Source organism: Elgaria multicarinata, chromosome 8 (genome assembly GCF_023053635.1).
Source record: "Elgaria multicarinata webbii isolate HBS135686 ecotype San Diego chromosome 8, rElgMul1.1.pri, whole genome shotgun sequence".
NCBI classification, from domain to species: Eukaryota; Metazoa; Chordata; class Lepidosauria; order Squamata; family Anguidae; genus Elgaria; species Elgaria multicarinata.
The window spans coordinates 16,311,000-16,599,357 of NC_086178.1; the positions used below are offsets into that span (position 1 = coordinate 16,311,000).

General features: G+C 42.7%; 7 protein-coding genes across 12 annotated transcripts; 3 read left to right on the forward strand and 4 right to left on the reverse strand.

Moving 5' to 3' along the window:
* Window positions 1-361: 361 nt before the first annotated feature.
* On the reverse strand, window positions 362-23,370 carry ACTL6A (actin like 6A). The gene is made up of 14 exons (XM_063131939.1): window positions 23,262-23,370; window positions 20,160-20,236; window positions 17,980-18,154; window positions 16,481-16,581; window positions 14,683-14,780; window positions 12,005-12,099; window positions 10,964-11,070; window positions 8,335-8,424; window positions 7,289-7,350; window positions 6,527-6,641; window positions 4,771-4,851; window positions 4,509-4,604; window positions 3,024-3,110; window positions 362-872 (listed from the first exon to the last, which is right to left on the reverse strand). The coding sequence occupies exons 1-14, from the start codon at window positions 23,284-23,286 to the stop codon at window positions 792-794; spliced, it is 1,290 nt and encodes a 429-aa protein (XP_062988009.1). The 5' UTR covers window positions 23,287-23,370; the 3' UTR covers window positions 362-791.
* A 1,770-nt stretch (window positions 23,371-25,140) lies between these two features.
* On the forward strand, window positions 25,141-31,489 carry NIFK (nucleolar protein interacting with the FHA domain of MKI67). The gene is made up of 6 exons (XM_063131941.1): window positions 25,141-25,326; window positions 27,566-27,694; window positions 28,159-28,267; window positions 28,870-29,081; window positions 30,126-30,203; window positions 30,897-31,489. The coding sequence occupies exons 1-6, from the start codon at window positions 25,198-25,200 to the stop codon at window positions 31,077-31,079; spliced, it is 840 nt and encodes a 279-aa protein (XP_062988011.1). The 5' UTR covers window positions 25,141-25,197; the 3' UTR covers window positions 31,080-31,489.
* A 41,162-nt stretch (window positions 31,490-72,651) lies between these two features.
* GNB4 (G protein subunit beta 4) lies at window positions 72,652-119,599 on the forward strand. Of its 2 annotated transcripts, none has more exons than XM_063131948.1 (10): window positions 72,652-72,738; window positions 102,802-102,908; window positions 104,839-104,877; window positions 106,759-106,865; window positions 108,066-108,129; window positions 109,735-109,897; window positions 111,680-111,746; window positions 111,841-112,042; window positions 112,758-112,974; window positions 113,871-119,599. In XM_063131948.1, the coding sequence occupies exons 2-10, from the start codon at window positions 102,852-102,854 to the stop codon at window positions 113,975-113,977; spliced, it is 1,023 nt and encodes a 340-aa protein (XP_062988018.1). In that variant the 5' UTR covers window positions 72,652-72,738; window positions 102,802-102,851; the 3' UTR covers window positions 113,978-119,599. The 2 variants fall into 2 exon arrangements, with proteins under 2 accessions (XP_062988018.1, XP_062988017.1); XM_063131947.1 differs by lacking the exon at window positions 72,652-72,738 and adding an exon at window positions 76,298-76,358.
* A 1,320-nt stretch (window positions 119,600-120,919) lies between these two features.
* MFN1 (mitofusin 1) lies at window positions 120,920-164,417 on the reverse strand. Its single transcript, XM_063131946.1, has 19 exons — window positions 164,327-164,417; window positions 162,286-162,366; window positions 159,877-159,998; window positions 156,356-156,491; window positions 154,255-154,417; window positions 153,193-153,317; window positions 150,426-150,534; window positions 145,438-145,545; window positions 143,786-143,939; window positions 142,091-142,158; window positions 138,028-138,149; window positions 136,379-136,505; window positions 132,856-132,960; window positions 132,050-132,152; window positions 129,137-129,366; window positions 127,986-128,141; window positions 126,668-126,864; window positions 124,427-124,561; window positions 120,920-123,143 (listed from the first exon to the last, which is right to left on the reverse strand). The coding sequence occupies exons 3-19, from the start codon at window positions 159,989-159,991 to the stop codon at window positions 123,074-123,076; spliced, it is 2,223 nt and encodes a 740-aa protein (XP_062988016.1). The 5' UTR covers window positions 159,992-159,998; window positions 162,286-162,366; window positions 164,327-164,417; the 3' UTR covers window positions 120,920-123,073.
* A 9,094-nt stretch (window positions 164,418-173,511) lies between these two features.
* ZNF639 (zinc finger protein 639) lies at window positions 173,512-189,524 on the reverse strand. Of its 3 annotated transcripts, none has more exons than XM_063131943.1 (6): window positions 189,448-189,524; window positions 182,790-182,862; window positions 181,239-181,307; window positions 178,424-178,531; window positions 176,048-176,179; window positions 173,512-175,124 (listed from the first exon to the last, which is right to left on the reverse strand). In XM_063131943.1, the coding sequence occupies exons 3-6, from the start codon at window positions 181,294-181,296 to the stop codon at window positions 173,974-173,976; spliced, it is 1,449 nt and encodes a 482-aa protein (XP_062988013.1). In that variant the 5' UTR covers window positions 181,297-181,307; window positions 182,790-182,862; window positions 189,448-189,524; the 3' UTR covers window positions 173,512-173,973. The 3 variants fall into 3 exon arrangements, with proteins under 3 accessions (XP_062988013.1, XP_062988012.1, XP_062988014.1); XM_063131942.1 differs by lacking the exon at window positions 182,790-182,862 and adding an exon at window positions 188,375-188,505 and having other exon boundaries at window positions 181,239-181,306; XM_063131944.1 differs by lacking the exon at window positions 189,448-189,524 and adding an exon at window positions 189,357-189,374.
* Window positions 189,525-203,149: 13,625 nt separating this feature from the next.
* PIK3CA (phosphatidylinositol-4,5-bisphosphate 3-kinase catalytic subunit alpha) lies at window positions 203,150-250,556 on the reverse strand. The gene is made up of 22 exons (XM_063131945.1): window positions 250,061-250,556; window positions 231,593-231,876; window positions 227,426-227,840; window positions 226,093-226,302; window positions 225,255-225,505; window positions 223,696-223,941; window positions 222,456-222,541; window positions 220,132-220,237; window positions 219,753-219,905; window positions 217,705-217,839; window positions 216,194-216,318; window positions 215,264-215,345; window positions 214,596-214,760; window positions 213,225-213,328; window positions 212,768-212,939; window positions 212,449-212,555; window positions 211,348-211,469; window positions 210,229-210,307; window positions 209,500-209,670; window positions 207,338-207,455; window positions 206,710-206,861; window positions 203,150-205,538 (listed from the first exon to the last, which is right to left on the reverse strand). The coding sequence occupies exons 3-22, from the start codon at window positions 227,775-227,777 to the stop codon at window positions 205,268-205,270; spliced, it is 3,207 nt and encodes a 1,068-aa protein (XP_062988015.1). The 5' UTR covers window positions 227,778-227,840; window positions 231,593-231,876; window positions 250,061-250,556; the 3' UTR covers window positions 203,150-205,267.
* Window positions 250,557-253,447: 2,891 nt separating this feature from the next.
* ZMAT3 (zinc finger matrin-type 3) lies at window positions 253,448-282,638 on the forward strand. 3 transcript variants are annotated; one of them, XM_063131949.1, is made up of 6 exons: window positions 253,448-253,516; window positions 271,869-272,195; window positions 273,616-273,735; window positions 276,741-276,907; window positions 277,127-277,230; window positions 282,215-282,638. In XM_063131949.1, the coding sequence occupies exons 1-6, from the start codon at window positions 253,475-253,477 to the stop codon at window positions 282,424-282,426; spliced, it is 972 nt and encodes a 323-aa protein (XP_062988019.1). In that variant the 5' UTR covers window positions 253,448-253,474; the 3' UTR covers window positions 282,427-282,638. The 3 variants fall into 3 exon arrangements, with proteins under 3 accessions (XP_062988019.1, XP_062988020.1, XP_062988021.1); XM_063131950.1 differs by lacking the exon at window positions 253,448-253,516 and adding an exon at window positions 267,587-267,786; XM_063131951.1 differs by lacking the exon at window positions 253,448-253,516 and adding an exon at window positions 267,587-267,786 and having other exon boundaries at window positions 271,874-272,195.
* Window positions 282,639-288,358: the final 5,720 nt, after the last annotated feature.

Genomic DNA, 288,358 nt, shown 5'->3' on the forward strand with positions numbered 1-288,358 from the left:
TTCCTGGAGGCAAAGGCTATCAATGGCTATAAGCCTGTGTGCACCAGTTGCTGGGGAACATGGGTGGGAGGGTGCTGTTGTACCATATCCTGCTTGTTCATCCCTGGTCGACAGCTGGTTGGCCACTGTGAACAGAGTGCTGGACTAGATGGATCCAGTATGGCACTTATGTTCTTATCCTGGGGACTAAAAGTCATCCATTCTCCTTCCTCCATAAATGAGCTAAGATGTATGTGTACCAAAGTAGAGAAACAGATTAATGGAAATTCCTAGTCATTGTAAGAAAGAAATGCAGCCTGTGGAAATGCTTAATTACAGAATAAAGCCTACCTTTAAAAGATTCCCATAAAACCAAGGAGCCTCTATGACAAACTAGAGGAATTTATTAAGGCCAACATAACAAGGAAGACTAGTCTGAAAGTAGACACATTTCTTAGAAATGTCATTGAAAGGCAAGAAATTACATCCACAGTTTGTAGCTTAGTCACTTTCCAGGGGGGGGGGAAGAAAGTTTTTTTTTTGCAGAAAATAGATATTTATACAAAAATTATATAAAAAAAGTTTGTATAAGAGTTATTGCATTTTACAAAGGATGCGGACATCCATTTGCTGTGACAGAACCAGTTTGGCCTTTTAGAATAATACCTATGGTTTGTTAAAAATTGAAATTGGAGAATTCACAAAAAAAAGTATACTTCCTACAAAAAAGACAAAACTTCCATTCCTGAGTATGCTAAAGCTATCAAATATTAAAAGCACTGGGGAAGGCAGAATTTCTTATAACACAAGGGTTACGGGCATTTCCTTTCTACACACTGCTTTCCTCCTTCTTCATACTCTTGCTTGGAGATCCACATCTGTTGGAAAGTACCCTGCAAAAGACAACCCAGAGATGATCATCACATCTCAAACACAGTATTATAACAGCTGGGAAAAGGTGCAGAAAAAGGCAACCAAAATGATCATTGGATGGAATAACTTCCCTATAAGGGAAAAATATGTTTGGGTCTTTTTTAGTTTAGATATGGAACAGGACGATCCGTCACTGAGGTTTATAAAGTTATGGTTGGTGCAGAGAAAGATGCTTTTCTCCCTCATAATACTAGAACCCAAAGCACTTCCTCCAATGAAAATAGTAGGACAGACAAAAGGAATTCCACACAGCACACAATTAAAACTGTGGAATTCACTACCACAACATATGGTGGCAGACACCAATGTACATGGCTTTAAAAGGGGACTGGACAAATTCATGAAGAATAAGACTATGGATGGCAACTACTCATGGCTCTCTCCAGGATCAGAGGAAGCATGAATCTGAATATTAGCAGCTGGGGAAGAACAACTATTACCCTCGTGGGCTTCCCATGAGTGACTTGTGGGAAATAGGATTCTAGACTATAGGTTTATGGTCATGTCCTTACTCCATCTGAAATACGTGAAAGGGGCAAATTAAGGAATTGTGATAGGCTTGAGGTTTTGCTCAGAATGCTCTTCTAATTCCTGTGTGTTGCTGGTGCCAACTCTGTGACATGTAGGGTTAAGACAACTTGGTGCCCACTATGTGTTTTGAACTACAACCACCATAAACCCCAACCAGCTTGGTCAATGCTAAGGATGATGCGAGTTGTAGTTCAAAGTATCTGGAGGGCATCAGGTGGCCTACCCCTAATGTATTTCAACCACTTGCGACTATCTAAAATTACAGTGTATCCCAAACATTTCTCAATTACGCCCTAGAAAACCTTGCATTCTGCATGTAATTTAATGAAGTGCTGGTGCTGTGGCAGGGAGAAAGGCAGGGGCAACAGGGAGGCATTGGGGAGGAAATATGAGTAGAGGCCAGATAGAAGGTGCAAGAAGATCTGCAGAAGTTCTGGCCCATGGACAATGGTTTGTTTTGTTTTTACAGACAGATTTGCTCAGCCTTATTTTGATTGTCTGTAAGAGGGGCTTGCCCACAGGGTATGTAAAAGACAGCTTTGAAAGAAAAATGGTTGGAGGAACAAACAGAGGAAGGGGCATGAAAAAAGAACCAGAGCTGAGTGGTATTTGTGGCGTGCAAAATAGGAAACTGGCTCTGGTTTTGGTCTGCAGTTGGTCTAAGGCAGTATGGCTTCAACAGGGATTTAACAAGTGACGGCTGGTGAAGCCAAAATGGGGCTGATGGCTAATCACAGTTAAAACAACAGGAGCAGACCATGAGGTCATGGTCTTCCCTGCTTTCATCTTTACTGTTATGGCACTGGTCATAACTATGGTTAAAGCTAACAGGTTCCTCATGTAATCAGCTTCAAACCCTGGTTAAGGAGTAAGAGTTGTGAGAACAGTACACAATCCCATTGCTTGCTCCTAATCTCTCAGCTGCAGTTAAGGTACTGATGCCACTACACCTGCCCAGCCCCATGTGATGACCACAATTAAGAGAGGATTCCTTACATTTCCCAGGAACGTGTGTCTGTTCACTGCAGAGGCAGGTCACACTGGCACTGGGGAGGAACTAGGCGGTGCCTCCTGGCCCAGTCTCCACCTGAATCTTTCTTCTGCCTCTTAGTGGGCAGAGAGGAGAGCAGTCCCCAGTGACTGGGTCACTAGCAAAGGATGAGCAAGGAGAACAAGAAGTTCAGATCTGTGCCCGACAGCCATTATTTCTCATTGGGCCTGTTCAGATAACACACTAAGCCATGGTTAAGCCGATAGTCATTTTGCAGCAAATGGTTAGTGAGTGTATTTAAACTCTGATTATATAGCCACCATGGTTAGGAATGGCTCAAATGACCCACTAAGCCATAATGTTTAGCTCAAAGTGCATGGCTTAGCATGTGGTCTGGACAGGGTCAGTAAGAGCCTATTTATTGTGAAACTCTTCTGTGGACAAACTTCTTTACCCTACTTATTATATGTACAGTCCTCCATCAGACTTCTCCCTTTTATCAAATTCTCCCATCTCGCCCAAATTCTCATGGATAACTCAAGTGCCTTTCTGAACAGTTGCCACCCGCCAAACCTGCCAGTTTACTAACCAGAGAAGCCAAAATGGAGCCTCCAATCCAGGAACTAAACCTTCGCTCCACTGTTGTATTGTTCGCTATCAGCTTCAGACGCATGCTCTGAAATCACAGAAGATTATTAATTGGGAGGTGGGGAATTGCATCAAGTTCCCCAGATCACTCGTAGCAACATTTGCTTAACAACTTCAGGACATGAGGTTTCTTTTTCAAATTTCTAAAATTTATATCCCTCCTTTTCTTCAAGGACCTAGATCAGGATAGCAGGATGTGCCCAAAAAAATATAAACAGGATTCTTCCTCCTGCATCCATGTTTCTCACCTGCCCAAGGGTCTCTACTTCCCTTGCTCAGCTTCGTCCATTTTCTTCTGCTGCCCCTTATGCCTGGAACGCTCTTCCAGAACATTTGAGAACTACAAGTTCAATCGCAGCTTTTAAAGCTCAGCTAAAAACTTTTCTTTTTCCTAAAGCTTTTAAAACTTGATTTTGCTCTGACTTTTATACTGCCTGTTTGGTGCATTCTCTTCCCCTCCTTATTGTTTTATTATGATTTTATTAGAATGTAAGCCTATGCAGCAGGGTCTTGCTATTTATTGTTTTACTCTGTACAACACCATGTACATTGATGGCGCTATATAAATAAATAAATAATAATAATAATAATAATAATAATAATAATAACAACAACAACATGCGAGGAAGGGTTTTTATTTGAAATCCTAAAACCAACTAAAAATAAATAAAGACAAAAACTGATAGTCAGAAGCCCGGCAGGAGTTCTCATACTATAATAGTTCAGTGAGCCAATAAAGCTATAGCTTTAAAGTGGGCTAGATCCAAAGAACTACTTGAGGAATGTCCCAAGGGCTTGAATATGTCTAACAGGGTTATTTTTCCCTTTGAATAGCAGTAGGACCCACCCCCAACTCCCACCAATACTCTGTTTCAAATCACTTGTGAAATGCCCTTCAGTTTCAAAAGTGGCTTGCAATGTGGTTCCTGTTTGCAAGATGAGAGTAGTGGGAGGCAGGCCTGAGTCCAAAACCTCCTTTGGACCATGGTGATTAACCTGATGATAATCCGTAACGGACAACTCATACCAACAACTCCTGTACCTGCATGTACTGTGGTTTGGAGCCCTGGTTTGTAAGAAGTTCTTAAATCAGTTTCCTGGGTTTGACGTCATGGGGAAACGGGTTTAACAAACTAGGAAGTGTCCACTGAAGTCAAGAGTGCAAGAGGAAAACGCAGGAATGAGCTCAAGTGCTCCAACCATGTATCATTGGACCAAGAACCCAGCCCGTGTTTGAAAGAGCAATGTATGCAGTCTTCTCCCCAACACACCAGTAAGTTGCAAACCTGAGAACAGATTCTTGCAGCTCGTAGGCTCATCACTGACATAAACACATGGAATTTTCATTCCATGTTTAGTTCAAACAGTCAGATGCCTGCATTGGAGAAGTACAAGGAAAAACGTTACCACAAAACTGCAAACTCACCGGAGGGGTTTTCTGAGAGAGTTCTCTGTTCAGCCTGTCCGTAAAGCTCTGTAGTAGCGTATTGCCTCCCGCTACAATCACGCTCCCATAGAGGCCCTGGAGAAAGAAGACAGAAATCCTCACAATCCATTACAATTGCATTGGGGGCTGCAGTCCACCAACATCCGGAGGGGCCCAAGTTGCCCACCTTGTTTTCAGTGAAGGGAAAAGGGTCCCCCCAGGCTCTGTTCTATTAAGCCCATTATGCCTAAATAATACCTACCGGCCTGATGTCTATATCGCACATTCCGACGCTCGTGGTCACCACGTGGCTCACGCCAAGCATTGTGTTGCCAGATAAACCCTGAAAGTGGGGAGAACAGGTGTTAATATCACCACTGCAGGAGAACCACAACAATGTGATAGAACACCCCTTGTTTACAATCTACCCAATGCCACAAACCGGAGCATATAAGCAACTGGGGTGGGGGGCGGGAAGAGGCTCAAGGGGAACCCCCCCCCACCGGCAATATTTTTTTTAAACATATGCAAAGCCCATACAATGTCTTGAAAAAAATGGAGGGGGCGAGTACAAATTCTGTAGCAGAACCAAAAACAAATCTGCTAGTAGCCTCTAAGTGTACCACAGTCCTCGTTCACTGTCCGAAACAGTTTCAAGAACAAAACCTTTCCCATTGATCAATGAACACTTTGCATCTTTACCTATGACTCAGCTTAGAACAGCTAATAAAATTATTTTCTTTCAAGATAAGGTAGACCCAGGCTTCTCCTTTTCATTCAAGCAGCTCCGACCCTACTAAAATTGCATTTTACAAGAGGGGAAATATTAATCACTTTGTCAGGATGTGGGTACGTGTGGGAAAGGATAGGGCAGGGCTGCACAGTTCCAAGTCAAATGAAGCCCACCATCCAAGTCCTGTGGCCTGCTGGGTGTTCAACTAGCCCCCTGATTTGCGGTCCCATGGAAAGCAGCAGAAAACAGAGGTTTAGAAATCCCCCAGTGAGCTGCTAGACACAGCAGGCAGATAGGCTGTGTTAAGCTTGGTGGGTCACGAGTTGTGCTTTGTAGAGGATAGGGGCAAAAGGATGGCCGCTGGTGGGCGAGCATGTGGTAATTAGGTCAAGTGGTAATTATGGAGTGGTAATTAGGTCAAGTTTAGTATACAGATACATTTCAGCAGCACGACAAGGAGGATTTGGAAGTGGGGTAAGGGAGATTTGGAGGGAAGCCACATGTTGCCTCCCTTGATGTACATGTTAGATTAGATTGCCATTGCTTTAGAAATAGAAACAGTCTGCAATGTACACTGAAAAAATTAATCCACCCCAAGGCTTTGGTATTAGACAGGCCAAATTCATAAAACCTTACAAGACCTCACCCTTATCCAAACTTATTTTAAACTTCTTGTTACCAGAGTGCATGATTTGTCCATCATGCTAAGACATATTTATTTGTTTACAACAGCATTTCTACATGGCCCCATCAGCAAAATGTTCTTTGGGCAGTTCACAAATAACAGTCAAAACCGTGGAATATAAAAAGACAGAGACATAGAATCTTAAACTGCAGTGGGCAACTTGCGGCCCACTGGATGTTGGTGGACTGCAATTCCCATCAGCACTTGCCAGCAATGCCAACGGTGGGACATGAGGTACAATCCAACAACATCTGGAAGGCCACAAGTTGCCTAACCCTGTTTAAAAGAATGAAAACAGCATCAGAATAAAAGCAGCAACAGAAGACAACAACGTAGACAACCAAAAAACACTAAAACTGAACAAGCCTGAGAAAATAAAAAGGTCTTCTCCAGGCACCCAAAAGACAGCAAGCAGGTGTCAGGGAAACCTCTTGTGTCAAACGTAGAGTATGTGTCTGTGAGACTATTTCTTATCTTCCTTAAACCAGTTCGACTCAGGATTCCAGGAAAACTCTTTCCACCGATTCCTTTTTGCTTCCAATAATATCACTAAATGTGAGCACAAAGCATAGCTTTATATACCATCCTACTAAGTTTTACCTTTACATTGGAAGGGTCAAACAAGCCTTCAGGAATTTTTAGCCGCTCAGCACCAAAGTCACAGTTGTAACCATTGGGAAACTCATAATGGACAGTTGGCATCTGTGCAGCCACCCTGAAGGTATAAACCACACAATTTTAGGAAAAACAACAGAGCCGTGCAGCACCTTAAAAGACTAACAAATGCATTATGGCATAAGCTTTGGTGGACATTGTCCACTTCATCATATCCATTCATTTTTAGGAGGCATTAAACAGTTGTTACGCATCTCTTTCCCACGTCTTATGCTCAAAAAGCAAACTGCATGTTTTATATTTTTCTTTACAACAATCCTGGGAAATCGCGACTTGTCAAGGGCCACCCATTTTAGATCAACTGCAGTTTAGCCTGGCATCTGAACTTTAAACAGCAGTTTACATTAACTACCCTTAGTGAAGGCAAGCCAGCTTCATACACAAAGGTTTCAAGTTAGCTTGTTTCAACTAACCAAGATTAAGATTAACGACAGATTGTTCAGATCTGGGCAACACAGCAAGCTATGATTAATAAAAAATGGAAGCGAAAGCTTCCAAACTCGTCCTTGCAGCCATGCTGGAGGAGTCAGGAAGGAGGGAATGTGCAGGCCCAAGAGGAGGCCTGTAATATGAAGCTATGATTTAGCATTGCACCTGAATCCCTCCAAAGCCTCAGGTAGGATATACCCTAAATTTAGTTTCTTTGTTAGCCATCATGAAGTTTACATTAAATTCAGAAAGACATACTGTTCGTCGTACGTTGAATCAGACACTTGTAGAACAGAAGCTTGGAAGTCCTGAATTACGCACTGTGGAGGGGAAAATATATACAATTTTAAAAGCTTGCATCTGATACCTCCTATTCAAAACATTTTGTTACCTTTATTTGACTACATTGAAAGGAAGGCCTCTAACTAGACAGCATGTTCCCATCGCCAGCAATGGAAAACCTGGATGGGAAACAGCACCAAAAGAGACAGAAGAGGCCAGATACTCTGAAGTGTACAGAAGGATCCCAAGTGGGCAGGAGCAATGAAATATATATGTAACATCACATCAAGTCAAAATGGATGACTAAATGAGAGCAGAATCCCCGTAAGATGCGTAGAACGGCAGATCTGATTTAACATTACAAAAGGGCAGATCTTAGAAGGGAAATACAACCATTAGCCACAAATCAAGTCAGACCCTCTTTCCCCCACAAATACTAGTACTTCCTTCTTCAGAAGTAAGGGCTCCAACCTGAATCCACAAAGTACATCAAAGTGCCTCTAAAAATGCAGGTAACACACCTGTATGTGATACTACTCAACAATAAAGCCACAATGCCCTCTAATTCTCAGTTTTGACGTTTCTCTAAGTGGGAACTCCAGCATGATCAATGGTTTTTAATTTAAAACAAAACCATTAAAAACAAAAAATCCTTCTTCACCCCTTGTAAAACAAAAGCTAATAAAAAGTTATTTTATATCAATATTACTCTCCTCTTTTCTCTCCCTTTCTGCAGACGTTTTAAGTACCATTTGTATGGCTGCAAGCCTGAACACATGCACACTAAAGTTTATTTAGGGTCTACCTGACTGATTGCCTGTAGTGGAAGAACCCTATTTAAGTCAATGGAGCTACCTGTCAAAGTGGCAATTCACTCACAGCTTTCGGAGTGGGACGTCCCTACCCCTCACACAAAATCATTCAGGTATTTGAATCAACAAAACAACTCCTTTTGCATCAGCACTTATGGCCAAGAAATACTTCCAAAGTTAATTTCTTGTAGGCCAGGAGAACATACTCACATTGCACATATAATTGTGCCAAGTCCTTGTGACCTGCGGCAATTTCTCTTTTCTCTTCCAGTTTGCTGGAGAGCCCTCGCGAACTGCTTCCTGGAAGAGCAAATCAATGGTCATTTGAAAGTTTCCACATCCAAGCATGTTATCCAAGATAGAGTGCACCTTATTTGTGTGTGTGTGCGCGCGCGCGCGTGCGTGCGTGCGTAAGAAACCGCTTTCAGTCCAAGGGCTGAATTGCTCTTACTGCCAGTAACCAGGTCTTTTAGAAGGGTGGAGAGGTCATGGGACTGCACAAAAGCCTTGAAACCAGCAAATGGTTGGTGGTTGTGGGAAAGGATGTGGATAACTGAGGAACCAGGAATGGCCAGATTTGGCCCCAGGCTGAAGGTTCCCCAACACTGCCTTATATATTCAGTTCAATGGTCCACCAAGCCCCATCAGCCTTGACAGACAGTGCATCTTAAGCCCAGCCACACAGGAGACATTTCAACCTTACTTATCCAAGGGCAGGTTTCACAGTCATTTGAGCTCTCATCACCTAACATAATGTAAGAGCAGCCACATGCTGGATCAGACCAAAGGCCTATCTAGTTCAGCATTCTGTTCTCGGTGGCCAACCAGATGCCCCTGGGAAGTCCACAAGCAGGACGTGAGTGCAATAGCACCCTCCCACTCATGTACCCCAGTAATTGACACAGACACGTTGCTTCTGATACTAGAAGTAGCAGGACTAGTAGCCATTGGTAGCCTTATCCTCTATGAATTTGTCCACTCCCCTTTAAACCCTTCCAAATTGGACATCACTACATCTTGGGGAAGTAAATCCTATAATTTAACTATGCGCTGTGTGAAGAAGTATTTCCTTTTACTGTCCTGAATCTCCTACCAATCAGCTTTTATTTATTTTATTTATTACATTTTTATACCGCCCAATAGCCGAAGCTCTCTGGGCAGTTCACAAAAATTAAAACCACAATAAAACAACCAACAGGTTAAAAACACAAATACAAAATACAGTATAAAAAGCACCACCAGGATAAAAAAGCTTCATGGGATGATCCCATTGGGTTCTAGTATTATGAGAGAGGCAGAAAAATGGCTCCCTATTTACTTTCTCTGCACCATGCATAATTTCATACACCTCTTACTTGCATTTTTCCCCCAATTTTGACCTTCTGGGTGTCCCCTTTCCACCTCTACAACTTCCCTTTTGGGATGCGGTGATCAGAACTGTACACAGCATTCCAAGTGCAGTCGCATGGTAGATTTGTAGAAAGACGGCATGAGTCAACATTTCCATCAAACTACCCACCGCAACCCAAAGATTCTGGCCAGTCACCATCCACACAGGCTCCACTAGCGAGCTTAGGATTTTTGCCCCCAGCTGCATCATTTTACACTTCCTTACATTGAGCTACCTTTTGCTATTTCAATACCTACTCCCTTATTTATCGGAGATTCCTTGTAGAACGCTTCACTGTCTCTTGCTGTTTCAACCATCCTGTCTCTCAGACAAAAGAATCCATTGTGTCCATAGAAAAGTATTGTGCTTCAGTTAACATAGCGGGGTGGGAGACAACTTTAGGGCCAGAACCAAATTTGGCTCTCCTGGAATCCCAATCCATCCCTCTGGGGTCCCCCACAGGTCCATGGCCCCTTCCCCTCACCCCAACCCCTTCCCCCAATTGTCTGGTAGTTTCCCGTCTTTCGTACAGCTTTCCCCTCCCCCCCCCAATACTAAAAGTTTAAAATGCCTCTCCTGGCAGTAAGGGCTTTAAAATACAATATGCCCATATTTTGAGGGGGAGCCCCCCCTGCTTTTACCTTCAGCCCCACCTCCTTTATCTCCAGCCCCACCTGCCACTGGATTCTGTCCCCCAAAAGCTTCTCCAAAATTGAATTTGGCCCTCATTTGGCTGAAAGGGGTCCCCCACCCTTGGAATACAGGGTGATATGAAGATTCCAGTGATGGTGACTAACCTGGGACAGCTCATCCATACATAAAGATGCTACACATCAATGAGAGAGAAACATTGATGCAAACTGTAAGTGGTTGAGCGTCCTCTATCTTGTAGAGCTCCAAGATAGGCTGGGGGAGAGTTCTAAATGCTTTAAGAAACTTTACTTGATCTGGAGATGTAATTCTGGAGCCTCCAATGTGGTGTCCATGGGCATCCATGTGCCCACTGGGCTCCTTGCCCCTCCTGAAGTTTTTAAGAAATTTTATTTCTTAAAAATATTAATTATTTCTTAACTGGGAGGTTGGCATCCTGCAAAGGGAAGGGCTGCCCTCCAGCGCTATCTTTATTTGGGTTCAAAAGAGTTTTGTGTTTGGAGCTCAGACTCCATCTCTGCCTTGTACCTTAGTTCTTGAGTAAGTTGCTTTTTTCTTCTTCTTTTTTGACCCACCAATTTGTAGCTCGGAAGTGAGTGTTTTGTGGCTGGCCACACCCACAACTACAGCCATTTTGTGAGAGCACCCACAACACTCCCTTAACATTTCAAATGAGCCCAGCAACCCAAAAAGGTTGGGTACCCCCTGATGCAATAGCTCAAAATGCAACCGACACACACACACACAAAACTCGCATTGTGTCACTGAGTTCCAGCCCCTTTCCTTCTATCCACTTACCTTTGATGCAATCATATACGGAGGGATGATCTCGACATTCATTTCCTGAAATAGCTCTCGGCACTGCATCGAAATGAAATCTCCAGCCAGAGGTGATTTTACAATCCCTACAAATGCAGGGCACAAATGGGACTTCTGGAAAGCTTTACATTTCACACACACACACCCAACCAAATCACGTTTTGTCTCCAAGTATGTTTTCCTCTTATGCATAAATCAAGCTCTTTAGTTAGCTCCAGGCTAGCCAGCTTCTGCATTCTCAAGGGCCACTTTGTTCTTCAGACAGTGGGCTGGAAGATTATTTGGCTACACAAACTGACCCCTCTGCTCCTGAGTAGTCAGGCTCCATAATAAAGTTGGTGCCATCTAGCAGTTAGGATATCAAAGTCAACAAAGTATGTGCGTTCAGACTTAGCTAGGGCATAAACGTACAAATCAAAAAAAGAGGTGTTACATTAAAGTCTGAAACCTCTCCATCTTGTCCTATGTAAAGACATTTCTCTTACAAAAATAACGGAGAAGTGGAAAGGTTTGTTCGCTGCAAACTGACTAAATTTTGGAAAGGCCAACAGGAGGCAGATAAAATTGCTTCCGTTTAGCAAAGAAGACATATTTGACGTGAGCAACAACTATGTATGCATTTAATTTATTTATATACTGATTTGTATGCCACCTTTTAGGACATCCTTCCCACAAGGCAACTCATGTAGTAAAAGATTTTAAAACATAATACAATTTAAAACTAAAACTACCAAACAACTTAGAGCAAAATAAATGAGAACACTTAACAGCAGAACAGGAATTACGTTTTTAAAAAACAAATCAGTCTCTACGACAAATCCCTTTTTAAAAGTTATCCAAGTGGGTATCCATCACCAAAATCTTTCAGAATGGGGCTTAGTTCTGAATAGACACGTATAAGATTGTACTGTTAATTTATTGAATCTTTCGTTGCAGGAAGGAATCCTCTCATTTGTTTCGAACCTAACTTCTTAGTGTGGCCACTCACGTTACTATCAATCTCTCTGAAAGAACAGTTACCTTGTTGGAGCACGTAGCCGTCGTGCACAGGGATTGCAGTGGTGTGTGTTGCTCCGCTATCCAGGATCAAGCCTGTGGATCTGCCGTTAGCAAAGCTAGTTGAAGGAGTTAGGGAAAACAACGGGATTGGCGCAGGACAGCAACACAATCGTGTACCCTGTGGTTTATTTTGCTGTGGCAAACTGTGTGTGTTTACAGTTGAGGTATAACTAACCCCAGTGAAATTAAATATGATAAATAAGACGAATTCAGCATTATGTTGGAGAGGTTGTCAAGAGAAAGGATCGTATTTACATATGTGGTGGGAATGTGAATTTGTACAAAAATTATGGAAAATGGTGTTTAATGAGATTAAAGAAATTGCAGGAATGGAAATAGAAGAGACACCTACTGTGGCATTGTTATCAGTCTATGGAGAATTGAATTGTAATCAAGAGACAAAAGAATTGATAACGAATTTGATTATGATATCCAGGAACTGGAAGGTTCAAGGGGATTATCATACAGAAGACTGGTATAAAGAAATATGGGATATCACTAGTAACGATAAATTAACATGTAACATGAGAGTCAGAAGAGGAATGATAAAAATGAATGATTTTGAAGAAATATGGAAACAGTTTTTAGATTTTGTACTATTAAAGGGGAGAGGGAAAACACCTCCAGAGGAAGTAATGAGATTTTGGAAATATGAATAAGATCCCGTGGTTGAGGGGAGCACATTAATGTTAATCATTGACTATATTAAATTGAATCAAGTTAAAATATATATTTATTAAATTGTTTACTTTATATTATTGTGTATTATGGGGTAGTGTTTTATACTGTATTGTTTGTATTGTTTGGAAGTTTAGAAAATAAAAATTATTATAAAAACAAAAACAAAAAACAGTTGAGGTATAATATGCCCTTATTAATTACCTGCAGCTTTGAGGAAAGGCAGCTTAGAAAGGCAAATAAGCTAAGGCTGCAATTCTACCCACAGTTACGGGGAAAGTAAGCCCCACTGTAGTGGGACTTACTTCCAAGTAAATATGTAAAGCATATGGGTGCAGAATCTCAGGCCTGTGGGCCAAATCTAGCCCACCTGGAGCTCCAGGGTTCCCCAGATGGCCCCAGACCTTTCCCCAGACCACCAATTGTTTCATTTCCCAGTTTCCGTTCAGTTCCTTCCCCATTCTAGAAGGTCGAAATGCCTCTCCCAAAATTTAATTTCTGGCAGCCAATGCCTTAAGTTAACATTTGCTGGTACATGGGCCTGCCCCTTTTGACATGCCAAAATGCGGCCCCCAAGAATGGAATTCGGCCCATGGGCTGAAAAACGTTCAACATCCCTGATGGATAGGACCGAACCAATAAACACGAAGGCTGCAGTTGGTAATCACAAATGGTAAGGAGTGCCCCTAGGCACGCAACCGCATAACTGTTGAATCAAACAATATTTATATCGAATTTCAAAACAGTGACATTTTATAATAACAACAATTCTAAGGCAGTTCAATCAAACAAATTAGTAATGTCAATTATAAAGCGGTTCTACGTTGTTTGAGTGAACCACTTTATAACTGATGTTACTAATAATGTCAATTATAACTGTTGTTATGATAAAATGTCAGTTTTGAAATTCGATATAAATATGGTTTGAGTCAACTGTTATGCGGATAAGACCGAACGACATAATTGGAGGACAGGCAGGCACCAACACTAGGCTGCTTCCGGCACCTCCTGAAAACAACTGTTTTGAGAAGCCTTCCTCAACAAGGGAGAGGGCCTTTTCAGTGGTGGCCCCCCAATTATGCAACGATCTCCCCAACAAGGCTTGTCTGGCACCAACCTTGTTACCTTTTCGGCACCAGGTCAAGATTTTTCTCTTCTCCCAGGCATTTAACAACATATGCTGAGGTGTTTTTTTTTCCTTAACTGACCCTAGAATAGTTGATTTTAAAAGGATATTGTCAGTTTTTATACTTTTTATGGTTTTAAATTTTGTATATTTATTTATTTATTTATTACATTTTTATACCGCCCAATAGCCGAAGCTCTCTGGGCGGTTCACAAAAATTGTTTTTAATGTTCACTGTTTTTAATCTTTATAAACCGCCCAGAAAGCTTCAGCTATATAAATGCAATAAATAAATAAATAAATAATGACTAGCCACTGTTTTTCTGGTTCCTTTGTTTTTAAATTGAACGATTTTAATTTGCTTTTTAAATCTTTTTTACTGTTTATTCCTACATTCACCACTCTGCAATCTGTGTTAGATAATTGAGCGGTATATAAATATTGTAAATAATAATAATTGCTTGAAACATGAGTCCCAATCCCTGATTCTGGGCAGGGTAGTATCAACTGTAGTTCTACTAGCACTGTCTGAATGGACAATTTCTTCTTTCACCTTCCAAGTACTATTTATATACTCTAGAAAGCGTTCTTGGGGCTGCTTTAAAAAAAAAATACAATAAGCAGCCAGCTTAGTTTATACAAACTTAATCCTTGGCTTGTCTCCCTGTTGATTCTTTTATGTGGAAAATATAAATATCTTTCCACCTTTGGGACTTGTATAAAAACTTCTTGGTTAAATATTCATAAAAACTTCATTTTACATTTGATTTGTTTTATTTTTGAAAGCAGAAACTTTGTAATGCTGTCCATTTATTCATTAACATTTTCGGGATACGCTGTAAGTACTGCAGTTTTGCACAAGAAGAAAGCTGGGATATTGTAATGCTCAAACATCAGTTCTGTCAGTTTCTCACGCTTCGCTCTGGTGTTCCACTATAAGAGCAAAGAGTAAAGATTAAAAAAAAAAAATACAAGCCAAACAGAAACATGCCCCATTCAAAATATTCACAGTGAAAAAGGCTAGAGCAAAGTCTGGCTTACTTCCTCTTTAAAAAGGTAGCAGCTGTTCAACACTTGGGCCTAGTGCAAACAAAAACATTGGGCGTGTTCAGACGACACACTAAGGCAGAGTTAGGCCGCTAACCCTATTACGGCAAACGGTTAGTAAGCCTGTTTAAACCGTGATTATTTAGCCACCATGGTTAGGAATGGTTCACACGACACACGAAGTTCTAATGTTTAGCTCAAAATGCTTAACCACGGTGGCTTAGCGTGTCATCTGAACAGGGTCAATGGCTCCCTGCAAACCATGGTTTGCCAACTAGAAGACAGTTTGTTCAGTCTGGAATGCATGCTCGCTCCCACTACAACAACTTTCGCTCTTCCCTTCCCTTCAGATTAAACGACAGTTTCATATTATACATACGTCCATGAAAAACATTAATCGTAAATCACCAATTAAAAGCACTGTTTGAAGTGGCTTTGCAACCCACACTTAGGAGGGAACCTGTTAAGTATATGAAAAGAAATACTTGCTTAGTCATTAAAATTGTGTGTGTATGGCTATCTCAGGGTTAAACAGAGAAAGTCTATCTGTGGGCAATTACCTTGAGATAGAGGCTGTTCTGGGAACCTTGCCAAGATTCTAAGTTAGCCTCATCACAGCTGTATGTAATGTAGATAAGAATTGTGTAGATCTGTATATAGTTTCTCACTTGTGTAAAATGGAACTGATCACTGCTTACTGATCACTGCTCTATGATCACTGCTCTCTGTGTATGCCTCAGTGTGCTGATCTGAACTGATCTGAATTGAACTGCACAGAAGCCTGAAGGAAATAAACCAGCTCTGCTGTGTAAGACCTGCGTGATGTGTGTTTGTTTCTGAGCACAAACAGAGTTCCAGAGAGAGAAAAGTTCTGGCACAATAACCCAACAGAACCTGGCTTGCATTCGTACATGCTTAAAACACAAAACTGTGGATAGTGACAGAAAGAAAGCTGAAAGATGTCCCTTGGGGGGGAGGAAGTGCACATACAGAAGGCCTGCTCCGGGGCTGGACCAATCATGGAGAAACTAGGCAACTCTCTGTGGCGCCAATATCGCCAGGCTGACTACCTTCGCTATGTAAGTGTCTTGAAAAGAAATTCACTCTGCACTTTTAAAGGATGTGCATAGAAGCAGCTTAGCCACTCAGTCATCTGAGTGATATCCCTTGCACTGCCAGGAATGCAAAAGGGGGCAGGGGAGAGTTATCTGCCCTAAGAATAGTATTAAGCTGAACCAGGAAACAAGCAAGCGGCAATTTGTATAGCTTAACAACTGTCTCAAACTAAGCGGAACACAAACAGAGGTCCTCCACAATGAAGCAAGCATTGGAACATATACAAGCATAGGAAGAAACTATCTTTTTGAATTTATAACGACATTGTGATAGTCCAGACATATATACTCCAGTTGAACTTGGTAGGTGCTTTTCCAAGCCCTTAAGCTGTCCAGGTTCCCCGCCCCACCCCCCACCCCCTTACCACCAAATGTGTTAGTTTCACAATGCTTAAACTGCCAGATATTCTATGCAGCAAAACTGGCTGGCCACTTCTATGGCAAAAAATAAATACATGGATTTTTACTCACTGGTGCTTCAGACATTAGAACAGGATGCAAAGCAGCTTCAGATTTTATGTGCATTTTGTAGGTGTGATCCAAAATTGCTTGGAAGCCATCCCAGTCTTCAACTACAACAGGAGATAAAATTCAAACTGCTTTTGTCAGAGGTGTTCTGCTTTAGGCATGCATGTAACATTAAGCGCATCACCAATGAAAGCCTCAGCACAAGTGAAATGTGGGTAGAGGAAGGGCATGGCAATAGCGAGATGCTGACCGAACAAAGAAAGACTACACTGGTGAAACACTGTGACCAACGATTCCAAGTATGCAGCCGTCCAGGCGAAACCCTAAACAGACCCACAGCCCTAAAGGATCACATAATGTTGACTACACTGGACTTGTTCAGATGACATGCTAATCCCTGGTAAGGCCACTAACCCTTTTGCAGCAAATGGTTAGTGAGCATGTTTAAACTGTGATTATGTAGCCACCATGGTTAGGAAAGGTTCACACAACACACTAAGTCATGTTTTACATGACACACTAAGCCATAACGTTTAGCTCAAAACATTTAGCTCAGCATGTTGCCTGAACAGGGTCAATGCAAGTGCTGGTGCAGCAATAGCCCTATGTGTAAGCAACTGTACAGTTTATTCAAAAGACATACAAGACAAGCTCCTGACTAACTGACAACCATTTGCAAACATAAACATGCTGGTCATCTGCACACATACGGTTTAATCATGGTTTGTTTAATCATGGTTTGTTTTAGCTATGTCAAGTGTTATCTCTAACTACCTGAACTAAGTTTAAGGACTGTCTGCAAACCAGGATTCAAGTGGGTTTGCAAACAATGGTTTGCATAAGCCAAGGTTAAACATTACATCTGCATTGAGCATGTTCAAGGCATGTTCCTCATCTGTCTGGTTTCTCTGTGTCCAAATGTCTCACTGAACAGTCTTTGGGGGCCTGGCTCAGCAAAACCACGCTTTCACTGTGCATTTAAGATCTTATCCAAGGCCACGGCAACAAACCCATAGTTAACCATAGTTAAGCATAGTTAAGCATTACTTCTGAACTGCACTGCTGTCCCTTAAAAGAAGCAGAATAGAGAATGCTTGTGGAGGAGGGAGAACAAAGAGAGAGCAACTAGACAGGACAGGGACATGCTTTTCAAAACACGCAGCCATTTAAACACAGTTACATATTTCCCACAATCATACTTGGAAATTAAATAAAAGGTTTGTTACTTTCTCATTAAAAGGCCTACTTCTGAGCAACCAACATGTATTACAACTCACTAAACAGGAAAAGACTGAAACTATCAACAGCTCTCGTAGGGAGCTAGCAAATTTTAAAATTCTGGCTCAGACATGAGAACCAAATACTTTTCACCTCCAGACTGCAAATATCCTCACAAGCAGGATAATACCCTTGTTCGAGGAACAGAGCTAACTCTTTCTGTTGTGTTTGAAATCGATAACCAGGATTTAAGAACAAAAAGAGAAAAATGCAGAACACCCTACTCATTCCATTCTTCAAAGGTGAAATGGCCTCCATGTTCTCCCTCGGAACTCGCAACGCATTGGTGTCAATGTAGTAAGTTGGACCCCCTTGTTTGCTTTTGTCGCCGTCAATCTCCATCATGGAACTTCCATCATCCCGGTCCAGCACCACGCCAATGGCCGTGGGAAAGTCCACCTAGGGTGCAAGATTTGGAAACAATACATACAAGGTTACATGATGGTTGGCTGCTGTGTATCATCCAGGCAAGTGTGGCTGGTGCAAAAAGTGGTTTGCGTTAACCATGGTTAAACTAGCCCTGATGGTTATGTGCTACCTCCAGTATCTGAGGCAGTGAGCCTATGTGCACCAGTTGCTGGGGAACATGGGTGGGAGGGTGCTGTTGCACCATGTCCTGCTTTTGTTGGACTCTGGTTGACAGTTGGTTGGCCATGCTTATGAAAATAATTTTTAAAATCTCTGGAATTGCATTTTTCATGAAATGTTTTAATCTTAAATTGCAAAAAAATCATGGGTGTTAAATAATGAAGGCTTGATACCAGCGTGGAAATCATAAGAATCTTAGAAACTGAAGTTTGAGCTTCTATCTATTCATGGGCCCATGCAGCCTCTGTCTCCTGACTTACCAGGATCTGTCCTGGGCTTGCCCAAGTGCTAGAATGTTATTTTACTTCAACAGTTGGCAACCCGAGCCAAGATGGTGTGACACAACCAAAACTACTCAAGAGAGCGTCACAGTTAAGTGAGGATTTGAACCTTGGTTTCCTACATTTGTTCACCACTTTGGGCCTTTTCACCACAACATTCTCCACTCGAGCCACGTCTAGTCCCTACTTTTATTGAGCCCCATACCTCCATCAATATATCCCATCCCCAGGCAAGATGGGGATGAGCAAACACTGAGCTAGAGCCAAAATATTAGGAGTCCTGAGGAGCTTCTAGGGGGCGGGGGACACCGCTATTCAAAAGGGATGAAGAGACGAGGACTACTTAGGTGAAGGTTGGGGAGTGGAAGGAAGACAGAAGGTAAACGCTTCAGTATTTTGCAGAAATGTGATCCTTCAAGGGCAAAGAATCCACTTACAATAGAAGGAAAACCAGACAGCCTCTGTGACTCTCTCCTTGGCAGGGATTGAGAATTTGTTAGTGTGACGTTTGTAAAGGAAGAAAAATTATTTGGCTACTGTTGGATGCTCTGAAGATTTCCAGCTCATCACTATATATTTTGCTACAATACGCAACTGCTTCAGGAGTTATTTAAGTAGGAAAGACAAGACCTCTTATTCAATCTACTATCCAAGACTTAAAGACGGTAGCGTACGCGCTGGTAACTTCAAGGCTCAACTTCTGCAATGCACTCTACATGGGGCTACCTTTGTGCCTAGTCCGGAATCTTCAACTACCGTATTTCTTCGATTGTAAGACGCCATCGATTGTAAGACGCACACTAATTTCAGTACCACCAACAGGGGAAAAAAAACCTAAGACACACCCGCGATTCTAAGACGCACCCCATTTTTAGAGATGTTTATATGGGAAAAAAAGTGTGTCTTAGAATCGAAGAAATAGGGTAGTTCAAAACATGGCAGCCAGGTTGGTCACTGGTACACCTAGGGGTGACCACATCACACCAGTGTTAAAATCTCTTCACTGGCTGCCAATTAGTTTCCAGGCGAAGTATAAAGTGTTGGTTATCACCTTTAAAGCCCTACATAGTTTGGATCCAGGCTACCTGCGGGATCACCGTCTCCCATACAATCTGCCCTGCACATTCAGGTCCTCTGGGAAGAATTTACTCCAGCCAACAAAAACAAGGCTGACAACTATTACCCAGAGGACCTTTTCTTCTGCCACCCCCAGTTTGTGGAATGGCTTACCAGGAGAGATTTGTCAACTTAACAATCTCCCAGAATTTAAGAAAGCCATAAAGACTGATCTCTTCTGGCAGGCCTACCCAATTGAATTTTAAGATGCCTTTTTTAATGGTGTTCTGTTTTTAATGATGCACTGGTTTTAAACGTTTGAACCAGTTGTATGTATTTTATGGTGTTTTTATCTGTGTTGTGCCCTGCCTCGATCCAGAAGGAGAGGCGGGTAACAAATAAATAAATAATTATTATTATTATTATTATTATTATTATTATTATTATTATTATTATTATTATCTCACTTCCGTACCTACCTTTGGGCAGTCCTCCCCAGCATAGCCAGCTCTCACCGTATAGGAGCCAATATCAAACACCAGAGCGCCAACTTCATCTGCAAGCACAGATTTACAATGTGAGTAACCTACAGAACCAGCTGCCATTCAAGAATGCACGGGGCTGTAATTCTAGTGACTCTTAGTAGGTTCCAGTGAACTTATAGGGATTTGCTTCCAATTACTGATTGTGGGTACATATAGTTAATGTCAGGAACACCATTTTGCGTGTTTTTCCCATAGATCAAAAAGTAAGTTTGGGGGGCATAGCTAAGCTCCCCCTTGTCCAAGCTGCCCTAAATTTTGCACATAATTTTCCAGGGCTGAGCACTCAGGATGTTGACTGATAGATCCCACAGCCCTGTGGTTAAATAGTCACATGTCCAACCCCATTGGTTCCTACCCCTCGTCACTTGCCACACATGTGCTGGTGTGTTGTGGTTTGAAAGGTGGCTGGCATTATGGTTGGAAAAATGATTCCCCAGCTTTTGTGTGTTCAGTCCAACCATAACTCACAAACCACCGTAGGTCTTGCCACTGATACACAGAAATAGTCTACAAATGTTCTATAGGCTTCTGTAGATTCTCTAGATTTCCACACATCTCTTCAGGAGTGTCGATTATGAAATCTTCATTTTCATCAGAAAAACCAAGGCAGAAAAACCTCACAGCAGAAAAACCTCCACATGTGGCAACCTGCAATCCCATTCTAGACACATTTACTTGAAAGAAAATTCTACTGACTAGAAAGCCGGTAACTCAGTGATAAGAGCACGCACAGAAGGCTCTAGATTCAATCCCATGAGTCTCCAACTAAAAAGGACCTCAGCTAACAACTTAAATATTGAACCCAAAAGCAGTTATCCATAACATTAGTGTCTTCTCCAGGAAGCGCATGGAGCTCCAGTGTGGCTCAGAATTAAAAAGCAAGAAGACACTTAAAAAACAACATACAAGTGAGACACACACACCCAAAAAATCACTGTGTGGCATGTTCCTGTTCAGAGTTCTTGCCAGATATACCCTTTACCTGGATACTCCATCCCACTCCCACCCAGCCCTACCCCAGTTTTTCATTCCCCCATCGCAAGAGGCACACAAAATTATGTGCACACTGAGCATGAAAAGTCCTCAATTTGCTGTCATGGGGTCTGCTCCCCTTAAGTGGCCAAGCGAGGAGGCCACATTTGCTGATAATACCAAATTAGTTAGGGTGATAAAAACAAAAATGTTATTGCAAAGAGCTGCAAAACTGAGAGCATGGACATTAAAATGGCAGCTGAGGTTCAATATAAGCAAGTGTCAAGTGACGCATGTTGGGTCAAAAATTCCCAACTTCACACACACACTGATGGGATCTGAGCTACCTGTGACTGAGCAAGAAAGAGATCTTGCGGTTGTGGCCAATGAAGATGTCAACTCAGTATGTGTCATCACAAAAAGAATTGAAAATAAAACTGTAAATATCACATTGCCCTTATGTAAATCTATTGTATGATCACACTTGGAATACTGTGTACCATTCTGGTCACCTCACACACACAAAAAGGATACTGAAAAGTCAGAAAGAGTGTAGAAAAGGGCAACCAAAAGGGTCAAGGGGCTGGAGCAACTTCCCTACAAGGAAAGGTTACAACATCAGTGATTGTTTAGCTTAGAAAAAAGGGGAGTAAGGTGAGAAATGTTGGAGAAAGTGATAAGGAAACATTTTTCTCCCTCTCTCATAATACTAGAACCCAATGGACTCTCCCCACGAAGCTGATTGGTGAGAGATTCAGGACAGATAAAAGGAAGTCCTTCACACCGCATAGTTAAATTATAGGATTCACTTCCACAAGATGAAGTGACGGCCACTAATTTGGATGGCTTTAAAAGGGGATTAGAGCAGTTCCTCAAGGATAAGGCATTAAAAGGGGATTACACCAATTCCTCAAGGATAAAACTATCAATAAGGCTATATGCTGTCCCCAGCATCAGAGGCAGTATGCCTATGTATACCAGTTATGTAACGTAACTTGGAGGGTGCTATTGCACCAGTGTCCTCCTTGTGGGTTCCTGGTTGACAGCTGGTTGGCCACAGTGTGAACAGAATGCTGGACTAGTTGGACCTTGATCTAAGCCAGCACAGTTCTTATGTTCTTAGGGATTCCGCCCCATCCCAAAGCTTTTTTGTACATCCTCAAACTTTGGTGTGTGTGTGTCCCCCCCCTTCCCCGGCAAACATGCTGATACCTCCCTCTTGTATGGGGGTGGGGGTGGTTTGGCTACGTACAGAGTAGCATTCAAATTAGGTCACTTTTAGTATATAGCATTCAAGAATTAGGTCACTCTTAGTTTATAGCCTGAGTAAGAGGCCACGAATATAGGGGGCTTATCAAAAGCCTCTATTATTTGCTGGGAGCCAGAATCGGAGAACTGGGTTAGGGGAAGCAACAGCTACCAGTAAGTGGCAGAGGCACATCACTGCAAGCAGAACAGCACAGGGGGCTTTCGATCAAGCATGTTCTCTGGGAATGGGAAGAGGTTGCAACAGCCAGCACTTCAGGCCTGAGCTAGGATCCCCTGTGCGAGGAAGGAAGGATGCTCTGTGAATGGTGAACCAGAGAGCAATGGACTGTAAGTCTTACATGCCTGCTGAAGGCAGGCTTCGTAACACACTCTTCCCACGCTGTCATTCAAGGCTACTAGTCCTGATGTCTATGCGCTACCTCCAGTATCAGAGGCAATAAAGCTTTGTACGCCAGTTGCTGGGGAACATGGGCAGGAGGGTGCTGTTGCACTCACGTCCTGCTTGTAGGTTTCCCGTGGGCAAATGGATGGCCAGTGTGTGAACAGAATGCTGTTCTAGATGGGCCCTTGGTTTGATCCAGCGCGGCTCTTCTTTTGCAGCTCATGACTTTTCCCCTGAGCGAACTGGTGCGAGGGGAGAAGTTGCACAGAGCAGAGTTCTCCCTTCTATGCCCCTCTTAAAGGCACAGGAGCCCTTTTCAGAGTCTTCGCTCCCCGGGAGAAGAGCGTGAGTCGGTGGAAGGCACAACCCTGGCGGGCCGAAGTAGGGCAGCCCCTTCCCAACCAGGCACTCACCTCCTCCGTACACGCCGCCGCTCATGGCCGCTTCGGGCGTCCCTCTTGACCGGCACCAACAAAACAGAAGAGGCTCAGGGCGTCCGACTCCCTCAAGCCCGACCGCCCCGCTCGACCTACCTTGCTATTGCCCGCCCTCCGTTGCCCAGAGCCAATCGGGAACGAGGCCGTCTTCCGAAGCCGCCTTTCGCGGCACAGAAAGAACGAGCGAGCCAATCGCAGGCGCCGCTTTCGAGGACGCGACGGTGATAGGCTTCTCCTCGGCTCGGACAGACGTCGCCGTCAGCCGCGCGGCTTCTAGCGGGTCTCTCCATCCTCCTCCCCGCCCCGAGGCTGTGAGAAACGAAGTTTGGTTGCAGCGTACAGAGGCCCTGGGGGGCGGGGCTGGAGAGACGGCAGGGAGGAGGAGCGCCTGATCCTAGGCACGTTTTACTCGGGAGTAAGTTCAATAAGTTCAATGAGACTTCCTCCTGCGGCACCTTGAATTCGAAGAAATTTATTCATTCTGGCATAAGCTTTCGTGGACACTGTCCACTTCCATCAGATGCATCCCAAGCAACTGCAAAGGTGTGCAGCCTTGCAGCGGGTTTACTCGGAAGTAACTCCCACTGTGTTCAAAGGGACTTACCTCCCTAGTACAACCACCTCCAAGATGAGGTAATCCAACACATCTGGAGTGCCAGTGGAGGAGGCTGCAGTCCTACATACATTTAGTGGGGAGGAGCCCCATTGGACACAAATGCTACTAACTTCCGAGTAAACATGCAGACGATTCCACTGTTAAACTTATATTTTACAATAGCTCCTGTTTGTTGGTAGCCCCTTTGAAAGCACACTGTTCATACAGACAGAGGTGTTGTTTTAATTTGCATTTTCAAATCGGTTCCACACTTAACGGTGACCTAGAAATCATTTTAGTTGATGTATGTTCTAATTGGACAAGTCACACTGAGTAGCCACGTGCAAGAATGGACACAAAACATCTTTAACTCTGGATGGCTTTGACTGTGGTCCTAAGCTTATGGCCCATCGTTACAAGCCCTACCCCTTCTGAGCACTGAAGGGTACGGCCCGATCATATGCATATTACAAAGGAAGCAAATTCCACTGTGTAGTGGTTAGAGCTCACGGGGTGACTTTGGGCCAGTCACTGATTCTCAGCCTAACCTATCTCACAGGGTTGTTATAAGGATAAAATAGAGAAGAAGAAGATCCTGTACTCCACTTTGGAGGAAAAGGGCAGGATATAAATTTAACAAATGAATAACTTAAGGGCACACACTCCTATACATGTTTAGACAGAAAAAAAGTTTCTACAATTCCCAGAATACTGAGAATTGTAGGACTTTTTCTTTTCTGCCTAAACCTGCATAGGATGGTGCCCTAAACCTGCGATCCTATCTTATCTGGAAGCAAGCCCCATTGAACATCTCAGTAGACATCCATAGGACTGCAGTGCAAGGATGTATAGGATGGCAGCCTTAGAGTGCCATCCTTTGCACGCGTACCTGACAGTAAAACCCAATGACCACTACCTGGGGCCGATCTACACCAAGCAGGATATAACACTTTTAAAACCGTATGAAAACAGTATATGTAATGTGTCCTGGGCCTGAACAGTTGTCATAACCATTATAAACCGTTATAAGCAGTAGTGTAGATCCTGCCCTGGTTCTTAAGAGTACTCAAGAGCGTTAGAACAGCGGACCCACAATCACGACTAGATCGAAATGTAGAGTGCAAGCTGCTCTTCCGTCCTCCACCCAGCAGGGGCCGCTGGTCTTTTCCGCTTCATTCTTCTTTCCCCTCGCATCGATTTATCCATGGAACACCCGACGAAACGGAAGTGATGGAGATGTATTTCCGGTTTCTGGCGCGCGCGCGCACACGCCTTGTGGGAAGGGATAGAGACGTTCACATTTCCCACGCTAGCACGATGGCGGCGTCCGCAGTAGAGGCGACGAAGCCCAAAGCAGCTCCAACGGCGCCGCTCCTTTCTCTGGACCCGGAGCGGCAGCGCGAGTTCCAGGCGAAGGTGCACCGCGTGCGCAAGGCGGCCGCCAAGGTGAGTTCGGAAGAAGAGCGGTTGGCGTCACGTGAGAGGGAGCTCTTCTTTTCTCTCCTCTCCCCTCCCCCCGCTTCGCATCCCCCATAAATCTTGGGTGCCTGTTGCCTTGGCAACTGGGCCTAGTCTTTAGACCAGCCTTTCCTCATCCCGGCGCCCTCCAGATGTGTTGGACCGCAACTCCCATCATTGGAATGATGGGAGTTGCAGTCCACCACATCTGGAGGGCGCCGGGACGGGGAAAAGCTGCGTTAGAAGTTCTCCACACTGAGGTGGTAGAGTCCTGACTTGGCAGAACGGATTGTACCGCATCAGGCTGAGGGTGAAAGTTGCCGTTTCTAAAAGTTCAAGGGCGTTGAAAAACTACCAGCGAACACAATAACCCGCACAGTTTGGGAAAAGGGCCTGGAGAGCACCTATCTCCTTGCTGTGCTTGGTTTTTGTTCATTTGTTGACAGGGAGGTTTAATACATGGGGCCTTGAAAATTGACACCTGCTTCTACCACTTCCACATTTGATCACTTCATTCTGCTGCATGTGTAGACTAGGGTGACCATATGAAAAGGAAGACAGGGCTCCTGTATCTTTAACAGTTGTATAGAAAAGGGAATTTCAGCAGGTGTGATTTGTAGGCATGTAGCACCTGGTGAAATTCCCTTTTCTATACAATAGTTAAAGCTGTGAGCCCTGTCCTCTTTTGTATCTGGTCGCTCTAGCTATACTAGAATACTGTTGTCATGAAGAGGGAATTTCACCAGGTGCTGCATGCATACAAATGACACCTGCTGAAATTCCCTTTTCTATACAGCCGTTAAAGATACAGGAGCCCTGTCCTCCTTTAAATATGGTCACCCTAGTGTAGATCCCCAGCCCTGAGTGGGCCATGTGCAAATAAGGCTGATTGTTTTCTGCTTCATGAACATGATAGTAGCTCTTTCCTTGTGCTTTAGAGAGCTCAGATCCACTGCCGCGCTCATAGGGGAATAGCCATCAGGTTGAACTAAAGTTAAAACACACTGCTTAGTGTGGACCTGGAAGCTATATATATTTGCTTGAGTGTAAAACAACTTGCAAATGTGTTCTTACCATTCATGTGAAATAAAAGAATAGGGACTCCCTTCTTGGCTTCTGCCTTCCGAGAGAGGAGAATTAGGGCAAATTTGGGGGAGTGGTATTGCTCCCCCTCCCAGTTGCATTAACAAATTGTTCCATCAGCAGAACAGCTTCATTGGATTTGAAGTGGGACTTCCTGGTTGCTTTGGATACGACTTTTTCTTTGGTGATGTAAAAAAAAAATAGTAATGTCAAAGTAATCAGGAAAGTTTATTGCAATGCAATGGAATTATGTCTTTTTTCCCAACTATATGCATACTTCTGCATCCATTCAAAGACCGAGGACAGTAATAGGCTTTTGCCACTTTTCAATCATCCTTAATGTTACAGTGAAGAAATTGCATATGTTCTTGTAGCGCCATGGAAGCCAATTACCTGTTGCCATCATAACACGTGGAAAGTCTAACATGTGGCTGCTTCTGCTCCATTCTTATGACTGCGGCAGCAGTCCAGTAAGTGTAGAGAGCCAGTGTGGTGTAGTGGCTAAAGTGTTGGACTGGGAGTCAGGAGATCCGGGTTCTAGTCCCCACGTGGCCATGGAAACCCACTGGGTGATTTTAAGCCAGTCACAGAATCTCACAGGGTTGTTGTTGTGAGGATAAAATGGAGAGGAGGAGGATTATGTACGCCACCTTGGGTTCCTTGGAGGAAAAGGGTGGGATATAGATATTATAATAATAATAATAATAAGAAGAAGAACCACCACCACCAGCTGGGTGGCATTTAGGCAGGAAGGTTTAGTCCACCATAATGGTTTGAATGTTCAGACATCATCACATTGGCATAGCACAGAGTGAAGACGAAGTTCCTGCACCACCATTGTAATAACATATGAAGATGTCTGGTTCCGCTAAGGACTGTAAATGCTGTGCTTATTTTACTTACTACATTTATACCCTGCTTTTCTTTTACTATAGAATTGAAGTTTTTTCTATTGGGCACTGACCAGACCCAGGGCTACAGCATCAGCAAGTTTGCTGCATCACGTTTCAGATCAGGCCCTGGAGCATGTTCCTTTCTCCCCATGACCCCTCCACATAGGGAGATTATCAAACATCTAAAGCAACCCCAAGATAAACCAGTTTAAAGGACAGTGTAATTCTAAATGTCTCATTTTATATTACAGAATGAGAAGCTGAAACCTGGTGTCATTTACTTGGGTCATATCCCAAAGGGTCTTTATGAACCACAGCTCAAAGAATACTTTAGTCAATTTGGGACAGTCACAAGGCTTCGACTTTCAAGGAGTAAAAAGGTAACGCAGTTTGAAGGCAATGCTTTCATTTGATATTGTTTATTTCATAGGCTTTTTCTACTGAAACATTGTATTTGCTTCCTTTCCATACGTTCTTGAAGCTAACACTTCTTAAAATGGTTCAGATGAATTCCTTCCTCTCCCGGTCCTATCAGTTTTTACACAGCACAGCTCCAGTTTCTTCATTCATTCATGTTGGCTTTCAGGACAATCTTGATGTATGCAATTTACGTCTCCCTGTGGTTGTCAAATTAATGAATACATCCATTTTTATTTATGAAAAAATATACGAGCGTTAAATAATGCCTGTCTTACTTTAAAGAATTCAAGAAATATAATCATTTTATGGCTCAGAAGTCCTTTTATGTATTCAGATCTTTCAACCAAGAAAAAAATAGTACCCAGCATAGACTTAGTTTGGCATGCAAATGCATTTTTTCCAGCTTTATATTCTTCTTTAACAGACTGGGGGCAGCAAAGGTTATGCATTTGTGGAATTTGAATATGATGAAGTTGCTAAAATTGTTGCAGATACCATGAACAACTATCTCTTTGGTGAACGACTTTTGAAATGTGAGTACACACAAAATGGGAACTTTAATAGGGCAGTTCCCATCATCCTTTACCATTAGTTATGCTGGCTAGGGCAGGTGGGGTTTGAAGTCCACCAACATTTGTAGGGACATAGGTTGCCCATCTCTGCTGTAGAGTTTAAGTTGAGTTCTTGAAAAGAGTTCAGTACTCTGGAGAATGCTCCCTCTCGCTTACCTGTGTCACACAGCCTTTCCTCCTATCCAGGTCCTCATTGTCTTCCCTTTTCCTAGTCTGCCTTTCCCGCTCAGTACTTGCAGACACCCTTTCTAATCTAGCCTTGCATTAAGGTTAGATATGGGCTGCAGTCATATTTCCCAGAAAACTGCCCGGTTTGGGGGCTCTAAACCAATGACATGAAATTGTGTATTGCTTAGTCCCTATGCTTTACCCTCTAAATTTCCATATCTTTGCCGATGTTGTGTGTTAGACTGAAGTACAACTACCTATAAGCAGTCTGTATTGTCTGCAGTACAGTATCTAATTGGGGAGCACACTACTAAACTAAAGATTTTTATGTTTTGGTGAACATTGCTCCATTTTTCATGGCTTTCACACTGATTTTTGTTGTTACATGCATGCAGGCCAGTTTATGCCACCTGAAAAAGTGCATGAAAACCTCTTCAAAGGTAGTGAGAGAATATTCAGTAAGCCATTGCATCCAGCAGTGAAGCGCTATAATCGGAGGCGAACAACACAAGAGAAAGCGAAGATGACACAGCGATTATTGAAGAAGGAAAGACAGCTGCGGAAAAGACTGGCAGAGAAGGGAATAGATTATGATTTTCCTGGCTTTGTAAGTGAATGTCCTTTTTCCTGGGTAATATAGAGGAAGGGTGAAATACAAGTGTGGTTATTAAGATGCCCTACTTGCAGATTATATGCCTTAAACAGGAATTACGGAAGGTATATAGCCATTGAAGAGGTGGAGTCTCTGAGCCATTTCTCATATGACATAGAGGCAAATTTCTATTTGTCCCATTTTTTGTGACTCAACCTATCGCTGCTTCCTGAAGCAGGTACCTACATGATGCATGTGGTTGAAAAACACATTTATTGCCTTCAGTCTTTACATCTTTAGGAGTTCACTTAAAACAACTTAATTCAGTCTTGCAAACAGCCACTTACCTGGTCTCACATGGTGAGTAATGATAACTTCCAATATTGCTATATGTAGGAAGGCAATTTAGCAATTTGTGGGCTTGCTTAAAAGGTAATCTTGGCTGAAAAATGTAACGTGTGAAGGGGTCCCATCATATTAAGGTAGTTCGCACGTCACCGTTAAATAACCCATGATTTATAGGGCTGCATGTGAGCTGCTTCCAGTTTGTATAAATAGTGTGATGTCTGAACTCGGATACTCTGGGTTGTTTATGGGTTAAAACACCCACAGTTAACCTAACAACTGATAAGTTAACTCTAAGGAGTTTAAACCACAAATAGCCCAAATTGTCCAGGTTCTGAATCTTATGCTAAAGCCTGCAAACTGCAAGCAGCTTGCCTTCCACACAACACATATTCCCAGAAATTGTGGGTTAACTAACCCATGATTTTCAGACATGATGTATGAGCCAGGTCAGTGACAGATCCCAACTACGAAGTTGGTGTTGAAATTGAGTTTTGTTGCCATTTACTATGGGGGGTGGGACACCATTATAACACAATGTTTTGATCTCATTTTGATGATAAGATCTTTAATACTTTTTTGTATAATGACGTGGGGGTTTCATGTTCTCATGTCAGATTTAGTATGTTTTTTTAATAGTTGGTCTGAAAAGAAATATTTAGTTGAAAAGGCTAGTTACAAGGAGAAGTTGATGGTGAGTCTCTTTTTCCACAGGCTGCTCAGATGCCTGTAACAAAGAAAAATAAGCTTTCAGAATCAGACTCCAGCATGAATGTGTCTGTGAATAGTGAGGTAAGTTTTAAGTTGCTGATTTGCGCAAAGGCTACTAGTAGTAATGGGTTTGGTTTTTGAAGTTTTCTGAATTATTGCCATGGGCCCTTCGCTGGGTGTCAGTTATTGTGTGTGAGGTGGTGGTGGTGCTAGCTGTATAGGAACAAAATTATGTGAATTAATGGAAATTTGTCTGAGTAGAAGTGTTTTTTTTTAAGTCTTCCTTAAAAAAACACTTTTTAAGTGTTTTTTTAAGCCTTCCTTCACGTCCTGTTGAAATGGCACTTTTGAATACTTTTTGTGCCTTCCCTGTGCTTTCACGGGTCAGTGTTGGTGTGAATTTGGCCAAATTACATGCCACTTTGTTTTGTTATAGCATTACTGCTTTCCTCTTCCTGCTGTGCCATGTCATGGTTGGATTGGTTGCGCTTATTTACTTGGACATGCAGATAATGGTAAAAATGCAATATAGAGTTCCATTAAAAAATTTCAAAATGGCAAATTGTTCTCAGTGTTCTCCCTAGAAAATAATTTAAGATGGGTTGTCAAACTTCTGTCTTGAGTTGTCATGGTAAGAGCAGGTAGAAAGCTTTTCCAGCTACAGCCATACCAGTTCCTTTCTTAGAAATTATTTCAGCTTCTTGTACGCACTCATATTTTAATAACTGGGGTGTTACTCCATAATTTAGCAACATCCATCTCTGTCCTGTCCAGGAACCTACTCCAACATGTACGCCAACAGTTCTTGAACGCAGAAAATCTCAGCCAGAAGACAGCGAAGACAAAGAAATAACTTTCAAACTGCCACCTGCAAGTGTAAAGGCTGCTGCACAAAAACCCGAAACAGCAAAGTTACAGAGAAAAACAACTGGCAAGAAACGGAAATGTAAAACCTAAGTACTCCTTTACCCAAGAACACTGAGTACATATGGCATTTCCCAGCAGTCCTGATTTTTAGGGGAGAAAGTTCTTATGTAGTTTCACTACATGATCACCATCATTCTGCTGTCAAATCTGCAACTTATCAGTAAACAAGCCAAGGTTCCCATATTGCAAGAAGAATATTTTTCAGATGTACCACTTTGGAACTATATTTGCCCTAGAGAAAAAAAGCTCAATTGTGCTACTTGCCTTCAGCTTTTTAACCCCAAAAATATTGCCACCAACATGCGCAAAAAAAACCAAACCCTTTGCACAGTGGATAAACATACATATGATGGCAAAAACAGGATCTTGAGGAATACTTACCCTTCTCTTTAACTATAACTCAAAATTCAAATAAATTTTAAATAAAAAAACATGAATGATGTGGTAATTATTGGAATATTATGGTCATTATTGAATATGGTAGTGACCGGCCCTTGTGTTAAATGTTGAACAAATCATGTCCAAAGAGTTTGATTAATGTCACTGGTGTAGAATGCAGTACATTGGCAGCTCTATGCCTTCAACTACTTTTGCTACTGAGCTTCGGAGAAGGCAGCAATGCAGCCCAGGAAATGCCGTTAGGAGTTCAGGACTGACTATGCTGGTCTCTCCTATGCCTAATCCAGAGGTATCATAAAGCCCTTCTGTAGAGGTGAGGAACCTTCTGTGCATGGAAGCTTGTGCTCCTCCGGGCCCCTCCCAAATCCTCTTTCCTTGAAGGTTAACTGGGAGAGGAATCCCCACTCTTAACTGACTAATCACTGATGGCAAGGATGTTGAGTGGTGCACTAAGCACTTCCTTGGCCAGGGAGGCTTTGGTGCACATAGCGAACATGAGGGTGAAATGAGGCTACCTCAGTCCCTTCACTCCTCCATCGTCTTCTGAAGGAAACTGAGCCAGCTTGGCTTCGCTCTGCCTGGGCTTTTCCTAGCAAAGCTGGGACTGCCCCCTGACAACATCCAGCCTATGGGCAGGTCTGGAGGGTAACCTGGGCCCCCAACAAATCCCCACCCTGTCCTTCTGCAGTGTGCTATTTGAGGCACGTGTATCACAGATGGTCCTCTCATGGCTTAGTACTTGAAACACAGTGATGGTCATTAAACTAATGTTACAGAGCACCCTGCTGTTTTGGGGATGGTAGCCTGCATTTGGAAAAGAGACTTTATTCCAGCCTTGGGAAAGGTACAGGACAAACTTAGATTATGACAAGTCAGGCCATGCGATCCCCACCCTAACTGACCTCTTGCAAGCACCCCTCTGTTGAGCCTTTTGTCTTATCTGCTCTACCCTCCCTTGTTGACACTCAGAAATTGCAACTCTTGCTTCAGGGCAACAGCCGCAGAAGTACTCTCCAAGTAATATTCCAGTTGTGGTGTTTAGCCTTCCCATTTAAGTCAGGAAAAGTTAAAAGTCAGTTTTGCTTTGTTAACCTTTTTGCTCCCCCCACCCTTTTTTTACACCTTTTAAGGCTTTCAAACCCAATATTGTTGCAGAACTAATCGGAAAAGGGAGAAAGGCAACTTTTGTCTCAAAAAAGCGACACAGGGAAGGGCCTGCCCAAATAGTTCAAGCCTATGACTGGCTTCGCACGACACGCTAACCCATCAGGGGTGACTGCCTGTGAAGGGTTAGCATGGCGTGTGAACCGGGACCATTCTTATCAGGTAGGTTGTTTTTCACAAGCAACCCACCGTGATAACTAACGCTCTGCAATAGCGGTTGTTTTACTCATCGTGGGTAAAGAGCATCGGCAAGAGCGGCAGAAACTGCTGCTGCTCTTGCCAAGCAAGGCCACAACCACTATTCATGATCACAGCCAAGCCGTTGCCCACCCCCTCCACCCCCCACCAGTGATAGCTCCTCCAATGATTCCCAAATGGTACCTTGGAGGGGCTGTCACACACCCTTCACCCCTGCCGATCCTCCCTTCCCAGCTTCAACTGTGATTTTGCTCATGGTCAGAGACCTTTTTGTTTTTATTTTCCTGGCTCGCTTGTGTGCCGATGGCAAAGTAGGAGGCAAACTCCGGTGATCAGGGCAGAAGTAAATTTATTATGCTCTACACATTTTAGAGGGATTACTACCTCCTCCTGGAGCTATAAAACAAACAAATTAACCAATCATTCTTTATTGTTTGTAGCCAATGGCCATCACAACATCATAAAACATGAAAACATTAAAAACATTAATGACATAAGAGTAGTATCTTGTTGACAACACCTTCATTCTTTTAAGTAAACATAATACTACATTTTCTTAACTTCGTTTGTGTGCACAAATGGGATTGGGGGGGAAATTAATGAAGATTGCGATCAGAGCCAGAAATGGAGACTTGGCAGTAGACAAGATGGCTCTGTGGCTGAGCCCCCTGGGATGCCAGGGGGACGGAGTGGGGATGTAGGGGCAAACAAGCCACCCACTGTGGGTTGTTTGCCCAGTTTCCTCGTAGGTGTGCTGTTCTTTGCAAAACAACCCATGCTGCATGGCTAGTCATTCCCCAACCAGGGTGCCATAACCAAAAAGGCCCTCTTAGTAGCCACCCAACTTGCTTCTTTTGGTGGGGACTCCCAGAGAAGGAATGCTGAAGACAACCTTAGGGTCCAGGCAGGCATATATCTTAGGGTCCAGGCAGCGTGGTAGCCCCCCTCCTATGGAATTCCCTGCCTCTGGAGGTCAGGCAGGCACCAACTTTGTATTCCTTTTGGCACCTCCTGAAAACGTCATTATAACAGGAAGCCTTTCCTTAATGACTAGCCACGGTTTTCTGTATATTTTGCTTTTAAAAAAAAACTATTTAAAAGTGTTTTATTTTATTTTATCTTGTACATCGCTCTGAAATTTTCAGTGTGGAGCGGTATATAAATATTGTAAATAAAATAAAATATTTGGGAGGAATGCAGCCTACAAGACCTTGTCAGTTTAATTTGGCCATCAGGCTAAAAAGGCTTGACACCCCTGTTCAAAAGGAATATGTATTTGCTACTACAGAGTGGCCAAATAGGTGATAAAAGAAAATCCTACTAGCTTCTGCTATGGTGTATTTAGTAACTCATTACCTTCTTGGTATTATCTGAGAATAGTAAAAAAAAAAAAAAAAACAATTTGCTTTTATTTCTTCATGCATAAAGAAAAGTAATCAGCTCATGCATTTATTGCATCTTGCCTTTCAGACAGCTGCTCTTCATACATACGCAGGGATTGCAAGGAAGTAGCACCCCAAGATTTTAAAAATTGTGTTTCTTGGTTTGCCTGTTACGTGGGTGTGTAATGCTGTGCAGTTGTGAACTTTTATACCCCCAAACGGAATGCATGGGGCTATCTCTTCTCCCCATTTATTATTATTTATTTATTATTATTTATTTATATAGCACCATAAATGTACATGGTGCTGTACAGATTACACAGTAAATAGCAAGACCCTGCCGCATAGGCTTACAATCTAATAAAGTTGTAGTAAACAATAAGGAGGGAAAGAGAATGCAAACAGGCACAGGGTAGGGTAAACAGGCACCGGGTAGGGTGAAGCTAACAGTATAGAGTCAGAACAAACTCAATATTTAAAAGCTATAGGGAACAGAAAAGTTTTTAGCTGAGTTTTAAAAGCTGCGATTGAGTTTGTAGTTCTCAAGTGTTCTGGAAGAGCGTTCCAGGCGTAAGGGGCAGCAGAAGAAAAAGGACGAAGCCGAGTAAGGGAAGTGGAGGTCCTTGGGCAGGCGAGAAGCATGGCATCAGAGGAGCGGAGAGCACGAGCGGGGCAATAGTGTGAGATGAGAGAGGAGAGATAGGCAGGAGCTAGACCGTGAAAAGCTTTGAAGGTCAACAGGAGAAGTTTATATTGGATTCTGGAGTGAATTGGAAGCCAATGAAGAGATTTCAGAAGTGGAGTGACATGGTCAGAGCGGCGGGCCAAGAAGATGATCTTAGCGGCAGAGTGGTGGACAGAGACCAGCGGACTGATGTGAGACGAAGGAAGGCCAGAGAGAAGAAGGTTGCAGTAGTCCAACCGAGAGATAACCAGTGCGTGAACGAGAGTCTTCCAACACATCATGTGATATGTAAGCATTTTATTAATTAGTACATTTTAAAGTTGCTTTTCTGAAATGCTTCAGGTTTAATCATGGCATAACAGCATTTTGAAATGACGATAACTTGTAATATATACATTTTCACCACAAAATATGGGCATGAATGAATGAGAGTTATTCCAGTCAGACTTTACAGTACTTGTGCCTTTTTCTTTCAACTGCAAAAATTGGCCATGTAAATCAGGAATTGCTTTGATATGTTTAAATGGAAGATGTTTAACACTAGGGGGCAAGATTTCTCACTAGCTTAGAAAACAAGAATCCTCCACCACCCGCATTCATGAATGGAGTTCCTGCTCTTGTGCTCAGGAGGTTTAAACACGGACAGATCCATAAGAAGAAATTGGAATAAGCAACTGCAGTTTCTGGGTAAGAGAGAAAGAAAGACAAAACAATTCATGAAGGCAGAAGGACATTGCTTAGGTTGCAATCCTAAATGTGAAATCATGAGATCTGCCTGAGTAAGCAAGCGTTAGGACCAACATACTGCTTTTTTTGGTAGTATTAACATTCTTCTATCTATAGCCTTCAAATGATTTTGCTGTGAAAGCCTGACAAAGGTGGGTAGCTGCTGAATTGACATTGTTATCTTTGCTTCCCCCAAGGCTATTAATTTTTTTTGAAGGTGCAGAAACCTTTGAAGCTATAATTTCATGGAGGGGAACCAAGATGGTTAAGTGCAGGGGTCCCCAATGTGTCCAACGGGACATCCAACAGAACCCACAAATCTCTCCCCTCCCTGCCCCCTTCAAAGAAAAATATTTTAAGGGAAATTATTTTAAGGAAAACCTTGGAAATTGTAGGGGCGGTCTTCTTTCTGCATATATTTGCTCATTTAAAACACATTCTGTCCATATAAAAGTCTCTCTAGACCAATGTCCTCTGGATGTTTTGGATGACAACTCCCACCAGCCCCAGCCAGCATGGCCAATTGTCAGATTTTATGGGAATTGTAGTCCAAAACGTCTCGAAGGTTCGCTTCCCCTGCTCTAGACCCCTACCTGAATCAATGGGTTTGGGGTGTTATTGGAATAATCCAGGCTTTCCCACTCTGGTGCCTTCCAAATGTGTTGGATTGCAACTCCCATAATTCCCAGCTAGCATGGCAATAGTAGCTGGGGATTATGTGAGTTACAGTCCAACACATCTGAAGGGTGCTAGGTCAGGGAAGGTTGGAATATTCCAGTTAACACCCCAAATCCAATTTGTTTGATAGATCAGGGCTGCTAGAATGACTCAGTCTGGATTGTTCCATGAAACAAAGACAATGGGCCTGTTCAGACAACACACTAAGCCATGGTTAGGCCACTAACCCTTTTGCAGCAAATGCTTAGTGAGTGTCTTCAAACCATGTTTATGTAATCAACATAGTTAGGAATGATTCACACGACACACTAAGTCATGGTTCACATGACTCACTAAGCCATAATGTTTAGCACAAAATGCTTAACCACCATGGCGTAGTGTGTCGTCTGATCAGGATTAAAATCTTTTTGTCCCCCACATTAAAATCCTTGAAAACAAAAGTGGACAACCTCATGGGTGTTGTTCAGTGTCAGCCTCTTCTCCCCACCCCCCGGTTTCAGTAGCAAACTCCGTAACTGTTTGCCACTGAAATTCAGCAGCAAACCACCTTCCCCCCCCTTTTCTGTATATTCTTGCAGCCGCTGCACCATCAAATTCCAATGGCATGGAGTCAGGGGCCGCACCAAAGGCCAGGATGGGCTGTGTGTTGCCCACCCTGCATTTAAAACGTCACCTCTAGGATTAAGGCTACAGTCACTTACAGTGGCGTGAACTCACTGATTTAGTTGAGATGCCTTTGGCTTGAATTAGCTAAGGATTGCTGCTTAAGTGGCTCACAGGCTTTTAGTGCAGGAATTAATGTTCAGTGCTGATGTGCACAGCTAACACCAAGGCCTCCATTTCATTTCTCAGCAAAGATTTAATAGAAGAAGAAGTGATGTCATGAGCCCTCATTTCATCAAAGACTTGATTTATGACTAAAAAATATACTAGCGCGCATCGTTCAGTAGAGTGTGATTTTCAATAATTAAAGCAGTGCAACGCTTCCCGAATAGCACAGCTGACTCAAGTACAATTAAATGATACAGTATCGTTGCTTGCATTTAGCTTTTGTGCATTTGCTAAATTGCCAAAAACAGGAGAATGTTTTTCTTCCCTATTTGTTTTTATTGGCGCATCTGCGCTGTCAGCGGCTGTATGTTACGTGTGCTGACTATAAGCAACACTAGCAGTCTCATTGCCCACCTTTAAAGAATCCCCCCTTCATTATTTTGGGAAGTAAAAGAGAATTGCAAACATCTGTATTTTAAGAATCATGAAAGTGAATATGCCCTCAACTAGCGATACTTTAAAGCCAACATTTACAGGGAGGGAGGCAAGGCTATTTGGAGTCTGGTATACTAATATAGAAGAGGAAAGAGCAAGGGGACAGGAGCAGGCAGAGGAAACATCATGGCCTGCTCCTGTTGGACTCTTCCCCCACCCCCACAGGGCAAACTGTCATCTTGGCCCTGTGGGGAAGAAGAAAGAGCAAGGGGACAGGAGCAGGCAGAAGAAACATCATGGCCTGCTCCTGTTGGACTCTTCCCCCACCCCCACAGGGCAAACTGTCATCTTGGCCCTGTGGGGAAGAAGAAAGTACAAGGGGACAGGAGCAGGCAGAAGAAACATCATGGCCTGCTCCTGTTGACTCTCTCTCTCTTTCTCCTCCTCCCTCCCTCCCTCCTGTTCCTTGTGTGTCATGTCTTTATTAGACTGTAAGCCTGAGGGCAGGGACTGTCTTTTTTTGCTAAGCGTAAGCCGCTCCGAGAGCCTTTTTTGGCTGAGGAGCGGGGTATAAATATGATAAATAAATAAAATAAATAAATAATGGGAATGAAGAAGCAAAGACTGGGTTCTGACGGCACAATAACCAAACAGTGGGTTAAATAGTCAACTTGGGTTAAATAGACAACGGTTGGTTATTGTGTCGCCTGTCAGGATGTTTTCACACAGCATTTGATTATTCAGCTGAAATAATCAAGAGTTGATTATTTGAACAACCGTTGGTTAGTGTGTTGTCTGTCAGGCACTGTTGACTATTTCATCGCACACAGTTGGTTATTTTTTGTGACTTCAGAGTCTCCTGGCAAGAGTAACCAAAGTAGCGGCTGCCGCTCTAGTCCAGCCAGCAGAACTCGCAATGGCTGATGGGATACCAGTGGGAGGACTAAGAGGGGGGAGAGAGGGTGGCGGATGTGTCAATCAAGTACACTGTTGACTAATACTCAACTTGATGCCGGCCTTAACACCATGGTTGATTATAATCATGTTGTGTGGCGAGTTCCCCTTGATAATCATCCATGGAGTTGACTATTAACCCACCATTGACTATTGTGTTGTCTGAATGCAGCCAAAGTGATGAAGATGGACTTCCCTTCAACCAATCTGTAAGATACCTCACACTTCCTTCACTATCTTCTCCTACATGAAGCCTTTGTTGGTATTTATTTTATTTCATTTCATTTGTACTTCACCTTTCTACCAAAAATTGGCACTCAAGGCAGCAACTATATTTCAATATAACAATTAGTCTGCTAAAAGGCAGGCAATTAATCAAATAAAAAAATATTTCAGCAGTAGAAAGGATGAGAATTCATCCTATGGGATGGACACAGACAGCAGAGAGAAGGAAGTGAAGCTCTTAATTTTATGTCCTAATTTATGTTGGTTCTTGTTCCTTGTAGGTTTATCTTGTGACCCACCAAGCCAAACACAGTGCATATTGTGACTTCTTGAGATACTTCATTTCATTTCTTATATTTCTATAGCGCCCCATAGCCAAAGCTCTCTGGGCAGGTCACAAAAATGAAAAGCATTGTGATTACTTGGCAACCCCCTTGTTTTTGCAGTCACAGGCAGATAACAAAATTAGGTTTTTTAAAAATTATTTATGCATTTAAAATATTTCTAGGTCGCGTACAACAACAAAATTCATATAATTAAAAAAGATGCAGTAATAAAAACAGCAAATGCCCCCCCCCACACACACACACAATCCACAAACATCAGAATAGACCCTTCAAACACTTGCAGCTAAACCCCAGTCTGATCAAACATAATCAGAGGAAGGACAGACTAAACAAATCTTCAGGGCCTTTTTAAAAGCCTGGCGTGATAGGCATCACAGATCTGTGATGGTTGTTGAAACGTCTGGTGTGATTTACAGCAGAGTTGCCTTATGTAGAGAAAGCGTGGCAACACAGCATTTCGTATTGGAGGCAATAAATGCAGGCTACAGTAAATTTAAAAGAAATTAAAATCAACTTACTTTATTACTGCATTTATACACAACCTTCAGAGAAGGCTGTTTTACTACAAGCACCCCCCTAAAGCTGTGTGCCTGAGTGTAAGTAAGCGAAGGCATGAGATAGGGTTACCTGCTTCCTTTCTGGAAAGACCACGTGGATCTTGTTGCAGATGCTTGATAGGCCATCATTCATGGCTAGTGCAAGCTGCGTTTGACATGTGGGTCACAAGCTGCACAGGTGAGTAAGACAAGTGGCACATTTTGCCTTTGCCCTCTGCAGTTTGCTCCACTTGTATCACTGTGATGGCAACTGCCTTTCCACATAGCCAAGAGATTAAATGTTTTCGGCCCTTCCAAGTTGAGGTCCCCAGACACAGCACATCTGGCAGAACAGTAACAGCAACCTTGGAAGGTGATGGTTAATTCAGGTGTCACAACTTGTTAGGTTTCTTCCCATGACTACAATGACTGCATCAGAATGGTATTGAGCCTGCATGAGCTGAATGCAGCATTGCTGAAAAGAGGAAATGCCTCCTGCACACATACACCCCAAAAAAGCGAAAAAAGGGCACAGGGTTGCATCATATTTGCATGTGTTGGCTCATATGTATACATGCAAATTTAGAAATAACTGCTAACATTTAAAATAGAAACACAATGCATCTTACCACAGTGGGAAAGTTTGTGACTAAGGGCTCCTAAACATGGAGCTTATGTAGTGCAATCAATATTGGTAACTCACTGAAGTTTGTGGGTCCTTTTCACAGTGTCGACATCCTCCAGTGCCTCTCCTGCCATTTTTTAGTTTTATTCCGCCACAATTTATCTTGCTGAAAATGCAGTAGAGCTGGTGTATTTCCAGAATAGCGTAATATTGCTGCAATGTTGCAGCGCCATCTGCTGGCTGTAAAATGGAACGTATGGAATTAACCCACAAAGGAAACAGCCAAAAAAGTGGAGGGGAGGAATGGGGGTGGGCACGTGTATTGTGCTCATTGCAATCCCAGAAAGACTCTACAAGAAGAAAGCCCAGTAAGAGTGTGAGATTTTTTCTTTAATGTAGAGAAGCCCCAAGTGAGCTGTGTACTCGTTCAATCTGTTGTCCAGGTGTTAAGTGTTGATGGGCAAACATTGGACTGTCTTCTGTGAAACAGGACACATGGCCACCCCATGCAGCACACAGGAGGCATGATAAACCTTCTGTTTTTATTACCTGCCTAGAACTGCAAAAATAAGGATGAACAAACCCAGCATCTAACAGACCATAATATATGACTGATGGGCTTTGTTCAACTTAGCTGGTCATGAATTGTGAATGTCTGCTTTAATTTCTTTTCCTCCCTGTCTCCTTATTCCCTTTGCCCCAAATAGATCAGCTTTGGAGTAAAGTGTGTGTGAGTGAATATCCACAGCATCACAAAACGGCTTAAAAGGGGTGGAGGGGATTTTAAAGAAATGCGAAAATCAGCCAAATATCACATGAGCTCATGGCTGTTCAGGTAACAGTTTTGCAAGAAGAGTTAAGCATTTTGACATGACATGATGCCTACATTATTAACTGAAAGTTCACTTTGCTGTCATTAAATGTTTGATTATCTTTCCCCACTTTGCTTTTGGAGAATAATAAAAACCATTAGGTTTTATTAAGGGAGTTTATGATTTGCCTCTGCATATTTGCAGAAATTGACGATCCCTCGGACTCATTTGAAGCCACATAGCGTGCATGGGAGCTCAAGTTCTTAGAACGATCTATAATTCATGGTGCTTTTTCCTGCTTTCTTGACGTCAATTGCCATCGTGGCTGTTGCTGGGGAAATCGCCAATCATCTCTAATGAGCAGCCATATTGCATGAAATGGCAGAGAGATTTTCCCCGTCCTGCAGCAGGCAGGCAGGGATAGGCAACGGGCAGCGGAGAGGCAGGCAGCCATTTTTTTCTGTGCTCTTAGAATCCCGAGAGCCTCAGAATTTAAGAAAAGACAGTGTAGTTATGATTAAATAGCTGTTTAAGGAGTCCTTGTACCATGAAAATGTAAAAACCACCTTGCAATTGGGAACTAATTGTTCCCAATTGCAATTGGGAACTAAGGAAGCTCTTAGTCTTGGCTTTATATTTGACTCCTCGCTCTCCTTTACTCCTCACATCGAGGCAGTAGCTAAATCCTGTCGTTTCTTCCTGTATAATATTGCCAGGATTCGACCATTTTTGTCTGTCTCTTCTGCCAAGACTCTCGTTCACGCACTGGTTATCTCTCGGTTGGACTACTGCAACCTTCTTCTCTCTGGCCTTCCTTCGTCTCACATCAGTCCGCTGGTCTCTGTCCACCACTCTGCCGCTAAGATCATCTTCTTGGCCCGCCGCTCTGACCATGTCACTCCACTTCTGAAATCTCTTCATTGGCTTCCAATTCACTTCAGAATCCAATATAAACTTCTCCTACTGACCTTCAAAGCTCTTCACTGCCTAGCTCCTGCCTATCTCTCCTCTCTCATCTCACACTATCGCCCCGCTCGGGCTCTCCGCTCCTCCGATGCCATGCTTCTCGCCTGCCCAAGGACCTCCACTTCCCTTACTCGGCTTCGTCCTTTTTCTTCTGCTGCCCCTTACGCCTGGAACGCTCTTCCAGAACACTTGAGAACTACAAACTCAATCACTGCTTTTAAGACTCAGCTCAAAACTTTTCTTTTCCCTATAGCCTTCAAATATTGAGTTTGTTCTGACTTTACACTGTTGGTTTTGCCCTACCCTGTGCCTGTTTACACTTCCCTGTGCCTGTTTGCATTCTCCTTCCCTCTTTATTGTTTACTACAACTTATTAGATTGTAAGCCTATGCGGCAGGGTCTTGCTATTTACTGTGTTATCTGTACAGCACCATGTACATTGATGGTGCTATATAAATAAATAATAATAATAATAATAATAATAACTGCCATTATCAGGGTGAAAATATACTTAGGGCCCAATCCTTTGCATGTTTTGACAAAAAAAGAAGTCCTACAACTCCCAGCATTCTCTAGCTGGGAGTTTTTCTTTTCTGTCGAAACATGTATAGTATTTCACCCTGTTATAATGGGACTGGAGTTTGGACTATATTCCTGCTTTGGACTCGATGGCATTATAGGCCCCTTCCACCTCCACTATTCTATGATTCTATGACCTCTCAGGATCCCTCCCAGTTCTGTGATTGTAAGGAGAACTGCTGAAATGGATCCAACCAGTTGGACACGATTCATCTTGGCACACCCCCTCTTGAGCGCAGAAGCGCAGGCCTGAGTTCCAAATCCAGCTTGCCTGGGGCCCCAATCCAGCACTCCGGAGTTCCCCCGACAGCCACACACCCTTTCCCTTAATCATCAATCATTTGGCAGTTTCTTGGCTTTTGCTCAGGTTTTATTTTTCGATTCTAAAAGATTGAAATGCCTCTCGTATTGGCAGTACAGGCTTTAAGCTAAAATAAGCAGAATATTGGGAATATTTTGCTCCTGCCCCTCTTTCCTTTGTCCGTACAAATGTTGTATGAGGATCTGCTCACTATTGGAATATGGCCCCGAAGGCCTCTCCAAAATGGAATTTACTGGGTTGAGAAAGATTCAACACGCCCCCCCCCCCCATGTTAGGGGAATGGTAATATGGCTCTGAAATGCTGCCCAGCACATAACCAAGGGCACGTCTTTACGGTGTCGCTTTGCAGCTTGTTCCTTCAAAACCCCGTGGCTTCACAGCTGCAGGGTGAAAGTGGCAAATCCCCACGGCAGGAGGGAGTGCAGACTTTCCAGGCAGCTCCGGCAGCCATTCAGCTTTTCGGATCCGGGCCCTACACTCTATCCAGCCTTCCCACACATCCCCCCATTGACTTACGATGGGCCTCCGTGTGCCACTGGAACGCCCCCAGCCTCGACGTGAAGCAAGATCACCATCGACAGACGAGCAATGAAGGTGGTGACCTCAGAGCAAATGAAAAGGTTCTGATAACTGACTTTTTGCGTGCACACTTTTGGGGGGGAAAGCCGTGGTGGGTAAGAGCTGGCGACTGCATTGTATAAACTATGCAGCGCCACTGTGCAGACACCACAGGGTATACAAGGTGTACAGGCAGCCCCCAAGGAAATGGCCAGAGAGCAAAACAGGGCCTGCCTTTCTTTCCACATCCTCTCCACCCTCCCCTAAGGAAAGTGCTGGTTGGAAGAGAAGTGCATAACAGTAAGTGGCCTGTAGCTTTGGAGCAGCAAGCCTTGGTTGGTCTGAGGAAGAGCCAGAGCTGGGGATCTTGGAAGTGTAGAAACTGTGGATTCCGCGGCATTAATTGGAATGCTTCAAGCTGCGAACCTCCACCTATGCTCAACCTGTATATTGGTAAATCAATGCAAATATTACAAGATGCCATAAGCCTCCCAGTGGATAACCGTTGGAATCAGGTCTGGCATCAAGGACAGGGACCTGCTGAGGAGCCACAATTTATTTTTATTTTATTTATTTATTATTGCATTTATATCCCGCCTTTTTTCCTGCAAGGAACCCAAGGTTCCTTGAGTTCCTCCTCCTCTCCACCTCCTCCTCTCCATTTTATCCTCACAACAACAACCCTGTGAGGTGGGTTGGGCTGAGAGTCTGTGACTGGCCCAAAGTCACCCAGTGGGTTTCCGTGGCCGAGTGGAGACTAGAACTGTAGACACTACACCACACTGGGGGCCCACTGACAAGAACACCCTGGATGTTCTGCGCCTCCTCTTCACCATGGCAACCAATTTGTTTACCTGCCTAGGCAACAGTGGTGGTGAGAAGGAGGAGGAGCAGATGCCACGGCCCACTTGCTCACTGGTTCTCTGCTTGTCAAGCAAGCAAGCAAGCAAGCAAACAAGCCAACCATCACTGTAGACAAGGCCAGAGTGAGAAGCAGGTGAACAAGCAGGTTGCCATGGTGAAGAGGAGGAGCAGGCCCAGGGGGCTCTTGTCAGTGTGGCCCTGCTGGGATGTGGGCCTTCAGCAGGTGACCAGGCATGCCTACCAATGACACTGCCCCTCTACGTTTCTTTCATCAATTAAAGAAAATTAAAGAGGAGTCATTAATTAGCCTGGCAGGTCCGGCTGATGCTCCTACTCTAAAATACGTCCTGGAGATGCACTCCCCATCCATGACATCATTGTTGTTTAAGGAGGAACTTAGTTCTGAGTAAGCATGCCTAGGATTGAGCTGTGATACTTTTCCCGAACCATATAACACATCCGTCTCCAACCCAGCATCCTCCAGATGTTCGGGACTATGACTCACAGGATTCCCAAACGTTAGCTATGCTGGCTGGGGCTGATGCCATCCAACAACATCTGGAAGGCACCAGCTGGGGGAAAGGCAGATATATTCTCCCTTTTGATAGCAGCGGTCAGGATAGTTGACTTTTCAAGTGACCCCTAGACTTGTCCATTGAACACAGGGATGAGGAATGTATGATGCCACAGATGTTTTGATCTACCTACAGCTCCCATCATCCCTCAGCACAGCCTAGGGCTAATGGGAGCTGCAGTCGCACAACATCTGGATGGGCACGTGTTCCCCTCCCCTGCTTGAACAGCATTTTGGTCTACAGGAGATAGCAGGAAATTATGTTTAGCACCATGTTGTAAAATGCCTCTCCCACTGAGTCCTCCTGCATATCAAACTTCAAAGGAGAGGAGCCAGTCGTTCAGCAGGGTTTAGGTATGGATTATTTCCTGGCTGAGTGGCAAGTTTAGCCATCATCCTAAAAGTTCTTAAGCTTTCCTGCAATGAAATTGCTGCATCTTTTGTGGAATCAGATTTGATTGTGCAGAAGCCATGTCAACTTTGGTGCTGTAATGGGATCTGAGTGATTCCCGGCAGCCGCCATGCAGTGTGCTCCCGTTCCCAGAAGCAGAAGTGGTAGTAAAGCACTTAGCAATCCAGGCTGGTTCCTGTTTCTGTGTTGCCATCTGTTTTCGCTACAGTTCTGCATCAGGGATGACTCTGGAGACTACAATGAAGTTACTCCCAGGGAAATCTGTATGTGCTATACCACAATTAGGACTACCGACTGATCACTCTTTCATAATGCCAAGGCAATTGTTGGGGGGGGGGAGAGAGAATTTGAGCTCACAGATGGGCCCAGTTCGGATGATACAACAACCCACGGTTAAACTATGGCTTGTTCAGGAGTGAGCATGTTGGTTCCTGACCACTCACCCACTCCCACTGCAATAAACAGTGGGTGCTTCATTTCTGAGTTGCTTAGCATAATATGTAAACTGAACAAATCCTAATCACTCTCTATCTCTTCATAAACGCTTTCTCTTCACACTCTCCACAGACCCTGTCTCTATCTCTAACCCTCTCTCATCACAACCCCTATTCATTCTAAACCCTACTGGTCTGATTGATTGATTGATTGATTGATTGCATTTTTATACAGCCCAATAGCCGAAGCTCTCAGGGCAGTTCACAAAAATTAAAATCAAATCAAAGTATAAAACAACAGTATAAAAACATGATATAAAATACAATATAAAAGCACAACTAGGATAAAATCAGCAGCAGTGCAGAAATACAAATTTAAAATACAAATTTTAAACAGCAAAGTTAAAATTACATTTATAGATTGTTAAAATGCTGAGAGAATAAAAAGGTCCACCTGGCATCTAAAAGAATATAGCGTAGGTGCCAGGTGAACCTCCTTAGGGAGCTCATTCCACAGACGGGGTGCCACAGCAGAGAAGGCCTTCGTCCTGGTAGTCACCTGCCTCACTTCCTTTGGCAGGGACTCATGGAGAAGAACCCCTGAGGATGACCTTAGGGTCCAGGCAGGTACATATGAGAGGAGCCCTTGCTTCAGATAGCCTGGCCCCAAACTGTTTAGGGCTTTAAATGTTAATACCAGCACTTTGAACCGGGCCTGGACCTGAACTGGCAGGCAATGAAGGAAGCCTTCTCCAATTGTCAAATGTTCCCACAGCCCAAAAGGGTTTGCCGCTTTGGGGGTCTTTCCCCCACTAAAGCTGGGGATCGTGTTGAAGCCCTGGTCAATTTGTGGAGTGGGGAGATGACCTGGGCTGTAGCCGCAATGCGTGTTTTCCATGTGTTTTTCATGTGTATTTAACCATCAGCATTCAGAAACATTCAATTCCTACTCATGTGAAGAAAATGTATTCCTACATTGCCCTTTCCCCCATACACACACACACACACTTTGAAACAAATCACATGATTTCAACAAATAGAATTTCACACTGTGTAGCCATGACCTTTATCCAGTTTTATCCTTCTTTCGGGCACCATCTGCGATCATTACAGGTTTTTTTTTAAAAAAAAATCTGTAAGCTTTAGGGGGTGTGATGGAAAAGGGACTGAGCTGCTGTGTTGCTATATTAAGCTACATCTGAGGCTAAAAATAGCTTGTCAGCTCAGAGATGCAATGCTCTCTGCATATCAATGGACCATTTCTACTCCTACCAGATAACAGTCAGTTGCTGTGTGCTCTTTTGCTGCAGCAAATGATATATATATATATATATATATATATATATATATATATATATATGTATGCTTGGTGAAAGCAAGGTGCATTTATCTGCACAGACCCTTTTTTAACCAGAGAAAATACTATTTAACTATCCATCTTTCCCATTCTTAAAGTGGGTCTAGAGACCCTCCACCCTTGTAGGAAAATATTGTGGGGGGAGTTCAAAATGACCCCATTATTATTATTATTATTTATTTATTTATTTATTTATTTATTTGTTTATTTATATAGCCCATCCAACTCAGCTATGACCAGGTTTACACAAGATGCCAACCCACACTCAAGTGGCTGAGTGTGGGTTGTTGTTGAAACATGAGTTATTGCATTGTCTGAATGCAACGCATGTTCCACAGAGTGGCTTGTTAACTATACAGAGTGTCTTGTTAATTATGCAGTGTGGCTTGTTAACCACCCTGAACAAGTCAACAACAACAATCCGTGGGTGCTCAAGGAGGCTTGTTTGAGGAAAAATAAGCCACACTGTATGGTTAGCAAGCTATCCTGTGGGAAATGTGCCACGTTCAGACAACACAATAAGCCGCGGTACAACAATAACCCATACTCAACCACTCAGTGTGGGTTACCATGTTGTGTGGACCCAGCCAATGTGTATGTGCACGTCTTTCTATTGGTTAGATATATCCCTGGCAGCCAAGTAGCCACATGTCCTTCATAGTTGCTTCTGGGGTGAAGGCTGGTTGTTGGTCGTCACTTAGGGGATGAACCATAGCACAGTGGTAAAACATATGCTTTGCTTGGAGAAGGTCCCAAGTTCAATTCCTGGCATGCATCTTCAGTTAAAAGGACTGGGTAGAAGGTCATAGGAAAGCCCCTTCTCTGTCTGCGACCCTGGAGAGTTGCTATCAACCACAGTAGACAATATGGATTTTAAAGTGTGAAGTGATGCACGTTGGGGCAAAAAAACCAAAAAAAAAACCAACTTCAAGTATAACCTGATGGGATCTGAGCTAGCACTGATGGACCATGAAAGAGATCTTGAGGTTGTGGTGGACATCTAGATGAAAGTGTCAACATGGTGTAAAAAGTCAAGCTCCATGTTAGGCATTATTAGAAAAAGGTTTGAGAATAAAACTGCCAGTATCATACTGCCTTTATATAAACCTATGGTGCGACCACACTTAGAAGACTGTGTACAGTTCTGGTCACCACACCTAAAACAATATTGTAGACCTGGAAAAAAGTGCAGAAGAGGGCAACGTAGGCCACAGCTAGACCTAAGGTTTATCCTGGGATCATCCAGGGTTCGCCCCTGCCTGAGCACTGGATCCCCTGTGTGTCACCTAGATGAACAGGTTTGACCCCTGGACGATCCAGGGATAAACCTTAGGTCTAGCTATGGCCTAAAATGATCAGGGGACTGGAGCATCTCCCCTATGAGTGGGGACTGTTTACCTTGGGAAAAGGGATGGTAAGGGGAGACCTAGTAGAGGTGTACAACATTATGCATGGTGTGGAGAAAGTGGATAGGGAGAGATTTTCCTCCCTCTCCCATAATACTAGAACCCAAAGGGGTCATTCCATGAAACTGAATGGTGGGGGACTCAGGACAGATAAAAGAAAGTATTTCTTCACGCAGCACATAGTTAAATATGGAATTCACTTCCATGAGACGTAGTGATAGGCACTGCGACGACGCCACCTCACACACAAGGCTTTGATGCGCACACCTCCCTCAGGCTAAGCACCACCACTTAAATACCTGAGGAAGGGTAAAAAGAAAAGTATAACCTTCCCTTATAGCAGAGGGAAAAGGTAAGGAGATTTGGAAAAGGCTTTTCTGTGAATATAGCAGGCTGAAGGTTTAATGTAATGTATTTATTTATGAACTAACAGAGCAGGAGACACGGCCAAACTGACACGTGGTTTTATAGTTGCAAAATAAAGAAAATGTTTATTGTTGTTTACAGTTCTTAGTTCCTTCAAATTCTATTCAGCTCCTGCCTATTCTTAAGAATACTGGTAGAAACAAAGCTAATAATAGCAATCTTTAGTCCTTATGATCTTATTTTCACTCACTCCTCACACAACTCCTGACAAGGAATCACACAGCTAAACACATCTACCCTCCAAACCCAATCACCAACCGAACACCTCAGACCACTCAGCTCCCCCATATATAGACTCCTCCTCCCTTTCCACAGCATCACCAGCCACACCCACCCAGTCCAACATTCTGCATTCTCTAGACATACTCAATCAGACATACCTAAGGAAATAGAAATGTGGGTAATGCCACAGGCATCAATTTGGATGGCTTTAAAGGTGTCTTGAATAAATTTATGGAGGATAAGGCTATCAATGGCTATTAATCCTGATGGCAATATGCTATCTCCAGTATCAGAGGCAGTATGTCTATGTACACCGGATGCTGGGGAACATGGGTGGGAGGATGCTTTTGCACTCATGTCGTGCTTGTGGGTTCCCAGACGATAACTGGTTGGAAGCTGTGTAAATGGACTGTTGGACTAGATGGACCCTTGTTCTGATCCAGCAGGGCTCTTCTTATGTTCTGGAACTGGCACTGTTTTCTTTACATTTCATTGGCTTCCAATTCACTTCAGAATCCAATATAAACTTCTCCTGTTGACCTTCAAAGCTTTTCATGGTCTAGCTCCTTCCTATCTTTCCTCTCTCATCTCACACTATTCCCCGCTCGTGCTCTTCGCTCCTCTGATGCCATGTTTCTCACCTGCCCAAGGGTCTCTACTTCCCTTGCTCGGCTTCGTCCATTTTCTTCGGCTGCCCCTTACGCCTGGAACGCTCTTCCAGAACATTTGAGAACTACAAGTTCAATCGCAGCTTTTAAAGCTCAGCTAAAAACTTTTCTTTTTCCTAAAGCTTTTAAAACTTGATTTTGTTCTGACTTTATACTGCTAGTTTTACCCTACCCTGTGCCTGTTTGGTGCATTCTCTTCCCCTCCTTATTGTTTTATTATGATTTCATTAGAATGTAAGCCTATGCGGCAGGGTCTTGCTATTTACTGTTTTACTCTGTACAGCACCATGTACATTGATGGTGCTATATAAATAAATAATAATAATAAATTCCAGAAGAGGAAGAAAAATACATTGCCCCGGTTGTGTTCCAGGTGTTCTTTTTGACTTCTCCACCCAAAGACTATGATTGATTCCAGGGCCCCTGAGGTGTTTCGGCTAACCGCCCCGAGGGCACTATTGGGCCATCTGGTGAGATATGCATTTCTGAAGAAACAGATGGATAAAGAACAAGTGTAAGTCCACAGGGAAGGGAAGGCAACGCTGTTCATCAACGCCATCCCTGCCGGGAAACACACAACACCATCCTCAATTAAACCGCACAGATATTTCACGTACCATCCTATACTTAAGTCGTTAAGCCAACCGTTCACTATGGCAACCGTCGGAGTCTGCCTGCACCCCCCACCCCCGCACCCCCGCATACACACCCACCCACACGCACTTTCCTGTTGCAGGAAAAGGACTGCATTGCAAAACACATCGACTTCCAAAGTCGAGGAGAATTAGGGCATTTTCCTAATGGCTCCAGAGGTTGTGGCCATACCCAAAGGGTTCGGGCAAGGTGAAATGGGCCTCTTTAGGGAGGTGACCAGGCAAAACGGTGAATCAGGATTGACTAGGACATAGCAGTGACACCGCCCCCTTTCATTTTCATTTCATTTATCACATTCCTATTCTGCCCAATAGCCAAAGCTCAGTTTATAAAGATTAATTTATGGGCTGGTTTGCATTTCACGGGAAGGCAAAATTGCTCAGAATTCTAGCTTATTGTGAACGAGAAAGCCTGCTAGTGCACACTGTTCAATCGCTCACGCTTGGCTCTTTCCCCCACTGGCAGCGGCTAAGCTGCAGGAGCCCTGCCCTCTTGACCAGATGCAAAAGAGGGGAGGGCTCCTGCAGCTTTAACTATTGTGATGCAGAGGGAATTTCACCAGGTGCTGCATGCCTACAAATGACACCTGCTGAAATTCTCTTTTCTGTACAACTATACAGGAGCCTTGTCCTCCTTTCCGTATGTTCACCCTAATTGCAGTTTCTACCAGGGGAGGCATTCTGTCAGATAATGTGGTCCTGAAATGTGTGAGGCTTTATAGGCCAAAATCAGCACTTTGAATTGGGTTTGGAATGTACAGGCAGGCCAGAACTGGTGTTACATATTCAGAACTTCTGTTTCCTGCTATCCATCTGGCTGCTGCAGTTTACACAAGCTGCAGCTTCCAAACCATCTTCAAAGGCAGGTCCACATTGAGAACTTGCAGTAATAATCTGACATGGAGGGAGGCCCCCAGAGCATAGACTACTGAAGCTGTCCAAATAGGGATGTGGCTGGGCCACCAGCCAAAGCTGTAGAAGGCGCTCTGTGCTACTGAGGCCACCTAACCCTCAAGTGGGAATGAGAACCCCGAAGATATGAACTTGCTTCTTCAAGGGGAGCGCAATCCCATCCAGAGAAGACTGAACACTTTGCAATCTAGTCAGAAGAACCACCAAACTATATATAAAAACTATTATAACAATGCAATAACACTTAAGTATAAAAGCATTGGAGCACTAATTAAATAAGGGCACAATCCTGTGCACGTTTAGACAGAAACAAATCCTACAATATGGCTGGCTAGGGAATGCTGCTTGGAGATGTAGGATTTTTTTCTGTCTAAACATACATAGCTTAAATGGTTTGTTTGTTTGTTTATCAAAAGATACACCACTGCCTTTCTGGTCACAGCCATTTTAGCAACTCCCATCCAACCCCCAACCCCAGGCTAAAACACTTCTGATCTAAAAAAAAAAAATGTAAGTTTTTTGTGCGCTCTCTCTCTGAGTTACTATGAAAATGCATTTTTCTTCCTTTAAAACAAAGACACATCACAACAATCATTGGCCGTGTCAGGAAAAAGGATTTCTATTGTTCAGTTTGCAGTCTTGTCTTCCTTCCTCTTTGACCTTCCTTTTTGTAAAGATGGAAATTGGCACTGGAATATCTCCTCTCTCTCCCCTCCTTCTGTGTACATTTTAAGAAAGAAATTCTAAAGTTGCTTTTGCTGCTTTGTGTGTTTCAGGAGACATTTGAATTCTCTTTTTAAATGTTTGATCTACCTCCCCTTACATTTAGAAATGATACAGTTCACGCTCAGGAGCACTCCCATATGAAAAGGAGGACGGGGCTCCTGTATCTTTGAGAGTTGTAGAGAAAAGGAAATTTCAGCAGGTGTCATTTGTATGCATGTAGCACCTGGTGAGATTCCCTCTTCATCACAACAGTTAAAGCTGCAGGAGCCCTGCCCTCTTGACCAGATACAAAAGAGTGTATGTAGTTTGTAGTTAAATTATGGAACTCACTACCACAAGATGTAGTGATGGTCACCAATTTGGATGGCTTTAAAAGGGGGTTGGATAAATTCCTGGAGGCGAAGGCTATCAATAACTACTAGCCCTGATGGTTGGGTGCTATCTCCAGTATTCAAGGCAGTAAGCCTGGGTGCACCAGTTGCTGGGGAACATGGGTGGGAGGGTGCTGTTGCACCATGTTTTGCTTGTCCATATCCCTGGCCGATGGCTGGTTGGCCACTGTGTGAACAGAGTGCTGGACTAGATGGACCCATCGTCTGATCCAGCATGGCTCTTCTTATGTTCTTATGTATGTATTTTTTTCTCTCATAAAAAATGTCATAAACTATTATGAGATGATAGGTGGGATCTCCTCCCTGCCTTGGGAAGTATTTTACAAAGCAACTATTTGGCCTGGCTCTCTAGTCACATGTCATGAAGAAACATCCTCCTATTGATTTAGAGTATTTGACCATGAAAGAAGATGAACAAACACTCACATTGTGTCCTGCCTGGGACATATACAAGCGAACACAAATCAGCTCACATGGAGCCACAGAGAACTGTGAGTAATTAATGCAGCATTGCCAAATTGTTTAGGAGGCATTTGGAATTGAGTCAGTACTACAAAACATTGTCTTTACACAGCAAACTTAATTAGGAGCAATTCTTTTTTAATGCAGATTCGTTCCACCGCCACCACGGCATGCATTGGGGTGCATGAGCTCTCCTCAAACCACAAGGACAAAGCCTGCTGTTCATAACACTCCAAGATTGACTTTATATTTTGTTTTCACCCTACATTAGGTGCACAACTAGATATACCAGGGATTCCTAACTTCTGCTCTATACTGGGGCTAGGTCTACACTACTGCTTTATAGCATTATTAATGTGCATTGATAACGGTGGGGACACATTACACATTCCAAACACCACCTTCATAATGTTAGTTCCTGCTTTTTATCGTAATGATTTGACACAAAATGTATATCTAGCCTTGTTCTGTTTGGGGGATTCTGTTTTCTAAACACTGGTCTTTGAAATTTCCCCCCACAATTTAACCTTCTGCTGATCATTCTGGTTCTATATATTGTAGTCCAGCTTTCTCCACCTTCTGCCTGCCATATGTTTTGGACTACAATTCCCATATATCTAACTATTGGCCATGTTGACAGGGGTTTAGGGGAGTTGTATTCCAAGGTACCTGGAGGGCACTGGGTTAAGGAAGGCCTAATGTAATTGTTAGTGACTTGCACTTAGGCTGTCAGGATGAGGCCCGGTCTCCCTGCTGTGGATTCCGAATCAGACAGAGGCTGAAGAAGACCAGCTGAAGAAGCGGGGGAGGAAATTCTCTCCAGGAGCTTATCGAACAGGAGGCCCAGGCTCAGAGATCATTCCCACCCACTGCACCCCTGGGAACTCTAACTTTGTCGGAGGGGGAGGGAGCATCAGAATTGACAGATCCCAGAGTGTGCCACAGGGTCAAGTGGACAGAGTTGAGAGGAGGTCAGAGGCAGCCTGCTAGGTTCACCACTCGCAAGAGGTTACAACTTGAAGACGTGCTATGAAGGAGGGGTTCAGTAAAACTGTCCATTTAGTTGATAGGCAACTGCCTTGCTTTGTTAGGCTAGGGTGATCATATGAAAAGGAGGACAGGGCTCCTGTATCTTTAACTGTTGCATAGAAAAGGGAATTTCAGCAGGTGTCATTTGTATATATGGGGAACCTGGTGAAATTCCCTCTTCATCACCACAGTTAAAGGTGCAGGAACTATACCAGAGTGACCAGATTTAAAAGAGAGCAGGACACCTGCAGCTTTCAGTGTTGTGATGAAGAGGAAATTTCACCAGATTTTCCATATAAACAAATGACACCTGCTGAAATTCCCTTTTCAATACAACTGTTAAAGATACAGGAGCCCTGTCCTCCTTTTCATAGGGTCACCCTATGTTAGGCTAATTAAGCTTAGAGGATAGTTCCTAGCATTCATACACCCTTCAGGTGTTAAGAGGAGTCTATTTACTGATTAAAGTTTTGTGGATTGCACAGCAGACATCTTTATTGTCTCACATTTTGGTAGGAGGGCTTGGAATTATGATAGACCTTCGTAGTTATTAGGGAGAATCACAAGTATTTTGACCTCAGCCGGGTTGGGTAGGAGGTTACTTGAACCCTTTCCCTTCTCCTCTTTAGCTCCTAGTTTTCTCTCTCCCTCTGAGCCATAGAACTCATTGTTCCCTTCCTATACCCTTTATATATTTTGTATATGGTCGCATTAGGCAGGGCTACTGCATGTGGTGATGAAGAGGGGATTTCACCAGTTACTGCATGCATACAATGACAACTGCTGAAATTCCCTTTCTATTAGGCTGACCATATGAAAAGGAGGACAGGGCTCCTGTATCTTTAACAGTTGTGATGAAGAGGGAATTTCAGCAGGTGTTGTTTGTATGCATCCAGCACCTGCCCTGCCCTCTTTTGTATCTAGTCAGTCTAGTATAGCTCCTGCAGCTTTAAGTATTGTGATGAAGAGGGAATTTCCCCAGGTGCTGCATGTATACAATGACATTGGCTGAAATTCCCTCTTGATCACATCTGTTAAAGATACAGGTGCCCTGTCCTCCTTTCCATATGGCCACCCTAAGAACATGCAAAGGTTAAAAACCCCAACGAACAACTAATTCCCCCCAACTAGACAAGGGATGTGTATGAGCACTGGTTCCTCCTCCAAAGGTCATGGTAGCCTGATAAGCTAAAGCAAGAATATGTTCCTCCATAAGCCAAGCACACATGCTGACACCTTCCCTCTTTTCTCAGTCCATAGGATCCAGTCCTATTGGCACTCAAGCACCTAAGTTTGCTATTAGTAGGGCGACCATATGGAAAGGAGGACAGGGCTCCTATATTTTCAACAGTTGCACAGAAAGGGGAATTTCAGCAGGTGTCATTTGTCTGCATGCAGCACCCGGTGAAATTCTCTCTTCATCACAACAGTTAAAGCTGCAGGAACTAAACTACAGTGACTGGATACAAAAGAGGGCAGGGCTCCTGTGGCTTTAACAGTTGTGATGAAGAGGGAATTTCACCAGGTGCTGCATATATAGAAATGACACCTGCTGAAATTCTCTTTTTTAAACAACTGTTAAAGATACAGGAGCCCTGTCCTCCTTTCCATAGGGTCACCCTACTATTGGAGTGGCGGGAGATCTGCTCGCACCTTCCATATCTCCATCCAGCCCTCCTCCTTTGCCCAATAGTGATGCAAGTTACTTACATTCCCCCAGCATTGACCGGAAGGAAAGAGGAAAACAAAACTCTATTGAGCTCAGTGGGAAACGTCCGTAACCCAACCACTCTGCGTGTGCTGCGAGAGGATCACACCCACTTTTACATTAATATATTATTGTACCTTTTTAATGTGTGTGTATATGCGCTACTCTAGAGAGCCTCTTTATGAGTGCAAGTGCTTAGAAATGTAAATATAAACAAATAAAATAAACCCAGCTGCTGTACTCACAAGCAAGGTAACTAAAGAGCGATTTAAAAAATAGTAATAGACACCATCCTGTGCATCTTCACACAGGTGTGGATCCCTAACATTCCTGAGGATATCAGTCATTGTCAGGATTGGCCCAAGACATTTTCCCTACCTATCTGATATACCTAAGTTGACTGAACTGGGGCTTAAATCTTACCACAACTTTAGTAATGAGATAACATCCTCTATTAAACCTCAGACAGGGTCCCCAGGGGAAGCTTGGGCTGTTCACGGGGTTAGTGTGTTGTCTGAACCCAGGACATTTTCCACAGAGTGGCTTGTTAACCATGTAGTGTGGCTTATGAACCATCCTGAACAACCCAGCAACAAATTATGGGTTCTCCAGGTGGCTTGTTCAAGAAAAACAAGCCACACTGCATGGTTAGCAAGCCGCCCTACGGAAAATGACCTGGATTCAGACAACATGCTAACTCACGGTTCAACAAACAACTCTCACAGTTCAACAACAACCCCACCCCAACCACTGAGTGTGCGTTAGCATGTTGTGTGATCTAACCAGTGTGTGTCACTGTCTGGAGCTACACTAGTGCTTTTTATTCGTATTGAAGTGCGCTGGTGACTGCTGGGGCACATTACACACTATACCACTTTTCTAGCATTATTTCCCACTTTTTATTCCGTATTATTCAAAGTGCTGCAACAGATGTCCATTGTGTGTGCTATCAGGTATAAATCTGCAAGAGGGTTATAGTATCACCAGGATGGATCATATCAATTAGGGTGACCATATGGAAAGGAGGACAGGGCTCCTGTATCTTTAACAGTTGTCTTGAAAAAGGAATTTCAGCAGGCGGCATTTGTACGCATGCACCACCTGGTGAAATTCCCTTTTCATCCCAACAGATAAAGCTGCAGGAGCCCTGCACTCTTGACCAGATACAAAAGGGGGAGGGCTCCTGCAGCTTTAATTGTTGTGAGGAAGAGGGAATCCCACCAGGTGCTGCATGCCTACAAAAGACACCTGCTGAAATTCCCTTTTCTATACAACTGTTAAAGATACAGGAGCCCTGTCCTCCTTTTCAAATGGTCACCCTATATCAATATGACACGAAGTGTAGCTACATGACCCTTGTGTGGCAAACAGGGGACTCAGGAGGATCACCGCTAGAGGCCTGCTGCCTCAGGTGGTTGCCAAACAATGCCTAATGGTACCACTTGCCATCATGTCAGAAATAACCTCCTTGGTGCTTTTCAACGTGATATATATGGCTGATCCACTCAGAAAACCTCAACTTGAATTGAACTTCTCTGCCATATATATTTATAGTGAAGTTCAGTCTAAGTTGACGTTTTCTGTAGATTTCTAAGGAATGAATATACGTGCCAACTTTGAGAATATCATTAAATGTGGCTAAAACTTAATATTCAGCTCCAGCTTCTACATCTCTACTTGAAAGATTAACAGTTATATCCTCGGGTGTTTCATATGATAATCAAGTTGTCAGGGAGCAAGGTTTTGTTCATGTAACTTTCAAGCTGACAGGATTGGGGAGAGTTGTGGAAGAGTTACTGAGTATTTCGATAGATTAAAAAGTTAGTTTTAGCAGCAAAAAAATATATTCGCTCACATCAAACCATTTCTTCCTTTGTAGATTTCACCTATTCTCTGTATATAACTGTGATTGAACTAATGGGATCCGTCAATCATGCTTTTGGTTAGACCTATCCCTATTACTTCTTTGACCCACTTGTCACTCACTCACTCATTTTCGGTCAGTTTATGCATAACATTATGTACATTACAACTGCAGCGTTCACTTGATAATGTTAATGTGTGAAACTGCCTTCATCAGTAATTACATCATTAGATCATTGCCTTTCATGATACAAAGCAGTAATCTGACTGAAAGGTGTCAGCTATCTTCTATTATCATATTGACTGTCACTTAAACTGAAACCATTCATTTGCCATAAGCACTATTTTTAGTGGAAAGGCGGGGCAGAAATTAAATAAATAAAATGCCAATTGTCTCAGGAACTTTAACGCATTGGCCCCAATCTGAAGATATTTGTAGTGCAAACTTCCTCCAGCTTAGTTATAAATGCCTAGATTTCAATCCAACCTGTTGCCCCAGGACTAACCTCTGTACCAGAGGACTGGAAAGTGGCCAATGCAACTCCAATTTGAAAGAGAGAGAGAGAGATCCAGGAAATTACATGCTGATTAGCTTAACCTGTTTTGGGCATATTATCAAGCATATAGAAGGACAAGTCTTGCTGATGAACAATCAGCATGGCTTCTGTAAAGCTAAGACCTGCCTCACTAACCTTTCAGAGTTCTTTTTCAACTGCAATACGCATGTGGATATGAGTGATTCAGGAGACTTTAGTCTTGTTCAGGCATTTGCTTGAAAGCATGAGATCTAAAACTGTGTAGAAGGATGGGATAGGTTAAGCTGAGAAAGAATGACTGGCTCAGTGACCTTCATGATGGACTGGAGTTTTGAATTGGGTCTGACACAATAACCAATACCGCACACTGGGTGGCTCAGTAATGTTGTGGTGTATTCTCCCTCCTAACAGGGTGGTCCTGTTTTCTGGAGCATGCTAACATCTGCCTCTTGTTTTTTAGTGGCCTGTTTTGGCTACATAATAAACATCAGCCCTGAGCACCTCAGTTCACTATTAAAGGGAGTTTGTTCTTTCTTTCTCTCATATCAATGGTCTATCTCATATGTATCTATTGTGAGGTTATGAAAAAAAGAGAGTATGAATCCTGAATCTTAGAAGAATTTTTTTAAAAGTTATTTTTTTATTTCAGAGAATTTCTATGCTGCTAAAACCAATAATTGAAACAATAAAAAAATGATTAAATAACATCTCATTAAAATAACCAGAGGTAGCTGGCAATGCTAGGGGACAGGGAGATTATTTATTTATTTTATTTTATTTATTACATTTTTATACTGCTCAATAACCAAAGCTCTCTGGGCGGTTCACAAAAATTAAAACCATAATAAAACAACCAACAGGTTAAAAACACAAATACAAAATACAGTATAAAAAGCACAACCAGGATAAAACCACGCAGCATAATTGATATAAGATTAAAATACAGAGTTAGAACAGTAAAATTTAAATTTAAGTTAAAATTAAGTGTTAAAATACTAAGAGAATAAAAAGGTCTTCAGCTACTGACGAAAAGAGTACAGTGTAGGCACCAGGCGGACCTCTCTGGGGAGCTCATTCCACAGCCAGGGTGCCACAGTGGAGAAAGCCCTCCTCCTAGATGCTGGGGCAAAGAAGTGTATCTTCATTCAGTTGTCAATAGACGCACTCTAAGAGGCCACCTGGTCATTTCACTAGGACCTGGCACCTCAGTATCAATGGGGAGAGAATTCCACATGGTAAGTGTGGCAATTGAGAAGGGTCTTCTGAAAATTAACTTCAGAATCAGGCTATAAAATAAGATTAACAGAAAACATTATCCTTTTGGAACCAGTGAATCACGATTTTAAAAACGTCCTTCTACTGAGGGCTCCGAGCAGGGAAGGAAAGATGGAAAGTTTTATTTGAAAATGGTTTGAGGGATATTCGAAATGCAGCTGTGAATAGGAAATGCGAATACCTTTCCTGTGACAACATTGTCGGAAATTGAGACGTTCTGGGAACTGATAATGGTTTAACGGAGCCTTTCTCCTCCATGGCATTTTGCCCATCAAAAGTCATTCGACCTAATTACTGACCGAAAACCTTTACCACATGTAAGGCTGTTTGGCGGTTTGTGTGTGCGAGATGTACATCTTGGCCTCGGTTCAGTTCCCCCTAACACTAAATAAATGACAGCTATCTTGTTAGTGATCCTATATCACAGGCAGACAGGGCCTGAATTCACTATTGGCAGTGCTATTTATAAGAAGGCCCCTTCAGGGAGTGTGGATTCCATTGCTGACAAGGGTCTGTAGGGTAGAAGAGGTTTATTCCTTCTGGGTCACTCTTCACAATATTACTGAGATGTTAGTCATGGCATTTTTATCTGGCCCTTTCCCCAAGGAGTTCAGACTAGCAGACAGGGTTCTCCACATCCCTTTTATTCTCAAAACAACCCTTTGGGATAGCTTAGGCTGAGAGAGAGTGGCTGGGTTCGTACAACAAACTGACCCACACTCGCTGATCCATACTGAACTGTGGGTTATGTTGTCCGAACGCAGCTCATTTTGTTACAGGGTGGCTTGTTAACCATGTAGTGTGGCTTGCTAACCACCCTGAACAACCCAACAACAAACCATGGGTTCTCAAGGTGTCTGGTTTGAAAAAAATAAGCCACACTGCACTGTTAACAAGCCACCATGCAGAAAGCTCTCTGCATTCAAACAACACAATAACCCACAGTACAATAACCCATGATTCAACAACAACCCACGGTTCAACAACCACGGAACATGGGTTAGCATGTTGTGTGAACCCAGATGGTGACTGGGTTCGCATGATCATGGGGGTAAAAAATGCCATTGTGGCTTCTCTCCCCAACCCTGCACCTGCGCGCTGCAGCATGGGTTGGCATGGTGCACAGTGGGGGTGGCTTTGTATCCACCCTACAACCCATGATGTACAGTAGGGGTTGTAGGGTAGGTACGAAGCCACCCCTGCCCTGCCATGCACTGGTTCAGACGACACACCAATCCACACTGCAGTGTGGGTAATTATGTAAACAAAGGGCACGCGGGGAAAAGCAAGGCTGGTTTTATTTAACCCCGCAATTGTGCAAACTGGGCCATGTTTTATTTATTTATTTATTTTATTACAATTATATCCTGCCTTTTTTCCTCCAAGGAATCTAAGGTGTCATACATAATCCTCCTCCTCTCCATTTTATCCTCACAAAAACAACCTTGTGAGGTAGGATGGGCTGAGAGTCTGTGACTGGCCTAAAGTCACCCGGTGAGCTTCCATGATTGAGGCCTTAGCTAGACCTAAGGTTTATCCTGGGATCATCCTGGGGTTGTCCCTGCCTGCTCCCGGGATATCCTGTGTGTCATTTACATGAACAGGGATGACCCCAGGATGATCCTGGGATAAACCTTAGGTCTAGCTAATAAGGCCTGAGTGGAGACTAGAATCCAGATCTCCAGACTCTCAGTCCAACACTCCAGCCACTACACCACAATGGTCCTCAAATATGTTGGGTGATGTTAACATAAAAACCTTGAATGGCTAAGTATGAATTGAAACCTGGGTTCCCCCATCCTACAGCACACTCACATAGCTAAACAATAGAATTCGCTTCTCCAAGGTGCGGTGATGGCCCCCAATTGAAGCTGCTTCAAGACAAGGCTTTTATTGTGCTTCATTCACGGCATTTTATGGGATGGTGAGTGGGAGTCCAGACATCAGCGTCTCCCATTTCTAACCTATTTGTGTTTCTCCATCGCTATTTCCATCTTTGTTTCTTACCACAGAAAAGCTGAGGAGGGAATAGCTGCACAATGTCTTTTGATTGGTAGTGCTAGGACCTGTCCATCTGGAAGCCCCATTAGAGGGCTTTGAGAGGTGATTAGGCACATTCAAAGACGATAAGGCTATCCGAGGTTACTAGTCATGATCAGTGGAGTTTGGTGGCTCCAATGTCAGTGGAATTCCGTTAACCATTTTGTGGTTAAGCAGCATGGTTTAGCAAGTGTTGTCTGAATGGGGCCACAGTGGGGCTGTTTCTAGAGCTATTTATTTAATCTACAGTGAGGCTGCAGTGCAAGAAAAGCACACGTGGCTGCCATTTTGAATACGCAACCCCTGTTTGGGGGCTGCAGTGTCCTGCAAACCCAGTGAGCATGAGTTATGTGAGGATAAAACAATAAATTAGGGTGACCATATGAAAAGGAGGACAGGGCTCCTGTATCTTTAACAGTTGTGATGAAGAGGGAATTTCAGCCAGTGTCATTTGTATACATACAGCACCTGGGGAAATTCCCTCTTCATCACAACATTTAAAGCTGCAGGAGCTATACTAGACTGACTAGATACAAAAGAGGGCAGGGCTCCTGTAGCTTTGAGTATTGTAACGAAAAGGGAATTTCACCAGGTACTGGATGGATACAAATGACACCTGCTGAAATTCCCTCTTCATCACAACTGTTAAAGATACAGGAGCCCTGTCCTCCTTTTCATATGGTCAGCCTAAATAAATACAATATATTTTAGGGTTATATTAGGGTTGTTTAACCTTCGAATAAGCTATGCTCACTGATTTTGCACAACACAACAACCCCCAAGCAAGCGTGTCATCCAAACTCAGTCAGTAGGTTGGAACTGTTTAAAATACCTAGTAACAGTAGATAGTGTATTCCTTCCTGGAGTGCACCATTTCAGACCACAGGTAAGGAATTGCCCGCTTGAGAAAATAGAATTGTTAATTCTTTTGATCATACTCTATCAGAACACCACTCAAATTGCAAGGGAGCAGAAGAGTGCTCCAGCTCTTTTACATCGGTCCCCGTAGCTTTCTTTCTTTCATTCTTTCATTTAAGAATGGTGTGTTGTGGGCATGATTTGACTGATTGGTGTTGAGTTTTATGAATTTCATTAAGCCTCCCCCCTCTGACCTCCCCACCCCAAGAATTAATGGGAGCCAGTGTGGTGTAGTGGAGAGTTGGACTGGGACTGAGGAGACTCTGGATTTAAGTCCCCACTAGGCCATGAAGTTCACTGGGTGACTTTGGCTCAATCACTGTCTCTCAACCTAACCTACCTCACAGGGTTGTTGTGAGGATAGAGAGGAGGTTTACAAAACAACAGCTTGGGCTTCTTGGAGAAAAAGTTGGAGTATAAATGTAAACAAACAAATAAATTCAAACACTGTTACAGACCCCCCACCCTCCAACTCTGCCCAGGAATGCAAATATGTTTGAAGTGGACATTTTCTTCCTACTGAAGAGTGGTTCTACTGGCATAGCGGTTTCACTATTCTGAAGTTATTCCAGTACAATGGCTTTCTAGTACCAGTATGGATTCATGACTACACTGGTGTAATGTAGTTCACCCACATAAGGAGATTTGGTTGCAACTCCATTCCTGTCCAAGCCGGTGTCATGCTGCTTATTTATCTTATTTTCCAGTTCTAATTATATGCACAGTGTCTGTCAAGTTCTGCTTTAAAAAAAAAGAGATTATAATTAAGGGGAAAATATGTAGCGTCATGTGCTTAACATATCTGTTCTTGTCATAAAGTGATGTAAATAAAACACTGCTTTTCTGGTATATGTTATCCGTTATTCTTTAAAACAGGTATTAATTGCTAAATGGGCCAGACAGTGGATGAAATTGAATAAACAGCAGCTGCAATGAATAACAAATGGGCTCTTTGAATCAGAGAAGTTCTGGTAACAATTATGCTTCTTGTTTCGTGGTCGGAGCCAGTGTGCCTTCAGCCTGAGGAAGCAACAGGGTTAGGCGGGTATGAGAGGAATAATGGGATAGGAATAGATGTCTGCCGGCAAGATGAGGAAAAAGAAGAACATAAATGATCTCAGAAGCCTTTGTCATAAACCCCTGACCCCTCTTCCCCACCATAATGGAGTCTAAGTAAATATAACTGAAATAACTGCATATTCTTCCTGTTTACCTCAGACTCCACGCCGCCCTTCCCTTGTTCCTCACTCTCTTTCAAGACTGTTTTCTAGATTGTGTTATCCTCTCAGAGCTGGGCCCGAAGCGCCCTTTAGCCCTACCAATGTAGCCAATGGTGAAGGATAATGGGAGTTGCAGTTCAACAACACTGAGAGCCAAGGTAGTGTAGTATTAGTGTTGGACTGGGACTCGGGAGATCTGGGTCCTAGTCCCGACTTGGCCATGCAGGTCACTGGGTGACTTTGAGCCAATCACTGGCTCCTAGAATAGTAGAGTTGAAAGGAGCCCATAAGGCCATTGAGTCCAACCCCCCTCACCTCTGTGGCGAAGGTGATCCTCACCCCACTGCACCTTCTGCTCTGTATTTCAGCTAGACAGGCTTTTTTGCCCATCTAGCTGAGATGGGGAAGGAAGGAGGCTGGAGAGGCCTCAGGATACAGCATAATCTGTTCTTTCCAGTCCCTTCCCTCATTGCCCATGGGAATGCACCATGTACTCTGGAGAGGAAGCTCTTTATGCCAGCTAGAAGGGGAAGGGAGTGGGGAGCTCGTACTCCTGGGTCTGAGGTCAGAGTGCTTTCTCCAACCTTGGATCCAAGCCCTGAGTGACCAGATACAAAAGAGTGCAGAGCTCCTGCAGCTTTAACTGTTGTGATGAAGAGGGAATTTAACCGGGTGCTGCATGCATACAAATGACACCTGCTGAAATCCCCTTTTCCATGCAACTGTTAAAGATTCAGGAGCCCTATCCTCCTTTCCATATGGTCACCCTACCAAAGCTCTTACTTTCAGTAAGCCTTAAGAGAGGCACGTCTACCTTTTAGAACAGGGGAAAGAAAACCTGCACAAAAGCTGGGAAACCATCAAACAATGGAAAGTGGAAGAGGTTGTGGCCATCTGGGAAACCCAGGAGGGCTGGATTGGGATCTCTAGGGGGGCAGAATTCACCCCTGGGACTTAGGTCTCCCGCTCTTGCTTTATGACCATTTGAGTCCAAGATCTAAAAATGGCCTGATTGGACCATTGCATGAGGCAACTACCTTGCTGAAGATGGAGCAAGTTTAGCCCTGGTTGGTGGTTTGATGGAAAAAAGCCTGCAAACACATTGGTGACATTTGAGGAAAGGGAGTGTATAATAGGGATGTGCACGGACCCCCCGCTCCGCCCTGCGGGCTGATCTGAAAATTTCAGGTCGGCCCGCTCCGCTCCACTCTACCTATACTCCGCTCCTCTTCGCCGCGGAGCTCCGGCTCCGAATCGGAGCTCCGCAGTGGAGGGGAGTGGCGCCAGGTAAGGCCAGGAGAGGAGGGCGGGAGGTTTACCGGGCCCTGTCGCCATCGCCCCCCGTGCGGAGACGGCGGCAGAGCCCGGTAAGGGACCAAGGGAGAGGGGGGCCTTACCTGGCTCTGTCGGTGGTCCGTCGGCGTCTTCAATTGAGCCCGCGGTTCAACCAGGAAGTCTGGGCCGCGGCCCAGACTTCCTGGTTGAACCACGGGCTCAATTGAAGACGCCGACGGAGGCAGGTAAGGGAGAGGAGGGCGGGGGGGGGGTTACCGGGCCCTGCCGCTGTCGCCCATGCAACAGCGGCAGGGCCCGGTAAACCCCACTTACCTTTCCGGCGGCGCTCCGGATCGAGGCGAAGGATCCGCCTTCACCTCGATCCTCTTCGCCACGCTCCGCTGGCCCCCCAATCCTCTTCGCCTCCGCCTTAAGGGCAGGCGAAGCCCCCCGCTCCGCTTCTAATTCGCCGGTCCGATTAGAAGCGGAGCACATCCCTAGTGTATAAATATTACAAATGAAATAATGCATCCCCTTGCGTTTCATGTAGTGATGTGAAGCCTTGGGAAGACAAACAGTAAAATATGGGGCGGGAGAATGTTTAAATATTTAATATTTTAAAAATAGTAATAAAAATTGTATGCCCGCCATTTTCTGCCCTCCCTGGCATCACTAGTTTCCTAATGGAAGACATATATATGTATGTGTGTGTCCAAAATAATAACACATATCCCCAGATTTTGGGGCGTCTCCAGAGGGCAGGGTTTCCTTTTCATCCTACAAAAAGAGCAGTTCTTTTTTGCTTTACCCCTCCCAGCTACGTCTAAGTCAATCCCTCTGGAGTCATTGCCCCTTGACAACCACCGCTCCTGGGAGTCTGGATGGAGGCTTCGGGCGACGCCCTGCCTGCTTGCACTGCAAGAGAGAAATCCTCTCTCTCTCCCTCTTTTCTTTCTGCTTCCTTGGAGGGCGCGATCGCAGGAGCGAGGAAAGCTCTTTCTCTTTAATGTCGTTGACGTCAGAGACGCGAAACCATAGCAACTGTCCATCACGTTGGATGAGCACACGAGGGAAGTGGGAGAAGGAACTGCTCCAGTTCAACCGAGGCTTCGGAGTGGTGGAAATGCACAATGGGCGCATTTATTTTGTGACATTCAGAGTGGAGCCTTAAAAAAAAAAGAGAGAAAAAGAAAGAGAGAAAAAGAAGGAGAAAACGCGCAGCGCAAGCAAGAGACGGCGACGCCAGGGGAAAAAAAAATCAGAATAAAATTGCAAGTATTGTGCGTAGATCCTCGTTGCCCATTTTGAGAATAGATGCAGGGTAGTTGTCTTTCTGTCTTGTCTTCATGGGTTAAATGTTGCAGTCGATCAGAACCGTGCTGAAAGAGCAGCTGCTCCGGATGTGCGTTAGGGCGCAAATGAAATCAGGGCAGGCTGCATCGGAAAGGAAATCCGGATCGAATTCGAAACGGGGCGGGGGGCGGCGGAAATGCGGAATTTCGGGGCTAAATCCCCCTGCTCAATCTTGATAGGATCCATTGCTCGCCCCCGCTCCTTAACAAAAGAGACCGGGGCTGCTGAAAAAGTCTGGCGACGCCCATTATAATAATAATAATAATAATAATAATAATAATAATAATAATAATAATAATAATAATAATAATAATACGTAAATCATCACCCAGTTTTTCTGACAGCACTTCTCCCCGCCATTATTAATAATGCGAATATTGATGCAGCAGCCTGCCTTCCCTTTTCTTTGCATGCGCGCGCGGTGCCTTTCAGGGCTAGCGCACACGCAGCGCGCTCCCAAAGCAGCTTACGGCGACGGCTTCTTTAAGACACACCTCGAAAACCGTTTCCTTCCCACCCACCACCCCGGACTTTCTCTGCAGCCTCTCCGTGTTTCGCGGAAATCCCAGGGGCGGATCAGAGGACAAACGTGGGCGTGACGCTGGGGCTGTGCCGCAATGAATGGGCCAGGCTGTATTTTGTGTGATGACCATCTTACCTTATAGGTCCGACTTTCTGCTTTAAAAATCAAGGGGTGGGGTGGGGGATCGGGTGAATTAATTAACAGCTATCCATAGTTTCTCAGGCTATGAATAAAATAAATAACCGTAGCGGGCTGTCTCATACAAGTTGCATTGGCTCCGGCTCGCTTTTGCTATGTGTTGCAACAAGTGGTTTGGATCTGTGCTCAGATACGCCAGATAATGGGTGGGTTTAATTCTTTAGCTAGCACTATGCATTTGCTTTATTACATTTTTTTTAAAAAAACTTCAGTGTTCACCTTGTTCATTTTGACAGTACTTGATATATCCATATTACTTCTCCCGGTCCATTTTATGCATCTGATGAATTAAGGGATTATCTAGTAATGTCCAGATATCAAATAAACCCAGTTTCCACTGGTCTCTTAAAATAAGAACCCAAGCCCAGCCAAGGTGATCGTTGCATGGAAGCAAGTTTCGGCAAGGTGATTTACCTTGCAGGACATGGTCTTCATGCGCAAAAGGGTGCTGCACAGAGTTGCGGGAGGGAGGGGGAATCCCGCCTCCATAAGGCTGTGCAAATGGTGGTCTAAGGTGGATCACATCTGCAAGGGGTGAGAGACACCACTGGAACCAACACTTCTTTTTAGTAGGTGGAACCATGGAGATCCTAGAATGCAGTGGCTTATGTGTAGAGTGCGTCTGTGGATTGTGGCCATTATGTGGAAGTGTGATGTGAAAAGGGAGTAATTTCCAAGCAAAGCTTTTAGGATTGGAATATTAGTCTTTCAGATGCTGCATTGCTTCTTGTCTGTTTGGCGCCGTTACATCTGCTCTTCTGGCGCTGGTTAGAATAAGAATCCTGTGATAGTCTATAATGGAAGTTATACCACAAACCTTCTTTTAATGTCGATCTTCCAACTGCCTCTCCCTCAGTTACTAGATCCTAGCTCAGGTATGGAAGTGTTCTCTTTGCATCTACATTAAATGCATAAAGGGGCTTCGAAAAAAGCCAGTGAAGTTTATAGATTGCATCTAGAAAGCATACCTGACGTTGCCTGCAGATGTAGTGGGAAGAGACCAGTATTGCTTTCCAAAAGGCAGAGAGGTGCATAGACAATATGGTGCCATTCTCCAAACTACAATCGCTCCTGGCAGGTACGATGCAGCAAAGGTACCCCGCTATGTGGCCGTGAGACAAGCAATTTCCACCATGTTGGTTTCGAGGGCATATGGAATGCGAACTAGCAGAAATCATTAGAGGTCTTCATTGAACCTTCTTCTGCAAAATATGTTACATGGCTTTTCGCACTGTGTGCATGGAGAAAAGGGGTAGAGAAATCTCCTATTGGATTTCTTACTGTGCTATATACAAATGACAAGGGATCAAGGCCTTGCCAGGTAATTCTTGTGTTGTGCAATATGGGCAGTTGTTAGGCAGTTGTTGTGCAGCATCAAGACATATTTTGCATAGTTAGCCTTCCTGTTGCAGGAGATAGTAATATTATGCCGTCAGAGGAAAAAAAGTAATCTGTATTCTCTTTCTCTATTGAAGCAGAAGCTGAGCACTCCCCTACTGTAAATGCAAAGCCTGGGAGCACTCGTGAAGCCCTTAAAAAAAGGGGTGCTGAAAACTACTGAGGCGCAACCCTCATCCTAACATTTTGCAAACATTTTCCCCTCTTCTTTTTTCCTCCACTTCCAAAGCACCTGTAGAAAAAGGCAATGGTATGCTTTGGATGAGCCTTCCCCATTATTTCTGATGTAGATAATGATGCAACTGATTTTGCATGCATCATGACCGGAGTGAACATTAAATGCAGTGGGATCACAATGTATGGAGCGGTTTTTAAATCCTTTCCTCCCACACTGTGGTCCTGATTAACTCCCACCTCCCCAAGCTATCATCGGTCTTGAGACTGGGAGGGGGAGACAGCTTTTCTTGGCGCAATGATATATTTATGTTATTTTGAAAATTCTGAGGATTTAACCATCTTCTACTCAATCTATTATTTTATTACACTTTATTGTTACTGCTGTTATTTCATTTTATCCCTCTCTAAGAAGCTCAGGGCACCAGTTTAGCAGCTCCCATTTTTTCTGGTGTCATGGGTTAGAAAATTTGCTAGTGCTTAACTTTTCCACTGGATAAAAAATCTATTTCATAAATTCACTAGTATCAATGAATGGATGCCAATTGCAAATTCAATATTAGGCAAGGGGTGGTGGTTTCAAAGTTGTAGTTGAGGGGTCGCCAACATATCATGCACAGTTCTTTGGGTTGCTAAAATGTATTAAGTGTAAACAGTTTTCATACCTTTGGTTCCCCCACCCCTAAATTTAAACTATGTAAGGAAAGTGCATGCTTTTGCCATTAAATGTTTACAAATATTCCAGTAAAAGTTTCTACATAATACAATATTTAAATCTCATTCAGCATCCTTTCCCCTTAAATATTTTGGGTCTAATTCTTATGGTATATTAGCACAAAAACTTAACACAAAGTATTTTATTTTAGATTTATTTTTTAAACACGAGTAAAATAAACATGCTAATTTAGATCACTCTCTGGGACATCAGAAAATATTGTGATATAAACTGTCGTTTTTCTGATGTAAATTATCCTAATTCCCCCCCCCCCCCCTTATAAAACCTATATCACTACAACAATTCTCTCACATAGGTTAAACTGAGTGTAACTGTTCCTGGGTCACCTAGTCATCTTTATGGTTGAATGGTGATTTGAACCAGGGTCTTTTCTAATATATTAGCTTGTATACTAAAATACTAGCCTAAGGCTGCAATCCTGTGCATGCTTACCTCAGACTGTGTACCACTGAAGTATGCGGAGGAACTTACTTCCAAATATTACTAATATTTGTTCTCTGTGTAGTGATAGTTTCTTTTCCATTCTGCCTGACCAATTATTGCATGCTCTTACTCCCTATAAATGCGTTCTTTGATGTAAAGGATGGCTATACTTCCTAGCTCCATTCCTGATATTGGGCACTTTGCTGGGCCTAGCCACCCCCCATGTTCGCACATTGAATGTGGATGTCTGCAAGGCGAAACCTATGCACGTATAGCTCCATTCATGTAGGATTCTTAGAATCATAGAATAGCAGAGTTGGAAGGGGCCTACAAGGCCATCGAGTCCAACCCCCTGCTCAATGCAGGAATCCACCCTAAAGCATCCCTGACAGATGGTTGTCCAGCTGCCTCTTGAAGGCCTCTAGTGTGGGAGAGCCCACAACCTCCCTAGGTAACTGATTCCATTGTCGTACTGCTCTAACAGAGAGCTTCGGCTATTGGGCGGTATAAAAATGTAATAAATAAATAAATAAATAAATAACAGTCAGGAAGTTTTTCCTGATGTCCAGCTGTTCTTCATGATCAATGTATGTATGCATTGTATCTTTTTGTGGTTTTTAATTTTTGTATATTGTTTTTAAGTGTCTTAAATCTTATGTAAACTACCCAGAGAGCTTTGGCTATGGGGCAGTATACAAATGCAATAAATAAATAAATAAATAAAATGATCAGAAATCCCAATTGCAAAGGGTTACTAATTGTATGTGGAACCTATGCGCAGAGTTGTACGTATATATGTTTCTCCTTTGCAGTCATCTGGGCTCAATGGGTGATTTCCAATTTTAGAGTAGACCTATTTAAGTCTCATTCATTTCAATAAATCTAACATTAGATACTATCGATGCTCTCCACAGCAAATACCACTGGAGGATATAGACATCATGTTATGCAAGGAAGTAGGCCTCTGACCCAGTTAAAGAATACTTTGTTTTTAGATTATACACACATGTATAATCTAGCAGGTACTCATCTTTCTTATCCATACAGAACAATTTTTTTTATAAGGACTTGATTATAAACTTATATATAAATTTGTTCACAGATTAATTGGAGGGAGCACTTTTTTCAGAGTAAGAGTACAACCATGCAGCCCAAGCCTAGACGTATTTAGACTGAAGTAAACACTAAACATTCAGTGGTACTTATTCCCAAGTAACAGTTCGTAGGATTTCATCTTACTTCTGAGTAAGGGAGAGAGATAGGAAACAGGCAGTCCAAATTGCATGTTTACACAGAAGTAGGCCTCTGACCCAGTTAAAGAATACTTTGTTTTTAGATTATACACACATGTATAATCTAGCAGGTACTCATCTTTCTTATCCATACAGAACAATTTTTTTTATAAGGACTTGAATATAAACTTATATATAAATTTGTTCACAGATTAATTGGAGGGAGCACTTTTTTCAGAGTAAGAGTACAACCATGCAGCCCAAGCCTAGACGTATTTAGACTGAAGTAAAACACTAAACATTCAGTGGTACTTATTCCCAAGTAACAGTTCGTAGGATTTCATCTTACTTCTGAGTAAGGGAGAGAGATAGGAAACAAGCAGTCCAAATTGCATGTTTACACAGAAGTAGGCCTCTGACCCAGTTAAAGAATACTTTGTTTTTAGATTATACACACATTTATAATCTAGCAGGTACTCATCTTTCTTATCCATACAGAACAATTTTTTTTATAAGGACTTGAATATAAACTTATAAATTTGTTCACAAATTAATTGGAGGGAGCACTTTTTTGGCAATTGAAGTGTCTTAATTGGTTCTTCTGATGGATTAATCTACTGAAGCCACTACTGGAAAGCCCTGTTGAATACATAGGATTGCACTGAAAATGCTGAAACCATAGAAGGAAGGGTCAATGATTTCAGTGTGACCTATGTGCAAGAAAGGGAGTGTTGGGCAATATGTATGCAATCTCCATTCTCAGAGACCTTATACCCATGAGGACTAACTGCAGGGGATCAATAACAGGAAAGGGCTAGTGCCCTCATGTCCTGCTTGTGGGCTTCCCATTGGCTTGGCAACTCTGGAGTAGTGAATTAAATGAACCTTTGGCAGGGAGACAGGAGGACGGGGCAGCTGTATCTTTAACAGTTGTGTAGGAAAGGGAATTTCAGCAGGTGTCATTTGTATGCATGCAGCATCTGGTGAAATTCCCTCTTTATCACAACGGTTAAAGCTGCAGGAGCCCTGCCCTCTCGACTAGATACAAAGAGGGCAGGGCTCCTGCAGCTTTAATGTTGTGATGAAGAGGGATTTTCACCAGATGCTGCATGCCTGTTTTATTTAAAATTATATTTAAATCTTACTTTGAACGCCTTTAAGGGTGGGGCCGGAGAAGTGGCATAGAAATTATGATGAATAATAGCAACAGCAGCCTGAACGGATGCAGGTTTATTCAGAAGCAGGTCCATTGAGATCAATGAGACTGACTTTATTTTATTTAAAATTATATTTTAATCTTATTTTGAACGCCTTTAAGGGTGGAGACCTCCCAAATAAACCTACATAGGCTGGGGCTGTTAGCTTACCTATTATTCAACTCAAGGCTGCCAGAGCATTCATTGTATTCCCGCCGCCCATGAGCCACTGTCGCCCAGGCGCTGGAAGGAACGGAACGGGAGTGGAGTGGGTGAAGCACAGGAAGGAGCCCCCCCCCTCCTGCCTAAAGTAGCCCGCTCCTTTCCCTTCCTTGACCCACTCAGTCAGCCTGTGGACTGTTCCATCAGAGTCGTGGAAGGGGGGTGGGGTAAAGCGCACAAGATAACAAACAAGGGAACTTGGGCGGTACCGCCAAGGGTAGTAGCGACGAGAGGCGATTGTGGTGATGGGAGGGGGCGGGGAGGGGAGGGGAAGGAAGGAAGGAAACCAACCCGGCGAACCTCCTTAAAACTTGTAGCCGCGGGCGGTGTTTTGATTGGCTGCTTCGCCGTCCGAGGGCGGGGGCAGAGTGGATGACTGACAGGCCGCGTCGCCACGCCCCTTTCCCTTCCTCCTCTTCCCTCGGCTTCGGCGTCAGGACTGTGAGGCCCGCAACTGGCTCTCCTCGCCCTCCGCATTCTCTTCGCTGAGGGAAAAAGAGGTGGGTATAGACGGGTCACCTCAGCGGTCGGCTTTCTTCAGGGCAAGGGTCCCCTTTCCCGCGCTTTTCAGTGTGGAGGGGTAGCGAGCGGGGGGCGGAGGTGGGTAGGGGAAAGAGTACCTAGCTGCCCCCGCCGGAGCGGCTGTGAGGGGGAAAAGGAGCTGGAAAAGGCGAAGAGGTGGGGAGAAGAGGGGGAGCCGGAGCCTTCTGGATTCTCGGGGTGTCTGTGAGGACTTCTAGGTTTCTTGGGGTGTGGCAGGAGCGGGCCAGTCCTTTAAAGCAGCCTTCCTTCAAACTGGCGCCCTTCAGATGTGTTAGACTACAACTCCCAGCATCCTCTAGCCAGCATGACTGGCTGTGGATGCTTGGAGTTGTAGTCCAACACATCTGGAGAGTGCCAGTTTGAGGGAAGGCTGCTTTAGAGCAGCTTTGCACTATTCTAGCATCCAGTATCTGAGGCAGTAAGCCTGTGTGCACCAGTTGCTGGGGAACATGGGTGGGAGGGTGCTGTGGCACTGTGTTCTGCTTTGTTGGTCCCTGGCCAACAGCTGGTTGGCCACTCTGTGAACATAGTGCTGGATTAGATGGACTCTCGGTCTCAAACGGCATGGCTTTTCTTATCTTCCAGATGTGTTGGACTACAACTCCCAGAATCCCCAACACATCTGGAAGGCACCAAGTTGGGGGAAAGAGAAGCCTTCCCCCAACCTGCTCCTCTCCAGATGTTTTGGACTACAACTCCCAACGTCTCCAACCAGCCACTATAGCCATTCTGCATGGGAATGATGGGAGCTGTAGTCCACCACACTTCTGAGGGCCACCAAGTGGGGGCAGGTTGCTTTAAAAGAGATTGGGAGGGGAAGGAGAAGAAAGGTGTGTGTATATGAGAGAGAAGGAGAGACTGGGTCTTACAGCTCTATGTACGTTTTCTCAGAAGTAAGCCATTTTGGGTTAAGATCATAAAATGAGCCCTGCTGGATCAGGCCGAAGGCCTCACTAGTCCAATATTCTATTTCCACAATGGAAAACCAGCCTACCTGATGAGAAGCCCCTCATGCAGGACATGAGGGCAATGGCACCCTCCTGCTCATGTTTCCCAGCAACTGGCTTGAAGAGTCATACTGCCCTTAAGGACAGTGCGGCTTAGTTTACCACCCTAAATAATAGTGTGATGTATATTTTGGTTGCAATGTTTGGAATAGGATGGTGGGGGAGATCCAGGTTCAAATCTGCACTTAGTCGTGAAGCGTACTGGGTCACCTTGGGCCAGGTGCTGTTTTTCAGCCCTTGCTCCCTCACAAAGTTGTTGTGATGATACAGTGGGAAAGGGGAAGGAATGGTGTGAGCCACCCTGAGCACCTTGGGGGGGGGGAAAGGAGGGATTTAAATAAATGGTGAACCAGCTGTTTAATAAAATGGGACTGACCTCTGAGTAAAAGCACGTAGGATTTCCCCCTTAGTCCCAAGAAAGGGTTATGGTGTGAGGCTACGCAAAAAGCTCTTAGGGTGGCCTGGAGGGAGAGCTCACACTTCAGGTTCCATCCTGTTCGGATGCTTGTCAGCCTCCAAACCCACTCTGCATTTTTGCTAGATGGACATTTTTGTCCATCTAGATACGGCTCGGGGGAGGGAAGGAAGCTGGGGATATCTTGCATCCCCATTTCCCCAGTCCCCTCCCTACCCACAGAACTGTCCCCTTTTCCTACTCTCCAAGGTTGCTTTTGCAAGCTTGGAAAGGCAGCTGGTGTGGTTCTCTCGCTCCGACTCCTGGCTCTAGGTCTGAGCACTGTCTCTGACCTTGAATCCAGAAATCCAAACTATCCTATGCCCCTTCCCCAGATGCTGTCTTGGGGCCATAGGATTGCTCTGCTATTTTCTTAAGATGGGCCTGAGTTCAGTTCCTGGCATTTTCATGTGGAGTAGCTGGGTAGAGATTTGACCCTCTTCCCTGCCATCTTGGAAAAGCTGCTGCCAGTAGTTGATACTGGGCTGGGCAGACATTGTGTTCTGTCTTTGTATAAGGCAGCCTTTACAAATCATTATGTCACCGATACAGAATAATTATACTCTGATTACCCCACCCACATATCAAGGTGTTGTGATACATGGGGGCATTTTGTTTTTATTCATTTGTTGGGTGCTTTAAGCCTTTTTGAGTAGGGTGAATAATTAACATAAAACTGTTTAGAATTCCCATTTTATTCATGTGTAGGTGTATATGGAAAGGATGGGTTAAAAAAAGAAGCCTACCCACTCTGTACTATTCTTCAATCATCTTCATGCCATATCCACAGGGTCATGTTCTAGAACTGTTTGGGATAACTGCTGTATTTTGGTTCCATATTTTCCATGTTGTTGTTCTTTTTTTTAAAATGAAAGTGCTTTTCAAAGGGTAGTTAAAGAATATTATGCACTCTTGGGTGATAGGCAGAGGAAGAAGAGGATCATTGAAGGAAGAGTGTTCCAACGCTTAGAAGTATTTCTTTTTCTCCCAGAGACCTGTTTTTTAGATTTTATCGTTCTTATATATCCAGTGCTGCGTCATTATTTTGTGTTTGATTTTATTCTTGTAACCATTTGTATTTTATTTTAACTATTGTAATCCAATGAGAGAACATTTGTTATTGGGCCAATTAAAAATACAATAAATAAATGTCTAAGGGATTTTGTTGGTCAAAACTCTTGCTTCTTTCATATTATAACCAGAAGCAGGGAAGCCTGTTGGATGGCTGTGTGTGTGCTAAGAATATATCCATCTGTCAGATGTACGTGAGTGGGAGGCAGAAAAGTAATCCCCACCTCTATTTCTTTCTCTCTCTCTTTTATTTTTTTGGAAAGAGTAAAAGTAGTTTTAGGCAAAACAGGCAGGGACATCATGCATCCCTCACAAGACTTCTTTATATGTTGGCTGTACTGTGCAAAGTTTCACAAAATAGGTATTTGACTTTTAGGCAAGGGAGAGTCTAGAAGTGAGGTAAGGTCAGATTGCTGGCAATTGCAAGTTGCCTTTAGCTTGCTGTATAACTGGCTGATAGTAAAAAGGCTGTTGTTCAACTTGAGGACTGGTTAGGTGTGTGGGGTCCAAGATATGGAGGCTTACAAAATACCATGATCTCTGAAGGATAGGGGAAGAAATACTTATAATTACTTTGGTGCTTTGTATTTCACTTAATTTATCAGTGCATACTGTGATGTAGAGCAAATTATGAGCTAACACCCGCACATGATTGTGATAAGCCTCCATATGAGGCAATTTGTCCTCGCAACAAAATCCTCAGTGTTTACTTCTGGTTTTGAAATTTCAGCATAAAGTAGCCAATTTCTTTGGGAGGCCAATCTTTTTTGTAAGTGGGCCACAAATCCAGTTCAAAGTATTAGTGTGTACACAAGTGAATTATATATGATTGTCATACTCCCGCACTAATGCTTGATATGTGGTTCTTCTCTGATCTTTGGTTTGTTTCTCTCTCTCTAGTCTACTGTGCTGGGGAGCAAACAACAGCACAATACAGAAAAGGCAAGCAAGAATTCAGAAAGGATGCTCTATCATAGCCAGGTCCACAAGTTCTCTTGCTCCTTTCCTGGAGTACCACAAAATGCTACTGGCATCCATGTTGCAGGTTGGCCACTGATGCTACAGTTTAAACATCACAATTTTGGGGGAAGAGGCTAACTGTTTGACAGGGGTTAACTATTCTTAGCCTAGACAGAGTTCTTGACATTCACTTATGTGAATTTGGGCATAATAATTAATTCCTCCCCTTGCAATGTATGTCCTGATAACCCTTGAAAATTCTACTTGTTCTGAATATACACTCCACTGATCTTTCCTTTTATGAGCTTAGTAGAAAAGAAAGGAACAGTTTTGCCTATGCCTTGTGATTCTTGTGTAAAATTGCTTGTGAAGAATGCAGGGGAAAACTTGGGAGTGTAGAACCATTTTATTCGTAGTGAAACAGGGAAGGGAAAGTAGCATCCTAGACCGCCTTCCCTTCTATCTCTTAAAAAAAAATGAAACTTGTTTATTAACACATTTTAATCAAGAAGATGTAAAAACCTGTTGCTTAGCTTCACTGCTAAGAAAAGGCACAACCTAAAGGCAAAGGACCCTTGCTAGTCTGCCTCCTGAGGGACAGCATTTGAGAGCATGATTGGGGAAGCAGATCTGTTCCTCAGCACCTCCCTTATCATTGATCATATTACGTGAGCATGTGTTGGAGATCCATGATAATAGATGCAACATTCCAGACCTAACAATTTCAGGAGCTAGAGTGACCCAGAGAGTGCAGCTGGGAGCGGTTCAAGCTGTAGTAATGTAGATTTTCAAAATGGCTTGTTGTATGGAGAGTAGGCTACACTGACTACTCTCAACCATTCAAGGAGAGGAAGTTGTTCTGTACTAAATCCCAAGAGATAGGATCGGCAGGCCTTGAAGATTTTGCCTCTGCATAGATGGCCATTGATGAAATCTGTGAATTGCTTCACAGGAAATAAGAAACTGAATCCAGCTTGTATTTTTGCAAAGCTGTGGATTTAGTGTATCATCCATATTGACTTTAAGCATGCTACTCTTAAACACCGACGTAGCCAAGGAAAGTAGCACAAGAATAAATCTGGTGCTAGATTTGTTGGGTATTGGTAGAGGCTTAGATCTTTTTCCTACTGGGTAATTAAAGCAACATTAATTCATCTTTCCAGTAGGATATAATCATTCTGTATCTAGTTAGAGTGTGTGTGTGCGTGCGTGCGAGAGAGAGAGAAAGAGAGACACACACACACACACACACACACACACACACACACGGGGCAGGGGATGTGTGATTGAGATTTGAAACCTATTGAATAAGTAACCTCTGACATCACTGATAAACAGTAGAACCTATACCATTTTGGAGCCTTAATATGAGAGTGCTCCGCTTGCAAGGGTATGTGTGTATTTTTGAGTCACCTGAGAGCAGAACTTTTCTCAGAAGAGAATTGTGCAGTAGTCCTTTGTCAATTTCATCTCAGAGCAGCAACAGTGTCATGTGTGAAGTAGTCTTAAATGCCTTCAGGAATACATACAGTCTTTAAGACATGAGAGTAAGGGTTTACTTTATGAATATGGCTTTGGCCTAAATATGCCATTTCATAAAATTAAATTATCAACAGCTTTACCTGTCGATAATATTGATTCATGCAAAACAGATTTTCCCTCTTAATTAGAAAATGTTTAGGCTAATTGATCATGTGACTAAGGCCTTTGAAGAAGTTAAAGAAACCTGTTTCAAACCTTTTCAATGTTGATGAAGTGGTATATTGATTTGGAGCTTGAATTTTGCCTTATGCATTTAGCTTTTTTCTGAGCTAACATTTTAATACCTTTTAAGATGCTTGATTTGCCCATACTTCTCTTTGTGGGATTTGTGCCACGAGTGCTGTTTTCAGGCATCACATTTACTTTGTGGTAAGGCAACGGCAAACCATCTCATGATTTCCCAGTGATGTTACCATTTACTCATGGTTTTAGGATCGTTTATGTTCAATAACTAGTGTTGTCATGCCTTACAAATGTTTGCTTTGGGGCTAGAAATGGAAAATGTGGCTAAACGTCCAGACGCACGTTTCCATCTTAGATCTTTGGACTGAATTTATGCTTGGAATGTTGTATTGATGGTATACATACAGAATGTCTTTTACATGCATTACATCCATGGTGAGTCACAGCAGGCCACTGTGCACATAAGGGTTTTCTGAAGTTAGACAGATAGTGTTTATCCTGATATATTGATACAAATATTTATTAGTAATGCTGTTTTTTAAAAAAATCTCAGATCAGCTTACTTGCTCCTGGCACTTTCCCTTCTAAGCAGTGAATAGGACCATGCCTGCTAGCTTCAACAATTTTTAAAATTGTATTTATTAAAATGTGATATAATACATCTACAAAGATGGATAGCATTTAAAATCTGTAGTATAAACTAAACTAGTAACCAAAAACAAAAAGGGTAATAGTTGAGTAGCAGAAACAACAACATGCTGGACAATCAGCAGGGAATCATCACAATAGGGGTTGGTTTCCCTGTCCATGCTGCTCTTGCGACAGGCATTTACCTAATTACTCATGCTGAGTCGTCTGAGCCTGGTGCATGATGCAGTGAGGGTGGCGTCTAACCCACCTCACAACCTCTACAACAAGCCATGGATTGTGGGGTGGGTTAGAAGCCACCCCTGATGTGCCAAACAGTGGGTTTGGATGACATGGGAAGAAGGTAAATGCCGCTTGTGTGAGCGGCATATGGTGTTGTTCTCAACCCCACCCCACCACGATCATGCAAACCTGGCCGTAGAATGACATGACAACCCATCTTGTGAAATAAGCTTCACAGTGTTAGTTGTGGGAGAAACCCAACGTGAGCCTGACAGACAATGGCGTTTACCATGGGTTGTTCCCCCCTCTCTTCACCCTCAGTCCTCCAGCTGGCTCCAACATATATCACGGGGAATGTGTCTGCTGCCAAGTCCCCCTTTCCGCTTCAATCGTGACCTTGGTTGCGTTCAAAGGGGTTTTTTTGTGCCCTGACATTTTCCCAAAATGTGGCTGGTTGTTTTTTTTAATCCCCCCTTCAGGAATGTGTGTAAATGTCTAATTTTTTTTAAAAAAAAATTGCCTTTTTTTTTTTTTTTTTTTTTTTGGCAATTGCGAAGGTGCACAATTGCGCTTGTGTTGTTGATTACCTTGTATGTTTCAACTGTCAAAGGGAATAAAGTGTACTGGGAAACATGCAAGGTAATTGATAAGATGGGGCTGCAAATGGGAACAGCAAAAGTGGGGTGAACTCTTGATTACCCTTAAAACCACTTGGGGAGACGTGCAATGGAAGGGGGGACCCCAAGGGTAAATCCCACACTTTAAAGTGTAAGGATAAGATTTTAAGGGGCCTATCTTGTCCCCTTTCTCCTTGACTTGTCAGCTGTGAAATTAGCATGTGCAGCCCCATATTGTCAAATACTTTGTAGGTTTCCTAGTACACTTTGTTTCCTTTGACAGCTGAAAAGTACATGGCAGTAGTCAAGGCAAGGCTACATATAGTTTGACAGCTGCAATTGTGCATCTCCACAGTTATGAAAAACTGACCGAAAACGTTTCAAACACGTTTGCCCACTTTCTACGGGACTAATTTTTTAAAAATATATATTGGCCTCGTTTTATGCAAAATATGGGTGTGCATATGTTATTTTTAAAAAGGGTTTCTGGACTAGTGACAACCCCTCCAAAGTGGCACTTGGGTACTGGTGGAGAGGCTGTCAGTGTGGCATGAGTGAGATCGCTCGGGAAGAGTGGCCTGAGGTTCTGCTCGCCAGTGCCTGCAAACCAAGAGGTCTTGGTAGTGCTTGGTTCGGACAACGCACTAGCCCATCATGGCTACAACAAGCCATGGGTTGTTAGGGTGGCTTGTTGCCCACGCACAAGACACCCTGCAGGAATCAGTCCGGGTTTGCACAACATGACAAACCTCCGTGGCTTGTCATATTATGCGAACCCAGTCACAAAATAAGCAGGAAATTTCAGAGACACAGCAAATATTGATCCCTCAATGTTACAGGTATTGGGGTAGGTGGGTCAATAGCCCCTTTAAAAAGAATGAACTTCATCTAACGCCTAGTAAAAAAAAAGAGCAGAATGAATGTTCCATAACTTCAGTGCTATATTGGATAGGCCCTATATCAGGTAACCATGAATGGTAGGGGAACCCAGAACAGGGCCTTAGAAGAAGAACTTAAAATAGAGAGAGATTTCTTTCTCGCTTTCAAATGGGAGAAAGGAGGCCCTTATTGTTGCAGTATAAGGTACTCTCAGAGCACTCACTGGAATATATAACATCCTCATGCTCTTTACTTTAGTCCGTTTAACAATCCTGTGATGTGGAGAATTGAAACTCAAAGCTAATGGCTTAGCAAGAGGTGACAGTGTAGCTTGAGCATGGTTTTGAGCCAAGAGTCTCAGGTCTGTATGCCGCTCTGAGATCTTAATGATATAGGGCGGGATATAAATGTTTTAAATAAATAAAATAGGTCCAGTGTTCTGCCCATCTGATTATGTTAAGCATTGATGTTCTGCCTCCAGGAAGATAGCATATTTGAGCACTTAGGAAAAGTTTTTAAAGTGGGTGACTAATTTCCCAGCTAATAGGGATTCCCCTTCTTAGGTATGATTCGCCATAGCTGGACTGGGGGCCCCATGGAAAACATGCTATGCAACCATTTGATGAGTCCTGGGAAGAGAGCCAGCAGAAACAAAAGACCATTGTCATGGAAAACCAGGAGCAGGAAACAGTAGAGCAGACCAATCAAGTTGACTAACTACTCAAAGGAGATCCAAATATAGGTTTGTGGAGCTGCAGACATAACTGTCTATGCAAGGGATACAGGAACTGGGAAGTGAGGAATGACCTGGAACCAGGAGCAGGCAAGGGAGCCAGAGAACCTGTTCAAAATAGGATACATTTTATAAGGAGAGTGGTGAATGTGAGTCCCCTAACTTCAAACTGTCAGTGATAACAGCTGAGATGAGCCTTGTCTTAAAGAGAAGGTTTGTTGTTGTTGTTTACACAAGCACATGGGATGACGGTTGGTGCATTATGTCAGTCTCTTACTGTCTTATCCTGAATTCAAATGATTGAGACATGGTGTAGAGTTTGTCTAGAGTTTTAAGAAACTGCAGTGTGTAGACTGAGACCACTTTCCCCCTCTCAGGTTGGGAAAGAGAAAGGTACCTCTATATAAATGTAATGATCTTCTAGATACAGAGTGGTGTGATTTCCTTATTCTGTGGTTGTGTTAATGTGAGTGTAAGTAGTCGTTAGAAGTATTTGGAGGGGGGTGTAGGTGTCAGGATCTCCTTCTATCCCTCTGATATTTGCATGCTTTTAAAACTTTCTAACATTTACTGGTAGGTTAGATATATATTTTACTTCATTTTTGCATAGTAGGTTTATTTAGTAGCATTTAATCTTTTGCAGGCTTTTCTTAAACTTGTGGCTCATTCTACAGCAGTTGTATAATTGATGCTTTCTTGTTGTGCAGAATCCAGACATCTTCCTTTAAAGAAGCACTTAGGTTTCAAGACATCCTACTTCCCCTCCGCCCTAACACAAAAATAAATTGGAAAGTGCAGTTTGAACAATTATTACATATATCTGTTGAATGGATAATGCTTGCAATAGAATAATAGCTGTTCTCCCTTTCCCTCCCCAATGCATAGACCATATTCTGATTTAGTCCTTGGCCTGTAAGGAAGGTAATTACAGAAGAAGACTAAACTCAAGGTAAAGTCTGGAGGAGCCTGTTATTAACTTTTCACATTGCCTCGAGACTTCTTAGCAGGGCTTACTGCTGAGACCAACAAGAGGTTTCTCTACACTTTGCCTTGAAATTAGTCAATTTAGCTCCAGTTCAGGTCTCCTCTTTTCTTGTACTGTTGCTTTCCATAGGAATCTACTTTAAAAAATATGCTACTTTTTTTTTATGCTACATTGGTGACTTGCAATGGGACATTGTAGGATTCACATTCTGAAGAGCTGTACAGAAGTGCCTCACCATTTAGAGCTGCCTTCATATGGTTGCTTTTAAAAGGAATTGAATGAATGAAGGCTCAGTCAGTAAGAGCCTAATTGTAAAAGTTCCTATGAACTGTATTTAAATAGATTCAGTTTAAATTGATTTTAGTGGGTAAACTTTTCTGTTATATAGGTTCATACTTCCTCTTCTCATATATATATATATATATATATATATATATTATTGTGTGCATATGTATATATTATTATTAAATTGTATTATTCCTTCCTCTCTCTGGTGCCTCTCCATCTCTTTTCAGATCTGCCTCACACTTCATTAGCCTGTGTTACATATTTGGCATCAGCATATTTGAGTCCTTTGCTGCATGGGGTTACCGCATAAAACATCTTGCCAGGCCTGCTGTGTCCAGGCAAGCACCTGCAGTGCCCCTCTAGTTTCAAGAGAGGCATTACAAAAGGGACAGCTGTTCATAACAGTGTTCCATTGCATGTTGTGGAGTAATGCTGAAGTCTTTAGTATGTATTGCAATCATGGTTCATTTGAAAGATTTATGTTCAGCAGCTCTGCCATGGCTATCTGCCAATCAGTTTATGGTGCAGTAGGGTTCCATTTATCAGTGGAAATGGAATGGAAGTAAGAGAAGAAAAGAAAGAAAATGAACATTCAAATATTGGAAGTGGTCCCCAATATCAGATGTTAAGAAATACTGGCAGCATTCAGACAACAAGATAGCCAATGTTGGGGTAATAAACAACTCAACCATTGTTTATCTAGGGGTACTCCCCACACAACATGTTAATAATCAACGGTTGTGTGGATTAGGATCAGTGTTGAGTTGACTATTAGTCCACGCTGAGTTGACTCACTCATCCCCCACCCTCTCTTCCCCCTCAGTCTTCTTGCTAGTAACCCATCAGTATTGCTGCTGAAAATCTATCCTGCTGGCTGGACTAGAGTGGCAGCCACCACCTTGACCGCTTTTAACTTGTGTCTCTGTGGTTCAAATAGCCAACTCCTCACAACGTTGGTTATTTCAGCCAAATAACCAACCATTGGTTAAAAAACTCCCTCAATGCAACATGATAACCCATGGTGGGTTAAATAATCAACCATCAACTATTTAAAGCACCATTGGTTATTGTGTTGTCTGAACCCAGTCAATATATCAGTTACTTAAATTAGTATGGCATAATCGCAAAGCTGGGAAAAACCTTAAGTGATTTCAGTTTATTCTAATACAGCTGAAATGGACATTGGCTTCTAAAACAGTTAAATGATTAAGTCCTCATATTTTTTATAAAGGTGCCAAAATACTCAATATTAGTTGTGTTTGTGAAAATTCCTAATTTATCATAATAGGACTATGATTATCAGTATAGCATTGTGGCCAAGAGACTGAGCTGTGAATTAGAAAATACTTAGTTGATACGTTACCTGTGTTAGAAACTCAGTAACACAGACTTAGGCAAGCTGAACTTGATAACAAAGGGTGGTTCCCATGGCATGGCCAGCTCATCAAGGGTTAGTTAACTCAGGATGAGCAGTGGTGCATGTGGCCGCCATTTTGAATATGCAACCCCTAACTGTGACATGTTGTGTGAACCCAGCCATTCTGGGTTATTCAAGGGTTAAACAGTCCTTGCATAACCCTTCTACTAACTGAGAGTTATGCAAGGTGTTTTTTTTTAACCCTTGAATAACCCATAATGGTTGGGTTCACATGGGTTGTGTATTCAAAACGGAAGCCACGTATGCCCAGCATGCATCACTGCTAATCATGGGTTAGGCAAGCTGTTCCTCTTTCATCTTAAACTGCCATTTGAGATCAATAGTAATGGCCTACTTATAGGGCTGTTGTAAGGTTTACAGAGATAATGTATGTGAACTGCTTTGAATACCCTAAAATAGGATAAGGCATAAACAAGCATTTATTTCCCTTTGATTTTATTGGGAGAATTGAGCCTGTATGTAAATAATTTCCACAGAATTCAATGGGATGGAAAAGTGTTTAACATTGGGTGGATTGTTCCATATATAAACAGCTAATACTTGTACTTGTTTCTGTTTTTAATATCTAACTAATCATATAATTAACAGGGTTTCTGATCTTATAATTTTTGGTTGTTTCTTGAGAGAATTCAGTCATCCCAATATAGCTAACACAATTTTACATATTAACTACAATTCTACTACTACCATTGCTGGTCTGCTTGGATTAATTTCACTAGGAATTGTGTCAACTGAACTGAAAAGAGGTTTTACCGTTGTAGTTCTTGTTGCTGTACCTGAAATATGCATTTGAACTGTTTGATCATCAGTTCTTAGCCCGAAGAAGTACCTTTCATTTGGGTCTAAGTCTAGGACAGCAACATAGGTGTGTGTTTGTTTTTTGCCAAAACTTTTCTTTTTTTCAGTTGTTCGGACTTCAAAGCTCAACATAGTTTTAAAGTGCATGACGAGTGAGCATTGATATATAAAGAAGAAAGGAATAGGAAGTCTTAATCAAAATATACTACATATCTGGATTTGGTCCCTTATTGCAAATCAACATTTGCACTACATTCATCTATGTGTTGCATATATCACCTACAGCATCTACAAGATGTTCAGCCGAATGCTTGCTTGAGTATCTATAGGAGAATCACTATGGGAATCTATGGAAGCCAAGTGCATTTTTCATTATTCTGTCCCACCTTATGTGTAAAAATTTATTTATTTATTTATTTATTAAATTTATATACTGCCCCATAGCCGAAGCTCTCTGGGCAGTTTACTTCAAGATTCTTATGCCTCTACCACTTCTTTGAACATTTCTGTAGCATCTCTTAGAGGTGACACTGTAGAACCAGCAGTAAAATATTCAAATAACTTGCAGAATGCCGTTATAGGGAAGAAGTTTGCTTTTTCTTACATAAAGAATGAAACTTCTGAAGTAAGTAGCCAATTACCTAAATAGAACATAATTTCGCAGTTACGTTCTATTTATAGGAATGGGAGTTTTACTATTTGATTGCCTTGCCCCCATTCTTTTGTTATGTTTATCTGAGATATGAAATAAACAATTTGCAGTGCTGAACTACTTGGTGGTTGTCTCGTAGTTCTGTTTACCAGATATTTCTTAAAACCAGCTACCTAAGTGTTCTTATAAAGTAAAGACGATGAGACAAAATGAAAACTCGACTGGTTTTTTAATGTGGAGATTACTATTTTTGCTGCAAGTCATGTCTAGGAGTTGTGTGCTGTAGTTTATGGTTACATCATCTGGGCATGCAGTCCAAAGTCAAGATCCAAAGAATATAAGAGCCATTATAGTGGCCAAAATAGGAAATTGTGAACCAGGAAGTCCTTGGTTGAAAACTCACCTCTGTTATTAGATCAACAAGGGGTCTTAGGCAAGCTGCTAACTCAACCCCCAACCGCAATATAAAGATAATACCAACCTATTTTATAATACTGTTTTAGGGATTGCTGAGATAAATAATCACATGAAAAAAATTACTTCAGGCATGTCTAAAGTTTTCAACACATCAAGTGGATTTTTACTTTTACTTTGCCCAGCTTTTGAAACAGCTTTTGAAACTCATGTGCTTCCAAACAGACTTGCTAAATGAAATGGGAGACTGCTATTAAAGACATACATTTCCAATGCTCCTGTGGGCACTGTATGCAAAAGACTTTGTTTGTGCACTGGTCTAAGGCAAATGATTCTAACTTGGTTCACACGTAATGGCAACCTGTACACTGGGTTTACATGATAACCCACAGCCCACTGTGGCTTATTTAAGCCATGGTTAGTTGTGGCATGTTCTGGGTGGCTTTTGAATACTCAAGCCATAGCTGCAGCTTGTTGTGTTGTCTGAACCCAGTGAGGGTGAATTGTTGGTATGGAACCACCTAGAACCCATGGGCTTTGGTTGGGTATGGGTGTTTGGTTAACCATGCGAGCAACCTGTGCTCACTGGGTTTGGACAATATGACAAGCCATGGTTGTAGCTTGAATATTCAAAATGCCGACCCACACATTCTGCAGCTCACCATGGCTTAAAGAAGGGGCCTGTTTGCTTGATCATGCAAACAGGCCCATAATATAGGCTGTTGTTACATGCAAACACTGAATTATGAGTTAACCACAAACCATGAAGAGAACCCATGGTTTATTGTTGGGTTGTAAACTTGAGGTACCGTATTTCTTCGATTCTAAGACGCCATTGATTGTAAGACGCACACTAATTTCAGTACCACCAACAGAAAAAAAGCTTTGATTCTAAGACATAATAAACGCACCCGCGATTCTAAGACGCACCCCATTTTTAGAGATGTTTATATGGGAAAAAAGTGCGTCTTAGAATCGAAGAAATACGGTAGTTAAAAAATGGTAGGTTTTTGTGATGCGCGAATCCAGAACTGGCAAGGATGGTAAAAAATTAGTTGCTCTATTTGCCAGTACTACAGTGCCACAAAGGTATTTGGGATACAGGGAGGAGTGGGCACAGGGGCGTGAATGATGCAACCCAGAAATTGACAAACCCTGAGAGGTTTGCTTGGTTGTCTGGCAGAGAGTCATGATTTAATTCTGAACAACTCTTGATTTAATTAAACCAAGGGTTGTCATTAAAATGCTGTAGAAATTCTATGTATGCCACTGTGGTGTAGTGGCTAAAGTGTTGGACTGGGAGTCGAGAGATCCGGGTTCTAGTCCTCACTCAGACATGGAAGTTCACTGGGTGACTTGGGGCCAGTCACAGACTCTCAGCCCAACCTACCTCACAGGGTTGTTGTGAGGATAAAATGGAGCAGAGGAGGAGGATTATGCTGCCTTGGGTTCCGTGGAGGAAAAAAGGTGGGATATAAATACAACAACAACAACAATAATAATAGAAAATTAAGTATATACTCTGCCTCTTCAAAATTCTCTGCTGCATCCCTCACTCCCAATGTTTTAAATATGCCCAATACGGCCCAATACAAGTAATACAATATGGCCCATTACAAGTAATTTTATTTGTTATACTGTCTTAACTCAGCTGCTTGTCTGAGGAGGAGTAGGAACCCGGAGGAACCCGGAAGTGCTACCATTCAATCTCTTGCTCCTTCCCCATCCAATAATGTGGTTATAATTCAGAATTGTGAAGGATACAAGACTTGGTGTCAGTCCTCCACCCATAGATAGAATATTTGACTATGGCATAATCTGTTGGGTTCAAACTCATTGCTAGATTGCTTGTTATCTTCATCTAGCTTGTGAGAACTTCTGAGTCATGTTGCTGTTTATACCAATAAAATTTCTTCTTGTCATATTTTAACTATGATTCATTTGGATGTAATTTACAGACTTGGAATAGAAAGATAAATAGCATCACCATGGCTTTTTATTTAAGTTTCTAAATGGGTAAATTGTATTCATTACAATTTTAAATGTTAATCTCCTGCTTATGTTTGCTAAAACTTAATCTGAAAGACCATAGGTTTACTTTGGCAAAATAGACCACAATTTGGTTTTTATGTAGATTAACTCGTTGGCCCAGTGTAGATTGTGGGTTAGATCTAGGATCTGCCTTCCATTGACGGAAGGGCTCAGTTCATGGGAGGTGTATCTGCTTTCCTTTTGTGGAAGCCCCCCCCCCCAAAAAAAACTAACCTCATTCAGCAGGGGCCCCAATCCTCTGTGCAGCATTTCTACAAGGCTGGAGAGGCTGCTTTGGGGAGAAGGGGTGGGAAAATCCACTTTTGCCAGTGCAGTTTCACATACCTAAATCTGGATCCAAGCCATCACGTGCCATTTCCCCTTAGTTAAGGGATTTTATTACAGTCCTTTATTCTTTCTTTTTCACTTCTGCACCGTTTCCCCTTTATTTAGCTTTACATTTGCTCCAGCATTGCTAACAGTTTCCATTTTAACAATGAAGCTGGGTTGCAATTCTTGGTTAAGAGGAACCGGCTAGTTTTGATCATCATTAGCACTGTGTAGGCATAATGCTAAAATTAACAAGTGAAGAATGGGGACCTATTGAAGAGCAAAAGAGTGCATAGTCTCATAGAGTCCCTATCTTTTAGCCATGATTAAGAAATTGGCAGCATAGCTTTTGCCATGTTCAGTCAAATAACCACTTCAGGAATCTTCCATGACAATTTAGGGCCAAACCAGATGGCAGATTTATTTATGTATTTAGATTTCTGTACTGCCCAATGCCTGAAGCTCCCTTTGTGGTCCAAGAAAAAAAATATAATTATACAATATAAAAGCACAATAAAACATGCAACAACAACCTAAAAGTTTTAAACCAAACTAGAAACCACATTAATTGACGAATGTGAGTGACTACTGTATCTTCAAAGTGTATCACAACTTGTCACAGCATGCTACCAAGTGTTCCGGCATCTCTGTTCCTGGCCCAGATTGCAGCAGGCCACAAACTACTCAGAAAACCTCCGCTGGGTGATACTGAGAAGTTGTGATGATAGTGGAAAAGAGCTCTTTTCTTTGCTACCACCATTATCACAGAATAGGCTCGATAATTAACTCTAATCTTTGTATGGATGGACTCAGACAGAATCCTCTGCAGTTCTAGTAGACTCCCCTCTTGCTACTTTGCCCTCAGCTCAGATGTATGCCATGGAGCTGCCTAGGTTCCACTTAGAGGGAGAGGATGCTTGGGCATGATCATGTCAATTGCCCAAGTCATTTCTACATTCCAGTGAGTGACTGGGTTTTCAGCAGGAGCACCTGCCATACCAGCAAGAAAGTCCCTCAGAGTCTGTCCCCGCCAATCCATTCTGATGGATTGGGGGGGGGGGGGGGGACAGACCATTTTAATGAGTGGACCATTTTAATGGCTTCCCCACCCTAGCAGAGCGGAAAGGCCTCTGAGAGTCTAGACCAGTGGTTCCCAAACTTGTTCAGGTCACTGCCCCCTTGGTTCCACAAACTCATGCCCGGTGCCCCCTACCCTACCCTATAAAAATCATCATTCAGAATAGAGATTTTCAATGACCCACTAAGGAAGATAATAACAATAAAATTCAAAACAGTAAAAATTAATTGAATATTTATTCAAAATCCAATTACAATTTTTTAGTTTATTCAATTAAACACAATTGATGAACTAGATCCAGTGATATCATCTTTTCAAAGTCTGGTAGTCATTTAGCAAGAATATTAGATATCACATTTAGTAACTAGGGTAGAGTACCTCACTATTCTGTAAATTCTTAATGTCATGGATGGACTTGATGAAGTGATACCAGTTTCCCAATGTCTGGTTTAAAGTCACTTAACGTGAGTCTTAAATCACCACGTTTAGTAATCTGGAGTCTATTTCTTTGCTTGGAGACAAGTAGGCAGACCACACTAAAACCACATTCCACCAAATATGATGTTGGAAATGCAACCAGGAGCTTCTGAATCACTCTCCATAGTGCAGGATAGCGATCAGAAATTTCCTTCTGTAACCAAAACTCCTGGTACGATTTCTTAAACTTTGCCCCTTTAAATGGGAAGCACCCGCCTCAGGCTTGCCAAGGGAGGGAGGGAAAAGAGAGTGAATGCCTCTGTTTTGCAGCTGGTGTGGCGGGGCACACCAAGCAGAGTATGTCACTTCATTAACATTTTGGTGCTTTTGAAACATTTCAATTCACCGTTAAATGGACTCTTCTTAAGCAGTATTAATACATGTGTGGATTCTTCCCTTATATGGCTTCGGACCAAACTACCTTCTCCCGTAAAAATGTCCTTGGTTTTTAAGACTTTCTGGAGAGACACTTCTCGGAAAAGACCACCTTGAGCGCCCTCCTGCCGCCCCTTTGCCTCTAAGCACCCCCCTGCTGCCCCCTTGTCTCTTAACGCCCCCCTATGCAATCCTACCGCCCTTAAGGGGGCAGTACCGCCCACTTTGGGAACCATTATAAGAAGTGATCCCACCATAACAAGGGAGTAGATTAGGGGTAAGGAATTACTTTCAGCCCAAGGGCCAAATTCAGTTTTGGAGATTCTCTTCTGTGGGGGGGGGGGAGGTATTATTCCAGAGATGGATGAGGTCAAAAGCAAAAACGGTGGAGCTAAAATCCAAAAAATAGGTTAAGTCTGTTACTGCCCCAGTTACTAAGTCTTAGGAGAGGCATTTCAATGTTTTAGGATGGGGAAAAAAGCTCCCAAAGCTGGGAAACCACCAAACTATTGGTTGTTGGAAGGAAAGGGAGTGGGACATGGGGAAGGGGGCATGTGGCCATCTGGGGAGCCAAATTGGGACCCCAGAAGGGTCAGATTTGGCCTGCAGGCCTGAGTTCCCCCTGCTGGGATAGATATTATTTCCCCTTCTTTAAGATCTCCGTCTTCTTGCCCAGCTATGAAAACTAAATCAAGTCCTACTGCATGCGTTGGGTTGGTGACATGTTTTGACAGTGTCTTTGTTGCCTTGGTGGCCATGAAGACCGCAACTCACCCAGATTTGGCAGTCTCAGCATAGAAGTTAAGAATCCCCAGAACCATCATCTATCCTGCTGCTCATCGGCACAGTCCCTAATCTGTCCTGGGAACTCAACATAATATACAAGCACTCCCAATTGACAATCAGGCAGAAAGCCTAGAGAGGGAGATAGTATTCCTTTAGACAACAGCAACCCCCATCCACCATCAACCCTCAGATCTATGTTGATGTTGCACCAAGTATCTAGGCGGCCCACCTGGGAGAGACTTAATCCTTCCTAGTTCACCCACCCAGGTCTTGGTTGTACATACAACATCAGTCTCTCATCCAAAATTAAATTGTGGATGAAGGAGATTGAATTTACCTGGCATTCAACACACATACTTTATAGCTAAATTGGCAAGTGCCTTTCTGATAAACACAAGTACATCTGGTTTGGCCCTTAATCTAATACCTGCCTAATCCAGGTTTTGTTTGCATTGCAAAACAAGCTTTAGGCTCTTGATTCTCCTCCTCCTCCCCCAAATCAAGAATACTGTCTGTACTCCCCTGGCTAACAAGTTAAAAGCATTGTTCATATTTTTTATATATGAACTCAACCTTTTCTTCCCCCATAACTTACTGCTTGTGCCACTCTAGTTCTAGTGCATGATGTAATAACTCACTTTAAATTATTTTGCTGTCTTGTCTTAGTTGCTAGAGCAATGAGATGCTTTTTTTCTTTCCTGACCTTTTTAGATCACAAAAGATGGTTGATCTAAAGCAACAATAACAACTCAGGATTAGTAGATCTTTAATTGTGGTTAAAATCAACTTTTTAAAAATTGTCCCATTGACATTTTATGAAACATTTATCTGAAATATTTAATACTTACAATTCCCAACAGGGATATAACTTCCCATAAAGTTTTAAAATATTTCAAAGATATGTGCTGTTATATACCTTAATAAACATTTTTTTAACTTTAGTTTAATGCACATTTGGAGCTTAATATATATTTATTAAACTTCCTTTTCTTGTAGCCAAATCCTAATCCCTATTTTCCTAAACCATGGAAATAGAATTGCTGCAGAAAACTGTGCACCTGCTTTTGCATTCATGGCTCTTCCAAGCTGGTCACTACATAGGAAACTGAGTGAGGTGATGCAGGCACTTGCACAATTATTTCCAGAACAAGCAGCTGTGTGTCCTTTTGCATCCCACATCAATTTATCCCTGCACAGAAACCTGTTTATGTTCATGGATAGCTCTTTAGCTGGGAAATAAACCTCATGATTATTAATAGTTTGCTTTATAAGTGAGTTTACAATGAAAGCAACCAAAAGCTACAATGAGAGTCAGTGATTGGGTTCAGTCAACACGATAACCCACATTCAAGGATTGAGTATGGGTTGATTGTGGGTTGTTGTTGAACCATTGATTGTCATTGGAACATAGGCTGTGTTGTTTGAATCCAGCTGCACTAACAAACTGGTTGTTAGCCATGAACAACTGATGAAGACGGAGATCTTAAAGAAGGGGAAATGATATCATGGTTTGTTGTTGGATTGTTAAATGTGGGTTGTTTGTGGTGAACTAACCATGATTTGTTGTCGTGGTTGGGTTCAGACAACACACACAAGGATTTGGTATGGGTTATTGTGTTGCCTGAAAGCAGTCACCGTGGTGTAGTGGCTAGAGTGCTGAACAGGGACTCAGGAGATCTGGCTTGTAATCCAAACTTGGCCATGAAGCTCGCTGGGTGACTGGACCAGTCAGTGAGTCTCAGCTTCACCTACTTCACAGGGTTGTTTTGAGGAGAAAATAGAGAAGAGGGTGATGTGAGCTGGCTTACGTTCCTTGCAAGACAGGGAAAGGCAAGATATAAATATAATAATAACTAAATATATTTTTAGCACAGTTGCTTAGAAGTAACTTGCACTGAAAGCAAGTCAGTGCCTTTTAGCAGGCTTCTCCATTCACTTCAGTGTCCAGTGAATGCTGCTTGCTCATTGAAATGTGCCTTGTTGAAGTAAATGCGTGAAGCCTGGTTTGCATGCAATGACAACCTGTTGTTGTTGAATCATGGGTTGTTGAATTGTGAGTTGTCACTATGTGCAAACCTTGCACTATGATTTAACTATGGGTTGTTAACCATAAACAACCCAGAAAGAGAACCCATGGTTTGTTGTTGGGTTGGGTTAACAATCCATAGTTAACCACACTGCAGGGTTTACATGTAACAACAACAACACAGGATTCAAAGACAACTCATACTTAACCTGTGCTATATAAATAAATAATAATAATAATAATAATGTAGTCTGGGTTGTCGCTACATGTGAACTAGGTCTTTGTGTGCTGGAGGTCCTTAAGAAGGAGGAAAAGCATTGGTATGCAGAGTAGCAGTAAGCTGCGTGTGGATCATTGGAGGCAATTATGACTTCCGACAAGTGATCTGGTTCACTCCTATTTGCAAAACTTTAATGCTGAGACAAAGGATATTTTTATTTATTTAGGTGCTGGCTACATAATGGAATCAAAGGATAGTTTTCTGAGACAGCAAAAGAGAAATCTTGCTATCTAATTTCGTTTTTAAAAAGATGTATTTGTTTAATAAGAAGTCCAATTTAAAGCCAGCAACAATTAATCCTGTGTTGGGAAGGTATAGGAAATTCAGTGTTAGTGCTGAGAGCAATGACTGTTAATTATTTTTGGATAATCAATGGCATAAAAAAGTACAAGAGTTCTATATCTCCCTTTGTGCTCTCTGAGATGTTACAGCTGTGTACTAAATGTCACAGCTGCATGATGACGCAAGCTATCTTAGTGTTGCCTTTAACATAGGCACCAGAGGCATGCGGGTTGAGGAAAGCTTTGGGGGCTTTAGAAATGCATTTTATAATTTTATGGAACTGGATATAAACCAGTAGCGCATTGCTCCCTTTCAGCTATGAGACTGGTGCTGCAGAATAAGTTTCTGCCACTCAAATTCTAAAGTGCCTAAATGTTAACGATTTTGTCATCATTACATGGAAGGCAAATAAGCAAGTGCTTCATAAGTATGATAGACCTTTCTTGTCAAACTGCGTGTTGGCTGGGAAACAGCATCCAGATTTGAAGTGAAAATCGCAGTTTGTATTTCATGCACCACCGAGCAGGAATCAAAAGCTGGCAATCCTGTAGGCACTTCTGTACATGCCATAGGATACTTTATATATCTTTAGAGCCTGATCTTTAATTTTAGGGAAGAGTTTTTAGTCCTCTTGGCTCCAGAAATAACTTTGAAAATGAGTTGGTTCTCTTGATCAGAACAAGTCATGGTGCCTTGTTGTGAGCCATGATTTTGTTTCATTTATTATCAAAATACCCCATAGCTGAAGCTCTCTGGACAGTTCACAAAAATTAAAAACCATTAAAACACATTATACAAGGTACAAAAATGCATTTACATAAAAACCATATAAACAGATAGCACAGACACAGACAACATATCTTAAAAACAATTTGTTAAAAAATCAGTCAAAGATAATCCAGGACCAAACTAAAATTCATAATATGCTGCGATGTGCCAGGTGCGATTTACATTATCACCGTCCGGCCTTGGCCTATCGTGTTGTTTAAACCCAGGCAGCATGGCTTGTCAGAGGGTTAAACAACCCTCAAATAACCCTACAACAGTCTATTGGTCGTGTGAACCATGTTAAGGTAGTATGCTGAAAGATCTGAAACAGGGCCAATGAAAGAATCCAGATGTCATTTTCAAATCCATTGACTTGTGAGCCCACAGGTTTGAGGGTAACAATTTAAGAGTGAGGATGGTGCTCATGTATAAGGTATACATTGATTGTAATTTACATCTCCTAGATTTGTAAGACTGATTTGCAGAGTTATTACATGTAACTAAAATAGAAATTTGCTGTGGGCCTCTGACTCATGATGATTTCCAATATGGTCTGAAGCATTATGCTAGTTGCTCATTGTAAAGCTTGGCCACGGACTCTTACGTACACACTCCAGATTTGCTTGAGTATCCTTTCTGCCCAAAACTTCTTGGACGCTTGCAATAGAGTAGTGATTCAGTGATAAAAAACAAACTGTCAATTTAAGACCAGAGTTAAGGCTGTCTTACATTGACTCAACACCACAAAGACAGAAGTTGCTTTAACTGATCATTAATGATGTGGAATGTTATAAAATGTGCTTGCTTACAACTAACTTTCTATGCACCTACATTTTTCCTGGGTCTTTCAGGTCCAAATCCAAATGGGGAGTGCTTGGGACCAGCAAAGATGTTCCATGTTATCCTGGTCTTGTATTGCAATCTGTAGTATATAAGCCTTAGTGTTTTGCTAGAGAAGTCGTGTGAGTTGATCCACACCCATTTGTTGCTTGTAAGCAAGCAGAATTTGTGACATTGCACAACATTCTTATTTATAACAGGGCATGACTATTAAGGCGTTATTCTTAACTTCCGTTTTCCTGGGTTTGTGGAGCTTAAATCAACATGGGAAAAGCTGGGTTCACACAACAGGCTAACCCACCCAGTGTGGGTTCTTGTTGAACTATGAGTCTGAATGTTGCCTGAATGCAGCATTTTCCGCAGTGTGGGTTATCGTGTTGTATGAATGCAGTGCATTTTCCGCAGTGTGGGTTATCATGTTGTCTGGATGCAGCTTGTTTTACGCAGGATGGCTTGTTAACCATGCAGTCTGCTTTATTTTTCTTGAACAAGCTACCTTGAGAACTCATGACGACTTCGGTTGTTCAAGGTGGTTAACAAGCAACACGGCATGATTAACAAGCCACCCTGTGGGAAACACGCTGCGTTTAGACAAACGATAACCCACAGTTCGACAACAACCCACGCTGGCTGAGTTAGTGTGTTGTGTGAACCCACCCTAATCTTAAATGAGCAGGGTTTTTATTACTGAATTTCCGTGGGTTCTTTAAAAGGACATGTATGATTACAGTGTTCTGGGGGGGGGAACTAAAACTAAAAACAACAACACACTAACAAGTAATGAACTGAATAGATGTGTACAAATGTACAGATACACTGCTTTAGGTTCAGAAATACTTACTTCTGAGTAAACCTACACAGGATTCCAGCATAGTTTTGTTTCCCCCCTCTCTTTTCATCAGTAAGAGTGATTCCCTCTCTTACCTCAGCTGTTCCCTGCTGCCCCTTCCCACTGTCAGGATGCTTCGGCTATGGGGCGGTATATAAATGTAATAAATAAATTCAAAATACTTGAGTGTAATGGCAGCATTCTAGTGGCAGAGTGAAACAAAGCATGTTTGACCTACTTCTGCTAGCAGTTGCTGCTGTAGGTTGCCATGGGCCAGAAAAACCTTAATAGCGTTTGAACTGCTGCTTAGAATTTCACCAAACCAAAGAAAGGCACGTCTTCCACAAACCTCAATAAAGTACATCAGTAGGTTTCACCAGAATTTAGAAGAAATACCGTATATGATATGCTGAGACACCACTTGGGAGTAAAAAGTATAAATATGTCAATTTTCAGCATGTTTTAATTTGCTGTACCTGTGGCAATATTTTTCAGGTAACTTTGAAATTGTAGAACTGTAGAACTCATTGGGTACATCATGGATGCTAAGTTTCTTATTATTAGCTAAACAAGTGCCATTTTTATAAGTAGTAAAATGTTAAGGCTTACTATAGCGGAACATCATCACCATCTGCATCACCAAACATCACCATTGTTTGTAGTTAACAGATCACGGTTTGTTAACATGACAGGGTTCAGATAAGACAATAACCAGTGGTTCAGCAAGATCTCATGGTTCAACAACAACCCATACTCAACCCTTGAGTGTAGGTTATCATGCTGTGTGAATCCAGTGTCTGTGACAGCAGAGGCAGCAGCAGTGCCTCCAGGCTTCCAAGAGAGGCTTGAGAGCTAGCATTAGTGTGGATATCCTTTTACCCACTGCTGACAGTTCATTGGGTGACTGCTGATGCCAACCCTCCAAGCAGCTATGTGGAGTTCTACCAAGTTCCCACATCCTGAGTCAAGCTCCCCTAGACAATTTAAAAGCTACTTACACAAACGCCCCTGTACCTACTTGTCTGAAATTTGGTGAGTGTCATTCACTGAAGAAGCTACCATGCCTGAGCCAAATCAGAATTTTTTTGAAAGCAGGGTCTGAACCAAATCTTGCTATTGGTGCATACACTTCATGACAATTTCCTGTGTTCTGTAGTAGATCTGCAGTACATTGATATATAGAACCTTTTGAAAATGAGCGAATATCTCCAACCTTAAGGATCAAGGCCACACCTAGGCCTGTTTCCTGTGTTTATTTTTTAAGAAACAAAAGGCTTTTTAAAATGGTGAAAGATTTCTCTTGACACTTTCCAACTTTAAAGGAGTATTGATATGAAACCACAGCGTTCCTAATTTTATTTATTTATTTTATTTATTACATTTTTATATCGCCCAATAGCCGAAGCTCTCTGGGCGGTTCATAAAATTAAAACCATTGGGAACATAATAAAACATCCAACAGGCTAAAAACCCAAATACAAAATACAATATAAAAAGCACAACCAGGATACCACTTTGTGCAGTAAACAATCCCATAGTGTAGCATCTGTGCCTGGTTTTTATTTGAATTGTTTTCAACCTGTGTACCTTTGGATGAAAACATAGAATAATAAGTCTGGTTAAATGTTTTGTTAGTGAGCTGCTCTGTGGTAGGGCAGCCACTTCAGACATCTATAATACATAGTAACCATTGGTACGGTCACTTTAAAAGCAAGGCAAAGTGGGGGAAACTGATACTCTTGTTCCAATTCAGCATTTTCTAAAGGGTCACGTAGGTAAGGAACACCAATCGAATCAAAACTATCTGTTTCTGGCACCACCACTTGTGCTCCTAGCATGGTTGTTTTCTATGGTGATTCAAATTGGCCCGATTGATTCCTTCAGCTTCACGCCATACTACCACTGCTGGTTACCTTCTCCCAGCCATCCCCCATGCAGCTCTCCAGGGGTCAGTCGGATCAAAGAGGGAGTTGTTGAATCTGCTTGATAGTTGTCCATACTTGATTGTGGAGAAGCAACAGTAGGGTTCGTTCCCTGGTGAATGGCATTTGTTGATGATTGTAGTGGGAGAGCGCGCCTCTCCTGACAACAAATTAATAAGTCTCAGCACCTGCAACCAGGGTGGATTTGATTTAAATCATGATTTAAATCACTATTCAGAAAGACTCAATTTAATCATGTGACTCCCCCCTCCCAAAAGTGCACTCTTCCTTGCTATTTTACACAACTCAGAGTTACGCATTCTTGCTGGTATGATCTTAATATTTACAACCAGATGAAAGTTTCATTTTTAGAATAACAACTTTTCAGGTTAGTTTTAATCTTAGCTTCTTGTGCAGATCTATTCCAATCTATTCATTGGATTTTTTGAAATTTAGCACTTAAGAGGTAAGGGGTTGATTCTGTGTACATAGATTTGCAAAGGAACAATGGGATTGTGATCTCTGCAGATACAAATTAAACCAAGCATCTGTGATAATATCTTCTAGATAGAAAAATTGCCCAATAATCTTACAGAAACCTCTGGAAGAGCATGACATTGTGAATGGATTAATGGAATTCATTTACCAACAAATTTAAACATTGCATGAATATACAGCCTCATGCTACATAATTAAAAACTAATTTGGACTATAATGTATCTTAAATAGAAAACTATCTTTAGGTAGATTTTCCCTCAAAAAGCATTTTATTAAAAAAAAATCCAATTTAAATAAAAAAAATCCAATTTAAATTGAAAAATCCTTTTATTTTTAAATCATTGATTTTTATCCACCCTGCTTGCAACATTCCTATGGCACTGAACGTCCAACGCCTTCAAGGGTTGATGGTCACAATGTCATCGTTTGTGCAGTATGCCAAACTTCATATGAGGACACTGCAAAATTGGTTTATCTGAGCCTTCCATTCTGAAGAAGATGCCTGATGTACTTGCCTTCACATTCCCGACAGGTGATAGTTACATGGATTTAGTGGACTGGCACTGTCGACCTGTTACATGACATGCCGTTCCTGCAGCCTATTTCATCCCATGTGCTTACCATGGACACTTCCCTCTTGGATAGGGGTGCGGAGTGGGGTGGGGGTTGTCGGTGCAGAGCTGGTGATTGTCCAAAGACATCACCAGACACATTAGTCTGTTGAAGCTGATGGCCATTGACAGGGCTCTCTGAGCTTTTGAGCTGGATTAAAGGGGTAGGCTTGCTGCTAGCCATTTGGCTCAGTCATTTCTCATTTCCCACAAATGTATGCTAGACCAGAGGATGCTAGTGGATCTCTTTTGTCAATGGGGCATGCCAGAAGTAGATCTCTTCACCTGGAGGGAGAACATTGCCTGCTCATTGTTCTGCAGCAGAGCAGGTTGGGATCCAGAGTTGATAGGAGACGCTTTCATCTTCAGCTGGATGGGAGCTCTATTCCATCTTTTCCACTAATCACCAAGCTTCTGGCAAAGATTGGAGGCAACCCTGCATGACCCCCACCTCATCTCACTTGGGCGTGAAGCATGGTATGGCAACCAGACCTTTAAACCCTCAGCATGACAGCATGGAGGATTTGTTGAACCATGCGCCTATCCCCAGTCCAGACTCCGTATAGTACATCCTCAGCCTCAGTCTCATGAGCCAACCATGAGACTATCATTTTCCTGTAAACCATCAGCATTCTATTTCTTTGCCGCTGTTAATCCGTTTTTACCTGGTTAGGTGCCCCTTGCACTAGGTTCTTCCATTTCTGCTTCGACTCTTTGACAGGGGTCTGAAAGTATCTTTTTTCGAGTTTACCTCGCAGTGATACCGGCCCCCCATTTCCTGATTGAGGGTTTCTCTGTCTTGTCACTTCACCATGGCAAAACTATTTCTATGGGATGTGGAACCTTGCACCTTCAGTCACTGACAGTTATGATAGCGAAATGTAACATTCTCATTCCCCTAGCAACTGATATTCAGAAGCATACTGCAGCAGCTGGAAAGGACCGTTGCCTACATGTGCTGCTCATGGTCTTCTCAGAAACATCTGACTGGTTACAATTGTAACATGACGCTTAATTAGATAGATCCTTTTTCTAATCAAGCATGGTGGCCTTATGATTAACATTAACGCCTTGAATTTCTTCAAGGTTGATGTTGTATGTATATGTTAACACATGTAACAGGTTTGCAGTGAAATGTATAATTTTGGTGTAAGTGTGAATGAGATGAAGTTAGGTATTAAGCCACTAAAATAAGGGGTGGGGTGGCCTGAAGTATTTGCAAGAATATTTGTAAATAAAATTACTAAATTATAATCCAGTTTTTAAGTAGAACTGTAAACATTAATCTTTAAATGCTTCATTGCTTAATACTGTAACATCTTACTGTTTTTCAACTTTCTTTGAAAAAAAACCCAACTTTTTAATTGCTACAGCAAAGAATGAGAGGCATTGCAGTTTTTTTTTACAGTGGGGAAGCTTCTTTTTTTAAAGCAAGGATTAAATCTATGGTTCTCTATTGACTTGATTAAGATGCAATAGAATCCATTGAGCTTCTTCCAGTTCTGCTACACACCACTGAGCTCCTTGGTTTTTCTGCCATGTGTTTCTGTGTTTTGATTGGTCTTTCAGGAATGAATATAAAGTCCTTCCCACTGCTACATTCAGTAACCTTGTGCTACTCCAAGAGGCAGGCAGACTGGTGCCCTCCAGATGTTTTATCAATGCTGCCTGGGTCTTGTGGGATTTGTAGTCCAGAACATCTGAAGGGGTACCAGGTTGTGTGCTTCATAATCTGTAACTTCACAGGGATGCAGGAAGTGTGGAATGGACCTTGGTTTGTTTCATTATTGCGCCATGTGTGTTAAAACATTTCTTGTTCTTGGGGAGACATGAGGTTCAAGGAGCAAACATTTTTTTGGAAGAACAAAACAACTCCTTTCAATAGCTTAGTTGCTAGCATTAATTCAATTCTATCTTACTGTTCAACAGTGAGGGTGATGAACTTCATGAAACCTTGGATCAGCATCATTCTTTTCGTACATCTCAATGGGAAACTCTTATATTATGCTGCAGGATATTTTTTGCACCCCTTAAACAATTATCAGTGTGGGATGTGGGGGAGGAAGTGGGGTTGAAGTGGGGCTTTGCTTCCTTTCCCTCTGCTGGAAAGAACACTTGGCTTCAACGGCCAGTTGCCCTGGGACTGTGGAAGTGGAAATTTTGAAGCCATGGGAAAAAAAAACATTTCCCCCCTGTTTTTTTTGGGGGGGGGGACGGAAATTTTCAGGGAAATTGAAAAAAATGCAATATTAGCACTTTTTACAGATTGAAAATCACTTTGTTACTTTAGGAACATAAAATGTAATTATGTGCAAGTTGGTTTGGCATAAAATTATCACATTTGGTATATTAAAAGTACAGTGTATTAAAACAATTATAGAAATTGAATTTACTTTTTTAAACTTTTACTTTTATTTGTAACAAATGGAGCTACAAGCTCCTGAACTTGTAAGGAACACCTGAACTGTAAGGAACCTCTTTGGTTTTGCTGATTTATGTCGAGCAGGCAAAAAAGAATTAAAAATAACCAGAAGAAAAACTGTTGTTTTTATATTGTTGTTCTTATGTTTTAAATGTTGTATACTTTTAATGTTTACTGTTTTTAACTTTTGTAAACTGCCCAGAAAGCTTCGGCTATGGGGCGGTATATAAATGTAACAAATAAATAAATAAGAAACCAACAACATTAGTAACAAAGAAAATTATTTATGTTTCCGCTAGTCCTTCACAGTGTCAAGCAGACATAAAGCGCCCATTCCCATAAAAAGAACTGAGAAAAAGGCGAGGACCAAGATTCAATGAATATGCATGAAATTTATTCAGACTCATTTTCTGAGCTATAGCTGTGACTATTAGTTTCAGTCTCTGCTTCAATGGCAGTGCACCCTAGAGGCAGAAATGCATCTTGCTCTTGCATTTGAGAGTTGTAGTCTCAGTTTGCAACCTAGGACTCACTTGTCCTCGGTGCATAGACATTGTAATAATAGTTTATAGAAAGCATTTAGAGAAGTAAATACATGAACACCTTGTCTTAAAGATTTTATTCATCATGCAAAAATAAAATATTCCATAATCATGTTTTTCTTCATTGTTTCATTAAAAAAAAAAAAAAAAACCAAAAAGGCTTTGGAACCCCACCCCCACCCCGGAAAAAAATGGTTTTCCCCCTGAATTTTTCCAGTTTTCCCCCAGGCCTTTACATCTCTATGTGGAAGCAAAGGAAAGCATGCTCTGGCGCCATCCATCAGCCAGAGAACTAAGGGCTGCTGTGTTGTGTGTGTGTATATAGGGGTTGAGTTTCTTTTATTATTGCCTGTTGCTTGTAAGTTGCCTTGAGAATCATTTGATTGAAAGGCAGGATTTAAATCTTCAAAATAAGTTGGAAGCTGCTTTTAGTGGATTAAAATAATTTCAGTTGCATCTGGGTCCAAAACTGAGGTTGAAGCATTTTGTGAAAGTTTTGAACAGCATCTGTTTACTGTTTCTAAGCATGTTCATGATACACATCAAATAGTATAAAGAGAGGAAAAGTTACCTTGTTCTCTCTTAACTATAAGGAATAGTGTGAAGAGTCTGGATTGTTTCCTTGGCACAGCCCAGGAAGGCAGGGATCACATGATTGTGATATTTCGAGTGCTGCTTCCTCCGGCTCTGCTCCCCCCCCCCCCCAGGCCGGGCCCAGTTCTTTTCCTGTGTTGGCGATGAAGTTGTAAAGTACTAGTTGTGGAGGGTGGAAGTGATGGTCAGTAAATAGTTACGAATTCTACTTTTAAAAAAACTCAGTTCTTTCGGTGGCCTGGTTCACATGCAACGGCAACCCAGGGTTTTTTAAATCCTGGGTTACCAAGAGTGACCCAGCATGCTAGTACAGGCAGCTCAGTCGCTCTTGCTTGGCTCTTCCTGCCCTGCCGCTCTGGCTTTGGCTTTTGTGATGTGCTGGAAGTTTTATCCTTACAAATGAAATTTGTTATCTGTATTTTTTTCTTTGTTTAACAGATTTATCTTGTCTAGTACTATAAGAGTGGGAAAGAAACTCAATCAAGAGGATGAGTGAACTGGAGCAGTTACGGCAGGAGGCAGAGCAACTCCGGAATCAAATCAGAGTAAAGTGCCTTCTCAATACACTTCTGTTTCTGACCATAAATAACTGGGGATGCATGAAGGTCCCATGTGTGTGTATGTGTGTGTGGGGGGGGGGTGTTTGGGGAAAGAAAGAGGGAGTTCTTTCCCCTTTCCTTTTTTCCCAGCACCTCCCCCCCTCCCCACCCCTTAGTTCATCACCTGATTGATGAGACATCCTTGGAAAGCTGGTGCTACATTTGAAGAGCTCTCAGGGCACAGTGCTGAACCTCCCTGAAGTCCCCTCATTGGGGTGGTCAGTGAGGTCAGCATTCTGTCCTGAGGGGTCTTCAGAGTCCCCTTGTCAGCATCCATAATGGGTTCAGAGCCACTGGCTGCGTGTGTGAGCTTGTTCCCCTGTAACCCTAGTTCCATCGAGCCAACTTGGGCTTGGGATCAGTATAGCAAGCTGAGTTGATTCTCCAAGTCCAAGGCGCTCTTGCGCAAGGATCTCTTCTGGCCACATTTGGAAATCAGAAAAACTATAATGGACACTACGGTAGGAGTCTCCCTGTTTCAAGGGAAAAATAAATTCCCTCAAGGGCAGAGGTTGGGTTTGAGCTGCAAATACCACATATCTAACCCACAAAGTGCAACAAAATACCTTATGTCACAGAAGGAAAACTGGTGATGTTCAGAGAACCCCATTTTGCAAACACATATATAGCCCAAATTGTATCTAACCACATATCCGGGCTAAACTGCCCTTGTCCTCCCCATCAGCCCCCCACCCCATCATCATTGTTCCCTTAAGCTGCTCTCTGTTCTCCTCTCCTCCCCCAAGTTTACCAGGCAGCCACAGGGGCCCTTTCTTTCAGTAACAGTTTTAGCTGGCTGGTTGGGCAAGCTGGAAAGTGGAGCACCAGCCTCTAGCTTCCCTGCCTCTTCCTTTCCTTTCTGAAGAATGCCACAGGGTGATCTTGCTGAAGGGGAGGTGGAGGGTTGAGCACTCTAGTATATGGTAAGGTAACCTCCTCAGTACTTCTTGTAGACTGAGAAAGGAAGCTGGCTCTTGAAACTCCTTGCCATTGTCATCCTTGTGAGAGCTGTTGTAGGGCGGACAAAGCCTCCTGAACCAGTTCAGAAGACAAAGTTATTGCGATTGAACTCTTTGCCCTAAGGTCACCTCATAGTATCAGCATGGGCATATCTGAATATTTCTTTCAAGGATAAAACTCCCTGCGTATCAAAAGCTAATATGCCCCAAAGGAGGATAACTTGAACCAATCTCCTTGATAATATTTTTCTATGGCAGGGAGGACTTTACAGGTTTTTCCCACCTTAAGAGAGCATTCAGTTAGGTAATCATCCTCTGTGCCCCTAGGGTGGCACAATCCAGGAAGTTTTACCACTTGATTATACTGATGATGAAAACTGATCTTTCAGACTACGGATGGAATTACTTTAGGCTGTGATTGGTCTAAGCATCATCAGTTCACAAAGTCCCCAAACTATACCCTCTTTAAGCTTGATACCTCCTTGATAAGTCTGTGCATACAAAACTGGAGTTTGTAGACTATCTCTCACCTGGCATTCTTTAGTGCATTCTGTTTTCTCACAGAGAAGTACAACCAGGTAAGGAAAAATACCTGCATTTCTGTGTTAGGGGAGCAATGGAATTGGTCTGTAGTTTTTTATGCATTCACTGAGATGGATGACAAGGTCTAATGAAAATTGCTTTGGGTTAAATGTGTTGTCTACCTACCACCTTGCTCCTGAGTAGGGGATAAGAGCTACGGCTGGGTGAGCTTCCAGAGTTGGACAGCCAGGACAGAATGTCTCCCTCTAGAAAAGCAAGCACTAATGTCAAATCAAATAGATTTGTTTTGGGCAACAGGGTATAGGTTCAAACTGGCTTGCAATATTATTTTCAGTTACTCCTATATACATTAATCTTTTTATTTTATTTTAAAGGATGCTAGAAAAGCATGTAGTGACACAACTCTTGCTCAGGTATGTTTTTTTATTTATGTATGTATTTTAAATTCTGTTTTTTTTGTACTAGGTCCCCAAAATATTTAACAGAAATAAAATATACAATTATAATAGAATAAAATAACAATAAAAAAGCAACAGTATTAAAAACGTAAACAATGAATAGATAAAAACTTAAGACAGGGATGCTCATTCTTGGTTATGGAGAATCTCTGTGGGCAGTAGATTACATTTCTTGGCAGGGGAAAGTATGGTAGTCACTTACATGTTTATGACACAAAAATGCCATATAAATTAGTTTTTATTTAAAGTAAAGCGTTCCTAAGATGCCTCAGAAGTATTGGATGCAATCCATGTAAAACCCATTTACTAAATTTCAGCAGACGTTGTGGAATTAAAGTTACCGTGAATGTGCCCGTTGTTTAATAAAGAAATTGCTTTATTAGCATTATTAAGTAATCATTGAATTAGCATTATTAAATTATCAGAGGTCCTGTTACCATCACTGTAGGGCTGATAAGATAGGTATTCTAACATGCTTGTAGGCTGGGGCTCCTTCACACATCACAACAGTATTACAGTTGATTTCTAGAGTATGCATCCTAAAATACACACCAAAATGTTCTACCCCAGGTTGGGATTCCATGTGCAGGGTTTAACCTTACATGTTTTTTTTCCAGAGTAGGAGGGTTGAAATCACTGAAATAGGCCATTAGGGGAGGAGGGCACCTAGTTATTTGGAGGGTGAACTCTGTTAGGTAGGAATATACATTAGATTTGGCCAAAGTCCAAGCAGAATCGGGCTGCTTTGGTCTGGTTCTGTTGGGTCCAGAGATGAAGTGGGCTTCCCTCTGAAGCCAACAGAACTGAAGCTGCTCTAGGACAAAGCTTTGTTACCAACCTGTGTTTCAGCTATGATACCTGCCCACAAACTTTGTCTCTAAATACCGTATTTTGCTTTTGTTTCTCTAAATGCTGCGGAGGGTGGGAGGGAGTGCAGTTGAGTGACTAACAGGTCCACCTTCTAATCCTAGGACACATTCTACTATAGTCTCCAATCACTGGGCTTTGCAGGAGGGCAAGGATGGGACCACGAGATGGCCATTTTTCCAGTGTCCCCACGCTTCACTATGAAGAAAGCCTTAAACTGGTTTTCAGTCATCATATCTCCCTAGCCCTTACACCTATCCTTCTGAAACTTGGCAGTTTTTTTTAAAAAAAAAATCTGGGGATACCTCTATGACATGTACCACAAAACTTTCTGCACCTATTTGAGTGACATTGGGTAGACAAAATCCAATGCTAAGAGGCTAGTACCATTGAATTCTGACCAATAGAAAAACAGTTGTAGTTGTAGTCATTTTTGATTTCACATGGTAGTCAATACAAAGCATGAAGTCTTATAGAAGCGGACCGTTTTCTGAAGCATTGAATCCGAACCTGAGTCACAGTGGAGGTATGGTGTTTACCTCAACTGTTAGGCAGAAAGCTTCAGATTAGCAGGCCCCGTGGTGGGTGACCCCTGGTAGCCCTAATTCCAGGGCCAAGAAAAGAGGCAGATCTTTTTTGGTACTGTTCATCGGGACACCATTCATGGTATCCACCTTTTTGCTAGGGCGTTGGCCCTAAAGATCTGCTAGCAGAGTTTCCATGGGATTTTTTTGCGACCTGGAGAAGGTATCAATAACCCTGTCAGAGCTGCCTCGTTGCCTTGCCCTTGCTAGCTGTGAGCACTGATTCAAGCTTGATGGTGTCTGTGTCAGTTCTAGGTCAGTCCAAAGAAAAGAAATGTTACTGTAAGTGTCATTTGTAAAAACGTCTGTAGTATTCAAACGTTTTGTATCCTTATTCTGCTCAGGAGAGGGCTTTGAATGGTGTCTTTTCTCCTTTCCTGCCTAGATCACTGCAAGTCTAGATTCAGTGGGTCGAATCCAGATGCGCACAAGACGTACCCTGAGAGGACATTTAGCTAAAATTTATGCCATGCATTGGGGATCTGATTCAAGGTTTGTACACTTCCATTACTTTTTTGCTTCAAAAAACACAGAAGTATTTGACATCTCCTTTTGAGAATTGAAACAATATTTAAGTATTAAAGACCTAGTATGTAAGTGGATTCTTGAAATGTAGCAATGGTTTACTTTTTTCAGTGGTAATGGTTCATTTTTTCAAGTTGACATAGATAAATTGTTCCATCCTGTTTTTAGGAGTTAAAATAATGCATATTTAGAAGCCGCAGGTTCCAGGGTTCCCTTCTGCCTCTAGCATCACATCAAGAAATGTAATAGAAGTGTTCTGCTGATGAGGCTGGTTCAATGACTTCCATGTAATTCTGTGGATCAAAGTAAAGGGACTGCAATTAAACAAGACTGCTAGGGAATGCAAAGCCTGCTCCTTTTCCCCCTTCCAAGAAACAATCATCGTCACAGGGAGGACAGAATTACCCAGCCTGGAAGTTGTCTCTGAGAAGGCATCGTTGCTTTCTCCCACATAAATTGAACAGCTGCCACATGTTCATACGAGGGCGGTGGTGGGAGAAGGAAAGCATTGAACAGTGAGGAAAGCTTACCTGCCACTCTTGACGCTCTCCACTGAAAGCAGATACAGTGACTGGGTTTACCCAACATGATAGCCCATACTAAAAGTTGAGCATGGGTTGTTGTTGAAATATGGGTTGTGTTGCCTGAACCCAGGTGCACTAACAAACCATGGCTTGTTAACCACAAATAACCCACAGTTCACAAACCATGAGTTCTCTCCATGGGTTGTTCGTGGTTATCAAACCATGGTTTGTTAGCATAGCTGGCTTCACACATCCAATTAACAATCCATGGTTCAGTGACAACCCATACTCAACCCGTATTCAATCCAGAGTGTGAGAGTGTGGGTTGTTGTTTTTGTATGAACCCATTTAATATATGGGATTCGTCTCTATCCCCCACTTGTGTCAGATAGTCAGGCATTTAGCTAGGATTTAATAAAAGAAAAGGTGATTGACTTCGCACTGTGTTACCTGGATATGTTCTGCATATGTCCAAAGCCACACAGCTCGCAAGAGGAAGAGGAAGAGACAAAATTAAGGCCTTAGTAAATAACCAGACGCTTGTACGTGTGATGCTTGTCAACTTTGTAATCAAGCAGAGGGAGACACAAAGTTAACTTGTGATTTGTGTATATGTGTTTTTCTTTTTTGTGGTTATCTTTAGGCTACTAGTGAGCGCTTCCCAAGATGGAAAATTAATTATTTGGGATAGTTATACAACAAACAAGGTAGAGTTTTTTTAAGTAATCAATTTTGGCATTTTTATGTGCCGCTTGCTGGTGGGCTTTGCTTTTTGTTTCCACTGCTACTTTTATTTTTGTTTTTTTGTTCTCTACCTGAAGTGCTACTTCTTCTATTCACCCCCTTTATCGGCTCTTTTACTTCCTGAGTTTTTTTCTTTTCCAACTCCAATATAATTCTTAATTCTGTTTTTTTTTTAATTTCCTTTTCTCCTTTTTGAAAACTCATTGACTTTTCCATCTCACTGCTCTTAATAACTGTGGCTCACTTGTGTGGGGAAAACAGACAGTTAAGTCCCAACACTTTACTGAATGGGAGGGGAGTTCCTCTCATATTGTGGGTTAAAGAAACCATGTGGGAATCGTGGATTGTCTTGAATGGTAAAACAAAGCAATTGTGTTGTAATCTGAAATGATGGAGCTTTTTGAAGAATGGTGTGTTGAAGTGCTGACTCCTATAAATATGAAACTAGAAATGTCCACAATTTGACATACCTATCCAACTTTTCCAAGCTGTTTTGGCGGATATGAGATTATTTAAATAATACCTTATTATTGCACAGAATATTTATTGGGAAGTTGAAGGAAATGTGGGAGATTTTGTCATGTAGTGTAAAGCAGCAATGGTGATTCTGCTGTTTGAACAACATGTAATATTTGCAGCTTTTAAATCAAGCTGCAGCGTCTGGAAGCACCTTGTATTTTTTTTTTCATTTAAGCTGTTCTGTTGCTTATTTCCGATTCTGTGCTTTATTAGCCTGTCACAGAAATATGTATATCCAGATAATAAATTAAATAATACTAAATTGCCCCCCCCCCCCAAAAAAAATACCTAAAGCGGCGGTTGAGCAATCTGCTGTAAACGATCCTTGCTTGCTTAGTGTGGAGAATGTCTAAGTGCTGGTAAAAATGACAACGTCCTGTCAATGGCTTCTTGACCTTAGGAAAACAGCCTAAAAACCCAAGTAGATCCAAAGAAGTTGCAACTTAAGGGAAAACTCTAGATACTTTTTCATTTCATAATATTGTGTTTTCCATATTGTTGAGCTTGGAATGAAATTTTGAAATTCCATTTAGAGAGCAGACTTTGTAAACTAACTGCGTTATCAGTGACTGGTTTTGCAAGACTAGTGCAGTCCACTGTAGCTTATGGCAGGTAATGGTCCATCCCAGGCAATTTTTGAGTATTCAGGCCATGACTGCAGTTTGGCATGTCACCCAAACCCAGCGAAGATGGTTTTTGCTGTGGTTAACAAACTACCCAGAACTCATGGGCTATTTAAGGGTTGCGGGTGATTTATTAACCATGCCAACAACCCAGCCTGGCTGGGTTCAGACAACTTGACAAACCGTGGCCGTGGCTTGAATATTCAGAATGGCCACCCTCACATGCTACAGCTCAACGTGGCTTAGGTAAGCCTGGTTAAGCTGCTTGATCATGCAAAACAGCCCAATATAGCATCTAAGCATCTGTGGTTGCTCAGACAGTTCTGGCAAATTTTGGCCAAGTGGTTTGGTTGTGTCTAGCCCCATGGAGGGTGGGGAGTGGGGGCAGTGTCTCTCTCTTACGGTGTTTTGTTTCCCACTCTGAAGATGCATGCCATCCCTTTGAGATCTTCCTGGGTCATGACCTGTGCCTACGCACCGTCTGGCAATTACGTCGCGTGTGGTGGATTGGACAACATCTGCTCTATATACAACCTGAAAACAAGAGAGGGCAACGTACGAGTGAGCCGAGAGCTACCCGGCCATACTGGTCAGCTGCCTTCTGAATTTTCTTGTTACTTTCTTATTGATGAAATAGTGATTCACTCAGCTGTCTCTAATTCCCTAAAAGAGGAATCAAGGTGCAGCAAAGAACTGAACATTTTGTGCAACGTGGAAACTGTTCCCATAATGCTCCGAAGGTTCTGTCAAACAGATGTGTTTCTAGACCCTGCGTCTCTATTTGATACCCCCACACACATTTTTTTTCAAGAACTCAGATAACATGTCTAGTCAAGCATCACCCAGTGAGCTTCATGGCTAAATAGCCATTGGACCCTCATTCTCCTATGTCCAAATCTAGTGCTTTATTCCAGGGATGGGCAGACAGTAGCTATTACTTAACTGATGGATTTCTGGGTGATTTGATTTGAATGGGCAGGGGTTTCAGATTTCTAGTTGTTTAACCATAACAGCTGTGTAAAGATTCTCTCCCCACTCCCACTCCAAACTAGGCTGCTAAATAGAAAGCTTGATGGGAAACGAGTGGATTTTTATGTGAAAGGATTATGTGCTCAGTTCTGTTACTGAAAACAAATTCTTTGCCCAAGTATGTGTTTGATGGTGTCCTGTTTCTTAAACCTAAGCATATGCTTAAACCTAAGCATATGCCCTTAGATCCCTGTTGGATCTAAGGCTCTAATAAAAACAAAGTAGACCCTGAAAGTATGAGGTTTGCCCACCCCTTCTCTATTCTATATACTATACTGGCTGTAAAGGTGGTGGTGGTGGTGAAATTAAAAGTTTGAGCAATTTTTGCTAAGGGATTAAAAGGCAGAGGCCATTATTCTCAGTACAGATTCTGTGGTTAAGGTATCCCAAAGTTTGCACAAGGGAACGTATAATTCTGCACCTTTAATGAATTAAATAAATTGGTAATAATTCTGCACCTGTAATGAATTAAATAAATTGGTAGAAATTTGAACCTATTTTTGATAGAATTCTGCTTTTCATAGAATCATAGAAGAGTAGAGTTGGAAGGGGCCTCTAAGGCCATCGAGTCCAACCCCTTGCTGAATGCAGGAATCCACCTTAAAGCATACCTGATAGATGGCTGTCCAGCTGCACCTTGAAGGCCTCCAGTGTGGAAGAGCCTAGTCCTGGGAAGGTTGCAAAGAGTTCTGTGAGCCCTGGCCAATGAGAATCCTACTCAGCTGAGATGGGATCTGTACGTGGCAGTACTTTCTGAAGGGCGAAGGCCTTATTTCTTTTAGAGCTCCCCTCATTGCTAGACATGGTTGCTGGAGTGTTTGCATACTCACCAAATGTTTCTGCAAACACCATCCATCCGATCTTGATTATTCAGGCCTAGCTTTGTTCCTGGTGAAGACCTTAATTTGAGTGCTTCGTGTTTTCCTCCTTTAAAAAAAAAGTTGGTTGGCTGTAATATTTTAAAGCCCTTGAGCAGTAATGAGACCTGGTTGCTGACTGAAGAAAGGTTTCTGCATGAACTTGAATGGACACTTAGGGTTTGCTGCTTGAAAGGTGTCCAAGTGAACGGCTCTGTGTGGCATAGAGGCAGCTGTGCCATCTCATTCCTCACCAGCCTGCCTATTTACCCTTCCGCAACTCCTGATATATCCCTACCCCCATTCCAAGCTTTAAGGGCTATTAAATATTTTTAATGAATGAAAATTTAGATTTGTCAGAGTGCTGGATTCTGCACCTAATTTCAGCCACATGATGTGCATAATCTGTATATATTTCTGGATCTCTCATCCGAATTGATAGGTTTTGTATTTAACATGCTCTCTGTTCTTCATTTTTTATTTAGGGTATTTGTCCTGTTGTCGCTTTCTAGATGACAACCAAATAGTCACAAGCTCAGGAGACACCACCTGGTGAGTTCCTTGGATTTTCTTTCATGATGGTGCCAAAGCTGTGTGGGCTAGCCATTTAAACCTCTGTGCTCAAATATTTTTCTTTTACTTGCAGTGCTTTGTGGGATATTGAGACTGGCCAACAGACGACCGCTTTTACTGGACATACTGGAGATGTAATGAGTCTCTCTCTAAGTCCAGACATGAGCACTTTTGTTTCGGGTGCCTGTGATGCATCATCCAAGCTCTGGGATATTCGAGATGGGATGTGCAGGCAGTCATTCACGGGTCATGTGTCTGACATCAATGCAGTGTGTGTAAGTGACGAGCTTTGCTTATAAATATAGGGAGAAGGAGTTGATGAATTTCAGTGATCACTCATGGTCACACACTGCTAGATGTTGAGGGAGCTGCCGTGAGCGTGTGAAATGTTTTCATATGTTTCAACCCTTGGGAGAGTGGGTCATAACATTCTGGCAAGTTAACTACTGTGAGTGAAGCCCCCCAAAAATATCAGTTTGACTTGGGGGTGGGGGATGGAGGCAAACCTCTTGTTGGCTGTAGATCTACCAGTTGGGAAGAGGTGCGAGAGAACACAAAAGTTCCGGTTATGCCGGTCCCTCTGATCCAGTAGCTCAGCCCCTGATTTTCTGACGTGATTAAATTAAACATTTTATACTGCTGTGAAACTTGAAGAATTAGCTTGGGGAAGAAAATGCTTTGTACAGAAGAGAGGTTTATATCTTTTAAACATTAAAAGACCTGACATGTTTTAAAGTGTGTGTTAAGGTTTCATGCAAGTTTATGGTTTCAAGAAGGTATGCTGTATAAGTTGCTATCATAATTTGAAAACCCAAATCTTTGTTTAAAATAATCCTGTAGGATATTCTTAACTGCTCCAAACCTGGCTAGAGTCCAGTGAAGGACACTTCCATTTTGGAAAATGATTCCTGAGCCTGCCCCTTTTTCTCTTTTCTCCCGGCACCCCATTTTGTTTTCTTTGTAACTTTTGTTTCTTGTTTCAACTCCCAGTTTTTCCCCAATGGCCATGCGTTTGCCACTGGCTCTGATGATGCTACCTGTCGGCTGTTTGATCTGCGAGCGGACCAGGAACTCATGATGTATTCCCATGACAACATCATTTGTGGGATCACATCAGTAGCCTTCTCAAAGAGTGGCCGCCTCTTATTGGCAGGTTACGATGATTTCAACTGCAACGTCTGGGACACCCTGAAAGGAGAACGTGCAGGTTAGTTGATGTGCATACGAAAGGGAGCAGTTCTTCCAATGTCAAAACTGAGGGAGACTCTGCACCTCCCAAAAGTCAGTATTGGTAGCTGAGGTTGCTGGCTGGTTATGTTGACTTAAATTGCCATCCTAGATTTGGGATGCTGCATTGCAGATAATTATGCAAATCGTGATCACGCATGGGAGAAGACATGATGGGTTCTTTCTCCCCCATGATTGTCTGAACCTGGTCACCGTGTGTGTTCCATTCTCAACAACCCCTAAACCTGATAGTGCTGTTTTTGTTTTTGCATATTAATGTGTGCTTGTGTCCAACACTTTTATTGTTTGTAAGGTGCTTTGTTGAGGGTATGACTTGGTTCGCATGTCATGCTAAGCCACAATAGGTTGATATCATGGGTAGTTGCATGGTGGCTTAACGTGACATCTGAACCTAGAGCGTTTTTTCCATTGTGGGTTGTTTTTTGCAGACAAGCCATCCTGACAACCCATAGCTTATAGTAGGGTTATTTAGGATGGTATGATCTCAGGGTGGCTTGTTGTGATATCTGAATGCAGCAGGACAATTTTATTGTGGGTTTTTGGGGACGCTAGAGAGCCGCCCGCCAGCAATGAAAACCCGTTCCGCTCTTCATGATCTCATTAGTGCTGCCGCCATTCTCCCTCATCCCTTCTTAGCTGCAGAGTGGGCTGTCATCTTTCGGGAGTAATGGACAGGCCAACCAACCACAGTGGGTTATTCTTAGGGTGGCTTAGTGTGATGTGCGAACTCACCCTATATTTCTGAAAAGTGGGATATAAATCTATTGAATAAATCGGGCTTGTATCTTTGTTTTTTTAAAAAATGTGTCATCTCAAAGCCCTCTCTTTTTACATTCTCCTCTTTTGTCCCTCTAGGTGTTCTTGCTGGCCATGACAACCGAGTCAGCTGCTTAGGTGTTACTGATGATGGCATGGCAGTAGCTACGGGGTCTTGGGACAGTTTTCTCAGAATCTGGAATTAATCTGGCAGCTGAAACACACACACACACACACACACAGATTAGACACGCACACCTTCTCCACTGAGATCTGGAGAGATCAATGCTGCAGCCTATTGCTGTGAAATAACATTTCTACCTTGTATTTACAGGTGAAGTTTTTTTACTCGCTGATTATTGCATAAATAGGCTTCCTGTAAATGAAGTTTAAAAAAATCAAGTGAAGTGATGGGTGGGAGAAATTGGTGACTTTTTTTTTCCTTCAAAGAAAAAAAAGTGAAGGTTAGCACATGTATTCATGGTGACAGAAGCTAAAAGAGCCGGGCCGTCTTACGTTTGGTTTGGCTGCGTTGTCCTGGAGGGATCTCTGCTTGTGCCCCAGTCCTGCTAATTCTGTACCTTTTGTACATAACTGAATATACACATAGCAGCCAATCATGTAACATTTTGTCTGTAAGTAAAGAAATAATGTTTGCATTTTTTTAAGAAACTGCATTTATATAGCTATACATTTAACCTGAGATGTCTCCTCCTGAGTTCCACAGTGGATCAACTAGATTGCTGTTTTAAATGTGTCTTTTTAATTTTCTGGTGACTTTACTGTAGATAAAGTGTGAAGTTGATGAGCTGTTTGTGGATTTTATAACAGAAGGTGTTTGAATTATTGCTTGATCTGTTTTTGATTTTGTGTCCGTTTAAAAAGAAACCAACAAACCCCAATGACTCCTTGCGACACCTAGCGCCTTACTTGCTTGCTGACCTATTTATTTAAATATGGGGTTTGTTCCCTCAGTGCCAGCAGATCCTGGTCAGTTGTTGGCAGCTAGGGGCTCCAAGCACCAAGGCGCTAAATAGGTCATCAGATGCACCCTACAAAAATAAGAACTGAAAATTTTGGGTGTCCAGATTTTGAGCTTCCAGCAGCCTCTAATGTGACTTGACTCAGCATGTATGTTGAGGGGACAGGCATTGCTCTTGCTAAATGGCTGAGCCAATTAATGATGGCTATAGAGAGAGAGAGAGAGAAGAGTTGTAGTTGTAAGGAAGTTTCTAACCTATAATATAACTGGCCTGTTCTGGCTGGTGTGATGTTGAATTTAGAGCCACTTCTAGTGAAGCCTCTTGGTATGTTGTTTATGGGACTGTACCACTCCAAATCCAGGTTGGCCATAGTTTGTTTTGATTGCATCTCCCCTACATTAAAATTCTCTCATATATGCAGAGGTGAATGGGGTTCAGGTAGAAAACATCTCCTTGGTATACTAGTTTTCCACATGCAGAGAAATGTTAAAGTATGAGTATATCCAGCTGAACTGTTCTCCCACCCTGTAACTTTTGTGGTAGTACAGTCTTATGAGGTCTCTAGCATATGCCCCATCGTTTGAATTGGGTCTTGAAACCTTTGATTCAGTTACACCAGTCAGCTACTACAGGAAACACTGAAAGTTCATTCTAATACTGCCAAGTTACACAGTGGGTTACCCAGACATTCCTCAGCAGAACAGAGTTGCCTTTTGTATTTGTGAATGTGTGTGTGTGAGAGAAACTGCATCACATGACAGCATTAACTAGGGAATTGCCTTCCCCATCTTCATCTTTCTTTAGAATGTTGTTTCCCAGTTTTAAGATCCTGAACCATTAATTACTGTAGCCTCAGCATTTTATTGAGAGCCAGGTGTTGTAGGGGGCCATTGCAGTGAACCAAGAACTGCAACTTGAATTCCCAGTCTCTTAAATTTTTGTATAAAATGAAGATCATCCTGCAATGGCTCAGAAAAACTGTCCTGTTCACAAAAGTATAGTTACGGGCTGGTTAGAAATAGGTTTTTTTTTTAATCACTGAAATCAATATTTGCTGCTGGTAAAAATGTACCTGTGCTTATAGAAGATATTAAGTGAATCTGACCCTTTTGGAAGTATTTGGGAATTGACATGGGAGATAGATCTAGTCCTTAGACATCCACGGAAGTTAAACTTTTTCATGTATATGTCCCCTTCTCAAAGTGTCTAAAAAGAAAGAGTACTTTTTAAAATAACCCGTTTCTGTAGTAAACATCAGTAGCTGTCAGTATGTTAAAACATTTGTTACTAAACCATCTGTTTTGTCAATTTAAACCAATTAGCCCTAATTTCTGCCATTTCAGTTTGCCCGTCTACAGTGGTAAAAGTGCCAATTCATGTGCCAAGCACAGGAGATTTAGGAGCTGTAAAAAAGAACCCTTTAGTATTCCCCCTTAACGTGTGAAGAGGCTTGTTTCTGCCAAAACAAATACATGTGAAGGACCTAATTCATAAGCACAGAGCAGTATTTTGATTTTTATGTGGACCACTGTTCAGAACCAGTATTGATGTTACCTGGCTTGGATAGTGGTCACACAGTGTTTCAGAATTTATTGATAATCTTGACGGTTATTTTAGTTCAGATTGATGGTGAGGCAGTCACTCTGAATTTTGCAGGATGCACTTCTAACACACACACACACACACACACACACACACACACACACACACACACACACACACACACACCTGCTGCTGACAGTCTTTTATAACAAACACAGCCACCTTTCGGAATGACCTTAACACGACCCTATGCCAATAAGAAGAATGTGACCCTTGAATAGAAAATGCAGTGCAGTAGCACTAGCAACAGAAAATTTTGAAATTAAAATTGGATGGTTCATTAAGGCAAACAAGCTGGCAGATGTTATACAGCCTTTTGGAATTTTAGAAATATGCCTGTTTTGCTTTGGACTCGTTTAGAGATAACCGTTTGCATCCATGTGTTAGTTTTTGGAACGACACTCGTGTCAATGAAGCTGTAAGCAATGGCTGGATTTCTGTCCTGTCCTAGGACCCTAACTGCAAATTGTGAGAATTAACTGATAAGTGTGTGTGCGTGCGTGCGTGTGCACTTGAGAGTGCCTCTAGAGCAAATCTGTCATAGAAACGGTTGCATCTGAAATGGGAAAACAGCTACATTCTTTGCTCTTTCCTTTCACCTATGTGCTTTACAACAGTTCATCAGCTTGTTAATCCCAGGGCAGTTGTTCTTTTTAGCATGTGTGTACATTCTACATGGCTGAGAACAACTGCACACCTGTTGAGATTTGATGGTAAATGTGCATCTATGTAGATGTTTTGGCTCCATTTCACAAAATGCACATTGACAGATACCTGATGCTTCCTTTACAGGGAATGTGGCATCCCTTAGTGTGATAGACCACCCCTACTTATTTAGCTACATACTAGTACCTGATGTACTGGACCTTGTAGATTTAGCACCATTCACATTGTATACAACCTGAAGCACAATCTTTGAAAAATGGGATCTATATCAGTGCATAGTTGTCATCTTGTTTATGTTCCACGCAAGAACTACTATATAGTGTTGCAGTGGGTTTCAAGCTGTAGGCTATTGATCTTAAACCAACAAAAGGTTATTGCTACAGTAATGTAGAATTACTCTTCCACGAACACAAGCAACATGGGTTACTTGAAAATTGACCTGCCTATTGGGGTTCAAGTAGCTGAGATAGGTTTGCCAAAGTTTGCTACTTGAGAAGCACCTACTGAACCTGAAGTGTCTGCATTGGAAATGCAGGCCTCTCCCCAGGGAATACTAATTCTTTCCTATGTTCTTGGCTGGTCTCTGTGTTACTCAACGTAGGGATTGTCATCCCCGTGGTCATATTGTTTAGTACAATTTCACCACATGTGTTTGCCTTCCAGTGACTGTCAACAATGTGTAGCCACAGTGGAAATGCTGGTTGTTGGCAACCTGGTGGTGGTGGTGAGGAAACTCACGGTAGGGTGGCTCTGACTGAAGTGAGTTGTATTATATCTGGCTGGGGAAGGAGGATTTGTCATGTGGATGCCAACAGCTGTGATGAGTTTAATGTATATAGGCCATATCATGTTAAGATAAATCAGAGCTTTCTGCATTATGCATGTCCCCTTTGTTAGCTCCAAGCCTGGTGCTCTCCACCTAAAATACCTTGAATTTTTCAGGGTTGATTGTCCTTAGAAAACATTCTGGCATCCCTTGATGTATCTCCAAATTCCAATTTAGCCATTTCTCTAAAAAGTGTGACTGAACAAGGCTTGGGATGAGTTGCATTTTGGAGAGTAACACTTGCTGTTTCTGAAACTTTGGCCCACAGCAAAAATCCGTGTTGGTTTAGAATATAGGCAGAACATCCAGCGAGAGAGGGAGTTCTTTTTTCTTCCCCTCCCGTTTCCCCCCAGATTTTGTGTGTTATGCAGATGTGAATGTGACTCGAGAGGTAATCAGTTGTTTGGTGTGGGAGTGATTGGCAGTACCATGACCAGTATATGTAACAAAGCTGGGATTGATGGTGCCGAAGAATGAAAATAGGCAACTATTTAATAAGTGGTGTTTAAACACATTCCATATGGCGGCTCAAAAGGCTGGAAAAGCCGAGCCAGGCCACACAAAACCTCTAGTTCTCTGTGGCTGCAATAGGGTTCTCTGTGTGACCAGTCTACAGATCACAAATTCCCCCTGTTGGTGGAATCCAAAGCCCTGCATGCTTACTGGGTCTTTTCAGTGTTTTCTCCCCAGCACCAGTTCTCATTGCAGCCCCTCTTGCCTCCTGGAAAAGTTACCCTCCCTGAAGGCGGGAGTCTCTTGAGTAGCATTGCTGCAGCTGGAAGGGTTCAATCAACCCCTCCATGCATACATGGAACCACCTTAGGCCCATGTGCAGCCCACGTTTGGATCCTGGCCATTGCTTAGAAATGCCAGGTAACTGTTCTTGACCTTGGAAATGGGTGTCTCTGTGTTACCCCCTCCTACCTTAAGCTGACACTCATGCTGCCCAAGTAATTTCTTCCACATATGAGGCACTGCAAGTCTCTTTTTTTTCCCTTTTAAGTCAACTATTGTATAAAATACATGCAAGACTGTTAAATGCTCAGTGATGTTATGGTGAGTCCGTGAACAGTGTTACTAATGACTTATAAATGATAAGATTTTTTTTAAAAAAATGTGCCTGACCTTCCTTGTGCCACACAATGTTTGGTTTTTGACTAATATGGGCATCTTAGAGATATTTCAAGCCTTTGTTTTTACAACACAATGGTGCTCTCTTTGTTTCCTCCTCACCGCGACACACCTCCACCTGTGTATACTTGCATCTTCACTCAATGGAACTGCATCCGATTGTTTTCAGAAATGGGTGGTCTTTTTACTTTCGCTCTTACTACTGACTTATTCCAACTTTTCACATCCAGGATGTGTGTGTGTGCATGGTGGGTTGTGTTCTTTGCTTTATTTTTTACCTTCACTTATTTCCAGCTTCTTCTGAGGAAAACCTTCCAAAACATTTCCAGGTACCAAGTGATTCTGCACTGCCTTTTGGATTGTGTATTCAGAAAGTCTTAAATTGTTTTATTTAACCGAATTAAAAACAAAGAACCCAGGGAGACTTGTGCCATTTTGTTCTTTAACAGTGCTGTTGTATAAAAACTTCCCTGTGGAAAAAAAATCACTTGCTATGAATTGTTTATAGTTCCCCCCCACCCCCCATAATGAATCTTTCCTTTGTATTTGTACAGTGGCTCAGTGAAAGATGTTGCCCTGACTTGACATTGTAACCAATAAACAACTGCTTTTAACTAGGATTTCCCTGCTTGTGGTGGTTCATCTTCCTTGCCTCTCTCCTGCTTCTTCAGAAAGGTGACAGTATGGGGACTTAAATGTTTAGCACCCACACACCCATTTCTTGTAGATTCAGATTTAGTCATACTTGGAGTAGACAAACTGAAAGCAGTGGGGGCTTAAACTAAGACTATCTAGATTCAACCTGAAGTTCGTAAGAATTGGATATGTTCCGTAATTACGCTATCATTGACAAAACACAATGAACAAAAAGATGAAAATATTGGCACTGCACAAAACATATGAAGAGAAAATAAACACGTCAATGTTTATGCATCTATCCTAACTGAAAACCAGGTTATATCCATCAGATTTAATTAGAATAAAATGAGCATTTTGGAAATGGACAAAATCCTGCTTAAAATGAATGTTCTATGAATTGCTTGCTCTCAATCTTTCCTAAATCTAACTGGTTATTTGGTTCATGAAACTACCTGGATAAAGTACAGAGAATGTTTTGGGTGTTATGATCTAGGCTCTATTGTATAAATGGCCATTCCCCCGCTATTTCTTTGCAATCGCAATCTGATCTGTCAAATTATTGACCAGTGCTTTACCTGCTTTAGAAGTGCATCAGTATCGCCAAAATAATCTTACTGGACAGCTGCAGTTAATGTAAGAGAAGAAATCCTTCTGATGAGCTCCTGAAACTCATGAACCTGCTGAATATGAAGATCACTTGCTTTGGGAGATGCACAGTGCAAACATCTATTAGGGTGGAATCCTATGGGATGCGTTTCCGATGGACAGGGGGCCTCAGAATTCAGAGCCATCTGAGGCAGCAATTTCGCCTCCATTGCTCCATTTAAAATGCAAAAAAGCAGGTAGACGAGCCCCTCTAACCAGCTTACCATTTGTTGAGCAGGGAGGGGACTGGAGATTGCATTTCGGCCTGGCTTGGCCTCTCCCCTCCCACCAGCAAGCCCCCTTTTCTCCCTCTCTGCCTTCTCTTATGAGGTTGCAGTTGCGACCTTGTAAGAGAAACTTTCTACAATAGCAGGGAAGGAAGGAGGGGGAAGGGAAGATCCACACTGGATCTCCTCCATGGTCCATAGCTCTGTCTGAACAGGAACACACCAACGTTGTTACAGGTCCCACTTGTATGTACTAATAGCCATCACCATTCTCCAAGTGCTGGTCCTTATTTAGCCAAAATGCCCCTACCTATGTGCAAAAGCAGAAATATCAGCAGGTTCAAGGGAACCCTGAGGCTTGTTCAAGTACAAATAAGCTTATGAGCATGTTTGTGATGGGCTATTAACATAGGACACTTCACTGCCAAATCTCTTTAAGTTTTATTTAGTTAAAACTTCTAACAGTGAACTTATAAACTTGGAGGCAAATACTGATTGTCATGGAGTAATGAGGTTTAAAACTCCCACTTGACCAGACATCTGGCAGTGAGCCTTTGCAGATGAGGGAACAGATTGCTCTATCGTAAATCACATCTTCATACACACAGCCAAAGGAACAACAAAAACTGGAAACGTGTATGACAGTAGATCAAGAAAGCAGCTAATTAATGATTCTGTGGTAAATCTATCGGGGTAGCTTTCATCAAAGATAAAGGTCAGCATTTAGGGTTCGTTGACCAATTTTAAATAACTACAAAAACATGCATGTCAAAATGCTGTTAGGGAAACATGGAGCTTAAATGCTTGCAATCTCTACCAGTTAACTTCTGCACAGTTCAAGTTGTCACTTAGCTTCACATTTCATCGAATTTCAGAGCCTTTCTGGCTGTATTTGTAATGAATTCCACCAAAACCCCTTCTTCCAGCATAGGAACAGAAGAGCCATATGAATCATTTCAAGTGCGCTAGAGAAAAATACAAGCATGAACGTCATTTGTTGCTGAAGAAATAAGTTTATTATTTCTTCAGCAATTCTTTTATTAGCCCTTTGAGACCAGTGACCTCTCATTATCAAGCACCATTCCAAGAACAGGGTCCCTTTTATACAACTAAAGCTAATTCTCATTGGTTTTTAAAACATGCATATTCTTATTTTCCACATTTAAAAACCACTTCTGTGCTAAGTACACATATCCTGAACAGCAATTCATAAATGAACACATAACTGCACTTTCATAATAATGACCACGAGCAACTGAAGCACCTACAGTTTCTTTTAGTAGAAACCACTGACCCAAGTTTGCAATGGGAAGATGCCGAAGCAAAAAGGGTGACTGGAAGCCGGAGGATCCCTTTGTCTATGCAGATCGTTGTGGTTGGTGCAGATGGACAACCAACCACCATGGGAAGGGTCGGTGGGTCCTAAAGACTGCTCTGCTTATGCATTTGCCCAATAACTGATAGCTCATTCCTTATGCTGTGCAAGCTCTTAAAATGCAGAGCAGTCAGGCGCCTAACTTTCAGGATGTTTGAGATGCGATAGTAAGGAGAGGCAAGGTGGGGAACGAACAACAGAAGCTGGTTTGGCATGTCATCCCCCATCCACCTGCCGCTTTGTCATGAAATTCTGGAGTTTTTATGTACTTCAGGCTCTTCACAGAATATTAATTTTAGGCATCCATCAATTGTGGATACCCAGACATCTCAAAACTAAATTATACCAGAGTAAGGTTAGATTGGTGATGGGTGAGTGACTAGAATTTCGTGGCAGATGTTACACACTCACCTACCACCCTTATTCCAGTTTAACACATATTACAACATTATTTTGGCTTTCAAGAACTACCATTTGGGGAAAGGATGCATATGCAGATTACGTCATCGCTCAAGTACCCTAGAAGAGTGCTTCTCAAGAGCAGCTAATTATATGTAGCTCATCTGCTAAACTGAAGAGCTCCCTTTGTGAGAGTATTCAAACTTAAATAAGCAATGTAAAATCTGAAAGTCTCAAATCTTTCAACCAAATGAGAAATTCAAAGTTGCACTTTATGCCCAGCCAAACTGATAGTCTCTGCATTCAAATCCATAAAGCCCATCTAAAATTCGTCATCACTCTATACTTCAGGTCTGTAACAGAGTCTTGGAACTAGCCAGCAACACACCTTGCCACAGGAATTCCAGCTCACACAAGACTTTGACACAGGACTGAGTGTGGAATCTCTTCCTATTCTCTTCCTGGATACCAGAAAGAGAGGGTTGCCCCTTAGGGTAAAAACTAATACAAAATACTATGTTTGCTAGTTTATTATTTTACATCTCCAAATAAATTTCATATGCGCCAGTAAATATAAATTATTTCTCTCTTATGAAAACTTGCAAAATGATTCAATCAATGGGAAACACTGCTTGGCTCTTTCAGCTCCCTGGCACAGTTCATAACCTAAGCATCAGAATAGCCAGGCAGCACTGGACAAGTAGAACCACAGGGGCTTGAAAAATTCATGTGAGTTGAGGGGCATGTGAGGGTCGTTTCATCTTCTAAATTGGACTTGGAGCATCAGAAAATCACAAGGCCTTCTCTCTTCATTTCTTCTTCTGAAGAAAATCCTTTGTAAAACAGTCAAATTCATTTTCAAGTTGAATAGCTTTTTTCCTACAAGACAAAGGGGAAAAAATGTTTGGATACATGATTTCTTAAACCAACATACAATTTCTAAAAAAAGGAAACCAATGGGTTGTATCTAAGGGTACTCTCTCTGTTGACAGGAGTCTGCCAGTTGAATGGGAGGGAGACAATTTCCAACAAAAAATTGCCACAACTGGATACAACCCAGTGTGAGTAAAACCTGTATAAAACCAATACTCTGATACAAAATACGCAGGAAATTAAGAGACAGAGGGCTGATGGAAATGTTACTCTGCATGGAAGCTCATGCAATGCATTTATTTCTAAGTATTTTTGCTCCGCTCTTCTACAAAAAAAATTAATGGTACTCAACAGCGGCTTACAAGATTTCATACACCCAATGCAACACCAGAACGGTGCAGCCGAACAAAATACTGTTATTTTGATGTCCATAAAAGGTGCTTAAACATGTGGCTTGGACTAGAGATTCTTTGCTTCAGGTGCTGCCAGAAATGTGCGCTACAGATGTGGAAGCTTGCTGTGCAATGGAGTTGACCCATAAGGTCAATGTCATGAAAGCTGTAGAGCACTCATGCTACATGGGAGCCATTATGTTTGGGCTGCACTCTTAAGACACGGGGATGAACTCACAGGAGGTAGAGAACCTGTTTTACCAGCTGCATTCCAAGTTCATGCTTTTATGTAAATGGTTTTACACTTTCTATAATGTGTTTTCAATTGTTTTTGATCTTTGCAAACCATCCAGAGAGCATCAAGCTAGGGGGCGGTATAGAAATATAATAAATAAATAACTTTAAAAGCACCAATTCCCATATCAACCTGCCCATAGCTTATGATAATTTGCAGCAGCCTCTCTCCACATAATTCTTCCTTTGGAGGTCTGAAGGTCATCTACAAGGGAGGGCTTCCTCAGCAGTGGCTTCCCCAGAGAACATCTCCTAGCACCTGCACTGTACCCTTTAGGTAGCAGGCAAGCCCATTTTCATTTGCCAAAGCATTCTAGTGTCAGTTGCTTTCATCTTTGGTTTACGTTTTATTGAATTGCTTATTTTGTATGTGTTCTAGACAAGCCTGAAATCTAGTATGATGAAGGGCGCTATATAAATTTGAAATTATTTTTAAAAATAAAGAAAAGTGGACCTCCAGATCAATCCAAGCTAGACATCCTTGCTCCTGCCCAGTTCAACTCACAATCATCCCCAAAAGCACTTTGAACAAACATGGAAAAGCTATGTGATCTGTCTGCTATTAGGCAGTACACTATGGCAGCTTTCCCCGGAGCGATTTACCGTAGATGCTTTGAGTTCTTCTGGATTTTTTCTAGCTGTGTAATTCCTTTGGATAATCTTGCAATGTCTTCTTCCAAGTTTCGCTCTGTGATGTCGACTTGTTGGCACAGACGAGCAAATGTCGTGGCCATTTCCCTACGAGAAAGAGAGAGAGATAAAGCCCAGTCCACCAACTTGTTTCACCCAATAGTGCCACCAGAGCAGACTTTGGGGCAGAAGTCCGGGGCCCCACTTAGCAGAATGAGAAAGAGGCCCCCAAATGCAGCAGGGACAGCTTAAGGACATAAGAAGAGCCCTGCTGGATCAGACCAAGCGTCCATCTAGTCCAGCACTCTGTTCACACAGTGGCCAACCAGCTCTCGATCAGGGACCAACAAAGCAGGAAATGGTGCAATAGCACCCTCCCACCCAAGTTCCCCAGCAACTGGTGCACACAGGCTTACTGCCTCAAATACTGGAGATAGCATACAACCATCAGGGCTCGTAGCCATTGAGAGCCTTCTCCTCCAAGGATTTATCGAACCCCCTTTTAAAGCCATCCAAATTGGTGGCCATCACTACATCCTGTGGTAGTGAGTTCCATAATTTAACTATGCAATGTGTGAAGAAGTACTTCCTTTTTTACTGTGTATAATCTGTACAGCACCATGTACATTGATTGTGCTATATAAATTAATAATAATAATAATAATAATAATAATAATAATAATAATAATAATAATAATAATTGTCCTGGATCTCCCCTCAATCAGCTTCATGGGATGACCCCATTGGGTTCTGGTATTTTGAGCTTCGCCAATTTTGAAGCGAGTGAAGTCATACCCATTACCTTCTGAAGAGCCTCGTGCTGCCCAAGCCATAAGACCAAGTCCAGAGCCTCAAACTACTTAACTGCCCCATTGGTTTCACCCTGGAAGCTCCAAATGGAAAACTGGCAACAAGATGAAGGCCCCTTTGACTTCCTGGCCAAGCACTCAATTCAAAGTCTTCCTTTACTTCTTAAGCAGGGACAGGGAACTTATGGCCCTCCAGATGTTTTGGCCAACAACTCCCATCAGCCCTAGCCAGTACAGCCGGGGGCGAAGGATCATGGGAGTTGTAGGTCAAAACATAAGTTGATCCACCCCTGCTCTAATGGGAAGAAAAGCCTTCCCATATTTTAAGTACAGTCAAAATTCAGTCTGAGGAAGGTGGAACCGAAGTGGCCTCTCGTAACAGAATTAGCAAGCAGTAAAAGCAAATCCTGGGATGTTTTTTTTCATTCTCTGAAGTGCTTTGTTAAAAAAGATGCCCAAAACCTAAATCATGGGAACAGAACTAATGACACAAAGCAAGTATTAATAGCACAACTGAATATCTTTTCCATAATTTATTCTAAACTCAGAATTTTTAAGGTTTATACCCTAACAGAGTAGGGCTTCATCATTAAATAAAAAACCCCCCGTTAAACTGCCAAGTTTAACAGCCAGAGCACACTTTATGAAGGCTTTTGAGTTACACTGAACTTTACATCCTGATGTGACAGAAACATAAGTAATTGTCAGCAAAGTTGGGTACAAACAGAACATGTGATAGGATGGGATTTTTTTGAAAATCACCAGACCAAAAAAGGATAACTGAAGTGAGTGTAAGAAGGGGGTTGCAATCAGAAAAGGAAGACGTATCCTGAAACTTTCAGGGTAGGGCAGGGAAAAATAAGTTTGTGGACGGCAGGCCACAGATCCTTTCAATGACCTAAGAACAACTTCTCTATTCAATCTATTGTAGGGTGACCATATGGAAAGGAGGACAGGGCTCCTGTATCTAACTGAGGCATAGAATACGGAATTTCAGCAGGTGTCATTTGTATGCATGCAGCACCGGGTGAAATTCCCTCTTCATCATAACAGTTAAAGCTGCAGGAGCCCTGCCCTCTTTTGTATCTGGTCACTCTAGTATAACTCCTGCAGCTTTAACTGTTGTGATGAAGAGGGAATTTCACCACGTGCTGCGTGCATACAAATGACACCTACTGAAATTCTCCCTTCAATACAACTGTTAAAGATACAGGAGTCCTGTCCTCCTTTCCATATGGTCACCCTAATCTACTGTCTTTCACATTCAGTAATGGAAACTGATCTTTCAGGCAGTCTTTCAGTGTGGGCTCACACACTCTTTTGAGGAAAAAGGCTGAGCAATATCTGCAAAGGAAACATTTTCCTTTGGGACAGAAGCTCAAATTACGAAACAGAGAAGACATACTGTTGCACTTGGTGGCTACAATTTGCACTGGTGATGCTGACGATCAACTGCAGTTTTTCCGTGGCGTAGTTCACGAACTGCTGCTTGAAGGCCCGCTCCTTGGCTTTGGTTGTCCAAGTGAGCCTCTCGTAGAGATACAACAGCCCATACATACTCAAGGAAAGCGAGATGGCCTTCCAGCCGACTGTTCTCCAAACCTGGAAGAGAAGCACTAGCTCAGAACCTGGGCAGGATCTATCAGATATATCAGGGGTCCTCAACGTTTCTGGGTTGGCGAACACATTTGGAATTTTGAGAGTGTTGTGGGTGCTCTCACAAAATGCTTGCCTATTCATAAAATTCTACCATGGTGGCCATGGCAGCTCACAAAACACTCACTTCCCGGAAAGCAAACTGGTGAGGTTAAAAGAAAAGCAACTTGTCCAAGAAACTGAATGGGCTGAATGGGTTCACACAACACATTAACCCGTGCTCAGTGGTGAAGTGTAGGTTCTTGTTGAACCACGGGTTGTTTGTTGTAATGTGGGTTAGCATTTTGTCTGAACCTAAGACATTTGCTGAAGGGTGGCTTACTATTCTTGAACAAGCCACCTTGAGAACCCATGGTTTGTTGTTGGGTTGTTCAGGACAATTAACAAGCTACACTACATTGTTAGCAAGCCACCCTGCAGAAAATGTCCTGGGTCTAGAGAACACACTGTCCCACAGTTCAACAAACGACCCACACTTAACCACTGAGTGTGGGTTAGCATGTTGTGTGTACTACTTTATACTCAGTACAAAGGCAGAGATGGGGGGGTCTGAGCTTCAACGCGACTCAACGACTCTTTTCCACACAAAGATCGCACTGGAAGGACAGTGGGGCTCGTCAGCACCAGGCCGGAGACCCCAGAGATGGGGATCCAGGCAAGCATTTGTTTGAGGCAGGAAACTTAAAATTCTTCTCGGTGGTTTCTTTGCATCACAAATGTGATGCAGGTCCAGAGCCTCGTTTCAGGAAACTTCTAGCAGAGCTGCCGTATATAGCAGGGCTGCATGAAGTTGGGAGGGCAGGCAGAAGGTGGACCAGGGATGGGGAAAACTCTCAAAGGTGGGGCGGGGGGCAAATAGGAGGCAGAGCAGCACCCACTAGTACAAAGTGGGCAACTTGTGCCCCCCCCCAATGTTTTGGCCTACAACTCCCATCATCCTTCATCACTGGTTATGCTAGCTAGGGTTGACGGGAGCTGGAAGCCAGAAGCTCTCGTCCATGCTGGCCAACCCTAGATTTAGTTTCTCAGAGATTCCTCACGAAGGCAGAGTTGGCCGTGGAACTCACCAGTCCTCCAACGATGATGACCGTCATGGAGGTCCGAGATGTCAACGATGCCAGATTGGTGACCAAGGAGACCATGAGCTCCTCCTGCGAGGCGTTCTCTGGGGTCAGAGCAGGAGCACTGGCGGCACAAGGGGTGGAGGCGAGAGACCTGGGGATCTATAAGAGAAGGACACAAACTCTCAAGTCAGCCTACCCAGGAGATGGGGGACGGATGGTGGCAAGATTTCATATTAGTGTGTTTATTATCCAAAATGGGACTCCAGGGGGCTGAAACTAAGGGCAGGGCTATGTTCTGAAAGCACACAAGGCATCAACCATAAAAGGCTTTCAAATAGCTTCTGGGCAGAGCTGCACTAAAGTAACATAATTTCCTGCACCCAAGTAGTCCAAATTCTGCAGCATTCTGCATATTTTTCAAACTTTGCTCTATTGTACATAGCCCAACATCCCAGGACAAGTACCGATGTGCCAATAATTCCACCTTGAACAATATTAAACTTACACATTTACTAGTCTGTCATTGGAACGCTACAGAAAGCCAAGACCCAAACCACATGAAAGCTGATTTGGCATGACTCACACGCAGCTCTGGGCAATGGGAGGAGACCCAAATCTGCCCTGGAATTATCTGCAAAGGAATACAGCTCCAGTCTCAAGGCAAGAGAGTGTCATGCACATGAGTTGGCAAATATATGTGTACCAGATTCCTTGTCATTCTTGTCTGGGGCATCTTTGAACAACACACACACACATGTGATCAGTCGTGCAATTGCTCTAACATTGAAGTGACTGGGGGAAGAAGCCCTCATGCATGCAAGATTCCCATATTCACACTGGTGGTGCTATTTGCATGTGGTGGAACAGGATTAGTCTCTACAAACAGAAGAACATGCTGAACTTACGTAGAGCAGGAGGGGCCAACGTGCCCCATGCTTTGTGCCTTATTATTAATTATTATTCTTTATTACATTTATATACCGCCCCATAGCCAAAGCTCTGAACATGCCCACTGTCCTATTTCAGCATCGCATTTGGAGCCGGGGCCGCGGGGTGCAGCCCCCGGCGGGTTCAGGGCAGGGCAGGCAAAACCGGCCCCCGAACTGACGGACGTTGAACAGTCCTGACGTAGAGAAACGCTTTGGAGAACTCACTGCAAATGTTGGCTCCGCCATGCCCAGCAGCATCCTGTGGGCGGTTTTAGGGCTCAGGAAGCGGCCCACGAGGGCCGTCCAGCCCAGGGAGAACCGGAATGTGATGTCCTCTTGGAAATCCGAGCACAGGCTGTTGCAGTTCAAGTCGTAGCTGAGGTCAAACTTCCTGCAGGGAATGAGCACGTGGATCTTATTCTGGACCCCTGAAGGCAACAGGGGCTGCAGGTTTTCTAAAAAAAAGAATACGGAAAAAAAGGGGAAAAGTGGCTTAAAGGCAAAATTAAACTGATTTCCAAACTCTGCTTTATCTTTTTTGTGGTTGGTTGTGCTACTCAGTGAATGCTTATTCTATGTACACACTTTCATGCGTATAAGATTAAAAACCAGATCTGTTTGAGGGATAAGAGAGGCGCGTTATAGTTTAAAACAATGCAGTTTACGAGCGTTCCCCACCCCAACAAGTAGCAAAGCAGATCTGCGTTCAGACAACATGATAGTCAACAGTGGGTAATAATCAACTCAGTTGTGTATCTAGGGGTTGCTCCCCACACAACATGGTAATAATCAACCGTGGTGGGGATTAGGATCAGGTCTGGGTTGACTATTAGTTCATGCTGCGTTGACTCACTCATCCCTCGCCCTCTCTCCCTCCTCAGTCCTCCTGCTGGCATTCCATGAGCCACTGCTGCCAAAAATCTATCCTGCTAGTTGGACTAGAGCGGCAGCTACCGCTTTGAGCGCTCTTTCCTTGCAACTCGGTGGCTGATGAAATCACCCATGGCGCCCTCCACACAACACGATAACCAATGCTGGTTCAAATAGCCAACTGTGCACAGAATTGCTTATTTTGGCCAAATAACTAACCTTTGGTTAAAATATTCCCTCCACACAATGTGATAACCCATGGTGGGTTAAATAACCAACCGTCAACCATTTAAACCATTATGGGTTATCATGTTTTCTGAACCCAGTCACTGACTTGTTCATGGAGTAATACTTGGTCAGAAGTTGCACATCCCTGATCTAGAGAAACCTTTTGAAGCACAGAAGTGAACCAAAGTAAGCCAAGACAAAATGGTGGTCACTGGCCCAAATCCCCTATTCACCTTGATTTCTGATTACTTCCTTAAGACACTTGGCATAGGTATAAACATGGCAGGACTGTAAATGCAAGATAAAATCCACCTCCATACACACACACATACAGAAATCCAAAGGCCCTGGTAAGCAGGAATTTGAGGTATAGAGTTCATTAAAAAAAATAAGCGAGACATTGAAACTTGTGATAAATTCCCTGTATCTCTACGTATGAAACAGAATGAGGGGTAAACTTCTAAGGTGGTATAAATGGATTGTCCTACTTCAAACTAGAGGTGGGGTAAAAACACAATTCTGAATGCTTCCCTTTTCTATCTACCTGCAAGTAGAAAGCTAGCAGAGCAAATTGAAGGCAGGACCTAGGACCTCTCACTTGCTGTGCTAGATTTCTACTTGATGTGGGGCATTTTAAAAAAACCAACAACACAGGGGGGCTTTCAAAGGTGGCAGCCCCACACATGCAGCCTGAACTGGACCAATTCACTCTATCCATTTCATTCTGCTGGGTAAGAACAGAGAACTACAAGTTCAATCGCAGCTTTTAAAGCTCAGCTAAAAACTTTTCTTTTTCCTAAAGCTTTTAAAACTTGATGTTGTTCGGACTTTATACTGTTAGTTTTACCCTACCCTGTGCCTGCTTACCCTACCCTGTGCCTGTTTGCATTCTCTTCCCCTCCTTATTGTTTTACTATGATTTTATTAGATTGTAAGCCTATGCGGCAGGGCCTTGCTATTTACTGTTTTACTCTGTACAGCACCATGTACATTGATGGTGCTATATAAATAAATAATAATAATAAGAAGAAGAACAGGCCTCAAGCAAGCAAGTGAGATTTCGAAAGAGCAGAGGAAACAGACGTCTGGCTTACACAGCCCAGGCGAAGCACCCTGTGTGCATGCAGAGCTGTTTGCAGGCTTGCAACCCTGCTCAGGCATCAATTATTTTGGGATGGATACACCCCAGCCTCAATTTGTACAGTTGGGGCGGCTGGAAAAGGGCCATGGTGTTTACCGAAATCATGACAGGCACACGTTGACCGCACTGCGGAGGCGTCAATGAGCACCTCCACATGACTCCAGCCATGGCCCCATAGGCCATCATTGGTGGGCGTGGGCACGCTGCATGACCCAGGCTTTAGGCCGGTCTGATCATAGACAGCAGCCTTGCGAGGCAGAGGCAATGGGAAGTTGGTGGTCTAGAAAGAACCCCAGCCCCAGAGAACTGAGGACATCAATGTGACCTTGAGATTTGGCTGGTAAGAACGGACCACATGTCTGAAACTGCACCCAAGGGGAGAGCAACGGGACAGCCCTGCTGTTTCTAGAAGTTTAGGTTTGTAGGACTGGAGCCAACAGGAGCAGGCAGAAGGAACATAAGGGCCTGCTCCATTTGAACTCACCACCACCACAGGGATAACTGACATCAACTGCCCTGTGGGAAAGCAGCAGCAGCAAGGGAGGAAGGAGCAGACAAAAAGAGCATCAGGGCCTGCTCCAATTGGGCTTCCCCAGCTCTCATCAATAGGAGATGAAAGGCAAAGCAGGACCATTCCAGCAGCCCTGCAGAAAATCTACTTTTTTCCTCTTCCCTCCCCATCGCCTTTTCCTCATGTGTTGTGTCTTTTTAGATTGTAAGTCTGCTGACAGGGACTCTTCTTATTTTCCTCATTGATGGCAAGCTATGCTGGGAGCCTTTTTTTACTTGAGGAAGGGGATGGACGGACGATCAAAACATACACATCTCCACTCAATCAAATATGCAAGGGGGGAGGGGAGAAAGAGCAGCATCCAGGCATTCCTCGGCACAAACGTTACCGATCATTTCCTGTTGCGACTGACACATCGAACTGTTGACTTCGCTGGAGCAACGGTCAGCCAGGTTCCTTCCCAAGCCCTCTTCTAGGTGCTTGTTGAGTTCCTAGCAATTCACAGAGAAAGCAAACCATTAGCAGACCACTGCCCTAGTTTAGGTGCTGTCAAAGCAATCTGACATAGCAAATGCAAGCGACCGCATAGTTTGGGGCCATGAGCATTACTGTTGCTCTCTTAGTCTAAACCATCAGCATGGCTCCCTTTGCAACTTTATTTTATTTATTTATTACATTTCTATACTGCCCAATAGTCGAACTGAATTCCAAACATCCTCACCATCACTTAGTGGGCAATTTGAAAGGAGCACATTAAGCTATTTAAATTTGTTCTAGTACTGCTCTTAAAAACACACAAGAAGCAATTAAATATAATGACACAATACTATTCGACGTGTACAATCCTGACGCAGTGAGTTCCATCCCCATGTTTTAAGACTCTTAGGACTGGTTGCTGTACACATAGACTCAATCCTTAGAGAGATTTCTCTGATCATTAATGCTATTGCTCTCTAACGGGCTTCGCTCTCTCTATTTGAGCAGCCGGAATTCACAATCTCTCTCCGATTAAAGGGACTCTAGTAGATTGTGACCAGATCTGGACCCTGCATATTAAAACCACAAAAAGTAACATAGATGAGGTGTTTTAACTGATGCTCAGGTCATACAAAACTAGAAGGCAAGAAAAGTAGAGCTTAGAACACTAAGAAAACAGAGGAGCAAAAACAAGCCTCCACTCACGGCAGAACTTACACTTTTATAGATTTTCAAAACTTGCGGAGATGGGTGAAAATCGGAGCTAAACTCATCTACCAAAACAGAAAGTCGACAAATTTCATCAGTCATGGCAGAAGACACCTGGAAAAGTAACATATGAAAGGAGGAGCATGAAGGGTCTTTGAGGAAAATACAGGCGAGGGTGATTCGAAAAGTCTTTGCAAGATGATGCTTTGGGCAAATTTTAAGTTCTTTGCCTCGCAGATCAATGTAAACTCAAGAATTTTTAAGATGTGTTTACTGTATTTCTTCAATTCTAAGACACACTTTTCCCCCCATATAAACATCTCTAAAAATGGGGTGCGTCTTAGAATCGCGGGTATGCCTTAGGGTTGTTGTTTTTCTGTTGGTGGTACTGAAATTAGTGTGCGTCTTACAATCGATGGCGTCTTAGTACGGTATTCCTGTACTAATGTTGTTCCCCACCTCGATCCAAAGGGAGAGGCGGGTAAGAAATAATTAAATATATTATTATTATTATTAAAACAATGCCTGCTGTAAATGCCCAAAGCTCTCCACATATATTATCTCAATAATCCTTAACCTATGAATCTGCCTTATACAGACTCAGACCATCGATCCGTTAGCCCAGGACTGTCTTCTCCTATCAGCAGCTGCACTCTACCGTTACAGGCAGGCCATTCCCAGATGGCCTCCAAAGGATTATTTAACTGGGTACGCCAGGAACTGAACCAAGAAGTTTCAAGCATGCAAGACACGTATCCTGAGAGCTGCAATGTGCCACCATCCTAAAAAGCCTGTAAGGTACATCAGTAATAGAGGGACTCAGACTGAGAGCCTAAGGTCATGTGGAGAATCCCAGCTCACAGCTCACATTCTTAACTCTGTTGAGCAGTTGTTGTTGTTGTTGTTGTTGTTGTTGTTGTTGTTGTTGTTGTTATTATTATTATTATTATTATTATTATTATCATATTTATTTGTATCCCGCCTTTTGCCCAATGCTGGGCCTCAAGGCGGCCTTACAAAGTTTAAAATATACATGGGGGGGGGAGGGAAACAAAACCATAAACAATTAAAAAATACACAACAAAATTATAAAACATTAACATAGATGGAGGGCTGGATTATTCTCCAAAGGCCTGCTTGAACAAAAAAGTTTTAGCCTGCTTCCGAAAGCCCATCAAGGAGGGAGCCAGCCTAGCTTCCCCAGGAAGAGAGTTCCAGAGCACCGGAGCAGCCACCGAGAAGGCCCTCTCCCATGTTCCCACCAAGCGTGCCTCTGAAGAAGGTGGGACTGAAAGAAGGGCTTCTCCAGAAGATCTCAAAGCACGGGCAGGCTCATAAGGGAGAATACGTTCTTTCAAATAACCTGGACCTGAGCCATATAGGGCTTTATAGGTCATAACCAGCACTTTGAATTGTGCTCGGAAACAGACTGGAAGCCAGTGGAGCTGTTTTAACAGGGGAGTTGTGTGCTCCCTGTAACCAGCCCCGGTCAACAATCTGGCTGCAGCTCTTTGAACCAGCTGGAGTTTCCGAACACTCTTCAAAGGCAGCCCCACGTAGAGCGCATTACAGTAATCCAATCGGGATGTAACTAAGGCATGTGTCACCGTGGCCAGGTCCGACATCTCTAGGAACGGGCGCAGCTGGCGCACTAGCTTTAACTGTGCAAATGCACTCCTGGCCACCGCCGAAACCTGGGTATCCAGGCTCAGGGCTGAATCCAGAAGCACACCCAAGCTGCGGACCTGCGTCTTCAGGGGGAGCGTAACCCCATCCAACACAAGCTGAATCCCTATTCCCTGATCTGCCTTTCGACTGACCAGGAGCACCTCTGTCTTGTCTGGATTGAGCTTCAATTTGTTCGCCCTCATCCAATCCATTACGGCCAACAAACAGCGGTTTAGCACAGAAACTGCTTCCTTGGAATTGGGTGGAAAGGAGTAGTAGAGTTGGGTGTCATCAGCGTACTGGTGGCACCGCACCCCACAACTCCGGATAACCTCTCCCAACGGTTTCATGTATATGTTAAATAGCATGGGGGACAAAACAGAGCCCTGAGGGACTCCACAGGCCAATGGCCAAGGAGTCGAACAGGAATCCCCCAGTACCACCTTCTGGGTCCGTCCATCCAGGAAGGAATGGAGCCACTGTAACACAGTGCCTCCAAGACCCATCCCAGCAAGGCGGCCCAGAAGGATACCATGGTCGATGGTATCGAACGCCGCTGAGAGGTCCAGCAGAACCAGCAGGGACACAATCCCCCTGTCCAGTTCCCGGCGAAGATCATCCACCAAGGCGACCAAAGCTGTTTCTGTCCCATAACCAGGCCTGAAGCCAGATTGAAATGGATCTAGATAATCCGTCTCATCCAGGAATCCCTGGAGTTGGGAGGCCACCACACGCTCCAATACCTTGCCCAAAAATGGGATGTTGGAGACTGGCCGGTAGTTATCCAATACAGTGGGGGCCAAGGAGGGCTTTTTCAGTGTGGGTCTTACCACTGCCTCCTTCAAACAGGCTGGGACCCTTCCTTGGCGAAGGGAGGCATTGACCACTCCACTTACCCACTCAGCCAGTCCCCCTCTGGCAGCTTTTATAGCCAGGAAGGGCAAGGATCTAGTATACACGTGGTGGCTCTCACCAATCCAAGGACCCTGTCCACATCATCGGACTGTGCAAATTGAAAGGTATCCAATAATACTGGACAAGCAGGTGCCAAAGTTACATCCACTGGATCTGCATCAACAATAGCATCCAAGTCAGAGCGGATCCGAGCGATTTTGTCTGCAAAGTGCTGGGCAAATTGGTCACAACAGGCTGTTGAAAGGTCTGAAATCACTTTTGGGGGGCCAGAGTGTAGAAGGCCCCTGACCACCCGAAACAGCTCTGCTGGACGGCTCTTTGCAGACGCAATAGTGGCAGAGAAAAAAAGATTTTTCGCTGCCCGAATTGCCACAGAGTAGGCCTTCAGATAGGCTCTAGCCTGTGTTCGATCAGATTCACTCCGAGTTTTCCGCCAACGTCGCTCTAGCCTCCGTCTCACTCGTTTCATTGCTGCCAGCTCACTGGAAAACCAGGGGGCTGGTGTGGCTCCACAACGTGAGAGAGGGCGCTCAGGAGCAATCGTGTCCACTGCCCTGGCCATCTCTGCATTCCAGAGATCAACCAGGGCATCGACAGAATCACCTGCCGAGGCAACAGGAAAATCCCCAAGAGCCATCAGGAAACCATTCGGATCCATCAGCCTCCTGGGGCGGACCATCTTAATCGGTCCTCCACCCCTGCAGAGGTTCTGAGTGCCAGCAAATCAGTGCCAGTTACTGATTTCACTAGAACTGACAGTGATTCTGGCACCAAAAGTCTCTAAAGTCCCCAAAAGGTCACTCATATCAACCTAAGATTTCATCCCTTAAGCTTTCACAACACCAAGGACCTGTTGTATGGGAAAGGTATAGCCAGCATGGTGCCTGCAAAGCAGTGAGTTGTGAATTGAGATGGGAGCCATGAACAGAATGAGCTGCCGGCAACTTACCTTGTTCGCAACCTCCTCTGTAACTTCCTTGATTTTCTTCTTTATGTCCTCTGTTAAAAGGTTGAGCTGATTTTGAACAAATTCTAGCCTATCCTTCTGCTCCTCTCGCTCCTCCATCGAATGGACTCTAAGGTAGCAGAAAGGCAGCCATAAACTAGTTACCCCAGAAATAGAGTGGCAATGAGCACTGTAATTGGACCATCTCCCTGGCTCTGTAAGCTTGAAGCAAAAGTACAGCCAAGAATATAAACCAGAGCAGCAGTTCCTAAGCCCCAAACCTACCTTACCCCAATAGGAAGACCAATTTTTAATATTTTTTTACCATATATGACCCTCTCCTGTCCTGTACAGAACAGGTGGAAAGAGTAGGAGACTCCTGAACCTTTGGCGGTCATGTAGAAGAGGGGATTTCGGCAGGTATGAATTGTCTCCCCCTTGCCAGGCGAAGCTGTACCCACCAACATTCCCACTTCTACACAGCATTTAAAATTACAGGGAGCCTTGCCCTCTGCCACTATTTCTCCTCTAAAAAGTGCAATCTGCATCACACACAAAATTTCATGCAAAGAAAGAGAAAATGATGATGGTGCCATTAGCACTGCCCACCTTAAATCAGTGCATGGCTTACATGTGGATCCGGACCCTCCAATTAAAGATCAATGTACTTAATAGTCCATGGTAAAGTAGTCTAATCTACAAAATATTCTGTACTTAATTTGTGGCTCTCTTGCCACCACAGATTCTCTTTTTCTTTTCACATGCTCATCATGACCTTTTAATGGTATTGGAGTCATGGCTATTTGTCTTTTATCTTGTCATTTTTAATTTTGGTCTCATCTGCTGCCTTTAATGGCTTATGTCTAATGTTTGATCTGCTAACTTTGCACTTTTTAAAAGAATAATTCCTCATATTTTATATTTTTGTGTGGCGACTGCAAGCTGTGTTAAGACTAGTTCGCAAAAGGCAGGGCTAAAATACTTTGTAAATAAATATCCCGTGACGTCTGGAGAAACCCTGTAATATATTATCGCTATATATCACGGATGGGACTGAGGAAGAGAAAGAGAGAGGGGCTGGCCTATGGCCAACTAACAAACTCATGAAAGAGGTGAGATTTCAATCAGATACATCCAGGTTCACAGCTCAGTCTCTTCACCACTACACTAGCTCTCAAGCTGGAGGGGAAATACGCCCCTCCAACCCAGTACAGTACCAACACCGATCTCCATTTATTAGCTCAGATGCTTGGTTTTTGACAGACATCGTTTTTGAGCCAACTTGTGGTCCTCTAGATGTTTCAGCCTACAACCCCCATCATCCATCACCACTGGCAATGCTAGCTAGGGCTGATGGGAGTTGTAGGCTAAAACACACCACTGCTTTAGAGGCAAGGTGGACATTTTTTTGCATTTCCTTGGGATTCTAGGCTCTCAGCAAGGGGAAAACCCAGCGTCATTGAGGAAAGCCTGAAATCTCCTTTTCTGCATGTGGAGGCACGAACAGCAGAGGAATCCGGTACTTACCTCTTGGCAGCAGTGGGCTAAGGGGCTGCATAGTCTACCTCCTGATAAAGGGAAGAGAGATCAGTGCCACCCCGTGACTCTTTCCTCTCTAGCTAAATAACGTGAACGTAACGCAAGAGGCCTACCTTTGGTTGGCTGCTGCCACGTTTATGCTGTCCATAATGTTTTTCACAGTATCTAGGATCTGTTTAGCTCTGATAGTGTGCTGCTCAAACTTGGTTTTCACAGCTGACTGCGAGATACACTCCTGCGAGGGGGCCCAAGCCACAACACATTACTGCAATTCTATCACCAAAACACGCAGGAATTTCAGAAAGCAGTTTGCTGCTCTTCATTTAACGTAAGTTCTAAAGCAATTAAAAATAATTAAAAGTAAAATGCATACGAAATGTAACGAACAAAGACAGACTCAAAACAAAATCACAATTCTATACCAGTAAATAAATGCTCCCCGTTAGGGTCCGGTTACAGTAATGTGCAAAGGACAAAAGAAAGAGTTGCAAAAAGCAAAGATGAAAAGGTTAACGTAAATCCATTTGGCACTAACTGTTCATTCTGAATTTCAAAGAATGGGCTTCTGTGGCTACGTCTCACTAAGAGCCACTTCACCCATGACAGTTTTAGGTGCACGTCTGAAAAGGTAACATGCAAATGTGGTGAACACACTTAACGTGCAGCTCAAAGAGCTGTGATTGGCTGCCGCCCCCTTTTGCATGTACGTGCTGTGACAAATACAGCTTTGCCTCAGGACAGCAGGTGAAATGGCCCTAGTGTTCTTCAAGCAAGGACGCTGCAAGATCCTGGTAGCTTTGGAAGTTCACTCCTATGGAACGTACAAAGCTCGGATTATTTGTCCATCTAGCCTAAAATGGTCTATTCTGTCTGACTGGCAGCAGTTCTCCAGAGTTTGGAAGAGGCCTCTCCCTGGGAACCTTTTAGCTGAATATGCCAAGAATTTAACCTGGACCTTCTGCATGCAAGACAAGATGCTAACCCACCATGGGGTTGTTGTCTGAATGAACTGCGTTTACCGCAGGGTGGGTTCTCGTGTTGTCTGAACGCAGCACGTTTTCTGCAGGGGGGCTTAACCATGCAGTGTGGTTTGTTTTTCTCGAACAAGCCACCTTGAGAACTCATGTCTTGTTGTTGGGCTATTCAGGGTGGCTAACAAGAAACACGGCATGGTTAGTGAACAACCTTGCAGGAAAATGCGCTGTGTTCGGACAACACGATAACCCATGGTTCAACTACAACCCACATCGGGTGGGTTAGCGTGTTGTGTGAACCCAGCCATTTGTCCTACCACTGAGCTATGGTCCCTCCGCAAATATGCACAAATACAGAAAATGTCAATGTTCCTGCATTTAGGCATATCAGTTAATACTGAAGCAGGGCCTTGCACATCTCCACTATACTGACACTGGATACCCATGGATCTCCCTTATCATGGTCAGAAGGAACATTAATACAGCAGCCATGCTGAAGCCAAGTAGATCTGAATCTGGTCAGAGACTGGATGAATGCATCCTGGAAAGCTCTCTGTATGCTGCTTTGAGTTCCATACAAATAAAACCAAGGAACAAATTTGTATCGGGACAGGGAAGATGCTCAAGTCATTCCCATAAAGCAAGTGGCTGAAGAATCTGTGTAACCACAACTGTGTGGCAAACCATGGGGCTGGTCCTCTAACCCAGTACTTGGTTAACTCGGGTGAAATCTCATCTTCCACCTAAAGCAAGTTGCTGATCATAATGTCTGTGAAAAGAAACTAATATGTCTACATATGTGGAAAGTTTCTGCAGAAGGATTAGGGCACAGTTTACCAAGTGGTCTCCCAGAAAGAAAATATTCCAGGGCTGTATTTGACCAGTTACTGATGCCTACTTTTATTATTACTCCCACATTTAGCAAAGAGGAAATGGTGAACGTTTCAATTTGCTAGCTTTACTGCACTCAGGATTTTAGGTCATGGTCCCATCCTGCCTTAACAAAAGTTGACAGCAAAATAAAAAATAAAAAAAGGAAAGAGAAATAATAAGTAAGAGGAATTCCTTGATCCTCGACGAAGCAGATCTAGAAATCAGCAATGAAAATGCAAGAAGTTCACATATAAACAGCACATTGTTAGAGCTAGACAAGATGTGTAGAAGAGTCATATTCCAGACAGGGAAATAGGCAGAAGGCAGAAGGGTTTAGGTTCTCACCCCCACACAACACACAACCAGAAAATCCGTAGTAGGGAACTATAAGAAGTAGAAAAGTTAGTCATGTCTCAGGAAAAAGAGAGAAATGAGTAAATACACAATTCGAGCAGTTCACTCATCAATGCTCTCAGAAGTAAGAGTGGCTGTACTGAACCATGGCTGCCCCCAACTAACGGCTCACCAGCAGCGCACATGGCTGTGCATGCAGGAGGTCATGAGTTCAATGGCTGGCCTCTCGAGTCAAAAGGATCTCAGGGAGCAGGGCTGGAGAAACCACACTTGAGACCGTGGATACCAAGACAGACCATTGGCCCATCTAGTGCGGTATCATCAAAACTAGCCTTCCCCAACCTGGGGCCCTTCAGATGTGCTAGCCTACAATTCCCAGCTTTCTTCAGGTTAATGTGTTGTCTGAACCCAGGACAAGTTAGCGTGTTGCCTGAACCCAGGATATTTTCTACAGGGTGGCTTGTTAAACATGCAGGTTGGCTTATTGTTCTCGAACAAGCTGCCTTAAGAACCCAAGGTTTGTTGTGGGGTTGTTCACGGTGGTTAACAAGCCACCTTGCAGAAAATGCCCTGGGTTCAGACAAACGAACAACCCACTGGCAATATCTCTCAATGATCTCAGTCAGGGTTTGTTTGATTTCCACCCGTTCTTCTGCTATCCAAGATCCTTTAAAATGGAGACGCCAAACATTGATCCTAGGACTTCCTGCATGCAAAACATTTTGGGAAGAGGCCATGTTCTATTTTAAACAGTTGCCTTGCAGCTCAATCATAAATAGTAGGCTTATTGGCAAAGCATTATACAACAGCATGGCCATTTCGAGCGAAAGTCCTTGTCAGGAATCATTTTTTACCATTCAAAATTCAGGAAACTTGTTAAATTCGACAAATGCTCATTGCATCATCATCAACACTTTACATGAGAAGTCCACCATCATACGCCAGAGAATCCAATTCTAGTATGTCACTTCCACCCCCAGCCCCCATTTTGTGACAACTGCAAAGTTCTTTGCCTGCCTGCTGACTTGTCCCATCCATCTGTGCAGACTTCCAAGAAAGGTTGTCTCCATATCGCAATTAAGGCAATCAAATGTCCCTAGGAGCTTAACATCAAATTACTCTTGGTTATAGCAACTTTTTGCCACAATTTCATATACCGGTTGTCTCTTTTGAACAAGAAAAACAAATCAAGACATTTATGAAAAAGGAGGAGGAGAAGGAGCAGCAATAGAATATGGAAAAGGAATTTGAGTTCCACCAGAAGAGAGCTTAGCACTTCATAGCACAGAACATTAACAGCCCGGCCCTATGAGCGCCGGCATCAGGGAAGCAGCCCTCCAATTCAACTCCCTGCCTGCTCTTTTCATGATGGAAGGAACATTTGGCTCCATTGGCCTGAGTGGATATCATTTCCTGCCTCATAAGTTTGTCCCCAGGAAGAGTTTAGAAGTGCCATTTAGGTTAGCGAGATCCCTCTCCGCCCATGTCACTGTAGCGAGAATGACTCAATGAGAGATCTTGTGGATTTTTTTTGAATGCAGAACCTTCTGCCCTCTGCCCTCTGGCTTTAAGCTCTCAGAGTCAAAGGGACACCTGAACCCCACACCAGATCTCCAACTCCTTGGGGACGTTCCTGGAACGTGCGTGTGTGTAATAATATCCAAATAGGCCCAGCGAATCAAGAGGCAGTTTAAAAATACTTTGAAACTCAGTTTACATGCAAATGATGATCAGTGTACAATGTAGTGTTTAAAGGCCAACTGAAACCTTATGGCCTCAACATGGATGCCACTGAGAAGTGCTTCCAGCTGAGATGCTGCATGTGGTGTGAGTAACGTTGACACAGGAAAGTGCTTGTTAGGTGTGGCTGCATATGGAGACTATAATATTTCAATTGGGGTCTGATGGAAATTCCTTAGTTTAAAAAAAAAAACCACCCTCAAGAACAACTGGTTTAGACACTCCGGAAATTTACCTCAAATATTTTCTCAAAATGCTGAAATTCTTGGAACCGCATCTGAAATCCGTCAGCGAGCGCACCACCTACGAAGGACAAAACAGAGTTGTCGAACATAAAGCCAAAGCACAAGACCAGCAAAGTAAAATAGTACTGTGAATACAATGATTTAAAAGCAGTAAGAGATAATGAAAAATAAATTTTAAAAAGTAAAATTGAATAATTAGATTTAAAAAAAACCCCAATTGCACAAGTCTCACCCATAAAAACACAAGATTTAGCAAGTAAAAAGATTGTTCAATATTTAACTTCATCCCACACCGACAAGCAATTGCAGCAGTACAGAATCTTGCCACCTTCATAGTTACCTGTGGATTCTGGTCGGCTAAGAGATAATCTATATAAAACATATCAGATCTTCTAGGTATTCCTTATAAAATAGGAGTTGTAAAAATACGCCAAAACTCATGATAGAAGGAACAAAACAGCAGTACATGGCCCAAAGTCTCCACCAGAACCAGCTTCACAGCGGCATAAGCACTCACTGTATGGGATTCTATTGTATCTTCCTTCCAAAAATGCAGAAGGTAACACATTAAACTTGGCTACTGTAAATGCTTTCTTATATTTTGGGATTCTTAGAATAGTCAGGTAGATTGCAAGTAAAAACACCTGCCCCCTATCTCTAAGTTACTTGAAGCCACACAGCAAATGCCTACTTTTCAAAAGTTAAGGCTTCTGAAAAAGGAGAACCTTCCAGAAAATTCACACTGGGCCTGTTCAGACAACACATTAAGCCATGAACAGCAAGTGTGTTTAAACCATGGTCATTTAGGCGCCATGGTTAGGAATGGTTAGCACGACACGTTAAGCCATAATGTTTAGCTCAAAGTGCTTAACCACTGTGGTTTTACAAGATGGGGGATACTTGGCTCAGCAATACTACAAACAAGAAGGATCTTGGAATTGTTGTAGATCGCAAGCTGAATATGAGCCAACAGTGCGATATGGCTGCAAGAAAGGCAAATGCTATTTTGGGCTGCATTAATAGAAGTAGAGCTTCCAAATCGTGTGAGGTACTGGTTCCTCTCTATTTGGCCCTGGTTAGGCCTCATCTAGAGTATTGCGTCCAGTTCTGGGCTCCACAATTCAAGAAGGACGCAGACAAGCTGGAGCGTGTTCAGAGGAGGGCAACCAGGATGATCAGGGGTCTGGAAACAAAGCCCTATGAAGAGAGACTGAAAGAACTAGGCATGTTTAGCCTGGAGAAGAGAAGATTGAGGGGAGACATGATAGCACTCTTCAAATACTTAAAAGGTTGTCACACAGAGGAGGGCCAGGATCTCTTCTCGATCCTCCCAGAGTGCAGGACACGGAATAATGGGCTCAAGTTAAAGGAAGCCAGATTCCAGCTGGACATCAGGAAAAGCTTCCTGACTGTTAGAGCAGTACGATAATGGAATCAGTTGCCTAGGGAGGTTGTGGGCTCTCCCACACTAGAGGCCTTCAAGAGGCAGCTGGACAATCATCTGTCAGGGATGCTTTAGGGTGGATTCCTGCATTGAGCAGGGGGTTGGACTCGATGGCCTTGTAGGCCTCTTCCAACTCTGCTATTCTATGATTTTATGTCGTCTGAACAGGGTCGCAGAGTAGACCCATTGAAATGAATGGGACTTATGATGGTAGGAAGGGGATCCCACATCTCATACCCACCTCCCTCAGGCATGCCCTGAGCTTTGTGTTTCCTAGCACTGAGGACTTCCTTGGCTGAAACAAAGAAGATTCGGTTCCGGGCTTCAGAAGAATCCACGACTTTGAGCTCATCTACCAAAAACTTCAGGCAACGCTCCATGTGCTGCTTGCGTACCTGCGGAAGGACACCAGTTCAAGAGAGAATCAGTCTTCCATCAATAAACAGAGAGGGAGTGATACATTTAGAGCTAGAAAGAGGCAGTTTCTCTGGATTTTTGTAACCACAAGTTACAAAAAAATAGTAATAATAATCCGACGGCAAGTCCTCCTCCTTTGTCATACATGATAAAACTTGCTCTTTGTCTCTGGTGTCCTCACATGATGCATTTCCCCATCCCTGCCAGTGGCAGCTGGTGATGTGGGACCAGGTAAACACACAGTGTGAAGTCATCAGGACACATTTTACTACATGTTACGAAGCGTGAGGATTTGACTAAGAGCTGCCCGTTTCGACAGCAGCCGCAATGTTTCTGGTAAAGTGCAACTCTGTAGAAAGCCTTCCCCAAATTCATTCGTTTGGCTCTCAGCAGACCAACACAGAACCTGACAATGGCATCTTCGGGCATTTGAATGACCAGAAAAAGGACGACACCCAGAGATGGAATTAAAAAAGAAAACATAATGAAAATCCACAAAAAGGAGAAGAGCTTTTATCTTATATAACAATGCCATTAAATTACCTCAATGTGTTGTGAGAATAATAATAAAAAAATCTTATTGGGAAAGCCACAGCTCAGTTTGATAAGCGCACAAGGTTTGTATGCAGGAAGTGCCAGATGAATCCCCGGCTTCTCCAGGTAAGGCGAGGAAAGAATCTTGCCTGAAATCCCTGAGAGCCGCTGCCAGTAAGTGTTGACAATACTGGGCTAGATAGGCTCAGAGATTCATCAGACGAGCAGTTTATCGCACGCTCGCTACCGCCCGCTTACAGATGTGTGCGCGTCCTTCAGACGACCACATCCGCCTCCTGCTCATTTTTCCGTAGTAAAATATTCCCCTTTTAATCCGACTTGGTTTTTAAAACAGAATGTGCCACGACCTCCTGCTGTGTGGAGGAAAAGCAGCACAATAAAAACGGCCTCTGAATGGGCCACGTAGTCTTGGTTTACTTCCTCTTTCCCCCCACCCACCCACCCCGGGAAGAATGAGGAAGTGTGGAGAAGCGACAGTAAGGAAACACAATCCCCCACCCCATGTGATGATGCTCTCAGTATGAGGCAGCGTGCTGTTTCACTTTCACTTGAAGCCTGCATGCAACGCATTTATTATTAGTATTATTTATTTATTTAGCACCAACAATGTATTTGGTGTACAGAATATACAAATAAAACATTTATATATAGATATGTCTAAGAGCGCTTCCAGTTCAGGGAATAAACTCTCCTGTAACTTTTTGCAGATCCCCACATGCTAATTATTGGACAGGTGTGGGGGAATACCATCTATGACCTCACCATTCTCTGCACCACCTACACATGGCTTATCCTGAGATGACAATCCCTGAACTCACTTCAGCCTCTCCACAGACACCTTAAATAACTTCTTTTCCTTAAATACTGATCAAACGCACCTTCCACCACCAGGTTCAAAACAATACAAAAACTGTAACTCACATCCTCCATGTATTCAGGCTCTGATGCAGAAGCGTCCCAACGATTATTCAGGATGAAGATATTTGGTTTGGAAAGCTTTTCATTTACTTTGTGAAAAAACTGTTTTTCCTATTTCAAGGGAAAAAAAGAGTAAAATTGACAAAAGGTAATGATCTGGCCTTTAAAACTGGACAGCTCTGAAATATGTAGAACTTTAAGATTCCATTAACTAAAATGTCTTCATATAGCAAAGGGAGATGAGATTAAAAGTAGGGCTATTCCATTAGCCCTACTGAAAGACCAGCTCCATCAAGTTTCTCCTCTGCCTGAACTGCTTCCAGTCGGTCATTATTAGAACTACCATTTAACTTTTAAGAATTTATTTATTTATTACATTTATATCCTGCCTTTTTTCCTCCAAGGAACCCAAGGCGGCATACATAATCCTCCTCTCCATTTTATCCTCACAACAACAACTGTGTGAGGTACGTTGGGCTGAGAGTGGCCCAAAGTCACCCAGTGGGTTTCCATGGCCGAGTAGGGACTAGAACTCTGATCTCCCGACTCCCAGCCCAACACCTTCACCACTATACCACACTGGTTTACTTTCCCCCATTTCTTCCCTCCCTGTCCCTTTTTTCTTTTAGTGCCATATCTTTCAGGGTATGGCACTAAAATGCAGGGACCGTTTTGTTTTCGTTGATAGTAGATAAGCTATGAGAGCCTTTTCGTCTGAAAACTGAAATAAAACCCAAATAAGTAGCTGCGGTGGCAGCCACTGACAGCTGAGACCGGTAAGGCAGAGCCAAGGGCTCTCTAGAGGCAGGGTGTGCTTTTGAATCCCCATCAGGCAGCAACCCTTATCACAGAAAGGGGAAAGTGAGCCACATGAACTTTTGAGATGGGGGTGTTCTACCGGTTCTGGATGGGATTGCACTCACCCTGAAGGAGCAGGTTCGTAGCTTGGGGGTTCTTTAAGATCCATCATTGTCACTTGAGGCTCAGGTGACCTCAGTGGCACGGAGTGCCTTCTACAAACTCCGGTTGGTGGCCCAGCTACGCCCCTATCTAGACAGGGATAACCTGGCTTCAGTTGTCCATGCTCTGGTAACCTCCAAGTTAGATTACTGCAATGCACTCTACGTAAGGCTGCCTTTGAAAACGGTTCGGAAGCTGCAGCTCGTGCAAAATACAGCGGCCAGATTGATTTCGGGAACCAGAAGTTTCGGCCATATAACACCTGCTCTGGTCCGCTTGCACTGGCTGCCTGTATGTTTCCGAGCCCAATTCAAGGTGCTGGTTTTGACCTATAAAGCCTTACACGGCTTGGGACCACAATACCTGATGGAACGCCTCTTCCGACGTGAATATACCTGGTCACTACGTTCAACACCTAAGGTCCTCCTCTGGGTGCCTACTCCGAGAGAGGCTCGGAGTGTGGCAACGAGGGACAGGGCCTTTTCTTTTTTCAAAAAATTTTTTATTATTATTTTTAAAGCAACAACAACAAAAACAACAAATAAAAATCACTTGATACATAAACATAAAATTGCCTTAATATCGAATATTCAAATTTAACCTATTAAACATATTTGTACTAAACATAACAGTGCTCCCCCCACCTCGGGATCTCATTCCTGTTTCCAAAAACTCATAGTTTCATCTGTTGGTGGTTTCCCACTTCCTTTAGAGAACACAAACTCTAGGAACTTTTTCCATACACCTTCAAAATCATTCGTTTTTACTATGCCACTTTTCATTTTAATATTACATGTCAATTTATCATTTATAGCAATGTCCCACACTTCTTTATACCATTCTTCAATACTATAGTCTCCTTGAATCTTCCAGTTCCTGGCTACAATCAGCCTCGCAGCCATCAGCAGGTTAGTTATCAGTTCTTTCGCTTCTTTATTACATTTAAGTTCTTCTTGCAGTGAGAGTAATGCCATCCTTGGTGTGACCTCTACTTTAAATCCCACAATCTGCTCAATCTCAAAGAACACCCTCTTCCACAACTTTTGCACATGTTTACAATCGACAGGGCCTTTTCGGTGGTGGCCCCCAGACTGTGGAATGATCTCCTTGACGAGGCTCGCCTGGCACCAACGCTGCTATCTTTCCGGCGCCAGGTTAAGACTTTCCTCTTTGCCCAGGCATATGACGGTACATCTTAATCACCCACATGTTTAGTTTTTAACTGTTTTAAATGCTTTATGTGTGTATGTTCTGTTTTTTAGAATTTTAAATTTTATATACTCGGCTATGGGAGCGGTATATAAGTGAAATAAATAAATAAAATAAATAAAATAAATTAGCGCAAAACAGGGGGAAGGGATCCACAGAGCTAAGCAAAGGCACTCCTTTGGAACCAAATTCTCCTGCTGCAGCAACAGCACCCATTACTCAGGAGAATGAATGAATGAATAAGTTTATTACGGTATAACAACCAGCACTCCAATTACTCAGGAGTAAACATGGGCAGCAAGAAGTTCTGACAGCATCCAAAATCCACCTCTTTGCATGTAATAATAAAAAAACCATTGCAAAAAGAGACACCGAGAGCATGCCTACAAAGCTGGCTTCACACACTCACCCATTCACACACACACACACACAACTGATTGGAAAGGCATTTCCAATTTTCTGAAAAGAACTTGACTGTGAAATTTCCATGGGCAAAATGCATTTGTGCAGACTGTAGTCCCAACTGTTTGCTGTTTCTGTCTACTTTAACTGCTAGTCGTATTAAAAAAATTACATTTAAATTTCTGCTTAGGTATCTTTATTTTTAATTGAAAGTATCTATGCACATTCTCAATGGAATAGCAATGTATGAATACTTTAAATTTGTTGTAAAGAGTTTTATTTACCAAAAATAATTGGTTAGGATTGTGGAATTTGTATTCTGTGACAAAAATGCAGGGGGGAGATGGGAATTTGAGGCTCTCTTGCTGTTCATTCAGGGGGCTGCTTAGCTTAACAATGCTGCAAAGTCAGAAATAATTAGTGAATATGTTTGTTAGCCTCTTTTCTGCATTTGGATCTTAGCCAAAAAAACTACGACTGCTTGGATATATGTAAAAAAAAAATAATTATGAGGCTCTGCGAGTCCATTAAAAATTCATCCGTCTTTGTTTTTGAAGAAGTTACAAACTACAGGCCAAAGTTGACTTGGTTTCCTTGTTAATTCCAGGAAATGAATTATTGAATGACTTGAATAGTGAATGCAGAGGAACAATGCAGGATTTGTACAGCCATGAACAGCCGGTCTGATTCTTTGATATCTTATATAGGGTAGCTGCCTTTATTTCTACACAGACTTCAAGCTGGTGCAGACATTGCACTGGAGTAGGGACGCAGGGGACTGCCAAAGCCACCATCCCCACAGAGGGTTTTGCCATCTCTGTTTTAACTCCGAGACTCTTGTTATGCAGATGCCTTATTACACTGCTGATTGTCGTTCCTCTGTTCCGTGTCCCTGTAGTGACGGGGGAGGGGGGGCTTCTCAATGGTCTCACTTGGAGCACAATAGGGCCAATGGTAGCAGGGAGGATTACAGATACTTAATCGTGCTATATTAAGCATTATACAGGGAGGTGAATTCCCTGTATATTGCTTCTGGTAGCTTCCCTGTAGTGAGGGTGATGTGCACATCAGCTCTTATTCTTTATCAGCTCAGTAACAGATATTTAACGCTGCAATGCTCTGCATGTTTAGACAGGGGGGAAAAAATCAGTTGCTGGTTGGAATATGCTGGGAAGCGTAGGACTTTCATGTGTCTAAACATGCAGAGGATAGCGCCCTAAGTTACTCTTAAATAAAATGCCTCCTGAGATAGTGATTTAAAGCTCAGAATGGGATTTCAAGTGTCATCTGCTATATTTGTTCCACTGATACCTCTCCCAGCGTTCTCACTTCCAGCAACGTTTCAAACTGGCTCACACCCTTCTCCAACTGAAGACAGGGAGGAATCCTCATCTGCTATATTGCCCGCTGCGTCAACGTTATAGGGCATGTTCTGAAATCACACGATGCTGTAACCTTCTTGAAGTTGTGGGTGTGAGAGTCCAGTCGAACTCAGATGGAAGCGTGTCTGGGAATCACAGATTGTACCCAATGGTATCATTCCACTAGCTTCTACCATTCAAGTGAAATTCAAATCAGAAATCTGATGGACGTGTACAGATCATATAATAGTAGAAATGGAAGGGTCTATAGCAGCCTTCCTCAACCTGGGGCGCTCCATATGTGTTGGACTGCATCTCCCAGAATGCCCCAGGCTGGGGCATTCTGGGAGTTGTAGTCCAACACATCTGGAGCGCCCCAGGTTGAGGAAGGCTGGTCTATAGGGTCATCTAGTACAACCCCCTGCTCAGTGCAGGAATCTACCTTAAAGCATTCCTGACAGATGGCTGTCCAGCTGCCTCTTGAATGCCTCTAGTGTAGGAGACGCCATGACTTCCCTAGGTAACTGGTTCCATTGTCGTACTACACTAACAGTCAGGATTTTTTTCCTGATGTCCAGCTGGAATCTGGCTTCCTGTAACTTGAGCCCATTATTCCATGTTCTGCATTCTGGGAGGATCGATAAGAGATCCTGGCCCTCCTCTACGTGACAACCTTTCAAGTATTTGAAGAGTGCTATCGTGTCTCCCCTCAATCTTCTCTTCTCCAGATTAAACATGCCCAGTTCTTTCAGTCTCTCCTCATAGGGCTTTGTTTCCGGACCCCTGATCATCCTCATTGCCCTGCTCTGAACCCACTCCAGCTTGTCTGCATCCTTCTTGAAGTGTGGTGCCCAGAATTGGACGCAATACTCACACCCCAGGCACAGAGTAATTTCCCTTCAGGATTGACATAATCAGTGGACAAGGAATTTCCCAATCTTAAGCATCAGACCTTTGGAGCTCAGCACTGTCCAGATTAGATTTCAGCCATCCTAAGCCATCCCTTTCAGGATCCAGGAGGGCTTTGGCAACAAGGACATTTAACACAACAAGTCTTACCGTGTTCATGAGGGTTGATTCTGAATTAGCGACCAAAACGAAGACATCAGCATCCAGACAGAATTTGTCAATCCAGGTGTCTAGCTCTGTAGTGACATCTGTGCCAGGGCTGTGGAGTGATGTCAGAGAGTTACCCAGCAATATGACAAAGTTCTTCTAATTTAGAAATATGAACACACACAATAGGGAGTTTGGGCAATCATATTTTGGCTTAATAAGACAAGACAGGAACATGCATTTTGGCGGTGTATAGAGCCCCTTTGTTCTTCTGCTCCTGCAAGCTGGCAAACAAACCAGGAAATCATCCATTAACTATCGTTTCCCCATTTCACCTGAACTGGGAAACAATGGTTAACAGCTTTGGAACGAACTACGATATTTAAACATGGTTTAAAGTTGGCTTAATATCCTGGCATTTTTCAATTGTTTCCTGGTTTGGGTGGAACGGGGAGCTATAGTTAAGAATTCCTCACTTGTTTGCCAGCTCACACGGAGCAAAAAGCCCTGTTCGTATACAAATGCGCTCAATGTTTGCACATGGCAGGGAGGGGAAATGGGATCCACAGCCCTTCACCTTTGCTGCATGAACACAGTTCTAACCCTAAGGACAAAGCCACCCCCGTCACATACTGACTGAATACAATTCTGTTTCATCATAACATGCTATAAATTCAGTTTTTATGGGCAAGTCTTGCAGAAAAGATGTGTGCAGGGGAAAAAAAGGACAGCTGAGTGGTAAGGCAATGTCCTTGTGTCCCCATGCATTTTCCTTCTCAATTCTATTCCGTCACGTTTTATTAGGTTGTAAGGTTCCAAGTAGGGCCACGTATCTAAGCTTTAGTGCCTAGTATGGTGATAACATTATATAAGTAATTGAATGTGACAATGACAGCTAAAAAAGCAGATGTATATTAAATATATTTAGAAGCAAGACAGTAGATGTACATATTTCCAAAATGTCACCTGAAAAACATAGCTAGAGGAAGGGGAAAAGAAGGCATGACATTGAGATACATAACTGCAATTAATCTGTCTAGCTTTTAATGTTTAAATAGCAATTGTGTGGGCAGTGGGCAGGAGCTTGATCAGGAGCATAGCACAGGGGGAATGTGGATTTGACCCTTTCTCTACCCATGACGTGGTCCTGATAAAATTCTCCCTCCTGCAAGTTGCTCTTAACCCTGGGAGAGAAATTCCTGTTACCAGTGGAAACTTCCCACTCAGAGCTAATTGCAAGGATGGAGGAGTGGGGGGGTGGGGGAGGTTTTTATTGGGATTGTGGTGGTGGTGGTGGTGGTGGGGGGGGTAACCCCTCCTCCTCCAAGGTCTTGATCTAGCCCTCCTACAACTGCTATTTAAAATTTCAGAACTACAGATGTTAATTCAAATGACATCATTAACTGCATGAAGCTTCCTGACCATCCAAATGAGCAGATCACACCATCTTAATTAATTGTAAGGAAAGGGTTCTCTTCACACATATCAGGAACAAAAACAAGCCCACCCTTTCCTACACAGCTGTGGATTTGCTGGTTTGCTTGCTTACAGCCAACTAGGAAATAGAGGAGATCTGAACCATGAATTTCCTGATTGACAACCCAGTCATTTCCCTCAGCCATGTTAGCTTTTTATTGCTACAGTTTTGTAGATGAATCTCTCCCAAAACCTTATTCATATGTTATATGACGTACACAACAAGAAAGACATTTTCTCTTCTGCGAAGCCTGGCCACCGCCTTTAGAAATCTGGTGGTAAAACTTGGATGCAGATTCCATCACACTGTGAACGATGTAACATGGGTCAAGATCAGAGTCACTGTCCCATGCAAGAAATGTATCCCTGTTCTGACTGGATCTCGAAATTGTCTGCACTGTGGCACAGAACTGCAACACACTCCCTGTCACTCACTTTGCCTTATGCCAGGGATGGGCAACACGTAGTCCTCCAGATGTTTTGGCCTACAACTCCCATCAGCTCCAGCCAGCATGGCCAATGGTGAGGGATTATGGGAGTTATATGCCAAAACATCTGGAGAGCCAGAAATCACCCTGCCCTGCCCTAAACTTTTGGCCTATTTGTGTAAAAAAATCTCTTTGATGAATCTGTACTCCTATGTCTGTCTACCATCTCTCCAAATCACTCTTTGCATGTGATAAATTAAAAATTTTATGGTTTCTGTTACTTTTCAACCCGAAAAAACCTCTCGGATTTATAGATGAGAAAATGGCATGTTAAAAATCACTAAAACATATAAGACACATTATTAAAATGTAACACATCAGCCTGGGTTAAGTTTAAAGAACAACCGGTGCCAGGCAGGCTCTGGTCCAGAGCAGCTTATGCCGTAACCAATTTTCTAAGCTTTTAAGGTGCCAAATGACAACACTCTGGAATTTGCCCCTTTTCAGAAACAGTTTCCTCCTAAGCTTCTCTCAGGAAGTCCTTTATCCTGACCCATCTGGCAGGCCCTCTGCATTTTAAAAACCCAAGCCCTGATCACTTAGGAGCGGAGTGACAGCAGGGACCATTCTTGCATTGTGCTCGCTTTTGTTGTGGAAACCTAGATTTAAAATTCAGCCAAGTGCTAGATTCCTTTTTTAAGCTTGATCATGGGACTCCCTCTTGTTCCAGCTGTAGCCAAGCCAACCTGTGTGCTCTGGCTTAGCAGTGAGAGAGGAAAGCTCTGCGAAGGTGAAAACTGTGTTTGAAAGGAAGATCCATTGCCTTGTGGTGCCTCTGTACAAAATAAACAAACGAACAGCCATACCTGTCCACTAACACCAAGTCATCTCTCAAGAGCGCACACTTGGCTTTGGGCCAAAACACGTGAACCAGACAGCCAGCCTCCAAGTCTTTATCCATATGGAGGGCATGAGCAAGCTGATTAACCGTCTGCAAAGAAATTAGCGAGTTAGGAAAAGGTCAAATACCTGCTGAAGTGCCAATTTAAAGATGCTTGTTCCTTATTAAGCTGTTACTTGAAGGCCTTGAAGGCAGGGGTGGGCAGAATTTAGGCCCTGTGCAACATACTTTTTTAAAGTTAGAAACCCAATATTCAGCACTCATAGTCTGGAGTAAAAAATATAAAACATCTTCCTGGGCTGAGAATTGTCAGTCCCAGAACTGAATAGAGCTCACAGTCCTTCCACACACACACACACTTCTGTAATCTACATATTGTCCTCAAGTTAAAGGAAGCCAGATTCCGGCTGGACATCAGGAAAAACGTCCTGACTGTTAGAGCAGTATGACAATGAAATCAATTACCTAGGGAGGTCGTGGGCACTCCCACAATAGAGGCATTCAGGAGGCAGTTGGACAGCCATTTGTCAGGGATACGGTACTTTAAGGTAGATTCCTGCAATGAACAGGGGGTTGGATTCAATGGCCGTATAGGCCCCTTCCAACTCTACTACTATGATTCTATGTTTCTACCATCCTCTTTCCCAAATGCAGAAACACATATTTGCGGGGATGGGGGAATTCAGCTAAATTAACTAAGGTTTATACATATTTGAACAGTTCTTCTGTAATAGCACAAATTCTATCTAAGCAAGCACAAATCCTGCCCTCCTTGATGTCTGCATTTAGCATTTTTCAGATAAAAAGTCTGTTCCCAGACTCATTATTCTTTTCTGCAAAGAATATAATTTAAGGTGTTCTGTATACCAGCCTTTGACAATTACTTTTTAAAACCCAGAAGACATTCTGGTGGCTGGTTGGAGGAAAAATAATGCATGCCTGTTAAAGAATTCACGAGCTGTAAATATATGTGACCCATTTAGTAAGGTTTCCAGACACCAGTTTATTGGCCCTGAGAACTCCATACCTTGACGCTCTTCTTTTCATCTGAGCCTTCGGTCATGAGGTAAGCTTTATCGCCATCTGTTCCTTCCACACTGAGAAAACAGTTGGTCGTGTGCCCAATGCCGCTGGGGAGCACTTTGTCCCATAACATTGCATTGATAACTGAACTCTTTCCACTGCTGGTTCTAGAGAGGGGAAGGATGGACAGCATTAACAAGCGCTTGTATACCTTGCTATTTTAGGCAAGGATATGAGCACTCTGCACTGAAAATCCCTCCACCCCCCACAGCATGGGAAAACCAAATTCTAAACCAAGAAAGAATAGCTGAATTATGTCAACCTGCAGATGTCAAGACAAACCGAAACCATACTTTTGCATGATTTCTCTTATTTTGCATGATTCCACAATTTCTACTATTTTGCAAAGCTTATTGCGGTTTTGCTAATCAAACGAGGGAGGAGTCTTCTGAGAACTCACCAGGCATCATCCATACACTTTAGCCCTATGCAGGTATTCACCTACTTGCATGGTAAGATTAGAGTGGATACAGGGATGTGTGTACAAGGGTTTTGTAAATTCATTCAGCGGAACATGTTTGCAGAGTTCCTGGGATCACCAATGCTGCCTTATCAGAGTTTTTGATCACAAGAACTCTGTAACGGTGTTCACCTGAATGTGATTACAGAGCCCTATACAAACCTTTGCAGGGATGCTGAAGGCGGGGCTTATGTTCACATCCATGCCCCCAACATGCTTTAGCCCTACACATAAGCAGGCAAATGCCTGCATAGGGCTTTTCAAGCACAGTCTCACGAATATAAGAGCTAGAAAGTGGCTTTACGTTTTAAATGAAGCAGCCTCAATGGAAGCTGAATTAAGTACCCAATAGCAAATGCTGTTTTTCTCCTACACTCTGGTGGAAACATTACACACATGTGGCCTCGGTTCTTAGGTTGTGCTCAGTCAGCCTCATTCTCCAACTTTAGGGTAATTCCCAAAGCTGTTCATTTTGTTTTTGTTCTCCCAAATTGTTCGAGAAGGATTACCATTTGTGGAACCAGGCATGGGAGGGGAGATTACGGATCCTGGTTCTGACCAAGTGTAACAGCAGGGCTCGGGCGAAGAAGCTGCCTTTCCCCCCACCAGTACAACACTTCTTGGGGAAAGGTAGGGTGACCATATGAAAAGGAGGACAGGGCTCCTGTATCTTTAACAGTTGTATTGAAAAGGGAATTTCAGCAGGTGTCATTCGTATGCATGCAGCACCTGGTGAAATTCCCTCATCATCACAACAGTTAAAGCTACAGGAGCACTGCCCTCTTTTAAATCTGGTCACTCTGGTATAGCTCCTGCAGCTTTAACTGTGGCGATGAAGAGGGAATTTCACCAGGTTCTCCATATATACAAATGACACCTGATGAAATTCCTTTTTCTATGCAACTGTTAAAGATACAGGAGCCCGGTCCTCCTTTCCATATGGTCACCCTAGGAAAGGGGTCAACCAGTCTGTTTATTAGTTCTCAGACAGAAAGGCGGTGCGGTGGGGAGGGGGGAGAAGGACACACACAAAAGACAAAACCCACCAAGAATCTGATCTAGACCTACTTGCTTTGTGCAACCCACAATCTCTCATCCTCCTCATGTGCAATATGGGGACAATGATACTGTCCTACCTCACTAAGTAGCTGAGATATTATGAAGTCCTTTGAATAATTGAAATGTGCTATAAAATGCTAAGTACCATCACTATCAGGTGTTTTTTTGTACCACTCATTTCAAAAGACTTAGTCAGGAGAGGTTCCTGGTGGATTGTACCCAAATGTGACACCTTAGCCCAGTTCGCACGATCACAGTGGCTGAAACAAGCCACCGTGGCTTGTTGCAGCCACGGTGTGTGCCGGCTTATTGTTGAGTTATTTGAGGGTTGCTGCCCAACCCAAACAAGCCATGCTGTCCCAGTTTGGATGAAATGGCAAACTGAGCTGGTGTGGGAAATTAGGGAAATCCAGCCAGCAACATGCACCCAACATGTGTGGCAGCTGCAACAAGCCACAGTGGCTTGTTTCAGCTGTCGTGATCATGCGAAGTGGTTCATTCATTCCAAAGAAATATAATCTCTTACCTGCCAAAAAAAGCTACTTTCATGTGTCTCCGGGCCAGTACTTCACCAATGATCGACAACTTGTTTTTATATGCCTGTATTTCTACTAATTCATCTTCGGTGGCTATATGTTCAAGCTCTGGATTTCTGTATGTTTCTGGCATCAGAAGTGACAATTACAAAGTGACATAACAAAAGGCTACTACCAACAGCAATGCTTTCCGAATTGGATGGGACAAGGTAGTGGAATGTTGGGGAGTTCTTGGAACCCAAGAAGAGTTGGGAGACTGGAGCAGGCAGGCACCATCGGAGCCTGCTTCAGTTGGACCCCCCCCACAGGGCTAACTGGCATCTTCACCTTGTGGGGAAGAAGAGGCGAGGGAGACTGGAGCAGGCAGGCACCATCGGAGCCTGCTTCAGTTGGACCCCCCCCACAGGGCTAACTGGCATCTTCACCTTGTGGGGAAGAAGAGGCGAGGGAGACTGGAGCAGGCAGGCACCATCGGAGCCTGCTTCAGTTGGAAACCCCTCCCCCAGGGCTAACTGACATCTTCACCCTGTGGGGAAGAAGATACGAGGGAGACTGGAGCAGGCAGGCACCATCGGGGCCTGCTTCAGTTGGACACCCCCCCCCCCAGGGCTAACATCTTCACCTTGTGGGGAAGAAGGAGCTGTTGGTTTGCCCCTCCATTGGGAGATGAGAGGACGGAGCAGGGCCTTCCCACCAGCCTAAACAGTCTCCTTAATTTCTTTTTATTTTCTCCCTCTTCCCTCCCCATCCACTTTTCCTTGTGTGTCACGTTTTTTTTTTTAGAATGTAAGCCTGAGGGTAGGGACTGTCTTCTTTATTGATACATTGTAAGCCGCTCCAAGAGCCTTTTGGCTGAGGTGCGGGATAAAAATACTCTAAATAAATAAATAAATAAATAAATAAACCCAGGGCTTCACCCCAGGAAGTCCTCTTGTGCCACCTGATCTCCAAGACTCACTGCTGGAAAGCTGGTGACTTAGTGCTCCACAGATCTTGACCCACTAAATCACAACATCACATCTATCTACACATCTGTTAAAAACATTAAAAGAAGTTAAAAATTCAGTCTATTATGGTTCTGTTTAATGATGTGGGGCAGAAAATTTTCCAGAGTTTTATTTTTCTGTGGAGGTTTTCCATTTCAGATGTTCATTAGTAACAATGGCCTGGTTCAAACATCATGCTACAGTTCATTGGTTGTTTAACCCAGGAATTGCCAGGGATGATTGAAGAGGCAAGAAGACTGCCTCCCGCATACTCATTGTCTCCAGTTGCGTGGGACATGCGAAGCTGGAAATGTTGGGTTCTGTATGGGTTATTGTTGGGTTAAGTCTGGGTTGTTTAATCAATAACTCATTTTGGACATCATGAAACAATGCAGGAATGGGACATTTCTGGGTTGTTAATTGAAAATGGAAATGAGGAGAGCACGAGAGGCAGAATGCTCATCATTTCACTCATCCCTGGCACTTCTTGGGTTAAACAAGCCAGGAATTGCAGCATGATGTACAAAGCCAGTCAATGAATGGATGTCAATTGCAAATACAATATTAGGCAAACCTGGCAGTTTCAAAGTTGAAATTAATGTTTTTGAAGTGTATATTCAAAGCAAGTATGTGAGGGAATACATATAGCACACTGAAATACATACTAAGTCAAATGTCTCAGTGTGAAATGGAACTAATAAGTAGTGATAGTGAAACTGTACGTGCCCCAACAACCTCAGTGGAATAGAATGGAATTCTGTTGAAAGAGATGTATGATTGTCAGCATTTGATGTACAGCATCCATAGCCAGTCATACTGACTGAAGGATGCTGGGAGATGTAGTCCAACATATCTGGAGGGCACCAAGTTGGGTAAGGCTGAATTATTGCGCCAACAAGTTTCAGTACCTTTGTTTCTTTCCTCATAAACAATGTAAGGAAAGTATGTGTTATTATCTTTAAATCTTTACAGGTATTCCAAGGAATGTCTACATATTATAAAATTTAAATTACATTAAGTGTGCATTAATCCCCTCCTAAAATATTTCAGATCAAATACTTGTTGTATCTTGGGACAAAAAATGAACATGGGGTCCTTTTTAAAACTTTACTGTTTATTTTCCATTAACTAATAAACATGCTGAATTAGATTACTCTCTATTGGTTTTCTGATATAAACTGAACATCTTCTGATGTAAATGACCCTAATTTGCATCGGAAATTTTTCACTTCAAAATTTTCGGGAAAACCCGTATCACAGTTTCTGTAACAAACAAAAAAATCAAGCAGCTCCCATAAAAGGTGCTAACTCCCACTCGTAATACCTGCCCATTTTCTGCTCCTTATCCCCATTTCCCATAAAGATATCCAAGTGACAGTGCCAGACATCAACGTTCCTCTTTACTCTAACCCTACAAGTACTCCGAGGGTGGAGAAGAAACCATTCTCCTCAATCTGTGCATGGAAAAAGGCATTTACTTTCTCCTAACTGTTGCTATATAGTTGTGATCAAGGCAGGATCTACATTACTGCTTTTAAAACGGTGTATAACAGTAGTGACAACTGTTGGGGCCCAGGACACGCTCCATATGCGGTTTTCAAACCATTTTCAAAGTATCATATCCTGCTTGGTGAAGATCTGGCCCCAAACCCAAACATGTCAGGAAGCTCCTTTCAGAAGGCTAAACTTGATTCACCACTGGAGGAAGAGATCTAGAACCATTTAAAGATTTCGATTTGAGTTTTCTATCTTTAAAACTGTTATACCAACAGCATTTTCCTTATTTATCTGATAAGCAGTTCAGCCAGTTTGAGCATAAGCAACTGAAGCAAAATCCTATTCATGTTTAGACAGGAAAAAAATCTTGCAACTCCCAGCATTCCCCAGCCAACATGGCTAGCTGGGCCATGCTGGGAGTTGCAGGTTTTTTTTCCTTTCCTAAGCATGCATATTTTATTTATTTGATCTGTACCCAGCCTTTCTACTAAAAATGGCACCCAAGGTGCCATAAGATTGCACCCTTAATTTATCAAACACTATCTGATTTTGTTATCAAAGTCCTCCTTGGCACTCAATTTCATAGCCCAATTATGCCCAGCCTCTGTGATATCAGAGTAGCTCACCAATGGCAGTCAGGGAGCTGCAACACTGCTGCCTGCCCAAGTCCATCAGAGCAGTTCAGCTAACAGAATCAAGGGAGAAGGTCTAGCAGCAGATATAATGGAAGATGAACAAGCCATGTTCTAGTTTTACAATGTATGATGAGCCCCCAATAAAAATCTTTCTCACCCTCCTCTCTCCCAAATTAACCATGCTAACACTAACCCTGTCATACTCAACCCAGACAGAATGAAAACAACTACGGATTGTTCAACACCTAACCAAACCTGCAATTGTCACGTTATGGTGAAACATGTTTAGATAATATCTAATCACTGCTATGAAGGAGAAGGTATGACTCTCACCATTTTATTAGTGATCCAAAATTATATTTTCCCACCCGCCCCCCTTGGATTAAGACCAACCTTCAACAAAATTTGCTCCTTCGGTCACATAACCCAGCAGCTCTTCAAAAATGGCAGCAATTTTCTTCTTGGCCAACACAAAGTGTTTCAGTGGGGAGGGATTAATGTCTGCCATTATGAAGCTGAAAAAGTAAATTGAACAGGACTTAACAATAACTGAAATGCAGTTCCCAATCTAAGCAAGTCAAAACACGTTCAGTAACTACGTAAAGTGTGATTCAACCCTGCCATGCAGTATTTCAATAAGTCTACTCCAGAGTAAAGAGATTTTTGTGGCTAGCTGTTACAATCCTGAAACATGCACACACCAGTGGCTATTTACAGAAGTGTTCACCATTGTAGAACAAGGAATAAAACACAATGACCCTGTTCAGGTGACACTCTAGGCCAGAGCTTTCCAAACTTTTCATGTTGGTGACACACTTTTTAGACATGCATCATTTCGCGACACAGTAATTCAGTTTTACTAGCAAACTGAAGGTTAAACTAACCCCTTATAAGAGATACGGACACATACATAAATTGTAATAATTTATTATTATTATTATTATTATTATTTATTTATATAGCACCATCAATGTACATGGTGCTGTACAGATAACACAGTACATAGCAAGACCCTGCCGCATAGGCTTACAATCTAATAAGTTGTAGTTAACAATAAAGAGGGAAGGAGAATGCAAACAGGCACAGGGAAGTGTAAACAGGCACCGGGTAGGGTAAAGCTAATAGTATAGAGTCAGAACAAACTCAATATTTGAAGGCTATAGGGAAAAGAAAAGTTTTTAGCTGAGTTTTAAAAGCAGTGATTGAGTTTGTAGTTCTCAAGTGTTCTGGAAGAGCGTTCCAGGCGTAAGGGGCAGCAGAAGAAAAAGGACGAAGCCGAGTAAGGGAAGTGGAGGTCCTTGGGCAGGCGAGAAGCATGGCATCAGAGGAGCGGTATGGGGCACAACATATCTCATGAAAACCTTTCATTTATATTTTTAAAAATATATGATTTGCAAGATAATAACATACATTTCCAAGACTTTTCACACTGAACCAATTTTGTCGAGCTGCGATCGAGCGGCGGTTGAGACAGTGTTCTATCAAAAAACTGGTCCCATGGAATTTCTCGAGTGCGTCACTTCAGGTGCAGCCGCGTCACTTCCAGTGACGCGGAATCAGCTGTTTCAACCCGATTATGCATACTGCGCATGCGCAGTACCTGTATGATCCCTCGACTGTGGTGTACATACGCGGATACGACGGAAGGGGAATGTACTAGTGCACCATACTAATCGGCACCTTTGCTGCATAAAAATGCATGCAAGTTGGTATTGCTTATTTCACATAGACTCAGAGGTTTCTCGTTACGTTTGCGCAACACACCTACACACTGCAGCTGACACACTAACGTGTTGCGACAGACAGTTTGGAAAGCTGTGCTCTAGGCCATGGTGGTTAAGCATTTTGAGCTAAACATAACGGCTTAGAATGTTGTGTGAACCATTAGTGTGTCATGTGAACCATTCCTAACCATGGTAGCTACATAACCATGGTTTAAAGACACTCATTTACCATTTGCTGCAAAAGGGTTAGCGACCTAACAGTGGCTTAGCGTGTTGTCTGAACATGCCCAATAATAACATAGAGTGTTAAACTATTCCATTAACTTTAATAAAAATCAAATAGATAAAACAGCAAATTACATTAGTATTTATCCATCAAGTAAGATAAATGCTACATAGTAAGCAATACTTTCCAATGCAAATTCAGGTTCTTAATTCAAAATGTAAGGTGTCTGAAAAGATGGCATGTAAGTTTTAACCACACTTCCCTTGCATATTCCCCCACAAAATGCTAATTCCATCATATTAGCAGTAACATTTTTCTTCAGTGCAGATCCTCAAATAATATTTTGTTTATGTAAGATCTCTTGAATTGTTGAGCATAAAGCTGTGACAAACTGGTATGTCTGCACCCCCAACTTTGTGAGATAAGACAGGCTGCAAGACACCTTTTATCTAAATTCCTCAGAAGTAGACCACCATCAGCCATGAATTAATAACTCCTACTTAATATTTAATAACTCATAATTTGAACACAAGGGAATCCAGGCTTATGGCATTCAGGTATGGAGAAGGATGGGCTCCTTTTCCAGAGCTCCCTTTATACTTCTTAAAACTAGAGCAATGTGTTTGGGCAAGAAGCCCAGGACATGGGTGAAGCCACCATTCAGATAAGCAGAGAATTAAATCAACTTCAGTTTCCAATACAATATATTTATTAAGGAATCAGTTAAAAATTCGGAAATAACTGTATTACACTAATGATTTTTGTGCAGAAATATTGTTGCTTTTTAAAAATAAAATGAAACATCAAACTAGCTAACTAAACTCACTTATCAGGATCCTAAGAGTAACTTACCAAAGCAGACTTTAGGTGTGGGGGGAATAAGGCCCACCTGGGCTCTGAGCGTGGCTTGGTCTTGTCTTCACTCTTTTCCAGCTAGGGACAAAGAAAAGATTTCACAATCACACAAGCCAGTGTGGTGTAGTGGCTAAAGTGTTGGACTGGGAGTCGGGAGATCTGGATTCTAGTCCCCACTTGGCCATGGAAAACCATGTGGTGACTTTGGGCCAGTCACAGACTCTCAGCCCAACCTACCTCACAGGGTTGTTGTGAGGATAAAATGGAGAGGAGGAGGAGGATTATGTACACCACCTTGGGTTCCTTGGAGTGAAAAAAGTGGATATAAATGCAATAATAAAATAAATAAGTATTTCTGTGGGAGATGGGAAATTCAAACTGACCTGGTCATGGATCCTCCAGGTGATTTCTATAGTATTTACTTAGCAGGAATCCAGATCAACCTGGAATGGGTACTCAAATGCACATTTTGGGGGGTTCTAGAGCAGCACACCTTTGGTTTACAGAGATATCCAGAAAAGCCAGCGTAGATTTGTTGCAGTAGCCTTGAAGTGCTTTGTTACTTACATTTTTCTCTGAGCCATGCCAGTTTAAACTAAGTGTGTCAAGTTCAGTCTGAAAACTGACTAGCTTGTGAATAGCTTCTTCAGGTGGGAAGAAAACAACCACAAACAAGCAGAACCAAATGGCACCCAACAATAATAGTCCCTCTCCTGATCTGCCACACTGCCCTAGAAAAATGCTGGGCCCATGTGTTCTTGAGCAATTATAGTACTGCTTTTTAAAAACTACTACAAATCATAGAATAGCAGAGTTGGAAGGGTCCTACAAGGCCATAAGTCTAACAAAGACCTATTAAGCTGCATTATTTAACTAGCCCAAACTTTCTTTTTCACAAAATGGGCAAAAGCAAAAAAGCAGAGAGCTCTGTTGCATCTTAAAGAGTACTGCATGTAGGCCAGATGCATTAATTACTACTCTGCTGGCAAATGTGTTTGAGTCCAAAGTGAGGCCAGAATCCCCCAGCAATTCATAATGTATCACATTACTATCCAGAGCAAAAATGAGAGTGAGAGGAATTTCAGAGGAAACAGGAACCACTCCCAACTGGAAATGAACTAGCAAAGAAATATGAATAGCCTTTCGCAACCTAGAGCCTTCACTTCTGGCTGGGGATGATGAGATTTGTAGTCCAATATATCTGCAGTGGACCAGAGCAGAGGAAGCTGGTGTAAACTTACACTTATTTTCTGGAGGGAGCTAGCCAGACCGGGTTTCTCCTCTGCTTAAGTCGGATAGTGTCAAATCTACCCACGAATTCCAATTTAGCAGCTTCACACAAGATTGTCCCTTGAACTTTCACCGAAGTCTCAGTTTGTTAATTTTTAAAGCAATGGCTTTTCTAAAGCAGACTCCCAAGGAGAGATTAAAAACAGAAAGAGGTTTGGCAACATGGCTAACCTGCTCTGCCAACAGAAGTGGCCTGACTTGACGACTGTATAGCCTCTTATTTATTTAACGATATTTATAGAGCACTTGCATTAAATAAATGTCTAATTGATATAGGAAATCCAATCTTCATACAAAGGACAAAACTACCTTCCTGGGAACTAGCAATTTCACCCATTTTTTTAATTTTTTTTTTGAGGTTATCCCTGGAGGGGGCTGTGACCCCTCCAGCCCCTATCACCCTCCCGGTATGTTTAGTTTGTTCTGTACCGAAATTAATATGACTACTACTTTAAACACACACACACAATGTCTCCATAAAACCAGAAATGAAACTGAGTGAAAATAGTTATTATGTCAGGCGCTGCACAGAAACAGCACCCACACAGACGGCCCTTTCCCAGAAATACACATTCATTTTGGCATTATATAACCTACCCCAAAGCCCCCTGGAACCTGAGGAGAGCACAAATACTCCCCCCCTCCGCCTGCACTCAGGTAAATAAGTAAGACCCCTCCGCCCCTCCATCAACTGAGAACTAATAAGGGCCAACCGAGGTGAAAGGGCCAACCCCTCCGCCTCCCTTACCTGGCAGTATTTGCGGGGCTCGTCCCCCTCCCCCACGTGCCTCGCCTCCCCTCCGCCTCCGAGCCTCGGTGGTATCCTCCACCTCTTACGCTTAGCCAACCAAGAGAAGGCCGATCTCACTTCCGCCTCCTTTTACCATTTTCCTCCCACCATCCATGCGTCTCGCCATCTTTACTCAGGGCACGGCTCCCGGGCGTCAGGTTCTCCTCCTGCGCGTGCGCCACTGCTAATGCTTGGGTTTCTCCGCAGGTGGCTTGCCGGCATTACACGTAACGGAAAGTCGTTCGGTTTTGTCTCGCTCTTTGTATAGAGATAGGGGAGTAGGTGGGATACACAGCGCTTCAGGTTGCCTTTTAAGTTCACTTTGGGTTGCCATTTGACCGCTAGGCGCCATATGCGGGGTAAGGGTTACGGATAATAAAAAATAGAAATAGAAAAAAGTAAAGAAAAAAGAAGCAAAATACAACTATTTCAGCCTCCACTCAACTCAATATTTATGCAGTTCGAACTAAGTATGCATAGAGTTGTTGCTTCAGGTTGGCTGAAGCCTAAATACGCTTCCTGGGAGTAAGTACCATTGAAACCAGTAACATTTTTGAATAAATATGTACAGCATTTTGCATGGTTGCATTGAAAACGATGAGAGTCTTATGTATAGGATTGCACTGTTAGGCAGATGGAAATTGGCGTCGTCGTTCAGAATGGATGAGCTCTAACCTAATCCATACATTTAGGGTGCAGGGGGGAGGCAGTCCTACAACTTCCAGTATCTCTCAGCTAGCTAAGTTGTAGGACTCCCCCCCCCTTTCTAAACATGCATAGGATTGCATATTTATTTATTTTTATGTTTAAAAGGTCTTCGTTGTAATGCATTATAGGACAGTGTACTATAACATAGATAGATCCCAGTATTATTTTTATACAGTAAAAATAATAAGGCAGTAGAAACAAGATCATAAGGCTATCAAACAGAAGCGGGGCCATAAAGCCAATTTAAAATGCCAGCAGGACGTTATACTTCTAAGATAAGAGATCTAACGTTTTTCCCTTTCTGGTTCTCAGCAATCCGAAAGGCAGCTGCAGGTCCAAGCTGTGACTATCACATGTTGCCCAGAGCCTAATTTGAATGTCTGCAGACCTGTCCTCCCCCACTTCATCTTGGCACTTTGAATATGCAAACACTGTGACTTCACCATCAACTCAGGTTTTCCTCCCCCTCCCTTCCCAAACCTGCTTTTTGGAACATTTTGTCTGGAGATCTCAAAAACTTGCACATTTTGGTGGTCTTTTAGTTGACTTAATAAAGCGGGCCTTTAAATCCCTTATTGAGGGACAACACTAGTATAGATTTTGATTTCCCCTCACCCCTCAGAACAACACAGCTACCTGTGTTGTTTCCTGCATGCAGCAGCACAGTCCTAATCGTGTGTGTTTACTCAGAAGTAAACACCATTGAGTTCAATTGGCTACTCCCAGGAAGTGGGTATAGGGTTACAGCCAGCCTTTCCAACCCATCTCTCCACCGCCCCTGCCCCAATCTGCTCTTTGTATCGTCTTGCCTGATGTCAATTTTGTGCCTAGTTGGCTGTTCCTAGGAAAGGAATTCCAAAATCCAGAATCCTTGAGGGCAACAGCTACAAGAAAAAGGTGTTTGGCACCATCATTCTAGAGGGCACAACAAGGATTAAACCCAGCATACTCTGACTACCAGCTATATTCGAAGGCCTTATAGGAAAAAAGGCCTGTTGTTGCTGGCGGATTAAGCGTGGGCCTTCTGCATGCAAAGAACTGGTCATGATCCAGCTTCCTAATGTAAGTCAATATGGCTGCAATCTATACACACTTACCTGGGAGTAAGTCCCATTAATGTCAATGGGCCCTACTTCTGAGTAGACATTTATTTATTTATTACATTTTTATACCGCCCAATAGCCAAAGCTCTCTGGGTGGTTCACAAAAAGGATTGTAAAGGATTTTACTGTATTGCAGCAGCTGAAAGCATCTCAATCCTAGCCTGCTTCAGTCCATATATATATATATATGTATCAGGGCTAGACAATGGGGGAGGGGGGAATATGTGTACAATAAATAACATTTGTATAGCACTTTCAAGTGATCAAACTGCTTCACTCGAAATATCTAGTTGTAATCCTTAACATCTTCCCTGTAAAGTAGGCTAGTATGATCTCCATCAGTACTGGCTCCAGGCTTTTGAAGGTCCGTGGGCAATACACCATCAACGTGCCCTCTCCCTTAATGAGTCTACTTTCTCAATGCCATTGTCACTAGCTGCTCTTTCCCATCACGGCTACCACTTGCTTGCTTGACAGGCAGGGAGCCCAGTGAGCAAGGAGGCAGTGGCATCTACAGTTCCTCCTCGCCTCAAACATTTTCTGGGCCAGAACGAGAGGCAGATGGACAAGCAGATTGCAATGGTGAAGAAGAGGAGCAACTGCAGGGACATGTCAATGGCCCCGTGCTGGGGTCTGGATCTTGGGCAGGTATCCAACCATGCATACCCTTGTCATTAGACCTGATCTCCATGTTCCAATTGGGAAAAGCTGAGTGCAGGACACTGAATAATGGGCTCAAGTTACAGGAAGCCAGATTCCGGCTGGACATCAGGAAAAACTTCCAGACTGTTAGAGCAGTACGACAATGGAACCAGTGACCTAGGGAGGTGGTGGGCTCTCCCACACTATCAAGAGGCAGCTGGACAACCACCTGTCAGGTATGCTTTAAGGTGGATTCCTGCATTGAGCAAGGGGTTGGACTCGATAGCCTTATAGGCCCCTTCCAACTCTACTATTCTATGATTCTATGAGGCTTAAAGCCACCTAGTGCATTCAGAGCAAAGATGACAGTTGAACAATGGGCTTTCTCATTCACAGCTCAATCTATACCGCTGCAATCCTATAAACATTTCTTGAGATTCGGGCCACATTCTTATGCATGGCTGGCTGGGGGACGCTGGGAGCTGTAGGGCTTCTTTCTGTCTAGACATACATAGGATTGCCGCCTTAATTTATTTTTCAAATGCATGCTCTTTCTGGAAGATTCTAGGGCAGCATTCAATACGAAAAAACAACAACAGTACAGTAAAAACAATGCTGTCTACATATTGCAAGAAAACTGAGTAGACATCAGTGTGGTTGCACTTCTAGGACATCAAGCTGTTGAGCGGAAGAAGCCATCTGTCTTGCCCTATGGAAAACTGTGCAAGCTTAGAAGCTTACTACGCTCCCAAATGCCTTGGGACAATGAAAGCATAATGGGTATAATTTTATATATTAAAGTACAGGTCTATAAATTATGTATAGGTCATGTATTTAATCTGAATAATTTAATATGATAGAAAATTCACATTAGCTCCCCGGATGCTTTCATAAGTCATCACAATGGGTCCAGAATTCCTACATTTACAGACTGCCTTTTAAAGGCTGAGAGTCCCAAAGCACTCCCTCAAAGAGTAGGGGGTGGATGTTTCACTGCCTTCAGAAAGCAATTCATATTATATTGAGTTATAATAATCATAATCAAGAAATCGTAACGCAAAAATTGCCTACTCCTCATACACATGGCATCTGCTTAGGCACCTATTATTTCACACGTTCCAATTTTTGAGTCTTGCCGTTGAATAAATCTTGCACAGCTTTATTTCTTAGCCCATTATACTTCAGACTGAAATGCTAGAATATGTTGTGAACAGGCACAATTTGCCTGAAATTGTTCACTCAACTATTAGCACTAGTTCTCTAGCCAGATTTTCATTCTGAAGAACATTTATTGTGTTATGCAAACACTTGCAAATTAAAAAGTTGGTTGAATAACATTTTAGCCTGCTTTGTCCAATTTTCTCAATACTGATTTTGACTGAAAATGGCCCATAATTTTTAGTAAGACAAAAACAAAGTAATTTGACTCACAGATCAAAAATGTAATGAAAGATACATTTCCATGTTTAGTTTCCATTATTTGCTAGCAGGAGCTGCCTCCTTCCTCATGTTTCATCTTGCCTGATGTTACTAGACATAACTTACCTTGAGCTTTGCAATCAAATGTTATTTATTTATTTATTACATTTATATCTGCCTTTTTTTCCTAAAGGAACCCAAGGTGGTGTACATAATCCTCCTCCTCCCCTCCATTTTATCCTCACAAGAACCCTGTGAGGTAGGTTGGGCTGAGAGTCTGTGACTGGCCCAAAGTCACCCCATGGCTTTCCATAGCTGAGTGGGGACTAGAACCCAGATCTCCCAACTCCCAGTCCAACACTCTAGCCACTACACTTGCCATCTGTACACATTTTTGAATGATTTGGATGCAATTTGTATGTATAGATAAAATATTTTTATGAAACCAATGTCATTATTTTATTTAAGGCAGCAAATCTATGCACAATGTCCCTGGAAGTAAGCCTCATTAAAAATAGTGGGAAATATGGATAGGATTGCACTGCACACCAGTAATATTTATTGCATCTTCTGGTACTATACTTACGACTTAAAACAGAACAGCGATTCAGACAGCTGTAGAGTCTGATTTGTTTCCTTTCAGATGTACAAGGCCAGTATATTCTAACTTTACACATCTTCATTTGAAACTATTAACAAGGGCCTCTTTCTGAGACCTCCAGAAAAATATTACATGAAGATTGGTTGTCCAATAATTACACTGAATTGTTTTTTTTTTTAAAAAAAAACAAATTTAAGATGGGTACAGATAGGAGGAGAGAACTGGAGTTACTTACTGTACCCTTTTCTTTTCCATCTCAGACTGTCTAGTAACAACAAATGAAGCAGTGCTACCTCCAGTATTCAAGGCAGTAAACCTGTGTGCACCAGTTGCTGGGAAACATGGGTGGGAGGGTGTTGTTGCACCATGTCCTGCATGTTCATCCCTGGCCGATGGCTGGTTGGCCATTGTGTAAACAGAGTGCTGGACTAGATGGACCCTTGGTCTGATCCAGCATGGCACGTCTTATGTAGGGATGTGCTCTGCTTCTAATCGGACCGGCGAATTAGAAGCGGAGCGGGGGGCTTCGCCTGCCCTTAAGGCGGAGGCGAAGAGGATTGGGGGGCCGGCGGAGCGTGGTGAAGAGGATCGAGGTGAAGGCGGATCCTTCGCCTCGATCCAGAGCTCCGCCGGAAAGGTAAGTGGGGTTTACTGGGCCCTGCCGCTGTCGCTGTTGCCCATGCGGCGACAGCGGCAAGGCCTGGTAAAACCCCCTTCCTCTCCCTTACCTGCGTCCATCCGCGGTCCGTCGGCTTCTTCAATTGAGCCCGCGGTTCAACCAGGAAGTCTAGGCCGCACTTGCGGCCCAGACTTCCTGGTTGAACCGCGGGCTCAATTGAAGAAGCCGATGGACCGTGGACGGAGGCAGGTAAGGCCCCCCTCCCCCTTGGTCCCTTACCGGGCTCTGCCGCCGTCGCTGCATGGGCGGCGACGGCGGCAGGGCCCGGTAACCCCCCGCCCTCCTCTCCCGGCCTTACCTGGCGCCACTCCCCTCCACTGCGGAGCTCCGATTCGGAGCCGGAGCTGCGCGGCGAAGAGGAGCGGAGTATGGGCGGAGCGGGGGGTCCGTGCACACCACTAGTCTTATGTAACCTTTTTCTGATTGAGGATTCAGAAACACTGCTCCCTTTAGAAGATAATGCAAAGATGCCACCATGGTTATGAAGAGATCTTGGAAAAGCTTTTAGAATGTTTCAATATTTATGCGGTACGGAGAGGAGTTGGAATTCTTAGTGGAATAAAGTCACTGAAGTACAATAACGATCCATTATAACCAAATAGCCAGTAAGCCTAAAGGGCCACAACAGAAACATGAACTCAAAAGGACCTAATAAGTCTTGTAATTCATCCCCATCCTACCCACCTATCTAAAGAAACAATCTTAAGACCCCTTCACACATTACTTTTTATTTAATTTAAATCCCAGCTGTCAAATGATCAAGGCAATTTATAATAAATTGTAATATCAATCTTTATTTACAGTCAACAAACTATTATTATAGCATATAGGTACACAGACGTTAATAAAAATACATGATGGTAAAAAGAAAGGATACAAAATTTTAAACCTACTGATTATCGTTGTTATAGATTTTGTATCCTTTCTTTTTACCATCATGTATTTTATTAACGTCTGTGTACCTATATGCTGTAATAATGGTCTGTTGACTGTAAAGATTGATTGATAAATTGTAATAATACACATACAGGTCAGTCTCCCCCTTGCCATTATGTTCTTAGTGGGAGGCAGGGGGTGGGGGCAACCTCTCAGCCGATGGCAGAGGCTAGAGTGTGCTTCCCCTTTAGCTCTGCAATTCCAGGGAACTATTTTTAGGTGTATCCCTAAGTAACTATTTTTAAAATATAGGATGTGCATGTGACAAATGTGTTTGTAAACAAAGGGATCATACTGGTACACTCATAAGGAAGCTAGGATTTGGCTGAAACTCACTTTCAAATGTATACCCACTGGCAAATTCAGGTTCCAGTGTGTATTGTGGAAAATGGCTTATACCCAAAGCAACTCCATGGCATGCCCTCTCCTACCTTTTCCTCATAAACCTTTAAAGAGTGTTCGGAAACTCCAGCTGGTTCAAAGAGCTGCAGCCAGATTGTTGACCGGGGCTGGTTACAGGGAGCATTTAACTCCCCTGTTAAAACAGCTCCACTGGCTTCCAATCTGTTTCTGGGCACAATTCTAAGTGCTGGTTATGACCTTTAAAGCCCTATATGGCTCAGGTCCAGGTTATCTGAAAGACTGTATTCTCCCTTATGAGCCTGCCCGTGCTTTGAGATCTTTTGGAGAAGCCCTTCTTTCAGTCCCACCATCTTCACAGGCGCACTTGGTGGGAACATGGGAGAGGCTGCTCCAATGCTTTGGAACTCTTTTCTCAGGGAAGCTAGACTGGCTCCCTCCTTGATGGGCTTTCGGAAGCAGGCGAAAACTTGTTTGTTCCGGCAGTCCTTTGGAGTATAATCTGGTCCTCCGTCTATGTTAAGGACTTGTAAAATTGTTTATGTTTTAATATTGTAATTTATTATTATTAGTATTTATTTTTGTACATTTCTTTTCCGAGGTTTAAAATGTATGTTTTAAATTTTGTAAGGCCGCCTTGAGGCCCAGTTTTAGGCAAAATATATTATACAAATATAATAATGATAATAATAATAATAATAATAATAATAATAATAATAATAATAATAAACCCGACAGGAGATGCCAGTCTATTCGAGAGAACTACTCTTAAAATTGGGCATTTTCCAGCCCAAATTGAGCAAGGCCAGGTCCTGTTTATTTCAATGGCAAAATTCAGCATCCACCAAAAAATTAATCCCAAATCTAGTTAGTACTTCCAGGACCAGCCAAAATGCTACAGAAGATTGTGAAAGCTTCCAGTTCCTCCAGAACTCATCACGAGGCTAGGTAGTGTAAGAGGCAGACAAGAGTTCTAGAGAGCTTATATAACATGCCTAATTTGTTATGAATTTGATTTATTCAATGACTCTTCATTGCAAAAATTAATGGAACTTCAGAATGCTTAACTTTGGCTAAAACATGCTTGTTGCTTCATGCTGGCCTATCCTCCACTCAATACGGTAGTATTCCACAAACTGGAACTCCTGCTCTTCTAGTGATACGGGAAACATGGGAGGCAGGACAGTAGGGGCAATACCAACCTGACTAAAGTCATATGGATGGAAAGAGAATGAATATGGGGATGGACAGATGGGACCTGGACAGATCATAGAATAGCAGAATTGGAAGGGGCCTATAGGGTCATCGAGTCCAATCCCCTGCTCAATGCAGGAATCCACCTTAAAGCATACCTGTCCAGCTGCCTCTTGAATGCCTCTTGTGGGGGAGAGCCCACAACCTCCCTAAGTCATTGGTTCTATTGTTGTACTGCTCTAACAGTCAGGAAGTTTTTCCTGATGTCCAGCTGGAATCTGGCTTTCTGTAATTTGAGCTCATTGCATTCTGGGATAATCGAGAACAGATCCTGGCACTCCTCTGTGTGACAACCTTTCAAGTATTTGAAGAGTGCTATCATGTCTCCCCTCAATCTTCTCTTCTCAAGGTTAAACATGCCCAGGCAATTTACTCATTGACTGAGTAAATTGACCGGTGCTGCAGAAAGTAATTCCACCTAAAGAGAGGGATGGGGGCTCTTAGGAATGATGTTTGAACCTCAAAATAACTTTGGTATAAAATGTTACGGAACATGTACAAAGTCAACATGGAGGAACAATTTTGATGGGTTTAAATGGGGATTAGTTAAATTCAAGAAGGGCAAGGACATCAATGGTTACTAGTCATGATGATTATATGCTATCCTCAGTATCAGAAACAGTATGCCTACATACACCAATTGCTGTGGAACACAAGCGGGAGGGTATTGTTACACTCATGTGCTACTTGTGGGTTTCCCCACAGTCAGCTGGTTGGCCACTGTGTGAGCAGAATGTTGGACTAGATGGACCCTAGGTCTGATCCAGTATGTCTCTTCTGTTCTTAGCAATTCTCTACTAATGGAAGAGATAATAGAAAATATACATAGCAGACTTTTGGCACATGGAGGGAATTCAAATTACAGAAAGGGAAGGTAAGAGTATTAAGCTCTGTAACTAAAAGTCAAGGAGGTAGTAAACATCTGGGAAGAACCTAAACATCTGCATCAGGTAGGCTTAGCCATGCAAGTATGACCCTCAAGGGATGGGCAACGTTACTGGAAGAAGACAAAACAGAAAACTTGCTAAGGCAGGCCTTACACAAAAGCTATTTATCAAGCTTACTGATATTTACATGATGACCATGATGAAAGTGCACTTTCATGTCAGCCCTCAAATTGCAATACTTAAAAGTTCTCCAAACTTTTCCTTCCATTCTGAAATCTGAATTCCTGAGTCCTTTCCATCTGAAACTCAGATGCGTTGCCACTGAATGCTGGTATGTGCAGATTCTCCTCTACCAAAATCTAAAAAATCACTCTACCCCTTCAAATTTTCACCGGCTTAAGTTTATATACCACATTGTCCCCCAATAGAGCGGCAATTACTCACATGGGAGTGCTGTCCCATGTGAGTAACTTTAAAAATACAGACAAAAGAACTCACATATCGTTCATAATAACTGTAATACGAACATAAATGATTTACAAGTTTATCTGAATATTTAAGTTTATTTCAATCCTTAGGTACAAAACGACTTTACGCTACACCATTTTCAGACATCAATTGTACATGCTATGTTGATGTGCTTATCTCCTTACCTGCACAGGCCCTGAAGTCAGCAAATCTAAAAATGCAGAGATGAAACCATCTATTGTACTTAAGTTCTTATGAATGCACTAACATTCTTTGAACAATCTGTGCAATAAGAAAAAAGCTGATGGCTTTCAGGTCTGTAGCCAGCTCACACTACCCCATGATACTAGCACACCATCAGTGCTTTGGTGCCAGAGTTCATTACTGGACCTAGGAAAGGCTACATTAGGAGTGTGGCTGTGGCCAGCAATATAAGGAAAGATTCATTTGTAGTTTGACCTTAGGATAGCATATGTGGGAATTATGTCTTAAATTCTAATATTCTGGGCTAGATGGAAAACACACACACACACACACAACAACAACGATCAAGCAGTTTCGTGCATCTGAAGATGACTTAAAAGGTCTTTTTCATTGCCAAACCTCATCAAGCAATCAGTACACTTGTGAGGCAACTCAGCCGAATGTCTGAAGTCCAAGTGAATTTTGAGGTCTCCAATCTGCCCTGTCGAATATTCACAATATTGACACAAATAAATCCCTTCAGACATGTGAGTGTTTAAATGTTTACAGTATTCCAGCATGCCTGAAAAGCCCTTCCCGCAGTCGTCACAAACGTGGGGGAATATTTTGGTGTGCTCGATTGCCACGTGCCGATTGACATTGGTGTGAAGCCTGCTGCGGAAGCCACACACTTGGCACACAAAGAAGTTCTTGCACTTGTCAAAGCTGATTTTGTTAACCAGGCTGTACTGGCCTTGTTGCTGCCTGTTGTTGTGGCTGTCGCTCAGCTCTATCAGCCGGCCGGCATGCTCGTTCACCACGTGGCTGTGTAAATCCTCCGGGTCACTGGTTTCATGCTCACAAAACTGGCACAGGTACTGCTCGTCACAGCTGTGTTCCTGGAAGTGGAGGTACAGCTCACTGCTGGAGGAGAACTGAACGTCGCATTGCTCGCACCAGTAAAGGTGGTCGCTGAAGTGTGTGTCTGCTATGTGCTGGCTCAGGTTCTCAAACATCACGGTTTTGTAGTCACAGTATTTGCAGATGTAGGGATCTTCCTCGTGGATTTTTAGGTGTTCAATCAGCACCTTTTTGGAGGAGAAGTTTTCCTTGCACACTCGGCAGATGTTGCCCTCAGGACACGTCTTATGTTTCAGAACAATGTGCTGCTTTAAATCCGAGAAGTACTTGCTATTAAATGTACACCGTTCACATTTGTACAAACCGCTGCTGTTGGCCCGCAGCAGGGGCCATTTCGGCTGAATGGTGACATTCAAAGGAGGGTTTTTCTCCAGCACCTTGCAACTTTCAACTGGGATTTCCTCTGCATCCTCTGCTTCAAGCTTCTCTGGGGAAATAGTCTGAGTTTCTATGTCATGAACTTCCACAGCTTGGATTTCAGTAGTGGAAATTTCTACCGTTTGAATGTCCAGAGGTTTCTCCTCTTCAGTTAAGCTGTCACTAAAGATAGGTGACTCACATGTATCTTTAAAAATCCCATTATTGCCAGGTTTATCTACAAAAAGGACATGAAAGATATGCAAGACAAAAATGATAAAGAATCACAGACGCTGGCAGGTCCCGTCCCCCCATTGCTATTATTCCAGTAGACAGACATGTTAGCTATACTACAAACACCTGAGTTCAAATCCACTGAGTTATGTACAAGATCAAGGGCATGTCTACACCAGCTCCATATTCCAGGATCGTCCTGGGATCATCCCTGTGCATCCAAATGCTACACAGGGGATCTCGGGAGCAGGCAGGGACGATCCCTCCATTTTCCTGAGATAACCGTTAGGTGTAGAAAGGGCCCAACTCAGCCTCCTCACCTGAACAGAGGGTAAGAATGTCCTAATTCACAGGCATTTTAGGATAAACAGGAATTCTGAAGCTATTTGCATAGCAAACATTGTATGCCATAATGCAAAATAATAGCAGGTATTTTCCAGGGATTTTTTTTTTGCCTTGGATCACTAAGGTTGCAATTCTATGCATACTTAAATAGAGTGTAAGTCTCACGGAAATCAATGGGACTTGTTTCTGAATATATCTCCAGAATTTTATGTTTTATCCCAAAGGAATCCAGGGCAATGTACATGCTCATCCCCCAGCCTCACCCCACAGTTTCTTCTCACAACAATCCTGTTAGGTAGGCAAAGCTGTGAGAGACTGACCACGAGTCACCCACTGAGCTTCATAGCTGAGCAAAGATTTGAACCTGGGTCTTCCTCACCTAAGCACAACATTCTAACCCGTACACCACCATCTCACAGGTTGCAAGAGTTTTAACTTTCAGTAAGGGATCTTATTATCAACATTTCTAGCAACTGATATTGCTTTTTCTTACACATTCAACGTTATATATTGAGAAGAATGAAAGTAAACATAAGTAGAATTCAGAAACGTGTAACTTTGGCACAACCATTTCTCATTTACCTTTCTTTTTAGGGTCCATGAAGTGTGGCCCCATGACATTAGACTGGGTCCCACTCCATTGAGATGTCCCAGCATATACTGGGCTGCCATCCTCATCAGTATCTGTGCTGTATACTGCATTATGAAATCTACCTGTTGAGAGAAGGGACGCTTTGGTGCTCTTGTCCTAATTCAGTTCATACATTTTCAGTAACCTTGTATCACATAATATAAACCTGAGTTTATTTCACACCCTATCCTCAAGACTCTGGGTTGGTAGTATTGTATTAAAAAGCAATGATAAATGTATTCTTGTTTTGCCTCCGCCATCTCCAAAATAAGTAACAAGTGGAGCAGATCAAAATTCTAAAACATTTTCTCTGTACACATTTGCGCATGGTCAGTTTGACCAGTTCACATTTAACAACAATTAACCCATGGGTTGTTGTCCTAGCCAAAATTAATCCATGATTTGACTACCACATGATGGAGCAAACCACAATTCCTGGGATGTTTGGTTTCTGCCCCCTCTCTGTATTGCAAATGCTTTTGTGCACTGTAGTACTGACATGTCGAGAGGCTGGGTGTTTGTTTTTACTGCTCTTGCTGCCACCTCTGCAGCCTGGTAAAACAACCCATAGATCTAGGTTCATACCTAATTACAACCCTTGGTTGAAACAACCCAGAGTTCAAACCCCAACAACAAATCGTGGGTTCTCTTCGTGAGTTGTTCATGCTTAATAACTCGCAATTAACCCGTAGCTTCAGGTTCACATGAAACAACAGCCCACGATTCAACTACCTATAGTATGGGTTGTTGTTACGTATGAAACAGGTCTATAGCAGATTTTTAAGGGGAAAGTTTTACACATAACTGTCAAGCCCCCAAATAAAGACAATACAGTATTACCCTCCTTGCCAAATAAAGAAGTCATGATAAGAGTTTCAGATTCTGCTGCTCAATTCAAGAACAACTTCTCAGTGTTAGACAGAGGCTCAACAGTAGTGCCACCTTCTAGTTTACGGTAACTTACATTGAAGTTATAATTAAACAGCTTACATTTTATACAGTGGACTAAACACACTTACTAGGGAATGAATGTCATCGAACACAGTGGGACTTATTTCTGAGTGAACATGTACAGGATTGCAATGCAGATTTCCTTAAGCAATCCTGTCCACACATTTGCAAGCTTTCTTAAAAGGAAGTACTGCTGTGTTTATATAGGCTTACTCCCAAGAAAATTTGCACAGAATTGCAGCTTTCAGTATTTTTGTTTCACATATTGGGGGGGGGACGGGACACTTATAAAAATTTGGATTTGTCTCCATAGCTATATGGAATGACCTTAGTGGTGCTGCTGCTGAGAAAATCAACTAGGTTTGCATTACTGATCCTCTTCTATTTAAGAGGAATAGTCCTGCAACGGCTTCAATAAAATACTTCAACCCCATATATATACTGTCACATATACAATTGATAACCTGACTGACACGATTTCCACCTCCTCCAAAAGGTTTCACTTCCTTTAAATCATTTTTAAAAGTCCTCACAATTGATGTTAAACTGAGCTAACTGATAATTCAACAGTGCAATTCTTTGCATCTCTCCTCAGAAGTACTCACTAACCTCAGTGGGACATACTGGGATTAAATATATTTAGGATTGTACCCTTACTTATCTATTAACATTCTTTATTAAAAGAGTCCATATTCACTGCTTTAAGTAAAGTAATTGGTTTGAGTAAAATTTTGGTTTCCGTGAAGTTAGTGAGAGACTGAGCAGTAACTTAATTAAACCAGAATTTTACTTTAGTAGACGCAAAAAACATTTCAACAACATTTGCAACCATTTCATTTCCTTCTGAATTCATCTGCATCAATGATAGAAAGTGATTTGTTTTTTGAGAGCTCTGTTGCCTGCAGTGATTTATCTGAATATTTATTTATTTATTGCAGTTCTATACCGCCCAATAGCTGGAGCTCTCTGGGCGGTTCACAAAAATTAAAAACATTCAAAGTATAAAACAACAGCATAAAACCATAATATAAAATACAATATAAACATGCAGTATCTTCTCCCTTTGCACAACCGCCCTTTGCACAACCGTGACTTAGGTCAGGCCTGCACAGGTGGCTTTAGTGCAAAAACTGAACTACAGGAGAGCAAACACGAGATTGCAAGAATTTATATGTTCTAACGTCATTCCTTTTCTGGTGTGCTGGCAGCCTCTATGCACGGTCCACAATATACCATATGTGCTATACAGCCAGGAAAGAAGATCAATGCAAGCTGTGCGCAGATACCGCATGTTTTTCAGGACGTGTGTACAGCCCCCTCATCCCAACCCCACCAAAGCAAGTCTGTGAGCGAAGTAAGGAAGTGCTAAACCTTACCTCGATTATCGGAAACTTTCAAGTCTAGCTGTTTCATAGAACACACACTGTAACAATGGTCAGAAAATATGCCACTATTCTCTATGTATTTCGGGACACCTGTAGAATCTAGACAGAAAGAGAGGAAAGCATCAACTTGCACATCTAACTGAAGTATATAAAAACTTTTGCTGCCTTTTGCTGTAATATATAGGACCCACAAATGATTTACTCTGAACTGGTCATTAATACTAAAACAATATTTAGAAGTTATAAGCAATGTATATTCGAAAGCATAGCACAGGTATCAATGCCATTAATTGTTTTTTCATGTTGAGCTCCCTGAAGTCAATGGATTAAGAAGGGTCAAAGGTAAGAAAGGAATTCGCAAATATTGTTCACTGATTTAGACGAGGGTGGGCTTTAAGTCCTCCCCCAGTCCTATCACCTTGTATTTCTATAACCACCACCCCTCACTCGGGGTGGGTGGGAGGGTTGTTGTGTCGTGCAAACCCAGTGAATGTGGATTATGTGAGGGTTAAACAACGTAAAACAAACCATGGGTTATGCGAGGGTTGCTTAAGCCCTGCATAACCTACACTTGTTGGGTTGACATGACACAACAACCCTCAAATGGCCATTGCGTATTCAAAATGCTGGCCGCATGCACTGCAGCCTCACCATGGGTTAAATAATTTTATTTTTATTTTATTTATTTATTACATTTTTATACCGCCCAATAGCCGAAGCTCTCTGGGCGGTTCACAAAAATTAAAACCACAGTAAAACACCCAACAGTTTAAAACACAATTACGAAATACAGTATAAAAAGCGCAACCAGGATAAAACCACACAGCAAAGTTGATATAGGATTAAAATACAGAGTTAAAACAGTAAAATTTAAATTTAAGTTAAAATTAAGTGTTAAAATACTGAGTGAATAAAAAAGGTCTTCAGCTGGCGACGAAAGCAGTACAGTGTAGGCGCCAAGCGGACCTCTCTGGGGAGCTCGTTCCACAACCGGGGTGCCACAGCGGAGAAAGCCCTCCTCCTAGTAGCCACCTGCCTCACTTCCTTTGGCAGGGGCTCACGGAGAAGGCCCCCTGTAGATGATCTTAAGGTCCGGGTAGGTACATATGGGAGGAGGCGTTCCTTCAGATAACCTGGCCCCAAACCGTTTAGGGCTTTAAATGTCAATACCAGCACTTTGAATTGGGCCCGGACCTGGACTGGCAGCCAATGAAGTTGTAAAAGGACTGGCGTAATGTGATCTCGCCGGCCAGTCCCTGTTAATAACCTTGCTGCCCTGTTTTGCACCAGTTGAAGTTTCCGGACCGTTTTCAAAGGCAGCCCCACGTATAACGCATTGCAGTAATCCAAACGAGAGGTTATCAGAGCATGGATAACTGTAGCTAAGCTATCTCTGTCCAGATAAGGGCGCAGCTGGTATATCAGCCTGAGCTGATAAAAGGTGCTCTTTGCCACTGAGTTCACCTGTGCCTCAAGTGACAGTTCTGGATCGAAGAGCACCCCCAAACTACGGACCCGATCCTTTAGGGGGAGTGCAACCCCGTCCAGGACAGGGCAAACATCACCTCGCCGGACAGAAGAACCACCCGCTAACAGTACCTCCGTCTTGTCTGGATTGAGTTTCAGTTTATTAGCCCTCATCCAGTCCATTACCGTGCCCAGGCACTGGTTCAGAACAGCCACTGCCTCACCTGGGTTTGATGAAAAGGAAAGGTAGAGCTGGGTATCATCCGCATATTGATGACACCTCAGTCCACATCTCCGGATAACCTCCCCCAGCGGCTTCATGTATATGTTAAACAGCATAGGGGATAAGATAGAGCCCTGTGGAACCCCATGGCTTAGGTGCCACGGCACAGAGCAATAATCCCCCAGCACCACCTTCTGGAATCGGCCATCCAAGTAGGAGCGGAACCACTGCAACGCAGTACCTCCAACTCCCAGCTCAGACAACCTATCCAGAAGGATACCATGGTCGATGGTATCGAAGGCCGCTGAGAGGTCCAGGAGAACCAACAGGGTCGCACTCCCCCTGTCTCTCTCCCGACAGAGGTCATCCCACAGGGCGACCAAGGCAGTTTCTGTTCCAAAACCAGGCCTGAAGCCTGATTGAAATGGATCTAGATAATCCGTTTCATTCAAGAGTGCCTGGAGTTGTCCTGCAACCACCCGCTCAAGCACCTTGCCCAGGAAAGGGATATTAGCCACCGGCCTGTAGTTGTTAACATCTTCCGGGTCCAGATTAGGCTTCTTCAGGAGTGGTCTAATTACCGCCTCTTTTAAAGAGGCCGGCACCACTCCCTCTCTCAAGGAGGCATTTACAACCTCCTGGACCCAGCCGGCGATCCCCTCCTTATTTGATGTAATGAGCCACGAGGGGCAAGGGTCAAGCACACAGGTGGTCGACCGGACTTGGCCAAGCACCTTGTCCACATCCTCGGGCCTCACTAACTGAAACTAGCGTAAACAGCCCCAATAAATGATAGCTTAGCGTGTTTCTCTTAGAAGCAATTGTACTACTGCTATTTGGAGCAATCCCTTGCCCCCTTGCTCATTTTATACAATGGTGGTGGCCTAGAGACAGACAAGGATGTGAATTGCTGTGTGCTTTTGCAACACAGGCTTCTATTTTTGAGTCACATGGTGTAAATTACATAAGCTCTATGTGGCGCTTACTTTAAAAAGTCAACTTTCCTTTAATCTCTCTCTCAAAATCTAGCTTGTGAATTTTTTAATAAGTATATTCTGAAAATAATGTACAACTTATTGCCACTGAACTACATAAACATATCTATTTCTGACCTACCTGAGTAGCGTGAGGGGTGTAGAGTCTTCCTTTTCCTCTTCTTAGGATGCTCATTCATTTTGCTTCAGTCTAAAGGAACCAAAAGGCAGATTTAACTGTTAAAGTTCCTTCCTGCTAATTTGCAGTTAGAAAGAGACAAGCATAAACAACTCCCCCAATGCAAATTGGTTATTTACCCACCACCTACCTTGCATCAGCATGGTCAGCCTGATATCTTATCACTGTGTCTTAAGCCAAGGCACTAGTGGCAAATCATTCTACATGCAGGGAGGTCCTGTGTCTTTAAAAGATGTCTGGCCCTGGTCTGTCAGTCACTATTATTATTATTATTATTATTATTATTATTATTATTATTATTATTATTATCCCGCCTTTTGCCCAATGGCTGGGTTCACAAGATCATTGGGGAAAAGAAGGCACCGTAGATTCTTTTCTCCACCCCTGCTTATTGTGTCCCCACCATTTGCTGAATTACCTGTGGTGTGACATGGGTTATCGTGTCAGCCAAACCTGGCGAGGTGCATGGCAGAGGTGACTTCTAAACTACCCCACTAGCCAGGGTCTGTTATAGGGGTTGTGGGGTGGCTTAGAAGCCACCCTTGCTGTGCAACTCACTGGTTTCAGATGACATAACTGTGCTGCAGGTGATTAGGCAAATCATGGGTACATGACCAGCACATGTGAAGGTAGCTTCTTTTCCTCAGTAATCATGTGAACCTAGACAATACGTTTATTTCAGAATCTGGAAGACCTATCTATTTCGATTGGCTTATGTGGATATGTACAAGTTGGGCTGTTGCAATTAATGTTTTATTTTTCATTTCATTTCTTTATCTTGCAGGCTGTTAATTATTGTGTGTCTTTGTTAAGGCCTTCAGCACTTGTACAGTTTAGTTCACCAATGCAAAGAAAGTATCTGAACAACAATAATGAAACCCACAAACTTGTTTAAATTTAATATTTCCAACAATACATAGATGGCCCAGGAGGCAGAGATTTTTCAAGCAAACTGAAACACTTGTTAGTTTCCCCAGAATCTCTGCTGTCACTTTAAAAAAAATCAATAAAAAAGCTCTTCACTCTTTGTGACTGTGGCAAAACAGCAAGCTGGGTTCTCCAACTGTGTTGAAAAATGGTCCACACTGTTTGCTTTTGGTTGATTCTCATCTGTCCAGTTTCAATGCACAACTCACAAATGATTCCCTTTACTCTTAACAGCTTGTGATATAATGTCCAACACAAATTTCCCCAATCTTTGTCTTTTCTTTTTATCTTCTAAGCTATGCCTATCAGAACTGGTAAAGTGACCCATGTGCTAGGGGGTAGGTAGACTAATGAAGACATTTTTCTTTTCTATAACAAATGTGCTTGTGTGTTTTTGAGAACAAAAGGATGTAAAGATAAAGTACATATTTTGAGACTTTGAATGTTTGTGCTAATTTCCCCATTTAAGTAGTAGATATTGCCCATTTAGTAAGAACATCTTACTAAGTGCATAAATCCAGTACATGCACACCACACACCTCAGGTTAAAGCCCTCCTAAAACTTACTTTGTTCGTTACACGTGGAAATGTGAAGAAAAGACCCAGATCCTCCAACAAAACCCAGATTGACTCTTCATTACTAGAAAAAGAAATAAAGAATGGAAGAAATGCTAACTACACACTTTGACAGCAGAGGAAACATCTACAAGAGGGAAAAATAAACAATCAAAAGAAACCCAAATGTTTAATTCAGATTAGAATACATTAGGCAACTCATGAGTATAAACATACACAAATGATCCTTGCTAACCTTGACATCTTTGTAAATCTTGGGACTTTTTTGGCTGATACAGAGATGTGGCGGAGTAGATGGCATACAGAATACTGACTAGTAACCATGAGGAGGACCCAGGAAAAGTCAAGTCCCCAAAAATTCCATCTCTTGATACCTGAATATTCTTCACACCTCTGTCTGTTTTAAGCAGACACTGTATGTGCATTATTCATACGTTGCTCAGTAACTACAACTAGGATATGCTGGCTTTGAAATAAAAACTAAGCATGAGAGACAGTGAGCCTGTTCAGAAGACACCTCAAACCCTGCTGGTTAAGCAACAGAGTTTAAGGCGTCTTGTGAACGTGTTTTGCTAAACCTGGCTAATTCACTAACCACAATTGGACCATCTGCAGCAGAGTTAGCAGCTCTAACAGTGGCCTAAAGTGTTGTATGTGACAGCAGGGGTTGTGGTTAGTGCTGACCCCAGAGAACCACAGTTTCACTAACGAGAGAGCCTAGAGTGTTGTCTGAACAGGCCCAGTATTGTGGATTTTCTGGAAAAATTTAAATTGCAAAATTGCTAGGGATAATCACCTGAAAAACATTAATTACAACTTTGAAATGGCTAAGCTTGCCTAATATTGTAGTTGCAATTGGCATCCATTGATTGTTATTAATGAACTTATGAAACACAAAATGTTCTGTGGAAAAATAAAATAGTGGAAAATTTTCTGACCCACATCACGGGTGAGAGGTCACACAGGCACAGATTTACAGAACAAGCACTGCCTTGTATATAGACATATGCATTTGTTTTTAATTCAGTTATCAAGAAATTAAGTTTTCCTGAAGTTGAACTTCCTGATGAGACAGGGGGTAGAAAATGTTTTTAAATCTTGTTTTACAAATTAAAAGTGTTGCCAGAGCACTGAGAAAATTGGCAGGAGTTCATTGAAGAACAACGTGGACGATGGCAAAGTACCACAGACTGGCAAAAGGATAAGGAGTCTACTGTGTTCTCGTAAGTGGAACTATTTCAGGAAGGGAATTCTGTTAGATTAGAGAGGCATTGTAGGAGTAGGGTTCTCTTATGTGATGCATGAGCAGAGGTATAGCATAGTGGCAATGAGACTGAACTAAAATCACAAAGCCCCTAGTCTAGTGTATGAATCTCAACTCTACCATGAACTCACTAGGTAGCCTTAGGCAAGCCACATATATAATCTTTACCCATTAATAACCCAGAGTGTTCAGGTTTGCATGTCACAAAACAACCTCCAATCGAGCCAATTGGAGTTTGGTTATGCAAAGTGGCAAATGATCTGGCAATCTTGGGTTAATTAACCCATAATCAACCACCATGAAGTCCAAACTGAGTTGTCACAGAGGAGGGTCAGGATCTCTTATTGATCCTCCCAGAGTGCAGGTCACGGAATAATGGGCTCAAGTTAAAGGAATCCAGATTCCAGCTGGACATCAGGAAAAACTTCCTTACTGTTAGAGCAGTATGACAATGGAATCAGTTACTTAGGGAGGTTGTGGGCTCTCCCACACTAGAGGCCTTCAAGAGGCAGCTGGACAACCATCTGTCAGGGATGCTTTAGGGTGGATTCCTGCATTGAGCAGGGGGTTGGACTTGATGGCCTTGTAGGCCCCTTCCAACTCTGCTATTCTATGATTTTCTGGAAGTGAAAACAAGAAGTCAGATTTTCAAATCATTAACCTTGCTCTTGCCTTCACCATGTTCAAATCCTAAATAAGCTGATTTTTCATACTGTTTTTTTTTTTACTGAAAGTAGGAATCCTGATATATCTAACTCTAACAACTCTTAAGCCAAGACAGTTAGTTTTAAAAGATACTGCGCTTTTGAAATCTCTGCATTGCTCTACCCAACTGCTGTTTCCCAGGCTTCTGAATGAAGCACTCTTTGAAAGTTGAACCCTCAAGTGATTAGAATCCTGTGTTGTTACCTATCTCTGCAGCCCTCTAACTGTTAGGGGCAGAACATCTGCAGTGGGGAGTGGTCTCCCCTTGTGTAGGCTTGGCATACAATTTAAGAGTCCAGGAAAATCAGGGTTTTAAATCACATGGTAAGCCTGCACAAGTAGAGAAGGCTGCCCGGTGCAGAGGTTACCCCTTCAATGCTTGAAGGGATGCTTGGACATGGAGAGGGTAGGCAAATGCAGTTGTCTCCCCTCTGTTCCTCATGCAATTCTAAATCATGTGAAAGGTGATTTCTGAACAGGGCTATAATAATGTTTCCTTTAGACAGCACTCAATAGAAGGCTGTTATCCAAGGGGGTAAAGAAAGACATGCCCAGACAGTTGTGATTTTGGGGACTAAGTCTACCATTTCAGAGCTTACATGTCCACAGTCCAGATGTGCAAGGTCTTTGAACCTGTATTGAGCCACAAATCCACATTACTGACACAGATAAGTATTGGACCAGCAAGCTGGGGTGCATCCTGCACATCTGGCTCCCCATGTTCACTAGGAGAAAAAAAAGTCTATATGTTCCTGAGATCTATCTCAGGCTATGTTCAATATGCCCTCAGGCTGCTTTCAGACACAGGCTTCCTCACCAAGGTCCCCCTGACCCATACAAACCATTCCTGCGCAACTGAATGACCTTTGGCTGACTGGAGTTATTTCCATGAGACAATACAATTGTGAGTGTTGCCTCTGGCAAACCCACAAATAACCAGTCAACTGGAAGTCATTCACCTGAAAGCAGAGGATACACACTGGAGTGTAGTGTTACTATGCACTCTTTCTTGCACAAGAACTCAGTATGAAGAGAGGGCATTCTTCAAAGCACCCTAGGTTACCAAGTTCAGGCACCAGGGCTTGTCACCAGAGTTAGGCCAAGATTCCCATGTTTTTTGTGATCCTTCACACGCAGAAGATTTGCCATAGCATCCAAATTCCTGAAAATTCAGCTCTTTTTCATTACAAAAACTCCAAACAAGTCAGAAACAATGTATCTGAAATTGGGCAATTCTTTACACTCTGCATGGTTACCTACTCTCTACGGTCCATGTCTGTCCTCCTGCTCCCACAGTGCTTAATCCTAAAAATGTTAAGAATGAAGCATGCAAACTGAGAATTTTACTACAAAATAAAGTCAACTTACTTCGTGGCTAACAGAATTTGGATTTCTCTCCCATCAACTCTGTTCCCACCATGAATATTCCAGATCATAATATAAGCAGTGTTGTGTTTAGACTAGGACCAGGAAGACCTAGGTTGAAATCTGCCCTTAGCCATAAAGCTCAATGGGTGACTTTGGGCCAGCGATTGTATCTCAACTTAACCAACCTTACAGCATTGTTGTGAAGGTAAGATGGACAGCAGAGAACCACATCTATTACTTTGAGTTTCTTGGTTGAAAGGCAGGATAGAAATAAACAAATCATTTTGACTATGTGATACCCCAACACAACCCAGAAGTGGCCTACGTGCTTAATAACGGCTTCCCATTATTTAAATCACAGCAAGCCAGCCTTTGGAGAAGTTTGTGAACTTGTGTTAGAATACTGAAAACCACTGTTTTCTTTTTTAATAGGTCTGATGATATAGCAGCAAGATGTGCAGGAAGCAAATGAATTAGAAAGCAAGTACCAAGAGTGTAAAATAAATTCTGTTTTTCATTCATGAGCATTTCCACTCATTTCCAGGGTTGGTTTAGGAACCTCTAGTTCCTGTTATGCTAGTAGCAGATCCCACCAGCATAACAGAATTAGTGGTGGTGCAATGACAGCATAGGCTACTGCCCCCATATTTGCAATTTCAGCTATGCATTTTCATTCTATGTGTTTTTAAAAAGGAATCCAACTGTTTCCAGCCATGCTAGCATTCAATACACGGGAAACACATAAATGGATTCCAATAGTTATACTGAAAGTGTTTTCCTGCAACAATATATACACGGATAAAGGAAACCACCGGATACTTTCATACTTCAAACAGTAAGCAAATTAGACAAACTGAGCCGTTAAAAGGGAATTTGTGAAGGGGTGTGTGGAGATGACTTAAAATGACATCCTAAGACTGATAAATTCTCTCACAGTACATAAATGGAATTTTGGAGATTTGAATGGAATCTCTTCCTCTCCGTTGTGAAAAGGCCTGCTTATAAAGAACCTCCAGGGAGATGGTGGCGACGGGACTATTTTAGACTGGAGAAAGAAATTACCCTCCCTATCAATATATACAGATCTGGTCTACATATTCAGTAGAATCTTGAGATGTAGAAAGGAGAATTCCACATCAAGTACTATGTGCATTCTTGAATGCTTTTCCGCATGTAGAAATAGATAGATATGTTATGTAGGAGACAAAACGTCTGAAATGGTCCAGTTCATTCAATCATGACTATCCCATCTCATGTTCTGATGAAGTACGTAGCAAAGGGTCTATTTTGGAAGCCTTAAATGGGGGGAGGAAGGAAGAAGATAAAAAATAGTAGAAGAGGCACCCACTTTAACAGACCAACTGCAAAAATTAAGGAAGAGATTAAGAGAGAAAAATGGGTGATACTTTCCCTTCCAGATCAACAGATCTTCCTACAAGGGGAAGATCTCTTGAGAGAGGGTATGAGAAAGAAAAGCATTCAGGCATGCTGAATTTACGATCTTCAAAGGAGTCCCTGCTTGTTATTACGAGACTGTCGGCATGAAGAACCTTGACAGAGGGCCTTCTCTGTAGCAGCACCCACCCTCTGGAAAACACTCCCTCATGTGGTTTGGGAGGTGGAAAATGTAACATCTTTCAAACGTCTCCTAAAAACATATTGTTTTAGACAAGCCTTCCCTGGACTGTACCTTAGTCTGGTTTTATGTGATTTTTAAAGTTTTAATCTGGATTGTTATATTATGGTTTTCGTTGTAAACTGCCCAGAATGCCTAGGCTGATGGGCAGTATAAATATGTAATAAATAAATAAATAAATAAATAAATAGTCTCTGTCCACTCCTATCCCCCAAAAGAAGAAGGCAGAATATGGAGTTAGGATGCCTAGGCCTTATAAAGGTCCAGAAAGGGAGGGGTGATGACAAGAGCGTGTTGAAAAAGATAAGAAACACATCATTTTACGTGCCTCTTTCCCTATCTTTAAAAACCCGGCAAGATTAACACCCCCTTCTCCTCCCCCCACCCCCAGATCTGGGTGTTTTGATAGGGAGGGTAATTTCTTTCTCTAGTCTAAAACAGTCCCTTTCCTCCCCCCCCCCTTTATAAAGCGCCTTCTTGAATGACATGAAAATCTAGCCTCATTTGTCACCTCCAAGGAATGCACCCATGCCCATCCCTGATTCTAGGCCCTCTGCTTTCGGATGATATTGCTTCTCAAGACCGCAATCCTATGCACACTTATGTGGGAGGCAACTCCATCGGAAACAGTGAGGCTGACTTCCGAGTAACCAGGCATATGATTGTGCTGCTGACCTGATCTGATGATTCGTTACTCTAGTGTTGAAGTTCCAATGTGTTCAATGAGGCTTACTCTGGGGTAAAGAACAGATAGGACTGCGGCTTTAAAAGGCTTGCACGTGTTGCTGGTTTTTGTTTTAATGCTTATCCACATCGGAGCCTTAAGACAGGACTATTATTATTAGTAGTAGTATTGCTTATCTTTGTTGGAGACTTAGTGGAGTGTTTTATACTTTGAATGTTTTTAATTTTTGTGAACCGCCCAGAGAGCTCCGGCTATTGGGCGGTATAGAAATGCAATAAATAAATAAATAAATAAATAAAAATAATGCTCATCCACGTTGGAGCCTTAGTGGAAACAGGAGAAGAAATAATAATAGTAATAGTAATAATAATAACAACAACAACAACAACAACAGGTTAATCCACGTTGAAGCCTTAGTGGAAACAGGAGGAGAAATAATAATAGGTTAATTCACGTTGGAGCCTTAGTGGAAACAGGAGATATTGTTGTTGGTATTATCTCATAATAATAATAATAATAATAATAATAATAATAATAATAATAATAATAATAATAATAATAATAATATATTTCTTACCAACCTGCCTCTTTCTGTATTAGAAGCAAATATCATAAAATACATAAAACTAATTAAAAACATATAAAACTGATACAATATTAAAATAACACAATAGCTATTTATTAATAGTTTTCTATTACTAATGTTATTCACGGAGAGAGGCCGAGTCGGCGACTTCCCTTCAATTCCCAGCTCCTCACAGCGGGAGGACGAGATACATGCCCAGAGAGCCCCTCCGGCCATCGCCGGCAAAGAGGTTGGGGGGCTTTTCGCGGAGAGTAACGAGCCCGAGTCGCCTTTGAGCTTGAGGGGTGGGGTGGGGGAATAAAAACTAAACCCACCCAAATCACCGGGGCCGGATCCTTCCAGCCACTCGCCCCCAGGCCCGCGGGGGAAGGGGAAGGCCAGCACCCACACGGCCGCAGGACTCACCTTCAGTAGCAGGCCGCAAGCGACGCCTCACACGCCGCCGGAACAGAGGAGCCCCGCGGAGGGCGGGAGAAGGGGGAAGGAGGGACGGGCGGGCGGGCGGGCGCGAGCACCACAATTCCCCGCCCCACAGCCGCTTGAGGGGAAAGAGGAGGAGCTGAGGTTGGGGGGGGGGGGCGCTGGCGCACGCGCCGTCCGACCCCCTTCTCCCCCCCCCCACAATAACATTTATTCCTTCCTTCCTTCATTTATTAAGATAGATACCCATCTTTCAACGCAGAGAAATGGTAGTCAAGGCGACTAATAACTTAGGTTTGGTCTACCCATGCCGCAGTTTGAGGGGGGTTAAGAACTCTGGGGTGGTAGCTAGATAGGACTGTGCCATTTCAGACTGTAGTTGGTCTATAATTATTATTACTGTTGTTGTTTGTTGTTGTTAGGACCCAATTCTGTGCATTTATTATTGATTACATTTATATGCCGCCCCATAGCCGAAGCTCTCCGGGCGGTTTACAAAAGTTAAAAACAGTGAACGTTTAAAAGTATACAAAATTTAAAACCATCAAAAGCATAAAAACAACAATATCCATTTAAAAACAACAGTTCTATGCATGTTTAGACAGGGGGGGGGGGAAGTCCTATAACTCCCAGCATTCCACAGCCAACCATGTTGGAGCTTGTGGACTGTTTCCTGTCTAAACATGAATAGGATCGCTCCCTAGGTCTTATTAAGGGCACAACCCTATTCATGTTTTGATAGAGAGAGAAAAGTCCTACAATTCCCAACATTCCCCAGCTAGTCATGTTGGCTGGGGAATGCTGGGAGTTGTAGGACTCCCCACCCCCATCTAAACATGCATAGGATTGCTCCCTAAGTCTCATTAATACCTGAGAGAGAGCCTTATCCCTTATCAACCTGCCTGCTCACTGAAGTCATGGGAGGGCACGCTCCTAGTGGTTCCATATGGACCTGCTGTCCAATTGGAGTTCAAGGGAAGAGCCTTCAGCGTGGTTGCCCCCATCCTCTGGAAGTCAGGCAGGCGCCAACTTTGTATTCCTTCAGACACCTCCTGAAAACCTCTGTTCCAGGAAGCCTCCCCTTAATGACCAGCCGCGGTTTTATTGCACTTTGTTTCTTTTAAAAATCAACTTTAAATCAGTTTTTAATCTGTTTTATTCTTTTATTCGATTTGTCCACATATCCAAAATTCTTGAATGGGAAGCAGTGTATAAATATTGTAAATAAAGGGAAAGTTTAGACAGAAAAAAGTCTTATGGTTCCCAGGGTTGTTTGGAGTTGTAGGAGGGCTTTCCCCCCTGATGAAACATGCATAGGATTGCACCCTAAACCACTCATTAACCCCAATTCTCTGCAGAATAAATTCCAACATCATTAAAACTAAACAGAAGACAAAGTGGATTCGAGAACACTAAAGTAGAGACCCAGCTTTTGAGCTCTCCCAGAACTCCTCTTCAAGGCTGGATGTTAAGCAAAACAACAACTATTTTTGTTTCTTTGTCCAGCAGCCTTTGGAACCATCTGAAATGGTTTTGCACCCAGCACAAGCCCTATTCGGGTACACACACACACACACCGCAATGGGGCTTCACCCAGAGGTCCAACAGCCCCACCCTCTGCCATCCATCCATTGGAGGGCACTTCTGTAGTGGGGAGGGGGAGCCTGTGGGCATAGAACAGGCTCACCCTCACAGACATATCAGCCAATGTGTAGGTGCCAATGGGGGTGCCATGAGGATGGAGCAGGGTCAGCAGATGTGTCCCTGAGGGGGAATGCTCCAATGTCTAATTCAACCTTCCACAACTTGGCCCCCTCCAGATGTTTGTAACTTCAACTCCCATCAATCACAGCCAGTATGGCCAATGGTTAGGAATGCTGGCAATTGTAGTCTAAAACTTCTGTACCGCAGCAGATTGGGGATGCCTAAAGGTGCAGTCCTATAGATGTTTAGACAGAAAAAAAGTCCTATAATTCCGAGCATGCCCCAGCGAGCCATGCAATTGCGTCCCTCATTTAATTAAGCCTGCACTCTGCTGTTCCTAAATTGCAGACCTGGGGCCTTTTTCCATCATGCCAGCATTTTCTCTCTCCTTCCTCCCATTATGCTACGCTGTCTTATTGTTTATTTCTGTATTCTCGTTTTAGTGATTTGAATTTGTAATTAGTCATTTTGTTGTATCTTATGATTTTCTTTAGAAGCTGCCTTGAAAATGAAAGTTCTGTGTGCGCATGTGTGTGTGCATAATGTGTGTACATTTTTGTATATAACTTTAGCTCTGGCTGGCTGGCTAGCTCCAGGCTGCAGCCAACCTCCGGTTGTTCTCCCTTTTGCTGTTGGCTAGTCATGGATTCAGTAGCTTGTTGTCCCTTTATAGCTGATAATATGAAAACACTTTATGCAGTGAGGCCTTTTCAGTGGTGGCCCTCTGATTTTGGAATGCCCTCCCCCAGTGAGGCCAGCCTGGTGCCAATACTGTCACCTTTTTGGTGCCAGGTTAAGACTTTCCTCTATTCCTAGCCATTTGGTGAGCTTTTTAATGCATCGGTTGAATTGTTTATGGTTGTCACTGATTTCACTGCCACTGCTACTTCTGGTATCAGAGGTAGTATACCTATGTACCCCAGTTGCTGGGGAACATGGGCAGGAAGGTGTTGTACTCATATCTTGCTTGTAGGTTTCTCATGTGAAGCTCCTTGGCCACTGTGTGAGCAGAATGCTGGATGAGATGGACCCTTGGTCTGATCCAGCAGGGCTCTTCTTATGTTCTTATTTTCCAGGTTTTTTTTATAGGGTATTGGTATTTTAGTGGATAAATATTTTTAGCTGTTTTAAATTTTGTATGTTTTACTTTTGCTATAAGTCGTTGTATCATTGAGAAAGGCGTCAAAGAAATCTACTAAATAATATATGCTCCATCACCTCCTACTCTCTGTGAAGAGCCTGACTGAATCATACCCCAAAACTCCAATCCACTCCCACTTTTTATTATGTAAAAAACAAAACACTTAGCAGCCATCTTTCTTAAAGGGGATAGTACTCTGGGTTTCACAAGGTTAACCTCAATCATTGTGCATTGAATGAGTCAAGTCAATGTGTATTGTGACACAAGGGATCCTGGAGATCTAGGCAACAAGAAGTCAGTCAGAGTTGGGAGGATCTGAGGAAATGAACAGGGGGAGGAAGAAGCCTAAGGGAAATGGAGCAGGAGGGAGGATTCCAAGAGGAGGTAACACAGCAAGAGATGGATGCTGAGGAGAACTTTGGGGAGCTGAATGGACCACTTCAGGAGCAGGTCACCGAGTTGGAGGAAAGCGACCAAGAGAATATTCCAGAGCAGGCAGGAAGATCACAGGAAGAGATCACAGAGTTGGATGGAGCCATTCAGCAGGAAATCTCAGAGGAGGAAGAAATGGAACATGAGTTTGTCATAGGTGTAGCTGGGGGAGCCAGGCCAAAGATCAAGGAGCAGGTCCAAGGAGGTCAGGAAGATTTTATGGGGCAGCCTGCAGAAGCCCTGATAAGGAACACAGAGCAAGCTGGGGCAGGCGAAGATGCGTTCCGAGGATGGACGATGGGACCCCACAAGAAGATCCTGAGGCAGGCTGGGAGATCCTGGGAAGAGGGCACAGAGAAAATGGGAAGAGGCCTGGGGAAGGTGGCAGAACAGGACAGGCAAGGCCAAGAAGCAGGCCTAAAGCTCGTCAAGGACCTGTTGGCAGTTGTCACCAGATCTGACCTTCCCCATGAGGAAAAGCTGGAGCTGGAATTTGTGACCCTTCAGTTTATGATGGGAGGCAATGTGCACTTGCTTGGGGAGCTGCAAAGCCAGGCGGTGGTGGAGGACTTCCGCCAGGAAGTGTTTGCCAAATTCCCTATTCCAGCTTTCCATGTGACGAACTCAGTGATCTGCTGTGATCAAGCAGCCAGCCAAAGGCCCGAGAGGTCCCAGCCCCTGAATGTAAACGGCTGCTCTAGGCAGCAAGAAAGAATCTACTCCCAGCTTATCTTCTTCCTTTGCAGAGCTCCTTTCTTAAAGTCCTGGGAACAACTAGATCGACTGGCCGAAATGCTACATAAGCTGAAGAATTGCATCTACTATAATCCAGTGGCCCTGGTCGGAGTCATTGTGCAGGTGGACCCAGACCCGGGGTTGGATGCAGAACAGGAGGCCCGGGCCCGGCGCTGGCTAAGGTGCTTGCTAGATGGGTTTTTCTGCTGTGATTTATTGTTAGACCACGACGGGACAGAGCCAGAAGTTCAAGTACAGGTAGCCGTCTATCAGTCAGGCCAACCCGAGAGGGCTTTAGAGGTCAAGAGAGCAGCATGCCAGGCAATTCGAGCAGCCCTAAAATTCTGAAGGGTCACCACTGCTAACAAGTCTGATCACATCAGGTAAGCTGAAGCACATGGAATAACAACACTGCCTTCAGGTGCAATCCTATGCATGTTTAGATAGAAAGACGTCCCACAACTCCCAGCATTCCACAGTCAGCATGACTGGAAGGGGAATGCTGGAAATTGTAGGATCTTTTCTTTCTAAATATGCATAGGATTACACCTTAACATGAACAAAAGATGAGCCCTGCTGAATCAGACCAAGGGTCCACCTAGTCCAGCATTCTGTTCACACAGTGGCCAACGAGCTGCCCACGGGAAACCCACAAGCAGGACATGAATGCAACAGCATCCTCCCACCCATGTTCCCCAACATCTGGGGTACATAGATATCCTGCTTCTGCTACTGGAGGTAGAATATAGAGATCAGGACTAATAGCCATCGATAGCCTTCTCCTCCATGAATTGACATCTCAAAATGTCCTTTCTTTACCAAAGCCTTTATTAAACTGTCCTGGTCCATTTCAATGTCTATTTCCAGTGCCATGTCTCTCTAGTTTCTATAATTGTTGTCTGGCAGTGCCCTATCTTTCACCCTGTCTCATTCACTAATTGTAAACTACAACCCCTGTGGGCAAGGGATCTGGATTCAGCCATGTTTGGTACAGCATCTAACAAAACAGCAGACACTAAAATATTTAGCAATCTCTAGACATTGAACGTCAGTTAGCATTGACATGATTGGAAGCCTGAAGCCAAAATCTAGCAACGGTTTGCATTACTATAGGTGCTTCCAGACAGAGGTGTCCTAGTGCTAGCAGTCAGACGGCATTGTGCAGCTATTTGATCTTTCTCCCCCTTTTGCTTAATGGATTTTATGCAGTAAGAAAAGAAAACAGATGAAGTTGGGAAACGTGGGAGGGTTACAAGTGGAAGATGTCATCAGATGGATACAAGCCCCCTCCATAAAATTCAATGATTGGGGAAGGATGACAGAATAATAAAACCCTTTTCTGGGAGCATCCCATATTACATATTGGCCCTGTTCAGAAGACACCTTAAACCACGGCTTTAACCACGGTTGTTAAGCCAGAAAGCTGGGCCGTGTTCAGAAGACAACTTAAACCATGGCTTTAATCATGGCGAATAAGTTTTTTTGCCTTCTTTTTTTTTTACCATGGTTAAAGCCATGGTTTCAGGTGTCTTCTGAACACAGCCTGGCTTTCTGGCTTAACCACTGTGGTTAAAGCTGTGGTTTAAGGTGCCTTCTGAACGGAGCCACTGAAGAGTTTTCCGGCCATCAACTTGTTATTTTAAGATTTATCAGCGCTCACCTGCTTTTAAGTATTCATATATGCTGTTTTTCTTTACAGCTCTCCAGTAACATTCAGGATCTCTCAGCACCGGAACATCGTTTAAAATTCAGATTATTCCCTCCAAACACTTTGTGCTTGTATTTTAATTTTGGAATTATTTAACATGCGGAATGTAAATCATAGTTGTCTGGTTAGCCCAATCAGTGAAAAAACTGAAACTGGGCAACGAAACCATGTGATAAGTTATTCACATTTTAAACACAAAACAAAAAGAGAAAAAGAAATGCCTTTTTACAAAGAAAGTTTTGAAAGACAGTACTTATGACTCTAAATCAAGATGGAGGCAATTTAGGCTAGACTGGACGAGGCAATGAAGATCTGTGAGCAGACCTTCGGACTCTTTATTTTTTTGTAAAAAGCAGCTGTACTTTCATTAGATTGTTATTAGATTGGGGCTGTGGTGCTGGGAGGCCTTCCTGCTCTAGCTTCTTAGTGAAAATTGCCTCCCTGCTGAAGCTATTTGCCCCATTAGGGGAAACCTTTGGGTGCATCTAGTCCAGTGGTATAGTCCAATGGTAAACATCTCTCAGTATTGATCTCAAATGGATCAACTAATCATGCTACTTCATGGAACAAGGGATTCAAATAGGTAAAGGCACTCTTCTCTTACCAGAGTTCATCTAACTGAAGCACCATATACTAGGGTGACCATATGAAAAGGAGGACAGGGCTCCTGTATCTTTAACAGTTGTATTGAAAAGGGAATTTCAACAGATGTCATTTGTATATATGGGGAACCTGGTGAAATTTCTTCTTCATCACAACAGTGAAAGCTGCAGGTGTCCTGCCCTCTTTTAAATCTGGTCACTCTAGTATAGCTCCTGCACCTTTAACTGTTGTGATGAAGATGGAATTTCACCAGGTTCTCCATATATACAAATGACACCTGCTGAAATTCCCTTTTCTATGCAATGGTTAAAGATGCAGGAGCCCTGTCCTACTTTTCATATAGTCACCCTCCCATATACTACTATGCTGCCCCTCCCCCCCAAACCTGTGCAGATGTTATGCTAAGGCACGCATCAAGCTCTTACACACTTTGATTCCAATGTCACTTGAAAGGTTAGAATATACAGATAAATTAAGCCAAAACGAACATGCAGAGTCAAACAGTCCACCACCACTGTTCCTGCACCAACCCACTAAAAGATCCAGACTGCAAAATCTGGGCGGTGGTGGGCCCAAAGCCACTGGCAGGACTAGGAGGCTCTTCAGGGCTGGCCCAAGACATTTGGCTGCCTAAGGTATAGGCCAAGATGGTGACTTCTCCTCCCCTGCCCAATTCCACACAGAGAAGCTGACTGAACTGGCACATGAATTTTAGTTCAACACTGGTAACAGGATCACATCTGAGAGCAACAGGCTAGCTGGGGAGGGGAGGGGAGCAGGGCAGGTTGTGAGACACACATAGCGCTCCCCTCTTAACACTTTGCCACTGCTGTGTGTGCCCTCTCCCCAACATCTGCCACCTAAGGCAGCTGCCTCACTCTGCCTAATGACAGGGCCTGCCATGTAAAGTTTTCACAGCCTTCAGTTTTTAAGAGCTGTGGTGTGTGTGTGTTCTAGCTGTACACTCAATTTCATAGGCATATATTTTATTGAAAAATTTATGAGTTGACTTTAAGCCCAAATAGGGCCCCCAAGTTGACTCAGTTAAACAAGTATAAAACATTTTACATCATTATATAGCGAATAAAAGCTGGCTGTGCTTTCGCTGCATCCACTTTTTTGCCACTTCAACATGCCACTTCTCGATCATCCCAGCGTGCAGGACACAGACTAATGGGCTCAAGTTACAGGAAGCCAGATTCTGGCTGGACATCAGAAAAAACTTCCTGTTAAAGCAGTATGACAATGAAACCAATGACCTAGGGAGGTTGTGGGTTCTCCCACACTACAGGCATTTAAGAGGCAGCTGGACAACCATCTGTCAGGTATGCTTTAAGCTGGGTTCCTGCATTGTAAGGGGGTTGGATTCCATGGCCTTATAGGCCCCTTCAAACTCTACTATTCTGTGATTCTATGCGATCAGCCCTGGGTATATGGCATAGCTCTCCCCACATTCAACAGAAATACAGGGCGAGGGATATTCTGTGATGGAGCACATGTTTTGCTTGTATAAAATCCTGGGTTCAGTTCTCCACTTAAAATAATTTTATGTAGAGGACCGAGAAAGACTTCTGCCTAAATCCTTGGAGAGTTCCTGCCAGTGTTGATAGACCAATGGTGTGGTGTAGATTATAAAGGCAACTTCAAAAGGTTATACACTGTAGAATCTCAAAAATTGTACCAACCACATTAAACTTTACTTTTTAACTCTATGCATTTATATTCCCAAAGTGTTCAAGATGAAAAAGTGTATTTTTTTTTAAAAAAAATACACTATGTAATACAGCATGGCAATGTTCAATCAAAAGACTATTTACAGAGGTTGATAAACAGGCTACAATAGATGCAGAGGCTAACCTTCACTTGGTATTTGAGGATCACAGCAAAAGGGATGAAAAATGTGTATGTATTAAAACATTATACCACAGACTTATATTATCAGTTCTAACACATGTATCTTACCATGTCAAATATTTTCAAAATGCCATTATCTCCACATACACTTGTTTCTGTGTATAAAAGGATATATAATATAAGCAGAAGCTTTATCATTACCTAGTTAACATGAAAAACATTTTTTTTACAATCTTTGACTCTGATTTTGACAATAAGGTGTTCCACAAAATCCCAATGGGTTGATGATTCCAATTTGAGATGTTTGAAAAGTTCTGTTTAGCAGTCTTGAAACTAAAAAACAAAGACACTTTTAGAAGATCTATTTCAAACCCTTTATTAAAAAAAATATTTTTTTTACGAAGTTGACATGCTGAATTGCCAAACCCTGTTACACTTGTAACCATAAGAACACAAGAAGAGCCCTGCTGGATCAGACCAAGTGTCCATCTAGTCCAGCACTCTGTTCACATAGCGGCCAACCAGCTGTCGACCAGGAACCCCCAAGTAGAACATGGGTGCAACAGTACTCTTCCACCCATATTCCCCAGCAACTGGTGTATATAGGCTTACTGCTTCTGATACTGGAGGTTACACTTAGCTATCAGGTATAGTAGCCATTGATAGCCTTCTCCTCCAGGGATTTGTCCAGCCCCCCTTTAAAGCCATCCAAATTTGTGGCCATCACAACTTAATAGTGAATTCCATAGTTTAACTATGCGCTGTGTGAAGCACTTCCTTTTCTCTGTCCTGAATCTCCCACCAATCAGCTTCATGGGATGACCCTGGATTCTAGTATTATGAGGAGGAAAATGCCTCGCTATACACATTCTCCACACAAAACCCTCCTATGTTTTCCCGCAATGGTTTTTTTTTGCCTTTTTTCAATTATGTCATGAGTATTGTAATTATTCTTTCACTTTTTACTAATTCCCAAAGGACTTCTGCTGGTCTCAAACATGAAGAGAGAGATACTTACAATAGTAATTATCAACTAAGAATCTAGTGCCTGAATTTGTTTTTCTTCCCTGCCCCCTCCCAATCCCCTTTCCTTTTGCGTTATGTTTTGTAAATTGTAAGCCTGTGGGCAGGGACTGTCTTAAGAAATATTTCTGTAAGCTGCCTTGAGAGAGCCTTTTTGGCTAAAGGGCGGGATAAAAATGCTAAAATAAAATAAATAATTTTTTGGCCTCAGAAGCCTTCTATGATCACAGCTCTAATGATCTAATGATCCTAAAAACTGGCCTAGTTATTCCCTCCACAATTTGGGCATTTTTTTTTTACCTATGGCTCGTCAAGTGTGAAACCTTCAGTCAAAGTTTTTTTTAAAAAAAATGTTTCCCCAAAGTTTCTATAGTAAAATCTACACCATCGTTAAATGTGTGGCTCAACTAAGATGGAAGGTTTCAGTCCATAATGGCAGAGACTGGAAAGTTTTTTTTAATCTTTTTTTAGAAAGAGTATTACTGTATCACTGCTCACATCAAGACCCTGGCCTTTAAAAAAAAGACAGATGATTAATGCTCAAGACATCTACACCTGTAGAGACTGTGTAAACATTAGATTTTTTGAGGAGAAAAAAAGATGAAAACCACAGGGAAAATCCAGGATGCCAATGATTGGATGATGGCGTTATGTAGATGCCCCTTCAAAAGTGAGTGAACAAAGCATGGTGATTCTCCACTAAAACTCTAATGTGGAAGCATACTAGAAGACCTGTATTTGTACTACTTGGTTTCCAAGTGCAATTCAAGATGTTGGCTTTAAACCCTTTTAAAGCCCTAAAAGCCGGCTACCTATGCATTTGTCTGCAAGTCTCATCTGTTGGGGTCATTCAAGGAAGCTCCTTCTTCTGAGAGTGTCATTATCAGGGATCCTACATCAGGTGACTACAGATCTAGGGCTTTTTAGGCAGTGGAATTCTAATTTAGTTATGGAATTCCTTCCCTAGAGAAGCCTGCCTCATCAATACTTCATATATTTGAAGACTGGTAAAGGTAATTTGCAACCTTGGAATTGCTGCTGGTTTTTAGATTTCAAAAGACAGCCAAGAAAATTCTTGCAAGTTTACCATTTACAAAAGCATTTATATACTGCCCTTTGGCCCTAAAAAGAGCAATTTATAGGCAATTTGCAACAACTAAAATATCATTACAAATTTTTAAAAGCTGAGAGCATTAATTGAAACCAGGATAAAACAAGCAACAACAGGCAATATTACGATGCATTAAAATCTTGGCAGAATAAAATATATGAGAAGGGACCAATTATATAAACCATGCTTGGGAGGGAGTTTTGAATTTCGGGTGCCTCCTATGAAAAGGCTCTGCCCCATACCCCTGTCAACAATACCTTTCTTGGCTAGGGAATGCAGAGCAGACTCTGAACATGACTGCAATGAACAGGGAGATTCATGTCAGGTAGTGGTTCTTCAAATATCCTGGTTCTGTTAAGATTGTATTTATGATATTTTACAGTTCAACTGTGCTTTTATATTGAATTCAGTTTTATCTGCCTTGGAAGCTTCTGCTGAGAGGCAGTCTCAGCAGAATTTGCAAAGTAAGCATACAAATTAACTGAGTGCAGCCACCATGCCATCCCTCTTGAACACTTCCAGTTGAAGGGGCCATGTGGACAAGTATGTTGCATGATACAATGCTCCATGGATACACTCCCATAATTTTCCAAGACTGTAATATGTCCCAAAATATGTCTATGGTCGAATAACGGCAAGGTTCAGATGTTTTAGTAAGCTTAACATACTATATTTTCTAACATTCAGTCCCAGTTTCCATCCACTGATTTATCAATGAAAATAAGCAAATCAGGAATTATTAAATCTATCTATTTAGGGGCAATTTGAAGAAGTCTTTTACTTACCTGCCACTTACTCAACTTGGATGCCCTCCCATTCTAGTTATTCAAAGAACAGCGAACAACCAATTACTATTTTTACTTAAATAAAAACAGATATAAATCACATGACTACTGAAATACATAGATCAAGCAAATATGTCAGATATTGGAAGGTTTGAAAAGACATTAAAAGCAGCACAATCCCCTCTAATGTCCTTTGAGGTTTTTAAAATGGATTTATCAAAGCACAGGTGTTTTCCTTGTTTCCCCCCCTTCCCTTAGAGGGGTCCAGCCCTGGTCTGCAGTGTGCACAGACATTAAAACGAGGGGAAATACAGCACTCAAAACTGAACATGTTATAAGGTGAAAGAAAGAGGATGTTAGCAAGCATGTACTGACCACTGAAATAATTTTTCATTAAAAAATAGAATAAAAACCCAAAGGACAATCCTATCCAAAGTGATGCATGTGCATCTAATTTTCATTAGTAGTTACCATACCTGGGCTTTATATACCAACTGTCTATCCAGATGTCAATACAGAGAGAAGATGTGTCAAAATTGATATCCACAGCAGCAGAACTTGTATCCCTCCAGAAAAGTTACTTACTTACAAGTGGTTTGAAGAATAGACATAACGTATTTCTTCGATTCTAAGACGCCATCGATTGTAAGATGCACACTAATTTCAGTACCACCAACAGAAAAAAAAGCTTTGATTCTAAGAAATAATAAACACACCTGCAATTCTAAGACGCACCCTATTTTTAGAGATGTTTATATGAGGAAAAAAGGGTGTCTTAGAATCGAAGAAATACAGTATTTGACTTTGTGCTTACTGAGTTACTGACCTGGAATATTTGTACTGTTGTATCTGTTTGCAATACCTGAGAACCACATTAATGGGATGTTAAATTTTAACAGCTGTACAGTACTTTGCTATATCCCCCTTCTAAGCACTTGTATTTGCTGGCAACACACATCTAAGAACTGAGCAGATGTCATTTTCTGACAAACTCTGAAATAGTTTTGAGTCTTCAGCAGGCATTACATATTTTTTCAATTTAAATTTTTGTAGCCTTGAAAGGTAGAATCTCCTCTTCCCCTCTTTCAAACAAAATACACGCTTGTCAGAAAGGAAATCACAGGGTTTTGTGACCATGCAAGATTTTTCATTGACATCTTAAGCACTGGAAAACTAGAAGTATTACTAAATACTTCATAACTAAAGACACTGGTACTTTATATGGTGAAATAAATTACAATTGCAGGTTAGTTCAAGATGGATTATAAGCAGGAAGGGCTGTAGGTCAGTGGTAAAGCACATGTGGTGCATGGGGAAGGTACTATGTTCAAACTCTGGAGTCTCCAGATAAGGCTGGGAAAAAGCCTAGGGAGTTGCTGCCAGTCAGTGTAGACAATACTGATCTAGATGGACCAATGGTCTGACTTGGCGAAAGACAGGTTCCAATAATAAATGTCATGGCATTAGGTTTACTATGATTAATAACAGTAAGATCCTTTCAAAATATCTTATTTTAGTAGTGAACCAACTCTGCTAACCATAACCTGACAGAAAGCATGCATATGAGGAACTTGACTCTCCATCCCAACTTCGACATGCCATATTCAAATTTGCTCTTGAAAATCCCCCGAGTTTCAAACTTAGTTTGCCATGAGGTATGGAAGGATGCTTTTGGGAAATACAAGCCAAAGGCACGGAACCGGTAACACTGTTCTTTGGGTTCTGGCCACATATAGGATTGAGGATGTTTAAACCTCCAGAAAGGGATCCGAATGCCAACAAACTGCTCCAAAATGGCCAAAGCACTATTTTAAGAACATCAGAAGTGCCGTGCTGGATCAGACCAAGGGTCAATCTAGTCCAGCACTCTCTAAATACAGTAGCCAACCAGCTATCGACCAGGGACCAACAAAGCAGGACATGGTGCAACAGCACCCTCCCACCCATGTTCCCCAGTAACTGGTGCACACAGGCTTACTGCCTTGGATACTGGAGGTAGCACATAACCATCAGGACTTGTAGCCATTGATAGCCTTCTCCTCCAGTAATTTGTCCAACCCCCTTTTAAAGCCATCCAAATTGGTGGCCATCATTACATTTTGTGGTAGTGGATTCCACAATTTAACTATGTGCTGCATATTTTCATCACTTGCCTTAGACTTCTATTCTACAAAGCCATATGGCAATATCTGCACCAACATTAGTATTCTAGATCAGCGTATTGGTTATTTTCACCTCAGCTGTCCATGATTCAGTCATATTAACTACATAGCAGCTATTCTGTATCCATGAAAATAAATTCAAGTTATGTACAAACAAAATTTAGCTTGCTCAAGAAATATAGCCTCTCACCCATTTACAGTCTATACAAATTTATTTATAATGTTATAATCTAATACCTAATGTCAGCACATTATATTCAAATTGGTATTGCACTCAGAGTAATACCTAGGATTTGAGGGTCAGAAAAAAAAGGCAGGTGCACTCAATTATCCAGATTTCTGGAACATTTTCAAATCCAATGAGTCAAGTAAGACAACATTAATGTGGAAGAAATGGCACCTTATGTATCCTGGGCTCAAAACATCTGGTGTAATAAAAACATTTTTTTTAATAAGTTCTACCAACAGTTCTGCTAGTTGGTGCCGATTTCATGTTGTTATAAAGACAGAAATATACAGATATATATGTACACACACACACGCACGCACGCACACACACACACAAACAGCTATAAAATATTGGTTGGTTAGCTCAGCATGCTAGGGATTATTGTGTATTTTGCAGTACAAGGGACTACTTAGTGATCAGATTCAAAATATATCTTCTATTTCATTGGTTACTGTTATTAAGCGATTGCTTTCTAACAGTCCAAGAAAGAAGGCCAAAACAGAAGTGGTCTGCAGTCAAGAATTAACAAAATAACCAGAATATCATTTAAGGAGTATTGCCTGAGATTATTTGGAGGAAGACATGAAGGGCCTCATTCCATCTTAACACACCACAACTGACATTGGAACTTATTTGAAGTATTAGTTATAATTTAACTTATTGCTTATATCTCCATAGGTAAATCTTCCTATGGAAGTACAAGCAGTTACCAATGGAAGCACAAGCTCTTCCGATAACCTGCCATAGTTTATGTGTGGCACCACTGGGTCAGGAAACAGAGGACACAGGTCCTCCCATTCTCCTCCCCTCATTTCCCAAACCATGCAAGTTTCTATTCTAATTGTGTTAATCGACAGTAGTGAAAGCCAATCAAAAAGCTCCCTACATTTTGCAAGGGAGCTATACCTTCCTGGTGTCCCTCCTTTGCATTTCCCTTCACCTGGCTGCCAAGTGCATCTTTGCTTTGTTTTAAACCTAAAATTCAGCAAATGTTTGTTGCTTCAGTTATAAACTCACTATCAGACTTTGAGAACCCTTGTTATGGAGCTGAATGCTCCGATCATAAAACATGTTTATTTTGAAGTGCAACTCATTGATTTCAGTGCAACCTCCTTTTAAGCAAATTAATTAGGACTACAGGCAGTAGCCTGGTCCTAGACTGCCACTGCAGGAGCAGAGGTTTGTGCTGCTGCATCTAAGCAATGTTCTAAAACATGCAAGTGGGTTACACCTATGCAGCTCTGCTCAGCTTGCCACTGGAAAGACCCTAAAGCTGAGCAAGCCCCTTGATGCAGGGGAAGTGTGCCTTGTAAGGCCCTTTGGGATAGCTGCATCTGCACTGGCTCTAGACTGAGGTCGCAAGCACACGTGGACAAGTCATGCCCTAAAAGTCAGCACAGGGATCTTTAAACCTGACCCTATAGGTCACTACATTAGCCCAGTGGCTTATACAATCAGGCTGTTAAACAGAGAAGTGGTCTGCAGAATTAAAATGACAGAAAACTGGACAAATCAATGTAAAGAAATATTATATATTAATAGTTTCTGTTATATAAATAACCTTTATAAAAATAATCTTTAATTCTAACAACTCACCTCTTTTTAGGCTCTGGAAAGCATGCATGAAAAATTGTTTTGAGGTTTAGGTTAGAAAAAAATAAAATCCAAAGTGTTGCACTAAACCCAATCCTCCCCATCAGCCAGACCTTTGAGGTGGTGGAGGAGGTACGTTTTTACCTTACTAATACTGCCCAGCAGAATCTTAAGATATATTCCTAAAGACTTGTTTGAACTAGGTGGTCAATCAAGAACCAAGAAAGACTGCTATTCTTAAATCCATCAATTATATCTGACGTTATAAAGGCACCAACTCCTACAATCTACTGAGTTGAGTTCATGGGAGAGGAAAACTCTCAGGAGCAATTAATAATATTGCTAAGCTTTCCTTCTTTTCCATCTTTTGCAACCCACATGAGTCCAATTTTCACCAGGCCAACTGGAACACGTGAAAGACTGGTTTTAATGCTGGCACAGATTTCTTAATTAAACAAACCAATATAAACAAATCTCCAAAGTTTACCTTTCTGGACTTAAGGCATAAAATGACTGTACACATAGGAAACTTATATTTTGAAATGCAGTTTGTAGTGTCCCAAAACCCTGTTTTAGTTTTGAGTTTTCAATCTTGCTGCAAAAGTTCAAATGCTGTATTTGGTTTGTGCAATTTTGATGCAACAAATGTCTTACTGCCAACAGTCAACAGTGCAGTGGAAGACCCACAAAATGGGGCAAGAGTTTTCATCATCTTTATTTTTGTCTCAGTTCAAGGCATGCTGCTTGATTGTGTGGAAGATCCAGTCCATTTTTGTTGTCCAGCCACCATGATGAGCATCATTCATCTGTTTCATGAAATACTCAAGTGCTTCCTGCTCAGTTTTGTCCAATGCAAGTGTCTTGCGGATATAGGCAATGTCATCAAAAGACTGTAGTTCTGGCATCCCCGAGCCAAGCATCATGGAGAAGAGGTTTATGAAAAGATTGGCATGCTGTCGGATTGCTAGGTATGCCTTGTAACACATTTCTTGGAACCTTGCAAGAAAAGAAAAGAAAATTTTTTTTTCAAGCCAAATCCTATCAGAACTACAACAAAGTTTTTGAGGATCAAAACAATAAAAAGATTAGTATCTAAAAATAGGTACCAGCTGACCTTTTCATTTGAAAAGGCTGTGATGCTATCAACATTTCTTTGTTATGTAGCATTCAGGAAAATAATTTCCCATAGTGGAAAAGAAAGTTTTGTACAATTATTTCCACTGTAAGGCCATATTGCTGGTCATATATGAATCTCTCTCAAAAAAGAAATGTAGGTATTTTAAAAGTAACAATCTCTGGAGATACAGCACAAAACCTTTTAAACTACCAAATCTGGATCTAATCATTTCTTTGCACTGGTCATGCTTGTAACCAATAAGCTAACTAGAACCTTCTGAGATTAGGGGTAGCGTCAAAGTTTTATTTATTTCATTTCTTTACTGCCCAATAGTCAAAAGCCTCTGGGCGGTTCACAAAAAAAGTAGTCAAACATGCACCTTCTTATACTTCAATAATAAGACCAGGATGAGTCTTCTCAAACTTTCAAATTCTGAATCATCCAAAGCTTCATACGTCATGGCTTAGATTACTTGAATTCCAAGGTATAATGTGTTTTACATTCAGGTTAGGATCCAAAGAGGTGTGGCACAAAAGGGGCAGGGTGAATGCACCAATCTGCTCTTCTGGAAACACCCAATTATGGCTTATGAAATGCTTGCTCTAGATTGCTCCTCAACATTCAGGGAACAGCTTGTGTGTGTGCCGGGGGTGGGGGGGCTTAAAAAAACCCCCATATGCGCATGCATTGCACTGTTCTTGGATATTTGGTTTCTGACCACATTTTCCAGGACTTCTCTATAATCACATCAAAGGCAGTGTCTTATCATTATTAAAATTAGTTTCTACAACATAAAGTACAATTGTACAACTATGAGCAACATTGTCATTATTTCCTGATGTTTATATGCAGAATTTTTTTTTTATTCAAGAAAGCTTGGTGTAAGCCAAATACCATTTTCCCCTATAAGGAATATTTTTTCCTTATATTTGTTCCCCATCCTCAGTATTTCATTGCAAGAAAATCTAACTAAATATCAACCTTAGATTAATGTAGTAAGGTTTGCTTATAAAAATTAAAATTAAAAATATATATTACAAGATGGCTCACCTTTCAAATTCCCTCGTTTTGGTACATTCTTGGGCTCCTTTACTAATCACTATCAAGAAATCTTGTGTTAAGACAAACGGTACACGCTCTCGTTTGTAGCCAAACTTTTTCTTTTTGTGATCCAGGAAGTGTCCAAAATCAATGTGAAACAGCTTTAAGAAAATACAGTTTTAGGTTATTACTAACTTGAAAGAGCAAAGAGGATAAAAAAAATATTCATCTACAGATTTGCTCTGATTTCTAAATCAAAATGATTACATGTAATAGAATCAAACTGTTCTAGGAAATCCTGGAATGTCTCAGTAGCTAATTAGGGGTTCCTCAATGAACTGATCAATAAAGCGACAAACTTCTCAAAAATACAATTTGCCCACAATTATCAATTTTCCACTGAAATGTGCAGTGGTAGGGAAGTACTGGCTCTATTCTAAGGAACACTCTCAATTTATAGGAAGGCTGATAATGAGCCAAAGAGGCCTGGCTCGTACCCAGTGTGAATACGGGGCAGATGCTTAGTGGTTCCTCACCAGACAAACAGGTGGGGGATGTTTTTCCTGAAGGTTGGAAAGCTGAAAATCATTGCACTGCACAAACAGGTACGTAAAAATTGAAAACATTCTAATTTTACCTGCCCGTCATCTTTCACCATGATATTGCTATTATGACGATCTCCAATTCCCAATATGAAAGTAGCTACACAATAGCCAGCACAAGAGCGTGTAAACAAATCAATAGCTGGATCATACCTATTAGAAACAGAGAAGACCTATTTAATATCGCATGCTTCATTATTTAGGACTTCTGTGACAAAGGAGTTGGACCCACAATATGGCTGACTTATCCTGTAAGCATCCTCAGGATAGAAAAGGTATTTTATTTATTTTTATTTAAAACATTTTAAGAATACTTTTCAATTAAAATTACTGAAGTGCTTTTCAAGTTAAACCAATATATGCCATCTCTCTCTCTATATAGCAAATACGAATAGTGTATTTTTTTTATTATTATTATTTACATTTTTATACCGCCCAATAGCCGAAGCTCTCTGGGCGGTTCACAAAAATTAAAACCATCATAAAACAACCAACAGGTTAAAAACACAAATACAAAATACAGTATAAAAAGCACAACCAGGATAAAACCACGCAGCAAAATTGATATAAGGTTAAAATACAGAGTTAAAACAGTATAATTTAAATTTAAGTTAAAATTAAGTGTTAAAATACTGAGTGAATAAAAAGGTCTTCAGCTGGCGACGAAAGGAGTACAGTGTAGGCGCCAGGCGGACCTCTCTGGGGAGCTCATTCCACAACCGGGGTGCCACAGCGGAGGAAGCCCTCCTCCTAGTAGCCACCTGCCTCACTTCCTTTGGCAGGGGCTCACGGAGAAGGGCCCCTGTAGATGATCTTAAGGTCCGGGTAGGTACATATGGGAGGAGGCGTTCCTTCAAATAACCTGGCCCCAAACCGTTTAGGGCTTTAAATGTCAATACCAGCACTTTGAATTGGGCCCGGACCTGCACTGGCAGCCAATGAAGTTGTAAAAGGACTGTTGTGATGTGGTCTCGCTGGCAAATCCCTGTTAGTAAACGGGCTGCCCTGTTTTGTACCAGCTGAAGCTTCCGGACCGTTTTCAAAGGCAGCCCCATGTATAACGCATTGCAGTAATCCAAACGAGAGGTTATCAGAGCATGGATAACTGTAGCTAGGCTATCACTGTCCAGATAAGGGCGCAAATCAGCTATCAAAGGCAGATTAAAAGACAACATTTCTGACCGCCTTTGAAAGGAAAATAAAGATGGAGCAATATGAATCTCTTGAGGAATGGCGTTCCACAGATCCAGGGTTTTGACAAAAGGCCCTACTACTTATGGAGGCCAATCTTCCTTCCTCCACACATGATGGCATTTTTTTTTTTTAGCAAGACCTCATTAATAGTTCTTAACTGTCAAGGGGCTCCCTTCAATAATTAGGACCTAAGCTCTTTAGGGTGTTAAATGTTAAAATCAGCACCTCGAATTGGGCCCAGAAACAGAATGGTAGGGACTCAGTGCAGTTGTTTTTAAACAGGGGTTATATGAGAAATTAGCTAGAGCCCATCAACAGTTGAGCCACCATATTTCACGCTAGGTAACATTTCTGCCTTTTATCTATGCCCTAGATGTTGGGTGGATAGCAGCTACTGGGCACATTCCACCTATGCCTTGTACGGCAGTTGGCAGAAGTCTTGAGTTTTGTAGCTGGCTGGTGAGAAGGGGTCCAACAGCATCTTGTTTGCTTTTTGGGGAACCAGTGCTACTTTAAAGATTATCAGTTTGTGTCTACTCCCTCATGATGCTCAACCTTCGTAAATAATATGGTGTTACTATAGATCTCCAGTGCTTGCTTGTTACAATGGAGGTGTTCAACAATGCAGCACTGGTTATTTCTCCCACCCCTGTGCGTGCAGGTAGAATGACCAGGATTACCCTAATTAACTGTGCCACATTGCCCCAACCCTGCATGCAGTGCAGCCGTGGTGACTCTTTACCCACCCTACTGCCCCCACTGCAGGCCATGGGCTGTAGGGTGGATGAAAAGTCACCACGGCTGCACCGCATTCAGATGACTCGGCAATCTGCGATGTGGCGTGGGTAATTAGGGTAATCCCGAACATGTCACCAGCATGCAGGAAGGTGGGGGAAAACAACCAATGCTGTGTTGGTTGTTTCACGGCTTTCATCAAGAAGAAAAATTGTTAAATTAATTTTTTTTTTAAAAAAAAGGGGGGGGGGATGAAAATTTAACTCACATTTCTCCTTTGTTCTTGTCTTTGAGCCACTGATGTAGTGTATGACTGTTGAACTGCAGCGCACCTTTAAGGCCACCTTTGCACTGGATCTGCATGATTGTGTGTGAATTTCTCACAACCTCAATGAGCCCCACACAGTCACCGATAGATAAGCAGCCATAAGGCAGCATCCTAGAAGAGGAATGTGAGATGTTTAAAAAAAAACAAAAAACAGTATGAATGCTTTAAGATATCAATATGGCTACTGAAAAAACAGGCAGGCATAGAAGTCTTAGTCTGCATTATAGTTTTGCTTTCTTATTGGAAAACTGTTGAAAAATTAAGTCATTGATATATGGCCACCAAGCTCTGGACTACAAAAGAACTACACAAAAACCTAGTTTCAAGAATTATACAACTACACAATAAATTCCAGGTGCCCAAGGCAACATTGGACTTCTGTTCCTGGAAGAGCAGTTCCTAAGCCACATAAACTATTTTTGAAATGGCTATTAAATTGTAATGATACTTGGTTTTGAAGCTATTTCTATCGTCCCTACATACAGATAAGAGTTGTTGATTTGTAATGTTACCGACTGGAAAAATACAGAAGAAAAACTAAAATATTTGTAGAATATCATTTATTAAGCAATTTATAATTTGTTGCAAACTCTTGATCCAAATATATGCTTTATCAGGGAGAAGTGGTAAAGACAGACTGGAGCATTAGCACAATTTGTGAATACTTGCCTAAGATCAAGGCCTTGATTTTGCCAGATGTTCTCCATAATTCGAATTATTTGAAGTGTGAGCATATCCTGACGCAGATCTGAAAACAGGCAAGTTAATATAGATGTTGTGAACTTTTGAGAGGTCATATGCAGTTTTAACAACTTGGCTTTTAATATTTTAAGTCCAAGTTTTGCTTGACGTTTTACAGAAGTTTATTATTAACCATGACTTTCTCTTAGCATTCAAACATGAAAAGTTAACCTGTGACAAAAATGTTAATACAAACTTATGCTAAAATTTCAGGGAACGTTACTAATTCCAAATCTATGGATGAAATGCATCAATCTTTCAACAGGTGACCAGAAGAAGAGGTGACCAAGTGCTCTGGTCACCTCACTTGTTCTCCCCCATTGCACGCCCTTCCACCACCTCCACCACCACCTGTAGAGCAATGTAAGGCCCTTGGCCATAACGGAGTCCACGTTGAGCAGTTATGATGTTTCCTTGTGCTTTCCAAGCCGGGCAAATACAGCAAGGCTCCTGCTAACCTCTATGCTATGCAGTCTCCCGAGAGAGACACTGTACATGTGCAATAGCAGCAGCACCCCTGCTGGAGAAATATCACATGGCAGGACTGTGGCAAGAATAGGTAGGCAGGTGTGCTTAACAACTGGATGTTACCTGGGGCAATTGCTATTTACTGCAAATGAACAAGAAAGAAGCCAGATGCATGGTTCTGAGAAGTATCAGTAATAGTTTGTTCAAAATGCTTCAGCACTAAGAAGAGAATGTTACTGTTCTACAGTGCCATGTCACTTATTTTCATGAGCCTCTGCTGCTTATATAGTAAAATTAGAATTTTAGGAACAAAGGAAGAATTAAAGGAAAAACATCCACTTTTTGGTGATTGGGTTTGCCAATGAATCAGACTGAGGGGGAGAAGGAGAGTTCATGGCTTTTGATAGGTTGTGCCACAGCAGTGTTAGGAGCAAGACAATGAAAGTTATTTGTAAAGTATCTTCATCAAATTAGTTCAATAGATCTTTACACTGTTAGGTACAATTTGAAAAGAGGTATTCAAGACAGTTGGGACAATGGAAAAACATGCACGAGATACTACAAAATATTCTTCCTTACCATCCCCATTTTTAAAGATGATCTCATTATTCTGAAATAGCAGCTCAGACATAATATCTGGGTTTTCCCAATTAAGCCATAATGGCCTTTTCGCCGATGACATAATCCTGCATTCCTCAAGCCTATGAAAGGATAAGATTGCTGCTTGAACAAGTGCAACTTTATACTGAAACAAATTATTATCTATTATTAACATTTATATACTGCTTTATCTGCTAAAAAGCCATCAAGGCTATGTACAAAACTTTAAAAATGACACATTTTAAAAGGCTAAGTTGAAAAGATGCATCTTTAAAATCTTTTCTAAAGTTCAAGAGAGTGGGGGCCCAATTGTAATATATGAGGGAGCCCATTCCATAGTTTGGGGGCAACAGAGGAGAAAGCTCTTTTACATGCCAGATGGGCCTCTATAGGTAATGGTGCCCTGAAAGGAACATCTCCTGCAGATCTTAGTAGTCAGGCAGGTCCATAATAAGATAGCCAAGTCCTAAGCTGTTTAGGGTTTTAAAGGTTAAGACCAGCATCTTGAATTGAGCCCAGAAAGTAATTAGCAACCACTGGTGTAATATGGCCCCAATACTGTGCACTGGTTAGCAGCCTAGATACTGCAGTTTGCACTAAATGAAGGTTCTGGATACTTTTTAGTATGCTCCAGGTAGAGCGAATTGCAATAGTCGAAATGTGATGTAACCAAGGCATGGATAATTGTTGTGTATTTCCATAGACCCATAGATCAGCCTAACACAATACATGGCTGGTTGGTGATGCTGGGAGTTGTATTCCAACACATCTGGAGGACACCAGGTTGGGGAAGGCTGCCTTAGATAGATCAACATGGCACCGCTTCTTATTTCCAAAGGGCATTCTCCAATTAAGATACAACTAGAAAGAATTAAAAATGCACCACTGTGACCTAGTTTTAGCCAGAGGGCACATTCCTAGAACAGCATTAGCCAAAAAATGGTGACTAGTAGCTTATTTCGGGGCTCTGGGCCTGAAGTCACCGCTTACATACTTTTAGAACAAGAAGTCTACTGTCACGTTTTTTTTATATCATTTTTCTATTTTTAATGTTATTAATTCTGAGAAGAATGAAGATACCTAAGGGTTCCAAGCTGATGAGCTGGATTGAGAGGAGATATAAAGCCCTGCAATGCATCCATGAAGTCTGGCCGCCTCATTTGCTCAACAAGGAACTTCATCTGTACCTGATGGATAACAACATCAAAGTATTTATACATTCAAGTCAGTCACTAGCCAAAGACAACAGTGTGACATTTCAATTTTTAGCATGAATAGCCATATTCTTCTAAATAGCTTTTAAACAGAGTATTTCAACTAAAAGTGCTAAAAAATACTGCAACATTTTAAGGAATTGCGTTCTCATTTCTATTATGGATTACTCAGGACAAAAATTTACCTTTTGTGTTTCATCCTTTTTCTCCTGTTTCAGGATGTCTGTGAGGTTAATCAGTTTTTCCATAGCTTCCACTTGCCTACTCAGATGCTTTAGGTACATCCCACATGCTCGGCAGTAGGACTCCAAGAGCAGACCAAATCTCTGGCTAACATTTTTATTGTGCATTTCGGACCTAAAAGAAGAGATGATTTATCAGTAGTTGTTAATAAAGCATTTGCTAGGAAAAATTCAGCTATCCTAATTCACTCCAATTGCCTGTTAAAAGACTCTCCACTAGCAAAATGAGAACGAATTCTACAGGGAAGTCAATAAATTCAGTTTTGGGATAGATGGGAAATTAATATAACTCATCTATTCAAGGGTAGATTTTTCATCTCAGCATGAATATCAATGTATGAATTTATGAAGCCTCGAAGCAATTACATTTGTGCAGTTTAAACTGGAAATCCAAACTTACTTTAGATGCCAAAAGAAGAAATGCCCGATTCTCTGATTGGTCAGTGCCTTCTTGAGTAAAAATCTCACCAACTGATTATCTAAGTACTGCTCATACTTCAGAACCTGGATTCAACAAGAACATTGAACTGTAATTGGCATTTAGCTATTTTTCTATGACAATTGTCAAATATCAAACGTTTGCCACTCTTCACGACATTAATATCCCAGATATGAAAATTGCCATTTACTTGTTCACCTGGGGCACATATACACTCCCCCCAGGTGATCAGGCTGATCTAGGATCTTCTCTTTACAATTTACCTTTAGCAATGTCTAGCTCTTTAGAAAAAAAAAGAAAGAAAACCAAGCGCTGAAAACTGAGTCAGCTTTCAGTACTGATGCGATGTGTGAACTGATACTTTAGCAATTGAAGCTTCCTGCTTTGTTGTACAAACAGTGTAGGGCCCCTTGTATTACGTTTTGTGTATATGCCCCCTCATTCTCTAAGAGTTAGTTTGATTGTCTGAGCTCGTTTTTGTATTGTGGACTAATCTTTTCTTCTGTTTATTTTCTTCTACATGTCCTAAAGCCGTGTTATGTGAATAAGGAAGGTTAGTATTTTATTCTTTGTATTTGCAGCTATTTAACACCTAGGAGGAAACAGATAGAAAAATGCTTTTGGAATGCAATTTATTGTGAATTAAATGGGGTTATTTCCAAGTAAAGACACCCAAGACTGCAGCCTATTTATGTGAAAGGTACATCCCCTCCCATTTTTAGTTATGCTCTCAGGTCAATGGAAGTCTGAAAATAGTCTTATTTCCAAAGAAACACAGAATTGTTTGACCTTTTTAAGCGGAGGGAAGGGAAGGAAGAATTTCTTCTTTGGAGTTCCCACGAAGTAGGAATACTAAATATTTTTCTCTCTTTTGATTCTCTCATCCATTCTTAATTTTCTGGGCCCAGAACCACTGTTTTTATACCACTACTTTTAAAGATTTGCAATTAAAAGAGTTTAACCTTTAAAAAATGTATGGGTGGGCAGGTTGGCTAGTAATTTTCTTTTGGGGACTAGTAATTTTTGTGAACTAACTTGGCTGAGGTGCATTAAGCTTATAATAATACTTTTGAGGTGAGGTGCCTGTAGCTGCAGCAACATCTCATCCAATTGTCAGCACTGGTCAAAAGAATAGCTCTTAATCTCTGGATATGCCCTTTATCATGCAGGCAGCATTGAAGAAGTCTGATCAACTTTAACCTTTCAGGAATACTCTGGCTGCCATCTTCCAGAAAAAATATACCAAATCTTCCTTTCTTCCTTAGCATATTTTGTTTAAATACATACATTTCAAACACAAATGCAAACAACAAAGGCAGCAGAACACATTACCTGTACCAGCTGAATCAAATACTGAGAGAGTTTGTCATCTGTCAAATATTTTTCCAGACACCGAATTGCAAATGCTCGCACCATTGGATCTGGGTAGTTGCAATCCAAAAGCTCCATTGCTTGCTCAGGCTTGATGGGAGGCCAATCTTTTATCAAGCAGTACATCTGTGCAGTACAGAACAATGGATTTTTATCACTGTTTCAGTCATGAGAACATGGGAAAGTCTTTGCTGAATAAGACCAAGTTCCACCTAATCTAGTGTCCTAGTCTTAAGCAGCTGGTAGCCAGAGGCACATACGTGGAGGTTTCATCTAACTATTATGGCTGATAGCCACCAATAAGCCTCCCTTCCCTGAATTTGTTCACCCTCCCTTTTGAAGCTATCTAAGCTGTGGCTATTTCAAATGTTAATTATGGGCCTTAATTACATCAAACGGTAATTGCATCAGTACTACAATCACATTCTGGAATTCTAAAGAGAGCTTACTAGTTATCATTACAATATAATGTTCTATTAACAAAGGGGGGGGGAGAGAAGAGAATCTCAACTCCAGTCATATTATTCCATATTAAGTCAATTATTCATGAAAGTTACTATGAAGAAAGTTGTTACAGAAATGTAAAAAACATGATTATTTTAAAAGATGTTCAGTAATGGAGATATTACCTGGGCAACTTCATCTCTAGAGTTCCATTTAACAGATAAGAGCAGCTTAGGGAGGATTTCTGGCATGTTTACACAGTAGTGCCTGCAAAGAAGAAGAAAGGAATTTTGCACAAAGAATTTGAAATATTAATTTCAGACTACACAACAAAATCCTAACAACGAAGATAAAAATAATAAACCGCATAATTAAAAGAATGAAATAATCTTTACAAGAGTCTCTGTATTTGCTTCTTTTAAAATCTGTTTTAAGTATTTTATTCTGTTTTCATTTTATCTTGTACACCGCTCCGAAATTTTCAATGGGGAGCGGTATATAAATATTGTAAATAAATAAATAATAAATAAGTTAACACAATACTTATTTAAAGGAGGCAGCTAATACATAACAGCATCAGAGTTAAAAGCTTGATCAAAGACATATCTTTAAAGGCCAGAGGAACACCAATAAAAAAGATGACAGTCTTATGATCTTGGAGCCAGAGTTCCACGCCTGGGGCACTGCCACAAAAAAGGTCGTTGCGCAGTTTGCCACAATCACATCTCTTGGGGTGCACAAACAGGGCAATATCAGCTGATGATAGAAGATGGGCCAAGTCACATGGGAAGAGATGATTCATCAAGAAGCTTGGTCCCGAGCCATTTAATGGCTAATAACCAACACTTTGAATTGCACCCAGAAATGAATCAGTATCTTTAAGAGACATCACAGATAGGCCAATGATTTCGTGGGTTAAGCAGAATAACAGATGGTATAAGCCACCTGCACCCACGCTAGTACCTTTTCAATTCCCACCAAAAATCCAGACCAGGGAGTTTTGGGGACAGAGGCTGCATATGTGCCAATGGTTATCTGACCTACTTTTCACAGACCCACCTTTGATCTAATGTCACTATGGCCAATAGTACAGCTAGACGCTCCAGTTGCCCTACCTGTGGCTCCAAAGGAAGTCCTTTTCTTGTTCAGTTATTTCAGACAGGGGGTCTCGGGTGCAGATTGCACGGAGCTGCTCTCTGTCACTCTCTCTTAATTCGTTATCTCTAGCTAGTCTATTACTCTGTAAAACAAGGGAGTAGATCACGTCGGTCATACAAGGGGTACGTTGTGCAGATCTTCACCTGACAGAACCAAATCTACTGGAATACACTTTCTTTATGCCCAGATCCAGCTAAGAGGGCAATTTTACATAGGAACACTTCTGTCACATGCTTTCAAGATGTTGCAGTGCTGAGAATGTGCATCCAGTTCTGGAGATTTTCAAAAAGATTTTGCTAGCCCCTCCAAGGTCTCTAAGGGGACTCCCTATTTCATTTCAGAGCAGGTCATTCATCATAGCTTTAAACTAAGGGGCGTTAAACTCAGAATCACTATAGTAGTTGCACTGGCAGTTTCTGAACTACATTCTGCTTGGTAGGATTTTTAAAGAATCAGTTTCCACATACTAAAATGGTATTCTTTTATTGACCTTTTTTCTTAAAACCAACTCCTAAATGATTTACTTTAATATGGGAAGTGTCCAGAGGACATCAACAAAAGTGAGGGGCCTGGAAACAAATCCTACGAGGAAAGATCGGGGGAATTGGGCATGTTTAGTCTGGAGAAGAGACAATTAAGAAGAGATTTAACTGCCACCTTCAAACATCTGTCACATAGATGAAGCAAAATTGTGTGGTTTTTTTACTGCTCTAGAGGGTAAGACTTGAACCAAATGGGTTCAAATTACAAGAAAGGGTATTTCAATTAAACATCAGGAAGAATTTGCTGATGATATGAACTATTCAATAGTGGAACAGATAGAGTCCCAGTTTGCATGGTGGTGAACCATGGGATAATTAACTCACAATTTGCCAGGGTTGTGTGCCACTGCCATCCCGAATATGCACCTTCTGATCAACCAGATCAGAGGTTGGTTCATGATGCATAAACGAAGACACTATGGTTTAATTGTGGGTTAAACAACCCAAAGTTAACCTACAATTAGTTGTTCGGTTAAAAGCTCTTCCCTATCTTATACTCTATTTTTGTCTTTCTGGCACTTGTTTGCAGTGCCATTAGGTAGGCAGAGTCAACCCCAAAGTCTCCAGCACCCTCCAAGGGTCAACAAAAGCCCCCCCCCCCCGCATTGCTTCCAGCACTAATGCACCCTTCAACAATCCTACACTCTGTTACTCCTGCAATCAGGTCACAGAATTGAGCTCATATTATCATTACTACGAGCATTTATATAGCACTTTATAAAGATATAAAGTACTTCATATATTTTTCTCTCTCAGTAGCCCTACCCACCCTGGACAGTAGGTCAATTACCCTTGTATGGAGGCCATGACAGAAGAGTGTCTTGCCTAAGGCCACCTGTTACATTCATGACTGACATGAGATTTAAACCGTCTCATGGCTCATTTTCTTTGCCAGAACATAACCTGAAAAGAACAATTCTCCTTACCAGCCCCGCATGACTGTAGCTAAACCCTAGTTCTCGAGATATAGTCCAGTTGGCATGATCTTCAATGACTGTCATGTCAGGAAACTTTACAGGACTGCTAAACCAATCAAATTCCAGCTCCAAACATGGAGTTTCCTAAGGAGAAAGAAGTTTGTGCTTGTATGGTTACAAATATATATATATTTAAAGACATCATTCCACAGATATGGACTATGGACACGGATAGGCTGCTCCTGAGAGCTTTACCATCCTGCTGTTTGTCTGCCATCTATGGCTGCTCCTGAGAGGCTGCTGGGGCCAGAGAATGCCATCACTTTGCAGGATCAGCCCCCTGATCCAGCACTTTCTCTAGGTAACTTCCTGTCACCTGACCAGAGCTTGAATCAGCCTTTTGGGGCTGGTGCATAAAAAGGTGGACTGTTTGGGGATGGTCCTGCCACTGAAAAGGCAGCACCAAAAGGGGTTGCCGCTTTGCCAGGGGCCACTTCAAAGTTAATAATGGCTCTTGTGGGGTGTGGGTGTGTGTGTAAGTAATTGGCTTCTCTTTTAAGAAGAGATCATGTGCCTGGGAGACGATATGGGGCCAAGTGGGTGGGGGGCAATTAGTGTGGTGATGGGTCGAGAAAAGTATGGCACTGGGAGGAAGGCTAGTCAGCTAAGGGGGGCACAGCCCTGGTAGTTAATGGCTATACCATGTACAAACCCTCCCGCTACCTGCAGTTTTGGTGGTTGCTCTATCAGCCTGCCCTTGGGTCTCCGGATGCTGCTTTTAAATGCCAGATCAGTTCAAAATAAGATCTCCTTCATCCATGATCTAATAGTCGATGAGACAGCTGATTTTTTTTTAAATGGATACTGTTGTTTTTATACTGTTGTTTTTAAATATTGTACACTTTTTAAATGTTTACTGTTTTTAACTTTTGTAAACAGCCCAGAGAGCTTCGGCTATGGGGCGGTATATAAATGTAACAAATAAATAAATAAATATGGCATTGATAACCAAGACCTGGGTGGGTGAGCAGGGCAGAGTTAGTCTTTCCCAGCTTTGCCCACCAGGGAATTTGGTTCAGCACCAAGGTAGACTCGAGGAGGAGGGTTGCTACGGTTTATAGGAATTCCATCTCTCTCTAGGCTCCCTGTCCATCTTACAAAAGTCAGGCATGTCTGCACCTTGTGTTAGGCCAAAGAAACAGATTGATGATTCTGCAGGTGTACTGCCCACCCAACTGCTGAACAGTCTCTCTACCCGAGTGGATGCAGTGCTGTTGAGGTCCCTGGACTTGTGGTTCAGGGGGACAGCAACATTAATTCTGAGGGGGGCCTTCTCTGGGGCAGCTCATGATTTCATGTCCTCCATAACAACCATGTCATTAGCACAACGTATGTAGCAAGGCAGACGCTAGACTTTTTTTTTTCAGCTCGCCCTGCAGATGGTGATCTGAAAGTGGGGGACTTTGAACTGGTCGCTTTGTCGTGGTTGAATCACCTCCTGCTGAGGTTTAGACTTAGGGCAGCTTTCCCCCCCAATAAGGATAGGGGACCTAGTAAGATGGCCCAGTCCCGGAGGCTAATGGATCCAGATGGCTTCCTGGTGGCTGGTGTGTGTGTGTGTGTGTGTTCTGGCTGGTATGACTGGCTCTCCTGTCAAAAACCTGGTTGATCTGTGGAATGCAGAAATGGTGGCTCACATGACATGCTCCTCCATACAAACAAAACAGTCCAACCTGGAGAAAACTGGGGTGTCAGGTAGAAGGGCTCTAGCATATCATGTCTGTGCTCTTTTCCACGTGCTAGTTTTCTATGTGCAAGGTGTATGTGTGTGTTTATTCAGGAGCATGCAATCATGTAAACCCTAACCTATAGCCTGAAATACTACACTGGAAACAGAACAAGGCTTTAGTTACACTTGGAGAATTGTTACAATATTTTCTTGTTTTACAGCAGACCATTAGGATTAACTTTGAAAAAAAAACCCTGATGTGACACAATGACATGTTGTTGAAAATAAGGTAGAAACGGACATAAAATTTCATATTGTTATGATTTACCTTATTTGGGTTTGATCCAGTGACTCCAATGGGATTTAACAGGTCTTCCAACCCATGAGGTACAGGCCACAGATTCAGAGCCATCTTGCCAGAAACAAGAGTGTCTGTGTAATCAAACATATTAATATTCCCCCACGCCAATGGGCAGTGCTCCTTAAAAAGAGCAAACAATCACTGTTTAGTCTCATCTATTAGTACCACAGTACAAGCTCAGATTTAAAGAATTAAAATAGAGGGAACACACTTTAAAAGTCACATATGGGATCACAAAGTAAGTTGTAAAAGTTGCTATTACTTTAGAGATCAATATAGTACAGAACTGAAGAATAATTTAAAAACATTTGCTCTTCCTACTGTTCAAGGGAAGAAAGAAATTTACCTCCTTTGCACCTTTTCTGCCTTTAACAGAGCAAATAGAAAGGCAAAGCCGAGCAGCACGTGGAAGTTCAAGAATGTGCATTTCATATTGCAGCCATTCATTCCATCTGTAAGAGATAGAAGATTAGCTTTACCAAGGAATTTATCCAAAAATGCTATGTAAAAATGCCTTTAAAATTATACGGCAAATCAAGAAGTTAATGCAGTTTTGGGTAAGGGAAGCAAATCTTTGGTTTAATTTGCCTGTTTGGCATTCTGGTTTTGTTGTTCTCTGGTGGTATAATATCGCGTGAACACCAAAATAAAAGAATGAAATTTAATATGCACATCCAGGATATGAGTCGACATTTCAAGTTCAAACACCAACTCAACTCCCATCCTTTTGAGCAGAGTGGGAAGGAATGGTACATAATACATTGCAAAGCAATCATTGTAAAGACCTCTTGAACCTCAATTTACTAACTATTCTAAATTCAAATCCTTGGTCTGATCTAGCAAGGTAGTGCTTAAGTTATTTCTCGTCCACTACCGCTGTGGGCTCAGGAGACAACTAAGGCTCTCCCAAGGATCTTCCCATTATGAATGCAGCCATGCCAGCACTGGCAAGAATTTACCACAGTATCATAAAAATTGAGTTTGGGGGTGCATGGAATAGTTTCCCCCTATCTGTGCTTGGTGGGGGAAAGTATCATACACTGCCATCTGCTCTATATGCAATGGAGTCCAGCAGAGGGCACTCTAACAAGTAAACACTGCCGAAGAAAACAACTATATAAACATTTCTAGCCATTTCTGCTAAAGTTGTTGCACAAGTGTAATTTTTGGGGCTTTTGGTGAGATTTTCAAAGCCAACACTCTTAAAGAAGTCTGTTCATTCTTGATATATTATCACAGATCTGTGAACTACATTAACTCTCATTGCAGTTGCCATCAAGGCACCCTTTGGCTTAATGACACTTTACTGGTGAACACTTAGCCTTTGGGGTAAATTAAGAAAATTGTAGATATGCAAGCTTTAACAGCTTTAAGGATAACAGCTTTAATTTAACACACATCCTTATTTGAGTGCCAGGCTCAATTACAGTGGCTGTATCACAGTACGTTTTATCTGGCAATTTAGCCTTGCCTCCTTTCAGCACCAAACTTTGTTACCAGAGATATATCGTGGCAAAAATGTACTACATTTGAAAATGAGACAAACTGTAGTGTCAAGATGGGAAATTACACGGACAGAGAATTTCTCTCTCTCGTAATATCAAAACTCAGGATCGCTCAAGGAAGTTGATTAGTGACAGATTCAGGACAGACAATATGTAAAGAACTTATGAAATTCTCTGTCACAAGATGTGACTATGGCCACTACCTTAGATGACTTTAAAGGGAGATTAGACAAATTAATGGAGGACAGGTCTATCAATGGGTATTTGTCATGAGAACCATGGAACCTTCAGGTTCAGAGGCACTTTGCCACTAAATACCAGTTTTTTGGAGGCAATTACAAGGAAGGGCTATTGCTTTCTTACCTGCTTCTGAACTGCGCAAAAACATTGAGTTTGCCATTACAAGAAACAGAATGCTAGACTAGATGGAGCTTTGGTCTGATCCTGCACGGCTGTTTTTACATATTTACATATATAAGTAGAGCTACCCTCAGGCTGTGACATTGAATGAAGTTGTAAACTGTCCATGGGCTCATCTACACCAAGCAGGATATTCCACTATGAAAGCAGTATATAAGAGGCAGGAGCCACACTACTGCTTTATAGCGGTATTGAAATACACTGACAACTGTTGGGGCCCATTGACACAGACCATATTACCGCTTTCATACCACTTTTATAGTGTTATATCCTGCTTGGTGTAGATGTGTCATGGGCCCCAACAGTAGTGTGGCTCCTTCCTTTTATATACCTCTTTCATTGTGGAATATCCTGCTTGGTGTAGATGTGCCCCATGTCTACCTTCGTGCAACACACACACTTGCTTCCCACCCATTCCCACAATCAATGAAGACAGCCTCACAATTAGACGACTAAGAACTGCCTATGGTTGCTGAACATTTGACAGGTTTGTTAATAACAGCTTGTATTTCATCTTTTCCCACCGATACTATGTATTTTGAATACAAAGACATTTTGTACTTGCCCACATTTTAAATCTATAACCACCAGAATGCTCTGTTCTAGAATTAATCTTGGAGCTTCTTGTTGCTGAAGTTAATCAAGCTAATTCTAGGTTTGTCTCTGAAGGAAGTGGAGGTGGGGGAGAGACAAAAGCAACCCTGAACACCAGGTTTCTTTTAATTACGTTAGTGCTATTCTTTACCTGGGATTGGAGCAAGGTACTCTCTGAGTATTCACATTATCACATAATGGCTCTCCTCCATGATAGATACCAGTTCGGACATAGATCTGCAAATAGTATTTACAAATGTAACTATACGAGTAACTAAAAATAGAAGTTACAAGGTAAGTATCTATTTCACAAAGCACAGGGCAGAGTTTATTTTCATGTACAACAGAGACTGCTGTAAGATTAGTCAGCTCTATTTTGCACAAAATAGTAATACCACAATTAAAAACATTATCCATTTGACCAATTAAAGAGATTCCCCCAAAAGAAATATAACTGGCAACAGCAGTGTCCAGGTTCACAGCAAAAACACTGCATACTCCCACATGGAAAGCAAGAATAGAATTCCGTTTTGTGTTGCAGCCCACTCCATTTGAGGGCTAAAACCAAGTAATAAAATGTGCAAAATATAGAACATCTATTCTTAAATTCCTGGCCAAAATCCGATGAATCCCACCCAGTGAAAGCCAGGCCAAATACAAACATTTTAGAGAACATGTGAAATAGGTTCAGACTTTGGAGAGTCCTCTGAAGATAACTGGGTAACTAAAGAACAACCACTGTGAGGCAACCCAAGTTGTAAACCTGGACTATTACAAGTAGACAAACCTCAATGAGAGTGTGCCTGTCACCCTAATCAGAAAAGCTCAATAGCCTATTTCATTTTTTTGTTTGGATTTTTTCTCGACCAGATTGCTCATATGGAGACCACAGCCAAAGTTCAGGGTTTAGTGGACTCTGGCTGATAATGCAGAATATAAAAACTAAACTGTCATTTTGACCCTGTGGGGAAGAAGCAGCGAGGGAGACAGGAGCAGGCAGAGGCCATCAGAGCCTGCTTCAGTTGCACACACACACACCCCGGACAGGGCTAACGGTCATCATGACCCTGTGGGGAAGAAGAAGGAGCTGTTGGTCTGCCCCTCCATTGGGGGGGGGGGTGAGCAGGGCCTTCCCATCAGCCTGAACATTCTCCTTAATTTCTTTTTCTTTTCTCCCTCTGCCCTCCCCATACCCTTTTCCTTGTGTTTCATGTCTTTTTTAGAATGTAAGCCTGAGGGCAGGGACTGTCTTCTTTACTGATCAATTGTAAGCCGCTCTGGGAGCAAAATACACTAAATAAATAAATAAATAAAGGTTCTTTTTAACAATCACCCATTAGAAATGTGGTGTGTACTCAAGTCATATCCAGATACACAGAGTTTGTTTTTACCTTGTCAATATCTCGAATATTTACATTTACATAGGTAGCGCAGAGAATCTTTATTCTGAGATGACTGTTAATAACCCACAGGGATTTGGCAGAAGCCTCTCCATTCATGTATGGTGTAGCTGTAGAAATGCGCCTTGAATAAGATGGCATTGTAAAGGTATCCAATGGCAGCTGGGCGTACAGACTTTCCTTAGCCATCAGCATCAAGTTGGGCATTCGACCAAGCATGATACAGCTCCGGATGTACTGAAATAGGTGAGGAAAGCAAAATAATTGTACTGGATGCTGCTCTTCGTAGCATCATTGCTTAATTGCAAAGATCACAATGCCAGCATTGTTAACACTGTGCTTCTCAGGGCCAAGTAGACACCACAATATAATCTTCTAATGAAGCTAGCGTGCGAGATTTGCAAAAATGGCAGGTTATTCTAGAAGCCAATATTCAAGAAGAATTAAAAAAAAAGAGGGGGGGGCAAAAATTGTCTTCTTGTACTGGTACTTAGAGAAAACATATCCTCACATAGATTGCTTCCTTACTAATAATCATTATTTCACATTCCCTGTCTATGAATACAAAATGAAATAATAAATAAATAAAAACTGGGGGACAAGGTAAAGAATGTGGAACTTTTGGCAGTGAAAGCTATTCAGTAATTTCTATATTGTAATTTTATTTAGTAGTACAAATGTCTCACCTCAAAATGAGTTCATTTTAGAAAACACTGTGAACACACATATAAGCAGTCCCATCACATAATTTGGATTATCTCATTAAAGTAAGATGTAACCATCAGGACTCAGTCTCTAGAAGTTTAAATGTCCTTCTTGAATAGAACACCTTTTAGTCCCTCTCTCCTCTACCCAGGTAAGGCTCATTCTAAGGAATAGATCTTTCCCCTTTTTGAAGGAGACATACATTGGATTTGGCTGTAAATCCACTGGGGTTAATGAGGGCAATTTCTAGCTAATTGTCCTTGGAATTGCAGCCTTAGGCTCTTAACATTCTGACAAATAGATTAGACCTCTTACTCCTGAAGGCCATAGGGCAAATACAGACCACATCCACAACAAGACACTAAAATCTGGGTCTCTGCAGTGCTGCAGAGCCAGCAGAGCCCAGGGATCCAGCACTACAGTCTCAGCACAGGGATCCAGCACTACAGCCTCCTTCCACCAGCCCTTGTTCCAGTATTCCGCCTAGGCCCCATCTCATTTGATTATGCCTCTAAAGTTAGCAGAAGATTAATCTGTCTAAAAACGGGAAATGATTTATTTAAGCACATACCTTGCCAGGAAATAATATGCTGAACAGAGCAAAAGAAAACTACCAAAATTTTTAATGTACTTCAGTAAAACCCAACAAATTTCTCTCTTTGTCTCTGCCCCCCCCCTTACACCCACACCCACACTCACCCACTCACAAACACACACACACCCCGCTTCAGTACTTCACCTTTTGCACTGTGTTTTTTGCCTTTCTTCCAAACTCTCAGCTGTCCATAACATCTAACTCTGACATGCAGCGTTAAATACCAAAATATACAAGATATTTTACTCACCTTATACTGACTCAGGGGGTGCTTTTCTAGCAAATATTCATCGCAACCACAAACTTTTAATATATATTTCCCCTGGTACTCTAACACACAGAGTTTTAGCTGTTCTGATGACAACAACATACTTCGTGTTTTTTTCCTGATTGCTTCAGCGATTACTTGCTCTGGCACATAATCATGATTGATTTTTAAGGTGTACTTCTGCTTGTCATTGTTGGGGGAGACTATAACCCATATTACCACTATTATTTGTCCTGTAACAGAAAGAAATTAGGTCAGGTTGCATCAGGGATCATACCCACGTAGCAAAAGTAGAAAAGAGCAAGTCCTGTCCCCACTGGCTCACCCCAGAACCACCACACAAGCATCCTCTGGGATAAATGAAAACAAATAATCACAAACGCAAAACAACACTCCAGCCAGGCGATATATCTTTAGGACTGAAACAACAACAACAACAACTCATTTAATCTATCTATCAAACTCTTAAATGATGGGGAAAAGAGATGAGGAGGGAATAGAGTCATGGAGTGATGCAGCACTAAAGGTCCAGGACATAAATTCTTTCAGGATACCTTAATGAACACTGCTTTATGCAAGCCTTAACATAAATCCTGAATAAAATTTTGCAATGCTGCTTAAGTAGAAAAAAGAAATCAGTGCATGAGCTAGCTATGACATGTATTTTTTAAAAAAATCTCTTTGTACTGAGCAGATTACCCTGACTTAAAGGAAACGTGCATATCAAAGTCTACTGAAAATGGATTAGTTTCATTGTCTAGGCAAGTTCTCATTCATCTGAACAAATGCTTTAAATTGCTAGAGCATTTTTTTCTTTTACCTTTATCAAGTTTATTGTATATATGCTTGGGCAACTCCGGTGAAGATTCTATGTTTGGGGGACAGACGTACAATGCTCTACTATGGGATGCATTAACATCTCGCAGTTCTACTGCTTCTTTACAAACATTAAGGATGTTTCTTCTGAAGTCCTGAACTTCTGGATCCTTAACCAAGTCAAATTCACAGATAGGCATGCCAATAGCAAAACCTAAAAAAGAAAGCAGAGGTCTTTGATATTGGGTTGGAAAGAGAACTCTCAGTGTGCAGTTTCCTCCTCACCCCCCAAAAAACTTCTGCTGACCTTCTACTCAAGCTCAACTCTTCCTGGCTGGCAGAGCAGGGCAACTATTCTCAGAGGTTGACTCTCAGGGCGGTACCAGAAAACTTTGTTCTGCCCAGGTGACCTTGAAGACACCCACTACAGTAGGAGTGGAGAACCTTAGGCCCAGGCGCCAATTCCAGCCAGCCCAGTGTTCCCCAGAAGGCCATGCCCCAAGGAGTTTGACATCTAGAATTAGGCTGTGTTTTCAGGGGAGACCGTGCAGAGAGTGACTCCACCCCATTTCTTCCAACCACGGATCATTGTTTCCTTGCTTTTGAGCAGTTCCCCCCCCCCCATTCTAAAAGGTTGAAATGCCTCTCTTACTGCATAGTTACTGACAGTAAGAGCGATAAGCTAAAATATATTGGTAATTTTGGCCTTGCCCTTTTGCCCCACCTACCACTTGAATACGGGCCCCCAAGAACTTCCCCAAATTGGAATTTAGACCTCCATCTGAAAGAGGTTCAACACCCCTGTACTATAGCCATTCTGCTTGAGCCAGGTAGGTAAGATTAGAGACATTAAGGTCAGGCAGTTCCTCAGCTTAAGCAAAAATGCTGCAGTGGTTGTTGCTTCCTAGAGCTGCAAAGTGTGGGTGGGAGGGAAAAGCATGTTAGTTTCAACAAGCCAGGTTCTGAAAAAATAGTTTGAAGCTGGCTTGTTTGAAATTAACCACAATTAAAGTTAACTGCAGTTTGCCACTCCAGACCACATGACAAACCGCAGCTAATCAAAAGAGGACGCATACTTCCGAAGTCCTCCTCCCTGCAGCTTGTACCTGCTAGCGTACATTACACTAAACCATTCTTTAGCATGATGTGCAAACACAGCTGTGCTGGCTTTATCATATGGTAATTGACTATGGCTGCATGAATGGCCCTTAACTTTGGGGAAAAGAAAGTTGTAAATACTTTTCTTTACACAGTCTTTAAATTCTATGCTACTCTAAATGTCTCCAGATTGACTGGTGGCTTATAAATATTTGTAAGATAAATATAGTAAGCCTCACCAATTTCTCGATTCAGAATCTTCTCTTCTCTGTTTCCTACTGGTTCTATGACTTTTAGAAAAGGCTGGAAGAGCCGCAAGTCACATAGTCGCCGCGTTTCATCAAAAAATTCTTCTTTTTCTGCTTCTTGTGTAACACTTACGAAAATGTAAGATGACTCATCTTGAAGGAGCTGATAGAGAGGGTATTTTCTAGCTTCTTTAAAGAGTTCGTGTTTGATATTTAATAGGGTGGCCTCACGGAGGCATTCTAAAGTCACTATCATACCATTAGGTAGAAGACACTCTACTAGGATTCTTGGTGGCATCAAGTGGATGCCCCACAGTTCACCGGAAGATGGTCGTGGAGGCATTTTGTTAGTTATCTTCTCTTAATGTTATCAAAAAACTATGTTTGTAGATTCCTGCAGGAAAACCTAAACAAAAGTAAAACATTTAAGCAGCATGTAAGCACATTTAACAATAACTTCTGATTTTCATATTCTTTACAGTGATGTCACATTTCCACCACTCTGCATGAAATAAAAGGTATGAAAAAGATTTAATAATATTTCCTACATCATCTCGCATAATCAAGTTATCATACTCATTAGAAAGAGAGCAGCTACACTCCAAGCTTTGACTAGGAAGTACATTTATAGTGATACACTCCGTAAGTGTGCTCAGCTTGCCTGATAGAGGCCTAAAACAAACTAAAGGGGCCCTATACCTACCACACATTTGGAGGCAAAGGCAAGCAAAAGGAAGAAGGAGAGAGGAGACAGAAACAGCAGAGCCATCAAGGGCTAACCAAAGCAAAAAGGCAGGGCAGCCAGGTACACAGGCTTCTTGCCACAGGCACGTGGCAACATAGCCCTGGCCATGATGTGGTGTACCACAAACAGATCCTGGAACAAAGGCTAGGCCACAGCCAGATTGCCATGACATATCTTTGGTTGTAGTTATCGTTGTCCTCTCTCTGGACAATTCTCCACTCCAAATTGCAAAAAGCCACCTTGCTGCCTGAGCAGACAGGTGTCCCCACCCAACTGCTGCCTAACATTCTTTGTCAGGGCTTTGCTCCAACTGTAAGAACTTCCATGTCAGAACAAAACAAATTCCCTATAAAACCACTCGGAGCATAGCACCATATGTCCTTCTTGGGAACAGTCCCTCCAAAACACTTATAAACAAAGTGACAGGAAAACCTTGTTAGGTTTATGCCAAGCAAAACACATTTGCTTGTGGACACTTGTGCTTTGTGCTATCCTTGGAGACCTGTGGCTATGTTTATACGCATGTGTGATACAGCACATGCACAACTTACAAGCCTCTCTGAACTTTGTTCACAGGAATCTTTGTTTTAATCCCCTTGTCCTCTTAAGTAAGTCAACACAAAAACCTTGCTTACTGCTAGGGATTTTTGGGAGCAAGTCTCAAGGTAACTCTTTCCACTGACATATTTGATTTTCTGCTACCAAAATTCAGTGTAGAAGAAGCCTGTGATATCTCACTGTGCCCCAGCATGTTCAGAGCTCTTGAACTGCCAGTCAACAGCTATAAAGAGTTAGAGAAAGGATACCTGCCTTATACAAGTGCACTTTCTGAACAGTCCTTATCTCCCTGAGGATGCTACCTTTCTTTAAAATGTTTACTGTGTACAATTCCTTTAGAAAAAGAAAACGGCGCCCTTCGTGGCAAACTGTACAAGACACCAGAGATCCATGCTACATGTTCCTGAGGTTCCAAGACTGCTTTTCACCCTTCTTCAAGGAAAATACAGAGGGGGCCACTCTGCAAAATGGATTGTGGTATTACATTTTCCCAGGTTTTGCAATCAAAATCACCATGCCTTCCCACTTTACAGTTGCTTTCCTACCTGTGAGGAAAAATAGGGGAACCTGTGGAGTCCTTTTCGCCCCTCCCATAGTCAGAGAAGCAACTAGACAGGGCAGGGAGAAAGATTTTACTTCTGCAGCAGCACCAAAACAGAATGCTTAACTCTTTCCCTATGGGGCTATTTTTGCAATTGGATTTGCAGCCCTCCATGCCTGCATTTTCCTTTTAAAAAAGTAGTGGTTAATCTTCACTCAGTTCTGAAGCTCACTGGATGACCTTGGGCCAGTGACTGTCTCTCAGATGAAGCTACCTCCCAGGGTAGTTGTGTGAGGAAAAAATGGGGGGGGGGTGAGACGGGACCTTACATGCCATCCAAAGCTCCTTAGAGGAAGGTTGGAATATAATAAAATACAAAACAAAACAAAAGGCAAGGAAGGAGGTGATCCTCAAATAGGTGCAAGAAGAAATGTTAAGTCACTCAATATGTTTCAGTAAAATTCTCTTTCAAGGGACCTCTTCCTATTTGTGGCTATTTTAGTGCTAGCCTCTTAGTTTGGTCCTAAACTTCCCTACCCCCACAAAAACCACCCAAACCATCTGCAAAGAAAAAAAAATTAACTAGCAATTTAAAGTACCATTGCATAATTAAATCTAGAAAGCACGCTCATTTCCCCTTTATTTGAAGGAGGAGGCATATTCAAGAGCAATAAGAGCAGTTAGATCAAAATAGCAGCTGGCATTTGTGCCCTTCTTCTTCTTTTTCTCCAGGAAATGGCAAGATATTGCCTGTACTTAGACGGTGAAAACATTTATTTTGCTAACGCATGGAAGAATGCCTCCAGAAGTCAGAACTTTGGAAGGAAGGAATATAAAATACAGGCCTTTTAAAATACGACTGGCAGTTAGAGCTGTTGAACAGAAGGGATTATAGTTTTGGAAAACTGAAGAGAGACTGACTGGGTTTGCCCGATTACAGCAGCCCACTGAGACTAATTTCAAACATGGTGGTTTGTGGTATGTGCCAGTAGCTATTTTCAATTCCCAGTGAGGGGTTGCCATAGTTCGTTGTGTTGTCCAAACCTGGGTGGCAGTGGAGGTTTGAAAGTTAAACAACCCTCAAATAACCCATAGTCTGTTGTAGGGTTATTTGAAGGTTGTTTAACCCTCAAACAACTGAACCATCTAGGTTTGGAATTGAATATTCAAAATGGCTACTAACACGCATCATTTAGACTTGGAAAGAAATACATTGAAAGATGTACACAGGTAATGGTACAATGCTAGGGATTGTACAACTCCTATTGGTATTAACATTAAATTCAAAGTTATTGGCTATGAATTTCCTTGCTAATAAATGCCACACCATAAAACTGTGTCACAATATGCTAAATGCACTTGCATCAAATATCCCATCAGAGGCATTTAAAACCCCTGATTTTTTTCTATCCTGCTCCCTTTTCCATTGAATCAAAGGTTACTGAAGGTACAAATCTAAAACTTTACTAATCAGAAACAAGTACACTACTCATAACAGGAGTCTCCACTTGTTTCCAGACAACTGAAACAAGCAGGAGACATAATGACTTTGTAAGAAGTCATACACGGAGGGTGACAGCTAGTCCACAGCAATGATACCAAATAGATTACCACTATCTAAAACTAGAGTGAATGTTTCCTCCAAACAATGCTACCTATAGCACCCAGAAGAGAGAATCCTCCAATCACAAAATATCAATGTTCTTATTGAGAAACACAGAAGCAACTATTCTAGCCATCATACGCCTTCTTTTAAGCACAAAATGTTCCACTAAATTCAATGGAGTTTATTCCATACACAAATATTTAAGTACAGTGAACACTGAAGGTAAACTTTGTTTAGAAACATCAAAAGGAGTTCTACATTTTTAATCAAACTGAAAAGCAAAAACCAAATATATTCCTGGATGGTGTCTAAATTACCATATCCCAACTTAGAGATTGGGCTTTGCTCCCACAGAGCTGCATACTTCACTCTTGTTGTCAATGTCTTTGTCCATGGCTAATGTAAGTTGTCATGGCATCAAGCTTTCAAAGGACTCCTTGGAAACAGCTCTTAAAACTGTGGCACTTTTGCCCCCAGTGCTTTAAATTAGGATGAAGCATCTTTTTGAATCTTTAGAAATATTTCCTACTCACTATATTCTATCTACATGAGGAGTGTATGAAATGTCTTTCACTTTACACCTAGGAGAAACACAAATGAAGTGTTTGGATTCAGCCTTTCATTTCCAAAGTAAATAATCTTCTGCTGGGCTCTCTGCCAATCTGCGGACGCGAATGAGAAACTGCAGATAAAACAACTTCTACCTACCTGCAACCTCTTATCCTTTTGGATCAAGCAGATCCCACACGGTCCCCTGCTTCACATGATGATTACATCATTGAAAGTTCTCTGTTATCCACATGTTGTACAGTACAAAGATGTGCGGGTCTTTGATATAACCCAGAAACATTGCTACAGTCTTTACATGAAGTGTTTTTCAACTTTGAGAAGCCATGCTGTTTGAATCTTTACTGCAGAGATCTAAAACTACAATTATATTCCACATATTTCCAAGACTAGTAGACTTGGCTGAAGGTCAAATTCTAATTAACCTAGAAAAAAGGAAAGAAAAAAAGGAAAGAATTATCTCAACAGGTGTTTTCAGGGTAAGATACATTTACACATCCAAAGGGTTGAATCCAAAGGAAGGAAAGTTTTAGATGCAATCCAAAAGCACTCAGTGAGAATAATTGAGACCCAAGTTTCCCCAGCTCCAGCCCTAGGTTTCTTTTCTTGGTTGTGCTAGTATAGAACATTAGAAATGTAACATCCCACCTCCTATAAACAGGGGCAATAATGGTACTAGAGACTTTTTGCATTACCCAACCAGCAAGGTAAGGAGCTTGACTATGGCATCAGTGTAATCTAAGAGGAGCCCTGAGATCCAGAGTAAGGAGATATACAATAGATGGAGTTTCTCTTATCTCAGTGCAGTACCAATGCTCCAGCAGAGGGTAGGGTAGGGTAAAGTGCAGTAATTGGATAGGTGCACCTTACAAACATCTGTCCCAGAACTCTTAAAAAACAACCCAGGAATGCCTTGTTCTGATTTGATGCTGCCTATTTTACAATGATTTGGCACGATTTGCCACATGAAGTCACAAATCCCCCAATCATCCACAGTCTAGCATATGTTGATTTACAAAAAGAAAGGTTAAATCAACATCCTCCTTTTAATGTTAACCAAGCCAAGCAAACAGTAACTAAGCTTTCCCTTCATCTTTTGAAATGCTATGCTATTGTATACACAAACTCCAAAAATATCTGACATACTCCGATGGAATACTGGGCTTGAAACAAGCAAGAAAACCATCAAGCTGCACTGCGATCTGTGCAAATCAAAGCTGTGAACACATGCATTTACTTCCCATCGACCTACACGTAGGTTGATCAATCAACTGAGTCAAGACAACGGCCTGATTTGCATGTCACAACAACCCAGGCCTCCAACTCTGGCTCGTCTAGAGATTTTATTTATTTATTTTAGCACTTTCATGCCGCCCTTTAGCCAAAAAAGGCTCTCACAGCGGCTTACAAAACTATTTCTTAAGACAGTCCCTGCCCACAGGCTGACAGTCTAAAAAACATGATACAAAAGGAAAGGGGATTGGGAAGGAGGAGGAAAAATAAAAACAAATTCAGTCACAAGATTGTTAGTTGCAAAGTTCAGCAGCTGCTTCCTCTCCCTCTAATAAGGTGTGATGGAGAGGAGCCTGGCTGCTGCTTCCTTTCCCTCTGATGGCCTCAGCACTGACAAATAGTAGCAGGAAGAAGGGGGACACTCAGCTGAAGATGGGTCCAGGCACGATGGAGAGGTGCCTGACTGCTGCTTCCTTTCCCTCTGATGTAAATAAAAGTTGAAGACAGAAACTACAAATTCTGTACTTAGAAAAATATATTATTGGGACAAGAACAGTTTCACACAGTCACAGTCCTCTGGTGAAGATGGCAGCATCCCCTGGTGCAGAAATGAATTTTGGATTTGAGTTTTATATAGGTCTATAGTTTTTCTAATGCTTTTTAAAATGTAAAATATTACACATTTTGAATGAACTTATCTTTAAAAAAATTATAGGAAGGCTTTTATAGTAAGTTCCCCCCACACCCACAAGTGTTATTGTTTTTTTCAATATTCATTTTCTCCAGAGGAAAATTTGTCTTCAGGGAAGGAGTGGTTGGAGTGGGGAGAAGGCTCCTCATTTTTTCCTCCAGGCCTTCACATCTGTATGGAGGGGAGGAATCATCCAAAACTGAGAGGACCACTTGATATGGGAAATTCTCCCCTTTCTATCAGCCTCCACCTTCCCCCTGTGCTCCATTCCCATACTTTTTCAGGAGGGCTCCCAACCTTTCAGTGAGTACAGAGGGGAAAGGAAAGGATGGAAAAAAATCCTTCTGTGAACTTTCTTAAGTTTACTTATCTTAGGATCCAATCCACTAAATTCCAAACATTTATTTAAAATTCTGTTTGCTTTCTGTTTCTAAGCTTTGCTTCACTCTTCTCTTGTGCCAAAACAACTTCCTGTTACAAGGATCTCATTTCACGATAAATGCAGATTGTTACCCTTTTTCAAAACTGTCCTGCTTATTCCCTCCCTAGAATAGCCTTTTCTATCTTTCAGGCAACTTTCCCTATCCTTTAAGCTTTGAAACCACTTCTTCAGCAGAACATCTTAAACAGATGACGTGCTTTTTCTGCCCCTTTGTAGCACAGGACTCTTCTCTTCACCACCTCTGTTCTCTGGACACTTCCCACACCTCTCTTTTCTAATGTAGAGTAAGCCAAGGGCAAGCAAATGGTCATTTTTATATCCTGTACTGCAGTTAACATAAAAGAACGAACTTTTCAATAGCAGCAGTAATAGGAAAGTATCCCATAACTTAAATTACTCCCTGAATGGAACTTTTGTCATGCTGAGAAGTAGATCCCCATGTATTTGCTTCCTTCTTCCTCCTCATTTGCCATCAGTGTATTTTCAACTTCAGCTTGTGGTTAGTAGATTCAAGAACATTTCCCCAAAAGCCAAGTCCTGGGAAGAACATGAGTCATTTTCCCAGGGGCAAAAATACTTGCCTATGTGATTTGGAGGCCAAAATTCTGGCCCAGAAATCCCAAACCGTAAAGACGAAAGAACAAAATGTTTTCATTCCCTCCTTAGGCATGTCAGTCAGTCCAGAATTCAGCACAAGAGCTGGCAGGGTTACTAGCTAGCTTGCTTTTGTGGCTCCACAAATCTGTTGCATAGTGACAGTGACACTGCTTGCAATCTTAATGCTTGTGCGCCCTGCCATTCTCCTCTTCCAGAATGGAAATCTGGCAGAGCCATAAAATAATGACAACACTACAATCCAATTACAAAACTATTTCTAAAGAGCTGGCTGGATTTAAGGGAAAAGACTCGAATGTTCTCTTGATACTTTTTATTTATTTACAAGATTTATATACTGCTTTATATTTAATAAATTTCCTGAGCGGTAAACAATAATAAAGGAAAAAGAACCCAATTACAGAATTAAAATATTTAATATCAAATTATGCCAATAAAAATGTGGCTGGTCTGTCAGGGAAGGCTTGTTTAAATAAAAATATCTTCAGCACTGAACACAAAACGATGTTGGTGCCTCCCTGACAGAATCAGGCTAGGAGTTCCATAGAAAACCCTTTATACACCAATAACAACACTTTAAACTTGGCCCAGAACCCCATAGCTCAATTGCAAAAGATACAAGGAATAGTAATCCAATCTTACTCTCTGAAATCAATCCCATAGGTAAGACTTAGAACAACAGTAACACAGTGCCTCCAATGCCCAGTCCTCAAAGCTGGCCCAGGATACCAGAGATCAAGTGGAATTAACAGGGTTGTATCCTGCCCCCCCCTCCCTCTTGATAAAGGTAACCCATTGGGAGACAAAAGCTGATCATGTCCCATAACCAAGTAAAGCCAGAATGAAATGGCTCTTAAAAAATCAGTATTAGGGGCGTGCTCCCTGCCCCAGAATTACGTGGTAACCGCGAACATCCGTGAGCATTCAATCTTCCAGAGCGGAGATTGGCCACTTCTAAACCCATCGATTAATTTCAGAGCAGAGATATGCCCAATCGGTGCTTCTAACATCTCTGAAATTATCCAACTGTTTTTCAGGCATCAATGCTGTGTGTGTGTGTGTGTCTCAATTGAGTATCTCCATATTTGGAAGATGCTGAATTGGGTTGAAGGGTAGCTTTGATATTGACATCTGTGGCTAATCAATCAGGAATTGCCACAGTGCTGTCCGTGACTGTGTTCTCCTCCAATCGTAGTGTTTGGGGGACTGGGAAACACTAACTGGCTGCTGATTCTGGCCGTGGGGTGGGGGTGGGGAGAAGAGGGAATGTGTTTCTGCTCAGACACATAGAAGTCAATTATTCACATTTCCACAGTGTGAAAGTGCTGCTGGGCTGGCTGGCATACTGAGTGAGAAAGCTTCTACACCTAAGTTAGGCACAGGCAGGTTCTTTATTTCAGTTAAACTATTACTCCTGTAGGCTGGCTAGGCTTCTAGTGCAAGGGGGGGGGGGGGGCGGCGCTCCATCCAATAGATCTGGAAGGCACCAGGTTGAAGAAGGCTGGAGTACAAACTTTCACCAGCAGCAGTGGAGTTCTGCATCAGCAAAGTAAAGGATAAAAGCTCCCTCCATAAATCCACAGGGGTGGATTAACGTACGTGTGTGTGTGTGTCTGTTTGTTTAAGGGGAATAATGATTTGCGGGGGGGGGGGGATGTAAAAATTCCTTAAAAAATCAAGGCATGAATGGATCTGCTACAAACTTAGCGTGCCTAAAGCCCTCCTTAAAAGCTATCACCGTGCCGTTTCATCTCTTTATCTTTAAAAATTAGGGAGCTGTAAGCATTTGATTAATTTCCATTAACTAGAGTGTTTCTCTGAAAACAGGTGGTTCTCTGATGGGTAATCCAAGGGGGGAGCCACTCCAAAATCGGGGCAAAGAATTGCCTCAACAGAGCTCTGGCTCAAATTTCAAGGTGGAGAAGACCCACTTTGCACACACCCAATCAGTATCCTCCAAGAGTGCTGCAGTTGTCCTACCATAACCTTCTCAAATACCTTCTCCAAGAAAGGGGTATGTGCAATTGGGTGGAAGTTGCAATCAGATTTTAGTACCAGAGTGGATTTCTTCAGGAGTGGCTGCACTACTGGCTCCTAAGGGGCAGCAGGAACCATCCCTTTGCATAGAGACAAATTTGCTACTCCCTGAACTACTCCCAACCCCACCGGGCTACATCTTATTCGCCAAGAAGGACAAGAATTAAGAGGGCACATAATCACTCACATTGCAGCAAGCACCCTATCCACATCATCAGACCACCACAACTGAAATTGATCCAAGAAAATGGGTCAGATGGTGGCATTAGATGCCTTGACTAGAGCTGTGCTAACAGTGTCAAATTTGCATCAGAGACGAAAGATTTTGTCCTCAAAATGTGATGCAAAAATGTCACAGTAGTTCCTTAAGGGATCCGTTCATTGGAAAGGATGTTAACAACCCCATATCCAATGGACAGCTACTCAGACACAATGGAGGCAACAAAATAAGCCTTCTTTGCTGCCCACACTGCCATGCAGTAGGCATGATTATGTGCTTCAGAGCGCACTCAGTCATTTTCATTGCAACTCTTAGGCCATTTGTGTTTTAGCCACATTATTCCTCCGTCTGCAGCTGCCCGGTATACCACGGTTGTGGCATCCTTGGGTTGTTTGATGTGACATGCAAACCAGGAAGGCTTGTCAGGGAACAAGCAAGTCAGAGTACCTGATTTGCATGTCATTTGCAGAGGGAGCAATCAGTGTGGTGTAACGTGGCTAGAGTGTTGGACTGGGAGATCAGAGTTCTAGTCCCCATTCGGCCATGGGAACTCAATGGGTGAAATTGGACCACTAACAGACTCTTAGCCCAACCTACCTCACAGGGTTGTTGTTGTGAGGATAAAATGGAGAGAGGGAGGAGGATTGTGTACACTGCCTTGGGTACCTTGGAGGAAAAAAGATGGGATATAAATGTAATAAATAAATAAATCTGGCAAGGTACACCAGCATGCTGCCATGTACACAATAATCCCCCCTTTTTATATATATATATAAAAAACAATGAGTTATTGTGATATAGAATTGGTTGAAATACATAAGAAGGGCCATAGTGGATCATACCAAAGACCTTTCATGCTCAGCATTCTGCTCAAGCAGTGGCCAACCAGATGCCTACAGGAAGTCCAAAGCAGGACATAAAGGCAATAGCTGTTGGAATCCTGGATTAGGATTCAGGTTATGTTTCCACGGATTTACTAATTGCTGAGGAGCTGGAGGAATCAGAAGACTCAGCAGAAAACTTAAAGGTCAACGTTGCACCTGGACATTGATGTCATAATTGAGTAATTGGTAAATTGATTGTTTCAATTAAGGGATTGCAAGCAGTTGCATCACTGTACAGTTAGCCTATAAAAGCAAATGTATTCCCATGTACATGTATCACTCCATCTTTCACTCAAAATGAACCACTAAGAGATGTATCAGAGCTGTACTGACTGACCGTATGTAAGTATTTGTATTTGTGATTGCCATAACTAAATTATATTTATGCCAGTAAAGGTTTGTTTAAACCTATTGAAAATCTCAGTCTTAATCTGTGTCTTTGCTGACTTTGCTGGAAACCGTTGCAAATACTCTGCTATAAGGTTATTGGCCAGAAGCCCAGTCTGGCAATAACTAAATTCTCTGCCACCATAACTCAATAATAGCAGCCCCATCTTCAGAGGCATGCTGCTTCTGACATTGGAGGTAGCCACAATGACAAGTAGCTGTTCATTGGTATGCTTTAGGGTGGATTCCTGCACTGAGTGGGGGTTGGACTCGATGGCCTTATAGGCCCCTTCCAACTCTACTATTCTATGATTGCCTTATGTGCCATCAATTTGTTGCAAACAGTTTTTAAAAAATCCAAGTTGGTGGCCATCACTATATCTTGTGGGTGTGAATTCCCAAATTCATTAAAAGCCCTAAACGGTTTGGGGCCAGGTTATTTGAAGGAACGCCTCCTCCCATATGTGCCTGCCCGGACCTTAAGATCATCCACAGGGGTCCTTCTCCGTAAGCCTCTGCCGAAGGGAGTGATGCAGGTGGCTACTAGGAGGAGGGCTTTCTCCGCTGTGGCACCCCGGTTGTGGAACGAGCTCCCCAGAGAGGTTCGCTTGGCATCTACATTGTTTTCTTTCCGTCGCCATCTGAAGACCTTTTTATTTTCTCAGTATTTTAACACCTAATTTAACTTAAATTTAAACTTCTATATTTTAATCTATATTATATTTTAATCTATATTAACTTCTATATTTTAATCTATATTAATTTTTCCTGTGTGGTTTTATTCTGGTTGTGCTTTTTATACTGTATTTTGTATTTGTGTTTTAAATTTGTTGGTTGTTTTTATGCTCTTCATGGTTTTAATTTTTGCGAAGAGCTTCGGCTATTGGGCGGTATAAAAATGTAATAAATAAATAAATAAATAACTATGCACTGTGTGAAGTACTTCCCTTTTATCTGTCTTGAATCTCCCACTATTCAGCTTCATTGAATGACCCCGGGTTCCAGTATTATGGGACAGGAAGAAGGTATTTTCCCTATCCACACCATGCATGATTTTATTCACTTCTGTCATGTCTCCCCCACTCCTTACCCATTTTTAAAGCTAAAAAGGCCCAAACATTGTAACCTTTCCTCAGTGGGTTCTTGCTCCAGTCCCTTGACCATTTTGGTTGTGCTTTTCTGTACCTTTTTCAGCTATACACTATCCTTTTTGAGGTGCAGTGACTAGAACTGGACACAGTATTCCAAGTGTGGTCACACTACAGATTTGTATAAGAGCATTATGATCCCGGCAGTCTTATTTTTGATTTCTTGATCTCAAACATGGAATTTGCCTTTTTCACAGCAGCTGCACACTGAGTTGACAGTTTCATCAAGCTATCTACTACAATCCCAAGATCTCTTTTTTTGCTCAGTCACCGCAAGCTTATAGCCCATCAACATATATCTGTAGTTGGGAATTTTTTTTACCGACATGCTTACACTGAACTATTTGCCATTTTATTGCCCTTTCCTCTAGTTTGGAGAGATCCTTTCTGACCTCTTCGCAATCCCTTTTTGTTTAACTGCCCTAAATAATTTGGTGCATCAGGACAAGGGTCCATCTAGTCCAGTGTCCTATACAAACACTGGCCAACCAGATACCCACAGGAAACCCACAAGCAGGACACAAGTCCAACAGCACCCAAGTGATCATGTTCCCGAACAAGTGTACATAGGTATACTGCCACTGATACTTGAGATAGCATATAGCCATCAGGACTAATACCATCGATAGCCTTATTGTTCATTAATTTGTCTAACCTTCTTTTAAAGCCATCCAAATTGGTAGCCACCACTACATTTTGTGTTAGCAAATTCCAGAATTTAACTACTGGTATGTGCCATTTGAAGAAGTACTTCTTTTTAACTCTCCTGAATCTCCCACCAATCAGCTTCATGGGATGACCCTAGGTTCTAGTATTATGAGACAAGGAAAAAATGCCTCCTTATCCACTTTCTCCACCCCATGCATAATTTTTTTACACCTCTATCATATCTCCTCTTACTCACCTTTTCTCCAAGCTAAACAATCCCAGCTGCTGTAATCTCCTCATTGGGGGAGATTCTCCAGCCTCTTGATAATTTTAGTCACCTTTTCTGTACTGTTTGCAAGTCTGCAGTATCGTTTTTTAGGTGTGGTGACCAGAGCTGTACACATTTTTCTAAGTATCATCGCACCATAGCTTTGTATAAAGGCAGTATGATATTGGCAGTTTTTTCTCAATTCCATTCCTAATTATGCCTAACATGGAATATGCCCTTTTCACAGCAGCCACACAATGGGTTGTCATTTTCATCAAGGTCTCCACTACAAAGCCAAGATCTCTTCCTTAGTCAGTCACTACTAGTTCAGATCTGATCAAGTTATACTTGAGTTTTTGCCCCAACATGCATCATTTTACACTTGCTTACATTGATCCATGTTTGCTATTTTTATGCGGATACTCCCAGTTTGGAGAGATTCTTTCAAAACTCCTTGCAATCCCTTTTTGTCTTAACCATCCTAAATAATTTGGTGTCATCAACAAGAGTGCTCACCTCTAATTCCAAATCATTTATGAAGAAGTTTAAAAGCATTGGTCTCAATACAGATCCTTGGGAGATTCCATTGTTTAAGAACTGACCATTTATTCTTACTCTTGGCTTTATGTTGTTTACCAGGGCCTCCTTCTTATTCCGTGACTATGGTTGCTCAGGGATCTTTGGTTAGGGAAGTTTCAAAAGCCTTCTGGAAATCTAAGTAAACAAGTCTACCAGATGTTTATCCACATGTTTATTGACACTCTCAAAGAACTCTAAATGATTATTGAGACAGGACTTACCTTTGCAAAAGCCATGTTGATTCCTTTCCAGTGAGACTTTGCCTTCTCTATGTTTGATAATTTGAGCCTGGGTTGTATGTCATAACAAATGATGGTTAACAAATTATGCATTGTTGAGAAGTCAAACAGCAGAAAGCATGCATGCTGCTTCTGGCCTACCTGCTCCAATAAACAACCCAGGAATGCTTCAGCCTTGGGTTGCTTATTGACATCTGACCCAGGAACTCTGGGGAACAAACAACTGAGGTTGAACCTATAGGTCAGACACCATGATAAACAACCCAGGTTGTTTATCCCCCAACCAAGGTGTGAGTAGAGGAGCGCTCAGTTAGCTTTGTCTGCCCTACACTTTCCCCCATTGGGGAGAATGCTGGGTGGGAAAGTTTATGTTCCTTTTCACTCTCCTAGTTGGGCAAGACTTCCATAATCTCAAGAAAACCCTTTCCCCTCTAATTATTAGAGACTAATAGCTTCCTGACACTGCTGTTGATAATCATGCTGGTGAACTCTTGGATTTTGTGCTGCTTTCCTGATCTGCATTAAATATTCTAGCTCAGCTTCTATTGTGGTTTTGAATAAACCCCAAGCATTCTGGAGAGATTTGACTTCTCTTTTAACTTCCATTTTATAAGTTCTCTTATTTTAGAGAACTTTCCTTTTTTGAAGTCAAATGTAACAGAGATGAGTAGCCTCCATACTTTTCACACAATACAGAGCAGAAGCAAGGATTCACCAGATTTCTGTTGACTCTTTTCATACCAAGTTTCAGGGATTTTTAAAAGACACCCAGATTCAAAAAGGAGAATTGCAAGAAATGCTATCATAAGCCAAGGACTTAAAATTTCGTTTCTACATGCAACTTCACAGAACAGTGAAGTCTCAGTTTATAATTGGTTTGTAAGTCTTTTAAGGGAATTCAAATCCAGGGATCAATATGAACAATAACAATTTCAATGTGCAGAGGGCTGCAGCTTTTAACATTTGAATTGAGTACAACTGTAAACTGTATTTTAAAACCAAATGTTAACTTTTTTAAAAAAAAAAACTTTCATGTATTGTTCTTCTCAATTCTACAACACTTATAATAGCAAAGTAAGTGTTTCCATCAAAAAAGATAATTGCTTAGATTAGGGACCTACTGGTGCATCTCTGGGAGATTTAGCAAAGGTTCTGACTTTCAATGGTCTAACAATAGCAGCAACTAAAAACCTTTTTTTCTCTTAAATTAGATTGCTGGAAAATACTTGGAGGCAGGGAGGAACCAGGAGTTCATTTTTATGTGAAAGAACTTTAGACCTTAGTTGTTGTACCCAAATTCCTGGGCTGAGCACATTCCAGACACAACCTGTGCCTTAAATCTTTGTGTATGTATTGCCACCAGAGCCACTATTTTGCACCTGACTTCAGCTGGTAGACTACAGGTTTCTAGTGAAAAACAGTAGACCCCGCAAGCCTAAAATCTGTCCACTCCTGCCTTACACAAATTAGCAAGTGAGTATTGGCCAATAATCAGCTAAGACTGAAAGCGTGCTAGTTGCTCATCCTTCAAAAATTTCTGCTAAAAATATCTCTCTTATTTTGGCCTAATACTGCAAAGTATTTGTAGACACCTCCAGTCTTCCTTTATTTAGCTTCAACGTTTACATTGTGATTGCTATAGCCACATATTTTACTACCAGTCTTATTTAGCAAGACCTGTTCATCTACCTGGATCCTTTATGTATTTCTTACACTATAATGCTTCTGCTCACAGTCACTTCTGCATGTCTGTTTGAGCCACATAGAATGTTGAACTGCAATACTATTACTGCTAGTGAAAAATAATTAGATAATTTATTATTTATTTCTGAAATATATACCTTGTTGTTTATGGGCCAATTGGCATTCCCAGGGTGGCTTACAAAAACGTAAAATACAAACTTTGCAAAAGTTCAAAAATAACAAAAACAGCATAGCAAAAAACAGCATACAAACTCCAAACAATTAAAGCATTTTTTAAAGAATTACAAACATTAAAAGTTAGCACTGTTAACAAGTCTGTGAATAAAAAGTTCTTCAACTGGCTCCTAACGTGGGCACCAGGCAAGCCTCTCAAGGGATGACATTTCACAGATAAGAGCAATACAGGAGAAGGTGGTCAGCGTATACCTGGCTCCTCTTATTTTGTGAAGAATTAGTGCCTGAATTTTGTTGCTTTCCTGCTCCCTCCCCATCTCCTTTCTCTTCTGTCTATTACACTAAGGCTGCAGGCAGGGACTATGTTGGTTTTTAATCTTTGTACAGTGCCTACGAAACTTAATCTATAGAGAGATATAGATTACTCCCCAACTGTGAGTCCTCTACTGTGCAGTCAGTCAGCTACTAGTAACTATGTAAAATAACTGTGGAAGAATCATCACTATTAGTATTCCTAGACAAAACAAATATGCATGAAGAATGTCCTACTTCTAAGGACTTACTCAGAAATTACACTTGTATAGATGAGAGTAGTTTTGATAACACTTGAAGAATACAGCTGGATCAGACTAAGCATTTATTCTAGTCCAGTTCCACACTCCAATTAATAGACAGAGGACAGCAGCATAATAAAACAGGAACTTAGTCCAGAAAGACCAGTACAGCTAGAAACTCTTTTCAGACCTGTGTTGTTATTGAAGATGCATTATGAGCCTTAATAACTCCCTCGCTTTGAGACCTCAGATATTACAGTCCAGGTGGTTAAAGCCTTGTCAGACCAGAGCAATTTCTCAGACTGTTGCCTCACCCTTGAACAACCTACTAAGCAGCGAGTTAAAGCAAAAGCGCATCATCACAGTTCTAGCATCATCAAACTGAACTTTGGGAAATGAAGCCGCTTGCACTCACATGAACCCCAACAATCTTGGGGTTGTGATGGATAGCTTTCCATTTGTATATAACATAAAAGGGACTTGTCTTTAAGTTTGTAGTGGTAATAGAACCATAGGAATTATTTTCAAGCTAAAAGCAGCACATTGTGGTTATCAATAAAAAGATGAGCGGAGGAAGCGGGGCAGAAACGTTATGTTCTCCATCTTCTTTTGACTCTTACAAAAAGACAGCTGCGAGAAAATATGCAAATTAAAGTGTGCTAAGATGAAAGATCTAACTTCGCATACATGCTCAACAGGTTTGAGCATGCAGTGACTGACCAAGAAAGGGATCTTGGGGTTGTGGTGGATAGTTTGATGAAATATTGACCCAGCACACAGATGCTGTGAGAAAGGCAAATTCCATGTTGAGGATTATTAGGAAAGGAACAGAAAATAAGATTTTCCAAAATCATAATGACTTTATACAAACCTATGAGGTGACCACACTTAGAATACTGTGTCCGGTTCTAGTCACTACACCTCAAAAAGGATATTGTAAAGCTGCAAAAAAGGCAATCAAAACTATCAAGGAGCTGAAACATCTCCCTCATGAGGAAAAGTTACAACACTTGGATGTTCTAGCTTAGAAATAAGGTGAGTAAGGGACAGGACTTAATTGAGGTATATAAACTTATGCATGGTGCGGAGGAAGTGGGTAGGGAGAAGCTGAATGCTCGGAGATTCAGGACAGATAAAAGGGAATTACTTTATGTAGTGCATAGTTAAACTATGGAATTCGTTATCACAGAATGTACTGACGGCCACCAACTTGGAAAATTTTAAAAGAGGATTAGACAAACCAATGAAGGATAAGGCAATCAACAGCTACTCGTCATGAAGGCTATATATTACTTCCAGACAGTATGAATCATAAAATAGTTGAGCTGGAAGGGGTCTACAAGGCCATAGAGTCCAACCCCTTGCTCAATGCAGGAATCCACTTTAAAGCATACCTGACAGATGGCTGTCCAGCTGCAACTTAAATGCCTCTAGTGTGGGAGAGCCCACTACCTGCCTATGTCATTGGTTCCATTGTTGTACTGCTCTAACAGTCAGGGAGCTTTTCCTTGTGTCCCGCCAGAATCTGGCTTCCTGTAGCAAAGCCCGTTATTCCATGTCCTGCATACTGGGATATTCAAGAAGAGATACTGGCCCTCCTCTGTGTGACAACCTTTCAAATATTTGAAGAGTGCTATCATGTCACCCCTCAATCTTCTCTTCTCCAGGCTAACTTTCAGTATCTCCTCGTAGGGCTTTTTTGTTTTGTTTTTAGCATCTCCTGCTAACCTCAGCTCATTCTCAGCTTTAGCCTTCCTGACACTATTCCTGCACTTCTGGTGCTACCTGTCTGTACTCTTATCTTCCTTTCACTTCCTATATGTATCCTTTTTGTTTTCAGGTCATCTCTAACCTTTTTGTAGAGCCACATTGGCTTTTTCTGTTGTCTTCTACATTTTTTCCTTGTCGGAATTGTTTGTAATTGTGCCTTTAAAATTCCCTTTTTTAGAAACCCCACCATTTTGAACTCCTTTTCTCATTAGGGTCACTTGTCATGGGACCTTACTTACCATTATTCTAAGTTAAAATTAGCTTTCCTAAAATCCAGAGTACATGTATGGCTACACTCAGCTTTTGCTTCCTTTAAAATCAAGAACTCAAATATGACATGGTCACTGTCCTCCAGAGTTCCTGTAATTGCCACTTTATCCATTAAGTCATCTCTATTGGTCAGAATCAATTCAAGGACAGCCGATCCCCTAGTTCCTTCCTCCATTTTCTGTAGGAGAAAGTTAACAGCCACACATGCCAGAAATTTCTTGGAGGGGCCACGTTTGTCTCCCAACAGATATCAGGGTAACTGAAGTCCCCCTTACTACTACATCACACTACTTTGAAACACTGGCAATTTGCTTTTTAAAAGTTTCATCCTTGTCTTCTCGTTGATTGGGTGGTCATTAGTAGAGTCCAACTACCATGTTCCTTTTATTCCTTGCCCCATTTATTTTAATCCAGATGTTCTTGATGGGGTGACCAGGCTCATCCGCCTATATTTCTATGCAGGGATAAGTATTTTAACATATACTGGTATGCTCCTGTATACCAGTTGCTTGTGACCTTCCCATGACATGTGGATGCCCACCATGTGAACAGAATGCTGGGCTAGATAGGCCTTTGGCCTGATCCAGCATGGCTCTTCTTATGTACAATATTTTCAAAACTCAGCATTGTTCTACAAGAATTTTAAAATCAAACGTTCCAAAAAGAAAGCATATGCTTTACAAACAGAAGTCCTGAGGATCATTCCCTGGCATCCCCAGTAAAAAGACTGGGAAAGACTCTACCTAAGTTCTTGGATAACAATGGGTCAGATGGACCAATGTTCTGACCCAGTATAAACCAGCTTCATATAGTCACTTGCATATAAATTTACAAGAGTTAATCTATGCCAGAATTTTTTTGATAGTGCAACTAGATATTATGAGAGAAACAAAACAGTCCCAATCTCATGTTTCCCTTGTAAATTGAAAGTGGGAGCACTTAACACTTCCCCAGCTCATGGATTTTTATCTTGAAATACTCCATACCTGGCAGTTCCCTGCCCTCAGTCAGGCTCCAAAACTGGAAGTAAATTGGAGGGAAAACAGTTTTGTGGGGGCATTTGCAGGGAAGAATCAGCAGAAGCTGGAGGGATTAGGCACCCCTCCCATTTCCCAATCATCATCTACAAGAGCCCCATGTCCCTGCGTTTTCGTTATCTTGGCAGACCACACATTTACCAATATAATATCAAGTTCTGCCCAGAAACGCTACACAACTTTTTCCTAAAGCAGGAGACCATGCCCAAAGAGAAACTGGTGTTACATTTAATGTCTGCGGGACTGCAACCATGCAGCACCATTATATGCTTGCTTACTATGCATGTTTAAGGCCTACTGTGTTCAACAGAATTTGCTCAGTGCGCATAGGATTTATCTGCAAAACAAATAGCTTGTACTATGTATCTTGTATCCGAATATGCAGCTACTGAAAAATTAGCATGATGAGCTACTTCTACAATTTTACTTATTTAATTACACACACACTGGAGTAAATGACACCGAACATAGTGGGACTTACTCCCAACTAAATATGCATATGCTTGGGCTGCATATCCAGTCTCATATTGCAGCCTTCCCTGCTGACCTCCCTCTTACACATGCAGAACTGTATTACATTCCTGCACTGAAAATGGACAGATCCTCCCCTAACTTAAGAATGTACACATGGGTCAGCCATGCAGGGACAAGCAGATATGGGAAACTCAGTTGACAATCTGGCATGGGGCAATAGTTGGAGGCAAAAGAAAAGGAACACACTATACAAATGTGTATTTCTCATTTTGAAAATATATACGCATTCAGCCATTTTTAAAAGGTTAGCCATTGAAGTTTACCAAACTAATCAGCATCCTTTTAAGACACTACTTAGTTTTCCTCAGCTTGTATTATTCATCACACACATGAATTGTTCTTACATCAGATACTACAATGCTGTTATCATAGTTACTCCAGTATTTGCATGTGTGCACTATAAACTTGAATATTAAATAACTGTTCTTGGTCTTTGTTAGCATAAAAGAATGGCATTTCCATCAGCTACAAATCAACATGCATTAAAGCACCAAGAAAATAGCAAGTTAAACAATGCTAATCTACACATTATTAGTCCCCCCTCTGCTATCCACAAAAGCAGCAGCATTAACGAGGCAGATTTTGGATGCAACTAGTCTACTTGAGAGGTATAATCAGTTTGTTTCACATAAATATGCTCACAAAGCACGCTTTGTAAAACATAAAGCATGCTTATGAAACAGCATTAAAGGGATTTCCCCCCTCCTTTTTACATCCATGCTGCTGGTTTTTGAGCTTTGCAACCATGCAGTCAAATAATAACTTCACTGAAATTATGCAATTTGTTTTTCAGATCTTATGGGTACTCAAGAGATATTTAAAACCAGGAAGCCATGTGGCTTGGAGTTATGTACAAACACATTCATTGATGAGATCTGACTGTGATACCTGTATCATGAAGATGACATCTCATTTCTAAAGCTCAACACACTGGCCTACAATCTGTAAGTTCACTTCAACATCTATACAAGAGACAGCTTCCTGTAAAGACATTTATGACAACAGCCTCCCTCTCGTCTTACATGTTAATCACAACAGTGAGCACTGGACTACTACACAGATTACAACAACAAATGCAGTAAGGTGTCATTGATTACACTTAGCCCTACTAGCCTGATCGAAACCTCTCAGGCTTGTGCAGACACAAACTCTAAATGGGAAGGAAAGGGTGGTGGCCAACATTGTTTGTAAGCCACCGAAACCCCAACGTCTAACATTTCTTCAAACTCCATTGCACGGGCGGTTCAGGTAAATATCCTATATTACCAAGTGGCAGGGCCCATGATCTTTCTCATTCATCCTGAGCAGCTTTTGCAAAAAGGAGGCACTTGGTGGGAATGCAGAAGAGGCTGAGGGATGAGAGTCCGGAGAAAAAGGGAAGAGGCACAAAAACAGGATGGTGGGGGAGGAAAAGAGCAAATCCACAGGTAGAGAGGAAACAGGAAAACAAGAAGGCCCTTACATGGTAGAGAGAAGAAATAGCAACATAGGACAAATCCGAGTGTGTTTAGAGAAGAGAAAAAGGTTCTTCATACAGAATGTTAGAAAGCTGGATGAGGGGGAATGGATGAGTCAAACAGAACGAAGGATAGGAAACAGGAGAAATTTAGGTGGGGAGAGGGAGTGGATTTGATGTCCATAGTGCAGGGGTCAGCAACTTCTAGAGCAACCACACTGCCCCCTCCAACCAACCAGGAGCTGCAGCCCATCCCTGCTGCCACTGAATTTGGTGTGTCAGTGGCCCAAACTGGCAATTTCACAAGGAAATAAGGCACATGAGGAGCATGTGCCTTGCTTCCAGGAAGCTGATTCTGCATGCTGTCCCCACGTATCTTTGTTTCCCTGTAACACTGCTGCAATTTGGGGGGGGGATGCAAAATCAGCCATGGGAAGCTGCAAGCGGACTGCTTGTTGCCCACCACTGCTCTAATGTGTAAGACCAATAATCCTGCAAAACACTGTGGGATTTACTTCCAAGTCAAGATACCTAGGAGTTGGCTGCAACACATTTAGTGGGGCATGACCTTTGGTAGGTTTCTTGTGATCCTGGTTGTGCTTTTTATACTGTATTTCGTAATTGTGTTTTTAACCTGTTGGATGTTTTTTGTGGTTTTAATTTTTGTGAACCGCCCAGAGAGCTTCGGCTATTGGGCGGTATAAAAATGTAATAAATAAAGAAATAAAAATACAAGTAGGCACATGCCATAATAAATGTGTAAGCCTTTAAAGGTTCAACAAGACTAATGTCCCCCCTCCCACAACTCCCTTCTGGAATATTGTGCAAGGAAGATGACAGTGAGAGGGCATTTCCTAAGAGAAAGGGAGTGTGTTTGTGTGTGTGTGTGTGTGTGTGTGTGTGTGTGAGAGAGAGAGAGAGAGAGAGAGAGAGAGAGAGAGTCAAGACACCCACATAAGAGACTAGAAAGAAAAGGAACCCCCTACCTCACTGGACTGTTGTGAGGAAAAGGAAAAGGGGGATCATTTCTGTGTCCCTAAACCCTTTGGGAGAGAAAGGGTAGGATGAAAATATCATAAATAAAGAGCTCTGGATAGTGGCAGGCGTTAATGGGGGATGCCACCGTCATGTAGATAGGGAGTAATCTTTTAGGTCACAGAAATCAAATGAGGGGGGAGAGAAGTGACTGAAATAGGAATTCCTCTTATGGGATGTGCACAGAGGACAAAGGGGTAAAGCAGGGAGGGGGAAAATAGGTAAGCAAAGCCCAAACGGTGCACTTTATAGATGAAGAGGTGTGTGTGGATTTCAGGATGTATGAGCAGAGGCCAGGGGACCCAAAATATGCTTAATAACGCAAACCTATGCATGCCTGTTCCATGTAAGTGCGTTTAGGATTGAAATCTAAGGTGGCACATTGTAAATAAACACATATCCGAGGGACGAAACCCCGTAGCCAAGGCAGAACTCCTTCGCGGGATCCCTTTTTACACGCGAGTAAGCCCCGCGCGGACTCGACTTCCACGTCCAACGTGAGCAGAACCGGCGCGGCCCCGGGAGTCTTAGGAGGACGCGATTCCACAAGTGAGTAGTTCCTTCTTCCCTGAGAGGCGCTCGCCTGCCTCTGGCACCTTCTCTGCCAGAGAAGCTCCGTGGCTCGCCCCTCCACAGCACCCACCCACCTACCCACTGACCCCCCCTTTTCTCCGGGGCACTCACCTCCGCGTGGACCGGAGCCGGAGACAGCCGAGCCCGGAGGAGGGAGGGAGGGAGGGAGAGAGGCGGCCGGAATCCCCTCCCCACTACTCGGCTCGTTCTCCCGCTCCCCTCAGCGCCCGCCTGCGAGTTGCCTGTCCGGCTGTGGCGCGGGCGCCTTGGGTCGCCCCCCGAAGATTCCAGCGGCGCGTGCCCGCGGCCCCCTCGCTCGCGTGCCCGTTCCTCACCCGCTCAGCGTTTGACAGAAAAAGGGGGCGGGCGGGGGCGCGCTCTCGCTCGCTCGCTCTCCTTCAGCTGACGGAGCCCCGTTGAGTCCGTTGGCGGGGGCGCGCGCGAGCGCACACAGAGGCAGTTGGGTCGCCCATTCGGGTTTCTCCCCCCGCTCTCACACGCGCGCGCGCGCACACCCTCTCTCTCTTTGTCGCTCGCACTCTGGAGCCCAGTTTGCTTCCTTCCGTCTTCCCTCCACCCAACAGATAAATAAACAAACAAACACACACAAAAACCCCAACCGCCCACACACCCAAAACAGGAAGCAAAAGAGGTGTGACCCCGGATGTAAACAGGTACGTCTGACGGGAAGAAGAGACAGGGGGAAAGATAGGAGGAAAACACACACACACACACACACACACACGGGCGGGTAGGTAAACAAGACCGGACCTCCAATGCGCGTGCGCCGGTGCAGACCGGACTTGGGCGGGATTTACTCTGACGCAGGCGCACTGAGTGCAATTTTGAAGTACTAGATGTTCATCCTCCTTAGAATAGACCCACTGAAATGAATGGGACTTAAGTTCATCGTACTTAAGCCCCATTCATTTCAATGGGTCTACTCTAAGGAGCACCAACTAACCTTGGCTCTACTTTGGAAATGGAATACAACCCTATGACAGGACTTGAGAATGGGGAGTGATGGAATTGGTAGCGAAGGCACGTTACTGGATGCTCTCCTCAGATTTCATTGCCCGCAGATGATAGCAACTGCACCCCCACATAGGGATATATCTCTATGCCAGGTGAAGATGCACCAGTTGAATTTCTGCCTGTTACAATAATGTTACAAATATGGTGAGAAGGGCAGCTGCAACCAGGAACGCTTCTTGATGCCTCTGCTGTCCACAGGTGGTGAAGGCACTCCTGGACCATTTTTGATAATATAGAAGTATGAAACGGGTATTTGGTCATCCTGTCCTGAGTCATCACAGGTCACACTGCCTGTTTTTTAGCAGTGCAAGGTGGGAAGTTTGGAAAGAGCTGGGAGGCAATGATTTGTAATTATTCACCATCTGACAGCTCATCCCTTGGCCTTTTGGCTAAGATCAAGTGTACTGTATAGTATTACCTGATGACTGGTGTCATCAGATAGTAGAATATATGGTGGTTACTCGTGCTGGGCTTGACGAATCCAAGCCTGGAGTTAAAATCGCAGGAAGAAACATTAACAATCTCAGATATGCAGATGACACCACTTTGATGGCTGAAAGCGAGGAGGAGCTGAGGAGCCTTATGACAAAGGTGAAAGAAGAAAGTGCAAAAGCTGGGTTGCAGTTAAACCTCAAAAAAACCAAGATTATGGCAACCAGCTTGATTGATAACTGGCAAATAGAGGGAGAAAACATGGAGGCAGTGACAGATTTTGTATTTCTGGGCGCAAAGATTACTGCAGACACTGACTGCAGCCAGGAAATCAGAAGACGTTTACTTCTTGGGAGGAGAGCAATGACAAATCTTGATAAAATAGTTAAGAGCAGAGACACCACACTGACAACAAAGGTCCGCATAGTTAAAGCAATGGTATTCCCCATAGTAACCTATGGCTGCGAGAGCTGACCATAAGGAAAGCTGAGCGAAGGAAGATAGATGCTTTTGAACTGTGGTGTTGGAGGAAAATTCTGAGAGTGCCTTGGACTGCAAGAAGATCAAACCAGTCCATACTCCAGGAAATAAAGCCAGACTGCTCACTTGAGGGAATGGTATTAAAGGCAAAACTGAAGTACTTTGGCCACATAATGAGAAGACAGGATACCCTGGAGAAGAGGCTGATGCTAGGGAAAGTGGAAGGCAAAAGGAAGAGGGGCCGACCAAGGGCAAGATGGATGGATGATATTCTGGAGGTGACAGACTTGACCTTGGGGGAGCTAGGGGTGGCAACGGCCGACAGAAAGCTCTGGCGTGGGCTGGTCCATGAAGTCACGAAGAGTCGGAAACGACTGAACGAATAAACAACAACAAACTCATGTGTACAAATGTGTAAGTAATCCTGGAAAATTACAAAAGACCAAACTTGTAAGATTGACTAAGGAGCCTGAAAATATTGGGCTGTTTCCTTTTCTAGAAGCTTAAGAACTGGAATTACACGGGGTGGGGAGCTCCTAAAAGAGAAGGGGGAAGGATTCCATCCATTTGTTGGTTATGTGGGCATGATTAGGATAGGCCACCACCATGATAAGTAATTTATATGCCCAGTCAAAACAATAAAAGTGATGGAGTGTTCCTGTTCAAAGTCTGTATGCCTTGAAATGCCAGATTGGAGATACGTAAATGGCAGGAGGCTAGCAGCTACTGCGAACATTTGACCTGCTCCAACAGGCATTGAATCCACTTAGAAATGCAACAAGAAACCATTTCAAACAAAGAGTTCTAGATGTAGGAGCTCAAATGGACATAGCTGCCCTTTCCTCTTCAAGTACCCCATTGAAATTGGAGCCAGCCCCCTCCACTGCTTTAAACCCATAGCTTTCTCCTGTACAGTCTGCCCTGCACACTCAGGTCCTCTGGGGTGAACTTACTCCAGTCAGCTAAAACCAGGCTGATATCAGTTTCCCAGAGGACCTTTTCTTCTGTCACCCCCAGATTGTGGAATGGCCTGCTGGAGGAGATCAGTAAAATTAACTCTCTGTGTGATTTTAAGGCAGCTTTAAAGACTAGACTTTTCTGGCAGGCCTATCTAGATCAATGTTAAATCAAGAATTTTAAAGATGTATTGATTCCTGTTCTAGTGTTGTTCCCCGCCTCGATCCAAAGGGAGAGGCGGGTAAGAAATAATAATAATAATTATACTGTTAGTTTTACCCTACCCAGTGCCTGTTTACCCTACCCTGTGCCTGTTTGCATTCTCTTCCCCTCCTTGTTGTTTTATTATGATTTTATTAGAATGTAAGCCTATACGGCAGGGTCTTGCTATTTACTGTTTTACTCTGTACAGCACCATGTACATTGATGGTGCTATATAAATTATTATTATTATTATTATTATTATTATTATTATTATTATGTGAAGATTTTGAGTTTTAAGGATATAAAATCCACACCAGAATGTACTCTTTCCATTTTTAAATCTATTGCTTTTAGAATACATCAACATGAAACTGCTAGGAGAGGTTATCCGGAGGTGTGAGATGAGATGTCATCAATATGCAGATGACACTCCAGTTCTATCCTTTTCATCAAATCCAGGTGAGGCAGTGGCTGTTCTGAATCATTGTCCGGGCATGGTAATGGACTAGATGAGGGCCAACAAACGGAGGCTCAATCCAGACAAGTGCCAGATCTAAACTACTGCTTTAAAGCACTTTAAAGTGCTTTATAACAGTTTTGACAACTGTATATATGGAGTGTGTCCTGGGCCCCAACATTTGTCAAAACTGTTATAAAATGCTTTAAAGCAGTAGTGTAGATCCTGCCAAGATTGAGGTACAAATTAGTGAGTATTTCATCTGCCTGGCTATAGTTCAACATATTCTGGAGGGGGTCGCACTCCCCACAAAAGGATCAGGTTTATAGTTTGGGGTTGCTCTTGAATCCAGCACTGTCTCTAGAGGCACAGGCGAACTCAGTGGCATGGAGCACTTTTTATCAGCTTAGGCTGATATACCAACTGTGTCCTTTCCTGGACAAACATCACCTAGCTACAGTTATCCATGCTCTGGTAACCTCCTGTCTGGATTACTGCAATCTGTTATATGTGGGGCTGCCTTTGAAACTAGTCCAGAAGCTTCAGCTGATTCAAAATAGGCCAGCAAGATTATTAACAGGGACTGGCCAGTATTATGTAATCAAAATTATGTAATCAAAATAAATACTTTAAATCATTCTTAGTTTTCTTTTAGTAAAGTCCAACTACTAAATACTGTCCTCTGTATAATTTTATGTGGAGTTTTAAATGTATTTTATTTTGTTCTCTTTGTTTACTTTCATGTAAAACTTTAGATTTTACTTTTTTATATGGTCTTCATGCCAACTCAGTAAACTATATTCTATGCTATAGCCTATTGTTTGTCCCAGCATATGATATCCAGAGATATACTGACTCTAGCTATGGATGTTCCATTGAAACTGCCCTTAGATAATAATCATTTCTACACCTATTGCATGCACTGATACTTCTGTTGCATAGGTGCAATCCTATGCATGGTTAGACAGCAAAAAGTCCTACAACTCCCTAGCCAGCCATGCATCCTTAATCCCCACCCCCTCACCGTTTTTTAAAGCCATTAAGCAAGCAACCTTTGCCACATCTTGTGGTAGGGCATTCTGTATAGGGTGACCATATTTGGGAAACCAAAAAAGAGGACACCTATTGTGTGTGTGGGGAAGCAGCTTTCTGAGTCCTGCAGAAAGTACGTTATTCCCCTGCCACCTTAAAGAACCTGATTGGAGTGGAGGAGGGGAAAGGATTTCATTCTGCACCACCACCATCCACTCCAATTGGGGCCTTTTCTATAATGTCCACGAATGACCCACTTTCCCCTTTAAGACCTCAATTGGAGCTCGGGGTGGGGGAATGATGTGCCTCAAGAAAGCATGTCATTCCCTCCTGCCATGCTAATGGCAGCCTTAAAGAGGAAGGTGTGTCATTCCAGGACATTATTGAAAATTATAGAAAATCCCCCCTGACACCATGGAAAGAACAAAACCCAGGACAAATCCGGGGAAATCCTGACAGTTGGTCACCCTAATTCTGTAATAAAAGGGTCACCTCTGATAGGAGGCCTCTGAACACCCGGCCTGGCCGTGGCTACTCCCTGCTCAAGCCAAGCACCACCGCTTGATACGCCTGAGGCAAGGGATAAAAACCACCTTCCTCCAAACTATGTGGAGAAAGGGTTTTAAATGGAGAAGGATTTCAATATAAAATAATGTGCTGTGAGTTATATGTGCTGAGGGGAATTATTGACAGAGTGGGTGTTAAATGAGTAAACTTCAGATGTTAAATGCCAAACAGACACGTGGGATTTTTGTGGTAGTTAAAACAAAATGATTAAAATTTATTTTTAAAAGTTCACAAGCTTTGTTTCAAATTAAAACATTTTAAAACCTTTTTGAAACCTTTCATCCAATCCTTTCACCCATTCACATACGCACTTTCCTTTCTCTCACACAATTACTCTTGAGCTTTCTTTATTATCAGTATTGTGTAATATACATCAACTGACTATGTGCACACCACACTCCAAAGACACCCCCGTCTATACGCTGATCAAACTCTCCAGGACAATAGTACTCTACAGGCCAAGAGCTCAAGTGCTAAAGACTCTAAGACAGTGGTTCTCAACCTTCCTAATGCCGCGACCCTTTAATACAGTTCCTCATGTTGTGTTGACCCCCAACCATAAAATTATTTTCGTTGCTACTTCATAACTGAAATTTTGCAACTGTTATGAATCATAATGTAAATATCTGATATGCAGGATGTATTTTCATTGTTACAAATTGAACATAATTAAAGCATAGTGATTAATCACAAAAACAATATGTAATTATATATTGTGAAATATTTATTTCTAATTACAAATAAATGAAATATGTGTTTTCCGATGGTCTTAGGCGACCCCTGTGAAAGGGTTGTTCGACCCCCAAAGGGGTCGCGACCCACAGGTTGAGAACCGCTGCTCTAAGAGTACCTAAATGGTCTTTCTCAATCCCCTCCGTCATTCCCTTATATATCACTCCTCCCCTCTCCTCAGACATTCTAACTCCATCCACTCAGGCCAACATTCTAAAAACCACAGACTTACAAACTGCAGACATACATTTGGGAACTGACTTGTGGGGTGTAACGCCACAGCCTCCTAAAAACTAATTACTATAGAGTAAAATGACTTGTGAGGATGCAGTAGGAAGAGAGACAAAGTAGCTAGTGAGGGGCTTTATGAAATCTAGGCGGCAATTCTATATGCAGTCACTCGGGAGAAAGTTCAGTTGAATTTCCAATGGAACTTATTTCTAAGAAGTCATGCAGTTGCACTGCTAGATGGTAGGCTATTGGGGGATGGAAGTTCTTACGTGTTATTTTTAAAAATGTTTCTATTAGGCTGCTAGAATACTTGTTTTTATGCATTGATTCTGTACCTAAAAACTTCTGCTGATCAGTATATCAGGGTTTTTTTTTCATTTCATTTTTTTCATTTCTGATCATTATAATAGGGTGACCATATAAAAAGGAGGACAGGGTTCATGTATCTTTAACAGTTGTATTGAAAAGGGGATTTCTGCAGGTATCATTTGTATATATGGAGAATCTGGTGAAATTTCCTCTACATCACACGCGTTAAAGCTGCAGGTGCCCTGCCCTCTTTTAAATCTGGTCACTCTAGTATAGCTCCTGCAGCTTTAAATGTTGCAATGAAGAGGGGATTTCGCCAGGTTCTCCATATATACAAATGACCCCTGCTGAAATTCCCTTTTCTATGCAACTCTTAAAGATACAGGAGCCCTGTCCTCCTTTCCATATGGTCACCCTACATTATAATATCTAGGAGGCAGATTTTTGACATCCTGAAAACCATAGAGATTTGTGCGGGAAATATACACATTTGTTTTTCGTAAAGTTTTCTAGACTTCTGCAGCTCTATCCAAGGGCTGTTTACTTGCAGTTTAGAAGCCTGATTTTATGCAGAGCTATTTTTGCATAACCTCACTGATTTCACAGGATTTTGGAATGTAATTCTGCATAGGCAGTTAGAGCAATTCTCAAGATTCAATGTAGGGAGGTGGCAGGGGAGAATCTGTCATCCTCTGCCTGGGGTCTTCAGCGTGGTGCCCTCCGGGCTGCCGCACCCCTCCTGATCATTTGTTTATTTCTTAAGATTAATTTTTACTTGTTTTGACAAACCTCCAGCTCCTCCAAAATATTACACCTTAACCCCCCCAACTTTCAGTGGTGCATTAGATTTGAGAAGCCATTCCTCCAAGAAAACATTTCAATGCTGAGTGCACCAACCTGCTTCCCCTGGAATAGAAAAATGTCAAGATAGCTCAAGCTGTCTTCTGTCGGGCAAGTCACTTTTCTGTTAGTCTCACAAGTTTGCCTTCTGGGGAAATGAGTGTTTCGTGACCATTCATATGTACTGTGGCAGTCATTTTATGAATGAGGAAGCCCCCCTCCCGGCAGCCATTTTGTGAGAATCTCCACGACACTCCCTCAAAATTCCAAATGTGTCCAGTGTGGCCCAGAAAGATTGGGGCCCCTTGTCTCATGCTAGTAATCAAGCATATTTATCTGTAGGCAGTTTTTTTTTAAAGGCCTGTTGTTTCGAGGCGCAACATTATGTTATCACCATACATTAGTACCTTACTGAGTAATATTCTAGAATAATATTACTAATAGAAAATTATTATATACTGACTGATATATAACTTTTGAAGATTATGTTCCTTCTGGGCTCATCTCCTTGAAGGCACTAGAACTACTTGCTGTATGACATTTAATTTACTCTGTGTCTGGACTTCAACAGTATACTTGCAGGAAATCAGAAGTCGATCACTTCCTCTACAAACCATCTCTAGAAAGAGTACATTAACAAATTCTTCAGTCTCCTTGTGACTCCTCAAGAGCACATTATTATCACTGCATGGATTTATCTTCCTCTGGAAGTAAATGTTGTGAGATGTCTAATTGATTGCTGCCATCTAGTGATGTACTCTAGGACTCTTCTTTTTTGTTCTGATTATTGTACTTTCAGAGTAATGTGAAGTTGTTGAATTGCAGAGCAAGGACATCGGAAGAAATGATAATGACTTCATAAATATACTTAGCATTTAGATAGCGCATTTCAAGTGCCCAAAGCACTTTATGTACTTTCCCCTCAGTAATCCTTAGAATAGCCCCATAAAGGAGGCCAATTTTATTAACTATATTGGAGACTGTGCGTTGGTGGGACGCTCACCAAGTAAATAGTGTATGTGATGCTCACAGAATGGTGGCTTGCTTAAGGCTGTGTGTGTCTTGTGGGAATATTGAGATTTGAAGTGGAGACCTTTTAGGTCACAGCTCACTCTTAACTATATGTGCTCAAATGTCTAACTATATCAATGCTACATCTGCTGTCATCATAATATATAATAATAAATTGGGTACTTATATGCATACAGCTCATGTTGAAGGTGAAAGTACAAGTGTAACGCCCCAAAGGACTTAAGACCACAGTATTGAAGAGACCATGTTATTTGTTACACTTCTGCTCGCTCTGCTCAGTTGTTAGGGAAGGCCTATTTGGTGGTTCCCCATACTCCATGAATAGTGGCCACTCAAAAAAACTCTTTAGGGTGCAATCCTATGGACTGCGCCCTTGCTGCTCAGAAGTCCCCAAACCTGGAGGCTTTCAAGATTCCTATGCCCTGCCACTTGAAGTTGGCAGGGCAGGAGAAGCAGTAGAGTCGATCTTTGCCTCCTCCGTCCTCCAATTTCCTATAGTTTAGCTAGACAGACTTTTTAGCCCAGGGAGATTGTAGGAGGCTTAGGATAAACCGTCTCCTGACCTCTCTGGTCTCTGCCCTTCCTTGCCCACCAGAAGAGCCACTTTCCGTCCTCCCTGAAGTCAACTTTCCAACCTCAGAGAGGCACCTGGCATGATTCTCTCTGTGCCAGCTGCAAGTGGTGGTGGTGGTGGGCAGATCTCTGACTCCCCCTTCCAAGGTTGGAGTGTTGTCTCTGACCTGCCTAGTGTGAGCAGACACAAAAGAGGGCAGGGTTCCTGCAGCTTTGCTGTTGTGATGAAAAGGGAATTTCACCAGGTGTTGCATGCATACAAATGAAATTCCCTTTTCTATACCACAGTTAAAGATATAGGAGCCCTGTCCTCTTTTCCACATGGTCACCCTAAAGTTGCTCTGATTATGGCAGGAAAGGTAGTGGGCTTTTGATGAAATTGCTCCACTCCTGTTTTTAGTCAAGTCATTGCCCTTCCTGTTGCCTTAAGTGGACCAGACAGGAGGCTCACAAATACCTCACAAATAGTTTTAGCTTTGCAGAGGGGATAACAAAGTTTTAATGCACAATCCTATGTTTATACAGAAATAAGTCCTACAGCTTCCAGCATTTTCCAGGCTGGGAAATGCTGGGAATTGTAGGACTTGTGTCTGTCCAGACACACATAGGATTGTGCTCTAAGTGAAGAATAATTAATGGCAGGGACAGATATGCGGAGTCATAGAATCATAGAATAGCAGAGTTGGAAGGGGCCTACAAGGCCATCGAGTCCAACCCCCTGCTCAATGCAGGAATCCACCCTAAAGCATCCCTGACAGATGGTTGTCCAGCTGAATCTTGAACGCCTCTAGTATGGGAGAGACCACGACCTTCCTAGGTAACTGGTTCCATTGTTGTACTGCTCTAACAGTCAGGAAGTTTTTCCTGATGTCCAGCCGGAATCTGGCTTCCTTTAACTTGAGTCCGTTATTCCGTGTCCTGCACTCTGGGAGGATCGAGAAGAGATCCTGGCCCTCCTCTGTGTGACAACCTTTTAAGTATTTGAAGAGTGCTATCATGACTCCCCTCAATCTTCTCTTCTCCAGGCTAAACATGCCCAGTTCTTTCAGTCTCTCTTCATAGGGCTTTGTTTCTAGACCCCTGATCATCCTGGTTGCCCTCTTCTGAACACGCTCCAGCTTGTCTGCATCCTTCTTGAATTGTGGAGCCCAGAACTGGACACAATACTCTAGATGAGGCCTAATCAGGGCCGAATAGAGAGGAACCAGTACCTCACATGATTTGGAAGCTATACTTCTATTAATGCAGCCCAAAATAGCATTTGCCTTTCTTGCAGCCATATCGCACTGTTGGCTCATATTCAGCTTGCGATCTACAACAATTCCAAGATCCTTCTCATTTGTAGTATTGCTGAGCAAAGTATTCCCCATCTTGTAACTGTGCTTTTGGTTTCTATTCCCTAAATGTAGAACTTGGCATTTATCCCTATTAAATTTCATTCTGTTGTTTTCAGCCCAGCACTCCAGCCTATCAAGATCACTTTGAAGTTTGTTTCTATCTTCCAGGGTATTAGCTATCCCACCCAATTTTGTGTCAGCTGCAAATTTGATCGGCGTTCCCTGCACCTCCTCATCCAAATCATTAATAAAATTGTTGAAGAGCACTGGGCCCAGGACTGAGCCCTGCGGCACCCCACTCGTTGCCTCTCCCCAGTTTGAGAAGGTTCCATTGATAAGTACTCTTTGAGTCCAATTCTGTAGCCAACTGTGAATCCACCTAATAGTTGTTCCATCTAGCCCACTTTTAGCTAGTTTGTTAATCAGAATGTCATGTGGTACTTTGTCAAAAGCTTTGCTGAAGTCAAGATATATGATGTCCACAGCATTCCCACAGTCCACAAGGGAGGTTATCCTATCAAAAAATGAGATCAAATTAGTCTGACAGGATTTGTTCCTGACAAATCCATGTTGGCTTCTAGTAATCACTGCATTGATTTCAAGGTGTTTACAGATTGACTTCTTTATAATCTGCTCCAGAATTTTCCCACGGATGGATGTCAGACTGACTGATCTGTAGTTCCCAGGTTCCTCCTTTTTGCCCTTTTTGAAGATAGGGACAACGTTAGCCTTCCTCCAGTCGTCCGGCACCTCACCCGTCTTCCATGATTTTGCAAAGATAATAGACAAAGGTTCTGAGAGTTCTGCTAGCTCCTTCATTACTCTTGGATGCAGTTCATCGGGCCCTGGAGATTTGAACTCATTCAAGGAAATTAGGTGTTCTTTGACCATTTGTTTATCAATCTCAAACTGCAATCCTGCCCCCTCAACTTCTGCTTCACTTTTTCCAGGGGGGTCATAGACCCGCTTTTGGGAGAAGACCGAGGCAAAGTAGGAATTGAGCACTTCAGCCTTTTCTTTGTCGTCTGTTATCAATTTGCCATCCTCATTAAGCAGTTGAACCACCATTTCTTTCCTCTGACTTTTACTACTCAGGTATCTGAAGAAAGCCTTTTTATTGCTTTTAGCATCCCTCGCTAATCTCAGCTCATTCACAGCTTTAGCCTTTGTGACGCCATTTCGGCACTTCTGCGCCACTTGTCTGTACTCTTCTTTTGTAGCCTGGCCTTCCTTCCACTTCCTATATGTATCCCTTTTTGTTTTCAGGTCATCTCTAAGCTTTTTGTGGAGCCACATTGGTTTCCTCTGTTGTCTTCTATCTTTTCTCCTTGTTGGAATTGTTTGTAACTGTGCCTTTAAAATTTCATTTTTTAAATACTCCCACCCATCCTGCACTCCTTTTCTCATTAGGCTCCCTTGCCACGGGACCTTACTTATTATAGTTTTGAGTTTATTAAAATCAGCTTTCCTAAAATCCAGAGTACGTGTATGGCTACGCTCGACTTTTGTCTCCTTCATAATCAAGAATTCAAGTATGACATGGTCACTTTCCCCCAGAGTTCCCGTAACTGCCACTTTATCCACTAAGTCATCCCTATTGGTCAATAACAAGTCAAGGATTGCCGATCCTCTAGTTCCTTCCCCCACTTTCTGTAGGAGAAAGTTATTACCCATACATGTCAGGAATTTCTTGGAAGGGCCACTTTTGGCAGTAATGGTCTCCCAACAGATATCAGGGTAATTGAAGTCCCCCATCACTACTACATCACACTTCCTTGAAGCACTGGCAATTTGTTTCTCAAAAGTTTCGTCCTCGTCTTCTCCTTGATTGGGTGGTCGGTAGTAGACTCAGATTATCATATTCTTTTTATTCCTAGCCCCATTTATTTTAATCCAGATGCTCTCGACGGGGCTCCCAGTCTCATCCGCCTGTATTTCTGTGCAGGGATAGGTATTTTTAACATATAGTGCAACTCCACCTCCCTTTCTATTTCTTCTGTTCTTTTTGAACAAGTTATATCCTTCAATTGCTATATTCCAGTCATGGGAGTCATCCCACCAAGTTTCAGTTATACCTATCAAGTCGTATTTGCCTTCATGTAATAAGAGTTCAAGTTCATTCTGTTTGTTTCCCATGCTCTGGGCATTAGTATATAGACATCGAAGACCATGTGTTTTATAGTCTGGCTTTGTTCCTACATTGTTGCAGACACTATTTTGGGACACTGTTGGAGCTGTTCTCTGTACTGTGGTGCATTGGCCTTCATCCATTGTTGCCTCGAAATTTATGTCTCCCACCCCCGTAAGATTCAGTTTAAAGCCCTCCTGATCAAGTTCTTCATGCTGTGGCCGAACTCATTCTTTCCAGCCCTTGTGAGGTGCAACCCATCCCTTGCCAGCAGTCCATGTTCCAAGTAGCGTAGCCTGTGGTCCCAGAATCCAAAACTCTCACGACGGCACCACCTTCGAAGCCAGTCGTTCATCCGGAGTATTTCCCCCCCCCCTTTCTAATCCTCTTCCAAGAACCGGGAGGATGGATGAGAAAACTACCTGGGCACCAAAGTTCTTCAGTTTACTTCCCAGAACTTCAAAGTCTGAAATGATTTCTTCGTAGCTCTGCTTGGCGACATCATTTGTTCCCACATGGATGAGAAGAAACGGGTATGTGTCCGTGGGCTTTATGAGCTTCGGTAACCCTTCAGTCACATCTCTAATCTGTGCTCCAGGGAGACAGCACACCTGGCGAGTCCATGGGTCTTCATGACATACTTGGGTTTCAATCCCACGCAGCAGGGAGTCTCCCACAACGACTACTCTTCTCTTCTTCTTGGTTGACCTACTTTCTGCCTCTTGGTCACTGTTGCATGGTGTCTCCTGTACTTCTTCCTCTGCAAACTGTCCTTCAGTCTCATTCTCCAGAAGCTCTAATGGTTCCACCAGTGCAGAATGCCTTCTAATTCTTCTGCTCCTAACTGTCACTCTTTTCCAGGGAGTTTCCTCTTCATTGGCTTTCCTCCCCTCAGCATACTCCACTTCTGCTTCAGCTGGCTGTTGTTCTTCAATCTCATGTGCTTCTTGTTGCTGTTGCAGTTCCACCGTTCGGTCTAAGAACTCCTCGACTTCTCTTATTCCTTGGAGGGTGGACACTCGCCGCCCAAGTCCTCTCACTTTTTCTTCCAAAAGTGCCACCAGCTTGCACTTGTTGAGCTCAGGCAGAAACATGAACATTGCACACCCTTTGCAGGTCACCACCTCTAGGGGATCCTTTCCATCCATATTGTCGATTTCTGCTTTGGTTTCCCCCCCTTTTTGATTATAGTGGAATTGCCTTTGCTTTGTTGTGGCCTCTCTGAAGGTACACAACTATATGAGGATGTCTTAAGGGAAAGTAAGATCTTTTGGGTGTTTTTTTTTGTGGTGGTGGTGGTTTTGTGGGTTTTTTTTTCTCTTTATGTTTTTCTTTGTTTTTCCCACCTCATTTATTTTATTTATTATTATTATTATTTAGAGGCCTCCCCCTTGACCTCCCCTGCCGAACTCCCCCTTTCATGGCTTAGAGATGCAGCAGGGAGTCTCTAAGCCATGTCAGGATTCAGAGGCCCCATACCATAAAAATAAAGGGGGGCGGAAAGTGTATTACATTATAGTAAAAATGGTAATGAAAGGGTACCACCCAGCATTAGGGGATGCTTGTAGTTATAGCCTTCTCTGAAGATGTATATAAAAGGACTAATAAAGTAAGTTGACTTGAACTTCTTTTTCACTGGCTCTAGTTTGTGCTTATTGCCTCCAATCCTAAATGCTGTGTTTGCCACACTTTCTCTCTCTATAAAGCAGCTCTTATTTATTTATTACATTTTTATACTGCCCAATAACCAAAGCTCTCTGGGCGGTTCACAAAAGTCACACCAGACTTTCCAACATGATACATCTTAGTTATCTCCAACATATTTAGAGGGCCCTTCATAATATGAGGCCCTAAGCCATACCTTGCTGGGTTTGTTCCTAAATCTGGCACTATTTAAGGGCACAATCCTATGCATGCTTAGACAGGAAAAAATCGTACAAAAACATTGTAAGACTCTTCCGTCTAAACATGCATAGGTTTGCACCCTTAGGATAGTAAAATAGCTTGGAATCAGCCCTAGATAGAATTAAACATGAGAACACACACACACAAAGGCTTTTGTGGCACTGTAAAGGCTAACATTTATTGTGGTACAAATCTTTGTCGATTCCAGTTCACTTCATCAGATGCAGCTAGTGTTATCCTCAGTTGGTATGTATATGTATATGCATGGAATGCATAAGATTCAACCTGTGACATTTCTGTCTGAAATGTACATAAGGTATGGGGAACTCATAATCAAGCCATTCAATCATGCTACCAGATTCTAGTTTATATGTGTTTACTTTTACAAACCAAAGGTGCAATCCTATGCATGTTTAGATAGAAAAAGAAGTCCTACAACTACAAACGAGAAGGATCTTGGAATTGTTGTAGATCACAAGCTGAATATGAGCCAACAGTGTGATGTGGCTGAAAAAAAAGCAAATGCTATTTTGGGCTGCATTAATAGAAGTATCGCTTCCAAATCATGCGAGGTACTGGTTCCCCTCTATTCGGCCCTGGTTAGGCCTCATCTTGAGTATTGTGTCCATTTCTGGGCACCATAATTCAAGAAGAACGCAGACAAGCTGGAGTGTGTTCAGAGAGGGCAACCAGGATGATCAGGGGTCTGGAAACAAAGCCCGATGAAGAGACTGAAAGAACTGGGCATGTTTAGCCTTGAGAAGAGAAGATTGAGGGGAGACATGATAGTACTCTTCAAATACTTGAAAGGTTGTCACACAGAGGAGGGCCAGGATCTCTTCTTGATCCTCCCAGAGTGCAGGACACGGAATAATGGGCTCAAGTTACAGGAAGCCAGATTCCGGCTGGGCATCAGGAAAAAACTTCCTGACTGTTAGAGCAGTACAACAATGGAACCAATTACCTAGGGAGGTCGTGGGCTCTTGCACACTATAGGCACTCAAGAGGCAGCTTGACAACCATCTATGCTTTAAGGTGGATTCCTGCATTGAGCAGGGGGTTGGACTCTATGGCCTTATAGGAACCTTCCAACTCTATTCTATGATTCTAACTCCCAGCATTACCTAACCAAAATGGCTGGCTGGGGAATGCTGGAAGCTGTAGGTCTTTTTAGTAACCATGCAGGGAACTGCACCTTAGTCTATACAGTTCACTGTTCAAGCTCTCTCTTCAGACTAAGTGTGATGGATTACATTGCACAGCTAAAGTCCTATGTTCAAATGTATATTGGAGTACAATGGCAATTCTGTACCCATATGCTTGGGAATAAGACCTATGAACTCAATAGCACTTTTTTTTGAACAGAGATTGTACTGCAAATTACCTTAAATACAGATGGGGCTTACTCATGTACATGTACAGAGTTGGGCCATAGGTCTGCCACCTCTGTGCACATATACTCCGCTGTAAGTACCACTGAGCTCAGTGGGATTATATGGCTAGGATAATATTGTAAAATTTCAGTCCTAAAGGTACATTTACTATGGAAGTAAGTGCCATTCAGTGAATCCACCTGCCCCACTGAAATCGGATCCATCAGCCTCCACTGAAGATTACAACAGCTGGCATTGGTTAGCTTTGAGAAAAGACGAATAACGGGAGACCTAATAGAGCTGCACAAAATTTTGCATGGTGTAAAGACAGTGGATAGGGAGACATTTTCCTCCCTGCCCCCATCTTTATGGAGGCACTTCGGTGCCACAAGGCGCCTTGCACCCGCACTAGCTTTCCTTCCTGGCATCTGCACGGGAAGGAAGGCAAGTGCAAAATTTTTGGGCCTGCTCCTCTAGAAAAGTAAAACAACAACCACCAGGGTGGGGGGGAGGAGAGGATCGGGGCCGTTCCACCCCCCCTATTTTTTATTTTATAATCTGTATCTGCGGAGCTCCACAGATACAAATAATTAAAAATAAAAATGGGAGGGGGAGTAATGAGGCAGCCAGAGGAGGACACGAGAGGGACTGGGCGAACCACTTCTCCTTCCCACCCACCCCTATTTCTTTTTCTTTTTCTTATCTGTATCTGCGGAGCTCCGCAGGTATAGATAATAAAATTTTAAAAAGTGGAGAGGAATGGCCCCATTCCTCTCCTCCCTCGTTTTTTAAAAACTTTTCCAGAGGCGTGGGGCAGCCCATGGCAACCAATCAGGGGGTGTCATGGGCTCCGCTACCAAAAAGGTCGCAGTAAGTGCCCGACTTTTTTTGAGCAGTTTCCAGGGGTTGCCCCCGGATGGCTTTGTAATGGCGGCTGCGTCATGTAGATGACGTGCCGCTACTGCGAAGCCACCCTGGGGCAAGCCATTTGTGTAGATGTGCCCCTTTCATAATACTGGAACCCAATAAGGTCATCCCATGAAGATGATGGGTGGAAGATTCAGGACAGATAAAAGAATACTTCTTCATACAGTGCATAGTTAAACTATGGAATTTACTTCCACAAGCCACCAACCTGACAGCTATCTGCTACTTCCAGGATCAGAGGCAGTAAGACTATGTACACCTGTTGCTGGGGAACATGGGCGGGTTGGGCGCTGTTGCAACACTCATGTCTTGTGGCAGCTGCTTGGCCACTGTGTGAACTGGACTAGATGGATCCTTGGTCTGATCCAGCAGAGTTCTTATCTCCCAAGCTTTTCTCCGTGACCGGCTTGTAAGTCCAACAGGACCATAAGTTTTTTTTAAAAAAGGGGGTAGTACGCAATGTTACTCCTACGTCGAGTAAACCCACTGAAATGAATAAAGCTTAAATTAGCCACGAGTCCCTTCATTTCCATTCATTTCAATGGGTCTGCTGTAAGGTGGACTTTTCACTGCATATTCCCCGTGGGTCGCATCCCATGTAAGTCCTATGTAGAGTTAGACCCATTGAAATGAATGAGGCTGAAGTTAGTCACGACTAACTTATTTATCGATTGCATTAATGCAATCAATCAATAATAAATAAACTTCAGTCGCCTTCATTTCAAAGAGCTAACGTACCAGACGCACCAGGGCACAGGGCCCCCAGGATCGCCAGGATCGGAGCCAGATCTACAGGAAGCAAGACACGGCACTTTGAAAACGGTTTGAAAACGCGGCATGCGTCCTGGGCCCCAACAGTTGTCACTACAGTTATAAGCTGTTTCAAAGCAGTAGTGTTGATCCTGCCTGGGTTATCTGCTGCGCACGGAAGACTCATGCGCCCTGGGAAAGACGTGACAGGGCAGTTTTCCCAAGCCTCCTCCCTCCCCTCCCTCCTTTGCTCTGCAGTCACTTCCTGCAGCTGTTTCCATCTGTGTCCGGTTATGCCGATCCGGCCCTCAGCCACTCCACCCCCCCACGCCGCCGCCGCCCCCAAAACATCTCCTCTGTAGCCCCCGAGATGTAAGAGCGGGCTAGATGCCACCCGGTTCGAAGTTGGGGAGAGATGTGGAGAAAGAGCTGAAGGCGTCGAGCTTGGGAATGTGGCGCGCGGCTCTCCGTCTCCGGGGAGATCTTCGCAGGAACCTGTGGTGAGCCCGTCTCGCCTCCAGCCTTGTGGGAAGCCGGTAGGTCCGCGATGTCCTCGTTTCCAGGGGCTGAGAACAGGAAGAACCCGGAACCGGCATCCAAAGGAGAGAGGGGGGGAAAAAGAAGAAGCTGCGATATTGGGCAGGCTTGCACGGGAGCGAGCGCCTTTGAACCCAGCGGGGCTTACTTGCGAGTAAAAAGCGTAGGATCGCGCTGCACGTTTCGCCTTTAAAGGTTCTCTCTGTAAGCTCTGCGGGGTTGGTGGTGGTAGGGCGGGACAGCATAATTTTGAGAAGGCGTTCGTTTTCCCTGCAGTGCATTGCATGCTTATATGGCAGCCATCCCCCAACCCGGCGCCCTCCAGACGTGACGGACTACAATCCCCATCACCAATGAGAGTTGTAGTCTGACACGTCTGAACCGCGTCCGGTTGCAGTGGAAGGCTGCAGTATGGTGTTGCTTGTAAGAATACAAAGATACCCAGCTGGATCAGGTCAAGGGTCTATCTATCAATGTGTCCCACAGCCAGGTGCAGGATGGAGAAGGGAGAAACTCAACAGCAGGGCAGGATAGTTAGAAGCACACGTGGCCTCTGAACCAGGAAGTCCCCTTTTCAGCCGTCCTGGTCACTGAGAGGCTAAAGCCGTTTCTACACCTGCCTTCCCCCCCCCCCCCCCCGGGATTGTCCGGGGATATTCCCTGTGCATCCAAATGACACACAGGGGATCCCAAGAGCAGGCAGGGATGATCCCTCCATTTTCCTGGGATAATCCTTAGGTGTAGAAAGGGCCTAAGTTTTATCCTCCATAAATCTGTCCAGCCCTGAAGATCGCACTTATGCTGTACATTAACACTAGAAGCATACAGTATTTTAGCAGGCAAAGCGATTTGCAATCTTGTGCACTCCCCATGTTGTATTCCTTGCGTTTTACAGAGGGGAAAGTGAGGTTAAGAAACTGGTTTTGAATAAGTTTCGTTCAAGGAATCCATGAGTCAAACTGATCCTTGAATCCAATTCCCTTGGCCTTACAATGGCTTTCTAAGCATTGAACCACATTTGCCACTTGGGGAAAATCTCAGGTGTTTTTCGCATGACTCCGTGTTCCCTTGTGCTTTTCTTTGATTTATCATCCATTGGATTGTGTTAGGGGAAGATAAGACTGAATTTTCCTTATGGTTTGTTTATATTTTATTTTGGATTTTTAAAATCCAGCAAATTTTAATAAACTCGAATGCTGTGACCTGCTCTAGGCCAGCTCCTCCTTCCAAGGCTGTACCACTTGAGATTGGAGAGGCCACATGTATATTTTCAGTGTGTGCCCTGTGAACAAAATTCCTTGCAAGTGTGAACAATAAGTTTGCCCAGGAGGAACGGTTTTTAGCTTTGGCCTTCTTTTTTCCATGCACTAGCTTTCTACATGCAGAGACTTTATGTGTGGGGTCATTCAAACAGCTGTAATCTGAAGTGGTAGAGTCCCACAGGATGCTGAACAATGTGAGACTTCTGAATGTACCAATTGGCCCTCACACAGTCTCTGGAAAAGGTTCAAGCATCATTTTTAGTTAACTTCTAGCAGAGCCTTCCTCAATCTGGTTCACTCCAGATGTTTTGGCCTACAATTCCTATCAGTCCAAGCTATGTTAAGGATGATGGGAGTTGTAGCCCAAACATCGGTAGGGCCTGTGATTGGGAAGCCTGCTCTAGAGGCATCAAGCTCCATACTTGTGAACCAGCCATCAAGAATATTTCTCCATGTGCCCAAAAGTTGGGCCTTCTTTTATTTAAGAAAATCATGTTATAGAATCATGTATGGTGCTGGATAAATGAATAGGGTAAAACTTACTTTCATAATCAGGTATTTATGTGTATTCGTCTTTGGGGTTGCCCATGTTGGCTGCACAGTGGCACTGCGTTGGTTATGTGACGCAGTTGCCAACTCTCAGCCACTGTGGGGCTTTCCCCAGAAGATGCGAATTACCCTGACTTTTGCTTTGAAGCGAGGTCACTAGGGTCCTTCCACCATGTGACCTCACTTTGGCATCGAGCCAGGGATGTTACAGGGGAGATGGTGACTGCTGATAGGTTGCCAGAGGAGTGGGGAGGCCGGGCCTGATGAGCTAAATGGTCACTGGGAAACCCTCCCAAGAACAAACCATGGGTTCTCAAGGTGGCTTGTTTGAGAAAAATAAGCCACACTGCATGGTTAACAAGTCACCCTGTGGAAAATGGTAGCTAACAGTTTGGTGGCTAACAATTTAAATAGGCCTGGGATGCAGTTGAAAGGAGGTCAAATTTGATTATCCTGAGCACCAAGTCAGTGCTGGGTGCAAACTGAGCCCTCATAGCAATGGTGTCTCTGGATGCAGATTTTTCCTTTCTCTCATATAAGTGAATGGGTGTGATTCATGTTTATGTGAAAAGGGTGGAATGTTAGGGATAATGTTGCAGTGTGGAACAATCCTCACCCACCATCTTAAATTTTTTAAAAAAGGATTTTTCTCTAAATCTCATTTAAGTCCATGGGATTTTCCCACTACACTCCTCTATTTAAACCAAGGACCAAATAGGACCCGGGTGCGTATATTACTTATTTTCTTCCCAGCATGTAACATATTGGTGTGTTCTAAATTTGTACCTGACATTCAAACAGATATTCTCTGACTTTTTTCTTGCCGTGGGCGCAAGTCACCATGTATGGTGTTCCTGATGAATGTCTTGGCTCTTTATGCTGCTTGATTCTTTGCTGTCTGCTGCTGTTCTTATTATGTGGCATTATTGTGATTTTATTGTGTTAGCTGTCTTGAAACTTAGGCAAAAGGTGGGATATGAAATTCATACATAAATTTCAGTAATTAATAATAACACAGGGCAAACTGTCCCAGGGTTGCTGAACTCCATCTGTTGGTACAGCTTGTCTCATCTGCCAGTGGGTGCTAGTCCATCTTGCATACAATTAGGCTAAAAACTGGCTGACATGTCTCAGTCTGTGATTCCCCACGCAAGCGGTAGCTGTCTTGCTATGACAAATAAAAAGTTCATGAATGTTCTGACTGCGTAGTGGGTGTCTGTTGGCAATGGAATTTTGACAGAAGGGCATGATAACCTTTTATGAAGGACAGGGCCGGCCCTACCCTTTGGCAAAGCGAGACAGCTGCTTCAGGCAGCACTTGCTGGGGTGGGTCGGTGGGAGTGGCAGCAACGGTATTGGAGGACAGAGCTGTGTGCCCCCCCCAGCTATCTTCTGCCTTCAGTGTGTTGGAGGATGCTCTCCAGTTGCCAGTGCTGAAGCAACTACCAGTGCGGTCAGCTTCCCTGCATGGAATTGGGGATGGTCTGGGGCAGCAGAACATCTTGGGCCAACCCTGATGAAGGAAGTGAAAGGTCAGTTTGACTTGGAAGGCCTGAGGATTGGTGGAGCTCCACGTGGTAAGCAGGAGAAGGAAACAGAGAGGGTGGGCAGACCAAGGCTAGGAAGCTGAGTGGGGAAAAGGGCTGGAGGTAGAGGGAGAAAAGGGACAAAGGAGACCCTGCACAATCTTTTGGACTACAATCCCCAATAATCCCCAACTGTTGACCATGTTGGCTGGGGTTGATGGGAGTTGTAGTCCAAAACATCTGGAGGGCACCAAGCTGCCTGCCCCTAGGGGAGACAATGGACTTATAAACAGGGACGACAGAAAAGGTTGGGTGGACCCTGTGGAAAAGAAAGGCAGAAGAGAAGAATTGAGGAAAGCAATTCCAATGAGAAAAGAAGCTGGGAGGAAATCCCTTTAAGCAGCTTTTCCCAACCTGGTGCCTTCCAGATGTGTTGGACTACAACCCACAGCATCCCATGTCCAACACATGTGGAGGGCCCCAGGTTGGGCAAGGTTGCCTGAAAGGGACAAGAGAGGTTGAGCGTTAATGGCTGGAAAACAACTTTGGAGGCTTGCGGACAAAGGGCTGGGCCATGACAGGCGTGGACAGCAGGGTGGGGAGAAGAGGTGGGCTGGCTGAATTTCACATATTGATCTGAGTCAACAAATCTCTGGTAAGATATTCTACCCAAGTCCTTTGTGCCTCTGAAATTAGCGGTTGGAGACCCCTCTCTGGTTGAACTTGTCTGTGTTTTTGGTCCAGATCAGAAGTCATCTTCTGCCGTCAAAAGAAGCATGCCAGAAAGTTTTTCAGCCAATGATCCTGTTGCAGCAAGCTGGCCTTCCTCCTCCTCCTCCTGAGAAGCTTCCATCTCTTCCTATGTCAGTGGCCACCAGGCCCACAGCCAACTCGCTACTCTCCTCACAGAAACCTCTTGGACTGGGGCCATCTTTGCCGCTTGCACAAGATGAGGAACTTGCTACTGGGGTGGAGCAGGACCCGGTGCTGGAGGAACTATGTAAGCCTTTATGCTGTAGGCTTTGTAACGTCACCTTGAATTCTGCACAGCAAGCCCAGGCTCATTACCAGGTGAGGATGAAGGTGTGGGACATCTTCATTTCCAGGATTCAAAGGCTGCTGGTTCTTCCTAAAGTGGCACAAGTGGAGGCATAAACTTCCCTGGCTGTAGATTGCAGCTTGATCGGGCAAGAAGATCCAGTACACAAATGTTTTATGTTCACTTCTATTGTGTGTGTGATGTCATGGCTAATAGACTGAGCTACGAAGCAGGAAGCCCCTGCTTCAAATCGTACCTCTGCTGTAAGCTCACTAGGAGGCCTTAGGCAAGTCACAACCACATCTGCAATATGGGAATGACAATATTGTCCTATCTTGCAGGGCAGTTGTAAGGATTACTGAGACAATGTATGTGAAACACTTTGAGCACTCAAAGGTCATCTTCCTCCTCCTCCTCCTCCTCCTCCTCCTCCTCCTCCTCCTCCTCCTTCTTCTTCTTCTTCCGCCTCCGCCTCCTCAAAAGACCTCATCTAAGAGTGGGCCACTATGTTCTCCACCCTACCCATATGATTCCTAACCACTCAGAGAAGGGGAGGGCTCACCCTAATACTGTTGACGGTCACTGTAACGTACACAGAATGAAAGAAAGTATCCTAAATGTATATAGGCACAACATGAGGCATATGACAGAAACTTATATTACCGGTGTGAAAACACACAAAACGAAGGGAAATTTATTGACCAATAACTATAACTGCAGGGTGTGCAGTTTTAGACGCTCAACAGGATGCTCAACCCATTCATATATATTTTGTGTCCCCAAAGTTGTGCCTATTAAGGGATAGTCTTAAATTCCTCATGAAAATCCCCTACCAGGCTGATGAAGATAGAGAAGCCCCACACACATTCTCTTAGTTTAGTATGTTAATATTTGCTTCAATTTTCATAGGAAACCCAACTGGCAGCCCTGTTCTCTCTCTATTTAACCCACCGTGGGTTATCGTGTTGTGTGGAGTGAGTTCTTTAACCAACTGTTGGTTATTTGCATAACCAATGCAAATAACCAATGCTGTGCAGAGTTGGCTATTTGAACCACCGTGGGTTATCGTGTTGTGTGGAGGGCACGATTGGTCATTTCCTCAGCCACTGTTGGTTATTTTGTCAGTCACAGAGTCACAAGGCAAGAGTGGTCAAAGCGGTGGCTGCCGCTCTAGTCCAGCTGGCAGGATAGATTTTCGGCAGCAGTGGCTGATGGGATACTAGCGGGAGGACTGAGGGGACAGAGGGCAAGGGATGAGTGAGTCAGGTCAGCAGGGACTAATACTCAACACTGATCCTAATCCACACCATGGTTGATTATTATCAGGTCATGTGGGAGTACCCCCTAGATAAACAACTGTCGAGTTGATTATTACCCCACCATTGACTATCATGTTGTCCAAACGCAGCCTATATCTACCTATGGTAGATGTTAACCAAGCTGTCTTTCCAGGGTAAAAACCACAGCAAGAAGCTTCGGAATTACTACGCTGCTAACAGCTGTCCAGCACCTACCAGAATGAATAATTCGCTTGAGCCAGCCACACATCCGATGCTTTCCCTTCCAACCCAGGCAAGTGTGTATAGGACTGTAGCCTTACAGTACAATCCTGTTCATGTCTACTCAGAAGTAAGCCCCATTGACTTCAGTGGGACATACTCCCAGGTAAGCATGTATACTCGATTGTGGCCTTAAGGAGGCAAGAATATGCACGTCTCCCCTTAAGAGAGAGGGCACGGCATGTTGTTTTTAATTTTGATTTATCCTGCTTTGAAGTCCCCCCCCCCACAATGTATTTCTTGATCTGTTTTACTATAAGCTGCTTTGATTGTTCTACAGAAAAGTATAAATATTAAACTTGGGGACAAACTAAGATGATACTATAATTAATGTCTGTAGTTAAAGGTTTGTATTTAAAATAATTTAAATAATAACCCAGAGAACAACTATTATTATTATTATTTATTTATTTATATAGCACCATCAATGTACATGGTGCTGTACAGATTACACAGTAAATAGCAAGACCCTGCCGCATAGGCTTACAATCTAATAAAGTTGTAGTAAACAATAAGGAGGGAAAGAGAATGCAAACAGGCACAGGGAAGTGTAAACAGGCACCGGGTAGGGTGAGGCTAACAGTATAGAGTCAGAACAAATTCAACATTTAAAAGTGTATAGTTCTTGTCACCGCACCTCAAGGAGATCATAGAGTTGGAAAAGTTGCAGAAAAAGAGCAATCAAAATGGTCATGGGTTGGGAGCAGCTCCCTGCTAGGAAATGTTACAACTATAGGGACTGTTTAGCTTGGAGAAAAGGCGAGTAAGGGGAGACGTGATGGTGGTGGACAAAATTATGCATGGTATGAGTATCCCTTTCTCATAATACTAGAACCTGGGGGGCATCCCATGAAGCTGAGTGGTGGGGGAGGACTTCTTCACTTAGCACATAGTTAAATTATGGAATTTGCTCTCAACAAATATAAAGCCTTACACAGCTTGGGACCACAATACCTGATGGAACGCCTCTCCCGACATGAACCTACCCTTACACTACGCTCAACATCTAAGGTCCTCCTCCAGGTGCCTACCCCGAGGGAAGTTCGGAGAATGGCAACCAGGGTGAGGGCCTTTTCAGTAGTGGCCCCTCAATTATGGAATGATCTCCCCAACGAGGCTCACCTGGCACCAACATTGTTATCTTTTCAGTGCCTGGTCAAGACTTTTCTCCCAGGCATTTAACAGCATATGCTGTTTTTTTTCAACTGACCCCAGAATAGTTGTTTTTAAATGGATATTGTCTGTTTTTGTTTGTATTTTATGCGTTTTATGTTTTTAAAATTTGTATATTGCTTTTTAATGCTTCGGCTATGGGGCAGTATATAAATGTAATAAACAACAACAACAACAACATGTAGTAATTGGCACCAGTTTGGTTGTCTTTAAAAAGAGATTGGACAAATCCGTGGAGCTATCAATGGCTACTAGTAATAGTGGCTATATTCTGTCTCCAGTATCAGGGACAGTAGGCCTATGTATATCAGTTGTTTGGGAGCAGAAGTGAGAGTGTGCCAGTGCATTCCTGCCCTAATTGGAGGATTTCCCACAGGCCGCTTGCTGGACACTATGAGAACAGAATTCCGGACTAGGCAAGATCTACACTACTGCTTTAAAACAGTTTATAACGGTATTGACAACTGTTGGGGCCCAGGACACACTCTGTATACAATTTTCAAACTGTTTCCCAAGTGTTATATCCTGCTTGGGGTAGATCTGGCCCTGGATGGAACTTTGGTCTGATCCAGCATGGCTCTTCTTATGTTCTTTTCCTTGTGTTTCTTCTCATCCCATCCATATGACTTTGGCCAGGCTGGTGGAGCTAGCTGTTCTCACCCTCCTATCCCGCTTCCAGGTTTCCTGTACTACTCGAAGTGTAGGAGTTCCAGTCTATGTACTATTGAGCTACGTACTAAAGGCCGACCTGAAGCAACAAGCATGATCTAGCCAAAGTTAAGAAGTTCTGTGGCCTTGACTCAGATCACTCCTCGGATTGAATAGGTGTGGAGATTTACTCTCCCCACATAACTTATAGCTCCCAACTGCAATGTCCATGTTTGTCTTGAGTTATTTGCCAAATTTGACTTATTCATTGGAATATTAGAACCTAGTTCTTAAGGGTTAGAGAGGAAAATGATACAGATGCTTGTATGATTTCACCTCTGCGGCTAATAGCAGCTCAGGGAGGGCAGAACTGAATGAGAGCCCTGGTGCAGGGGAAAGGATTAGACCCTTTCCCATGTACCAGAGCACCAAGCGTGCCCCCACCATAATTGAGGAGAGGAAAATTATGGTGGTAGGGATATCTAGTCATGGATCTCTGATGTGATATCTAGCTTATTTGTTTAGTACATTTATTTCCTGCGTGTGTGTTTTCCTGTCATGGAACTTAAGGCAACATACATGGGATTCCCAGGATTCCCACCCTTCCAGGCACTGATCACCAAGTTTTTCTTAGGCCGTGGACTAGGCCCCATCCTGATCCTTGGCCTGATTTATAGCCCTGCCAAGGAGCTGCATGGAACCTTGTTAATAAACCTGTCATGTTACTAGTGCCTATGTGAAACCTGACTTGGAAGACAACAGCGATGTGCAGAGGCATAGTAGTATTTCCGTATTACAAGTGGGCAGCTGAGGGCAAATAGAGTGCGACCCAGTGAATTCGCTTGTTTGTTTTTTAAGCGGAGGATTGAAATGGCTAAAAGCTCATTCTCCTAAGTGCTTCACTGCACTGGCTCTCATTACTATATCCTCTGGTACCAGGAGGAACCACAAACACAGGCCCCTTCCGCAGTTGCCCTCTGCTGCTCCTCACTTGGTGGGGGCACCTGGAGAAGGGCCTCAGAGGATGGACTTGGGGTCTGGGTAGATAGATACGTGTGGGAGAAAGTCATCCTTCGGGATACCAGGTCCCAAGCCGTTTAGGTCTTTTGAAGTCAAAACCTTGCTAAGTACGTGCAACTCTGTTTTTGAAGAATGGGCTCCCTTGGCGTGCCTTAACGGCTTTTCCTTTCTGTCCAGGGGGCTTCCACGAAACCAGGGGGGCGAGTGATCCTGGCCACAGAGAATGACTACTGTAAATTGTGCGATGCTTCGTTCAGTTCGCCGGCTGTGGCCCAGGCTCACTACCAAGGAAAGAATCACGCCAAGAGGCTGCGCATGGCTGAAGCGCAGAACAACTCATTCTCGTAGGTATTGCTGAACTTTCTTGAGTGTGGGTGGTTATAACTCTCCAGTAGAGGCTGGTGGCTCCTATGTCAGTGGGGAGGCGAATCCGCTCCGGGTTTCAGTCAGAACTCTAGAGGAATTAGCCAAGGTGCTTCCGTGACTCCCCAAATATATCTTCTGTCCTTCTTCCCCCTCCAATTTTTGTTTGTTTTGTTTTTGTTTAATGTCTTCAATATCAGGGAGACATCAGACATGGTAGGCAAAAGGAGGGTGCGGAAGGAAGGAAACGAATACAAGATGATGCAGAACAGAAGAAATGTATATGCTGTCCAGAACAACACAGGTACTTCCACTGTTTGCAGCCTATTCTCTAGAGAGCTTGTTTTGCGTGATGTCAGAACCAGGTCTGGGTTATGATGGCCCGAACCTGAATAAGAAACTCTTCAGTTCCAGAATCGCTGCACTTAATGATCGGATCCAGATCTGGAACTGACATAGCAGGTTGAACCGTGGGTTATTACGTTATCTGAAATCAGGACATTTTTCGCAGGGTGGCTTGTGTTCGAAAAAAATAAGCCATACCACACGGTTGACAACCCACCACGCAGAAAATGTCCCGGGTTCAGACAACACGCTGACCCACAGTTCAACAAATAACCCACGGTTCAACAACAACCCACGCTCTACCACTGAGTGTGTGTTAGTGTGTTGCGCAAATCCAGAAGAAGAGAAACATGAGTAAAACATGAGAAAAGAAAAACCGGTCTAGCTGCAGAATTTAAAATACAGAAAAGTGATTGAAGATAAGAAATAGAGAAATTATTATTATTATTATTTATTTATATAGCACCATCAATGTACATGGTGCTGTACAGAGTAAAACAGTAAATAGCAAGACCCTGACGCTTAGGCTTACATTCCAATAAAATCATAATAAAACAATAAGGAGGGGAAGAGAATGCAAACAGGCACAGGGTAGGGTAAACAGGCACTGGGTAGGGTAAAACTAACAGTATAAAGTCTGCACAACATCAAGTTTTAAAAGCTTTAGGAAAAAGAAAAGTTTTTAGCTGACCTTTATAAGCTGCGGTTGAACTTGTAGTTCTCAGATGTTCTGGAAGAGCGTTCCAGGCATAAGGGGCAGTAGAAGAGAATGGACGAAGCCGAGCAAGGGAAGGAGAGACCCTTGGGCAGGCGAGAAACATGGCATCAGAGGAGCGAAGAGCACGAGCGGGGCAATAGTGTGAGATGAGAGAGGAGAGATAGGAAGGAGTTAGACAGTGAAAAGCTTTGTAGGTCAACAGGAGAAGTTTATATTGGATTCTGAAGTGAATTGGAAGCCAATGAAGAGATTTCAATGAAGAGAAACAATAGGATTTAGCTGTAGCGGAAATGAAGACTTAAATGCACGCACACCAAATTATGAACTTGTGGAGAAGGTGCAGCTCTATTTTCCCCCATGGAAGAATTTTTCAGCTGTCCTCATTTGCACACTCTTTTTCCTCAACAAAACAAAACCCCTCCCCACTTCGTACACAATTGGGGCAGACCTGGCTTTCAGCAAATGGGTCTGCCCCATCATGTGTAGCTTGAGCTTTATAATGCTGACATCTGCACCCAGTGCCAAGTTTCATGCTCTTCCTGTGCTTGCTCACAATGCACCAGGACCCGACCCCGGGGTCCCACTGTGATGCAGCTGCAAAGGAAGCATGTACAAGATGCCCAGAGCAGGGTGCATCTTGTACAAGCTAGATGGTAGATATCCTGTCTAGCTTGTTCCTGAGGTGGAACAGTACAAATGCTGGATCACCGCTTCACCTTCGGTTTGCAAGAACCAGGCCACGGTATACCCTAGTCATTGCGAGGTCGATTGGAAGAATTGGGTTGATGGGTGGCTGCGGAGGAGAGTAATTGGATCAGGAATGGGTGATATACAGTGAACAGGACAGAAGTGCTGTTTGGGAGATACCGAAGTCTGTGGATGGAGTCCACAGATAGTTAATTTTTCTTGAGGCTCTGAGCAAAGTTTTTGACTTGAAGTTCTGAAGCTTAAAGAACCCAGGCAGTCTTTGCTGTATGGGGGTTGATAGCACTGAAGCCTCTTTTTTTGGTCTGACTTTTGCTGACCCCTGTCTGCCTGCCGACTTTCATCTTCTCAGCATCCAAAGTTACTTGGGTTTGTCGGCCTGTTAGCTGGCCATGGCTTCTCACCTCGTATCTTAATTTACCATCTGCTCTTCTCTGCTGCCGTTACTCTGTTTCCTTGGCTTAAGGCCAGGTCATTGGACGCCTGCCGTACTATTCTTGAATCGTCTGTGTCACTGTCGTTAGACACCCTCCGAGGCCATCTGTTCTGGGAACCCCCCCTCCGCCATTTCAAATGCTGAACTTTAATCAACAATCCAGGAGTTGGACAGCCTGTTTCCTTGTTTTGAATGGGACAGGAGGTACTTTGGTTTGCTGAAAGGGTAAAATATCTGCAGAAAACTTTCTGCCTGTTTGGGTGATCTTCTCTTAGATAGAGATTTAGTGCAATGGGGGAATGACATTGGCTGAGTTCACACAACACACTAACCCCCACTCAGTAGTTGAGTGTGGATTGTTGTGGAACTGTAGGTTGTTGAACTGTGGGTTAGCGTGTTGTTTGAACCCAGGGCATTTTCTGCAGGAAAACTATGGGTTCTCAAGGTGGTTTGTTTGAGAAAAATAAGCCGTACTGTATGTTTAACAAGCCAACCTACAGAAAATGTCCTGGATTCAGACAACATGCTAACCCTCAGTTCAACAACAACCCATATTCAACAACTGAGTGGGGGTTAGTGTGTGGCATGTCTTCCTCCCCACCGGGCATTCCTGTCTTGCTTCTGTGCTTGATGCAAGTTATTATTATTATTATTATTTATTATTATTATTATTATTATTATTATTATTATTATTATTATTATTTATTACATTTGTATACCGCCCCATAGCCGAGGCTCTCTGGGCGGTTTGCGTAGGATAAAAATACTTATTCAACATAAAATGGAACATAAAATGTGAATTCAGCACAAGTGAATAAAATCTGCTACTCGTATGTCAAATTGAATAATCCAGTATCCCACATACAATTCAGGAAATGGCTTGCATATGTTGAATTTTGTGTGCACCAGTGTGTGCAAATGTTACACCCACATACAAATATCTGGTGAGTCTGATGGATTGAAAGGGGAGGTTGCCAGATACTCCGAGTGAGTAGTGTAGAAAAGGAAGGTCCAATCTCATTTCCAGGACCAACCCAAAGCATTTTGCTGCCTGAGATGGAGTGGTGAATGGCACAGTGGATAGCAGCTTAGGCCAGCTGAGTTATTTTGGCACCTGAAGTGGTAAATCTCACAAGCGCCTCTCCACCTTCCTGACAGTAAAAATATAATTGCAATAAATTGATAAACTAATTGTTTGCTGCCCTTCATGATGCCCCAAGTCTGCCATCTGAAATGGCTACCTCACTTTGTTCAATGGTAGGACCGGGCCAGCTCACTTTCCCACAGCATGTGGCATTGGGGAGAAGGCTGGGCCAGCCCTTCCATGAATCCCATGCCTTAGGCGGCAGATCCTGAAGGGTGGTGGATCCCATGTGCCCTGCCATTGCCAGGAGAGCTGCATGTCTCACCGGCTGCTCCAGAAAGCCATGTTGACCACGCTCCCCACTGCGGCAAATGCTGCAGTGGAAGAGTGTCGGGCACGGCTCTCTGGAGCACCACCCAACTGATGCCTCACTTTGAGGACCCCACAGAGCGCAGGTAGACCCTCTGGGAAGCTGCATCTGCTGCTCAGGCGAAAGAGCGGCCAGTGCGGCTCTCCACAGAGCCCGGCCCAAGTGCCTTGCCATGAGGGGTCCTTCCTCAGAGCGAGGCATTGGTGTGAAGGTCTCCCTGGAAATCGCCAATGCCACCTCCCTGGCCAAGGCCTTGCTCTGAGGAAGGACCCCTCAGGGAAGGCATCAAGGGACAAAAGAGGCCTGTGGGGCACTGCCGCTGGCAGGGAGAGAAGGGGAGGTTGCCGCCATTGCTGCCATTACCATCATCAAAGGAGGAAGAGGAAGCAAGGAAGGAAGGAAGAAATGTCTGTCAACACTGCCATTGTCACCGGCTTGTGCCTGCCCTGGAAGAGGGTCATGCCGACCAGGCTCCCGTTCCTTCCTTTTTTGCTCAAGCCGATCCATTCCTTTTAATGGCACGCTCCTTCTTCATTGCAGGGAATGCCCTGACCTCAGTGGGGAGTGGGATTGCATCTTAAGGGCCCCTTCTTGCACATCTTCAGTGTCATGTGTGAGCCACTGAATCCATGACTGCAAAATGGAACCCTTGCTGGAGCATCACGGGCTCCGGCCATGTGGCTCAACCCACCATGGGCTTCATACACCCTGCCAGTGACAGCCGGGAGAGATCTATCCCTTATGTGGCCTATAAACCTGGTGTGTGGACAGACCACATGGCCAGAACTCTTTCTTTGGACCAGACTGGCATGAAGGCAGCAAATGCGGTTACAAGTGCTTGGACTTGGTCTCATTCAGTTTTGCAATCCCCCCTTCCCCCCCCAACACACACACACACACACACACACACACACACACACACACACACCTTCCCTTGTGGTGGTTTGTCTCTGTTACCTTGCTGGTGTTGTCTGTAGCAGCCTACTCTAGAGCATCTTAGTACAGAGCGCTGTAAGCTTTTCTTTTTCTGTTTCGTGGCCCGTTGTAGTCCGGGCTGTATGGGTCAATCTGTGACAGCCAGGTAGACGTGGATGTGAGGTTTGGTTATATTTTGTCATCGACCTTAGGGAGTTTCTTGACACTTAAGTAGCCTCCTTACACCTTAGAAGTGCTTAAGAGCTGGTGGGCTTGCAGCCAGGTAGTGCTCGCAAACTGACCTGGGACACCCCATCAGCAAGACTTTTTATTCGGGGAAATCTTAATGGTGATACACTTCAAAAACGCTTAAAGCCGATAGATGGTCTGAAAGCTTTAGGCTTCAACCTAATGTACAGACAAAAGGCTACTCGCTACTGGATCTGCTTTTCATCAACAAAGCCTCCATGGGATTGCAGTTTGGGCAGGAGCCCTGTGGCACTCACTGAGTGCTGTGGTAGTGGTGGTGTGGGCTGAAGGCCCAGGTTCAACCCCTGGTTTCTCCAGACAAGGCTAGGGAAAAAAATCTTGGAGAGCTGAAGGGTTGACAATCCTGGCCTCGATGGACAAAAGGTCTGACTCAGTATAAAGCAGCACCCTCGGTCGCTCCCTGGTTGGACTAAGTGGGGCTGTTCTTCTCCCATCCTTCCTGCAGGCCCTTATTTCAACCCGCGCTCCCGGCAGCGGATCCCGCGCGACCTCGCCATGTGCGTCACCCCCAGCGGCCAGTTCTACTGCTCCATGTGCAACGCCGGCGCCAGCGAGGAGGCCGAGTTCCGCCAGCACTTGGAGAGCAAGCAGCACAAGAGCAAAGTGTCCGAACAGCGGTACAAGAACGAGATGGAGAACCTTGGCTATGTGCAATGAGACATGCGACTCGCTCGCAGCAGATCCTCTTTCCCCCCCCTCCCCTCGGCGGGGAGCAGCTTCTCTCGCCTGCTGCTTGCCACGTACCCTGCTTTTGTGCTCCGTGCCTTAGGAGGCCTGCTCCCCAGCTCTCTCTCCGTCTTTTTTTTAACAACCCGCAAACCCAGCGGCGAAGTAGGTGAAATAAAAGAGGGTTTTTTGTTTCTCGTTTCGCTCCCACTTGGTAGGAGTATGTGCTGTGGGATGCCAAACATTCTTGTTGTGTTCGTCCATTAGCTAAGGCTCTTCACTGCCTTCAGAGGGGACTATGCCTCCTTGCCCTTCACCCCTGCACTCCCCTTTGCATGAGTGAGCTTCACCTGAGAAACGCCAGAGCCACAAAGAAGCAAAGCAAGTTGCGCCTTCTCTCTCCCCACCCCCACTACATAGATCCACCTTTCTCCTGTAGCTGTAGAAGGGGCAGCTTGAGGAGAGGAGAGGAGAGATGCAGAAGGAGTCATAGCTCAGCAGAGAAGCCATAGCTCACTGTTGGAGCATAGGATTTGCATGAGGAAAGGTCCCAGGTTTGATCCCAGTGTTATAAACGGACCTTAGGTAGCAAGGGGTAGCAAGGGGTGGGAAACCTCTTGCCTGAGGCTTTGGAGAGCCATTCCCAGTCAGAATGGCCAATACTGGTCTGGATGAACCAGAGGACTGAATAGGTGTACGGCAACTTCGTTACCTTATAGAGGTTTGGTTGGAGAAAAGGTACGGAGGGTGCGTTGGGGAAGTGCTTAGAAAAGTGATGCTTGGGTAGGACTTTCAAGAGCGAAGTCGGGTTGGCTCGCTGGATTCTAGGTCCCCAGAAGACCCTGGCCCCACCCTTTTCCTCCAACCACCAATAGTTTGGTGGTTTCCTTGCTTTGGTGTAGATTCCACCCCCAGCCCCCATTCTAAAATGTTGAAATGCCTCTCCTAAAGCTCATTTACCTACAGTAAGAGCTTTAATTTACATTATACTGGGTTTTTTTTTTTTTAATTATTATCTGGCTCCATTCCGTTTGCCTTCGGCCCTGCTCCAGTGGAATGTGGCCCTTGGGAGCTTTTCCAAAATCAAACTCAGCCTTTGGACTGAAAGCGGTTCTCCATCCCTGAGTTAAGAGGCATATTTTTCTCTGCACTAGTAAAACACTAAAACCTCCGGTTCACACAGCATTCAGTTTTCTTCCTTTTCACACTCATTGCCCTGTTCTGCTTTTCTATGAACCGCCCAGAGAGCTTTGGCTATTGGACGGTATAAAAATGAAATAAATAAAGAAATAAGCAGCAGCAACAAAACAACAACAGTTAGGGATGGGGGGTAATTTCCAAATGTCTGGATTTGTTCTAAACAAAATAGAGGCCACATCAAATCCATACATTAGTATGTATTTGAACAGTTCCACTCACAGGATTTGGGTGTTTGATTTTTTTGGAAGCACATGATTCTGAGATCCTTGATCTCTCAGTATGGCCTATATGTGGGGAAGGGGCTGCAGTCACTTCCATACAATGAGCTTAACTGGGATGGCTGTTCTCAAGAAATGCTTCCCCTGTAGTGTTTCCAAGCCCCACCCCCACCAAAATGTGAGACAATAAAGAGGTTTGCCTTGCAATCCATAAAGCTTTATTCAGTAAATAGACATCTCTTCACACCTGAAGGGAGTGTAAATGTTAGGAGCTATCCTCTAAGCTTAATTAGCCTAACAAAGTAAGGCAGTTGTCTATCAACTAAATGGACCATTTCCCACAGTGCACAACAAGCTTTAACAAAACCACTCCTTCAGGGCAGGCCTTCAAGTTCTAACCTCTGGTGAGTGGCTAACCTAGCAGACCGCCTCCCACTCCTCTCAACTCTGCCCGCTTGACCCTGTGGTGGACTCTGGGATCTCTCAGTTTTATGTTCCCTCCCCCTCTGACAAAGGCTGAGTTCCCAGGGGCAGGGAGTATGATCTCTGAGCCTGGGCATCCTGTCCGATAAGCTCCTGAGAAGATTCCTCCTTGATTCCTGGAGAGTCTTTGAGAAGTTCCTCCCCCGCTGGTTTTCTTCTTCAGCCTCAGAGGCTGTTTCAAGATACACACGGGGGAGACCAGTCCTTATCCTGACAGCCCCTTTATAATCCAGCCCTTCAACTTAGGCCACAGCTAGACCTAAGGTTTATCCTGGGATCATCCAGGGTTTGCCCCTGCCTGAGCACTGGATCCACTGTGTGTCACCTAGATGAACAGGTTTGACCCCTGGACGATCCAGGCATAAACCTTAGGTCTAGCTATGGCCTTAGTGTCTTCAAACAAGTTTTCTTTTTCTCCATTTCGTTTCCTGCAACAACAACAACACCCAAACAAATAGCCATACTTGCACCTGACTTAGAAAAATATATATCAAAATGATTTCCTTTGGATTGGAGGGTACTATTTTAATATGAATTAGAGATGGAGGGTAGAAGCAGGGAAATATCCAGGAACCAGCTGACTAAAGCCACTGCTTCATTAGAAGGCTGCCCCATACAAATTCATTTTAGGTGAGGCAGATCAGAATAGGTGATTGGAAATGTTTGGTTGGTGTACTTTATATGCTACCTGCCCAAGCCAGGTGGATTTGTGCTCAGTTGGAAGCTTTTGGCCTTGGCTGACAGCGTAGTGATGTTAGCTGGGCAGCTCCTTCTGTCCCAGGCATGCTTCCAAATATCATCATTCCTGGGAAGCCCAACTATTTAGTGGAGTTGGCATCCCCTTTCTTTTTTACATACTGCCAGCTGGGGTTGGATGCCTGCTTACCCGCTGAAGCATCCAAGCATCCAACTCCATCATCACGGATGAGTGGAACTTCTTTTTGGGGGTGTGGGCCAGTGAAGTCAGTCCTGAAGTGGTTGTGCCACTTGGGAGGGTCAGATAAATCACCTGATCTGTCTTTTTATGAGCTGCTGTTATTTTGCTTCTGGCATTGGTGCAACGATGCATCAAGTCATTCTTCATCCTATTCTCTCTCTCTTTTAAAACTCTCACAAAAAGTTGCTTTCTAGAGTCTAAAAGCTGATCCACACTTTACACTAAAGAAAATAGTGGACTGAAGTGGTTGGCTGTACCACTTCAGAATGCAAGTGGGGGAATTGCATTTTTAAATGCTCGCTCCCTCTTCAAAAAACACAAAGCCCCCAATCCAACATACCACATGCAAGGACCTGTTTGACATGGCACAGTAGTTAGAAATATAACCTTCTGGAAGCAAGCCTATACACACACCAGTTGCTGGGGAACATGGGTGGGAAGGTGCTATTGCACCTTCTCCTGCTTGTCGGCTGGTAGGCTACTGTGTGAACAGAGTGCTAGACTAGGTGGCCCCTTGGTCTGATCCAGCATGTCTCTTCTTGTGTTCTTATATTCTTATGAAATAGTCAAATTTGAGGTTAGGTGTGTGTAAATTACTGGAAGAATGATTTGAGAGTGCAGGTCAGAGTGGGGGTACTTAGAATCTGTTGAATTATGACAGCTGGTTTGCCACAGATAAGGCAAGGGAAAATGTTATGGATGATGCTAATAATCAAGGAATGGTATGAAAGTAACTTGTAGCGCCTTAAAAACTCATAAATTTATCATGGCATAAGCTTTCATGGACTACAGCCGACTTAATCAGGCCATGCATCAGAGGCAGTATATACACCAGTCGCTGGGGAACATGGGTGGGAGGGTGCTGTTGCACCATGTCCTGCTTTGTTGGTCCCTGGTCGACAGCTGGTTGGCCACTGTGTGAACAGAGTGCTGGACTGGATTGCCCCTTGATCTGATCCAGCATGGCACTCCTTATGTTCCTGCTTGCTCTTCAGAACTGAAGTGGTACAGTCCTGCATTAAACCACCCCATTCTTTGCAATGCATAAGAAGGCCAGTGTTGTGCAAGCCCTGCCTTTGGGGGTTCTTTACTTTTGTGTAGCTTTCTGATCTTTACAGGGTAGAACAGGATAAGTTTTTGTCTCCCTCTTCCCTGGGGCCAGTTTTTTTTAATTATTTATTTAGATTTATTTTGCACGTAACCCTGTCTTTTCTGTTTCCATTTCGCCCCATACTGGCACTGTGAGGTAGGTGTCAGGTTTTAATCAAATTATTAGAGATGCAGAAATGGCAGGGGAGGGGGATGACGGCGCACACACAAGGCAGCCAGTCTCTGTTTCTGAAATCCGGTCAATTTCCGTGAAAAAGCATGTGCCTGTACTAACTGGTCTAAGGCCATTTACACCTAGTTCCTGTGCATGTTCACTCAGAAACAAGTCCCCGTGGGTTCGATGGAATTTACTTCCAAATAAATGTGTAGCGATTGCAGCTTTTAGAATGTTTGTGACTGGCTGGGATTTGAAGATCCCCAAATCTGTCTATCTTCTATTGATGCTTCTGTCGGTTTTTGACCCATTTTATTTTAACTGGCTTGAAAACACACACCCATTGGTTTATATTCTCAGGATTTAAGAAAAAGGGCCATTGTTCTGCCTTGTTCTTTGCCCCAATTTGTCTTCAGATGTCGCAACTTTTCAATAGGCATGAATGGTATCTTCTACACGAGGGACGGGTTCCGGGTGGGGTGCAAGAGAGAGTTACTTTCCCATTAGGAACACTCTGAGATAGAGTCCAATTACGTGGGGCCAGGCTAGATCTGAATGTATAGAATGTGGAAACGCAAAGAAACCAAACTTGATGGCAGAGGGATGGAGCCCAAAGCCTGATTCTTTTTGTGCTGACATCCAATCGGCATCTCTGATTTAGAACAGTGCAGCTTTATTGAGAAATATGCGTGGGTTATGATTGTCACAGTAGTTATAGAGATTTGCAGATTGGGCTCTTTTACACAGGCCCGCATGATATTTTGGGCATCGTAGGTTTGGATGGATGATTACAGTGTCTGGAGGGAGATTGAGAGGATGGGAGAGAAGAAATAAAATGTTTATGAGGTTATCACATTGGCCAGTAGAAAGAGAGATATTTGCTGCTACTAATCTATGTATTTTTGTATTTATTTTGATCATGTTGACTACTAGTGGTCTCGGAAATATTTAAGGCTTTATTCTAGAGGTTTCATTTTAATGTTTGTTTTGTTAACCTTGAAGACTTCCATTCCTTTTTTTAAAAAAGGTTCAGATTTTATTAGCTATTTATTATGTTTCTGAATATAAGCGTTTCTTTCTGGCCCCCATATGTATGTGTCATTTTTGTTCTTTCAACATAAAAAGAGTGCTTCACGCAGTAGAACCTTGGAGGACACGAACATCCAGAAATTTGAACTGTATTGTCAGCTCAACATTCCCTGGTTACATCAGTCTGTCATCCATGGTACCAGAGATGCAGTCACTTGTGACAGAGGGTCACTTAGGACATCAAAACTTGTAACTTCATTCTCCTGGGAAATGGTAGCTCAATATCATTGTGACATTACCATTTTAACTCTTAACCCCACTCCCCCATCTCATTCTTACTCTAGTGTAAGTGAACTGGGCCTGATCTTTATTGGAAACCTGGCATGGGGGGGGGGGCTTTAACTCAATCCAGATTGCCCTCTACTCCCAAGTTTGCCATTTATATCACAAAATAGTGATCTATTTTGGACCTGGCCTGTTCAGTGTATTTTTTTTTGCTTGGTTTGAAATAATCCTAATAATGTGATGTAATGTGCCAGATCCGACCATTAAAGTGGAAGGCCTCCTTTATAAGAAATTAACATATGAATTCTGAGACATCTCAGGTGAAGAGAACCTCTAGAAATATTAGTATTTGCAGTTCTCACATATTTTTGTTCATGGTCTTGAGGAAGAACTGCCTCTTCCTTTTGCACGACATAAAGGCCAACTGTGGGTTATTTAACCCATGGGGAGGCTGCAGGTTGTGTAGCGCTGCTATTTTGCATATGAAACCCCTGCTTGGGTGTTGTC

Coding starts and splice junctions, on each gene's coding strand:
- ACTL6A (XM_063131939.1), bottom strand. CDS start 23,286: ATGAGCGGCGGCGTGTACGGAGGAG. Junction 8,425..10,963: donor CGTATATGATTGCATCAAAG/GTAAGTGGATAG, acceptor TTGCTCTTCCAG/GAAGCAGTTCGCGAGGGCTC. Junction 7,351..8,334: donor GGCACAATTATATGTGCAAT/GTGAGTATGTTC, acceptor TCCCCTCCACAG/TGCGTAATTCAGGACTTCCA.
- NIFK (XM_063131941.1), top strand. CDS start 25,198: ATGGCGGCGTCCGCAGTAGAGGCGACGAAGCCCAAAGCAGCTCCAACG. Junction 25,327..27,565: donor TGCGCAAGGCGGCCGCCAAG/GTGAGTTCGGAA, acceptor TTTATATTACAG/AATGAGAAGCTGAAACCTGG. Junction 29,082..30,125: donor ATTATGATTTTCCTGGCTTT/GTAAGTGAATGT, acceptor CTTTTTCCACAG/GCTGCTCAGATGCCTGTAAC.
- GNB4 (XM_063131948.1), top strand. CDS start 102,852: ATGAGTGAACTGGAGCAGTTACGGCAGGAGGCAGAGCAACTCCGGAAT. Junction 108,130..109,734: donor ATAGTTATACAACAAACAAG/GTAGAGTTTTTT, acceptor CCCACTCTGAAG/ATGCATGCCATCCCTTTGAG. Junction 109,898..111,679: donor AGAGCTACCCGGCCATACTG/GTCAGCTGCCTT, acceptor TTTTTTATTTAG/GGTATTTGTCCTGTTGTCGC.
- MFN1 (XM_063131946.1), bottom strand. CDS start 159,991: ATGGCAGACATTAATCCCTCCCCACTGAAACACTTTGTGTTGGCCAAG. Junction 153,318..154,254: donor ATGAAAAGAAGAGCGTCAAG/GTATGGAGTTCT, acceptor ATTTCTTTGCAG/ACGGTTAATCAGCTTGCTCA. Junction 136,506..138,027: donor GTGGCAGCAGCCAACCAAAG/GTAGGCCTCTTG, acceptor CTGCTACCTTAG/AGTCCATTCGATGGAGGAGC.
- ZNF639 (XM_063131943.1), bottom strand. CDS start 181,296: ATGAATGAGCATCCTAAGAAGAGGAAAAGGAAGACTCTACACCCCTCA. Junction 178,532..181,238: donor ACACCCCTCACGCTACTCAG/GTAGGTCAGAAA, acceptor CTTTCTGTCTAG/ATTCTACAGGTGTCCCGAAA. Junction 176,180..178,423: donor GAAAGTTTCCGATAATCGAG/GTAAGGTTTAGC, acceptor TTCTCTCAACAG/GTAGATTTCATAATGCAGTA.
- PIK3CA (XM_063131945.1), bottom strand. CDS start 227,777: ATGCCTCCACGACCATCTTCCGGTGAACTGTGGGGCATCCACTTGATG. Junction 226,303..227,425: donor GATTCTGAATCGAGAAATTG/GTGAGGCTTACT, acceptor TTTCTTTTTTAG/GTTTTGCTATTGGCATGCCT. Junction 222,542..223,695: donor ATATTCGAGATATTGACAAG/GTAAAAACAAAC, acceptor TACTATTTGCAG/ATCTATGTCCGAACTGGTAT.
- ZMAT3 (XM_063131949.1), top strand. CDS start 253,475: ATGCAGATGACACTCCAGTTCTATCCTTTTCATCAAATCCAG. Junction 272,196..273,615: donor AAGCCCAGGCTCATTACCAG/GTGAGGATGAAG, acceptor CTGTCTTTCCAG/GGTAAAAACCACAGCAAGAA. Junction 276,908..277,126: donor GCGCAGAACAACTCATTCTC/GTAGGTATTGCT, acceptor CTTCAATATCAG/GGAGACATCAGACATGGTAG.